The 287,456-nt window shown below is 46.0% G+C and overlaps 3 protein-coding genes and 2 long non-coding RNA genes across 14 annotated transcripts; 3 read left to right on the top strand and 2 right to left on the bottom strand.

Moving 5' to 3' along the window:
* The first annotated feature begins 23,951 nt into the window (after nucleotides 1-23,951).
* Nucleotides 23,952-47,278, top strand: PDIA6 (protein disulfide isomerase family A member 6). Its single transcript, XM_027556084.1, has 13 exons — nucleotides 23,952-24,071; nucleotides 29,031-29,172; nucleotides 32,744-32,801; nucleotides 33,249-33,375; nucleotides 35,669-35,775; nucleotides 37,929-38,059; nucleotides 38,463-38,577; nucleotides 39,314-39,454; nucleotides 40,215-40,299; nucleotides 40,444-40,516; nucleotides 44,646-44,804; nucleotides 45,533-45,629; nucleotides 46,263-47,278. The coding sequence occupies exons 1-13, from the start codon at nucleotides 24,053-24,055 to the stop codon at nucleotides 46,329-46,331; spliced, it is 1,323 nt and encodes a 440-aa protein (XP_027411885.1). The 5' UTR covers nucleotides 23,952-24,052; the 3' UTR covers nucleotides 46,332-47,278.
* Nucleotides 47,223-108,104, bottom strand: ATP6V1C2 (ATPase H+ transporting V1 subunit C2). Of its 7 annotated transcripts, none has more exons than XM_027556080.1 (15): nucleotides 107,740-108,104; nucleotides 105,724-105,878; nucleotides 103,141-103,208; nucleotides 75,495-75,580; nucleotides 74,363-74,392; nucleotides 67,528-67,622; nucleotides 61,717-61,808; nucleotides 59,385-59,483; nucleotides 58,741-58,809; nucleotides 56,447-56,539; nucleotides 56,237-56,330; nucleotides 53,628-53,765; nucleotides 52,708-52,805; nucleotides 47,748-47,880; nucleotides 47,223-47,495 (listed from the first exon to the last, which is right to left on the bottom strand). In XM_027556080.1, exons 2-15 carry the CDS (start codon nucleotides 105,850-105,852, stop codon nucleotides 47,406-47,408), a joined length of 1,314 nt encoding a protein of 437 aa, XP_027411881.1. In that variant the 5' UTR covers nucleotides 105,853-105,878; nucleotides 107,740-108,104; the 3' UTR covers nucleotides 47,223-47,405. The 7 variants fall into 7 exon arrangements, with proteins under 7 accessions (XP_027411881.1, XP_027411880.1, XP_027411879.1 ...); XM_027556079.1 differs by lacking the exon at nucleotides 107,740-108,104 and adding an exon at nucleotides 107,199-107,293; XM_027556078.1 differs by lacking the exon at nucleotides 107,740-108,104 and adding an exon at nucleotides 106,917-107,263 and having other exon boundaries at nucleotides 105,724-105,875.
* Nucleotides 107,385-112,265, top strand: LOC113901565. Its single transcript, XR_003513477.1, has 3 exons — nucleotides 107,385-107,713; nucleotides 108,103-108,258; nucleotides 111,259-112,265. It is a non-coding gene; the product is annotated as an uncharacterized LOC113901565 (long non-coding RNA).
* Nucleotides 112,266-113,000: 735 nt separating this feature from the next.
* On the bottom strand, nucleotides 113,001-135,800 carry LOC113901566. The gene is made up of 2 exons (XR_003513478.1): nucleotides 135,574-135,800; nucleotides 113,001-113,199 (listed from the first exon to the last, which is right to left on the bottom strand). It is a non-coding gene; the product is annotated as an uncharacterized LOC113901566 (long non-coding RNA).
* Nucleotides 135,801-135,871: 71 nt separating this feature from the next.
* Nucleotides 135,872-225,889, top strand: NOL10 (nucleolar protein 10). 4 transcript variants are annotated; one of them, XM_027556086.1, is made up of 21 exons: nucleotides 135,872-136,057; nucleotides 140,477-140,522; nucleotides 142,746-142,844; nucleotides 145,852-145,929; nucleotides 147,151-147,188; nucleotides 148,221-148,357; nucleotides 149,083-149,148; nucleotides 150,685-150,745; nucleotides 152,670-152,755; nucleotides 154,628-154,706; nucleotides 155,881-156,030; nucleotides 158,882-158,948; nucleotides 166,414-166,466; nucleotides 190,532-190,658; nucleotides 194,446-194,525; nucleotides 194,721-194,819; nucleotides 195,852-195,941; nucleotides 203,949-204,122; nucleotides 204,374-204,621; nucleotides 219,101-219,203; nucleotides 223,256-225,027. In XM_027556086.1, the coding sequence occupies exons 1-21, from the start codon at nucleotides 135,992-135,994 to the stop codon at nucleotides 223,478-223,480; spliced, it is 2,172 nt and encodes a 723-aa protein (XP_027411887.1). In that variant the 5' UTR covers nucleotides 135,872-135,991; the 3' UTR covers nucleotides 223,481-225,027. The 4 variants fall into 4 exon arrangements, with proteins under 4 accessions (XP_027411887.1, XP_027411888.1, XP_027411889.1 ...); XM_027556087.1 differs by lacking the exon at nucleotides 223,256-225,027 and adding an exon at nucleotides 225,046-225,889 and having other exon boundaries at nucleotides 135,874-136,057; XM_027556088.1 differs by lacking the exon at nucleotides 135,872-136,057 and adding an exon at nucleotides 144,840-144,988.
* Nucleotides 225,890-287,456: the final 61,567 nt, after the last annotated feature.

Consider the following 287,456-nt stretch of genomic DNA (forward strand, 5'->3'; position numbering starts at 1 on the left):
TGTTTACTGCCATCAGCCCCGGGGTGCGGGTGGTGGGGCAGCTGCTCTCTGTACCTGCTAATGCTGTGTGTGTCTTAGAGGGAGCTTGTGCCCTACTAGTGGTTCAGTTCAGTTCAGTTGCTCAGTCGTGTCTGACTCTTTGCAACCCCATGGACTGCAGCACGCCAGGCCTCGCTGTTCATCACCAACTCCCTGAGCTTACTCACACTCATGTCCATCACGTGGGTGATGCCATCCAACCATCTCATCCTCTGCCGTCCCCCTCTCCTCCCGCCTTCAATCTTTCCCATCATCAGGATCTTTTCAAATGAGTCGGTTCTGTGCATCAGGTGGCCAAACTATTGGAGCTTCAGCTTCAGCATCAGTCCTTCCAATGAATATTCAAGGCTGATTTCCTTTAGAATGGACTGGTTGGATCTCCTTGCAGTCCAAGGGACTCTTAAGAGTCTTCTCCAATACCACAGTTCAAAAGCATCAATTCTTCAGCGCTCAGCTTTCTTTATAGTACAATTCTCACATCCATACATGACTACTTGAAAAACCATAGCTTTGACTAGACAGACCTTTGCTGGTAAAGTCTCTGCTTTTTAATATGCAATCTAGGTTGGTCATAGCTTTTCTTCCAAGGAGTAAGCATCTTAATTTCAGGGCTGCAGTCACCATCTGCAGTGATTTTGGAGCCCGCCAAGTTAAAATCTGTCCCTGTTTCCTTTGTTTCCCCATCTATTTGCCATGAAGAGATAGGACCGGATGCCATGATCTTAGTTTTCTGAATGTTGAGTTTTAAGACAACTTTTTCACTCTCCTCTTTCCCTTTCATCAAGAGGCTCTTTAGTTCTTCTTCACTTTCTGCCATAAGGGTGGTGTCATCTGTGTATCTGAGGTTATTGATAGTTCTCCCAGCAATCGTGATTCCATCTTGTGCTTCATCCAGCCTAGCATTTCGCATGATGTACTCTGCATATAAATTAAATAAGCGGGGTGACAACATACAGCCTTGACGTACTCCTTTCCCGATTTGGAACCAATCTGTTGTTCCATGTCCAGTTTTAATTGTTGCTTCTTGACCTGAGTGCAGATTTCTCAGGAGGCAGGTAAGGTGGTCTGGTATTCCCATCTCTTGAAGAATTTTCCACAGTTTGTTGTGATCCACACAATGTTGACATCCACACTATGTCAAAGGTTTTGACATAGTCAATAAAGCAGAAGTAGATGTTTTTCTGGAACTCTCTTGCTTTTTTGATGATCCAACAGATGTTGGCAATTTGATCTCTGGTTCCTCTGCCTTTTCTAAATCCAGCTTGAATATCTGGAAGTTCACGCTTCACATGCTGTTGAAGCCTGGCTTGGAGAATTTTAGCATTACTTTGCTAGTGTATGAGATGAGTGCAGTTGTGCAATAGTTTGAACATTCTTTGGCATTGCCTTTCTTTGGGATTGGAATTTCCAGTCCTGCGGCCGCTGCTGAGTTTTCCAGATTTGCTGGCATATTGAGCGCAGCACTTTCACAGCATCATCTTTTACGATTTGAAATAGCTCAACTGGAATTCCATCACCTCCACTAGTTTTGTTCATAGTGAAGCTTCCTAAGGCCCACTTGACTTCGCATTCCAGGATGCCTGGCTTTAAGTGAGTGATCACACTATCATGGTTATCTGGGTCATGAAAATCTTTTTTTGTCTAGTTCTTCTGTGTATTCTTGCCACCTCTTCTTAATATCTTCTGCTTCTGTTAAGACCACACCATTTCTGTCCTTTATTGTGCCCATCTTTGCAGTCAGGCTTCCCTGTCCTTCACTATCTCCTGGAGTTCACTCACATTCATGCCCATTGAGTCAATGATGCTATCTAACCATCACATCCTCTGCCTCTTTCTTCTCCCTTTGCCTTCAATCTTCCCTAGCATCAGGCCCTTTTTTCAATGATACACAGTAGGTGCTCAATAAATATCTGATGACTATTGACATTTTAGAGTTTATTAGAATCAGAGTCTGAAGGATATTGCTATTACTCTCCCAGTATTTTTTTTAAAAATCAGATTTTAATAAATAACAACAACCTGAAAGAAGCCTTGTATCTGGTGAGTTTTCTTCTTAAAATTTAGCATCTTTGTTCTCCTTCCCTTTTGTGCTGGAAAAATGCCATACGGGTCAGTTTTGAAGCCGACTGAGATCATATTCTGCTTTAGTGAACTTCAGTGACCCTGTGTGACTTCCAGCATGGATAAGCCCCATCCTGCCAAGCTGGACCTCCAAACAGGCCTGTCCAGAAGCAGGACTGGAAACTGGAAGGTTCTCTGAGCGCTGAGACTGGTTTCTGAGCAGCTGCAGAAGTTGACACAGAAGACGGACAGTGGGTTGTGGCTAAGGCTTTGTTTCCCCACTCGTCACCTCTGTGTCCTTGGACCACACCCTTCCCCCTGGTCAGTCAGAGGTGTTCTCCTGGAAATAGTCCATATTCTCCATCTGGTTTGGGTCAGCAGACTCTGCTTAGAGGGGAATGCACCCTGTAAAGAGATCACCTACAATCTTGCAGGGTTCCAACTGGGATATGTTTACTGCCAATTAAGCTGTTTTCTAATACAAACCAACATAATCAGTAACAGAACAATCTTGATGGAATTAGCATTTGCTTAAACTCCTGGGAACCGATGACAAGGTAAAAATCTACAAATGATTAAAGCAAATTGCTCAGAGCCTGCTTCCTGGGGTGGGGTGGGTGGCTGGCAGCGGGGCGGAGGGCGGGGGTCCATCCAGATCAGACTTCTGTGTGAGGTTTCCCCAGGGAGCTTTCTTGCGGGAGCCTTGGCCTGTGTGTCGGATCCCAGCAGAGAGTATCCCAAGGGGAGTCCATTCCTGTCGTCTCCAAACTGGGAGCTCAAGAGAAGCACATCCAGGTGCGGGGAGAGTGGCCAGCTTCGGCCAAAGACCTTTCATGTGGACCTCAGTGCTCACCTTCCTGTGGTCTTTCTGGGCCTCTATTTTTCCTCTGTGAAATGGGTCTACTAATCCCTACCCTCCTCAAGCACAAGGATGAGTGGTCTGATATGCAAAGTGCCTGGCACGGAGTGGGCCTCCATCAGTGCTGCTCTCAGTTCATCATCTTTAGGGCCTGCGAAGGGGAGGGGTCTCGGCCACAGCCCACTGACCACCCAGCTGTCCGATCAGAAACTCCTCAGCCCTTTGCTTCTCCACAACCCCGTTCCAGAATGTAAGGTCATCAGGGCACTCTGTCTTGTTCTCAGCTGCCTCCCTGGCACCCAAAACTCAGATGCGCACCCGGGGACCTCCATAAACATTTGTGGAGTGAAAGAGGCGCAGCTCTCAACACTAACCACCGTCTTAGCTAACATGCCTTTCACCTTGAGAATTTTCTAGAGGGACTCAGACGACAGCCCTGGGCCCCTCCATTCCTGAAATCCACGCCAGCCTATCCACGTGGTCACCTTAACCTCTCCAGAGAAGCCCCTGTACAGCCTCTGCCCCTCCAGCGCCCTGGAGGTGATGACACCCATGCCGGCAGAGCAGGTCTGAGCTCCCTGCAGAGACCATCCCCGGACCTCTTGTCCTTCATTCAGTATCCTTCAGGGCCTCAGTGGAAACTCAGACAGAAGTCTAATTTTAACCATGCCATTGCACAGATAGAGAAATGTAAAATAAAACAACATACATGATTTCTGAGACATCTTCAAAGATGTCAAAGATTTTTCCAGTAGTCACGTACAGATTTGAGAGTTGGACTATAAAGAAAGCTGAGTGCCAAAGAATTGATGCTTTTGAACTGTGGTGTTGGAGAAGACTCTTGAGAGTCCCTTGGACTGCAAGGAGATCCAACCAGTCCATCCTAAAGGAGATCAGTCCTGAATATTCATTGGAAGGACTGATGCTGAAGTTGAAGCTCCAAAACTTTGGCCACCTGATTCGAAGAGCTGATTCATTGGAAAAGACCCTGATGCTGGGAAAGATTGAAGGCCGGAGGAGAAGGGGATGACAGAGGATGAGATGGTTGGATGGCATCACCAACTCAATGGACATGAGTTTGAGTAAGCTCCAGGAGTTGGTTATGGACAGGGAGGCCTGGCGTGCTACAGTCCATGGGGTCACAAAGAGTCAGACACGACTGAGCAACTGAACTGAACTGAACTGAACTGAACTGAACTGAAAGATACTCCTTGTTTATCCTGCTCTAGCTCCGGGAGGGGCTCTGCCCACACCTGTGTGTGCAGGGACTCAGGAAGCAGCATGGACTGCAGGAACTTGCCCACCTGGGCCTCCCAGGCTTCAAATCCCCTGTCCGCTCCACAGTAGCTGGGAGTCCTTGGGCAAGTTACATAACCTCCCTGGGCCTGGGCTTCCTCGCCTGTAAGATAAGATAATAATAGAAGCTCCTCACCAGGCTGCTGTGAGGATTAAATGAATCTATATTTGAAAGCGTTCCTTAAATCATGTGGGCTTTCTGTCCCAACCTCCCATGGCTTCATCTTATTTTTTCCTCCCCCCATTTTTATTTCTCTCTGATAACCCACTTTTTTTTTTAATCTTGTCATATTGAATTATCTTTACACACTGCCTCAAACACTTTGGGGAGGTAAGCAGGGCATAAATACAGAATATATGCTCTGTTCTCCTTTTCCTGTCTCTCTCCTTGGGTATTTAGTTAAGTCTTTATGAGACTGTCCCCCCTGCCCAGGGGAAGGGGGTTATACCCACCACGGGGGGAGGGGGCAGCATGTTGGTGTCAGAGTTCATGCAAATGGGAGAAGGGTAACAGAAGGGAGACAAAGGACAGAGCCAGGTCCTAAACCAGGCAGGCTGCCTCCAGAAGGTTCTCCTTCTCAGCCCCAAACTCAGGTAGAGTCCGGGATCTACTGTTTAAGAGAGGCAGGATTTCCTTGTTGTAAGAGGGACATATCATTATTAACCATTAATCATGTTTAAAGATGGGGAAATGGAGCCTCAGAGAGATCTTATCCTTTCTCTGTGCTCACAGCTTGCTAGTATGGGGGTGGAGGGGTGTGGCCTGGTGGGTGAGTGTTGGGTGGGTTTGCTGAGCCCTGCCTGCTACACTGAGGGCTTCCTTGTTATATGGAGTAAGCCATTTCCTTCTTTCTTTTCTAATCCCCATAGAACTATATGGGAATAAAAAAGGCACAATATTAAGAAAACATTCTGCAGTTAGAGAGTGGTGATGGTTATATAACCTTGTGAATATAAGAAAAACTACTGACTTGGACACTTTTAAAAGGTGGATGGTATGTTGTGTGAACTATATTTTAATTTTTTAAAAAGCCTAAAAAAAATTTTTTTTAAAGCCTTGGAACCCCAAAGCCCCAGTTCTAGTCTAGACAAGGATGCTGCAGGCCTGATGTGGAGACAGTGCCCACAGCTGCAGCTACAGGACAAAGAGCCTTAAAGCAGTGTGACCATCTGTGATTGAACTTCAGGAGGCTCCGCTTAGCTCTGCTCCCTGGGAGGTACCCTCAGAAAAAGAGGGCTGGCTCCCCGCTTCCATTCCATTAGTGATCAGAGTAATTTTAGTTTAGCAAAGAGTTGTATCAGTGAATGTAATGATTCGATGAGTTCTTGGTGCTGGGGAAGAGCTCAGTATTTGGGTACCAAAAAAGATGCAGTTCTACCTCCCTGAAGGCAGGAGATGGAAGTGTGTCTTCAGCTGAGCTCGCAAATGTGCCTTCTTTTCAGGCTCTAACTTGGGTCCCTGGGATTTAGGATGACCAAACACTCGTGAGAGAAGAGGCCCCACAGTGCCTGCCCCAGTCCCTCTGCAGGGATTTGGGTTTGTGGGACAGAAAGCTGACCCTTGGGCTAGAGTCTCCATTCCCCAGGGCAGAGCCACTGGTCCGTTCAGAGTGATCCCTGAATTCAGTGTGGTTGATTTTGCTGACACAAACACCCAGCAGGGAGGGGAACCGGGCTTGGCCCCAGCTGATGCTGAGGTGTAGGTGAGGGGTAAGGGGAAGAGGAGGGGGTGGATTCAGGGCTCACCCTGAACATCCTTTACTTCTAAGATGAGAGTTTGGGTTTTAGGGGGCTAAAGTTCCTTCTGGGTCTTCCTTGGTGGCTCAGCAGTAAAGAATCCACCTGCAATGCAGAAGACGCAGGTTTGATCCCTGGGTGGGGAAGATGCCCTGGAGGAGGGCATGGCAACCCACTTCGGTATTCCTGCCTAGAGAATCTCACTGACAGAACAGCCTGGCATGGTACAGTCCATAGGGTTGCAAAGAGTCAGACACGCCTGAAGCAACTAAGTACACACGCACACACAAGTTCCTTCTGCAGAAAAGAAGACAATTTCTCCATCCTCCCACACAAGAAGGATTGGGGTCAAGAATCTGGGGACTCCCTCCTAGTCTAGGCTAAGTTCCCATCCAGGTGCCTCAGTCAGATTGGAAGTTTCTTAAACAGACAGGTCTTTCTCCTCCAGCCCTGAGGGCAAAATGAGGCCAACAGAGATGGGCGTCTCCTCACGTCCATGGTGGACACATCCCAGCAGATGGCTCTCCCAGGGTGCTAGTTCCTGAGGTCCCTGCAACAAAGTTCCACAGACTGAGAGGCTTAAACAGCACAGGGTGATGGTCTCACACCTCTGGAGCTAGAAGTCCAAGGTCAAAGTGTTAGCAAGGTTGGTTCCTTCTGAGGGTCCCCCTTGACAAGCACACCAGTCACACTGAATTAGGGGTTCACCTCCTCTTGTACAACCTCATCTTAGATAATTACATCTACGATGACTCTGTTTCTTAACAAAGTCACATTCTAAGGCGCTGGGGATTAGGGCTTCAGTGTATGAATTGGGGGCGGGGGACACAATTCAATCTGTAATACCTGCTTGAGAGTTCCTGTTCTCAGGTCCCAAATGTGCGGGATGGCAGGGCTGGCCTCTGAACAAGTGTTGCTGATAAGCTGGAAAGTCGTCTGTCCAAAGGCCAGATTTCAGATGTGGCTTCCTGATGTCGTCCTGTCTCGTTGTGAGACCCAGGCCAGGCAATGCAGGAAGCCAGAGTTTGTTTCAGCTACTGTTGTCATGGTCCATACTGACAAACGACCACCGTCACCTCATGCAGAACTCCAATCAGTTCTGTCTCACAGAAAACAGGGGGGAGGGTGGGGGGAACAGGCCAAGGATCAAGTAACACACTTCCCTTGCCTGGGTTCACAGGATCATCTCCGGCTGGAACCATACTTTACAGTTTGCAGGCTTGGCTGAAGCCCTTACTGGACTTGAGGGCTGAGACTGCGGTCCCCAAGAAAGGTAACACTCGGGGGGAACCCAGGCCAGTGCTCTGCACCAATGTCCTCGTGAAGTGAAGCGTTAGTCGCTCAGTCGTGTCTGTTTGCGACCCCACGGACTGTATGTAGCCTCCCGAGCTTCTCTGTCCATGGGATTTCCCAGGCAAGAATACTGACTGGAGTGGATTGCCATTCCCTTCTCCAGGGGATCTTCCTGACCCAGGGATGGAACCCTGGTCTCCTGCGCTGCAGGAAGATTCTTTACCGTATGAGCTACAGGGAAGTCCATGTCCTCATGGGTCTGAGTCAAATTTTGTTTAGTCCAAAGCAAAATGTTTGCTTCACGAAAACATCAGCTCGATTTCGCGTCACACAGAAATGCACGAGGAGTCCTACCTCGGGCTCCCCGCCGCCCCGCCCCCCCCCACCCCCGCCTCCGAGGTGCAGACTCCGGTGCGTCCGCAGTGCCACCTGCTGGACGATACCAGCCTCGGGCTCCCCTCCCACCGCCGGCATCCGGCCTGAGCCTCGGGCATCCAGAGAGCGGAAGGCGCGGGGCTGCAAGAAACAGCCCCAGGGATGAAGCCCAGACAGCGACAGTGGGAACTTGGAATCGTGTGGATTTCCTGTGGTCCTGGACCGTCAGGAACCCAGGCCTTGGAGACTGACGGACTTGGGTGTGCTGCCCTCACTGTCCCACCCTGTGACCCTGAACCTCTGCTGCCACTTCACGTCTAAAGGCAAGATGACGTTTGGTTCACAGGCTGGTTGGGAGGCCTGCAGGACATAATCCAGGTACAATGTGAGGTGGCCACTGGCCCAGAACACGTGCTCAGTAAACACAAAAGTGACAGTGAAAGGGTGAGTCCCTAAGTCGTGTCTGAGTCTTTGGGACCTGATTGACCATAGCCCACCAGGCTCCTCTGTTCATGGCATTCTCTAGGCAAGAATACTCGAGAGGGTTGCCATTTCCTTCTCCAGGGGATCTTCCCAACCCAGGGATGAAACCTGGGTCTCCCACTTTGCAGGCAAATTCTTTACTGTCTGAGCCATCAGGGAAGCCCCAGTAAACACAGAAGTATAGCTAATTTCATAAAAATAAAATAAAGTTGCTTAGTTATGTCTGACTCTGTGACTCCATGGACTACCACGTCAGATCAGATCAGATCAGTCGCTCAGTCGGGTCCGACTCTTTGCGACCCCATGAATCGCAGCACGCCAGGCCTCCCTGTCCATCACCAACTCCCGGAGTTCACTCAGACTCATGTCCATCGAGTCAGTGATGCCATCCAGCCATCTCATCCTCTGTCGTCCTCTTCTCCTCTTGCCCGCAATCCCTCCCAGCATCAGAGTCTTTTCCAATGAGTCAACTCTTTGCATGAGGTGGCCAAAGTACTGGAGTCCCCAGGCCAGAATACTGGAGTGAGAAGCCTTTCCCTCCTCCAGGGGATCTTCTCAACCCAGGGATCAAACCCAGGTCTCCCTCACTGCAGGCGTATTTTTTACCAGCTGAGCCACCAGGGAACCCCAGTTTCATAAACACACACTCTAAAATTCATTCACTCAACAAACGTTTTCCGAGTGGCCATCGTGGCCCCGGGTGCTCAGTGTCCAAGGGAAAGGAAGTGCCCACCTCTCTGTGTTTATAACAGAAGGACCCAGCAGACTCCCCGAGGCCACAGAGCCCCAGTCCTTCATCCCATCAACACGTGGTCACTGAGCACCTGGGCAGTTCAGGCTCAATGAGACCCTACCCCTCAAAGCCCCATTCTGGAGGGGCCAGTGTGTGCCCAGGGCAGTACCCCAGGCTGTTACTTTCCAGGGGTGGGGAGCTGTGCCCAGGTCCCCGAGGAGGGAGCAGAGACTTTGAGCAGGAAGAACACAAATCTAGAAGGTTCCAGAATGTTCTGTTTCCACTGAGAGTCTTTTCCTCTCAAAGCACACTGCTGCAGGCAGCATCTGCGGCCCACATAGAAACAGCTTCCCCTTGATTCAGATCAAGATTTCTACATCTTTAATCTCTGCTCAGAAGTGGAGCCCAAATGGAAATGGAATTGCTGCCTCCTTTTGAGATCTCACAGCTGCCGCCGCCAGAAAGAAAAATAAAAATGCATTGCAGATTTTTCTTCAGACCTGCCTTTTGCTTACTGTACAAGCTCTTGGGCTTTCATAACAATATTGAGAAAATTCATAATACCGGGCTTAAATCTTCTTCAGAAGTTTGGGGGTTGGGAGAGGGAAGAGGAATTAATTTTAGAATTCCGTGTCTATACGGCATCATCAAAAGATAAGTGAAATACAGAGAAGCACTGGTGAGGGCTGGGAGAAAGGAGAATTCTCTACAAGTGCCCAAGGCTTCTGATAACCTTTCTCCGCCCTACTCCAGGATCCTGGTACCCAGAGTTCCACTCCCAGACACTTTGTAGCTTCTAGCCCTGAAGGTTCTCTGGTGGCTCAGTTGGTAAAGAATCTGTCTGCAATGCAGGAGACCCAAGTTTGGTCTCTGGGTTAGGAAGATCCCCTGGAGAAGGGAATGGCAACCCACTCCAGTATTCTTGCCTGGAGAGTCCCATGGACAGAGGAGCCTGGTGGGCTACAGTCCGTGGGGTCCAAAGAGTTGGACACAACTAAGCAAATTTCACTACCCTGAGGACATGGTTTAACCTTTCCAGGCTTGATTTCTTTATCTACTTCTAATCATGGAGAGCCGGCTATGCCTGAGCACTTTGCCCAGGGGATGCTCGTGGTCCTGAGTCCCTGCCCTACCCTGCAGCAGCTCCAAACTCATGTACTGGGAGAAAGACGGGTCTGTGCCAAGGACACGGGCATTCAGGAAACATCTGAGAAGGGGCTCAGGAAAGTCCCCAGCAGACTGCAGTCGCTGTTTACTTGACAGAAGTCAGGAGATGAATCTTCCAAGGGCTCGTTGAGTCCCGGGGCCACTGTCCTTGTATGTGACATTTGCTACCCAACTGTAGCACTAATTGCAAACCCCCAGTGTGGTGGGGCCTGTGCAAACTGGGAGAAATAACAGCAAAGAAGCCCTGAGAACCTACTTCCTGGACATCCCGCTCCCAGGAATCCCAAAGGACAAGGTGGTGGCAGCTGTGTGGGGCAGGGGAAAGGAGGGGGCAGACAGTGAGTGGCAGAAGGAAGGAGATCCCGAAACTCCTCAGGCAGGATCCAGCCTGGACCAGACTGGGTCTGACGTCCACCCCTCCAGCGAAGCTGGCCTGCCCACCAGGCCGGGTGAGGTTGGTTGCAGCCTTGGGTGTGGGTGTGATCTGAAGGCTGCTTACTGCACCTGGATCAGCACCGGTGATGCATCCTGTTTATGGGCTACGGGGCTATAGGGAGGGCTGGCAGGGATTCATCTCCACCCTGTGTACAGAACTGTCACATAAAGCATCGTATTTGCAGCTGGAAGGTGAGAGGCTGTAGCCACGCTGCCAGAAGAGGCTTTCAGCCAGAAAAGAAGTGTCACCTTCTCCCTGGGCAGCGTAGCTGGTTTCAGTGTATGCTCACCACACCGAGTCACTCTGCAGAGGCGGGAGAGTCCTGGCAGAAAAGCCAGGCCAGGGGTTTCCACAGGTCGAGAGGGTGCCCTTTACATTGATGCTGTTGCTCAGTTGCTCCGTTGTGTTCGCCTCTTTGCAACTCCAGGGACTGCGGCAATCCAGGCTTCCCTGTCCTTCACCATCTCTTGGAATTTGCTCAAACTCTTGTCCGTTGAGTCGGTGATGCCATCCAACCATCTCATCCTCTGTCACCCCATTCCCCTCCTCGCCTCAATCTTTCCCAACATCAGGGTCTTTTCCAACAGGTTGGCTCTTCACATCAGGTGGCCAAAGAATTGGAGCTTCAGCATCAGTCCTTTCAATGAATATTCAGGGTTGATTTCCTTTAGGATTGACTGGTTTGATCTTCTTGCTGTCCACCAAGGAACTCTCAAGAGTCTTCTCCAACACCACAGTCTGAAAACATCAATTTTTCAGTGCTTAGTCGCCTTTATGATCCAACTGTCACATCTGTGCATGACTACTGGAAAAACCATAGTTTTGGCTAGACAGACCTTTGTCAGTCAAGTAACGTCTCTGCTTTTTAATATGCTGTCTAGGTTGGTCATATCTCATCTTCCAAGGAGCAGACATCTTTTAATTTTGTGGCTGCAGTCGCTGTCTGCAGTGATTTTGGTGCCTGAGAAAAGAAAATCTGTCACTGCTTCCATTTTTTCCCCATCTATTGGCCATGAAGTGATGGGACTGGATGCCATGATCTTGGTGTTTTAAATGTTAAATTTTAAGCCAGCTTTTTCACTCTTTTCTTTCACCTCATCAAGAGGCTCTTCAGTTCCTCTTTGCCTTCTGCCATAAGGGTGGTGTCATCTGCATATCTGAGGTTGTTGATATTATTTCTCCGGGGAATCTTGATTCCAGCTTGTGTGCCCTTTACATAGACTACAATATAAACAGGGCCCCTAAGATTGGGCAGGGCTGTGGCCCCAGCCACATGGGTCAAGGGAAGCCTTGTGGGGGGTGAGGGAGAGTGGTCACAGGGCCAATCAACTCAAAGCCTCTCTGTCCAGCTCACCATACTCTTCCTATTGCAGTAGATTCATCTCTGGCTCCAAGTATTAAGCTGAAATTAACCCAAGTGAACTGGAAGTGAAAGGAATTCAGAAAGAAAGAGGTTGGTGGTGGGATTGTTTCAGCAGGGGCCTGAAGCAGAGCGGAGGTCCCCGCACTTCCCCAAGGGCCCTCAGAGTTAACATGGGAAGTGGGAAGACCATGGCTCAGGGAAGGGCAGAGGCTGGTTGGCGCCGATGTAGGACAGAGTCCTCAGTGACCAGAGGCTGAGAGGTTCACTGGGGGAGGAATGAATATTCTCCTAAAGAGCTGCTCTGAGTGGCTCGTGTCTGGAGGAGGCCGCACCAGCCAGTCCATTTGCCTCTTGAACGGTCAGCCGATGGGGGTCACCTTGGGGAGTGGACTCGAGCTCTCGTCTGTGCTGTGAAGTCTGTCACTTCAGCTCAGGCTACATCCTGCATATTAACTTGAACTCTTTTCCTCCATTTAACTAAATTTAGATATCTTTCACAACATTTCTTTGCCTCCATGGGCTGGATTTGGGATTTCAGAGTGAGCTCATGGATACTCCTTCCAGAAAACAATCTGGAATAACCTTCAGTCCCTTTGGAATACGCTCTCTGGGCCTGTTGTTGTTCAGTCACTCAGTCGTGTCCAACTCTTTGCGACCCCATGGACTGCAGCACTCCGGGCTTCCCTCTCCATCACCAACGCCCTGAGCTTGCTCAGACTCATGTGCGTTGAGTCAGTGATGCCATCCAACCATCTCGTCCATGTTTCCCCTTCTTCTCCTGCCTTCAATCTTCCCCAGCATCAGGGTCCTTTCTGGGCCTGCGAAGGAGGAAATGAACTGCACTCTCCAGCACGGGGGCCTAGCGCCACCTGGTGTTCTTTCTAATTATACCCAGGTGCACAGGTAACCCTGCAGCCATGAAGGCCTTTGAACTTGACAGTGTAGCCACCCCGCCAACGACATTTGATTTGTGCCAACCATTTTACCCGGCCTCTAATTAAACAAATCCACAGTTAGACTTTCGAGGTTGTCTGCAAATGACATTCAATATTTAGCCCCAAGGACTTACAGTCAGGGTAGAAAAAAATGAGAAGTTTGTGAAACTACTTTCGACTTGTATCCTATTATTAATACCAGGTCACACCACTTGGGATGTACTATATAGTATTAATTTTTTTAAAAATTCTACAACCATCTTGTGACTAACACAACCAGATAGCATTATGTTTTAAAAATTCAAAGCATTAATTCTGTTAAAAGTAAACATGTAAAATTTTATCATAATCTTATAACCCTGCTTTAACATATCTCTGGGTTTAGTGGCTCCAAAAAAGAAATAAAGAAGGGTCCTGGGCCTCTCTCAACCTCTGGAAGTCTCTGAAAAGCTCTAGAAAGTTCTGGGGAAGGATGGAATGGAAGAGAACCAGAAGAAGGGGAAGCAAGAAGGTATATGTAATAGTTCAGGCCTGAGAATGTGGGCTGAGCCTGGATCTGTGTGGTTGGAGAGGAGAAATGCTGCTTAGTTTCCAAATTTGGCAGGATTTCGTGACTGATTCTGTGCTTCCCTGGTGGCTCAGATGGTAGAGAATCTATCTGCCTGCAATTTAAGAGACCCAGGTTCGATCCCTGGGTGGGGAAGATCCCCCTGGAGGAGCAAATGGCAAACCACTCCAATATTCTTGCTTGGAGAATTCCATGGACAGAAGAACTTATCAGGCTACAGTCCATGGGGTCACAAAGAGTCGGACACATCTGAGCGATTAACGCTTTCTGTGAAAGAGGGAAAAAAAAAGTTTACCATCCTCTGTGCCGGCTAATGAGGGCAGATCTTGGCAATCATAGGACCTTTTGTTTGGAGAGCAGAAAGTCAACATCCCTGGCGTTACAGCTCTTGGCAGAGTTACGAGTAGTATCAGACAAGGGAGGTGTGGGGGTGAGAACTTGAAGAAGCAGGACACTGCCAAACTGCTCAACCAGGAAAGGGAGTGGGGATGTAAAATGTGGACATTTCAGCGGTCCTAGAGGCTGCCCAGGGCGGGTCTCTGCAGGACAGTCCCTAGGTACCAGGGGGCCCAGAAGGCACCTGTATAGTTAGCTACAGGGAATTCTGAGACCTGCTGAGGTCAGTGCAGTAATGGAAACCCAGGCCCAGGAGAGGAGAGGAAGGCATCCAGGGTGAACCCTCAGTTTCTGCCTCCGATGACCTAAATTCTTGCGGCAGAGCCAGGTTGTTGGGAGGTGATACAATCAAATATCCCCAGGCCACACCAACCTGTGAATCTAAGCACAGTTGTTCTGCTCACAAGCATGGAGGAGGGAGTCCCAGTTCACTGATCTTGGGACCCGGGCTCAGCAGAGTGCAGGGAATTTTCCCTGCGAATTTCCCCCAGGAGCCGCCTGTGCTGGGGGGACCACTGCCAGGCCCTGCAGGGCCAGGGCAGAAGGTCATTTTGCCTTTGTGCTCTTCCCAGAAAGAGGGGTTTCCTAGGAGTATGCTTGGGCCCCCTATTTCTCAGAGGTTCTCGTAGGAATCAGACTAGGGGGAAAAACAGAGCAAGTCTTGATCAGGCTCAATATCAACCTCCCTGGCAGCGATCAAGTATAACCGTGGCTTTCTGCCAGCCCCCTTTCCTCCCAAGTGCCGTCTAGGTGCGTGGGGAGCCTCCTATGTCCTGTGCACGTGAGAAGGCGACAGAGCCTCAGTGATATCAGCCAGGAGTGCGGAGAGGGGACAGTGCCTGCTAGTTTCGGCCCAGATTAGCACAAACTAACCTGAGACCCTGGAGTGTTCTTACATCAGCCCCAGACAAGCCCCAAGGGGACGCAAAGCATAAAAACAGTCCATGGCTGATACTCAAGTTCCAGAGGGAGACTGGTCAGGGAGGAGATTCAGAAAGAGAAGCCCTTGTCTCTGTCCTCAGGAAGCTCTCTTGAGTCTTGCTAGAACAGCAAAATCTATAACTAAGGCTCACCCCCTGAAGTGGCCTCCCTATTTTTTGGTTTCAGCTTTACCTAGAAGCCAGGCCAGATCATGAACCAAATGCACTGGGTCCATATCTGAGCCTCCTGTTTGATGTGTTATAGGTGTAGAGGGTGGAGCTATCTGCTGGTCTATGAAAAGCCTCCTTAACAAAGACACCCAGATAAAGGGGCCTGTGCCCAGTTGCCTCTGTTTGCTGAACCACACTGAAAACCTTTCATTATCACCCTTGGCTATGATCTTCAAAGCCACAGAAATACCCACAGTGGTGCAGAGGGAAAATGCTCGCTGACTCCCTGAGCCAGGCTTCCGCTTCCTGGATGTTTTCTTAAGGTCAGTTCAGATATGCTGAGCAGGAGGTGACACCCAAGTGCACACCCAGAGCCTTCCCCCCAGGGGCATTGGGACTGGGCCTTCACTGACCTCTCTCTTCTCGCTGCCCCTTTGGCTTCCCAGTTATCATTCATTTATTCAACACTCACTTATTGGGGGCTTGCCTTGCAGCGGGTACCCTGTCCAGCTCCATGACAAGTGATGGTTGATTGACTAAATCTTGCCCTCCACTTCTTACTTCTCATGGGGTAATGATAGAGACGGATGGAGGGAGCAAGATGAGGTGAGTTGGGGGTAGAAGAGGGGCGGGCATTGATACTTCTAACTGAGAGAAAACTGGGGGAAAGTTGGCAGATTTCAGCAAGGCTGTAAAGGATGGGCAACATTATGTTAAGTGAAATAAGCCAGACACAAAAGATCAAATGTTTTTACGATTCCACTTATCTGAGGTACCTAGACTAATCAGGGAGAAGGCAATGGCACCCTACTCCAGTACTCTTGCCTGGAAAATCCCATGGACGGAGGAGCCTGGTGGGCTGCAGTCCATGAGGTCCCTAAGAGTCGGGCATGACTGAACGACTTCACTTTCACTTTTCACTTTCATTCATTGAAGAAGGAAATGGCAACCCACTCCAGTGTTCTTGCCTGGAGAATCCCGGGGACAGGAGAGCCTGGTGGGCTGCCATCTATGGGGTCTCACAGAGTCAGACACGACTGTAGTGACTTAGCAGCAGCAGCAGCAGACTAATCAGATTCATAAGACAGAAAGTAGAAGGGTGTGTGCCAGAGGCTGGGGGAGAGCAGAATGGGGTTTATTATTTAATGGGTATAGAGTTTCAGTTTGGGAAGATGGAAGATGTTTCAGACATGATGGTGGTGATGGCACTACAATGTGAACGCCATTGAATTCTTAATGCCATTGAATCATATATCTAAAAATGGTTAAAATGGTAAATTTATATTGTGTATATTTTACTACAATTTTTGAAATATCTTCCCCTCACTTATCCTAACTGAGAACAAGACCCTGCCCTGCTGTGCTCTCAGCCTCAGAATGAATGAGAAACTCAGAGGAGCATCCCTAGGAAGACCTTCGTGCCCCCTGCAGCAGTCTGCCCCAGTCCCCTCCTTCATACATCAGCCAAAATCTCCACCATGACAATGTTAAGCCCTGTGTTAGTCAAAGCAAAGCTAAGCTGTTGTGGCAACTCAATTTCAAAAAGCAACAGCTTAGAGCTTTAGGATCTTTTTGGTCCCTGGTGGCTCAGAGGGTAAAGCATCTGCTTGCAATGTGGGAGACCTGGGTTTGATCCCTGGGTCAGGAAGATCCCCTGGAGAAGGAAATGGTAACCCACTCCAGTACTCTTGCCTGGAGAATCCCATGGAAGGAGAAACCAGTCCATGGGGTTGCAAAAGGGTCAGACATGTCTGAGCAACTTCACTTTGTCACTTTCACAGTAGCATCAGTACCACAGTGGCGGCACTGAGCCCCACGGTCATTCTGAACTCATATTCCTTCCAATCGCTGTCCCACACTCCCAAGGGTACTGAGGTGGTCCGCATGGTGGAAGTGGGGGTGCCCCACATCTAAGTAGCAGGTTAGAAGAGAGAAGGGAGTCCCAGGCTAAGTCACTGAGGCATCACCTGCTCTCTCACTCCATTGGCAAGGACTTGGTCAGGTACAAGGCAGCTGGGCAGGGCAGGGAGGCTGGGCAGCCACGTGTTAGTGTTAGTCGCTCAGTCATGTTGGACTCTTTGTGATCCCATGGACTGTAGCCCATCAGGTTCCTCTGTCCATGGAATTCTCCAGGCAAGAATACTGGAGTGGGTTGCCATTCTTCTCCAAGGGATCTTCTGGACTCAGGGATCAAACCCAGATCTCCTGCATTGCAGGCAGATTCTTTACCATCTGAGCCACCAGGGAAGCCCTGGGCAGCCATGTATCCAGCTACAATTCTATTAAGATGAAGGGAGAATGGTACAGGTTTTGGTGCTGTGCTCAATAGCAGTGTTTACCAAGAGTAACTCTAAAACAAGTCACCGCACTGGTACTTTTTTTTTTTAAGATTAATTTTAGCTGTGGTGGGTCTTTGCTGCTGTGCACAGGTTTTCTCTAGTTGCCGAGAGTGGGGTCTGTTCTCTGTTGCGGTGTGTGGGCTTCTCATTGGCGTGGCTTCTCTTGTTGCGGTCTTCCCTGTTGCTCAAATGGCAAAGAATCTGCCTGCAATGCAGGAGACTTGGGTTTGATCCCTGGGTCGGGAAGATTCTCTGGAGAAGGGAATGGCAATCCACTCCAGCATTCTTACCTGGAGAATCCCGTGGACAGAGGAGCCAGGCAGGCAACAGTCTGTAGGGTACAAAGAGTCAGGCACAACCGAGCTACTAACACTACTATTGTTGCTGAGCACGGGCTCTAAGGCTCTCAGGCTTCAGTAGTTCGGTGCATGGGCTTAGTTGCTCCACAGCATGTGGGATGTTCCTGGACCAGGGATCAAACCAGTGTCCCTTGTACTGCAAGGGGGATTCTTAACCCCTGGACCACCAGGGAAGCCCCACCCTGGTACTTGAGGAGAGTTCTTTGCTCTGATCCAGAAGGACAAATAGGATGTCAGAATTAGTATCTGGAGACGCTTGGGCCCAGAGGGACCCAGATGGAGGTTTACAGCCATGACTCTATCCACTATGTCATGACAGTGTTACCATCAATGCTGAGGGTGCGGAAAGCAACTTGTTGCTAATGATAAAGTACTCACGTCTGCAAACCGTTTACTATTTGCTGTACAGAGTAACAGGGTTAGCCTTCCAACAGCAGCACTATCACCCAAGAGAAACCCCATGGGCTTCCTGAATGGGAGGGAAAGGCGCAGTGAGGCTCAGCAGCCTGGAGTTGTCAGACGTGTGTTTGCACATGTGAGTTTTACCCTGAGGAACATCAGCAGGGAACTTTTGGCATGAAGGCCTGAAAAGGCAATGAAGTCTAAGAATAGGCAGCAAGTTACAAGGGGAAAAGGATGAAGCTGAGACTCAAGGAGCTCGGGTTCTCATGTTTGATCTGCCACTAACCAAATCGAATGAGCACATTTCCTGAAAGCCTGTGATGCCCAGAAGCACACACGCAGATGTGTCCTTGGACAGATCACGTGACAGCCCCGCCTTATTGGTCACATCCACTGCTGCTCCCATAAATGGAAGGTTGAAACTCAATACTGAATGCAAAAGATTGAAATTAAAACTCAATATCCTCCCCAAATCAATGATATCCAAATCTGTGATGTAAAACCTCACTCCCTGTGATCTTGGGGTGCGAAATGAATGGGACAAGAAGAAGAATTCACAGAGAAGAATCAGTCACTGATGCCGTCATCCTGCCAGGAATACAGCTTGAATCTAATCACAAGAAAACAACAGATAAGTCCAAATGGGGACAGTTTTATCAACATCAAGTGGGTCAGAGGGACTGTATTTTTTTTGAAATGCCAATGCTGTACAAGGCAAAGAAAAATCATGGGAATATTCCAGATTAAAAGAGGTTTAAGACACATGCTTGCTTAATCATGTCCAGTTCTTTGGGACTCTTTGGACTGTGGCCTACCAGTCTCCTCTGTCCATGGAATTTCCCAGGCAAGAATACTGGAGTGGGTTGCCATTCTCCTCCTCCAGGGGATCTTCCCAACCCAAGGATCGAACTAGCATCTCCTGTGACTTGTGTCTTCTGCATTGCAGGCGGATTCTTTACCGGCTGAACAACAGGGGAAGCCTGTTCAAGACACAGCACAACTTAATTAAACACCTGACTGTAGACTAGATTCCATAAGTGAGGGTGGGGGAATTTTTTTTTTTTAAAGAAACATTAATGGGCCAACAAAGGACATGCCCTTCTTTGCCCCCCGGGAGCACCTGCGGCCATCAGAGCTTCCACAGAGAGAGGATGATGGCGTTTGTCACCTTCTAGATGCAGGCTGGCACCAGCCTCTCCTGGCCCACTGTGTCTGGGCAGCAGTTGTGCTGAGTCCAGCCCTTTTAAGAAAGATGGCCCTCCATGACCCACGTGCTCTCTGTTCCTGAAGCATATACAACATCAGAACTGCATGAGAATTCTGCAGGCTATAAGTGGAGTAGACAACTGGGGCAACCAGGGATGAGGCTGGGGCCTCCACAGAGAAAGGCTTGGAGGGCCATGGGGGCCAGGCCTGAGCAATGAGATGCTCCTGAGAGCATCCAGAACCCCAGGACAGCGTGGAGTGGAGTGCGTGGCCTGGAGGCAGACCAGCTTGGCAGGATCTCTGCTCCTCTCATCACCTGTGGGCCCTCAGGTGCAGCACTCCACCTCCCAACTTCAGTCTGCTCCAAGGAACACAGGGACACAGCTGTGACTTCATCCCAGGATGGCTGCCAGTCCAGAATGAGACAGTCCAAGTAAAGCAATCACACAGCATCTGATGCAGGGTGTACGATCCCTGAATGATAGCCCTATTATCAAGGAATGTGAATTATCCTAATAGTAAAATTAAAATGGTGCATACATTTGAGGAAGGCACTGGGCATGACGTGCGGTCAGCCAGCAGCTGGGCCACGTGAGGATAAGAGAGGACTAGGCGAGCCCCCCTCCTCAGTGAGCTTGTGACCAGAGCAGAAGGCTCTGAGCCAGGGCTCCTTACTGGATGTTGGAACTGCAGAAGCTGGGTGAGAATCTATGTGGACTTTATATAAATTTTCTGCCACATGTTTCCTTACCCTCCCCAGGATGTTCTTCCCTATGGGAAAATGACCCATCACTGTTACCAACTGAATTGTGTCTCCTCAAATTCATAGGTGGAAGCCCTGTGCTCCAATGGGACTGTATTTGGAGATGGAGCCTTTAAGGAGGTAATGAAGATTAAATGAAGTCATAAGGGTGAGGTCCTAAGCCAGTAGGACTGGTTGCCTAATGAGAGGGAGAGACACACAGAGGAAAGGCCCCTGGAGGACACGGAGAGGAGGTGGCCGTCGACAAGCTACGGAAAGAATCCTCAGGAGAAACCAATCCTGCCGCACCTTGATCTTGACCTTCCAGCCTCCAGAATTGTGAGAAAATCAATTCCTGTTATTTAAACCACTCAGCCTATGGTACTTTGTTAGGATGGCCCTAGAAAACTAATTCAGTCCCCACTAGTTAAACTCATGGGTCCTGCTTTGGTTCTACAAGTGTGAGGACTTACAAACAGAAGATTTGAGAGCCTGTGTGTGGTTGAGCCAGAGATCAAATTGCCAGCATCTGCTGGATTATAGAAAAAGCAGAGAATTCCGGAAGAACATCTACTTCTGCTTCATTGACTGTGCTAAAGCCTTTGACTGTGTGGATCACAACAAACTGTGGAAAATTCTTAAAGCAATGGGAATACCAGACCATGTTACCTGCTTCTGAGAAATCTGTACGCAGGTCAACAAGCAACAGTTAGAACCAGATATGGAACAACACTTGCTCCTTTGAAGAAAAGCTATGACAAACCTAGACAGCATATTAAAAACCAGAGACTCTACTTTGCCGACAAAGGTCTGTCTAGTCAAAGCTATGGTTTTTCCAGTAGTCGTGTACATACGTGAGAGTTGGACCATAAAGATGGCTGAGCAACAAAGAATTGATGTTTTCGAACTGTAGTGTTGGAGCAGACTCTTGAGAGTCCCTTGGACTGCAAGGTGATCAAACCAGTCAGTCCTAAAGGAAATCAGTCCTGAATATTCATTGGAAGGGCTGACACTGAAGCTGAAGCTGCAGTCTTTTGCCCACCTGATGTGAAGAGCCAACACATTAGAAAAGATGTGTTGGGAACACACATCTTCCCTGTGTGTTCCCTGATGCTGGGAACGATTGAAGGCAGGAGGTGAAGGGAACGGAAGAGAATGAGACGACTGGATGGCATTACCGACTCAAGGGACATAAGTCTGAGCAAACTCTGGGAGATGGTGAAGGAGGGAAGCCTGGCATGCTGTAGTCCACAGGGCCACAAAGAGTCAGACACAACTGAGCAACTGAACAACAACATCAGAGGCCCCTGGAGAAGGGCATGACAACCCACTCTAGTATTCTTGCCTGGAGAATCCCATGGACAGAAGAGCCTGGTGGACTACAGTCCATTGGGTCTCAAAGAGTTGAACATGACTGAGGGACTAACACATACATGAGTGTCAAACAAGGAGAGGTGAGATGATATTCCAGTTTCTTCCTCGGGGTTTTCGTATCACTCACTTCTGAGCAAATGTAATCCATGTGAGAGGTACATATTCTCATCTAGCCCCACAGCCTTCCTCTCTTTTCTTTCCATGATAGAAAGATTGCTGCAGAAATTTGGGGTTGATGGAAAAGGGCAGACAAGCTGCAATCACGGTAGCTAAGCATCAGGGGCTGGAAATCATAGAAAATGAAATGAAAAATAAGTGTCCAGTTTGTTCATCAATATCACCACTCCCACTTTAAAAAGTTCTGAAGCAAGCACATACAAAGTTATCATCTATTATTTATTTTTATAGTTATTATTAACTATATGAAGCATGATGGGAATTTGAGTCACTAACTTTGCTCATTGTTCTATTAAAAAAAAAATGAGGATTTCTGGACAGTCTTCTCTTGCTACTTAAATCATCTGTTTTATTCTTTTCTGGTTGGAGATCAAGCCTTTGAGGACAGAACAAGAAGAGGAACCTGCTGTACTTCAGAAGATACGATGGCTGCCCTTTTTGTCTTTTCTGGGAACGATGGCCCAGAGCTGGTGTTTGATCAGCTTGGCTTCCAGCCAAGGTCAGCAAGAGTTTTTGAAACTGTCTCCAATCTCAGCCACCCAATGCTGGAAAGCTCCATCCTTAACTGCTGAGCACCTAAAGAGCCCTACAGAATGTCAGCCCAAAGTTCTAGAATTCAAGAAATTTAGTTCTGTAAAATGCTTTAATCTTTTGTTCTTAAAACTCATAGTTTTGATAAAAGTGTCACTGTTGAGACTGGTCCCAGTCGACCTGCTACGGAGGGCTGGTCAGGTTTCTCGATGCACCACGTATTTCCCCACTTCTGTGCTTTTGGTCATGAATCTGCCCTCGCCTGGAACATCTCCTTGCCATGCCAGGAACCCTCTTCCACATCAGACTCCTTCAAGCAGAGTAGATTGATGGCTCATTTTATGACCCCAGAGAACTCTCTGTATGTACCTTCACCGTAACTTTTTATTGACCTGCCTTCCACTTTGGACTGTGCTATAATCATAAGTCTCTGCTGCTGCTGCTGCTAAGTCGCTTCAGTTGTGTCCAACTCTGTGTGACCCCATAGACGGCAGCCACCAGGCTCCCCCATCCCTGGGATTCTCCAGGCAAGAACACTGGAGTGGGTTGCCATTTCCTTCTCCAATGCATGAAAGTGAAAAGTGAAAGTGAAGTTGCTCAGTTGTGTCCAACTCTTAGCGACCCCATGGACTACAGCCTACCAGGCTGGTCCATCCATGGGATTTTCTAGGCAAGAGTACTGGAGTGGGGTGCCATTGCCTTCTCCCAGCTTTTCCTGTGGTGATTCAGGAACTCTGGGTCCTCACACCCTACAAAGACACCATCCTCTAAAACATGTGCTTTCAACATGGGAAGTACCAGGGGGCAAAATTCAGAAATCTACGTGGCTCAGGCTACATATGATCTTAAAGTCTCACCATGTCAAACGGCCCCTAGCACCATCCCTTCATCTGGCTTTTTGCTGCCAGCTTCCTCTTCGGGGTGTCAGTTCACCCCTCTGTGCCCTCATCACTCCCTTTGCTCTCTGTGCCTTGACAGACTTTCTCCTTCTTCCAAGACTCAGCTCCAGTGCCACTTCCTCCAGGAAGCCCTACCAGCCTCCACTACTCCCATAAATGCTTTGGCCAAAATCAGAGCTGTTTCATGCACTAAGCATTACAGAGAAATAAACCATGGTGATAATACATTAGTAATACAAAACCAAAATGCTTGAGTCTGCTCTAAACGTTAAGAAAGGAAATCAGAGTGGAAAGATGCAGAGATCTTAGCCTGTAATGCTGAAAATATTTCACTTTTGCAAATGTTACAAAACACATGACCATGTAAACTCATTGCTAGGGTCCCTCCAGGGAGGAGGAAGTAAACCCTGCAAATGAGGAGGCGTGAGGCTTCACCCCGACAGGGTTTCCACAGAGAACTGAGGGCCTGTCTGTGAAAAACTTTGCAGTCTTGTGCCCTGGTCGTGGGAACTTTTAAAGTAATTCAACAAAATGAAAACTTGTTGAATTGTGTTCTATACAATGTGTGCTTACCAAGTGTTTTTTTTATAACTGAATACTTGTTCAGGCACAAGGAGTGAAAAAAATTAATATGTCATTTTTAGTAAGGTCGTAGATGCGCTGACGGCCCAAAGAAACTTTTCCTCCCTGGGGACAAAGAGGGTGACGGGTGGAGGATTAGGGAGGTGGAGGGAAGCAAGGGATGAAGGAAGGAAAGGGACTGGTTAGAAGCGAGTGGGGGAAAGACAGAACCGTAAGGATCCGAGAGAAAAACAATGTAACGACTTTACTCCCAAAAAGAACAAGTACGGAAAAGCAGGGCTGTGGGTACGTGAGGCACAAGGGTGGGGGGCGGGGCGGACAGCTGGTTTGCCCCGCCCTCCAGCGAGTCCCTCCTTCCGCCCATCACCCCCGCCCCCGCAAAAACCCAAACGGGTAACCTCTACCCGGCCGCCTCTCATTGGCTATGCAAATGAACGAAGTCTGCCCGGACCAATAAGCCGCGGCCACGGCTTGGCGAGCGTCTTCCGGCCCGCCTCTGCCGCCCCGCCCCGCGCTTACCTCGCGAGCCGAGGGCGGTACGAGGGGCGGTGGGGGCGCGGCGCGGCGGTGAGGCGGCGGCTGGAGTGTGTGGCGGCGCGGGCGCTCAGCATGGCTCGCCTGGTGCTTGGTAGGCTTGGGCCTCCTCGTCTGGGAGGCCGGGGGGTGAGGTGAGGGGAACAGCCTGAGAGGCCCGGGGAGCAAGCGGGCGCCTGGCCTTGCCCGGGCCCCGCGCTGGCGAGGAGGGTCGCGGGCCGGGTCCTCGCGGAGAATGCCGCAGAGGCAGCCCCGGCGGCGGTGGGGGAACTCCGCGAGCTGAGACTGTCCTTGACCCGAGCTTCCCCTCCCCTGCCCCCACCCTGCGCTGGCCCTCCAGCAGACGTGTGGGGCGCGCGGGAAGGTGAGGGAGCCCTTGGCGGGGGGCGACCGCATCCCACCTGGGCTGGGGTGGGGGGTGGAGCGTATGCGCGAGAGAGCCCCGAGGCTGAGCGCGAACCCGGGGCGCTGGGTTCAGCCCCGAGCCGGGGTCCGAGTGCCGGACGCCGGGCTCTTGTGAAGGGGCGGGCGGGGTATGAGCGAAGGCCGGGAGCTGCGATCGAGCCCCCCGAGACCGACTATGGCTCGTCCCTGACCGTGGCTGGGTATTGGGATGGGGGTGGGGCACCTGGAAGGGGGACCTTGTTCTGGGCCTCGAGTGTTCGGGGGGAGTCACAGGCTCCTCATACTGCAGCTTGCCCTCACCACCTGTTTTATGGAATTCCCACTTGTGAAAAACCTGAAATATCAAAACCCAGTCCTGAAATCGATCAGAAGTTTCCTTCAAAGGCCCCAGTACCTTCTTAAAGCGGGTTTCACGATGTAAGAGCGCTTTAGATGTGATTGAACTTTTCAGAACTAAATCGAACCCAGACTAAGGTAAATGTCTTAGCGACTTCAATAGTGAATGGAGGATCCCCTTCCTTCCCTGGGCCCTCTTAGTCCCAATCAAGGCGCTGTAACAGTGGGTACCTGAGCACGCTGGTCCAGAGAGCAAGGTATGGGTCCCAGCCTCGGTCCCCCGAATCTACTAGCTAGGTGACTGGGAGCTAGTTACTTAACCACTCTGGGCTTGTACTCCCTAGCGTTGTTCTCGGGATTAAAGAATTTGTGTATATATGTGTGTATATATACACATATATACACACCTAAAGAGAGAAAGCAAGATAGAAATACTTGCCGTATTACTGTAGAGATAATAGATGAGGAGCGAAAACTTAGTTTCTGTTTAGTTGCCTGCAAGTGAATTCAGACAGGGCTCTGAAAGCATCTATGATTCTTTCAGTTGACTCATTTTAAGGTAGTCAGCCTTTTGGGGCGCCCTCTAGGTTTCTAGATGACTTTTTTGGGACCATGTACTCTTGCTAGCAGGTGAGGTACAGAGAGGTTACTGATGTAGATTTATAGCATCCTTAACTACTGTTGGGGAATAGTGGGAGGCCACAGATGGCAAAACCATCTGCTCACAAAGCTTCTAGATACTTGGATGTTCCAATTTCCCATTGGTGCTCGTTCTCAGTGAGTGGAATGACCATGTGAATATTAGAAACAGATCATTATCGATCAACATTGACCTACTCTTATCATTTTAAGTGGCCTGAGTGTTTTTGTAGGAGGTAGTTACTGACTGCTGTTATTGCTGTTGGGTTTTGTACACCTTTTAATGCTTTTGGAGTAGCATGTTTGATTTCCTTCTGACCCTACTAGGTCTTACTGCCTCTTAAAGAATTTAGTTATTGAACCTTTATCAAGACATTACCACTGATACCCATTATAGTGGGAGGGTGCTCTTGTGAGATCCAGGCCGCTTTATAGAAAGTTACCAAAGTCCAGCACCATTACTAGAGGGAAAAAAGCTGAAGTTTATGTTATACTGAGTGTCATTAGGCATGCCTATCTTCCTACCACATTCCTGAGGTGAACAATTAAACAAAAATCACTGTTTAATGAGTGAAACAGTCATTAAAACATCCTGTAATGACTCCAACCTTCTTGGAACAGCATGAAGAGGAGAGTGCCTTCTTCATTGTTCCTCCCGATTGACAGGAGAAGAGAAAGAACCTGATTCCCCTGCACAGTCTGTAGAATGCCCCTTCTGGGGTTTACTCCTGCAGAGTCCAGTCCTTTGGTTAAAATTTGGGGATGGGTACCTAGTTACTCTTTAGTTATGTGGCCTTAGGCAAGTTATGTTTTCTGTGTTTCCATTTCCTGGGCTAAAAATGGGCATGATGACACATACCATGTAGAGTAAATGAGTTAACGGTATGTAGTGTCTTATAAGTGTTATTCGTAGTTGAGGTGTCAATTTTTGGAGGCTAGTTAAACAGATACATATACCACAATGGTAGCCATACCCCATCTCCCTTATAAGATTTTTTCTTAGGGAAATAATCAAATTTATTTGAGAATAAATAGAATTTTTAGCATTAGCCTCTTACTAGAAAAAAAATATTGAAACCATCGAATTATGTCAGTAGTGGATTAGGAACATGATACAGCCATTAAAAATGGTTACATGGGGGCTACTTAGTAGAAAATGTAACTTATTTTGAGTGAAAAAGGTTACAAAAAGGAATGTATAATAAGATGACATTTATATAAAAATTTAAATCTCTGTATGATGTAGAGAGATGTCAGCTACAATATCTACCAAAATATTAATAATTCATTCTAAGCAGGACTGTTGATATTTTTTTTTCTTGCTTTATTTTTGAAAATTTTGCAAGGAGCTCAATATATTGAGTAAATAACAATTCATACAGATTTTTTTCTTTAAAGAAGATAAATATATTTAAAATCCATATAAGATTTTCCAAGACCAGTTTTATTCTCAAGCTTACTGACAATTAGGATGGTCTCTACTTAGGTTCTTGATTTACTTGCTTTAGCGAATGTGTCCATCTCTGATCTTTTCTGCAGCAAAGAAAAGATTATTAAGTGGCACCACCCAATAGAAATATAATGCTAAATTTATGTGGTAACTTAAAATTTTCTGGTAGCCATATTTAAAAGACAAAAAGAAGTCGGTGAGATTAATTTTAATATATATTTATTTATTCATTATATCTAAAATATCTCGAGGAAATCAATATCAGAAATACTGAGATAATTTGCTCTTTTCCCCTATCAAGTCTCTGAGATTCAGTGTGCTTTTTATACCTCCAGCACGCCTCCCTTTGGGTTAGCCCCGTGTGGCTAGTGGCTGCTGTATTGACCTGCAGTTATAAAGGGAGCCTCTCTTTGGTTGGCTTGACCTCCGTCCACACTCACCCTTCCCCACCTCTTGAAATGGAAGAGGAGTTCATCCTGTGGCAAGATACCCCTCTCTCTGACTCTGGGTTTACTCCCCTCCTCGTAATTCAGGCATTTTGTTCCATTATTCCCTGTAGTAGTCTCTGCTGCTCCACATATTTCTTCCCTTCATGCTCAAATCACTCCCATCCTTGAAAAGAAAACTTCCTTTTATCCCACGTTGACTTGGTGTCTCCTGCTCTTTATAAGAAACCTATTTTAAAAGATACTGTATTGTTTTCACCAGCTTGTTCCCTCCTGCTTTCTCTAACCTTGTGCAGCCTGACTGCTGCTTACTTTTGCTTCTCTACCATGACCGCCCAGGGCCCCTGGGGACCTCTCTGTCATTATATATCCAGTAGGCAGTTTTCAGCCGTGGCTTCTTGACCTCCCGGTAGCCTTTGTTACTATAATTCATTTCATCTTGCCCTCGGTTTATGTGAAACCACTCTCCTGATAATTCTCCATCCCCTGTTCACATTGCAGCCAGAAGACTCTGTAGAAAGCAAATCTGAGCATACCCATTGCATGATAACCTTTAGAGGCATCACATCACTGTTAGTAGAGTTTGCAGTGAAGTTCCTACAATGTGGTAGAGTTCACGGTGAAGTTCCTACAGTGCTAGTCGTATTTGTAATTCTGATGCAGTGTTCTCAAGCAGTGTGATTGTTATTCATGGCCATGGCATGAGAACTGAAAAGACAACATGGTCTAATTGATAGAGCTGGAAATAGGAGTCAGAGCTGCTCCACCAGTTTTAGGTGTGACTGTGGATGGGCCATTTAATCTCTATCTGCAAGTGTTTCCAAAATCAGGATGATTCCCACGTTCTAGTTCGTAGTGCTGTGAAAAATCAAGTGGATCCAATGTATTTGAAAGCGATTTGAAAATTCAGAATGCCTTAGTGGAGGATTGAGCAACATAACAGTTGACATCAATATGCACTCATTCTTGAAGTTTATCATTGGGTTATTTAAAAAGTTCCACATGAAATCTAAATCCTGTCTACAAAGTAAGCATATGAAATTGTGACTAAGGTGGCATATGAGTAGCCAGAGAAATATATTTGGTCCACAGGGTGGCTAAATTGTTAATAATGCAGTAGACTGTCTGCCCTCCCTTTGTCAGTTGTTCACGTGAACCTTCAGAGCTTCAGAGCTCATCCAGCAGCGCTGTGAGTGCCTGATGATATGCCATGGATAACGTTAGTAGCAAGAAAGATACTTTAAAAAAAAATCATTGTCCCTAAGAGAGTCACAGTCTAGTCGAAGAGTCAAATAATTATTTTTCCCGTCAAAAAGCTTTAATAAAAATAGCATGCTAATAATGCATTTGAATAACACAAGAAATAGTGGGTGGATTACCCAGGGTTTCAGAGTTGGATGGAACGTCCCAGTTTTTCAGCACCCTTGCCCAGAAGATGGCAGTAATAGTCCTGCCTCATAGAGTGTGGTTGTACAGAATGAAGGTGTTAGCATAGGGAAGGCACCAAGAATAGTATTTAAATCTGTTCCCAACACAGCTCAAAGAGATGAGGGTGTGGGCCGTCTGTTCCCTTCTTGTTTAGCACTGCCCCAGAGAGAGTAAAATCCCAGGAGCTCCAACAGTAGCCAGGCTGAAAGTGGGGGAGTGGAGGAAGGAGGCGGCTAGGAGAGAGCTGACCCAAGCTGTCCTCTGTGTGAACGGCCTAGGTTAGGTGAAAAGAACTTTTCCAGTCAGAGCGTGAACCCTGCTATTGATGGTACGTTTCTTGTCATTCCAGGTCTGATGAGCTGTACCCTCTTTATAACAGTTAATGGTCTGTATTCGTCTAGTGATGATGTAATTGAATTAACTCCCTCAAACTTCAACCGAGAAGTTATTCAGAGTGACAGTTTGTGGCTTGTAGAATTCTATGCTCCATGGTAAGTAATTATGAAATAGTTGTCGGTTGAGCCATCTTGTTTACCTAATTTACTGATGGTTTAAAAGAGGTAGAGGACACATCCAGGTAATGCGAATGAAAAGAAATCTCATAATGGTAAAAAGTAAAAGACATAAGAGGGAAAAGGTTGATTGACTATTAAAGGGTGCAGAGTTTGAGTCAGTTCCAGAAAAATGCTGGAAGTAGCTAATAGTTGCAAGAAAGAAGGAATTTTAGGAAGACACACTTAGCTGGTCTTTAGGACAATGTAAGTGGGCTGAAGATAAATTCTTCTCTTGCTTTGCATCTACTTCTGAGGGGAAAAAAGAAACCTTCTGCAGTGAAGATACAACTGCGCAAGTCACTTAAATGTGGGCTTTTCTTTTTCCCCCAACAAATTTGTACTCCATTGTTACACAATTCGCTGTGGTTGAATCCGTGGATACAGGGGGCTGACTAGAAAGTTACATGTGGATTTTCGACTGCAGCAGGTCAGCAGCACCTGTAACTCTCCTTATTCAAGGGTCATCTACACGGTCAAAATACACAGTATTGCACTGCTTGTTTATGTAGTTGAAATACTTACTGAAAACAAAACCAAAGCCCCAACAAATAAACGTGTAGCAACAGATCAATGGAATCAGTGCAGAATAGGCATGAGACTGTCACTGCTACAAACTGCAGGTGACAAGCGCCTGGAGGAGGTGGAGCACCACCAGCTGTATCTGCAGGCGCGCTGGGTGCTGACTGGAGGTCCAGAGTGGTCCTCGGAGAGGCAGGGCGAGTAGTGAGTGGAATTCATGCAGACCGTCCTTGCGCAGGCACTTTTTAGGCAATGCCTGATGAAAGGTTTTCCTTTATTGCTTTTCAGTTTTTTCTTTGGAAAAAGAAAACAGTTTTAGAAACTTAGTACCAGTTCAGTGTAGCAGATCATGGTGAAATCCTTTACTTTAAAAGTTTAAGTTACTACATTATGAAAATACTGTTCATCTTAATACCTTTCTTTTTATTCCTTTTGTTTTTCTTTGTTATCCAAATAAGAATTCTGTATAGATTCGTTCATTTTAGTAAAGGTACAAATGGCAGTTCTACAGGCTTAATATTGTTGAATGCCTTTGTATGCAGCTTTTATAAGTTTGATATTTTTTGTCATTTATGGCATTAGTAATTTACCTTGTTTTGGGGGAGCTGCAGTATATGAAAATACACCTCATTTCAAAACAAAACCGGTCAGCATGCTTGAGAAGGTTCTGGATCAAGTAGTTAATTATTATTGTTAACTGGCAAAGTTTTGCTTCATAGTGTCCTGGATGAGAGAATGTCTCATTAGAGAGTGTGCTTTTAACCTCTCAGTGTGTTTGAACTTTGGCAGCTTGGTGAAGACTATGAGTTCCTCCTAAGAATAAAAGTTTTACATGCATAGAATAAAAGCTATGGGATCACAAAGGAAACCTGAAATATTGGAATAAGATTATTAAACTATCAAAGTAAATCTTGGTATGGTTTTGTAGTCCTCATTTACAGAGACTATAAATACCAAGGTCCAGCAGTAGATTTTAACAGCTGCTAAGTCGCTTCAGTCGTGTCCAACTCTGTGCGACCCCACAGACGGCAGCCCACCAGGCTCCCCCGTCCCTGGGATTCTCCAGGCAAGAACACTGGAGTAGGTTGCCATTTCCTTCTCCAGTGCATGAAAGTGAAAAGTGAAAGTGAAGTCACTCAGTCGTGTCCGACTCTTAGCGACCCCATGGATTGCAGCCCACCAGGCTTGTCCATCCATGGGATTTTCCAGGCAAGAGTACTGGAGTGCGGTGCCATTGCCTTCTCCGATTTTAACAGCTAGCTACCATAATCCTGAAATGGTGATGAACGTAAATGATGTTGAAAGAAACTTGCACCAACTATAGTGGTGGTGAGAAAATAGCTGTGATTTTTATTTTTGACAGAGTCACAAGTACTAACCCACTATGATATGTTATTACTGTTTATTGAAAGAAATCCTAAATTTTAATTATAAGTTAATGAAAATAGAGGATTTCCCCCCCATCAAAGCTTACAGAGCCCTTAAGTTTTTGTCCACTGGCCCTTTGGAGATCCGTGGACCCCAGTGAAAAACCCCTGAATTATAGGGTATGCTGCTGTATTTATATTTGTGGCATTTTGATCTGTCTTTATATTGCTTAACGTTGAAATTACAGGGTGTATGTACTCTGAAAATCTCTGATTTAAGTCCTACCTTCGTTAGAACAAATTGAAATTAAAGAGGCACAAAGTCCTGTAAAATTTTGACTCCTCGATTTCCAAGTAGCTTACCTGAATAGCAAAATGTACTGTGTAGGTAGTGGGTAGAATCAGCATTTCAGGGCACTTTGCTGAAAGATCTTGACTTCTAAACTATTGGATTATGCCTAGGCCCCCATGGAAGGTGATGTTACATACTGACTAAGAGCGTGGGATCTGCAGCCAGGAAGACCTGTCGGGCAGCTCCGTCACTGGGTGACATTGGAAGGGTTTCTTACCTTCTCAGGCTCTGTTTCATCATCTGTAGAATGAAAATGACCACAAAGCCTGCCTGCAGGGTGGCTGTGCTGATGAAATGAAATCCTGTGTGAAGAATGCGCTTCATGGTCCTGGCACGTGCATTGGCTCATTAGGTGCTTAGAGACCTAATTAGAAGAAAATTGACTGTTTAAAAAAGGAAGTAGTCACCTGTAGTTAAACTAGCTATGCTGTCTTCATACATGGATATTACACAGTGATGAAAATAATACAGCTGTCTGTAACCTGGATGACCGATAGGTTTTTGTATATATAATTTCTTTTTAAAGCACTTGTCTGTGTGTTATATTTCACAGTAATTTTTCCCAAGTACTAGTACCTAAAAGATGAAGAATATTTTTCCTTGTGTGTCACTGTCTCACTCTTCTTGTTCTTTTAACACCACCTTGTGGTGTCAAGGTTTTCACTCCTTAGCCTTACTGACTTGAGATTCCATGTGCCTTTTATCTCCACAAGCTGCCGTGGGAGCTACAGAACATTAAGACGCAGGCCCCACAGATCCAGGCTCTAAAACAGTCGTCTCATCTATAAAGATGAAAATTCTGGACTATATCGGGGCTATAAAACCTTAATAGATTGAAGAATCACTAGTGGGACTTATTAAAGACAGGTTCCTGAACCCCTTCTCTAGGAACTCTGATTCCTTGGGGTCTCAGAATCTGTATTTTGCTTAGCATAGACCTCAGACCACACTTGAGGCACACTCGGCAAGGTAAACACTGATGTTCCCCCTCAGAGATGGAGTTACAAATGATAGTATTTGTTTAAACCGTTTAAGTATAATTTAACTCAGCAGTAATTTGGAAGGTTTTTTATTATGATTTTTTAAAAAAAAGGATTGTAGTGAAATCACAACAGTGAGCTCCTTCTGGTCACCAATCATGTCTTTTTTTAGTGCTGTTCTCCCTGAAAGCCCCTACCCCCAGTCCATGGCACTCAGGAGACCATTGGGGAGTGTTTCTCGAATTGGAATCAAAGACTGACTGTTTCCTTGTATTTTCATCCCCCGCAAGGTGTGGCCACTGCCAGAGGTTAACACCAGAATGGAAGAAAGCAGCAACTGCCTTGAAAGTGAGTTTCTGGGATGTTCATGCTCACCTGTGTATGTTGAAATAAGTTTAAGCAAATGGGCTTAATGTACAGTAGGAGGTCAGTTTGCATGTTGAAGCCCAGTACTCTTGTTCTGCTTCCAAGATTATGTAGGGAACAAGGGGATACTGTACATTCTAATTTTTGTCTTGTCTATTTTCGTTAATTCTGTTTCCCAGTGAAGTGGCATAATTGTGCTTAGTCGGGCTATTTCTGGGAGCAGCTGAGTTTCCTCACAGGCTGACTTGCCTGTTGTCCAGTCCTCCATTTAGGATTGATTTCCCAGGCTACAGCTGTCATCAATTCTGTTGGCAAATAGGACCCTGCCCTTTATTATCTCATCTCTGAGTTTGCATCATCAGATGATGGGTTCTTGTGGAGTCTGCTCTGGTTGAAAGAAAAACAGATATTCCTTCTGTGTTTCCACAGGATGTTGTCAAAGTTGGTGCAGTTGACGCAGACAAACATCAGTCCCTAGGGGGTCAGTATGGTGTTCAGGGATTTCCTACCATTAAGATTTTTGGATCCAACAAAAACAAACCAGAAGATTATCAGGGTAAGAACTTTTCCTAATTACTTCATGCCCTTGGTTGGAATTCTAATGAGTGGGTAGGACCAGATAGAGAACCTGGGATTCTGTAACCTGTTGGTCCTGCTGCCTGCAAGTTTCTCACCTGCCTTGTGCCTGAATTTCCTGATCTGTGATTTCCTACATCATCTGAGTTGCTCAGAAATTAAACGTGTCAAACAGGTGAGAGGTTTTTTTTATTATTATTGTTTATGCTAGCTTAGACCACATGGTCTTAGCAATGGTAGAGTAGTGATGTTTTGTGCTTTCCTCTTTCTCGTTAGTTTTTAAAAAAAAATACTAGTTACTCAATATTTTATCTGGAGAAGGAAATGACAAACCACCCCAGTATTCTTGCCTGGGGAATCTCATGAACAGAGGAACCTCACGGACTACAGTCCATGGGGTCGCAAAGAGTTGAACGCAACTTAGCAACTAAACAACAAGAAGATATTTTACTCATTACTTACTGTTTAATAAGTTTCTATAATTATATAGTATTTTTAAAGATCTGCAAGTGTTTTCTTGCTCCAATTGCTCATCCCTTCACTGTTAGGAGTTCGAGCATAAGAGTGGGAAAAGAAAGTCCTGTAACTGGAAAGTCAGTTTGAACTGTTGATATTACCGTGGAGTGTTTTGCCCATGAATCTTCAAGTCTTGTAAACATATATAGTATTTGAATTATTGAAGCTATTATTTAGTCTTTTAAACTGTTGATAATGAAGGAGTCCTGCATGTTCTCCTTTTTATAGATGAGGTAGTTGTATCTGCTGTGAGTTACTGAAGCAGCTGGAGAGGACTCTGGCTCCAGACTGTCAAGACTTAAATGTTACTTTAGTCAGCTGTTCTTTTATAGAGTTGGCCTGTTATTTAAGAGGTCACAAATAGGTATCCTATTGAAGATAGCTCTAAAACTCCATAAAACAAAGTTTCAATTTTCTTAGTAAACACCTGCTTTTCTGCTTTGGAATATAATTTTTTAATTTTGCTAATTTGTGAAAATTGAATGTTTAGAGCAGGGGTTAGCATTTGGTCTGCTGCTTGTTTTTGTAAATAAGTTTTCAAAACACTGTCATGCTTTTTCACTGGTGTTGTCTATGGCTACTTCCACAGTAAGACAGCAGAGTCAAGTGGCTACAACAAGCAGTGTGGCCTGCAAAGCCAAAAATAATGACTGTTTGATCTTCTGCAGGAAGAATTTGCTCACCTTTGGTCTGGAATGCGAAAACCCTCTCTTTTCCCCTAGTGTATTTCTTGATTTGGTGTACTTCTAGGTAGAGATTGTTGGGAAGGGCACTAACTCAGAAAGTGGGGTGTCTGCAGTAGATAAGGAGCAGAAGGCTGTTTTTATGTTGAGGTCTGCCTGCCTGCCTGCCTATCTTAGTAATCGACATGCTTGGTCACTACATCTCAGCCAGGATGTAGTAGACGATGATCTGAACACACTCTTGAGTGCTGCTGTGCTGTATTTTCTTTCTAATGTCAGGTCTGAAGTGTTAGAAGTTTTTATCTCTTCCTGGGCAGTTTGATTGGAAAACTCTAATAAAGAAGAAAGAAAAAACTTTCTGAAGCGATTTTATTAGTTTTGCCTTTGAACTCTGATAATTTCAAGGCATATATTGTCCACTTTCTTCTGAGTAAATCAAGAGTCTCCTGACTTGTTCTTGAGCACATAGCTTTTGGTAAACTTCTCAAGGCTGTTGTCACTGTTGGAAATACAGGGATTGAAATTAAGAGCAAGTTCAGCTACAGAACCTCAAAGCCCAGAATAACTGTGTTTTAAACAAGGTAGAAGGAAGTAGGTTGCTTTCTAGTTTCTTAGCTTCAGATGCCTCGTATCCTCCTTTGTCCAGTCCTTTCTGTCCATTAATCTCATTTAAATAGTTTTTTCCATTCCCCTCATTGGTACTTTGTGTTTAGAAATTTATCCTGCTCTGTTAACTAGATAACCTTTTAAATCTGTGTACATGTTACACATTCAGTAGACATTGTAGTGAACTGTTCTCAATAGTAGATGGTGTTTGTGGGTGAACGGAATGTCCTTGTTCACACTAATAAACCTAAAACTGAAGAAGAGGAATTAGTTTTCCCAGGGTAAAGTTTAAGCAGGAAATAACATCCTAGAAGAAACTGGTCCTGTCTTAAAGACACTCGAGTTGTTAGGTCTATTTGAACACCAGATGAAGCTGACAGACATGTCTGTTCCAGTCTTTAGCTAGCATCAGATATAAACACTCAGCCTGCCCACTGCTGTTCACCTGATGCCCCTATCTCCCTGCAGGTGGCAGAACTGGTGAGGCCATCGTGGACGCTGCCCTCAGTGCTCTGCGCCAGCTTGTGAAAGACCGCCTTGGCGGCCGGGGCAGTGGCTACAGCTCTGGAAAACAAGTAAGTCTCTGTATAATGTCAGTTTTTAACGTGTGTCACGATCTTGAAGCCTGATTGTAAACTGGGCATGAAAATGGAAGTCGCTCAGTTGTGTCCAACTCTTTGCAAGCCCATGCACTAGTCCATGGAATTCCCCAGGCCAGAATACTGGAGTGGGTAGCTGTTCCCTTCTCCAGGGGATCTTCCCAACCCAGAGATCGAACCCAGGTCTCCCACATTGTGAGCAGATTCTTTACCAGCTGAGCCACCAAGGAAACTCTGCAAAGAAGATGATTGTTTTTAAAAGTGGTTTAAATTGGTGGACTTTGAGTTTAAAAAATAATAATAATAAGAGGAGATTGAGTCAAGTGACTGCAGAGGGAGTCAGAGCTGCTCGTGTGCCCACTGAGGTCTCTGTTCCTAGCCAGTCGGCCCTGGGGTGTCCACCACAGCTGAGCTGCAGGCCAAGAACCAGGCCCCGCAATGGCTTCCTTAGCCCTGGGCCTAAGTAGAAGAGTTGGAAGACAGCAAGAAAGAGCTTCAGGCCCCAGAAGCTGAACTTGGGCCTCCATGGTGTTTGTAGTTCCAAAGTGGTGAGAGGGAGATACGCTCTCGTCCAGGGCAAACACGGATGAAATTTGGATGGCCTCTTGGCCTGTGTCTGGGGCAGTCAGGCTGAAATCCCTGGACGTTTTATTCATACATAATTGGATAGAGAGCCAAGGTGGTGCTAGTGGTAAAGAATGCCTGCCAGTGCAGAAGACACAAGAGATGTTGGTTCAATCCCTAAGTCAGGAAGATATCCTGGAGTAGGAAATGGCAACCTACTCCAGTATTCTTCCCTGGAAAATCCCATGGACAGAGAAGCAAGCCTGCTGGGGCCAGGAAGAGTCAGACACAACTGAGCATGCGTGCACACACACACATACACAGTTGGATAGGGAAGAAGATTCCTGTTCTATAGATGGATATATTAGATCTCCTTGTATGAAATGTGGATTTTAACCATGATGTACTTATGTTTTTGTGAAAAGGCATTGAATTCTTCCTGACACATGCAGGCACATCTCATTGTATTGCACTTCTCAAATCATTGCATTTTTTACAAAGTGAAGATTTGTGGCAACCCTGCATCAAGCAAGTCTATCGGTGCCATTTTTTCAATAGCGTTTGCTCATCCTGTCACATTTTGGTAATTCTTGGAGTATTTCAAAAGTTTTTTGTTATAATTATGGTCATCTATGATCTTTGATGTTGCTATTACACAGAAGTTTATGACTCGCTAGAGACTCAAATGAGGGTTAGCATTTTTTAGCACTAACATATTTTTGAATTAAGATATTTATTGTCTTTTAGACATAATGCTATTGCACACTGAATAGACTACGATATGAAAATTATAGGCTACAATATAGTGTGAACATAACTTTTATGTGCACCAGGAAACCCAAGAAATTCATGAGTTGCTTTATTGCGATGCTTGCTTTACTGCAGTGGTCTGGAACCAAACCAACAGGATCTCCAAGGTCTGCCTGCACACATAATAAAAACAGCCCTTCACTCCTAGGAGACCAGTAAGAGTAGCTTCTTTATACAGACCTAGCTTACCAGAGATTTCATGCCTTTTTTCTCAAACTTAAGACATTTAATGAGCACAGGTTGTCTTTCCAACACTGATGGCTTTTCATCCAGGCAACAGAAAGCATTATATCAATTCTGACTGCTTTATAGGTTTAGTATTAAAGAAAATGCTTTGAAAAGATAAGAGGGTTAAGTGTTGTTTTTAGCTTTCTCAAGTAGTAGGGAGTTTATCTGAACTGTAGGTATCCAGGATGAACCAGTGTGGTTCTGAATGAGAACAGTGTTACTACGGTGGTTCTGTGAGCCACGCTGGGGTTTCTCTTAATGAAGGTAGCAAAAACAGAGTTCAGGTGCACGTTAGATGTGATACTCAGTGTACTGGTAATTCTTTGAAAGTAAATACTGTTTGCCAGGTAAAAAGAATAATAATACTAAGGAATGTTCCCTATCTGAGTAAAATAGTTTTCACTTGAAAGAAGAATTCAAAACTTTGTTAAGATGTAGAATTGATTATTGCTATATGTATATTTAGAATGGTGATAGTGTTCTTTTTGGCCAAGTTGTAACCTAAGGTTTAATGTCACAAATGACAGGGCAGAGGTGACAGTTCAAGTAAGAAGGACGTGATTGAGCTGACAGACGACAACTTTGACAAGAATGTCCTTGACAGTGAAGATGTTTGGATGGTTGAGTTTTATGCTCCCTGGTGTGGACACTGCAAAAAGTAAGTGCTTTGTACCAGATACTTTTTTAAGTCATAGTGCTTTTAGTCTCTTCACCTGGCTCACTTCTGAAGAGCTGAATCAGGTCATAGGTGATCCCCAAGATGTTCTCCCCCAAAGTTCCGGCTCTATGTGAATGTTAACCCTCAGCATTTGTGCCGAGTGTTTCCTCTGTCATGTTTTCAGAGATGAGCAGGGAGCTGGCATCCAGGGTTGGGAGGGGCATGATGGATGAAGGATGGGGAAGTGAATGTGGGAGGGTGGGGCGTCACAGCTTTCATAAAGCTGCACACGGAGTGTTTCCCAAGTGTGATTTCACTGGACTGGATGGAAATGTGCGCAGCAGTTAAAGTATGTGTGCCTAGAGTTGGCATACCCTTTTAAAGTGCAGGGTGTTTTCTGTAGCCTAGAGCCAGAATGGGCCGCGGCCGCTACAGAGGTGAAAGAGCAAACCAAAGGCAAAGTGAAACTCGCAGCTGTGGATGCCACTGTGAACCAGGTTCTCGCCAGCCGATACGGGGTGAGTGTGCTTGGGAGGCTGGTTTCTCTGTGAAACACGCTGCTTTCAACTTTCACTCCATCGTGTATTCCTGGCTTCCCTAGGAGGTGGGAGGGGAATTTAGCCATTTTGTAATGAAGAAATGAAATCATTCACTATCTTAACCAGTAAATCTGGGACTCAAGACTGTTGAGGTTTCTTGGTTTTGCTTTCAGCATTGCACTGCCTATGGGCTTAATGTGACCCCAGGCTTTCACAGGTTACTCATACAGCTTCTGAAGTTGGTCCCTTTGTTCTCGAGCACATATATTACTATATTGATGTATGTCCAGCGTTTGAATAAGATTTGGCTAAGCCTGGCAGTGAGACTGTTAATATCCCCTGACTGATAGACCATGCTGCCCCTTAGACACTGATGCAGGCCAGGGAGTGTTTTTGTTACATTAAATTACCTATAAAGTAGTTTTAGCCATAAAGATCATCTTATTTATTATTAAATATTAATTTGATTTCTACTCTGATATTTTATTTTGGGGGCTTCCCTAGTAGCTCAGTGGTAAAGAATTCACCTGCCAATGCAGGAGATGTGGGTTTGATCCCTGGGTTGGGAAGATCTCCTGGAGGAGGAAATGACAACCTACTCTAGTATTTTTGCCTGGGAAATACCACAGAGCCCAGCGGGCTACAGTCCATGGGGGTCGCAAAGAGTCAGACATGACTTTGTAACAAACAGCAACAAAATTTTAATTTTTAATAGATTAGGGGATTCCCTACAATCAAGATATTTCAGAAAGGTGAGTCTCCTGTGGATTACGACGGGGGACGCACGAGATCCGACATTGTTTCCCGGGCCCTTGATCTGTTTTCTGATAACGCTCCACCTCCTGAGCTGCTTGAGGTAAACCTTTTCATCTCCTGTACTAAGGAGAGTTTTTCCAGTCTGATGAAAGACCACACTAAAGCAGTAAAGACATTTTCTGTCTTTGCCAGTTAGCTCTTTCTCTTTTTTAATTGTTCTCTTCAGAGTGTTTTTGTACTTTCAGATGGGGAGAACTTGTCTTGTAAATTGGCAGCTTTTCATAACTTTCAGTACGAAAGTAATTGCACTGTAAGCAAAAGGTACCTTCGCTTCATTAAAATTAAATCCAGTCTTTCATTTATCATTCTCAAAATAATAGCTAACATTTATTGAGCACCTGGCCATGTGATGAGCACTGTTCCTTTATGTAGATTTTTCTCATTTAATTCTCCTGTGAACACTTACAGGTGGATACTGTTTTTATCTCCATTTTGCATATGAGGAAGAAGCAAAGAAAGCCTCAAATCCATGAGAATATATAATACATGTTAATGTCTTTCTTACCTGTCTAAACAACTAAACGTCAGAGCAAGGCTGTGCCCAGGCATCCTGATTTCAGAGACCATGTGTGCATACAAATGGCTCACCCCCACTGCAGATAGATGGCTAAGAGATAAAAACGGAATTCTGGTTCGTGTTTCTGTAGCACACACAGGAAGTATTATTTGGGAAGAGCCTTATCTAGCTCTTGAATTACTTTGCTCTTCAATAAGCATGACGGTGCCCAGTCTGTTCAAGCAGACCTGTGGGTTCTGTGTCACATGGTCTTCCAACACCCATTGTGTTCTGGGCCCCGCAGATCATCAACGAGGACGTCGCCAAGAAGACATGTGAGGAGCATCAGCTCTGCGTTGTGGCTGTGCTGCCGCACATTCTTGACACGGGTATGGCCAGTGGGGGCTCGCTCTCCATTAGTTCTGTGCTGCCTGCTCACTTAATAGATGACACTTAATAGAGAACACTTAATAGATGGAATTACTTTACCAACTCCTTTCTTTTTACCTGTAAAATCTTTGTCTTTAAATCAGGAGCTGCGGGCAGAAATTCTTACTTGGAAGTTCTTCTGAAGTTGGCGGACAAATACAAGAAGAAAATGTGGGGGTGAGTTATCAAACTGTCCCAGGATCGTTTGGGAAGGAGAGTGTAGTGCTGCCTGAACGTGGTTCCCTCAGTGTTTCCTGTAGTCCGTGTTCCTCTGCTCACGTTGGTGTGTTTTTTGTTGTTCATTGCTAAGTCGCATCCAACTCTGATCCCATGGACTGCAGTACGCCAGTCTTCCTTGTCCTTTGCCATCTCTCAGAGTTTGCTCAAACTCATGGCCATCGAGTCGGTGATGCCATCCAACCATCTCATCCTCTGTCATCCCCTTCTCCGCCTGCCTTCAGTCATTCCCAGCATCAGGGTCTTTTCAGTGAGTTAGCTCTTCACATTAGATGGCCAGGGTATTAGAAATTCACCTTCAGCATCAGTCCTTCCAATGAGTATTCAGGGTTGATTTCCTTTAGGATTGGCTGGTTTGATCTCCTTGCTGTCCAAGGAACTCTGAAGAATCTTCTCCAGCACCACAGTTCGAAAGCATCAGTTCTTTGGCCCTCAGCCTTCTTTTGGTCCAACTCTCACATCTACATGACTACTGGAAAAAAACATAGCTTTGACAATATGGACCTTTGTCAGCGAAGTGGTATCTCTCTTTTTTAATATACTGTCTAAGTTTGTCCTAGTTTTCCTTCCAAGGAGCAAGCGTCCTTTAATTTCATGGCTGAAGTCACATTTCACAGTGATTTTGGAGCCCAAGAAGATAAAATCTGTCACTGTTTACACTTTAAAGTGATGGGACCAGATGCCGTGATCTTAAGTTTTTTGAATATTGAGTTTCAAGGTAGCATTTTCACTCTTCGCTTTTACCCTCATCAAGAGGCTCTTTGGTTCCTCTTCACTTTCTGCCCTTAAGAGTGGTATCTTAGGTATCTCCCTATCTAATGTTGATACTTCTTGCAATCTTGATTCCATCTTGGGATTCCTCTAGCCGGCATTTCACATGATATACTTTGTATTTAAGTTAAAGAAGCAGGGTGACAATATACAGCCTTGACGTTCTCCTTTCCTAATTTTGAACCAGTCCTTTGTTCCATGTCTGGTCCTCACTATTGCTTCTTACCTGCATACAAGTTTCTCAGGAGGCAGGTAAGGTGATCTGGTATTCCCATCTCTTTAAGAATTTTCCACAGTTTGTTGTGATCCACACAGTCAAAGGCTTTAACGTAGTCAATGAAGCAGAGGAAGTCCCTTGCTTTTTCTGTGATCCAACAGATGTTGGCAGTTTGATCTCTGGTTCTTCTGCCTTTTCTAAATCCAGCTGGTACATCTGGAAGTTCTCGGTTCATGTACTGCCAAAGTCTGCCTTTGAAGGATTTTGAACATGACGTTGCTGGCATGTGAAATGAGCACAGTTGTATGATGATTTGAACATTCTTTGTCATTGCCTTTTTTGGGATTGAAATGAAGACTGACCTTTTCTAGTCGTGTGGCCACGGCTGAGTTTTCCAAATTTGCTGGCATATTAAGTGCATCAGTTTCACGGCATCATCTTTTAGGATTTGAAATAGCTCAGCTGGAATTCCATCATCTCCACTAGCTTTGTTCATAGTGATGCTTCCTAAGGCCCACTTGACCTCACACTCCAGGATGCCTGGCTCTAGATGAATGACCACACCCTTGTGGTTATCCAGGTCATTAAGGTTTTGTATAGTTCTTCTGTGTATTCGTGCCACATTGTCTTCATTCTGTTAGGTTCTTGCTGTTTTTGTCCTTTATTGTGCCCATCATTGTATGAAATATTCCCTTGTTATCTCCAGTTTTCTTCAAGAGATCTCTAGTCTTTCTCATTCTATTGTTTTCCTCTATTTCTTTGCAGTCTTCACTTAAGAAGGCTTTTTATCTCCCCCTTGCTATTCTCTGGAACTCTGCATTCAATTGGGTTGTCTTTCCTTTTCTTCTTTGTCTTTTGCTTTGCTTCTTTTCTCAGCTATTTGTAAAGTCTCCTGAGACAATCACTTTGCCTTCTTGCATTTCTTTTTCTTAGAGATGATCTTGGTCATCACCTTCTGTACAGTATTATATAGTACCTCCATCCATAATTCTTCAGGTACTCTGTCTACCAGATCTGATCTCTTGAATCTGTTCATCACCTCCACTGTATAATCATAAGTGATTTGGTTTAGATCATAGCCAAATGGCCTGGTGGTTTTCCCTGCTTTCTTCAGTTTAAGTCTGAATTTTGTAATAAGGAGCTCATAATCTGAGCCAGTCCCTTCCAGTCTTGTTTTTGCTGACTGTATAGAGCTTCTCCATCTTTGGCTGCAAAGAAGATGATCAGTCTAATTTTGGTATTGACTATCTGGTGATGTCCATGTGTAGAGTTGTCTCTTGTTGTTGGAATGGGGTGTTTGCCATGACCAGTGTATTCTGACAAAACTGTTAGTTAGCCTTTGCCCTGCTTCAGTTTGTACTTCAAGGCCAGACGTGCCTGTTACTCCAGGTATCTCTTGACTTCCTACTTTTGCATTCCAATCTCCTGTGATGAAAAGGACATCTTTTTTGGGTGTTAGTTCTAGAAGGTTTTGTAGGTCTTTGTAGAACTGGTCCACTTCAGCTTCTTTGGCATTAGTGGTTAGGGCATAGACTTGGATTACTGTGATGTTGAATGATTTGCCTTGGAAATGAACCAACATCCTTCTGTTGTTTTTGAGATTGCATCCAAGTACTGCATTTTGAACTCTCTTGTTGACTATGATGGCTACTCCATTTCTTCTAAGGGATCCTTGCCCATAGTACTAGATATAATGGTCATCTGAATTAAATTCGCCCATTCCAGTCCATTTTAGTTCACTGATTCCTAAGATGGTTGATGTTCACTCTTGCCATCTCCTGCTTGACCACATCCAGTTTACCTTGATTCATGGACCTAACACTCCAGGTGCCTATGTAATATTGTTCTTTATAGCATCAGACTTTACTTTTACCACCAGACACATCCACAACTGAGCGTTGTTTCCACTTTGGCCCAGCCTCTTCATTCCTTCTGGAGCTGTTTCTCCTCTCATCCCTGGTAGCATATTGGACACCTGCTGACCTGAGGGGCTCATCTTCCGGTGTTTTTTTAGTATATAAAAATAATTACCACCTAGGAAGAAACAAATCAACGCAAGTATCTTATTTGTACCATGGTACACTTTTTTCTTATAGGAATCATGTTCTAATGGTGGTTGGAGTCCTCGGCTAGCAAGCAAAAACAATTAGTAACAGCTGAATTCTAAATTCTAGCACAGCCTTGAAGGCTAGATAAAGACAGAAATAGAGGCATGTTTCTTTACCTTCTTCTGTGTGAGGGCCGGACGTTGGCAAATGTTTAGAACAAAGCTCGTCTCTTGTTTCCACTGTATCATCTTTCTGCTCTATGTACTCCATCTCCACTGCTGTCCCAGGTACCACGTGGGTACAGGTCTCACACAGAGGCCTTGCACAGCCTCTCTTAGTTTAGCGTGTGCTTGCAGGAGGCCGTGTGCCCAGGTTCCTTGTCTTTCACCCCTGTATGAGTAGAGGGAGCTGACGGTGGGCAGCCTTCGCAATGCAGTGGCTTTTCTTGTTGGGGAGCACGAGCCTAGGGACACAGGCTTCAATGGTTGCAGCATGTAGACTCAGTAGTGGTGACAATGGGCGTAGTTGCTCCGCGCCATGTGGTGTCTTCCTGTACCAGGGATTGAACCTGTGTTCATTGGCAGGCAGATTCTTAGCTACTGTGCTACCCACGAAGTCTGGTTGAGCATTTTTTACATGTGTGAATTATGACATATCCTTAACTTTTTTTTTTTTTAAAGTTGTTACGTGCCCAAAGAACATCAATAACCCCAAATGATACTGATAGGATTTCAGGTAACAGAGAAAATTCATCAGGTTTATTGGACTGGGAGGAGAAACGGTCCTGTAGGTAGACCAGTCCATTTAGGGTTAGGGTGTAGGAAACAGGAGAGGAACCAAGGTTACTTAGGAGCACATCTGGAACATGTTATTTAAAAAACTCATCTTTAGTTTTTGATTTTTTTTTTCTATACCCATCTCATTCTGTAAATGATTTGATGTGTAATCTTTTGTTCTTTAATTAATGTCTGCTAATAGGGTTCTAATTAATTCAAAAGGGATCTTTACCCTAAAAATCAATCCACTTTTCTAGGTGGCTGTGGACAGAAGCTGGAGCCCAATCTGAACTAGAGAACGCGCTGGGGATTGGAGGGTTTGGATACCCTGCTATGGCAGCTATTAACGCACGCAAGATGAAATTTGCTCTCCTAAAGGGATCGTTCAGTGAGCAAGGCATTAATGAGTTTCTCAGGTAACGTCTTCCTTCTTTGAGTTGTTTTTGTTTTGTCAAACTGTTTACTTGGTTCTTTTGTGGTAATGGTTCCAAACTAGATTATGCTAGAGTATGCAATAAGTGGAGTAATTTTCTCTTTCACATTTCAGAGCATAAATGTACATAAATTAGAGCTTTGGAATCATCTTCCTGTGCAATGGAAGTCTTTTACTTAGCAAGTGATCCTACCACTTTTCTCCTCTCGGGCCCCTTTGCCATCCTGTGCACTTGGCATTGAGCCATCCTGGGTACCAGCCTGCGTGAGTCTGGTACCCGCAGGGTCTGACTGACTGTGCGGAAGCCCTCTGTTCTGCCCATACAGCAGTTCAGGGAATGGTGGGAAAGTGACTCCCTGGCCCAGAACTTGGAAAGTGGCCGTACTGAGAAACCTTCTTGGGTTCTAAAGTTAGTGTGGAATTTTGTTAATCATTATTCTGGTCTAACCCATGTCTAGATCAATTTTGATCGTTTTTTACTTACTTGTATTTTGGCAAGATACGTTTGCGCTGTTTTTCAAATTACTGGTAGTAACGGGCTTTATCTGCTGCCAGAGCCTTCCTCAGGAATTGCATTATATTGTCATACAGTGACATTGTTGTGCCTGATGGAAAAGATAGTTCGTGAAGTACTTCTCAGGAGCAAAGAGTAGTTTCTTCACTGGCACCAACCGTCCATTGTTAACACACATCTTCTCATCTTCCCCTCAGGGAGCTGTCTTTCGGGCGTGGATCTACGGCGCCTGTAGGCGGTGGTGCTTTCCCCACCATCAGCACCAGGGAGCCCTGGGATGGCAAGGACGGCGAGGTGAGTCCTGAGGGCAGCTGAGCCATGAGCAGGACTCGGGGCTTCCGTCCTGCCTCTGACTTTCCCGACCCAGCTTTGCTGCTTGTGACCCAAGTCCCCTCCCTCAGACCTGAGCTTTGACATGAGCCTGGCCTTGAAGTGTCGGTTTCTTGGGCTTGTAGGCCCTTCGTCCCGTCCTCCCTGTCGTCGGGTGCAGCACTGGATGTTCATGCCTCAAACAGCCGGAGAAATTCACTGAGGTTGCTTTCCCACCAGCCCTCAAGTGAACATTTAACTTGGAATTCAGTAACTCTGAGAGAAGTGCAAAATTCAGGCTTTGAAATTAAATATATTCCAGTACATTTCTGCCCATCCTCCACAAAGGACAAGTTAAATCACTGTTAGTTTTCTCTCTGTACTGATAGGCAGGGTTAAAAGCAGGAGCTGGGTGAGCAAAAGCTGTTGTGCTCAGAGCACTGCTAGAAGTGTACTGCTCTGTGACGTGAGACGTCAGACTTCAGCGTCATCCTCCCTGTGGTTCTACATAGACCCTGCAGGCCTGACCGTGTGAAGGGAGACGTCAGACTTCAGGGTCGCCTGCCTGTGGCTCTGTGTAGACCCTGCAGGGCCTGACCTTGGTTTTCTGTCCCACAGCTTCCCGTGGAAGATGACATTGACCTGAGTGACGTGGAGCTGGACGACCTGGAGAAAGATGAATTGTGAGAGGCTCCACAAAGACTTCAGCTTTCTTTTCTTGGGAGCAGATTTTCCTGTGGTGAAGGAACGTCCTTTCCAGTCCAAGGAACCTACCAGTGGCCTTTTTAACCGAGAAGTTAACCCTTGACTGGTCATTTGAAAACACTGCAACAGTGAACTTTTGCGTCTCAAGAAAACAATGAAAAATTCTATGAATTGTCGTAGCCAGTGAAATGAGTTGTATCCTGTCAAGTAATATTTTGAAGAAAACGGATGGGCTGTTGAAGCGTTTTTCTCTCCCTCTGACTTGCTGCTTGGATGTTCTTGGAGGCTGTTTCTTACATACAGGTTTTTTAATGTGACCCTTTTCATTTGAATATTAATAGCTTTTTTCCATTAAAGAATAAAACAATATTTTGGACAATGCCAATAAATGTATGAAATCAGTGTCCACATGGTAAATTCAGAGTGTGGTGTTTAGCCTGTACATAAATATTGTGAAGGGACAACCTTAACGTCTGTCCTCCCTATAACCTGCGGCTCACGTGACACCGTCTGGATGCCTGCTGCCACACAGGTCTTACCTGTGACCCACAAGGCCAGGTTCCAGCTGTAAATGTGAAATGTAAAGCGAGTTTATATAGAAGGATGAAAAACAGTGTGGATCGTCAAGTGGGAACTGCCCTCCAGGCCGTCTTTTGTGTCTGGGCCTCACCAGCAACTACTAGGGGAAAGAGCTGGGTATACACTTAGCCCAGGGTTTTTGATATGTTGTTATTAAACCCTCACAGCATGTCCCGTTAAGACATGAAGTACAGTCGCAGGCTACCAATTGATAGGAAGTCCCCATTCATGTGAGATATTCAGAAAATGGAACTTTTGAAATACGTTAGAATATAAATGAAGAGACAATTCAAAGGACTGAGAACATTTCTTTACTGTAACTTACAAAAAATAAATACAACTGTCTCTAATCTTTGTGAGCAATTTCTCTAAAAATCTAAAATCTGTAGGATACTTAAATTGTTCTCGGGCTAGAGGAAAGAAGTGTCTGCAGTAGTTCACAGGGATACTGAAGTTTAGCGGTACCAGGTCATCTTTCTAGTCGAGAAGACTAAGGTCGATGTGGAAGTAGACGTAAGGAAAGTAGTCTTGGTTGCTGAGTTGGAGTCCAGGGATCTCCACGGATGCCTGCAAAAGATGTCACGTTAGTGCATAAGCTCATCTTGTTTTGTTTCCGTGTGAGGAAAGCTCTCTAGGCATTGGCCGCAATTTCTGCCTGCCACAGTCCACCCCAACTCAACGCAGTCTCTTGTTAACCTTTCACATTTGTGAAGTGTAGATTTTTCTAATAGTCTGGCAGGTACCGTTTTGGGGGAATAGCTCCATGTGGAGAGGCTGACCTTACTGTAAAAGGCAGCTTTCTCTGGATGATATACCTACATCCAATATACTTGCAGCTGCAACTTCATCCAGATGCCTGAAGACGGAGTTCAGAACCTGTCGTAAACGTTTGGTGCATGACTTCTTATGAGGCTGGAGGAGAACCGCTTGGAAGTTCACTGGCAGTCCATACCTGTTGAGGCAGAGCAAGTGTGTAACGAGTTACTGCCAGTATGGGTAAAATGAACCTGACAGTAAATCCTAGTAAGAGTGAAACATCAGCCCACACAGCTTAGGAGAAGAAAACTCAGTTGAGCAGAATGTCAAGGGTCAGGAGTGAGGCTAAATATTAGATCTTTCTGCATAGAAAAATCTCTACAACATGCTCAACAGCTTCTGATGGTGACAGTCTTTGACTAAGAGCCAAGGGGTCCCTTGGGTATGTGTGATTGTCAGGTGGTAAGGGCTCAAGTTGAGGCCGTCCAAAAAATACTTTGACTCCAAAGCCTTTGTCTAAAATGCAACTTAGTGGCTTTACTTTTCTCCACTGAAAGACCAGCACACACAGATGTGGTTTATCAAGATTGTTCATTCCTTTTGCCGAGTTTTGGGTGGACAGGATTTTAAATGGACTGTGGATGCTGGTGTACATGTAAAAACCACTTGCTGGCAGCTTTTCCTATTGTGTTATCTCAACAACGTATTTACACTGAGACTTCCCTGCTGGTCCAGTGGGTAAGAATCCGCCTGTCAATGCAGGATACACGGATTCCATCCCTGGTCCAGGAACATCCCACCTGCCACAGAGCAGCCAAGGGGCTGTGCGCCACAACTACTGAAGCCCGTGGGTCTAGAGCCCATGCTCGGCAACTAGAGAGTAGCCCCTGCTCTCTACCATTACAGCAAGCCCGCGCACAGCAATGGAGACCCAGTGCAAACAAAAATGTTTACACCGAGTACTATATTAAGTAAATGTGCATCAAGTTCCTCTGTCCATGGGATTTTCCAGGCAAGAGTGCTGGAGTGGATTGCTGTTTCCTTTTCCAGGGGATCTTCCCGACCCAGGAATCGAACCCGGGTCTCCCGCATTGCAGGCAGATGCTTTACCGTCTGAGCCACCAGGGAAGCCCATATATTAAGTAAATGTGCATTTTGTAATGGGTCAGTGTTTTAAATATATATATATATACTACCAGTGCGCAAATGCTTGGATATTCAATACTTACCCATGCTTCACGCCCGAGTCAGGCATGTGAAAGCTGGCCTCGAGATGCCCTTTTACTGCCTAACCTGTTAGTATTACTTCGTTTTTATTTCACAATCAAGGCTCATAAACTAGCCCCTGACTTTCCTGGTCCTCATTTCTGGCTGTTAATGGTGCAAAGTGTTCACTCAAGTCCTGAGGTCTCCTAGTGGGTCTATAGAAAAGTAAAATGAAAGGGCCATTTGTAATTGCCTCACTGTAACCAAGCAAGGCCTTAGGACACTGAGCGAGCGGGGCCCCACCAGAGCCAAGAGGAGGAGGGCCACAGGGGCCGCTGATGCTGGCAGGGAACAGCAGGAGCCCCTGGGCTCGATGGGGTGAGAGGATGGCCCAGCAGACACCCTCATTCCTTCTCTTGTCGTCCAAGCTCCGGCTACCCAGAGGACAACGAGTAGAAGGTTGTAGTGCTTCCTGGAGAGTCCCTGTCGCTTGAGTGAGTAGTGGCTCTCACCCTGCCTTCCCTCCCGAACGTCCCACCCCACTCCCATTCCCTGGGTAGAGACCCCACCGCACACCCACGACCTCACCAGCACAGCTGACCCTGCCCACCGCAGGGAAGTCCAAGCACCAGACTTCAGACTTCTCAAAAGGTGACAGTCACTGATGCAGAGCCCAGGGCACATGTGTGTCTGGAGACAGCATTCCAGCTCACAGACGCAGTAGCCAGATCATCACTCTGCCACCCTCCGACTGGGCACCCCACCACGTTCATCGCCAGATTGCTCTGGGAGGCTGTTTACCTTTCCCCTGAACCAAGAGGCCATCTGCTGAGCTCTGCTCCCCTGACCAGCTGTGAGCTCCTTGTTCACGGTGCTACCCCTGTGTCTGGTGAGTAACAGACACCCCCAGCTAGACACTGGCTACAGGAATGCTCTTTGCCCCTCGCCCAGCCTCCACGCTCTGTACCCCTTCCTCATCTCACCCTCCTTTTGGTTTCAGGGCTTCCACATTCTCCCTAGACCCTTCCAGTCCTCTCCATGCTAGCTGTCCCTCCTGGTCAGTTCGAACACCTACTCCATCCTGCTCAGAACAGGCCTTCCAGGTCAGCTCTCCCACTCCTTTCTCCTCCAGCCGCCACCAGGCTGCCCACTTCTGGACCACTCAGTACAGGAGCCTCCGTCCCCTCGAGGCCCCCTAATGGGGGCCCTCCACTTGTGCCCTCTGTAGTAAGAAAGTCGCAGTCACCACCCCTGCCTGCTCACATGCCACCATTGTGCCCTTTTCACCAATTTCCCCAGCTCTCATCCCACCTATGAGAGCATCCAGGGTCCTATGTCACCGGAGCATCCTTCAGTTACTAGTTGCTCACGCCCAGTGGTCCCATTCCAGAGACACGTCAAGCCTCAACCGTCTGCTTCCTGACTCACCCATCTCTCCCTCCTCCGGCCTCTGACATCCCCATGGGCTTCTCTGCCCCAACTCCTTAGAGGCTGGGCTCCCCTTTGGTGTACCCTCTGAATGACCCTCTGTAGGTGAGCTCATCCAAACACATCAACCGTCATTGGTCATTCCCTAACATCCATTCTCCACCAAGTCCTCTCCCAAGATCCAGACTAATTAATTACCCAGCTACCTTGCTGGCTTCTCCAGTCTCATCACCGTCCCACCACTCACCCAGGGCCCATTTCCATTTTCATCTTGGGTGATTTAAGCGCCTGACAATGAACCAGCACTTCCTCCACTGAGGGTTGGTCCACTTCTCTTTGATGTCATTCAGCCCACAAACGTACAACACCTCCTCTCTATCCGACTCCGGGCTGGGTGACAGGCAGAGAGGCAAGTCACCCCGGCCCTCCCCTCCAGCTCCCAGAGTAGGGAAAAAGGACAGAACCAACTCTGAGGAAAGACCAAGGACCAATTGAGGGCAATTGAGGGCAATTGAGGGCAAGGCCGAGGGGTCGGAGGAATAAGATAACAGGTGAACTGTAGCCATCTGCTCTAATCAAGTTGCTTTAACATCTGTTTTCTTAGCTTATGCGTGCTCCATACGATGGAATATGAAAAAGTCATGAAAAAAGATCAAGTATCTCTATGCATAGTGATGAGACTATAAGTAGATGAAAAAAAAAATTGTAGAACATCAAGTATAAATGACCCAACTTGGGAAAGAAGAGTCTTAAAACCATTAACTGGGTTAATCCATGGGTGGTGGAACTGACAGGAACTTACTTTCCACAGTACCTATTTCTGAACTTGAATTTTTTTTTAACAGTAGTGATGTATTACAACTATTCAGGAGAAATAAAAGTATAGGTTTTAAGAATGTCATACATTTATAGTTTTGAATAGAATTGTTTTTGCATATACTTCCCTTTTATTGAGCTTAAACACAATATTTGGGACCTCTGTGGACCATCTGGACCTCACTCTTGAGCAAAATGGGCCTCCAGTAAGGATGGCAGGCTTTGCTGTACTGAGCCTGAGGACCAATGATTTTCAAGGTGAGCAGGGACAGACTGGGGCCTGTTGATGTCTGGAACACTCTGGGTTATCCTGAGTCTGCCCTTCAGCCCATTGTCACAATGCTTGCCATGACAGAGGTCTGAGATGTCTGAGAGAGGACGAGGAGCCACGTCAGACCCAGCTTGTGCTTGGACAAAACCACGTTGGCACCCACATGAAGGATGAGCTGGAGGCAGAGGACCAAGGAAGAGCCTTTGGGAACAGCTGGGAAGGAGATGGTGAAAGAGAGAGACAGAGAGAGAGAGCAAGGGTCAAGGCAGGATGGAGGCTTGTCAGGGGTGCTGTGATGTGGAGGGAGGGGGAAGGCCGTAAGGATGAGGGGAGGGAGGCGTCCAAGGGGGCCCTGAAGTTTGGGGAGGAACCTGAGGCCATTGGCAGATACGAGGATCAGGAGGAAAGGACTGGGAGGGAAGATGAGCCAGGAGTCCAGGGGAAGCCTCTGGGAAAATGAATAGCAGGGGGCATCCAGGAAACCTGGGCAAGGAAAAGAGAGTGGGGCACTCCACCAGGCAGGTGTGGGATGGGGTCCTGAGGACGCCTTTGGTGTGCACACGGAAGGGGCCCAGCAAGACCACCCAGAGGGGCCAAGGGGCCACTGGACCTGCAGGCCTGAGCAAACCAAGCTTTGGGAATGGGGGTGCAGTCAGCTACATGCAGTGCTGCCAAGACCCCCCACACACACACCAATAGTTCAGGACACAGATGTTCAAATGGGCTTCAGGAAAAGTTTCCTGCTTGACTCCATTTTTGTAAACATTTTATAAAAATCATGCATATCTGCAAATTTAAAAAAACAAACTCAAAAAGCCTGAAGGATGCTAGGAACACCAGCGAGTTAGCAGTGTTTCTTCTTGGTGTTAAAGTTACAGGTGATTTTTCTTCATTCTTTGTGCTTACCTGTAGTTGCCAAGTTTTCCACAAAAGAGTGAACCTATTTTGCATTTGTTAAAAAAGAGGTAAAGTAAGTTTTGTTGTTGTTGGTTTGTTTGGGTTTTATATTTTGTGCTGCCTTGAGGGCTAGGCCTCAAAACTCAAGGACGGAGACAGTGCTGGTGTTTCCTGCAGGAGCAAGACGCCAGCCTGACAGGAGACTCAGAGCACAGGAGAGCAGGGGCCTCAGGACTGAGGGAAGGTTTGTTGGAGTCAGGAATCCCTAAGCTTGTTTCCAAGAGCCAAGAATTGCAGAAGAGGGTAGGAAGGCCAGGGCTGTCCCAGAGCCTGGCAGGGTGGGGTGTCCTGGTTGGAAGGAAGGTGGCAGAGCCCAGGTGGCCCCAGAGCATCACGTCTACGCACCTGAGCACAGACTCCACAAACACTCTCAGTGCCTTGATGTGGATCCAGGCAACAAAGGCTTCGCTGAAGTGGACCTTGAGCCATCGCAGCAGCGGGCCCTGCAGAGGATAGGAGAGCGGTGACCCCTCCCGGCCACTCCACCCGACGCCTGGCCAACAGAGGGACGTGGGTTTTGGCAGAACGAGCCCCAAGCCGAGAAGAAATGCCCAGTGGCCCACAGAAGCAGCAGGTCGGTCGGACAAGGCCCAGGGCCAGGCCTGGTTGTGTGTTCTCCAGGGGCCGCCGGTGCCAGGGTGGTTCGGTGGGCCAGCCCACCTGGCACACGCACGGGGCCACTGCCAACCAAGCTGCAGTAGCTGACCCAGGGCTTTCCGCAGGCAGCTGGCAGACTTCTCTGTCTGACACTGCGCTGCCAACGAGTCCCCCTTCTGCCAGGTCCTGGCATCATCCACCGGCCACCGCTTTCAGGGGTCTCCTCACGGCCCCACTTCACGGGGCCACAGCCCATCAGCCACAGCAGCTATCACTAATGCTGGCATGGCTGTCTTCCACGGATGCCCAAAGAGGTCAGGGGTGGGTCCAGCTGGGGCATCCAGGGAAGACAGCTGAGATGCCCAACCACCACCACCCCCCCGGCCCCAGCCAGGATGTGCCCCATCACCAGCTCCAGCCACCTCCAGCCAGAACCAAGGCACCCTGGCCAGCAAGCACCCATCACTGCTGGGGGAGCGGAGGGCAGCTCCCAAGAGGCCCTGCAGATTAGGAGGAAGCGTGATTCTGGGGGTCCTTGAATTTAAGACCTCGAAAGCCACAGTAGGTAACAGGAAAGGCGAGGATTTGTTTTCTCCCAAAGGTGCCTGCGCGGGCGGGCGAGGATGTGCGAGCCGGGGAACCCCAGGGCTCCCGGGGGGGTTGCTTACCTCACCCTCGCCCTCATTCTCTCTCTCTCTGTCGCTCTGCCCCGCAGCGGGCCTATCGGGGTTCCCTAGCGGGGTTACCTTAACCTTGTGGTCCGGGAAGGTGGATGATCCCTTTTTAAGAGCAACACAGGAAGTTTGCTAAGGGCACAGAAATTATTTATTAATCTTTCAGCAAACAGGCAGCACAAAACAGAAATCATTCTCACGGCTTGAAAAGCACGTGCTTAGCGACTCAGGAATGCCGGCCCACCCTCTGGGAACTTGCGTGCTGGTTGGACTGGAAGGCATGATGATGCCCTTGGCCTGCTGGGAGTGGGATGGGGGGGTGGGTGGCAGAGGGCATTAAAGACCTGGGATTCCACATTTCAGGGGCAGAGTCCACAGCCCCTCCCTCGGCCTAGCCAGGAGCTTTTCCATGTTGGCACCATCCAGCTCCACCTGCCAGGCTGTGTGGGCTCCGTCAGGGTGTCTCCCCCAAGGTCAGCCCACAATCGCCTCTTCGGCAATCGGAGTGCACTTAGGCATGTTGCAGGCAGGAAATAGGTCAAGCACCCTTTAACATCTTTCTGTGCAAACGGGCAAAGCCCAGGAAAATCCTGGCCTGTACTCTCAAAGGGGGCTGAAACCCGGGATCCAACCCGGTCTCTCCGGTTAACAAGTTAACGACAGAGACGCAGGACACTGGTCCCACCTCAAAGAAGGCTAAAGGCGGGAAGAGATTCTTAAGCTGGGGTAGGGCTGACCCCAGCTGACCCTGCTAGAGGGCGCACCGCAAGAGCCTCATAAGGAACTAAATGTTTCAGTGTGTCTCCTTTGGGGCTCCGGTTCCCCCTCCAGGGAGGCTGGGCAGGGCTCCCCGGGGCAGCCAGGGCTGCAGAAGTCTACACCACATGAAGAAGCGCCAGTGAGCAACCCGAGGCGGAGGTGCAGGCGTCAGGTTCAGGTGTATCACTATGATCCCCAGGGGGGTCTGTGCCAGCTTGGAGATGTGTGCCAAAGGCCCCGGACACCCGTGAAAGGTGCCACCATCAAGCAACGCCATGGGGGGCCGGGGCCAGGACTGAGGCAAGCGGGGAGAGGCCTCAGCTAAAGAGTGGGCTCGAACGCCCTTGGGTTATTTTGGTTTCGGGTGGGCTGGGGTAAAGGAGGACACCCTTTGGCCTCAGCTCCGGCTGGTGATCATCCTTTCTGCTGATGAGTGTGGTCTGAGACAAGGGGCTTAGGGCTCCAGCTCAGTTCTTAGCCTCAGGAAGGGGCGCCAAGCCCTGGCGCCTCGGCCGGAGCCCAACAGATTATAGATCTAAGAAGTGTGTGTTCCCTTGTGTGCTCGTGCCTTTCTCCTCGAGGGGCGTGTGTGCTAAGTCGCTCCAGTCGTGTCCGACTCTGTTCGACCCTGTGTACAGTAGCCCGCCAGGCTCCTCAGTCCACGAGATTCTCCAGGCAAGAATACTGGAGCAGGTAGCTATGCCCACCTCCAGGGGACAGGGGCTGAAATCCCCCACAGGTACTTCTATGTCATCAGTTTCCGTTTCCTCCTCAAAGAAGGATGGGCTGATCCGGTGGGGATTGGGAGGCCCCATTATGGGGGCTCTGAGCCTGGTTCTCACTCGGAGGCCATGTGTCTGCAGTCCCTCTGCAAAGGTCACTGACCTGAGAGGTCAGGTGGGACACGCAGAATGCCCAGCCCGAGGCCGGAGGAGGCCCTGGGCAAACACACGGCCCGTGGAAGGCACTCGCACGTCACCCAAACACACACATAGCCTCGTGTTTACACACTGGACCTCCCTCTCCTCCCTCCTCTCGATACTAGAGGCTGAACTGGAAGCTTCTCTGAGAACCCTCCCTGGTGGGGCCGGTGGGGGATGGGGACCTGAAAACATCCCACGGGGCTCAGGCTCACTCCAAGTCCCGAATGTGCCCATTTTACAGAGTCACAGCCGCACCGCTCACACGTCAACAATGAAAACCTGTTTTTCTCCCCCTTGAGCTCAGCTGCCCTCACACAGGAGAAGGTTCTGAGTGGCAGTGGTCGGAAGTTTCTGGGAGAAGCACCCACTCTTTGCTAAAAGCCTGGGGGAGGTAAGTACAGGTGCTGGTGACTGGTCACGTCCCTCCTGGAGGTCATGCAGGCCAGGCCTTCAGGTGACCGCTGGCTGCACTCTGCAAAGTGGTGGCCGCTCTTGGCACAAGTGCTGCTGCCTGAAGTGCCAACAGCCTCGCCCAACCTCCAGGGGCTGGCGAGGTCCCCTCCCTGGGCTCGTGCTCGCTCGCCTCTCAGAGCCTCACTTTCTCATCCTCAGGACGGAGCCCGGAGTCCCTTCCCGGAGGGCAGGGACTGGCTCGGTGAGATCTGCCGCTGCAGGGCTCACGTGCCACCTCCGGGTTACCGTGCTTGTCACTGTCCCCCAGACCTGCTCCAGCAGCCCCAGGAGGACACGTCCCTGGGGGTATGCACTGGAGGGAGGGGGATGAAGATCACTGGGGGGTGGGGATTGGGCAGGGCCCTTGTGCTCCAGGCCTGTGGTGCATAGGTGGGAGGTAGGTTGTGGTGGGGTGGGGGCCACCCAGAACCTTCCTGAGAACCCTCCCGGCCAGTATCATATACTCACATATTGTTGCTTCTTATCCGACAACAATCGGGTCATCTCTTCCCTTTCCCTTTTAATTTCTTTTTCATCATAGTAAAATTCTCGTACAGTGAACCTTAAAACAAGCAAACGAGCGGCTGTGGCTAAGAAGCTTCCAGGTGGGCCAGAAATCACCCCCTCCAAGGGCAGACGAACCAACCTCTGGGAAAACCCACCAAGGCTGGCCCTTACTTATTCTCTTTGGCTTTGGTTTTGAAATCATCGATCACTTTTCGAAACAGAGTCACGGTGAAGAGGCCGCCCTCCTTGTCCTCAGCAATCAACCTGTTGGAGAGAAAGTCTCGTTCACTGGGTGCACCACCAGGCCGCTGAGCCCAGCGGGAGAGAGTCCGTCGTCTCTCCGGGGGCGGTGGGCTGCTGCCAGTGGGGGCCTGGTGGTCCAGGCGCAGCGGCCCTGGAAGGAGCGAGGGCACCGGACGAAGGACACCCTTCCTGCGTCCTAACTCTAGGCAGTGTGTTGTGAGCAGCCTAACTCCGACTCCTTTCACTCACCCTCCAGGCTAGGGCTGCAGAGGCCTGTGGGTGATCTGAACACAGCCCCTGGAGGAAAATGCTGGAGACTCGCGCAGATCTGGGCTGGTGGTCTGGACATGAACCAGCCAAGACCCAGCTGATCACAGATCTTAATCACCTGGCATGCATAGCAAGTGCCCAGCTCTCGAATGCCACGGTGCAATGAAGCAGGGCAGAGTTCCCATTGGTAAAAACCATCCCACAATGGGCATTTCATGTCCAGTGTCACACTGTTCTAATTAGACACGGCCTCCCTGGTACACCCTGACGTAGGAGTGCTGTGGTCACTGGGACCCATGTTCTAAGGGCCTTGGCATCCTGCTGACCACATGACCTGACCATGGGCCCGGGCAGGGTCTCGGATCACCTTTCCTGCTTCTCCAAGCCACCCATCGGAGCTGACCCAGGATCCAGGAACCTGTCCACAGTCATCTCCAGAGGCTCGCAGGTACCCCCTGACAATGAAGGGCCTGGGGGTTCTAATCTGAGAAGCCAAGCTGCCTCTGGTAGAAGGCTGTCCCTGCATGTGGCCATGGACAGCCAGCCCTGGAGAAAAGTGAACGTTCCGGCCAAACAGGCCAGTTTTGAAGGCAGCTCCTCTGCCAGCCTGCACCCCCTCCTCCACCTCCTGCGGGTACGCTGCCCCCGGCTCACTCCTTCAGCCTCCTCTTGCGACCTCAGGCTGTGACTGTCCTGTTCCCTGCACCCTTCAGTTTAGCTCCTGATTGCTATTGCTTGAGAGCCTGTGACCCAGGGAGAGCCAGCCCTACAGCAGGTGCCAGGCCAGAGGCCTCTGGGCTGGGATGGGAGTGGACAGGGCTGCCCCCACGCTGAGCTCTATGTGCGTCCAAGTGTGTGTGTGCGTGTGTGTGTGTGTGTGTGTGCGCGCGCGCGCACGTGCGCGTGTGTTAATTGCTCAGTCTTATCTGACTCTTTTTGACCCCATGAACTGCAGCCCCCCAGGCTCCTCTGGCCATGGGATTCTCCAGGCAACAATACTGGAGTGGGTTGCCATTCCCTTCTCCAGGGGATCTTCCCAATGCAGGGATCGAACCTGGGTCTTCTTCACTGCAGTTGGATTCTTTACCCTCTGAGCCACAAGACTCACTGTCAAATCATTTCAAATGACAAGCTATTTCAGATACAGGGAAAGGTATAGAGAATGACAAATATCCATGTATCCCCCCTTCCCTCCATCAAGCTTAAAACATAGAACAATTTTCAAACAATTGAAGACCCACGTGCCCTCCCAACCACATCTTGCGGCCCACCCCCAGGTCACTGCTGTGCTGTTCAGCATTTCTCATCCTCAAATATCCCGTGATCCGTGCACCTGCATCTCTCAAGTCACATACCGTCTGGTCTGTCCATTTGGAGATCTTAAATAATAAATGCCTTCATGCTGTGTGTCCCCTTCTACAATCTTCTCTCCACTTCACATCGTACAGTGAGATCTATGCCTGTTCCTGCCTACAGCACTAAATCCTTGGTTTTCCCCACTGGGTGGCACTCATGGGTTGAATATATTCCTCCATCTCTTCTAAGTCACTTTTCCATCCCTCACTGGCCGCTCCTGCTCTGACCCCAGCAGGCCACACGCCGAGACTCTTCCTTCCCTACTCATGCTCTGTGGTTATCATGGCCAGGCCCTTGCTTGACCCGCAAGGGGGGAAGAATCTAGCCAAGATAAGCATGCAGAACAGAGTGCTGCTGCTCAGGGCTTGCAAGCGCTGAGGGCCAGAAGGTAGTCAGGATGGGCTTCCTGGAGGAGACGGCAAGGGAGCAGACTTCTGAAAGATGGAGGGAGTCTGGCCTGTGACTGAGTGTGTGGCCATGAACGAACATGTGTGGAGGGCTGAGGGCCCTTGCATCTCTGGGATATGTTTGGTGGCTGGGTGTCCCAGAGTGCCCATACATGGCCCCCCAAACCCAGGACCTGAGGCCTCACTTACTTGGTTGACCGTGGGACCACCATGTCTGAGAGGGATTCATAGGTTTTTTGCCATTGTACGTAACTCGGCCTGCAAGAGTACAGAATCGTTCAATGATTTTTGAACAAAAGGCTGTAAGGTGTCCTGAGTGTCTAGGAAATTGCATGCCTTTTCCCTGAGGGACTGGGGGGAGCAGGGCTGGGGGCCAGACAGCACCCCAAACATCCCCCGAGGCCCTGCCATGGACACTGGAATGCTCACCTCCCTAGGAGGCCCCAGGCAGCAGGGAGGGGCCCGTGGGAAGGACTCAGTGGAGACTCCAGCTGGGAGCTCTAATCCCAGGCCTGTGTGACCTTGGGCAGGCCAGCTGAGCTCTCGGGTTTTAGGACTAGGGAACAATAGCAGCCCCCAGGCCTGTGTGAGATGCCTCCTCTGTATGGCATCTGACAACGGTGGACGGATGTCTGAGAAACGGCCGCTCCTGTCACTATGACCACCACAGCTCTATCAGCTGCTCCTGAAACCAACTCCACAGCTGCCATTTAGGGCCCTGGCATCTGGCCGTGGTGGGCTCTCCCTTCCTCTCCACTGAGCAGGACGATTTCCTTTGTGATCGCCAACCCAGCCCCAAACCCCCAACCCCCCTCTCACTCTGGCCCGCTTACTTGGGGACAATGACCAGCAGTGTGATCAGGTACTCGGAATCCAGCACGAAGTCTTCTTTGCTCACAATGTCGCTCAGGGTCCGAGTGAAGAGGTTTCCCCTGGATTCACGGGGGACAAAGAGGTGGGGTCAGCAGAAAGGCACATGGAAGCACCCCTGGGCACACCCCTAGGGCCGCGGGGGACAGGAAGGCTTGGGATACTCCCCAGGGAGGGGCGGGGACCCTGGGCCAAGTGTCCCCTGGCTCTGTGTCTGGGCGGCCAGAATTGCAGTGGCTGGCAGGACCCCAGGTGCCATCACCAGTCACCTGAGCTGAATTCAACACTTTGGCTGCCGGCGCTGCCCTGGCACAAGCCACCGGCTGTTGGGGGGGGATCGCTGGTGGCAGGCAGCGTAAGTTACGCAAGTGGCAATGCAGTGGCTGGACCAAGAAGCCACCCGGGCTGTGCTGGGCAAACCAGCCCTGATGAGGGCTCCGTTGCACATTACACGCCTTGCTGGTCCAGCAGCCAGGAGACATTCACCTGAAATAGCTTTGCATGTGTGTCCAGTGGAGCCTAGTCTCATTGAGGTCATGGTATTTTCTAGAACAGGGACCAAGGCTATTGTACCAGCAATTGGGCCAAGATTACAGTTCCTGAGATGCTCTGTGGTATCAGTGCATAGTTGTCCAGTTGCTCAGTCGTGTCCAACTGTTTGTGACCCCATGAACTGAAGCACTCCAGGCTTCCCTATCCTTCACTATCTCTCGGAGTTTGCTCAAACTCATGTCCATCGAGTTGGCAATGCCATCCAACCATCTCATCCTCTGTCGTCCCCTTCTCCTCCTGCCTCCAATCTTTCCAACAAGGTCTTTTCCAGTCAGCCGGCGCTTCGAATCAGGAGGCCAAAGGATTGGAGCTTCAGCTTCAGCTTCAGTCCTTCCAATGAATATTCAGGACTGATCTCCTTTAGGATGGACTGGGTGGATCTCCTTGCAGTCCAAGGGACTCTCAAGAGTCTTCTCCAACACCACAGTTCAAAAGCATCAATTCTTCGGTGCTCACCTTTCTTCAGGTCCATCTCTCACATCCATACGTGACTACTTGAAAAACCATAGGTTTGACTACAGGGACCTTTGTTGGCAAAGTGAAGTCTCTGCTTTTTAACGTGATGTCTAGGTTGGTCATAGCTTTTCTTCCTAGGAGCAAGCGTCTTCTAATTCCATGGCTACAGTCATCATCCACAGTGATTTTGGAGCCCAAGAAAACGCAGTCTGTCACTGTTGCATCAGTGCACAGGCTGTGATGTTAACTCATACCTAAGCACAGATGCTTCCCAAGGAAAGCGTTCTCAAGCCCTCAGTCAAGGCTGAAGAGCCGTCCTGCAGAGGCTCTCTAGCCTACCCCGCCCCAGAGCTTACACCTCTCTCCTCCCCCTGCCAACCAGCCATCACTGAAAAGGCCTTTAGGGGCCCTCTCCAAAGGCCCCCTGCACGTGCCTTCCTGTCCCGGACTCCTTGTGCTATTAGACCTTATCTGTCTGATTTACACCCGTACCCCTTGTGCAAAGCACACTTTCCATGAATGTTTGTTGAATGAATAATTGTGAGTTCTCCAAGTGCAGAAATGATACTTAATTCTGCTTTGTACCTTCAGGGCCTAATATTAGGCCTGAGTGGGCTTTCCCAGTGATAAAGAATCCGTCTGCCAATGCAGGATATGCAAGAGTCATGGGTTCAATCCCTGGGTCAGGAAGACCTCCTGGAATACCAAATGGCAACCCACTCCAATATTCTTGCCCGGGAAATCTCATGGACAGAGGAGGCTGATGGGCTACAGTCCATGGGGTCACAAAGAGTCGGACATGACTGAGCCACTGATGGCACACACACATAAGGCCTGAGTGTAGTAGGTACATAATAATAATTGAGCAAGGAATTCCCTGGTGGTTCCAATGGTTAGGACTCTGCACTTTCGCTGTAGTGGCCTGGGTTTAGTCCCTGGTCAGGGAACTAAGACCCCACAAGATGCAAGCTGTGGCCGAAAAAAACCCCCAAAAAACCCATTGCTCGAAAGAATTAACAGAAGAGGGAGGTAGACACCGACCCACTTCACCCTCAGCTCCTTCACTCAGTGTATATGCTCAAAGGATCAACCACTGTGACTGCTGACCTCCCCACCCAGCACACAGCTCATGAACATGCAGGAGTGCCTCTGGCCTTCCCGCTCAGACACGGACAGATACAGACCTTGGCTCAGCCAATGATCTCAAACGCATGGGTATAAGCCCAGCCTGGACCCCAACTCAGCCAGGCCCTGAGGCCGCCAGGAGCCCAGGGCCCGAATACTCACATGGATTTCTTCTCCAGATTTTCTAGGTTTGTCTTCAGAGTGTTGTAGGCAGCTGTTCGGGACTTCAGGTCTATCTCGATCTGTGCCAGTTGCTAGTTGGAAAAGCAAAAGAGAGTTTAAAAAGTTGGTTTAACTTCTCAAAATTGCCGCAAATTGCTCCTGGTGCAGTTAAGGAAAAACTGCACCCTGCCCATTTGCTGGAATGGCTTACATTCTTCTTCCTTCTGCTCTCACAGACTGCCGGTAACCCAGCCCTACAGAGAGCCCCACGTTGCAGACATGAGGCTTGAGATATAAATGGCTTTTCTAGCATTACTCAGTGAGTGGAGTCTTGTTCTTATTCAAGCCCATCTCAGACTCTCACAACCCTCCAGCCCCCACTCCACAGGCCCTCAGTTCAGTTGCTCAATTGTGTCCGACTCTCTGTGATTCCATGGATTACAGCAAGCCAGGCTTCCCTGTCCATCATCAACTCCTAGAGCTTACTCAAACTCATGTCCATCAAGTTGGTGATGCCATCCAACCATCTCATCCTCTGTCGTCTCCTTTTCCTCCTGCCTTCAATCTTTCCCAGCATCAGGGTCTTTTCTAATGAGTCAGTTCTTTGCATCAGGTAGCCAAAGTATTGGAGTTTCAGCTTCAGCATCAGTCCTTCCAATGAATATTCAGGATTGATTTCCTTTAGGATGGACTGGTTGGATCTCCTTGCAGTCCAAGGGACTCTCAAGAGTCTTCTCCAACACCACAGTTCAAAAGCATCAATTCTTCAGCACTCAGCTTTCTTTAAGGTCCAACTCTCACATCCATACATGTCTACTAGAAAAACCACAGCCTTGATGAGACAGATCTTTGTCGGCAAAGTAACGTCTCTGCTTTTTATTATGCTGTCTAGGTTGGTCATAGCTTTTCTTCCAAGGAGCAAGCGTCTTTTAATTTCATGGCTGCAGTCAATATCTGCAGTGATTGTGGAGCCCAAGAAAATAAAGTCGGTCACTGTTTCCATTACTTCCCCATCTATTTCCCATGAAGTGACGGGACCAGATGGCATGATCTTAGTTTTCTGAATGCTGAGTTTTAAGCCAGCTTTTTCACTCTCCTCTTTTACTTTCATCAAGAGATTCTTTACTTCTTCTTTGCTTTCTGCCATAAGGGTGGTGTCATCTGCACATCTGAGGTGATTAATATTTCTCCCGACAATCTTGATTCCAGCTTGTCGCATGATGTACTCTGCATATAAGTTAAATAAGCAGGGTGACAATATACAGCCTTGATGTACTCCCAGTTTGGGAAAGGAGTTCATCATATACAAATATCCAGAAGTACATCCAGCATATATTTTTATTTCTTCCCTTTTCAAATACAATGGAGAAGGAAATGGCAACCCACTTCAGTATTCTTGACTGGAGAATCTCACGGACAGAGGAGCCTGGTGAGCCTCTGGGGTCCATGGGGTCACACGGAGTCGGACACAACTGAGTGACTAACACACACACACACACACACACACACATACACACTGCATATAAGTTAAATAAGCAGGGTGACAACATACAGCCTTGATGTACTCCTTTCCCAATATGTTGTTCCATGTCCAGTTCCAACCGTTGCTTCTTGACAGGTGTCTCAGGAGGCAGGTCAGGTGGTCTGGTACTCCCATCTCTTGAAGAAGTTTCCACAGTCTGTCGTGATCCACACAGTCAAAGGCTTTGATGTAGTCAATGAAGCACAGGTATATGTTTTTCTGGAACTCTCTTGCTTTTTCCATGATCCAACGGATGTTGGCAATTTAATCTCTGGTTCCTCTGCCTTTTCTAAAACCAGCTTGAACATCTGAAAGTTCTCGGTTCACGTACTGTTGAGGCCTAGCTTGAAGAATTTTGAGCATTACTTTGCCAGCGTGTGAGATGAGTGCAATTGTGCAGTAGTTTGAACATTCTTTGGCTTTGTCTTTCTTAGGGACTGGAATGAAAACGGACATTTTCCAGTCCTGTTGCCACTGCTGAGTTTTCCAAATTTGTTGGCATACTGAGTACAGCACTTTCACAGCATCATCTTTTAGGATTTGAAATAGCTCAGCTGGAATTCTAACACCTCCACTAGCTTTGTTCATAGTGATGCTTCCTAAGGCCCACCTGACTTCACATTCCAGGATGTCTGGCTCTGGGTGAGTGATCACAGCTTCGTGGTTATCTGGGTCATGAAGATCTTCTTTGTACAGTTCTTCTGAGTATTCTTGCCATCTCTTCTTAATATCTTCTGCTTCTTTTAGGTCCATACCATTTCTGTCCTTTATTGAGCCCATCTTTGCATGAAATGTTCCCTTGGTATCTCTAATTTTCTTGAAGCGATCTCTAGTCTTTCCCATTCTATTGTTTTCCTCTATCTCTTTGCACTGATCACTGAGGAAGGCTTTCTTATCTCTCCTTGCTATTCTTTGGACCTCTGAATTCAGATGGATATATCTTTCCCTTTCTCCTTTGCCTTTAGCTTCTCTTCTTTTCTAAGCTATTTGTAAGGCCTCCTCAGATAACCATTTTGCCTTTTTGCATTTCTTTTTCTTGGAGATGATTTTAATCACCACCTCCTGTACAGTGTCATGAACCTCCATCCATAGTTCTTCAGCCACTCTATCTATCAGATCTAATCCCTTGAATCTATTTGTCACTTCCACTATATAATTCTAAGATTTTTATTTAGGTCATACCTGAATGGTCTAGTGGTTTTCTCTACTTTCTTCAATTTCAGTATGGATTTCAATAAGGAGTTCATGATCTGAACCACAGTCAGCTCCCGGTCTTGTTTTTGCTGACTGTATAGCGCCTCTCCATCTTCAGCCACAAAGAATATAATCAGTCTGATTTCAGTGTTGACCATCTGGTGATGTCCATGCATAGTCATCTCGTGTTGTTGGAAGAGGGTGTTTGCTATGACCAGTGCATTCTCTTGGCAGAACTCTATTAGCCTTTGCCTGCTTCATTCTGTACTCCAAGGCCAAATTTGCCTGTTACTCCAGGTACCTCTTGACTTCCTACTTTTGTATTCCAGTCCCCTATGATGAAAAGGACATCTTTTTTTTCTGTGTTAGTTCTAGAAGGTCTTGTATGCCTTCATAGAACCATTCAACTTCAGCTTCTTCGGCATTGGTGGTTGGGGCATAGACTTGGATTACTGTGATATTGAATGGTTTGCCTTGGAAATGAATAGAGATCATTCTGTTGTTTTTGAGATTGCACCCAAGTACTGATTTTGGACTCTTGTGGACTATGAGGGCTACTCCGTTTCTTCTAAGGGATTCTTGCCCACAGTAGTAGATACAATGGCCATCTGAGTTATATTCACCCATTCCAGTCCATTTCAGTTCACTGATTCCTAAAATGCCAATGCTCACTCTTGCCATCACTTTTGCCACTCCCGTTTGACCACTTCCAAATACCTTGATCCATGGACCTAACATTCCAGATTCCTATGCAATATTGTTCTTTATAGAACTAGACCTTACTTATATCACCAGTCACAGAAGGCAAGAATTCTTGCCTTCTGGAGTTACTTCTCCACTGATCTCCAGTAGCATATTGGGCACCTACCAACCTTTGCCTTTTCATACTATTCATGGGGTTCTCCAGGCAAGAATACTGAAGTGGTTTGCCATTCCCTTCTCCAGTAGACCACGTTTTGTCAGAATTCTCCACCATGACCCATCCATCTTGGGTGGCTCTACATGGCATGGCTCATAGTTTCATTGAGTTAGACATGGCTATGATCTACGTGATCAGTTTGGTTAGTTTTCTGTGATTGCGGTTTTCATTCTTTCTGCCCTCTGATGGAGAAGGATAAGAGGCTTGTGTCCCTCAGGCTCTGTTGGAGGTCAATTCTGTCTGACCCTCGTCCTGGCCCCTCTAAGTACCCGCTGTGGCTGAGCCCTGACCAGTGCCCAGGTTTCCAGGCTCGGCTGTGTCCCAAGTAGCCCCTTCATGCTCTGCACAGAGAAGAAGGCTCTTTCCAGTTTGGAGAGAGGTCACCAGTCTGACCACAGGGAGATGTCCCTTGTTCTCGAAGTTTCAGGAGCACATCCGAGTTCCCCTCCTCAATGGGCAGGGAAATGAGACCACCGAGGCCAAGACCCGGTTCCCCGGGTACCTGGCCTCAGGTGCCTACCTGCTCTGGCTGTATGACCTGGTGTCAGCTGAACCTCTCTGAGCTCAATGCCACGGAGCAGATTACCCAGGAAGACGAGTCCTTTCTCCAGCAGACTGAGCCCCTTGAGGGTGGGTCTGCACCTGGGTCAACTCTGCAATTCTGGACAGAGTGGCTGGCACTTGGCGGTGCTTCAAGAATGTGTCCAGGACCAAATACTCCCAGCCTTGCTCCTTCTGGCCTCTGGCTGGCATGCACTCCCCACCACTGAAGGCATGTGTGCCAGGCAGAGCCTTGAGACACCATGTACCTCCCTGCATAGGGATGCTTCAGGTGGTGGAGGTACCAGGGGCCAGTGCCCTGAGTGAGTGGACAAGAAGCAGGCTCCCACTAACCACTGTGGACACGCATATGGCGAAGAAAGAAACTTTGCTATTTACTGTAGGCTGGTGAGATCTAGAGGCCCTTTAACAACTTCAGTGTGGCCCAGCCCACAGAGATGGCCGCAGTCATGGGCTGGGTCCCCATCCCTGCTCCTTTTCATTAATGGAGGCAGGTGGGCTCAGCTTTCAGCTGGCAGGAGGGTCGGGGGCCCAGCCCTGCCCGTGTCAGCATGGGGCACCTCCCAGTGGGGAGACCTGCTTGGACACCCAAAAGACACTGGTCATTTTAGAAGGGAGTTTCTCTGACCAGGATATCTCTAGTTAACTGATTTTCATTTCCCACTGGGGAACAGGCCCGAGCCAGTGCCAAGGGCATCACTCCAGTGATCCTGGGGCAGACACAGGGTGAGGAAGCTGATACCACTTTGATACTTTCATTCATGGAGCAGAAGTTGGAGACCACGGCTCACCAAGAAGGCTGAATTGTGGGGCCAGGGCTTCCCGGCTCCCCAGTGTCATCAGGGGTGGCACGCTGGGCAATGCCTTGCAGGAGTTAGGGCTCCTAAGCCCAACGCTGCACTGAAGCTGATAGTTTTTGTTACGTCAACAACCACCCTGGGGGTAGGGGTGTCAGGGAGGGGCTGACTTCTCCATCAGCATCTTTCAAAGGGGGGCGCAGTGAACGGACTCCAGGGTCTGGGCTCAGAACACCAAGGGGCTCAGAGTGCCCCTGGAGGGGAGTGTCCTGTAAGATGAAGCCATCCTGTCGAGTGGTAGGTTTGGAAGAGGTATTCTGGCCTGGAGAATTCCATGGACTGTATAGTCCATGGGGTCGCAAAGAGTCAGACAAACTGAGCGACTTTCACTTTTCACTTTGGAAGAGGTACATACGGTTTCCCTGTGTTGAGATGGGAAAGAATCTGTCTGCAATGCAGGAGACCCAGGTTCGATCCCTGGGTTGGGAAGATCCCCTGGAGAAGGGAATGGCAACCCACTCCAGTATTCTTGCCTAGAGAATCCCATGGACCGAGGAGCCTGGCGGGCAACAGTCCATGGGGTCACAAAGAGTCAAACATAACTGAGCAAGTAACTTTGGAAGAGGTATAGGGGGGCAGGTGGTCATCAACCTGTTTCCAGGGTGCCCTGAACCCCACCCCGCCTTCTGCCTCTGGCATCCTGGAAAGTGCCTCCTTGCTTCATCAGGGTCCAAAGGCCATGTAGATTCACCCCAGTGTCCCCAGATGGTCAGGGTCACAGATGTGCGACCCCCCTGGAGAGAAGACCCTCCTCGTACCTTTGCCAGAATGTCCACGACGCTCACCAGCGGCTGCTTGGCGGGATACTTGGCCACGTCCCATTCGAAGTGGGTCACAAAGGACGTTAGGTCAACTGCAAGAGACAGACGCATCTCAGCAGACAGTGGGCCTCCCTTCTCTCCTGAGACCCAGGCGCCATGCCCGGGCCAACGTCCCCACTTAAACCAATGAATTAGAGAAACTGAAGGACAGACTCGGGGCTCCCCCCTCTCTGGGACAGCAGAAGCCGGGCCAGACACCAGCCAGGCCCGCAGGCAGCTCCCAAGCCCCTCAGAAAAGCCCATCACCCGGGATGCTGTAAGGGTGAGCTCCTGTGCCCAGACTCAAACCCAGACAGCTGCCCCAGAGCTCTGCGTGAGAGGCCCTGCCTTTGCAGGAGGTGGACCCTGAGTTAGGAGAAACTCAGACACTGGGAGAATTCCCCGCCCTTTCCAGTAGGTTCGGACATGCCCTGCCATGAGTTATTGGCTAGAAGTACCCCAAAGTCATGCCAGAGAGCCCCAAGCCACCCTCTGCAAACCACACAGCCTGTCACAGGTGCCAGCTGCCCAGCAGACAAGCAATCTTCCTGCCTCCCACGCCCAGCATTAGACAGGCCAGCGCCATGCACGTCTGCTTTAATGAAGGCATTTTCAACATTAGCAAAATACTAGTGTTCGCGTATGTGGTTTTCGCCACTTGGCACAGATGTGCTTTTGTCAGGGTATCTCCTTTGTATAAAGTCTATAGTGAGAAGAACAAATCCGTGTCTTTTCAACGTTTCCTTTTTTCCCTCACTTCCTTCAAAAGCAAACTAAACCTCGCATCCCCAGGGTGTTTGCGATTGTCTCTAATGAGCTGAGGGCAGAGGAAGAGGCTTGGAGGTCAGTGCTGGGGGCGGTGGGGCACAGAAACATGTTAGTAACCATCCTGTTTGCACCTCAGTCTCCCTACCTGAGCAGTGGGAGCACCAGGGGAAGTCTCTCGAGGGCCCACTCTCCTTAGGGGAGGGCCCGCACTCCTCTAAGGTGCTACCTGGGGGCCAACTGCAGGTTACACCCCAGTCAGTCACCCCTTCCGTGTATGGCATGCTAAGAGGGCCCCCGAATTCCTCGAAGCCAGCAAGAAGGGCCTGGATTCTCACCCCAGGTTAAGTGGACGCAAGCCTTTCCCAGCCTACCCTCACACAGATGGAAAGGGACTGGCCACCATCCCTCGACATTCAGGCACCATGACCGAAGGCAGCTCGCTACCATGCCAGGGTTGGCAGGTCATAGCCTGCTCACCCTCAGTCTCCTGGGGACTCTGGTCTAACCTGATACCCCAGTGAGATGCATGATGCGAGGAGGGCAGGACTGCAGGAGGAGGGGAGCCAGCACCTGCCTCCTGCCCTGGGGGCTAGGGGGCTCGGAAGGCTTTGAGGAGACCCTGTATTCACATGGGTCCTGAGGGGGCCAAGAGTTTGCCATGTGGCCAGTGAAGGAGGGGGCTGGGTGTTGACCAGGTGGACTGGCCAACATCACTTTCTGGGCACGGGGAATCCCTGGGTCAAGCTGATGGGCCAGGGGTATGGACAGGCTGGGGCTGTGGACGGAGTGGGGTCAAGTCTCGTCTACACCTTCTCCTGTGGCAATCAAGACTCCGGGCCCGTTTACTGAGCCCCTCATGTATGCCGGGAGTTGGACACGCATCCCTCCGACTCCAACAGCAGAGCTGAAAGCTCAGCAAAGCAGGTCCAGACACAAGCCTCCAGGGGCTACATAGCCAGGCGAGCACACCTGTGTCCTGAGCAGTCATCTCAGGTTTGCAATAGAGAAGGAAAAGCTTGGGGGCCCAAGCCCTGCGGGTGGAGGCAGGAGGTCAGCTTAACAGGATGCAGGGATAGTGACCCCAGGGCAAAATGGAGCCTGGGGGGACACTTGGGTTTCCAGGTTGCATGGGGGCATGAAAGAAGGGGACATTCACTCAGGCAGGCAGCCAGGAGGTGGCAGCCTGGGCCAGAGCAGAGGCGAGAGGAGACGGGCTCAGCTCAAGATGAGTCTGAGTCGGACAGCTGGGGTTGACGAGTCGCCACGGAGCAGATGGAAATGAAGTGGGGCTTGGGGGAGGGAAGAGGTCTGAGAGCAGAGCTGTTAGATGGGCTTTAACATAAGGATGGCTTCCCTGGTGGCTAAGATGGTAAAAACGTCTGCCTACAATGTGGGAGACCCGGATTCAATCCCTGGGTCAGGAAGATCCCCTGGAGAAGGAAATGGCAACCCATTCCAGTACTCTTGCTTTGAAAATCCCATGGACAGAGGAGCCTGTTAGGCTACCAGTCCTTGGGAGTCACAAAGAGTCAGTCGGACACGACTGAGCGACTTCACTAACTCACTCAACATAAGGATGACGATGCTGGTGACGACCTTCACAGCCAGCTGACCCTGGTTGGTGCTTCACCCTGGCCTGGATGCATGAAATATTGGATTGGCCAGAAAGCTCATTTGAGTTTTTCCATAAGAGGATACCAAAATGCTTGAACGAACTTTTTGGCCAACCCGATATTTCAGTTAATTTACTTTTCAACCCTGTTGGGTCTTATCATCATCTCCAGCTTAGAGACAAGGAAACTTTGGCACAGAGTAAGTCATGTAACCCCCACCAGAAAAGGAGACGAGGAACGTGGACCTGGGCGTGGGGGGTGCTCCTTCTCTGCCCCACCCTTGGGCAGGTGAGGCAGTGGCGGAGGCAGTGGGGGGTGGGGGGACACAGGGAAGCTGTCATGGGTTGGTGCCTTCCTGAGAACCACACACTGATACATCTGGTCTCGGGACTTAGAGAGGTCCTTCAGATTCCAAGGGCTCCCCTTGTGGCTCAGCTGGTAAAGAATCCGCCTGCAATGCAGGAGACCTGAGTTCGATTCCTGGGTTGGGAAGATCCTCTGGAGAAGGGAAAGGCTACCCACTGCAGTACTGTGGCCTGGAGAATTCCAGGGACTGTATAGTCCATGGGGTCGCAGGACACAACTGAGCGACTTTCACTTTCAGATTCTAATGGTGTTGCGATTGCCGAGGGTACCCCGCAGGCACCAAAGGCAAGGTCCTGACCCAGCGAACTAAGTGCCCTTAGAAGGAGGCACCAGAGAGCCGCCCCCACCCCCGCCCCGTCCTGTGTGTGTGTGCTCCCACCAAGGAAGGGACGTGTGAGCACACAGCGGAGGAGGCAGGTTCTCACCAGGAGCCAACCCTGCCATCCCCCTGACCCTGAATTTCCAGCCTCCAGAGATAAATGTCCGCGGTGTAAGCTCCAGTCTGGGTATTTTGATATGGTAGCCTGAGTTGACTCATACAGGATTTTGGTACTAATTTGATATTAATATGGATTGGGGGACTGCCACACTAGGGCAGGGAGGTGACTTTGCAGGGAGGATCCAGGCCTGTGAGGAGCTGAATTAAGGTCTGGAGGATGGCAGGGGCATGGTCAGTGGCAGAACCGAAGGTCACAAAGGACTTGTCCTGTGTCAGTGGTCACCCTTGATGCTGCTACTGAACCCTACTGTGGGCCAGGCACTGGACAGGCATGACCGTCACACAGCTCCCATGCTGGTCGCTCGCTGCCTGGTGGGAGCCAGCAACACCTCCCCGCCACAACAGACCAGGGAACATCCCCCTAGGCTGATGCCAGGCAGATGTGTGCTCTGGCGATCCCCACCACTGCCCCCTCCAGACCCCGTGGGCACACCACACCACCCAAGCCAAGCCACCCCCAGCCCCTCACTCTCCCTCTCATGGCTGCCCTTGTCCTAAACATCAGGATGGAGACCAAGTCCTGAAAGCCTGCCCAACGCTCCCTTCCCTTGCCAGCCAGAGCCTGTGGACGCTGGCCAACTCCTTCTCACTAATGACGCTACACAACCATGGTTGATTCCCCTGCTCTTTCAGGCTCCTTGAGGGCAGTTGACTATCTCTGTGTCCCCAGAGCTCTGTGACAGTGTCCAGCAAGCGGCAAGTGCTTCATACGAGAACTTCCTAATAACCCTGATTACTGTCCTAACACTAGCCAGGTTGCTTAGAAGAGGTACCTTTTAGACAAGCTCTTGTCTCCATGCATTTTTTACTAACTCCGGGCTTTCCAGCATTCAGCCCAAAGAGAATGAATGCATCCTCCTGTCCACTAGAACGCCTATAATTCCTCTACAACTTAGCCCCTCTCCTTGTGAAGGCTCCCAAGCCCTTGGTTTCCATGACAGCACATGAGGCGCTGCGGGTCTGATCCCCGGACTGCGAGCTCCTGGAGGGCGATCATCTCTGGATGCCTAGAACCCAGCACAGCGCCTGGTGCTCAATGGCCAAGTGTGAGTATCTGATGGAGGAGGGAAGATAAGGAGACGGTGACGAGCTCCCTGCAGAAGGCTCCAGAGACCTCTGGGTTGTGACTGTGACTTCCTCCTCCGACGTCGCCTCTCCCCAGTTGGGAGCACCAGTTCCAGACACTGCGCCTTGCCCAGATCACGTAGACGAGGACCTTACCCCTCGCACATTGCCTTTGGTGAGAGTGTGGTCCGAGGACGGTTCTCAGCCTTAGAAAGTGGCAGCCCTGGATCCTCTGGGTGCTCCCAAACCACAGCCTCCTCTCTGCCTGCTTGTAACGACAGGCTCCCCTCCCCTCCTGTCCCCTGGCTGAAATCCCAGAAGCCTGGGCTCCAGGAAGCAGTGCGTGCTTGGATCGAAGGCCTGTGAGGTCAGACCATGACCCAGGCGGGCTCACTTTGAATCAAAACACTCAAAACACACAGATGGCTGCCCTTGAGCAAGTGATGTCATCCAAGAACCTAAACAAAGCCTTCCCGGCAGCAGAGGAACAAAGGACCGGTGACCACACTGACAGAGGCCAGACAGCCAGACGGACTGTCAGGTGGTTCCAACCCTGAGCCTTCCAGGGCCCCGGCCAGACCAGGGCATGTTTGCTCAGCTCTGCTGCAATCACACACGCCTGTGTCCTTCCCGCTTCAAGCGCAGCAAGAAGCAAAGAACAGATGGAAACAAAAGGTGCCCAGGCCGAGAACCGTAAAGGGATTAAGTCCATAGAGGCAAGAAAACTAAGACCCAGGAAGGTGACTTGCCAAGGTCGCAAAGGGCCAAGGCTGACCGCTCCAAGGCCGGGGCTCCTGGCCCTCCAGGAAACATAGCCCAGAAGACCTGGGGGGTAACCTCAGAGAGATCAGATTAAAATCTCACCTGCTGGAGAAACCCTGAGCTCCTGCAGTTAATTCTATCACTAGCTCTCTGGGTGCTCTCTAGAAGAAAAATAGTTCCTCGTCCATCCGAATAATATCAAGAAAGTTGAAAGTGTTAGTCACTCAGTCGTGTCTGATTCTTTGCCACCCCATGGACTGTAGCCCACCAGGCTCCTCTATCCGTGGGATTCTCCAGGCAAGTGGGTTCACATTCCCTTTTCCAGGCGATCTTTCTGACCCAGGGCTCCACCCTGGGTCTCCTGCATTGCAGGCAGACTATCAGGAGAGCCTGAGCCAAACTGTCTCAAAGGTGTCTTGACTGCAGTACTTTTCAGAGACTTTCCTATGCTGCTGTGCGTGATCAATGTTCAAGAGCGGGCCATGAACGCTACCCGAGGGTCCTTGACTTTTGTTTGCACAGGGCTGGGTACCAGACCAGCTTTGGAAAATCATGGGGACCTGACTCCCAGGAGGCCTAGAGATAACGAAATAGATGGAAACAAATAAGGCTGGATTCTCTCCTCCTGAGAGGAGACTGAGGATGGATACGATGTAATAATGACACCTAATTTTAATTGACGTGAATTTTGAATAGAATGCAAGCATTTTGATCATTATTGTCAAGTGAGCTCACATTCTCGAATCCTCAGTTCAGTTCAGTCGTTTAGTCATGTCCTACTCTTTGTGACCCCATGGACTGCAGCACACAAGGCCTCCCTGTTCATCACCAACTCCCAGAGTTTACTCAAACTCATGTCCGTTGAGTCGGTGATGCCATCCAAGCATCTCATCCTCTGTCGTCCCCTTCTCCTCCCGCCTTCAATCTTTCCCAGCATCAGGGTCTTTTCAAATGAGTCAGTTCTCGAATCCTAAAGACCAGGTTTCTCAGATAGAAAAGTAGTCCTAAGTCAGCATTTCCGTCTAGGGCCCTATGAGTTACCTGCTGGGAAATAAATCAGTTCATCAACTCAACAAAACAATTTTTTGGATTAGCACACAGGCGAGGAATCTCAGTGTAATTAACAGATTGCATTTGGGAAGGCATTTTGGCGACTTCTGGTCTGCCAAGATTTGTATATGTCCTACCTAATGGGATTTGCTGGTTTTAATTCCACCAGTCTGAGCAGGTTGGAGAAAAACCAATGCAAACAACACCTTCTAACGGGAAAACCAGAAATGGCCTGTTAGAGCACAGAGGCTCTCCCAGGAGAGGCTCGAAGAGTGTATGAGAGACCCCCATTGAGGCCACACAAAGCTAAGCCTGGCGTTTAAGGATGTCAGGGTCCACCCAACAGCCAGCCCTCACAGGCAGGAGGATGCTGGGGATGGCCATCAAGGCAAGAAGCAAACCACAAACAAAAAGATGCCAAAGTCAATACTGAACTCCAGGAAGCATGCAGTGCTGCTGGGGGAGGCAGGGGAGACGCGAGGAAGAGGGGGAAGGGAAGAAACAGTTGCTGTCTGTGTTATATGGACACTGTGACCAAGCCATGAGGTTGTTACTTGAGAAATCCGTCGTCACCTGGTCACTGTATCCCTACAACCAGACTGAGATTCCACCTTCCCAGGGGCACGCAGGCATCACACTGAACACACACAGCAAACGACACACAACCTACTCTTTAAACACTTCATTTTTTCTTTCAAACCTGCAACGTTAGAGGATGGAGTCATTAGACTGCAGTAATATACAAAACTAAGTTCTGATTTAGGAATACGAACATTTCTCTTTATCAATTTAATCAAGCAAATATAACTAATGGTTTCCAAGGTTCCCAGATGGGAGCTCCCTAATGGTGCAGTGGATCGGACTCTGCCTTTCCACCGCAGGGGGCACGGGTTCAATTCCTGGTTGGGGAACTAAGATCCTGCATGGCATGTGGCAATCAAAAAAAAAAAGGTTCCGGGGGGAAAAAACATGAATATATACGTAATAAATTTATAATATTGATATATTTTAAATATTATATGTGTGTAATTATGCATAATATTATGTTATTGTAATGTATAATATTATATATGTATATTCATGTATAATATTAATAATATGTACTAAATGACATATTAAATATAGAATATATGCTTTCATTTTCAGTATACTGATGCATAGAGCCATGAGTTTAATTATCTCTACAGATATTGAAACATCTAATTCTAAGGTTCCCAAAGCCTCAGAGTGTTTGTCTTGCACATTTTAAAGGCACTCAAATTGTGCCCTAATACATAGACCAAAACATGCTTGGAATCTACAGGCTTGTCCTATCAACGTAGGAGACAGAAATTCCAAATGCAAACCCGCTACACAAAGTGTTTTTGGTCTAACCCTCATCTAATTACTGGGCACAGCTAAAGAATCCAGTTGGAGGTATTCCAGCCTCCTTTGGGGATAGGATTAAATCAATTAGGGTGTGGGGATAGAAGGGAGGCTGACAGAGAAGGTGCATGGGCCAACTAACCCCTAAACCCCATTGAATCCATTTTTATCTCAAATTTCACTGAGGAGCTCAGCCACAGGTAAGAAAAGCCAGGTGCTTTAGAAATGAGACAGAAGGAATATAAGGGAGACTGGAGTCTTCCAAACAGCGGTGCCACTGTGCTCTAAGCGGCGTGGACAGCCTCTGCCTGGCATGTCAGTTTGGAGCCTCCGCGGTGCCGTGTCATTTCAGCCCTCCTGTGTGGCCACAGCTGGGACCACGAATGGACTAGAATAAGCTGGGAAAGGACCATCATAAGCGTGCTTCAGGGACCTACCTCCGTTGGCCAGAAGGTTCTCCTGGACCTTTCCCTTGGAGTCTTCCATCACTTCCACCACGCTCTGGGCCATTCTCCTTATGAGACTTTTGGGAAGGAATACAAAGCCAGTTAAGAGCAGAAAACTACCCTCAAAATGCTCTCCACTCTGCCGGGGCCACCCTTTGGGGAACAATTTGGCAATATGTACAAAGAAACATAAAACGCAAACTGGTAATTGAACCAGTATTTCCACTTCTGAGAAACCATCTTAAGGAAACAGGACAAACAGAAAAAGCTTTCTGAATAAAAAGATGCTCTTTGCAGCCATGTTGCTGACAGCAAGGAACTGGAAACCACCGGATGGTCTGACAATAGACGATTGTTTAAGTAAATGCTAGTGTACCCAGCTGAGGGATTATTAGCAGCCACTTTAGAACTGTGGTGTTGGAGAAGACTCTTGAGAGTCCCTTGGACTGCAAGGCGATCAACCAGTCCATTCTGAAGGAGATCAGCCCTGGGATTTCTTTGGAAGGAATGATGCTAAAGCTGAAACTCCAGCACTTTGGGCACCTCATGCGAAGAGTTGACTCATTGGAAAAGACTCTGATGCTGGGAGGGATTGGGGGCAGGAGGAGAAGGGGGCGACAGAGAATGAGATGGCTGGATGGCATCACTGACTCGATGGACGTGAGTCTGGGTGAACTCCGGGAGTTGGTGATGGACAGGGAGGCCTGGCGTGCTGTGATCCATGGGGTTGCAAACAGTCAGACACGACTGAGCGACTGAACTGAACTGAACTGAAAATAAGGTTTACAAAGAATTTCTAGGACTGTGGAACGAGGCATGTACTATAATGTTACATGAAAAAAAGCCGCAAACTTATACAGACCGTACGGCTGCAGCTATGTGAAAATGTCCCTCGTACTTTACATATTTTCTATTATAATCCAGTATTGCTTTTATAGGGCTTCCCTGGTGGCTCAGTAGTAAAGAACCTGCCGGCCAATGCAGGAGAGGTAGGTTCTATCCTTGGGTCAGGAAGATTCCCTTGAGAAGAAAATGGCAACCCACTCCAGTACTCTTGCGTGCAAAAATCCGTGGACAGAGGAGCATGGTGGGCTGTAATCCATAGGGTCAGAAAAGAGTCAAACACGACTCAGCGACTAAACAACAACAACAAATTGCTTTTATAATTAGAAAATTAAAGCTCTTTAAGTCTTCAGAAAACATACTGGAGGCTCCAGAAAGGTTAAGAAAGGATAAGACAGGAGATGCAGAGGCATTCCCATTTGCTGTGGCTCTGCCACATGTATGATTTGTGGCCAAATTTATTTAATCTCTGTGATCCATAGTTCCCTTCTTTGTAAAATGGGATGATATCCATTTTGAGGAATTGTTATAAATGTTAATAGACTAAATAGCAAAGAGTGTCCGCTTCTGGAAGCCCATCAGTTAGAATTGCAGGAGGAAGTAGGCCAGTCGCATTGAGGATCCACATCTTTGCCTCGGGCCCTCTCCTGGTTCTCCTGGCTCCCAGGAGGGAGCGGCTGCAGGCAGGGAGGAGGAAGAGGTCCCTGAATTCCAAGTGGAGGACGACTCCCCAGCTGTGGCAGGCACTGGCCATGTGGCCACTCAGAGGATGGCCCAGGGGCCTAGGGTCCAACACACAAAACTGAGGCAGAGGACCCCGAAAGGCCCCAGGTTAAAGGAAGAGACAGAGGAGGGAGGGAAAAAAAGAACAGAGTAGTGGGGAAAGCAACTTGCTTTGGTATCTAACCATTATCTGTTTGGGGCCAAAAAACTGATGAATACAAGTATAAAGTAATTAACCAGAAATGAACAACCATACTCTCCCACCCAAAACCATGTTTCATACTCTTTGCACGTCAACATTTTCCTTTTGTTGACCACGTGCCAATTTCTATATCACTGTTATTGAATCATCTCAATAATTCTCGAAGATAGGTATCATTCCCTTTTCCAGATGGGGAGACTGAGGCCCAGAGTAGTATTAATAATTTGCCTCCCAACTATCCAGTCTGTCTGTGGGCCCCACAGCTCTGGGCCACCTGGGTTTAAAATCTCCACAGATGTTGGCATTTCTTAGGATAGTTGTTCTGCCTCTTCCTAATCATAGCTGGGGCAAGGGACCGAGCTAATCTCATCCTGTTTCCTCGGCAACATGGCCGTGACACCCCTCCTCTCACAGAGTTTGGAACAGTGCGTGTAAAGAACCAGGCCCCTGGGAGTGTGTGATAAATACCTTCAGGTGTGCAGCCTGATGGAGACATTCAGGCTCCCTGCCCTCTGGCTCCCCAGGCGATTCAATAGGAGCTGAGGAGGCTGTGAATCCGGTTCCCTCCCAGTTCCGGTGACCCAATTCCTCTCGCCTCCTACAGCCTACAGGTGTGACAACATCCGTCTACCTGGGTTTCTGTACCATCCCCTGTGCTTCTCCAACAGTCCTCACGCACTCACATGCCCTTTCATGAAGAGTCTTTCCTCAAATTATCCTAATTGGAGTGTGTTTTCTGTTATTTATTTACAATGTATTTATTTTTGGTTGCAGTGGGTCTTGGTGGCTGTGTGCAGGCTTTCTCCAGTTGTGGCGAGAGGGGCCTACTCCTCGTGGCAGGGTGCAGGGTTCTCATTGTGGTCGCTTCTCTTATTGTGGAGCCCGGGCTCTAGGCACACAGGTTCAGACGCCCTGGTGCACAGGCTTAGTTGCTCTGCGGCACCTGGACTCTTCCCAGACCAGGGATCGAACCTGTGTTCCTTGTATAAGCAGGTGGATTCTTATCCACTGTACCACCAGGGAAGTCCCTCTTCTGTTATTTGTTAGAACCCTGATTCTATCAATTCATTTGTTCATTCACTCATTCATTTAGCAAATTCCAGATATTAACCAGCTATGTGCCAAGCACGGACTAGAGTGCTGTGAATGCAGATGCTGTGAACAATACAGCCCCTGCTCTCAGAGAACTTCTTTCTGATGCTGTCAAGGGTTCCTCTTTATCATCATTATAGTGACAATGCAGGTTGCTGTCTTTTATTATCATATCCTCAGTCATATTTTGAGTATTGTCCTTACATGAGGGTTCTAACTCCAGCCCCAAGGGCAATATTTTGGTGCATAGCAGCTGTTCAGGAAATGTTTGTTGAATGAATAATGAATGTCTGCTAAGCTGCTAAGTCGCTTCAGTCGTGTCCGACTCTGTGCAGCCCCATAGACGGCAGCCCACCAGGCTCCCCCATCCCTGGGATTCTCCAGGCAAGAACACTGGAGTGGGTTGCCATTTCCTTCTCCAATGCGTGAAAGTGAAGTCGCTCAGTCGTGTCGGACTTGTAGCAACCCATGGGCTGCAGCCTCCCAGGCTCCTTCGTCCATGGGATTTTCCAGGAGTGGGGTGCCATTGCCTTCGAGCACCTAAATAACACACGGGCCTCCTTCTCAGTAGACCTAAAAGGAGAACCCACTTGCCACTCTGTTAATGACTATTTGCTGTTTCCAATTCTAGCCTCTATGAAGTTTTTAACCATAACAAGTATGGTGGCACACCTGCCCCCAGGCGTGTACACCACCACGGAACATCTCAAAATAGCATGGTCCGACGAAGCTTAACTGCTGGAAGAATTGCTTGTTGCACCTAACAAAAATGTCCCTGACTTAGCTGTGATCATTAACCACAGGCATCAGTGAACTGAGTATTGCTAAATCAGAACACTTTTCTCATGGAAAGGAATATGAGAGTCTAGATGCTGTTTTAAATTTTTTTTTTCATTATACAGTTTATTGTAAAAATTTAACATGTCATGTTAGAGCTTCCTCATTCCTTTCATTAACTGCATAGTATTTCATTGCAAACGTGAGTCATAACTAATTTGCTCTATTGAGGGTTGCTTATGCTTTGATGGATTTTGCAACAAAACACACACTTTGCCCATTTGTACAGGCACATAAGCAGAGACATCTCTCTGCTCACAAAGGTCTATATAGACAAAGCTATGGTTTTTCTAGTAGTCTTGTATGGATGTGAGAGTGGACCATAAGGAAGGCTGAGCACCAGCATATTGATACTTTTGCACTGTGGTGCTGGAGAAGACTCTTGAGAGTCCCTTGGACAGCAAAGAGATCAAACCAGTCAATCCTAAAGGAAGTCAGTCCTGAAGATTCACTGGAAGGACTGATGTGGAAGCTAAAGCTCCAATCCTTTGGCCACCTGATATGGAGTCGACTCACTGGAAAAGACCCTGATGCTGGGAAAGATGGAGGGCAGGAGGAGAAGGGGACGACAGAGAATGAGATGGTTGGGTGGCCTCATCTACACAATGGACATGAGTTTGGGCAAATTCCAGGAGGTAGTGATGAACAGGGAAGCCTGACATGCTGCAGTCCATGGGGTTGCAAAGAGTCAGATATGACTTAGCAACTCAACATATGTAGAATGTACTGTCAAGTGCCTACCTCTTAAACCCTTGCCAACATGACAGATTATGTACCTTTTTAATCCCTGCCAATCTGACAGCTGAAAAATTCTGTCACTGTTGCTCTGACTTGCATCTGTTTGATCATCGGTGTGGCTGGACAGCTTTTGATAGGTTTATTGACTCTACAAATGACTGTTTTCTTCTGTTAATAGAGTGTTCATATCTTGTGTTGGTTTTTCTACTGGTTTCTTCATTAAAAAAACTTATTTATAAGGGCTCTTAGGTGTTTCAGGGACTCAATTCTTGAGACACTGTTTTGAGCTAGGTAACATCCCCATTTTAAAGATGAAAAAATTAATACTTAGAGAGCTAAAAGTCACCTTATATGAACTATAAGTGTCAGAGCAGAAATTGATCCTAAATCTACATGACTCTAAAGCCGTGCTCTTTAGTGGCAGTCTGGCTAAACTAAACTAAAGCTAAACTCTGGCTCCTTCCTCTAAAATACTGGGCAAAAACTTATTCTAACCCATAAGGGAAGATATATGCTGCTGCTGCTGCTAAGTCACTTCAGTTGTGTCCAACTCTGTGTGACCCCATAGACGGCAGCCACCAGGCTCCCCCATCCCTGGGATTCTCCAGGCAAGAACACTGGAGTGGGTTGCCATTTCCTTCTCCAATGAGTGAAAGTGAAAAGTGAAAGTGAAGTCACTCAGTTGTGTCCGACTCTTCGGGACCCCATGGACTGCAGCCCACCAGGCTCCTCCGTCCATGGGATTTTCCAAGCAAGAGTACTGGAGTGGGTTGCCATTGCCTTCTCCAAAGATGTATGAATCATATCTTAATTAAAAAAACAAACTGCAAACAGTATATAACTTGACTGGGGTGTTGGTTAAACTGACGTACCCAACAAAATTCATCAACCAGTTAATTCAAGATGTGCACATTTCACTCTATGTACATTTTACCTGATTAAAAAATTGTTTTGATCGCCAACAGGCACATGAAACGCATGTGAGCATGAAAAGATGCCCAATATCACTAATTATTAGAAAAATGCAAATCAAAACTACAATGAGGTATCATCTCACACCAGTCAGCATGGCCATCGTTATAAAGTCTACAATAGACTTCCCTGGTGGTCCAGTGACGAGGACTCCCTGCTTCCAATGTGGTGGGCCCTGGTTCGATCCCTGGTCAGGGAACTAAATTCTTTAAGAGTTTTCATGCCAGAACTAAAGACCCTACATGCTGCAGCTAAGACCTGTTGCAGCCAAGTACATAAATAAAGACTGTGAACCAAAACTCCTGAAGTCCGTACGCTCTAGAGCCCATATTCTACAACAGGAGAAGCCACCACAGTGAGAAGCTTGTGCACTGCAACTAGAGTAGCCCCACTTGCTGTGATTAGAGAAAGCTGCACACAGCAGTGAAGACCCCAGTACAGGCAAAAAATAAAATAAAATAAAAAAATTATAGTTACCATATGATCCTGCAATCCCACACCTGGGCATATATCTGGAGACAGTTCTAACTCAACATAGACACTCACCCCAGTGTTTGCACTATTCAATAGCCAAGACATGGAAGCAACCTAAATGTCCACCAAAAGATGAATACATAAAGGTGTGGTCCATATATATCTGCTGGAATATTACTCAGCCACGAAAAAGAATGGAATAACGCCGTTTGCAGCAACACGGATGGACCTAGAGATTATCGTATTAAGTGAAGACAGAGAAAGACAAATATGATATAATATCACTTATATGTGGAAACTGTTTTAAAAAGTGATACAAATGAACTTCTTCACAAAACAGAAACCAACTCACAGACATAGAAAACAAACCTATGCTTACCACAAGGGAGGAGGGAGTTGGGGAGGGATAAATTAGGAGTTTGGGACTAAGATATACACCCCTCTATATATAAAATTATAAATGACAAGGACCTAATATATAGCACAGGGAACTACATTAAATACCTTGTAATAACATATAATGGAAAGTAATCCAAACCACTTTTCTGTACACCTGAAATGAACATAGTATTTTAAATTAAACTTCAACCTTAAAAAAAAGAAAAGAAAGAAAATTTACAACAGATACTATCTGTTCAAGTCACCAGTAATGGGAAGATGAATAGCATGTGTCTCTTGATATGATGTACTGAGAAGAACACAACTTCACTTCTGGGGTATTCCTGAAAAAAGTGCATAATCTGTATCTCATCATGAGGAAACATCAGACGAGTTTAAATTAAGAAGCATTTTACAAAATAACCAACTTGTACTTGTCAAAGCAACTCAACGTAAAAGTCAGAGCCTGAATAACCATTCTAGTTTAAACAAGGCGAATAAGACATGACAATTAATTGTGAAAAACAGGGAGACAACTTAATGTTTACCACTATCTAAGAAAAATATGAGATTTTCTTTTGTTATTAAGGACACTATTGGCTAATTGGTGATATCCAACTAAATCAGTAAATTACAATAATACTGTATTCCTGATTTTGATCATTGTATTAAGGGACAATGTTAGTGGCAGTCCTTGTTTTTAGAAAATATAAAGTATTTAGAAGTAAAGGGACATTATATCTGCCAGGAGACTTCAGAAAAAACAAGTGAGAGAAGATAAAGTAAATGTGGTAAAGAGAAATTCTTTGAATAGTCTTGCAATTTTTCTGGAAATTGGAAATTAGCTCAGAATAAAACATTAAACAATATTTAAGCATGTACAGTACCTAATTCCACTTTTAAAAATTATATGTCAGTATATACCTAAATGAGAATCCTGACACGATTCTGGTAATATGAAACTGTTAATACTGGTTCCCTTCAAGACGGTAAAGTGTCCTGCCTACAATGTGGAAGACCCAGGTTCGATCCCTAGGTGGGGAAGATCCTCTGGAGAAGGAAATGGCAACCCACTCCAGTACTCTTGCCTGGAAAATCCCATGGACGGAGGAGACTGGCAGGCTACAGTCCATGGGGTCGCAAACAGTCAGACATGACTGAGCAACTAAACTTTCTTTATTTCTTTTCTTTTTCAGGTGTACAATAACAGGGACTTTCCCTTTAAATGTATTTCTGTAATGTCATGCTTGAAGTGATTAAGATGTATATTACTTTGGTAAGTAGAAAACAAAAGAAAAATAAATGAAAATAAATAAACATAGCAGCATTATTTACAATTGCCAAAAAAAACCAATCCAAGTGCTCATCAATGGATGCATAGATAAATAAAATGTAGTATTACTCATATAATGGAATATCGCTGTCGTGGTTTAGTCACTAAGTCATGTCTGACTCTTTGAAACCCCATGGACTGTAGCCCACCAGGCTCCTCTGTCCATGGGATTTCCCAGGCAAGGATACTGGAGTGGGTAATCGTTTCCTAATCCAGGGGATCTTCCCCACCCAGGGATAGACCCTGCATCTCCTGCATAGCAGGTGAATTCTTTACTGCTGAGCCACCAGGGAAGCCCAATAGTGGAATATTATTCAGGCTTTAAAAGAAAGGAAAGTGTGCCACATGGTACAGTAAGGCTGAACCTTGAAGTCATTATGCTAGGTGAAATAAAAAGATAAACACGGTATGATTCCGTTTATATGAGGTAGCCAGCATCAAATTCATAGAAGCAGTAAGTAAAATGATGGTTTCCAGGAGCTTGGAGGAGGAGGGAATAAGGAGTTATATATAATGGATTAACAGAGTTTCGGTTTTGCAAGACTTCTGAAGTGGTGATGACAGTTGTACAACGATGTGAATGTACTTAATGCCACTGAACTATTTAAAAAATGATTAATATGGTTGTAAATAGGAGAGAATTCTAGGCATACAGAGGTGTCGCAAGCACCAGGAAACTGTCTCCCCACCTAGACAACAAGGACACTCGCCGAGTCTGTCTGATGTAGCCATTTCGGAACTCTGGAATCTACTGAAGGCCAGCAACTTCCAGGGGGACCATAAAACTGCAGTTAATCTTGGTCACTTTCAGCTCTTAGCACAGTGGCAGCAAGCCCTCAGAACCCGCAGCCACAGGCAGGCATCTGTGTGTTCCTGGAGCAATTTGCACACAGTTTGTGGGAGCCAGGGTGGGCAAAGGACACTGTCCTCCAAATAGCGAAGAATTTGTGCTCTGATAGCTGCTTCTGATCCCAGAGGTGCAGACAAAGAGGGTGGGCACCCCTGTTGCAACCTCCCTGCGTTGTGTTGTTGCAAGCCCCTCTCCCTCCAGGTGTGAGGCAGGGCAGGGAGGGAACAGAGAAGGGAGGGGGTCTTCAGGAGCTGAGCAGGCAGAATCCGGACACCTGGAACAGCAGGGATAAGAGTCGGGAGAGACGGAGTTGCCTGTGTCCAGGTGTATGACGGACACGTCCTGTCCTCCCTTTCTGCAAACACTCTGGGGCACCCCTAGCATTGCTGATTTCTGGGCTCCAAGGGCACCCAGAGTTCCCGCTGCCCCTTCAGGTGGATGGTGGCTCAAGAGCTGGGAGCACTGCCAGGCAGGTGTTCTGAGGTTTCTGTGTCCACCAACTAACCCTCCTGCAACCTGGAACTCATCTGACTGACCAGCATGCAGGGTCCCAGGGCTCTTCCAGGCATGGGGCTGTGGTTGGGAGAAGGCTGGCCTCACTAGACAGAAGTGGAGGAGGCCGCTGATCCCCATGCACCTGAGCCCACTCCCCCTCCCCGGGGCTCAAGCCCAGATGAGATGCTTCCTAAATGGCGTCTCCAGTACAGACCGTGCATAGCAGAGCATCCCCGTGGGCCACGCTTCCATCCAGGCACTCAGCTGGGCCATCTGTACCTACCTGCCTCGCCCCTGTTCTGAAGGAGGGACTGGGTCTCCTATACCCAGTTCCCTTGTAGGGACAGCGTGGCTATCAGGTTTCGAGGTAAGGAGCACAGGTCTACAGGGACACGAAAGAGGGTATCCACCCGACTCCAGGGTTTTCTGGATAATTCGGGCAGTGCAGGCTAGGGTTGGTCTAGTTTTCAGAAATGACCCCAAGCCTGGGAGGAGAGGGCCAACGGGTAACAGGGAGGGCAGAGGCCATTTCCATAGCCTCTGACACAGAGGAAAACAGTGGCTCCATCTAGCGAGCTGTCCTGAGTCCTCATGTAACAGGAGGGAGGGGGACAGGGCACAACTTTCTGAAAGAATGACCTAGCCCAAGGGGACAACATAAACCGATTAGAACCAAATGGGTCCAAGATGGCAGACAAGCTGACTGTAATTAGACCTTGATCCTCAATCAAGGTTTTTCCAGTAATCATGTATGGATGTGAGAGTTGGACTATAAAGAAAGCTAGCACCAAAGAATTGATGCTTTTGAACTGTGGTGTTGGAGAAGACACTTGAGAGTCCCTTGGACTGCAAAGAGATCCAACCAGTCCATTCTAAAGGAGATCAGTCCTGAATATTCATTGGAAGGACTGATGCTGAAGCTAAACTCCAATACTTTGGCCACCTGATGTGAAGAACTGACTCATTTGAAAAGACCCTGATGCTGGGAAAGATTGAAGGTTGAGGAGAAGTGGATGACAGAGGATGAGATGGTTGGATGGCATCACCAACTCGATCGACATGAGTTTAAGCAAGTTCTGGGAGTTGGTGATGGACAGGGAAGCCTGACAGGCTTCAGTCCGTGGGGTCACAAAGAGATGGATGTGACTGAGTGACTGAACTGACTCGCCCTCTGCGATAGCCCACACTCTGTCTGTGGAGTGTGCTTCTCTCCAAATCTGAATTAAATCCACTTCGTACCTATCACTTTATCTCTCACTGAATTTTTTCTGCAATGAGACATCAAGGATCAGAGCTTGATTAGGTCCTGAAAACCCAGGTACCGTGGGTTTTGGCTGGGTTTGCGTCCCAGCCACATGGGTTGAAGTCCCAAACTAAAGCCCACTCAGAGGACACATGTAAGATTCACCTGGCTCCACAGGACAAAGGAGGGGAAGCCCCAGGAGCTGAGCAAACAGGCTCAGGGAGGCTAAAAACTGCCCCGCCCCCTGCCTGCTTCCAGCCTCCCCACCCTGGTCCCTTCACTGGTGGCCGTACCAACCCTGCACCCTGCCTCTAAAGCAAGCCTCCCTCCTCCACACCAGCTGCTGTCAGCACACCAGGGGCTGTCGGGACCCTCTGTGGAAGACCCATACCCCAAACCTCCCCATACACAGAGCTACTGCCTGCAGCCAGACTGAGGCCCTGGAGAGAGAGGCCTAGAAGCTCCCACTCAAGCGGGCCCCCCCGCTGCTGACTCAGGGCCCCCCTCCCAGGGCACCTCACCCCCTCCTTTGTCTCTCCACTTCCTCCTCAGTCAGGGGACATGCCCCGCAGCAAAGTCATCAGGAAAATGTGAGCAGAGCAATTCAGTGACTTTGTTTTTAGAAACAAAAGATCCCCCGTGAGGCCTCTGGGAGGTCCCTGCTCTGGGGACTCTGGCCCCATTTACGGCTTACTGTGGATCCTATCCTTGCTTGACAGAAACTCTGAGTTTCAATAATGGATGGATATTCCCATCTTTAGAGCAATTCCATTCAGCAGAGTCACCCATCCCCTCCCCCATCACTCAAACCAGAACCTGCTCTAGCTTTGGGCACCTTGATTCTCCCACATCACAGCATAGACATTCTTTGTGTGTGTGTGTGAGTGTGTGTGTTAGTCACCCAGTTGTGTTGGACTCTGCGACCCCATGGACTGTAGCCCACCAGGCTCCTCTGTTCATGGAATTCTCCAGGCAGTAATACTGGAATGGGTAGCCATTCCCTTCTCCAGAAGCTTTTCCTGACCCAGGGATCGAACCCAGGTCTCCTGCATTACAGGCAGATTCTTTACCAGCTGAGCCATCAAGAAATTATTGGTCCTCTTCAAAAAGCCAACCTACCCTCAGAGAAAATTTGCCTTCTAGTGGAACATGGAGGGGGAAGGCTCCTTGTTCTGAATTGGTGCTAAAATGCTCTGAGGTCTTATAGGAGTAACTGGGCAGTTCTGCTAATACTTAGCTGATGATGTCTAAGTTCTGGAGAGTGCTACAAGTCAACCCACCAAGGGCTTCCCTAGTGGCTCAGTGCTAAAGAATCTGCCGGCCAACGCAAGAGACTGTTAGGTAGTTAGAATAGGAAACAGGAGTCCAGAATGGCCGTGGCTAAAAGACAAGGAAGTAAAAAGCCTGGAAAATAGATCAAAAGAAGGTCTGAAGACAGGAGTGAGGACCTCAGGTAGAACAAACAGCACTCCTGGCTAGCCCAATTTACATAGGGCAGGCCCAGGGTGGGAGGAAAAAACATATAAAAAGAGGAGCCAAAGGGCCAGGGACCCCCTCTCTTCTCTTCGAGCGTCTTTGGGTCGGCATGCCCTCGTGCCTCAAGGATGGATTTTCCTGCTATTTTCTAAATAAAATTGAGCTGTAACACAGACCTGTAACACTGATCTGTCTAAGAGCTATAACACAGTCTGTTTGAGACCTGAGAGCTATAACAGGGTCTGTCCGAGAGCTATGACACGCTGTGGGCTCTAACGTTCATGGCTTCAAGTTTTTGTTGAGACAAGACAGAACCGAGGAGAAGGAGAATACACTCGCCTGACATCCATAGGCAGAGGGGCCTGACGATGTCTAAGTTCTGGAGAGTTTGCTACAAGTCAACCCCACTAAGGGCTTCCCTAGTGGCTCAGTGCTAAACAATCTGCCAGCCCACGCAAGAGACGAAGGAGACTCAAGTTCGATCTCTGGTCTGGGAAGATCCCACATGTTGTGGAGCATCTAAGCCGGAGCGCCACAACTACTGAACCTGTGTCCTAGAGCCCGGAGTCACAACAGCTGAGCCCAAGCACTCCAGAGCTTGTGCTCCACAAGAGAAGCCACTGCAATAAGAAGCCCACGCTGCAACAAACAGCCCCCACTCTCAGCAACTCGACAGAAGCCCAGGCAGCAGTGAAGACCAGTGCAGGCAAAAACAAATAAATTCAAACCATTTTAGAAAGTCACCCATCAAGCAGCCCAGTCATCGTGCCCAACCGCAGGGATCCCAGGACTCACAAGTGAAGAGTGTCACCAGAATGGTGCAACCCACAGCCCTCCCAGAAGACACCAGGGTGACAGCAGAAGGGCAGATCACAAATGGGAGGATAGAAGACTCAGAACTGCCTGTAAGTGTGCTTACTCAAGCTGGTGATGGAATAAATCCATACTCAAACAATCGCACATCATTTTCATTTTGCCAGGGAAATGAACAATGGTTTCTAAAGGCACTCAATTGACAAGGGTCTGATGAAATGACCTGTTCTTGCAACCTCTCTGGAAAACAATTTAGCAATATATACAAACAACTTTAAATATGTCTCCATCCCCTGAATCAGTAATTCCACTTTTGGAAGTGCAACTTTAGGAGGTAACCAAAAATGAAGACAGAGATTTATGCCAAGATGCTAATTAAGGTGGTAATTATAGTAGAATCATCTGTGCTTGATTACCATAAAAAATAAAATGAAACAAGCCCTCCTCCCCCATTAAAAATCCTTAACATTAGAGTCATGGGAGTATGACCATAACATAATCTGCCCACCCAGAATCACTGCATGGAGTCACAGCTGGAAGGGCCTTTAGGGACCAAGGTGAGGTAGGGACTTGCCTAAGATTGCACAGCTCCATGGGAACTGACCAGGACAGAAACAAGGCCTCTAGGACAGCTTGATCCTCCCTGGGAGGGGACTGCAATGGGTACTGGGTTTTCTTTGAGACAACATTCTGGAATGTGATGGTGGCAATGGCTGGACTGGGCTTCTCAGGTGACTCAGTGGGTAAAGAATGCACCTGTAATGCAGGAGACACATGGTTCAATCCCTGGGTCAGGAAGGGCCCCTGGAGGAGGGCATGGCAACCCACTCCGGTATGCTTGTCTGGAGAATTCCCATGGACAGAGGAGCCTGGTGGGCTACAGTCCATGGGGTTGCAGAGTGGGACATGACTGAAGAGACTGAGCATGCATGCAATGGCTGGACTACCTTGTAAACACACTAGAGATGAATGAATTTCATACCTTAAGGGAGTGAATGTAACAGTGTGTGAATTATACCTCAATTTAAAAAAAAAAAAGTCTCAGCCTTGTTCTTGGCTTCCAGGGTAGAGACCCAGCCTGGAGAATGTCAAGGACTGGTTTGGCCCCTTATGCTGGATATTGTCACCTTCCCCAGAGTTCCTTGGCTCCACCCTCTTCTTTCCCATCACCACTATATTTTAGCTACCAGAAATCAGCCCAGGCCCGGCTCTGGGTCACTGTCCTAGGCAGGTCATGCTGTCTTTGTCCAGATTTCCTCCAGCACCCAACTCTGGGCTTTCTTTGCCTCTCCCAACCCAGCCTCCAGGTGTCCATCCCTCCTACGGCAGCCAGGGGGATCTCTAAAAATACACATCTTTGCATGCCATTGTATTGCTTAAACTCTACCAGTGATTTCCCAAGAAGTTCAAATATTGACGTTCATACTCCTTAGCAGAGTTTACAAGAACACCCCGCCCTGTCTGGCCTCCTTTTTCTCCACCCTCCTCCTCTCCCTTGCCCTTCCCAGGCCAGCCTTCTGGAGCCACTTGGATGCTACTAACTCTTTCTAACAGCCCAAGTGCCCCTTCCTCAAGGCAAGGCACCCCTAACAAGTACAGTCAGCATTGGCAAACACCCCCACCCAAAACTGGTTGCTTTCTGCACTCAGCAAAAAAACATACTGCGCCCGCTAAGCACCAGGCACTGTTACGGGAAACAGTAGTGAACAAACAGACCACAGCTGCTGTCCTCATGGGGTTGACACCAGGAACCTCCCTCCTCCATATACATGATCACCATGCAAAAGTGCTCTGGTCGCCACTAAGCAAAGAGATCTCTGAAAGTTTATTACTCCCGCTATCGTCAGCTGCTGCAAAATACAGGGGCTCCGAGAAAACACACAGATGACCAGCAGATCCTGGCTGCCCAGCTGGACAAGTGCCTGAGGATATGAAGTAGGACATCAGTCCAGCGCTCCTCAGAGCCACAGGGCTCCCTGTCTTTCCTGCTTCACTCATGTCCCACCTAGGATCCAGATGGCCTCTTTACTCCTTCACCTCATCTCCCGGAATGTGACCTTTGCAAAGAATGAGCATTTCTTTAAAAAAAAAAAAAATCAGTATTCTTGAGAATTCCCTGGTCCAGTGATGAGGACTGCCTCCATACTTCCACATAAGGGGGAAAGGGTTCGATCCCTGGTTGGGGAACTAAGATTCTGCAAGCTGTGGCATGGTAAAAAAAAATTAAAATGAAAATCAGTATTCCTTATTTATACAAAATAGTATTCAATGCAGCTGTTATTTCAAGCTTAGTCCAAGCAAAGGGGCCACGGCCTGGGACTCCAGGATCTGATCTGGCCCTCCTCCAAACCATACCCATCCCCCAGGGTCAGGAAACGATGCAAAGGTTTAAGGGTCACAGTCTGGGTAGCAAGATCCTAGCTGCCTCAAGGGGTAAGTATTTACCCAAAAGAAATGAAAATTTGTCAATACAAAAATAGCACATAATACATGGGTATTCACAACTTAAACAGTCCAAAACTGGAAATCTTCCAATGGGTAAATAAATAAACTATGGTTTACCTATGAAATGGAATACTACTCAGGAGTAAAAAAAAAAAAAAAAGGAAACATTAATATACATACTGCAGCACAGAAAAATCTCAAATAATGAAGCAGAGTGGAAAAACCAAACCAAAAAAAGAATACTCACCATATTATTCCACAAGGTCTAAAATATGTGTGCACTCTTACGGTGGTAGAAAGCAGATTAGTGTTGAAGGAGGAGATGCAAAGAGCTTCTTAGGGTAACAGATATGTTCATTACCTTGACTGTGGTGATGGCTTCACTGGTGTATATACGTCAAAACTCTTCATTCAAACTGTACAGCTTAAAAACCTGCCATTTATTGCACATCATTTATGTCTAAATAAAGCCACTTAAAAAAAAAAAAAAGCCCACACTACATTGAGGCAGCATTTCTTACCTACCAGGTTCGTAACGATCCCAAAATTTGACAGCACACTTCATTAGAAAGATTGTAGGAAAATGGGGGACTCTTAATTCCACTGCTAATGGAAATTCAAAATGGTCAGAGAAATCTGATAACGTCCATTAAAATTACGGAGCCATCTGACCCAGGACCCAGCAATTTACTTCCAAGAATTCATCCTGGAGATACACATGCATAATTGTATGTGCAAAGGAATGATGCAGGAGCAAGATTATACCCTGCGGCACTGTTGGTAACAGGCCCCCTTCTCCATAAAAGTGAATAAGCCAAGTGTCCACCTCTAGGGCTGACTAATAAACCTCCCCCACGTGGAATGCATGGTAGTTTAAAACCAAGAAGGTTCTCTATACACTGATGGAGAAATCTCTCCCAGGATATACTGTTAAGTGAAAAAGAACCAAGATGCTAAACATGTGGATTATGACTTTGTATTTGAAAGTGTGTTAGTCACTCAGTCATGTCTGACTCTGTGCGACCCCATGGATCCCACAGGCCCATCAGGCTCCTCTGTCCATGGGATTCTCCAGGCAAGAATACTGGAGTGGGTTGCCATTTCCTTCTCCATTGTATTTGAAAAGGGAAAAAATAAAAATATATGCTGGAATTTGCCTCTACTTGCATAAAGAAGCATCAGAAATGTATCCAAGCAATTCATACAAGCGGCTTCCTAAGCAGGGGCTGGGGAGGGCTTGGATGGGCAGGGTTTAAGGGAGACTTCTCATGTAAAACCTTTTATATTGTTTTGCCTTTGATACATGTGAATGTATTACCTGTTCAGAAAACAAAAACAACCTTGTTATAAAGGTTGTTTTAAATATAAATATCTATATTTATATTAAAAGATATTTTATCTTTTAAATATAAATTTAGAATCCCTGGCCTTAATACTTCCTAGAAGTATGTCAGGATCCAATGGGCTAATAGCCATATAAATGCTATTGATAACACAGGTCCTCAAAGTCAGAAGCCCACCTGACTCAGGATTACAATGAGTACTTCCTTAAAATGCAGATTCCTAGGTCCTACCCTAAATGAACCTAATCAGCATCCCTGGAGGTGGTGCCCCAGGACCCATAAATTTTTCAGGTTCCCCAGCGGATAGAACAGGTGCTAGAAGAGATGGCCCACTACCGTGAGATGGACGTGTACCCAGTAAATATTGACTCAGCACCGGCTCTGTGCCAGGCTCCGCTCTAGGAGATACACACAGAAATACCACCCCTGTTTCCTTAGGGCAGATATTCCATTAGACACACAAACAAGGAGAGTATTAAATAGTGGTGCTTTCCAGGTGGCGCTTATGGCAAAGAACCTGTTTACCAATGCAGGAAGTTCGATCCCCAGATCAGGAAGTTCGACCCCCAGATCGGGAAGATCCCCTGGAGAAGGAAACAGCAACCCACTCCAGTATTCTTGCCTGCAGAATCCCACAGACAGAGGAGCCTAGTGGGCTACAGTCCATGGGGTCGCACAGAGTCAGGCACGACGGAAGTGACAGCATGCATGCACACGTGGAAGGCAGAGAATTAAAATAAAGGACCTAGAGGGACTCGGCCTCTGGAGGAGGTGACATTCTAACTGAGATGGGATGAGGTCAGGGTCCCCCCCCCCGCACCGTCTTCAGTGTGGAGTGGCAGGTGGGGGCCTTGTAGGCTGGGGGAACGGGTTGTGCAAGACCAGATGGAGCCAGCATCATGGGAGGTGATTGGGCCAGTGAACCTTGAAGGGGACACCCAGGATCCGATAGTTAGGGGTCTGGGAGCCAGTCAAGTGTATGTGTTTTCTACTGTGGGCACTGGAAAACCACGAGGGGTCTTCCAGCAAAAAAAAAAAAAAAGTCACATATTGTTTTTTAAAAAAGATAACTGGGGCTGCTGTGTGGGCAGTGATGAAAAGCGGGCAGGAGACACATCAAGGGGTTGTTGCAAAAACACAGAAGGCGTTGAAGGTGAACTGGAGGAAGGCAGAGCAGTGGATGGATACAGGACAGGTTTGGGAGGCGTAGGCCATAGGGCTCAGTCCTCACTGGGGTCTCAAGGGGATGGTCAGAAACGAGATGCCCAGACTGTTTGCTTGAATACAGGTGCCTGGACCCCAGGAGCCTTTGACTGAGGTGAGAGAGACCACAAAAGAGGAGAAAGGACATATATAAGCTGTCCATCAAGAATGACATGAAGCCAGTGCCCAAAAAAGAACCATTTAAAGCTGCCCCTGAAGCCCCTGAAAACAAGTCTCGTGAAGAGTGTGATGTGGACAGGGCCGGGCTGAGGTCTGGAGAACCGTTGCGTCATGGCTCCCAGGAGCTGGCCCGGGTCTAAAATGAAAGGGCCTGATGCTATATTTCCCCTCCAGAGAGTCACCCTGTGAGTTTCACAGCGTTGCTTGAGGCTGGCGCTCGCCTCCTACACAGAAATCAACAACCCTCCTTCCCTTCAGGTGACTTCTGGCTTGGTGAGAGCTGCTGGGAGCTGGCTGGGGGGCTGTCAAAGCAGCGACTGTCCCAGCAGGGCCTGAAGGAGGAGGGAGAGCCAGGGCAGGAAGGCAAGAAGTTAACCGCCATCTGCCCAGAAGAGAGAGAAGCAGACTGACCAGGTGAAGGCCTGATGCTCATCAGCTAAGTGGCTGAACTCTGAGAACATCAGGGTTCTCATCTAGAACATGGTGAGGATCCATGAGGGAACACAGAAATGGTGGTGGTGGTTTAGTTGCTAAGTCGAGTCCGACTCTCACGACCCCATGGACTGTTGCCCACCAGGCTCCTCTGTCCAAGGGATTCTCCTAGCAGGAACACTGGAGTGGGTTGTCATTTTCTTCTTTTTTTTTTTTTTTTCATTTTCTTCTTCAAGGCATCTCCTCAACCCAGCGAGGGAACCTGCATCTCCTTCATTGGCAGGCAGATCCTTTACCACTGAGCCACCAGGGAAATGGAAGGCACCTAACACAGTGCCTGGCATATGGCATACAACAGGCAACCAGAGCATTCAGTTCAGCTCAGTCGCTCAGTCGTGGCTGACTCTCTGCGACCCCTGTGACCCATGGCCTCCCTGTCCATCACCAACTCCCAGAGTCTACCCAAACCCATGTCTAACAAGTCGGGGATGCCATCCAACCATCTCATCCTCTGTCATCTGCTTCTTCTCCTGACGTCAATCTTTCCCAGCATCAGGGTCTTTTCAAATGAGTCAGCTCTTCACATGAGGTGGCCAAAGGATTGGAGTTTCAGCTTCAACATCAGTCCTTCCAATGAACACCCAGGACTGATCTCCTTTAGGATGGACTGGTTGGATCTCCTTGCAGTCCAAGGGACTCTCAAGAGTCTTCTTCAAAACCACAGTTCAAAAGCATCAATTCTTCGGCGCTCAGGTTTCTTTATAGTCCAACTCTCTCATCCATACATGACCACTGGAAACACCACAGCCTTGACTAGACGGACCTTTGTTGGCAAAGTAATGTCTCTGCTTTTTAATATGCTGTCTAGGTTGGTCATAACTTTCCTGCCAAGGAGTAAGCATCTCTTAATTTCACGGCTGCAATCACCATCTGCAGTGCTTTTGGAGCCCAAAAAAATAAAGTCTGACACTGTTTCCACTGTTTCCCCATCTATTTGCCATGAAGTGATGGGACCAGATGCCATGATCTTAGTTTTCTGAATGTTGAGCTTTAAGACAACTTTTTCACTCTCTTCTTACACTTTCATCAAGAGGCTCTTTAGTTCCTCTTCACTTTCTGCCATAAGGGTGGTGTCATCTGCATATCTGAGGTTATTAAGATTTCTCCCGGCAATCTTGATTCCAGCTTGTGCTTCTTCCAGCCCAGCGTTTCTCATGATGTACTCTGCATATAAGTTAAATAAGCAGGGTGACAATATACAGCCTTGACGTACTCCTTTACTGATTTGGAACCAGTCTGTTGTTCCATGTCCAGTTCTAACTGTTGTTTCCTGACCTGCATATAGGTTTCTCAAGAGGCAGGTTGGGTGGCCTGCTATCCCCATCTCTTTCAGAATTTTCCACAGTTTATTGTGATCCACACAGTCAAAGGCTTTGGCATAGTCAATAAAGCAGAAATAGATGTTTTTCTCGAACTCTCCTGCTTTTTCGATGATCCAGCGGATGTTGGCAATTTGATCTCTGGTTCCTCTGCCTTTTCTAAAACCAGCTTGAACATCTGGAAGTTCACGGTTCATGTATTGCTGAAGCCTGGCTTGGAGAATTCTGAGCATTACTTTACTAGCATGTGAGATGAGTGCAATTATGAGGTAGTTTGAGCATTCTTTGGCATTGCCTTTCTTTGGGATTGGAATGAAAACTGACCTTTTCCAGTCCTGTGGCCACTGCTGAGTTTTCCAAATTTGCTGGCATATTGAGGGCAGCACTTTCACAGCGTCATCTTTCAGGATTTGAAATAGCCCAACTGGAATTCCATCACCTCCACCAGCTTTGTTCATAGTGATGCTTCCTAAGGCCCACTTGACTTCACATTCCAGGATGTCTGGCTCTGGGTTGTGAAGATCTTTTTTGTACAGTTCTTCTGTGTATTCTTGTCACCTCGTCTTAATATCTTCTGCTTCTGTTAGGTCCATACCATTTCTGTCCTTTATTGAGCCCATCTTTGCATGAAATGTTCTCTTGGTATCTCTAATTTTCTTGAAGAGATCTCTAGTCTTTCCCATTCTGTTGTTTTCCTCTATCTCTTTGCATTGATCGCTGAGGAAAGCTTTCTTATCTCTCCTTGCTATTCTTTGGAACTCTACACTCAAATGGGTATATCTTTCCTTTTCTCCTTTGCTTTTTGCTTCCCTTCTTTTCACAGCTATATGTAAGGCCTCCCCAGACAGCCATTTTGCTTTTTTGCATTTCTTTTTCTTGGGGATGGTCTTGATTCCTGTCTCCTGTACAATGTCACACACCTCTGTCCATAGTTCATCAGGCACTCTGTCTATCAGATCTAGTCCCTTAAATCTATTTCTCACTTCCACTGTATAGTCATAAGGGATTTGATTTAGGTCATACCTGAATGGTCTAGTGGTTTTCTCCACTTTCTTCAATTTCAGTCTGAATTTGGCAATAAGCAGTTCATTATCCGAGCTACAGTCAGCTCCCGGTCTTGTTTTTGCTGACTGTATAGCGCTTCTTCATCTTTGGCTACAAAGAATATAATCAGTCTGATTTCGGTGTCAACCATCTGGTGACGTCCATGTGTAGAGTCTTCTCTTGTGTTGTTGGAAGAGGGTGTTTGCTACGACCAGTGCGTTCTCTTGGCAGAACTCTATTAGCCTTTGCCCTGCTTCATTCTGTACTCCAAGGCCAAATTTGCCTGTTACTCCAGGCAACAGACTTTGACTTCCTACTTTTGCATTCCAGTCCCCTATAATGAAAAGGACATCTTTTGGGGGTGTTAGTTATAGAAGGTCTTGTAGGTCTTCATAGAACTGTTCAATTTCAGCTTCTTCAGCATTACTGGTTGGGGCATAGACTTGGATTACCATAATATTGAATGGTTTGCCTTGGAAACGAACAGAGATCATTCTGTCGTTTTTGAGATTGCATTCAAGTATTGCATTTCGGACTCTTTTGTTGACTATGATGGATACTCCATTTCTTCTAAGGGATTCCTGCCCACAGTAGTATATATAATGGTCATCTGAGTTAAATTCACCCATTCCAGTCCATCTTAGTTCACTAATTCCTAGAATGTCGATGTTCACTCTTGCCATCTCCTGTTTGACCACTTCTAATTTGCCTTGATTCGTGGACCTAACATTCCAGGTTCCTATGCAATATTACTCAAAGCATGGAGCCTAGCAAAACAGGGAAGTGACAACCAGAAGCATCCCCAGACACTTCTCTGGGGACTCAAGACCAGAACAATATAACAGAAGCACCAGAGAACATCACAGGGAGTCATAACCATCACAGACCTTTGTGATTCAGCAATAAGAGTAGCAAAGTGCACCAAGATTAGAAACATAAACAGCGGTTATGGAAATCATTGATACTGTTGCACCAACAGATATATATCAACTCTATACAAGGAAAACTAGAGACAACATCCGTATAAGGCATCCATATAGGCACCCATATAACACGTAGAAAAAGCAGCAAAGAAAACTTCAAATTTCCAAAGATAGAAGTAGCACTTATCTCATTTTTTTATTCTCTAACAACAAAGCAACAAAAGTACAAAACAAAAACAGAAACAGCAACAAAAAAACTCAACAGTCTAGAAATTTTATAATATTGCATAACACATAGAAAAAAATTGATAATGAAAATTCCACATGCCAACAATTATGTAATATGCCGAGAAAAATCCATTACCTTAAACATCACAGAATGAAACAAAAAGAACATAAATGAACGCAGCACATAAACCAGTTATGTTTGCAGAAAAGAGCAAGAAAACAAACCCAAACAAAACAAGAGGAAGGAAGATAAATGCAGAAATGTGAAAATTAGAAATCGTAAGAGTGTAAGATTGATTTTTAAAAATTGAGGAAAAAAAGCTGCTTCTCATAAAGAGTGAGATAGGTAAACTGTTGGATGATGGCCTTATCAAAGAAAACACCAAAAAAAAAAAAAAAGAGAGAGAGAGAGAAATTAGCAGAGACTATCACAAAACACAAAAGTAGCTGATTCTATGCAAATAACTTGGAAAAGTCAACAATGTGGATTATTTTTGAGGAAGATGAAAATTTACCAAAATTGATACACTTCTCCCAAAGAGGAAACTTGAAAATCATGGAAATTTGGAGGAACAGAACTACTCCTAAAAGTGCAGTAAGCCCCAATACCTCAGAGTGACGTATTTTAAACTTTCCAGAAACGGATCATCCCGTCACCATTTAAAGCAACAGTTCTCAGTCTCAGCACCGAGACCAGCAGCATCAGAATCACCTGAGAACTTGCAGAAATGCAGATTCTGAGGTCCCGCATCACAGCTACTGAATCAGAAATTCTGGAAGGAAAGCCCAGAATCTTCCATATGATTCTGACCCACACGGCACTCTGAGAGCCCCTGTTCAAATGTGCTGCACCCAGGGTAGTCTCCAGCAGCACCAGTATCACTGGGGAGCTGGGAAAAAATGCAGAATCCTAGGCTCAGCCCATGCTGAGTTGGACTCTGCATTTTGCCAAGATCCCCAGGGGACTCAGGTGTCTGAGCTTCCCAGGTGGTGCTAGTGGTAAAGAACCTGCCTATCAGTGCAGGAGACCGAAGAGATGGGGGTTCCATCCCTGGATTGGGAAGATTTCCTGAAGGAGGGCATGGCAACCCACTCCAGTATTCTTGCCTGGAGAATCTCACGGACTGAGGAGCCTAGTAGGCCACAGTCCATCCGGTTGCAAACAGCTGGACACGACTGAAGCGACTTAGCACATCTACAACTCTAGGCCAGGGCTGTGCAATAGAAACAGAACTGAACCAGATGTACCATATAAAATTTCTAGTAGCCACATTTTAAAAAATAAAAGAAACTAAATTGATTTTTAAAATATATTTTATGGACTTCCCTGGTGGCTCAGTGGTAAAGCATCTGCCTGCCAATGTAGAAGACACAGGTTTGATCCTGAATTGGGAAGATCCCCTGGAGAAGGAAATGGCAACCCACTCCAGTATTCTTGCCTGAAAAATTCCATGGACAGAGCAGCCTGGCAGGCTACAGTCCATGGGGTCGCAAAGAGTTGGACATGACTTAGTGACTAAACAACAAAACACAGATCAACAGACTGACCATTAATGGGCGAGTTGTTGAATTTGGATCAAAGGTCTATTCCCCTCTACTCCCCCAGCCCACCCAGTTCTTTCCAGAACCTTCTGTCTGGGCATGTTTCCTCATCTGGAACATGAAAGAGTTAGATTAGATCTCTAAAGACCTTGTCAGCTCTAATATTCCAGGATTCTTTCTTCTGTTCATTCATTCAGCTGGTTTTCAGGAGCTTACAGTCTAGCTGGGAAGACAGTCTTCCAATGATGCCACAAGAAAATATACAAGGGCGCCATGGAGGGTGTTATGAAGGAGGGGACAGGTGTGCTCATTGGTACTGGGTTGGCCAAGAAGCTCATTCGGGTTTTTCTGTACCATCTTACAGAAAAACCCAAATGAAATTTTTGGCCAGCCCAATACTAGTAGAGTCTGAAGGTGGCGGCCGAGGTTGGGAGATGAGTCTGGGGGAGCTGAAAGGGGGGAAACAGGCAATAACAGGGAGAGTAGAATGTGGGGAAGGCTAGCCATTCCAGGGAGCAGGAAGTCAGCTCACATGCAGTAGGACGACCGAGCCCTGAGGAAAGCATAAACAGGCATTCAGCTGTTATTTGTCCAGCCAATCTAAGCTGCGTCAATGCAGATAATCTTGACCTGATATTCTTGCAGGGGCAGAGAAGAGAAGTTTGGGTAATATATTTTGTTTGTCTCTGCTGCTGCTGCTGCTAAGTCGCTTCAGTCATGTCCGACTCTGCGACCCCAGAGACGGCAGCCCACCAGGTTCTGCCGTCCCTGGGATTCTCCAGGCAAGAACACTGGAGTGGGTTGCCATTTCCTTCTCCAATGCATGAAAGTGAAAAGTGAAAGTGAAGTCACTGAGTCGTGTCCAACTCTCAGCGACCCCATGGACTGCAGCCTACCAGGCTCCTCCGTCCATGGGATTTTCCAGGCAAGAGTACTGGAGTGGGGTGCCATTGTCTTCTCCATGTTTGTCTCTAGAATGCCCTTTGAAGAGCTGACTCTCTAAGACCTGCATCACTAAACAGACATCCACACTTGGATATGGAATCTTTCATCAGCCAGCCCGCACAGTCAGCTTCACAGAACCATGTGGTTAAAGAAAATCCACCAGTGACTCTGCAGACCAGGTAATGCTCTCAGGGGCAGGTGACAGTTACCAAAGCACCAAAGAAACTCATGAGGTGCCTCTGACAGCCCAAGTGCCAGTGAAATGTAATACCTTAACCAGCACCACAAAACAGGCTAAGATACTGAGAAGACCTCAAACAGAAAAGGAAAAAAAAAGGGGAGGGGAGGAAGGAGGGCTCTTTCAAAGGGAAAATCATTTGGTTTCTCAAATGTTCGTGAATCAAAATGTAAACACAGGGTAAATTACCAAAGACGGTACGGGGCAATCAATCAAAAATAAAAGGAAGGCTCCAGTAAGCAAGCAAAAGCTGCCTTCCAGCTACACGGAAAAACACTCTAGTGCCCCAGGTAAATAAATAATAAAAGGATGTGGAAACAGTACACCTTGAAAACTCCTGATCCTACTCTGCTCTCCTAACCAGAAGCAGTGCTGACGGGTTCATGCTGCCTGGGTTACATTCCCGGCTAGCCTTTATTTATCTAATAATACTTGCGTCCTTCTGACTGAAGCTGATCTTTGTATTTTATCAGTGTTTCCCATTATTTTACCCCAAGCTCCAGCATTAATCCCCAAACAAAAGTTATCTGACCTCTAGACTGGATGAATGCTAGAAATAAGAATTTCAGGGTATTCAGTCCACACCACTTTTCTTCTCCTGATAGGAAGGCTCTTGGGAATATGTACCCACAAGGAAAAAAATACAACAAGGCACAGTGATTTTCATTCTGCCATACCTCACTCTGTTTATATATTAAATGAAAAAACTCTTTCATTCATTCAGATGCTGTTTCACAATTACAGCCTTAATCTGCCTTGCTCATTATTTTCTTAAACACAAGTCATTTGTGTAACCAATAGGCACAGGATAAAACTCTAATGCTTACTGAAAAAAACCAAACCAAAAAACAAACAAAAAAGGAAAGTGGAAGTGATAATAATCTAAGGTCACAGAATTTTATGAGAGGTAGAAGGGGCTCTGGTGAATAAGGAAGAACTTAAGGACATGCACCTTTTTAAGGAAGAAAACTGGTAGCAAAGGTCTAGAAAAATTAAAATGTTGACTAGCTGTCATTTCTGTAGCAGGCCTAGGAACATTTCACACTTTTCCTTTCTTTTTCTCTTTTTTAACAATTTACTCTCCTTAGGCCAATGCTGCTGTACCTTCACTGCACAGCATCCTGCTGTTTGTCAGGGCTGCCAATAAAAGGCATCGCCAGCCCAGGAGAGGGGGCCAGGCGCCTCAGTATTTGTTAGACCCACCTCCCCATGGGGTGGAGCAGCCGTCGAAAGGAGCCGATATTAAGGGACCAACCCACTTGTTTCTTGGATGTCAGTGATTCTTAGAACACGTCCCGGGATTTGATCACTCTTGATTCAACATGATTTGACTCCCCTTCACTCTTCCCTGAAAGCACAGAGATGATCACTACTATCCCATTTTACAGATGAGGAAGGTGAAGGTTTTCTTTCTCGAGAACTGTGAGCTACAAACTGCCTGATGATTAGGATTGCCTTTTTGTGGTTAGTCCAACATCCCACGCAGAGCAAGATGTTACTAACAAAGGGCTTCTTTTTATTCTTAGGTGATGGGTGGCTGAACAGGAAGTAGAACACAGAAAATGTAATTTCTAGCCCATGGCACCAAGCTACAGATCAGAAACCTCTAGTATGATCACTAGAAATCCTAGTTCTCAATTTCCATTAAAATGAATCAGAAAAGGCCATAGCATCCAAATCACCATTCCCCTGAGAAGGTAATAAAAGCACATGTCCACAGTCCCTGAACATAGGCAACTGTGGGTGGCTAAATGGTAAAGAATCCACCTGCCAATGTTGGAGGCATGGGTTTGATCCCTGGGTCGGCAAGATCCCACATGCCTGGGAGCAACTAAGCCCCCGTGCCATGAGTACCGAGCCTACCCGCTGCAAGTACTGAAGAACCTGTGCTCCGAAACAAGAGAAGCCACGGCAATGAAAAGGTCTTGCACTGCAACTAGAAAATAGACCCGACAAGCTGCAAGTAGAGAAAAGCCCACGCAGCAGTGAAGACCCAGCACAAGCCAAAATAAATAAAATTAAAAAAAAAAAAAAGGAAACCCTCTACAGAGGATCAAGCAGCCAAAACCTGGTCTCCCTTGGACATGCAGAGTGGTAGGTGTACGCCCTGGCCCCTGAAGACTCTTCTGTCACCCATTTCATCCGTATTGTTCTTAGAACCAAGTGCAAACGGTTGTTAAACCACAGAGTTTCATCTACACGAAGACAAGGTAGTATTATTATTTAAAACCTACCTGAAAGATAAATTATGGCAACTCCATCTGGTGTAACATTATAGCGGACTAGTTAATGGTGAGATCCAAAGTACAACATACAAAGGGAAAAGCATGTAAAATGTGTGAATCCCATGGACAGAGAAGCCTGGTGGGCTACCGTCCATGGGGTCAAAAAGAGTTGGATGTCACTTAGTGAATTAACAACAATAATGATCTAAAATATTTCCCAATGATTATGTACCAGATTTGTAATAATTTTTTAAAATAAATGATTTTAAGGTTCTAAAATAATTATCCCACTCCTACATGCACACAAAGAAGTACAAAAAAGGAGGGTCATTACAGCGTTGTTTACAATAGCAAAACACTAGAAAACTTAAATGTCCATCAATAGGAAAATTCAAATAAATTAGGTTACATTTAGTCAAGGTAATACAGCCATTTTTTTTTTTTTTAATAATTATGGGCTGACATGAAATTATCTCTAAGAAATGGGATTCAGGGCGGGGAAACAAGGTGCAGGATATATGCTATCATTTGTATAAAATTATTTTTAAGAATATGCTCATATTTATGGGTACAGGTACAGACTGTCTCTGGAAGCCTTTCCTAAAAATTATAATAATATTGCCTTAAAAAAGGGAAAACAAGAGGACAGGAAACTGGAAAACAGGTGAGAAGAAAGCAGATTTTACTGGACAGCTTTTCTTTGTAATTTGAATTTTTAATGATGTGCATGTGCATATGTTCCTACAAAAACCAACCCAAACCAAAAAAAAAAAAAACAAAACCCAAAAAGCTTTTGGCGGGGGTAAGCTGCATCATATTTTTCTAAGTGTTTCAGCACCTTATTCCATAGTCCTTTGAATGGCAGCCCCCTAAAAAAACATGCTGCCTGAGCAAGCAAATCTCCTCAAGGTCTCCAGCACCCTCATGAAGACCCACCCAGCTCTTCCTGTGACGTCCAGGGCCAGCCAAAGCAAAAGCACTGTGTCTTCTGACAACATTGGCACATTCTCACTTGTATGTAGTAAATAAGAAATATTTTACCTTTCAGCAAAGACATCAAGCTTCGCCAACTCATCAGAGAGGCCGACAAGGGAATCCAAGGTCCCCACCTAGAAAGATGGGAGAGCAGTCAGGGGCTCAGACTTTGTAGCAGAGGGGTGGGGGAGTGCCCTTTCAACTCCAGGGCAGGGAATTCTCTAACTTCCATCCTGGCTTAGTTTTCCTTGGTCAATGGTCAGACTGGAAACCGAGAAGGGCTCTCAAGAGAAACCAGTGGATTTGGGAATATTATTGTTATTACTATTATTTTATTTTTCGGCCAAGAGGATAAACTGTCATTTCAGCCACAGGAAGGAGTGACTATGTGTCCTGGTCTCAGCTAACTGTCCCCTAAGAATGGAAGTCTGGGGGACTCCCCTAGCAGTCCAGTGCTAAGACTCCACACTTCCAATGTTGGGGGCGCAGGTCTGAACCCTGGTTGAGGAACTAAGATCCCACATAACTGAGTGGGATAAAATTTTTTTTAAAAAGACAGAAAAAGAGAAAGACAGTCTGCTCTTCAGGGGATTAATCCTCAGAGCTGAGGAAAAGATGTGACAAAAAGCCAATCAAGGAAGTTACCATTTCTGAAAGCCTTTCTCCTCCAAGTTAGTACGGCCAAGCCTTCTGTCTGGCCCTCTCTGCTGTTATTAACAATGACCTTTCTGGGGCAAGCCCAGCTTTTCCTCCCGCTCTCATTTAGGAAAGTCCTTTTCTTTTCAGGATAGATTACTTATGATGACCTGTTTCTTCATGTGGAAATTGCTACCGTGTCCAAAATTGTGTTTAAAGGTCTACTCACAGAATCAGAAGGAAACAGTTCGTTCTCACATCCTCAACCACTCATCAGACATTGAGAAGTAATTAGGAAACCATGAAGCCTGGATATTCCTAGAAGTGTTATTCCTTTTCAAAGGACTTGATTTTAAGTAACTTTAGGCAGAAGTCATGTCTTTTTTAAATCTTTGTACCCTTGGACTAATACAATGCCTCACATGTAGTAAGTAAGCAATGAGTGGATGCTTCATTTACTAAGCTTCACATATGTGACCATGGACAAACAATGGCAGGCTGGAAAAATCAGCAAGAAATGGGCTTAGAAGCCAATGTTGCTGCTTAACAGTTCCACAGCCCCAGTCTCCTTCCTCAGCCCGTCCTGATCTATAATGTGGGAGTGGTGACGATGCACTTAAAGATGTTGTGTCCAGGCCTCCAGTGTACTGCTCCATAAACTCTAGCAAATGCAGTAGCCTCATCAACAAGGATGCAGCTCTTTCACCAGACAGGCAAACTGAGGTTTAAAAGAGGATTATATAGCAATTCACTAAAAGAACTGCCTCTGGGAGCTTAGCAACATCCCTCCAGAACCTGGGGCTTCCCAGGTGTCGCTAGTGGTAAAGAACCTGCCTGCCAATGCAGGAGACATAAGAGATGCAGGTGCGATCCCTGGGTTGGGAAGATCCCCTGGAGGAGGACATGGCAACCCACCCCAGCATTCTTGCCTGGCAGGCTACAGTTCATGGGGTTGCAAAGAGTCGGACAGGACTGACTGTTAGCACACACGCACTCCAGACCCCAAGAGATATTTGTAGGGCAGAAAGACTGCCTTACACTTCTTCTCTTGGAGGAAGCATGGCAAACAGTCTACTCTTTTTGAAGTTAAGAAGACTACACAGGGACTTCCCTGGTAGTCCAGTGACTAAGACTCCATGCTCCCAATGCAGGGGGCCTGGATTCAGTCCTTGGTCACGGAACTAAGATACCATTTGCCACATCTAAGAGTTTGCTCATTTGAAAAAGACCCTGATGCTGGGAAAGACTGAAGGTGGGAGGAGAAGGGGACAACAGAGGATGAAATGGTTGGATGGCATCAATGACTCAATGGACATGAGTTTGAGTAAACTCCGGGAGTTGGTGATGGACAGGGAGGTCTGGCGTGCTGCAGTCCATGGGGTCGCAAAGAGTCGGACATGCCTAAGCGACTGAACTGAAGAGTTTGCTAAAGATCCCACAGCGTAGCCAAATAAATAAATTTTTAAAGGATTACCAAATTTATTTTTTTTTACGATTTCACATCTTGATCCTGTCATGTCTGTTTCATTTTAAAATCTCTTTCCACCATCTACGCAGTTATCGCTGAACCTCCTTCCTTCTCTCTCCACCAGAACCAGAGGGATGCTGGATTGCCCATCTTGCTCCCAGCCCAAGAATGCAATCAAGGATGAACATCTCCAAGCCTGCACATTTAAACCATGTTGGTTTTCTTAGATGTTGAAGACAGAAAGGATCTGAGAACAACTCCTGAGGACCCAAGTGTGTAAGACACCCTTTCTATCTTTTGAAGACAAGCCACACCCTTGTCTCCTGCTCATTCTGTCCGTGGCTCTGTGTCCACAGTTACCACAGTTAATTTGGGACTGTTCGTGAAGCCCCCACCCAGGCCAGTCCCATCCGGACCCCCCTGTCCAGCCTCACACCCAGGCTGAACCTTAGCGTTGTTGGCTTTGATATATTTTTTCTTCTTGGCTTTCCAGAAGACACCCACCCCAGCCCATGACCTCCTTCCTCCTCCCCAGGAAATTGTACCTTGAAGTCAGGAATCGTGAATTTGGTGTTATAAGACAGGTTAGACTTGGAGGTTACTGTGTTCATTCTCTCCAGGGCTTGTAAATTTTCCTTATCTCTGGGGGCAGAAATTAACCAAAACTCCGACATGTTTCCAGTCTTCTTTGATCCAGCTACTAACCAGGACCACAGCAACACACATAAACAGAAAGAGGAGGAAACAAGAGTCAAATATCTCTACCAGTTCACCACTCCCTTCCCTCAAAATTAATCCTCTCCGCTTTTCCCACTTCCCATTTGTTCCTTCTCTGACCTTCCAGTTTAGATTCTATAGCTCCAAGGACAGCCATGTGCCCCAGGCTTATCTCCACCTGGAAAGCCCTCGGGTCTTCACAAAGACTCCCAAAAATCCTCCTTCCCTCGGGTGATTCTGACTGGTTTTGAGGGGAGGAGGAGGAGGACTGCGGTTTCTGTCTCTCCTATTTCAGAGAAAGACCCACACCAGATATCACAAAGCCGGGGACAGTAGCCTGGGTTTGGGCACCTCCTGGACTATTTTTCTCCCTTTCCTGGGATGCAGGATGGGAGGGGGGGCCGTGGGGGTTGCGTGTGTGTGTGCAAGGATGCAGGAACCAGACAGGAGGCACTTCCACAAAGGGCAGCCTGGGCAAACCCAGATCTTAACGGATCAACCTTGACATTGAAGCTAGTTTTAAAAGACTTCAAGGGACTTCTCTGGTGGTCCCGTGTCTAAGATTCACGCTCCCAGTGAAGGGGGGTGGGCCAGGGGCCTGGTGAACTATGCTGTATCTAAGACCCAGTATAGCCAAGTAAATACGAAAAAAAAAAAAAAAGACTCCAGAAAAACCTCTCTTTTTGTAAACTAAGGTTGGGGGGGAGGGAAAGAGAGGGGACTATTAAAGTCATTTTTCCGCAAGACTAGGTGTCTATTCTGCAGAGGTGGGTAACATGCTGAGAGTCTGGTTGGAAGTTTCTGTCCAGCGTCTAAAGTCGATTCGTTCTGTTCATTCAAATGTGTGCACACCCACACCTTTCTCCCCTCGGCTTGTTCTTCCCTTCCATCTCCTCCCAAAGCAGCTCCCGGGATGGCCACGAAAAACCCCTGGATAATAATAGCCAGAGTCCCATCATGCAGGCTCTTCTGGTCGACCCCCGTCTCCCTCCACTCCAAGACAATCTTCACCCCTCCTAACCTCGAGCACACCGAACGCAGTTCCTTTCGCTTTCGATCGCTGATGGCCTGGGGACAAACTGGCCCCGAGGAGATGCCACCTGCCCTGGCCCCTGGGAGGGCACAGCAGAGGCGCCAGCTCCCGGGTTCCCACGGAGAAAACTCGTGGAGGGCGCGCGTGGGCCGAGGAGGAGCAGGGACCAAGGACCAAGGGGACGCGGGCAGCGCGCTCTGGTCCCCCGGGTCGCGACGCGCGCCCTCTCCCCTCGCCGCCTCGGCTCCCCGAGCCGCCGCGCGTCCTTACCGGGAGCCCGCGGGCCGCGCGAGCACACAGCGGGCGAGCACGGGGCCGAAGCGCACGGCCGGCTCCCGGGAGGCAGCGGCTTCTGCGCGGCGCCCCGCCCTGAGCTTTTATCCAAGCGGCAGGCGGCTCCCGCCCCGCCGGGTATTTGCATACCCGGCAGCCCGCCTCCAGCCGCCGCCGAGGCCGGGGGCGCGGGGCAGCTGGGGCCACCGTGTCGCGCGAGGGAGAGGCGGATGTTCCCTTCGCGTCTTGGCCAGATCCCCGATCCCCGATCGCCTTGGGCTGGGGACCGGCGGGATTCTGGAGAGCATCAGACGGGGGTCCCAACCCCGCAACGGAGCAGAGCGGAAGACCGAGAGAAACACGGGAGGCGCTGGGGACCCGGACACCTGCCCTCCCCGCGTCTCTCCACCCTCTACTCCATCCCTGGACAGCAACCGGGGACCGGGTCTCAAGGGGGATCACCAAGAGACAGAACTGACCTGTCTGTTGGTGTCTGGAAAGCGCCACGACAGGTTCGTATATGTTTTGGAACACTCACCTGGGCAGAGGAACAGTCTTGCTCTGGACGTGGGCGTGAGCTTGCCCTCGGTTGCCAAGGAAACTGTCCACCGCAGGGCGCGCCCACCGGACTTGACCGCCTTTGTAATTGCAGTGACTATAGTAGGAATTTATCAATAAAACTACAGCGTAGTACCGCGGCTTGAGCTCATAATCCGTGCTGTTTGAAAACAAGAGAGGGAACCCCCCAAAACTTAACGTGTGAATGTTTAAAGAAAAACAAAAACACCTCTAAGAATTCATTTTCTCTGGAGGCTAGGAGGAAACTATAGTGCATCCTTCTTCGTGCATGGTATTTTCAGTGGTTTCTGGGAAAGATTAAAATCTCCAAATTATTTTTTAGGGGGGAGAGGATGTTGAAGAAATTTCAGTGTGTCCCTGAGTGTGGGCTCCCCCTTGCCACCTGAAGTTAGCCAGACTGGCCACCTGCTACAGGGAATGCTTTCAGACCACTGGAAAGAAGCCTAAGGCATAGGAGCCCCAGATGCAGGATGGAAAGGTGAGTTTTAAGGTCACAGCAGGTGGCCCTGCAATCCTATTGTGGAGCTGGGAATGGCAGGTCGGAACTCCCAGCAGCTGTCCACTGCATCATCGTGATTGGGACATGTGGGCACATTAGTCAGTCCTTGCGACATTTCCTCCCAAGGGAGGACACCTGAAACCAAGGATGAGGAAACCCAGTGTGTACAGGAAGGTTAAGTGGCAATTCCAGGGAAGGAGTGGCCTGGTTGGACATTGACGTGGGATCTAGTATTTTGGACTTTATCTGGAATGCCGTTCTTTCCAGCCAGGGAAGACAGATCCCTTCGAGTCAGGCTCCCCTGGTGGCTCAGACAGTATAGAATCTGCCTACAACGCAAAAGACTTGGGTTCGGTCGCTGGGTCAGAAAAATCCCCTGAAGAAGGGAATGGCAACCCACTCCAGTATTCTTGCCTGGAGAATCCCATGGACAAAGGAGCCTGGTGGGCTTCAGTCCATGAGGTTGCAAAGAGTTGGACGTGACTGAGCAACTAACACACAGAGTTGGGAGCAGACCTCTTTTATGAACAGCAGCATCAATGCCCACAGATGTTGCCGGAATTGCTGGTGTCACGTGACTGACAAGTGGCAATGCTGTGAGTGGAACTCAGGCCTCTGATCCAAACCCCATGTCCTTCCGACTGCTCCCAGAAAGCCTGCAGCCTGGTCCTCACTGTGAGAACCTGTGCTTTCCATCTCAGTCCAGGTTTTCCCATCCTTCCTTGTTCAGAGACCTGGCTTCTCAGAGATTGGGCAGCGTGTTTAGAAGTGTCCCCAACTTTGCTTATGAATCCTTTTCTTTTTATAAATCTGATTTCCTCCTTTTTGGTGAAATAAAAGTCTGACATGAATTAACTCCAGGATATCTGATTAAGAAAAGAATAAGGACTGTAGTCTTGCTCATCTTACTCAGAATCTGCAATCTTTCTGGTCTTTTGCATCTATTTAAAAAAAAAAAAACACTTAATTATTTAGTTATTGTTGGCTGTGCTGGGTCTTCGTTGCTGCGAAGGTTTTCTCTAGTTACAGAGAGCAGGGGCTATCCTTGGTTGTGGTGCTTGGGTTTTCATTGCCATGGCTTCTCTTGTTGAGAGTACAGGCTCTAGAGCTCGAAGGCTATATTTCCACAATTTAAAAATAACCACTGTTAACATTCAAATTGCCTCTGTTATTTTTTTAAATGTATATTCATATATACAAATATGGGCTTTAGGACATGACTGAGGTTATATGTTATACATAAAGTTTGGCATCCTGCTATGGATTGCTTTTTGGAGATAAAAATAAATTTATCAGTCTATGTTATCACTAATTTACCACACCAGAACTTGAGTCAGATACATTTGATTTCAAAGACAAATAAAGAGATCTTGCTGAACAACTTACATCTTAAAGAAAAAAAAGAGAGAGAGACAGAGACAGAAACAACTCTTGTCTTGCCCCAGGGCTTTTTGATTTGCAGTTTTCAAGACAGTATATGTACTTATCCATTTTGAATCAAGGTGTTATTCTCCTGTTTCTCTATAAAGTGAGATCACTCTTTAACAGAGAGAGGCATCAACCAAAAGTTGTAGAGCCTGATCCTTTAGGATATTGTGAAGTGAAAGTCGCTCAGTCGTGTCCAATGCTTCGCGACCCCATGGACTATACAGTCCATGGAATTCTCCAGGCCAGAATACTGGAGTGGGTAGCCTTTCCCTTCTCCAGAGGATCTTCCTAACCCAGGGATCAAACCCAGGTCTCCCACATTGCAGGCAGATTCTTTCCCAGCTGAGCCACAAGGGAAGCCCCCATTAGATTATTAGGAGAATACAAAACAGCATTCCCATCCCATACATCAATAGAACAAAAGTGGTTTCCTTCCATATATTAGCCTGAAGCAGCATTTAACACCCATGTTCAAATTCTCCACCCCCACTCCCAAAGTCTCTGAAAGCTGCACTAAGTTGAAGTGCCTTGACCAACATTTATAAAATACCCCCAGGTTACGAAAATAAAAATAGGTTTATAGACACAGTTCTGGAAGAACCCAGGTTGCAACCCAGGTTAAAGAATGCTATCTCTTCCTGGGAAAAAAAAGGCTGGGGAGGAAATGCCATCAGCCTTGAATCATCTCTAGCGTATTATGAATTTGGCTTTGGCTAAATATTCCAGAAGTATTTCTGCAGCTGTCACTGGCTGTGCACTGAGCCAGCTAAATCATGCAGAAGGGAACAGTCCCATCAGGTTCGGGAACTAGAAGGACAAGGCTGGTCTTTTTGGTCTGTTGTCCACTGGCCTCTCCCACTCGGTGCCCTCTTCCTTACTGGATGGAGACAACCCTTCTCAAAGATGCATGATTCCACCTGCAATCGGCTTGGGTGATTTTTTTAGACTTTGCTGAGAAGGATCCAGGGAAGTTTTTCTGAAGGGACAGGTCTCTAGAGGAGAAAAATGTAAGCCCAATTGTCCCTGGAGTGTCAGCATGGTGTTGTAGGAAGAGATTAGGCTTTGGAATCAGATAATCTGATAAACTGCTTAACCTCGCTGAGCTACAGGGTTCCTATGTTTAAAAAGGAGGGCAATTATGCTTGCCTTTCAGGCCTGCTCTGAGGATGAGAGAAAATAGTGTTCGAAGCACCACAGTCGGAGCCTGAGAACCAGCTGTGCTCAGTAAACATTCCCTTCATCTCTCACTCCCTCTGCTTTCTTAGAAGGTCTCTAGGGGTTTATGTTTGGCATATTATTTGCCATTATGTTTGTATAGTATAAGAATCCCTTGTTATTGCCCAACATTTTTCTCTAGGGACTCAGAGTACTTTGATCTTCATTTTGTCATATAGCCAATACCCTTGTGATTTTAAGGACAGCATCGTGATGGTGTTCATTGTTTTTCTTGAAGAAAATAAGGCCGAGGAATTCTCATGATTCCTTTACTCAAGTACACAGAGATAAGTGTTCATTTCATTTAACAAGTTTTTTTTTAATTTTTTTCTCCAGTATCTTCCAGCCTCCGTGGAGTTTGCAAAAATAAATCAGTTTTCAGACCCGTGGTAGAGCAAAACAAGCATGGTAAACAGAATTTCGAGCTGTCCCAACTCATGAAGCTATGAATACAAAACACGGAGCAGGATGTGGCACATGCATAAAAATGAGATATAAACATTCAAGAAGTGCCATGATCCTCATTTTACAGATGAGGAAACAAGCCCAGGGAGATTAAGTGAGTCAACTGAGAGCACAGTCAACGGCAGGCCTGGGACCTGAACTCCATTCTTCTGAGTGTTACACAATATCTAAACGACTCCTCCAGCCCAGAGAAGCAGCTTCTAACACACTATGTGGAGTTCAATTCCTGGCTCTTCCACTCATCAGCCAAGTGAACTTGCACAGTTAGGGCTCAGGGGGCTGTAAAGTGGGGATAATAATCGTTCCTGTTTTATAACTTTTTTCTGAAGATTAAACAATAGGGCTCAGCGACTGGTCCGTACCAGTCATCGCTCAAGGTGTGCTCTGAGTATCAGCCACCTTAAAAAGCACCTCTCTCTTCTTGGCCTCTTTTTCTCCTTTTGTTTCTCATTTTCAAGTTCCTTTCCCCCACTCCTGGGTTCTTTTGGAAGATCCTGATTCTGCCCAGTTGTAAACACGTGACCCATCTGTCACTCCTGCGTTCAGTCACTTCTAACATGTCTTTGATGCAGTTAATCCCGGAGGAAGGAAGGAGTGGCCAGTGCTTGAGGAGGAGTCTCCCAGCTCCAGCAAAGAGAACCCACCATTGTTTCAAGCTCTGCCTTGGACTTGAGAGGATCTGACCTCAAGTCTCCAGTTCTGTCATGGATCAGCTGTGCCCTTTCCAAGTACAAGCTCCTGTAGTCAGGTTTCCTCGCCTATAAAATGGGGACATCAAGGTCCTGTGGTTTTCCTTGTGTATGTGCTTCATTGCTCAGTCGTGCCCTAGTCTTTGCAACCCCCTGCTCTGTAGCCCGGAGAAGGCAATGGCACCCCACTCCAGTACTCTTGCCTGGAAAATCCCATGGATGGAGGAGCCTGGAAGGCTGCAGTCCATGGGGTCACTAAGAGTTGGGCACGACTGAGCGACTTCACTTTCACTTTTCACTTTCATGCATTGGAGAAGGCAATGGCAACCCACTCCAGTGTTCTTGCCTGAAGAATCCCAGGGATGGGGGAGCCTAGTGGGCTGCCGTCTATGGGGTCACACGGAGTCGGACAAGACTGAAGTGACTTAGCAGTAGCAGCAGCTCTGTAGCCCACCAGACTCCTCTGTTCATGGAATTTTCCAAGCAAGACTACTGGAGTGGGTTGCCATTCTCCTTTCCAGGGGATCTTCCCAATCCAGGGATGGAGCCCACGTCTCTTTCATCTCCTGCACTGACAGGTGGATTCTTTACCATTGAGCTACCAGAAGTTCAATAAAAATGGAAATAAAAATGGCCTGTGTGTGTGTGTGTGTGCGTTAGTCACTCAGTCATGTCTGACTCTTTGTGGCTTCATGGACTGTAGCCCACCAGGCTCCTCTGTCCATGGGATTCTCCAGGCAAGAATACTGGAGTGGGTTGCCATTCCCTTCTCCAGGGGATCTTCCCAACCCAGGGATCGAACCTGGGTCGCAGGCATTGCAGGCATGTTCTTTACCGTTTGAGCCATGAGGGAAGCCCAAAAATGGCCTGGCCAAATATTCAAATGTTTAGATGTGGAAATAAATAAACATCTGTTGCAACCCAAAAGGACTTTCCTAGCTTTATTACAACCTTTGAAAAACATGAAGTGAATGTTTTCTTGTGTTCCATTCTGTTCTTCATTCCTTCATTTCAGTAGCTTCCTAATAGCCAATCCAAAGCATATCTTACATGTTCTACTCTGTAGCACAGGGAACTCTATTCAGTCCTCAGTCCTCTGTAATGGCCTATATGGGAAAAGAATCTAAAAGAAAAGAGTGGGTATATGTATTAATATAACTGATTCAATTTGCTGTACACCTGAAATGAATGCAACGTTGTAAATCAACTATACTCAAATAAAAATTTTAAAAATAAATAAATTAAAATATATCTTATATCTGCCTACTTGTCTTCTTTCTTTTGATTCTTCTACGTCATTATCATCTTTACTCTCATCTCCTGTAGCAGATGGAATAGTGTTCTCCCCACTAGAAATACACATCCACCCTGAATCTCAGGTGCAGAAGTTTCGTGCTCGCTCAGTCATGTCCAACTCTTTGTGACCCCATGGACTGTAGCTGTCAACTCTTCTGTCTATGGGATGGACACTATTTAGGAAAAGGGTCTTTGCAGATATAATTAGTTAAGGATGTTGGGATGACATCATACTGGATTTATCATAAGAGACAACACAGAGACACATGGGCAAGAAGACATGCAGATAGAGGCAGAGACTGGAATATTTCACCCCCAAACAGGCCACTTTGGCATATTGATTACTTTGAATGAAAGGCACTTGAGACACATCAGGGGCAAGAAGGACACTGATCTTGCTCTTTTTCCTGAAAGCAGGAGATAAAGCTCCCGTATGAAAGTGTCCTCCTTGATCCAGGGGGAAGAAAGACTTTCTTATCACTAGAGATGGGTGGGGTTGGGGGTGGGGCTGGGGGGAGCTGGGAGCTAAGATCTGTACCAACATCCTTGTTAAACTAACCCTTATCTTCCAAGGTTACTTCTTCACCATTTACTACCCCTCAACATAAGCCCCTTTGTGTTCTCCATTTGTCACAGATTCCTTGTGTGCTTGTCTGAAAGATGTAAAAGCTTCCTGCTCTTGTTTTTAAAAATTGTGTGCTTTTCTCCTGTTAATTTGTTCTGTGTCAGTTTAATTCTTAGGCCCAGCCGGAGACCCAAATACGACTGAAGAGAGTTTTCCCCTCTTACAATTCTACTTTAAGTTTATGACCATGAACCCAAGTTGAGCCCCTATGTGATGCCACTTCACACTCAGCAAGAGACCTATAATTTAAAAAGGAAAACAAGTGCTGATGAGGATATGAGAGGAGTTGGGGCCGTCATACACTGTTGGTGGCAATAAAAAATGGCTCAGCCACCTTGGAAAACGGTTTGGTAGTTTCTTAAATGTTAAACACATTTACCGGATGACCCAGCAACTTCACTCCCAGGTATACAGTGAAGAAATTCAAACTACATACGCACAAAAACTTGGACAAAAATGTGAACAGCATCAGTCATAATACCCCAAAACAATTCAAATGTCTATCGACTGATGAACAGGTAAATAAAATGTGGCATATCCACACAATGGAATATTATTTGGCAATGAAAATGAGCAAGGGTGGGGAGTTCCCTGGTGGACTAGGGGTTGGGATTCTGGGCTTTCATTGTTGTGGCCAGGGTTCAGTCCCAGGTCAGGGAACTGATAACCAGGCAAAAAACAAACAGAAAGGAGTGGGGCGCTGATACTCGCTTCAATATGGATGAACCTTGACAACACTGAAGCCAGTCACTGAAGACCATAAATTGTCATGATTCACTTTAGGTGAAATATCCAAAATAGGCCAATTCATTGAGGCAGAAAGCAGATGAGTAGTTGTGTAGGGTTTGGGGGAAAGCAAGGGGGTGGGGAAGAGTTAGAGGAAAATGGAAAGCGGCTGCTAAGAGTTTCTCTGAGGGATGACGCAAAGGTGAGATTGAGTGTGGCGATGATTGCACAACTGTGTAAAAACAGAATTGTAATTTAATGCGTGAATTGTATGCTATGTGAAATATTTCTCAATAAAGCTGTTAAAATATAGAAACCAACCATGGTTTCTAAATGGTAAACATACCATTTACCAAAAAAGTAACCGAAAACAAACAAGGCCGCTCAAGCGTGACCTGCCAGTGAAACCTTTCTAAATCCTTGTTTGGATTCCCACTCGTTCCTCTCTCAGGGTTTTCAGAACCGTGGCCCGAGAGCCTGCTATCTGTTTGTCTGTCCTCATCGCAGCCTTCACTCTTGTCCGCATCTCCACCTTCACAAGGACGGCTGCCAGTAAAGGTCTGTGTAATGAGTGAATTCTCATAATCACCTTGATACATTCTGTAACAGAACAAACAGATAGCTAATAGTTTGATCAATAAATATTCATAGCCGTGAACCTTGGCTTCATCAGCATCTGATAAACATTGCAGAACCTGAGGTTCTGAGAAGCACGCTGTGCTTAATAATCTCAGAGGTCGAGTATGTCAGATTCCCAGAGTGCTTGAACTGTTTTGATCTCAGCACTGTGCAGCCAACATTTTGCTGGGTTGCTGGAGCAAGTTGCTGGGTTCATGGCTGGAGTGGGAATGCCCCAGCCCAGGTGCTTCCATCCCCTCTCCGGCCTTCAGTCTGCAGCCAGCTCTGGAGATGATTTAGTGCATCCAGACCCTATATCTGAGTCACCAAGACTGGCACTGTGAGCTCTTCTTCCCGAACTGATCCTGGAGACCTGCGCCTGGCCAGCAGGTGACAGTGATGGAGGAAGTGGCTGGTCCTGTCCTCCTCATCCTGGCATTCCACTGAGAGCCTGCGGCCGGCCCCTTGGCTGGGCCTGTGGGGAGGACGGCGTAGGCGTTCCTCTGGTTCTACAGAGGAGGCTCCTGCCTGGCAGTTTTTAAAGGGAGGTTGTCAAGGTCCCTTTGACCATCTTCTCTCTCCATAGGTTTATCTGGTGACAGTGACACCGGGATGGTATCCATTTGGAAAATGAGCACTGGGCTCCTAAGGAGTTTTGAATAAGAATGTCACAGAGGAATGAGGGTCCCCAACACGCAACAGCCGTGAGGAGCAGCATGAATTTTCCGCAAGTCTCTGTGTTTTGGAAACCTGCTGAAGAGTCAACCAGATTGATGAAGCAACACACAAAGCAGGACTTGCCAGATGTTAGTGAGACTGGCTGCTGAAATCCCTTGGGAGACTGCCATGGGTCTGGGTTGGGAGATGACCCTGAGCCACATGCCTGAGTTTGGGAGGCCCTTGGGGACCTTCATGTCTTCGGCCAGCCCATCTCATCCCACCTTGGGCACTTGCTGCTTCTCTGTGCCTTGCTCTCCTCACTCCCCACCTGCCCGGGGTACTCCAGGTCCTCCCCCTGATCCCAGAGCCTGGAGGCAACTTGGCGACATCTTCCAGGACAAACACACTGGCTGCGTGTCAACCTGCCTCCTTCGTGCTGATACCCCACCTCGAGGACACCTGGGGAGGGGAAACCAGTGCGGCCAGACCAGAGGCCTCTGTGTGTGTGGAGAAGCCCCTGTGGCGAAAGCTCCAGCAGGGCAACGCCCTTTCCTCCTCCCAGGAAGGGATGGGGAAAGCAGAGACGCGTGGTCCTTGGAGATGGTGGAGTAGGTCAGGGAAAGACCCCTGTCTGCCTGGTTGCCTGTGAAGGCAAAGCAAATTGACAGTGAGTATTTCCTGAATGAATGAATGAAGATGAATGAGTGAAATATCATCATCTAGCCCCTCCCCCCCTCCTCCGTGAGGACCCAAGCATCTGACTTTGGTATGGTGGTTCTCTTCAGCTCGAGTGGGGTGGCTTGAGTGTCCCATGGACAATGTCCATCCCCGGCCTCCAAAGCTCCTCCACTCCAAGGACCTTCCATCTGTCTTTTCAGCTGCCCACTCCTGTAGCCGCACCCTGCGCCTTGTCATCACCTGAAACTACCCCACCCCGGAAAGCTTAAATACCAGTATCCCACTCTCATACCCAGCTCCCACTGCACTGCCCTCAGAGCGCCCACACACACACACACGTACACACCTCTGCCTTCCCCTGCTTGGTCACCTCCTCCAAATGTGGCTTCTTTTCATACCAGGTAAACGGTCTGAACTGCCTTCTCATCAGCACCTCTGATGCTCTTACGTCCTGCCCTTCCCGTGAATCCACCTCACCTCATTTCAGCAAAACCCTTGGTGCTCAGTGTCCCCCCACCCCCCGGGCAGCCCAGCAGTGCCCGAGAGGCGCCCCCATGCTGCCCGGCTCCACACGTGGGCTCCTTGTCCGGTTGTCCCTTCCCTCCGTCACTCACCCATCCGTTCTTTCAACAGATATGCACTCAGCGCTGACTGCAGGCCAGGACTGTTCAAGGTGCCAGGGACTGAGTGGTGAAAGCTAGTTCTGGTCCTGCTCTCATAGACCTCCCTGCTCGTGGGGGACACGGTAAATTGACCCAAGACCATTGTGGTGACTCAGCCAGGTCTGCCTTGCTGCTCGGCTGCAGTCTCTCCTGGAGGCTTTGCAGCCTTCATTCTGAAGATGACCTCATCCCCCACTCCCCAGGAAAGTGATACCCTCAGATGTTAATGTTGCTTCTAATTCTGCCAGTCTATGGATTTACCATCTTATGTAGTCCTTCACCCCATTGCTGCCTTGTTTTTCTTGTTTAGAGGATGTGACAGGTCCCCCTCTTTGAGGCTGGCACCCCTTCCCCGGCTCATCACCAAAGTCTCCCCCATCTCCTCTGTCAGTTATCTCCTAGCTGTCTTTCAGCATCCAGCACACCGTCATTCTACGATTCTTCCCCTCAGCGTGCAAACTCAGCCTTCTTTCTTTCTGGATTGTTGTTTTAATTGTTGGCCGTGCCTTGCAGCTTGTAGGATCTTAGTTACCTGACTGGGGATTGAACCCGGGTCACCATGGTGAGTGTTGAATCTGAACCTCTGAACCACCAGGGAATTCCCTTAATCATCATCTCTCTTTAAACCTCCTTCCTTGGTCCTTGAGCCCTACTCCACTGCCCCCTCGCCCACCCCGGGTCTCTCTCCTTCATTCTAAATGTCCAGTGCTGTGTTCACATCCCGACCGCCAGGCACACCTGTGTTCCCCTGCCTGCGGAGGACCTACTGTGTGTACAAGCCTGTGCTCATGGCTAGGGGAACCACAGGGGACACAGGCCCTGGCCTCAGGCAGCTTCCATTCTAGTGTGGAAAGCAGGTCAGATGCAATTAAACAGATAAATAAGAATAAGAAATTCACATTTTTTTTTTAAGTTCTTACAAAGAAGATCAAAAGGGGGAATGAGACTGAGAGTAGCTGGGAAAACCCACTTCAAATAGGGTTCTCCCTGGAGAAGTGACAGGGCCTTGAAAGTTTAGAGTGGCCCAGATTCATGAGGGATGGAGACAGGAAGAGCCGCACCTGGTAGGAGAAATCTCCCAGCTGAGTGTGTGTAGGTGGGCTCTGTTCCCTCTGCAGGCCGCCCCCATCTGGCTCTGTCCTCACCACTTCCTCAAACACAATCCTCCTCTCATTTTTCAGCCCAGGGAACGGGTGTGGTCATGTTTATTAGTGCTCCCCTACCTAGGTTGTTGTTCTGTCACCAAGTCATATCCGACCTTTTGTGACCCGATGGAGTACAGCACGCCAGGCTCCCCTATCCTTCACCATCCCCCAAAGTTTGCTCAAATTCATGTCCATTGACTCAGTGGTGCCATCCAACCATCTCACCCTCTGTCACCCTCTTCTCCTCCTGCTTTCAATCTTTCCCAACATCAGGATCTTTTCCGGTGAGTCAGCTCTTTGCATCAGGTGGCCAAAGTATTGGACAGCTTTAGCCTCAGTCCTCCCAACGAATAGTCAGGGTTGATTCCCTTTGGGATTGACTGGTTTGATCTCCTTGCTGTCCATGGGGCGCTCAAGAGTCTTCTCTAGCACCACAAATCGTTTAACACTCTCCTCTGGAATCACCCCTTCTTGGGACTTGCATGAGTCCATTGTCTTATGTGGTCACTCAGGCTCCTTCCTGTGTGTCTTTTCTCTGACCTCCCTTTATTTTTGTTGTCTCCATTCATTACCCACTGCTCTCTTGAGCTACACTGGAGGTTCATGGCTTTTGAGGGCTCACAGAACCCTTTGATCCTCTGTTGATCTCTCCTCCCAGGAAAAATATGTGTATATTACCTGTACATAGGTTTCTTTTCATATGATATCATCCAGGGGTTTGCGGGTCCACCTAGACTCTTGGATTCCAGATTAAGAAGCCTTATCTATACACTTTCCCAGAGTTATTTCATCCACTTCCACAGGAACTACTTGTTCTTCATAACTTTTAAAAATTCAAGTGTAGTGGAGAGGAAGGGATGAGTAGATAGAATACAGAGGATTTTTAAGATAGTGAAACTACTTTGTATTATATAATATTTTTGTAACATCTAATGGGAAAACTGAAATTTAAATTTGAGCCAACCCAATGCTATTACTCCAGTACTCTTGCCTGGAAAATCCCATGGATGGAGGAGCCTTGGTAGGCTACAGTCCATGGAGTCGCTGAGGGTTGGACACGACTGAGCGACTTCACTTTCACTTTTCACTTTCATGCATTGGAGAAGGAAATGGCAACCCACTCCAGTGTTCTTGCCTGGAGAATCCCAGGGCCCGGGGAGCCTGGTGGGAGGCTATCTATGGGGTTGCACAGAGTCGGACACGACTGAAGTGACTTAGCAGCAAGGCTATTACAATGATGAATACATGTCATTATACATTTTTGTCCAAACCCATAGAATACCAAGAATGAAACCTAATAGAAACTACAAACTTTGGGTGGTAATGAAAATCAGATGACAATATAAATTGGGATCTGTTTCTGGACCCTGTCTTCTTTTCCATGATATATTTGTTGATTCTTCCTTCAGAAGCACACCATCTTGATTACGGTGACTTTATAGTAGGCCTTTAAATAGTCTCTAACTTTGTGGTTTTTTAAAAGTGTTTTGAAAATAATTTTTGTACGACTACACATTTTAGAATCAGCTTGTTAATTTCTACCAAAAAAAAAAAAAAAAAAAAGCCTGCTGATGTTTTGCATTGAATCTACAGATTAGGGTGGTGAGAATGAACATCTTCTCATTTATTTATCTCCCCAACCTTCCACCCCTCCCCCACCACCAGGACCTGCTCTTGTGTTATCTACCATCATCCCTGACCCTGAAACTGGGAGGCACCTTTAACCTTGCCCTCTCCCTTAGCCCTAACGACAATCATGAAGGTCTGCTGATTTTTCTCTTTGTCTCTAGTGGTACCATGTGCAGGCCTTCCTCATTACTCACTCAGATAATTGCAATCACTGCTTAATAGCTGGACCCAGCAAATATAACTCACATATCAGCCTGAGAGGCTGCTTTTGCAAATCTGACCCCACCCATCTAGCTTGACACCCATTAGCTCAGGGTGAATTTCCAGTTGGCTTAACTTGACATATACCAGTTCACTATCTGGCTCTTTTGTACCTTCTTGGCAGCATTTCCCAATATCCACTGCCCCTTCCTTTTCCTGAAAGCCTCCCTACCCCCTGAATGAGTTGGGGCCCCTTGTTGATGCACCCATCATGCCCGGTACATGGGACTGGGCACATAAGGCAGGGTCTCTTGCTCAAAAATTGTTAAGAATTTCAAGATACAACAGCAGAGTTTTAAACCAGGTGTGAGTGAGGCTCTTGTGAGCACAGGGCTCTTCATGACTGTACTGGGCCTTTGCATATCCCATGCTTGTCAGTGTCTCTGTTTCTATGGAGCAGGAAGCCCTAGAGCTCTGAAGAGCCCGGGCAGGTCATCTGTGAAGTGAGTTGCTTTTTTCCAAAACCAGTGGCTTTTGTTCCTTTGTGATCACTTTGATTGCTCTTAGATCAGAGAACATTGGCTACTATTATAGTCTAGCTGCTTAATTCTGACAACTGAGTCAACAAATAATTACGTTTGATGAGGCCAGCTGTGATCAGGGTATTTCGAGATGAAATGAGTTTGCCTGTGGTTTCGTCATCAGCCAGTGACCCCACTGCAAAGGTGGGGATGGTGATAAACCTTCAGGCACAGAAGTCACCAGTTTTGGGGTAGTATAACCAGCCTGTGCTCATTCTCAGTAAACATCTGTTCTTATGCAAAGGATTCTACACATGAAACTCAGGTTTTCCAGGTGCCTCGGTGGTAATGAATCCGCCTGCCAATGTAGGAGGTGGGTTCGATCCCTGGGTTGGGAAAATCCCCTGGAGAAGGAAATGGCAACAGACTCCAACATTCTTGCCTGAAAAATCCCATGGATAGAGGAGCCTGGCTGGCTACAGTCCATGGGATCACAAAAGAAACAGACATGACTTAGTGACTAAACAACAAATACATTAAACTTTCCAAAAAAGCTCCTTTAAATAGACTGGAAATGCATGCCTATGTGTATCTAATGTTATTTACACAAAGTGTAAGTGTGTGATTGAAGGGGGAAATGTGCAGCGAGGTAGCATCCCACAGTCTGGGGCAAAGTATGGGGTGCTTGCTGTGATCTGCTTTGTTCTCAGGTCCTAGTGAGAGTCTTCACGGTCAAGTATAAGAAGCCTTCTAGTCTGACTTACTGCTACTTCCCCTGGCTTAGTTTCTCCTGCTCTGGACGCCTTTTCAGCATGGATTGTGCTCTATGCAGTCTTTTATCTCTAATACGCATGAGGTCTGGAAATAGGTCCAGTAAATGGCTAATGAATGGAACATAAAGGGAGGAAAAAAAGAGGGAAAGAATCAGAGGGGAGATTTCAGGGTTGGATTATATTATCTTGTGGAAATAAGATAACTTATATTACCCCCTACCACCACCACCTAGAGCAGACAATAAAGCAAAACACAGCCTTACTTAATCTAAAGTTCAGCTTAAGTTTGTCCATAATGTAGGTAATAACTCATTTCGGTTTAAGATAGCTAAATGCCCATATATGTAATACAAATGAAAACAAAAAAATTTAAAAACTAGCAGAAACAATAATAGATTTATATCGATAACATTTATGAAAGTTGTTTTCTTAATAACATGTATGTAACTTTGACTTTTTAAATTTAGTTGTTCATTTATTTATTCAACAGACATGGACTGTTTATTATGTGTCTACCTAGGGAACAGATTTCCATGATCAAACATTCTATAATTCACCATCATCCATTTGTGGATTTAACATACTTAAAAAGGAAATCTTTTTAACAGTAAAAATATTAAGTCTATTCCTCTCTCTCTCTTTCTTGACCAAGCTATATAAAATGGACAAAAAGCATAACACAAGGCCATGTGAAAAAGCAGGGCAGCACCAATGTGCAAACTGCATGTGCATTCCAGAAAACTTGAACATTATCTCGTAATATTGACTCTGGAATCTGTGTGCCAATTCAGCCCACAGAGAAAGACTTACATGGTAGTATCTTATTTTCATATAATAATGTCATCTGCAAAGCATTTTCATAGGTGTAATGTCACTTCAAATATGCCTTCTAGAACCCAACAACCTGAAGCAGACATATTGACAAATACCTGAACACATAGTAGTAACTCAAAAGCTACATTTTTTTTTTGGCTGCACGGGGTCTTCACTGCTGCACATGGGTTTTCTCTAGTTGTGGTGAGTGGGGGCTACTCTCCTGTTGAGGAGCTCGGGCTCTAGAGCATGCAGGTTTCAGTAGCTGTGGCACGTGGGCTTTAGTTGCCCCGCACCATGTGGAATCTTCCCAGACCAGGCATCAAACTCTTGTCCCTTGCACTGGCAGGTGGATTCTTAACCACTGGACCACCAGGAACATCCCTCAATAGATATTTGCTGAATGAGTATATGAGTGAATATGGTTACAGGACACATAATCAAGAGCAAAGTATTAAAAGAATACAAACATTTTATAGGTAAGTCCTAAAGGCATTTCAATCTGAATACACGTGTACTTAATTTAGTTTCTCAAATCCTCGCTGTATCTCAGGAGGGATTCTCTTCTTCTCTGGGTGGGAAAGACAACCTGTCCATGCCGATTGTGATGACAGTGATGGTGATGGTGACGACCATACAAGCTGCACACGGTTAGGCAGAATTCCCGGATGACCCAATGTCCTTCACCTTTGCATAATTCCCTCCTCTGTAAATATTATGTTACATCACATGACAAAAAGGTTTTGCAGATGTAATTAAGGTTACTAATCAATTGATCTTAAGATAGGGCTCACCCACTCACATGAGTCCTTCTCTGTTGGATGCAGAGGGGAAGTCTGAGACCTGCTTTGGCTGGCTTGAAAGACTACAAGTGTCTATTCCACGAGTTGCCCGTGGCGGGAGGGGCAGCTGAGGTCACAGGGGAAGAACCTGTGATCAGCTTCTGGGAGCTAGGAGTGGCCCCTGGCTGACAGCCAGCAAGGAAATAATAAGGGATCTCAGTTCTACAACTGCAGAACACTGAATTCTGCCAAAAGCAAGAATGATCTGGGAAGCCGCTTTCTCCCCAGAGCCTCCAGACCAGCCAGACTGGATGACACCATGGTTTCTGCCAGAGAACCAGCCATGCCATACTAGTCTTCTGGCAGACAGAGCTGTGGGTCAATATTGATACTGTTTTAAGCCACTACAGCCCCTGGAGAAGGGAATAGCTACCCACTCCAGCCTTCTGGCCTGGAGAATTCCATGGACAAAGGAGCCTGGCAGGCTACAGCCTATGGAGTCACAAAAAGTCGGACATGACTGAGCAAATTTCACTTCACTTTAAGCCACTACGTTTGTGGTAATTTCCTATTAGCAACAGAAAACCAATCCAGTTGTTGATGATATTTTTAAGGTGTGGGAAATTCCTGTGCAGTTTACGGGGAAGCCCGAGCGATGATTTAGAGAAACAGGGAAATAGGTGGGCTTGGCACCCTGGGCTGGGCAAGGTGTGGCCAGCCACCAGGAACTTCAGTATTCTGAAACGGGGTCTGACAGGCGGGAAGAAGACCATGCCATCAGCAAGAGCCTGAAAGACAGAGCATTATCTTTGGGAATCACTTAGAATAACATCGTCCTCTTTCATTCAACAAATTTATATTTGTTCTATTCTCAGTGTTGCATGTAATTACATATATGTATACCAGTCAGATGGATAAGGTCCCTGTTCTCAAGGGGCTTCCATGCTAGTGAGCATGGAGGAACCAGAGGATAAAAAAACTTTTATCAGTGTCTGAGAGCAAAGTCATTCCAGGTAATAAATGCAAGAAAGACAATGAAGCACATGAATGTGAAGGAGGCAGCCAGGTAGGGGTGGGACTGCTGGGGTCGAAGAAGGCATCCGGGGGTGGGGAGGGACATTTCAAATGAGATCCAGATGGTGCAAAGTGGCAAGATGGTAAGGTCAGAGCATTCTGGACAGAGAGAACAGCAAGTGCAAAAACCCTGAGGTCAGAAAAGCAAGTAAATAATGTGGCCAAGTCACTGGAGAGAAGGAGGTAGGCTGAAGACAGGCGGTGGAGGATCGCATCGGCATCAGGGAGGAGCTGGGATTTAAATGTGTGTGCACTGGGTTCTAAGAAGGAGAAGGGAATCATCTGATGTGGTGTTTCTAAAAGGTTGTTCTCAGGGCTAAGAGTCCAGGTAGGAGTGAGAGCAGGGAGGCCAGGGGTGAGAGGCATCAAGAGTTCTCGTTCTTGGGCCTCCCTGGTAGCCCAGTGGTAAAGAATCCACCTACCAATATGGGAGACACGGGTTCAATCCCTGATCGGGGAAGACCCCGCACACCTCAGAGCAACTAAGCTCGTGCAGCAACTACTAAAGCCCTTGCACCCTAGAGCCTGTGCTCCACAAGAGGAGTCATTGAAAAAAAAAAAGCATGCATACCACAACTAGAGAGTTGCCCCTGCTCAACGCAACTAGAGAAAAGCTCACGCAGCAGCAAAGACCCAGCCCAGCCACAAATCAATAAAAATAAATTTTTTTAAAGTATTCTGGTCCTAGCAGGATGACTCTCAATATCGGCCAATTCTTAAAAGACAAGCAGGCAAGCAAATAAAACACTTTTATTCTGAAGTAATTTGAGGTGAATTTAACTCAGATGACCATTTTATCTACTACTGTGGGCAGGAATCCCTTAGAAGAAATGGAGTAGCCATCATAGTCAACAAAAGAGTCTGAAATGCAGTACTTGGATGCAATCTCAAAAACCAAGAATGATCTCTGTTCGTTTCCAAGGCAAACCATTCAATATCATGGTAATCCAAGTCTATGCCCCGACCAGTAACGCTGAAGAAGCTGAACAGTTCTATGCAGACCTACAAGACCTTTTAGAACACCCAAAAAAGATGTCGTTTTCATTATAGGGGACTGGAGTGCAAAAGTAGGAAGTCAAGAAACATCTGGAGTAACAGACAAATTTTGCCTTGGAGTACAGAATGAAGCAGGGCAAAGGCTAATAGAGTTCTGCCAAGAGAACGCACTGGTCGTAGCAAACACCCTCTTCCAACAACACAAGAGAAGACTTTACACATGGACATCACCAGATGGCCAACACCAAAATCAGACTGATTATATTCTTTGTAGCCAAAGATGGAGAAGCGCTCTACAGTCAGCAAAAACAAGACTGGGAGCTGACTGTGGCTTGGATCATGAACTGCTTATTGCCAAATTCAGACTGAAATTGAAGAAAGTGGAGAAAACCACTAGACCATTCAGGTATGACCTAAATCAAATCCCTTATGACTATACAGTGGAAGTGAGAAATAGATTTAAGGGACTAGATCTGATAGACAGAGTGCCTGATGAACTATGGACGGAGGTGTGTGACATTGTACAGGAGACAGGGATCAAGACCATCCCTATAGAAAAGAAATGCAAAAAAGCAAAATGGCTGTCTGGGGAGGCCTTACAAATAGCTGTGAAAAGAAGGGAAGCAAAAAGCAAAGGAGAAAAGGAAAGATATACCCATTTGAGTGCAGAGTTCCAAAGAATAGCAAGGAGAGATAAGAAAGCCTTCTTCAGTGATCAATGCAAAGAGATAGAGGAAAACAACAGAATGGGAAAGACTAGAGATCTCTTCAAGAAAATTAGAGATACCAAGAGAACATTTCATGCAAAGATGGGCTCAATAAAGGGCAGAAATGGTATGGACCTAACAGAAGCAGAAGATATTAAGAAGAGGTGGCAAGAATACACAGAAAAAGTGTACAAAAAAGATCTTCACGACCCAGATAATCACGATGGTGTGATCACTGACCTAGAGCCAGACATCCTGGAATGTGAAGTCAAGTGGGCCTTAGAAAGCATCACTATGAACAAAGCTAGTGGAGGTGATGAAATTCCAGTTGGGCTATTTCAAATCCTGAAAGATGACGCTGTGAAAGTGCTGCCCTCAATATGCCAGCAAATTTGGAAAACTCAGCAGTGGCCACAGGACTGGAAGAGGTCAGTTTTCATTCCAATCCCAAAGAAAGGCAATGCCAAAAAATGCTCAAACTACCTCACAATTGCATTCATCTGACATACTGGTAGAGTAATGCTCAAAATTCTCCAAGCCAGGCTTCAGCAATAAGTGAACCGTGAACTTCCAGATGTTCAAGCTGGTTTTAGAAAAGGCAGAGTAACCAGAGATCAAATTGCCAACATCCCCTGGATCATCAAAAAAGCAAGAGAGTTCCAGAAAAACATCTATTTCTGCTTTATTGACTCTGCCAAAGCCTTTCACTGTGTGGATTACAATAAACTGGAAACTTCTGAAAGAGATGGGAATACCAGACCACCTGACCTGCCTCTTGAGAAACCTATATGCAGGTCAGGAAGCAATAGTTAGAACTGGACATGGAACAACAGACTGGTTCCAAATCGGGAAAGGAGCACATCAAGGCTGTATACTGTCACCCTGCTTTTTTAACTTCTATGCAGAGTACATCATGAAAAACGCTAGACTGGATGAAGCACAAGCTGGAATCAAGATTGCCGGGAGAAATATCAATGACCTCAGATATGCAGATGACACCACTCTTATGGCAGAAGAAGAACTAAAGAGCCTCTTGCTGAAAGTCAAAGAGAAGAGTGAAAATGTTGGCTTAAAGCTCAACATTCAGAAAACGAAGATCATGGCATCTGGTCCCATCACTTCATGGGAAATAGATGGGGAAACAGTGGCTGACTATTTTTTGGGGCTCCAAAATCACTGCAGATGGTGATTGCCACCATGAAATTAAAAGACGCATACTCCTTGGAAGGAAAGTTATGACCAACCTAGATAGCATATTCAAAAGCAGAGACATTATTTTGCCAACAAACTTCCATCTAGTCAAGGCTATGGTTTTTCCAGTGGTCATGTATGGATGTGAGAGTTGGACTATAAAGAAAACTGAGGGCTGAAGAATTGATGCTTTTGAACTGTGGTGTTAGAGAAGACTCTTGAGAGTTCCTTGGATGGCAAGGAGGTTCAACCAGTCCATCCTAAAGGAGATCAGTCCTGAGTGTTCATTGGAAGGACTGATGTTGAAGCTGAAACTCCAATACTTCGGCCACCTGATGTGAAGAGCTGACTCATTTGAAAAGACCCTGATGCTGGGAAAGATTGAGGGCAGCAGTAGGGGACAGAGGATGAGATGGTTGGATGGCATCCCCGATTCGATGGACATGAGTTTCAGTAAACTCTGGGAATTGGTGATGGACAGGGATGCCTGGCGTGCTGTGGTCCATGGGGGTCTCAAAGAGTCGGACACGACTGTGCGACTGAACTGAAGACATTAACGTTGGTGCAGTTTTTATTAAGTAAACTACATACTGCATTCACATTTTACCAGTTTTTTCACTAAAGTCATCTGTCTGTTCCAAGATCGAATCCAGGACACTGTCATGTTGCATTTAGGACTTAATTCTTTCTAGTGTTTTATTTAAGGATGCACAAATGTAAACCCAGCTGTAAGTTTATTAGGCTTTTAGCTCTTGTATTACTGTACACCAAAACAAACTCATAAGTTATTTTCATGCAAAACTGAAAAAAAAATTAAAACCAATATAACTCAAATTAATTTACTATGATGATTATTTTTTTAAACGAAAATCAATTGTTGCTTTGCTAAATGAGTATGCAGCACTGCTACGGCCTGAGGGCTTTCACATTCTCTGTCCCTACCCTATTTACTTCTTCCCACCACTGTTATCTATTTGGTCAACTGCAAAACCTTATTTCACACAGCAAGCCATGACATATTGGGTTTTCAGTAGGCTCAGACTCGCCCCTACTCTATTTTTTCACACTATCGCCTCTCCTTCCAACCACTGAACTGAGATAATAAAAGCAGTAGCAGGTGGACCCAGTGAACTGTAAACTTAAACACAAACCTGGTGATGGTACGAGCAGTAGTACTTTTCAGAAGATGCCAATCAGAGAATTAGATATGCTTACATCAACTGTTTAAAAGGTTATTGTTGAAATAGAAAAAAAAAAAAAAAAACACCACCCGAGATGCTATTTTACAAATACATCTGTAAGCCCTAGTTTAAGAAAACACTGCAGTGATGTTACACATAATGTATGATGAGAATCTAGATTATTTAAAGCCTCCTGGAGATGAAGGAGATTGAGTGGGAGTTACTGAGGTACATGGGGAGGGGGTGGAAGTAGTCAGAAGAGCAGGTGCAAAGACTTGAAGGAGGCGTGAGAGAAGGTCTCGCATTTTTCTACTTTTTATTGGAGTTTAGCTGCTTTGCAGTGTTAATTTCTACTGTATGACAAAGCAAATCGGCTACCAGTTCAGTTCAGTTCAGTCGCTCAGTTGTGTCCGACTCTTTGCAACCCCATGGACTGCAGCACGCCGGGCCTCCCTGTCCATCACCAACTCCCGGAGTTTACTCAAACTCATCTCCATTGAGTCAGTGATGCCATTGAATCGGCTATACATATACATATATTCCGCCCTTTTTGGATTTCCCTCCCTTTTAGGTCACCAGAGAGCCATGAGTAAAGTTCCCTGTGCTATACAGTAGGCTCTAGTTAGCTGTCTATTTTATCCATCATATCAATAGTGTACGTGTGTCAGTCCCATTCGGGGGTCTCATATTTTTCAAGCTGTATGTATTTCAGCCCGGAGAGTCTAGGGAGTGAGGGTGCAGATAAGAGAGGTGCTGGGGAGGGGCCAGCACCAGGTGCGGTGGCTGGGCAAGTCAGAAGGGGGCAGCCAGGTTGTTCATATGTGTTCTTCTAGGTTTGCGGAGAACTAAAAAGTTTTGAGGTGGAGTGTTAACGTGATTGGGTTTGCCTATTAGAGACATGACTTTGTCTCCTGTGAGAGTCAGATTTGAGGCACGAAGATCAGAACAAAAAGATTTTGTTGGGCCAGGTGGGAGAGGATGAGATTTGATCTCGTCTCACAGTGAGAACACAGAAGAATGAAATCGACATCTGAAAGGTAGAATCAAAAGGATTTGGGTATGAATGGGCTGTGGAAGTAAGGAATTGGGAGAGGGATCTTGAAGGCTGCTTGAAGGTTTCTGGAATGGCAACTAATAACACAGCATTTAAGGTTATTTAGAGTCTACAACTTGATTTTTTTTTCTTAAACTGTTTTTAATGTTTTGGTTCCCCAGCATTAATAATAACAACTAGAGCATAGGGCTTACTACGTCAGGAAGTGTTCTAAGCGCCCCATATATATTTTATTGACTCTAAAAGCTCATTAACTATAAGATGCACCATTATCCCATGTACTATTAGAAGAAAAATTACTGTCAATTAAATATGCTTGACACACAAGACACATCCTGATTTCAAAGTAATAGATATCCTGGACTCAATGATTTATGGCATGCACTCATTTTATCTTTATGTCAAGCCCTCTGAGGTAGATTCTATAATTATCCTCATTGTTCAAATGAGGAAAACAGAGGCAGAGAGATTACAAAACTTGTTCTCTCCAGTCTCTATCCAGGTAGTCAGTGGTAGGGCCAGAATTTGGATCCAGGCAGTCTGGCTTTAAAGTCTGTGCTCTTAGCTCCAAGGATAGGTATTGAATAAAGCACTACATTCAAGTTCATCCCACTCTAATGACTGATATTTGTGTTAGAGATGAAACTAGAAACACCTGAGAAGCAGCACCTGCTTTGTAGTTCCACCCTATAAAACACTGGATTGAACCCTCAGGCCAGTGACTGCGGGGAGGGCACCATCCTGGCACGGAGGACCGAGAACACCTTGTTCTATCTGGCAGAAAGCACTGCATTCCTTCAAGTGTGTTTCCTGACTCTAAGCTATGACATTTCTTGTTGGAGAGACAAGGTGTATAACTGGGCATGTTTGAAACAACCATCATCTGTCAGAGAGCTGTGCTGTTTTCAATATTCCAAAGGCCAAAAGGTAGGTAACAAATAACTAGGACTTTGGGTCAGGTTGAGGAATGATCAATTGATACATTTTTAAATCAAGAAATCTTTACGAGAGTGTGCTATGTGCCAGGCACTGGGGTAGGCCCAGGAAATCCAGAGATAAATTAAGCCCCAGACTTGTCATCACATCTAGATGGAAGGGGTGGTCAGACAAGTACATTACAACCCACAGAGGTAATTGTCATGGACTGACTTCAAATCTTTCAAAGTAATCCAAGGATGAGGAAATGGTGAGGGTGTAGCTGAAACATGATGGTTCATGTGTGAATTGTTGACACTGGGTTTTACATATATGAGTTCAATACACTATTATACTTCTAAATACATAAAACAAAATCTCTATGATAAATGAGGTAGAAAGAAAACAGGGTGAAGAACACGTTCAAAAGGACTCTACACCACATGGAAAAAACCTAAGGGTTCATCAACAGATAAATTGTGTGTGTGTGTATGTCCATCAACACATACAGTAGAATACCATGCAGTCATAAAAAGAATGAAACCTTGCCATTGGCAGCAACTTGGAAGAACTTGGGGGGCATTAATGCTAAGTGAAATAAATCAGTCAGAGAAAGATAAATACGTATGATGTTGCCTATATATGTATTATGTTTATTCTAAAAACTACAGCAAACTAGCTGTAACAAAAGAAGCAGAGAGAGAGAACAAACTACTGGGTATCAGTTATGGGGGACAATAAAGGGGTGGGGGAGTGGGAGGCGCAAACCACTGGGTGTAAGACAGGCACAAGGATGCATTTAAAACATGGGGAATATAACCAATATTTTGTAATAACTGCAAACTACAAACAATTATAAAAGTCAGTATTTCATAGTAACCTTTAAAAATTTAGAAATTAGTTTTTTAATTTTTAAAAAGGAGCCCATCCCAAGTTTAAAGAAAGGAAGTTTTATGGGCTTTATTTTTTAAAAAATGACATTTTAATTAGCCTTGAGAGATTGTGACTTAAAAGGAAAACAGTGCCTGAAGGAAACTGCCAAGAATAGGCATCTAGCATAGCATGCCATCCACATTGATTATTTATTATTTGTAGGATTTTGTGTATTTTGGTAATAAAAATCTACTAAAAAAAGGCATTTATTCAGTACAGTGAAAGCATAGGAGAATGAGAAAAATATTCTACTCCAAGAATTCCTAAGTCCTCAGATCTAGGCAACAGTAAAGGCAGGTCTCTAAGTAACTGGATGATCAGCAGAGAAGGTTGTGAACCTTCTGAAAATGATACGTAAGTGAGGGGGTGTGACTGTCAATACTGCCACACACCCATCTCATAAGATATCACGTTCAAATCCACTTCATTCCTGATCACTTTTCCTCTTTTTTTCTTAGGACTTTTTTTTTTTTAATATCCTTATTTAGTGGAATTGCCAGGAAGGAAAAAAATCTTTCTCTACCCTTCTAGGTTCCTTTGGCTGGTTTAAGAATTAAATTGACATAAGACAGACTAATATGAGAAAAATCAAATAAAAGTGTACTAACATGAAACCACTACACCATTCAGGTATGACCTAAATCAAATCCCTTATGATTACACAGTGGAAGTGAGAAATAGATTTAAGGGCCTAGATCTGATAGACTGAATGCCTGATGAACTATGGACGGAGGTTCATGTCCAGTTCTAACTGTTGCTTCCTGACCTGCATATAGGTTTCTCAAGAGGCAGGTCAGGTGGTCTGGTATTCCCATCTCTTGAAGAATTTTCCACAGTTTATTGTGATCCACACAGTCAAAGGCTTTGGCATAGTCAATAAAGCAGAAATAGATGTTTTTCTGGAACTCTCTTGCTTTTTCCATGATCCAGCGGATGTTGGCAATTTGACATTTTACAGGAGACAGGGATCAAGACCATCCCCATGGAAAAGAAATGCAAAAAAGCAAAATGGCTGTCTGAGGAGGCCTTACAAATAGCTGTGAAAAGAGACGTGAAAAGGAGATATAAGCATCTGAATGCAGAGTTCCAAAGAATAGCAAGGAGAGATAAGAAAGCCTTCCTCAGCGATCAATGCAAAGAGATAGAGGAAAACAACAGAATGGGAAAGACTAGAGATCTCTTCAAGAAAATTAGAGATACCACGGGAACATTTCATGCAAAGATGGGCTCAATAAAGGACAGAAATGGCATGGAACTAACAGAAGCACAAGATATTAAGAAGAGATGGCAAGAATACACAGAAGAACTGTACAAAATAGATCTTCACGACCCAGATAATCACGATGGTGTGATCACTCACCTAGGGCCAGACATCCTGGAATGTGAAGTCAAGTGGGCCTTAGAAAGCATCACTGCGAACAAAGCTAGTGGAGGTGATGGAATTCCAGTTGAGCTATTTAAAATCCTGAAAGATGATGCTGTGAAAGTGCTGCACTCAATATGCCAGCAAATTTGGAAAACTCAGCAGTGGCCACAGGACTGGAAAAGGTCAGTTTTCATTCCAATCCCAAAGAAAGGCAATGCCAAACAATGCTCAAATTATCGCACAATTGCACTCATCTCACACGCTAGTAAAGTAATGCTCAAAATTCTCCAAGCCAGGCTTCGGCAGTATGTGAACCATGAACTTCCAGATGTTCAAGCTGGTTTTAGAAAAGGCAGAGGAACCAGAGATCAAATTGCCAACATCCGCTGGATAATGGAAAAAGCAAGAGAGTTCCAGAAAAACATCTATTTCTGCTTTATTGACTATGCCAAAGCCTTTGACTATGTGGATCACAATAAACTGTGGAAAATTCTGAAAGAGATGGGAATACCAGATCACCTGACCTGCCTCTTGAGAAACCTATATGCAGGTCAGGAAGCAACAGTTAGAACTGGACATGGAACAACAGACTGGTTCCAAATAGGAAAAGGAGCACGTCAAGGCTGTATATTGTCACCCTGCTTACTTAACTTATATGTAGAGTACATCATGAGAAACGCTGGGCTGGAAGAAACACAAGCTGGAATCAAGATTGCCGGGAGAAATCTCAATAACCTCAGATATGTAGATGACACCACTCTTATGGCAGAAAGTGAAGAGGAACTAAAGAGCCTCTTGATGAAAGTGAAAGAGGAGAGTGAAAAAGTTGGTTTAAAGCTCAACATTCAGAAAACTAGGATCATGGCATCTGGTCCCATCACGTCATGGCAAATAGATGGGGAAATAGTGGAAACAGCATCAGATTATATTTTGGGGGGCTCTAAAATCACTGCAGATGATGACTGCAGCCATGAAATTAAAAGACGCTTACTCCTTGGAAGGAAAGTTATGACCAACCTAGATAGCATATTCAAAGGCAGAGACGTTACTTGCCAACAAAGGTCCGTCTAGTCAAGGCTATGGTTTTTCCAGTAGTCATGTATGGATGTGAGAGTTGGACTGTGAAGAAAGCTGAGCGCCAAAGAATTGATGCTTTTGAACTGTGGTGTTGGAGAAGACTTCTGAGAGTCCCTTGGACGACAAGGAGATCCAACCAGTCCATTCTAAAGGAGATCAGTCCTGGTTGTTCTTTGGAGGGAATGATGCTAAAGCTGAAACTACAGTACGTTGGCCATCTCATGTAAAGAGTTGACTCATTGAAAAAGACTCTGATGCTGGGAGGGATTAGGGGCAGGAGGAGAAGGGGATGACAGAGGATGAGATGGCTGGATGGCATCACCGACTTGATGGAGGTGAGTATGGGTGAACTCCGGGAGTTGATGATGGACAGGGAGGCCTGGCATGCTGCAATTCATGGGGTTGCAAGGAGTCGGACACGACTGAGCAACTGAACTGAACTGAACATGAATACAACGCAGGAAAACAGTCGAAACCCTCACCTTAAATACCATCATTGCTGTTGCTGCTTAGTTGCTAAGTCCTGTCCAATTCTTTGGGACTCAATGGACTGTAACACACCAGGCTCCTCTGTCCATGGAATTTTCCAGGCAAGAATACTGCTTGTTGTTGTTCAGTCACTAAGTCGTGTCTGACTCTCTGTGACCCCATGGACTGCAACACACCAGATCTCCCTGTCCTTCACTATCTCCCAGAGTTTGCTCAAATTCATGTCCACTGAGTCGGTGATGCCATTCAACCATTCCATCCCTGTCACCTCCTTCTTCTCCTGCAAGAATAGTATGAAAAGGCCAAAAGAACACTGGAGTGGGTTGCCATTTCCTACTCCAGAGGATCTTCTGACCTAGGGACTGAACCCAAGTCTCCTGCATTGGCAGGTGGATTCTTTACCACTGAGCCATGTGGGGAGTCCAAATACCATCTTTAGCTAAAGACAAAAATTGTTTTGCACGCTGGTTTGAGACTTCAAAGGCCAGGAAGGCAACTGACATGGAGATAAAAAGCAAATGTTTGGTAAACAAATAAATGCTTGCTGGGTTCCTCAGAGACAATAGGACACGGAGAAGAATTTTAACAGACTTTGGTAGGTTCCCTCTTGTCCACCACACCTAGTTCATACTATAGTTATCTCTGGTGACAGCTCCCTTCCTAGAACAGGTCCTCTGGCTACATTCTGCTAGACAGAGAAGGGGAAGGTCAAGTCTCTTTCAATGTCTTTTGGACTGTGACTGTTTTCAGATGGAAATAATGCACATGCAAAAGAGACATGTTGGGGTGGTGAATTTTACTCTTCTATGGATGAATGCCAAATCCAGATGAAGGGACTTTCCTGGTCCCTACGGTGGATAGGAATCCGCTTGCCAATGCAGGATTCCATCCGGGTCTGGGAAGATCCCACATGCTGCTAAGCAGCTAAGTCCACCTGTTGGCCGCATCCACTGAGCCTGCAAGCCCAGACTTCACAAGAGAAGACACCGCAGGGACATCAAGCATCGCAGTGAAGCCCAAGCATCACTAAAGAGCGCCACCCCGACCCAACGCCCATAAGTAGAGAAATCACATGCAGCAAAGAAGACCGATTGCAACCAATTGATAAATACTTAAAAAAAAATCCAGATAAAAAAAATCACTTAATTATTAAATTTTCATCTTTGGCCACTCCATGCAACACCCGGGACCTTCGTTTCCCGAGCAGGGACTGAACCCCTACCACCTCTAGAGGAAGCCCAGGATCGTCGGGGCAGTCCCCCCCCAATTTTTCTTTTTTAAATACATCTCCAAAAGCATTTATTTCTATGGGAAGATTGCAGAAACACCGGTGAGAACGGAATTTTACTTTCACTCCGCATTTGCTCACAGGTCTCCTTCTCTACCTGGCTTCACTGACTGGGAGCCACTCGCCCCATTCCCGAAGGCTTCCAGTCAGCCCGGCCAGCCACGCCCTCCGGGGTACCTCGACGCCTCGGCCCGGGCAGCGACCCTAAGAGCTTCCTGCGTCTCCCTGCCGTGAGGAGGGAGAGCGATTTCGGCCCTCCCCATCTTCACATGGCTCCCAGGACGCTGCCATCTCTCCGAAATCCTCACCGGATCCTCTCCCCTAATTCCGTCACTTCCGGAATCGGCCATTTCCCACCCCCCGCCCCAACTTCCCCGGCACCCGGAAGTGCGTAATCACCCAGCGCCGGCGCTGGCCGGTGCTCCGGGAGGCTGTCTTAAGTTTCTCATGCTCGCTTGCTCCGCGTGGAGAGGGTCCCGGACAGGAACGGGGATTGTTCCCTCCTCGGCGCCGCCATGCAGGTCTCCAGCCTCAACGAGGTGAAGCTTTACAGTCTAAGCTGTGGCAAGTCCCTTCCCGAGGTGAGTCAGGTCGGGTCCTCCTCCTCGCGGATGCCCCTCTCTCCTCCGCTCCGTCCCTGGCAGTTTCTGCTGGCCCCGGGCCGGCCCCGGGCCGGGGGAGGCTCAGAGGCGAGGGATGGTACCTGGGGAAGCTGATCGGTGCTGGGAGACGACGACCGCGCTGTTAGCGCGCCAGAAATTGGGCCTCGGGGTAATCAGGATGGATGAGTTTTTCTTGAACTATTTTGGGGGAAAGTTCTCTAGACAGAGGAAGTGTCCCTTTGGACTTGTATGGATGTTCAGAATCGCTGCTACAACCAAGGAGGAAAACGTGGACAGTTTGGTTGACAGATATTTCTCCCCCGTTTAAATGCCCCTCATCAGCTTCCCTGGTGGCTCAGACGGTGAAGGATATGCCTACAATGCGGGAGATCCAGGTTTGATCCCTGGGTCCGGAAGATCCCTTAGAGAAGGGAAGGGTAACCCACTCCAGTGTTGTTGTCTGAGGAATCCCACGAACTGAGGAACCTGGTGGGCTACAGTCCCTGGGGTCGCAAAAGAGCCGGATAGGACTGAGCGACTAACACTTTGACTTTTTTCAGCTGTTCTTGAAATTCTGTTATATGCCAAGTTCTAGAAATACAGCAGTGAAGGGAAATGCAGGCTTTGCAGCTGCAGAATTTATGACATGGACATATTTTTGAACCTTGCTGAAGTTAACTTAATATCATTGAGTCTTTAGACGTCAAAACTGGAAGGGGCTTGGAAAGTCAGTGGTTCTCTTCCAATCTTTTCATGTTAGAAATATGCAAAGTTCCAGGGAGGGGAAAAGTGACTTGTCCAGGGGTCACACACCTAGGCTCTGACACATCGATGTTATTTCTTAAGAGTGATGGTCAAGCCACTGTGGAAGCACTACCAGTGAGAAGAAAATTTGGCAGAAGGTCTTTTCCACTTGAGACTACTTGTTAGACATGGCCCTTCCTACATCCTGCTGTTGGTCTGAGTTCTGCCCTTGGGAATCAAAATCAATTTAGCTTTTTCTTGTGTCCGACCCTAAAAGGTTTGAAGCCAAGGATCAGTTTCGTCTCAGAATTCAGGTTAAATAATTCCTCCAGCTGTCACACAGCACGATCCCTCTCAGTTTGTTCTTTTCCTCCGTGCATTTCCTGGGACGTGAGTACGTGCAGGCAGCCCTGAGCTAAGTGTTGGGATACGTGACGAACCGGTCGGATATGGTTTCCTGTTGGAGAAAAAGGTAATAAGTAAGCAAATAGAACAACTTCAGATACCGATAAGTGCTTTGAATGCTGAGTGTCTATAAGAGAGCTGTTGTGGATGAAGTGTTCAGAGAAAGTGGTTTGGACTAAAGCCTTGAGGGCAGTCTTCTCTATAAGAGGCAACCTTTGAGCAGAAACTTGGATAATGAAAAGGATGGAGTCTTGTGAAGATAAGGGGAAAGGAAGAGTTTTTTTGTGCTGAGAGAACAGGTGTCAGTGACCCGCAATGGAATGCACTTGGCACATTGGAGACACAGAAGCATCACGGTGGTGGCTGTGGAATGCTCAGTGGGGTGGGAGAGTCGGGGCAGATGAGACTGAAGAGATGGGCCTTGTAGGCTCAGGTAGAAAGTTAGGGTTTTATTCTTAATGCCTATGGAAGCTATTGTTGGGTTTCAAACTGGCTACTCCGTGTCAGATTACAGCAGCTGGGGAGAGTAAGTGGGGATGAGTTAGATGGTCCAGCTGAGAGACTGGTGGCTTGGGCTAGGATGGTAGCAAAGGAGATACTAAGACTTGGTGGGGTAAAGGAGGTGTTTTGGAGATAGGCTAGTGGCGCTTGCTAGTGGGTTGAATAGCAGTAGGGAGTTGAGGTGACGGGAAGGAAAGAATCCAGAGAGGACTCTTAGTGTTTGGATCTGAATGACTGGGGGCACGGTGTTGCTGATAGTTGAAATGGAGAATTGAGCACGTTGTGGGTCAGGGGGAAAGTAGTGGGCAAAAGAGATCAAGATTTTATTTCTTGATATTGAAGTTTTGACGTTCTAATAAACATCAGATGGAAATGTTGAGTAAACAGGTATGTGTATCCTGCCAATGGAATCTCTGAATCTTCTTTTAAAGTAAATCTGACTTATCAACAAATTGACTATTTTGCTCTACCTACTTCAAATGTAAGATCCACTAGGGTTTGTTTTTTTTTCTCCCCCCAGTGATGGCAGGGTGCCTGTCTAGTGGGAGATTTAGATCATCAGCATCTCCGGAGCTCTTTTGCTGGGTTTCAGGTTAAATTATTTGGCATTGGTAAAGTGCCATTGTCTATTAGCAGTGATTTTATAGAACACAAAGAGGATGCCCGGAATCAGTGACAACTGTCAGGTCTTTGGTGAACTTTTAAAACTTAGACTGATTCATTCTTGTACCGGACAGACTCTGTCTAGTGTGCTGTCCTGGAGTGCTGTCAGTTTGTACAGAAACTCCAGCATAAATTGTCTTTCCTTCTTGTCATCCCTGTGGTACAGAATTTCTGGTCCTTTAAGGTCCCAGGCTCCCATTTAGAAGGCAGTCTCCATCCCCTTCTCTTTGCCCCATGGTCATGATGTATGAGCATCCCTCATAGCATGGGAATCATAGCATTGGGCTTCCCTCATAGCTCAGTTGGTAAAGAATCTGCCTGCAATGCAGGAGACCCCTGTTGGATTCCTGGGATGGGAAGATCCGCTAGAGAAGGGATAGGCTACCCACTTCAGTATTCTTGGGCTTCCCTGGTGACTCAGCTGGTAAAGAATCTTCAATGTGGGAGACCTGGGTTCAATCCCTGGGTCGGGAAGGGATTCCCTTCTCCTTTCCCTGGAGAAGGGAAAGGCTACCCACTCCAATATTATGGACTGTATAGTCCATGGGGTCACAAAGAGTCAGACACGAATGAGAGACCTCACCTTCACTTTTCATGATGTATGAGACCAGCTGTTGAGTGAACTGGCCTCTTCTTGAGCATAACTTCTGAGAAGAGGAACCTGAATACCCTGTTAAAGGAGAAGCCCTGGTAATACACCTCTGTTTTGCTTGTCTTTTGTTGTTGTTTAGTTGCTCAGTTGTTTCCAACTCTTTGTAACCCTGTGGACAGCAGCCCACCAGTCTCCTCTGTCCATGGGATTTTCCAGAGCAAGAATGTGGGAATGGGTTGCCATTTCCTTCTCCAGGGGATCTTCCCGACCCAGGGATCGAACCCAAGTCTCCTGCATTGGCAGGTGGATTCTTTACCACTGAGCCACCAGGGAAGCCCTTTGCTTGCGTTAGTTTGATGTAAAAGAACGTATCGAGTGCCCAGAAATACAGTTTAACATCACCTTTAGTTGAAACATTATTGCCTCAAATGAAATCAGAACAATATAATCACAAAGACTAGTATAAACCCACAAATCAGTGCTCTGAAGACAAAGACAGGAGGAGAACTCTGGCTCGGACTCAGGCCCTTCAAAGAGTGACACGTGTTGCAGTGTCCACCCTTCCTCAGGTATCACACATCACAGCGAATGTCTTTAGGAGTGGGTCTGCGTGACCACAGAGCCCTAAAGATTATAATGTCCGGTGTCTAACATGGGCTCTACATTGGGTTTGTGCTTTTAGAAGTGGTATCTGTTAATCTTTCTCTTGGTTTTCTTTGATTTCTTGAGCATATGTTTTTTTAACCTTGTGATTATTGACATTTTGGGAGGGACAGTGCTTAGCGTACAGGCTGTCCTGTGCATTGTAGGAGGTTTGGCAGCATCCCTGACCTCTACCCACAAGATGCCAGGAGTGCCCACCCTGTCCCATTGTGCCAACCAAATACGCTTTAAGAATTGCCCCTAGTTGAAAATGGAGACTTGACTTTAAGGTAATTGTACTTTATGGTGCTTCATCATTGGACCTGTTCATGCAGTGGGATTATATTGCTAGCTAAAATAAGGTATAGTAATTACAGAACAAAATGTGGTGTCTGTGAATATGAGTTTTAAAAGTATCATTTATTTATCATCAAGTCTCAGCTATTTATCTAGGTTTTTGTTTTGTAAAAAATATATTTATTTGAGACAGTTTCTCCATTTAATGTTTTGCTTTTTAAAATTTCACTTCAGGTGGTTCCATATATTAGTTATAACCCATACTATTTGAGGCTTACTCCTTTCCCTTAGGTTGATTAGATGAGCTAGTTTTCTCTTGTGTAAAAATATGGTGGTTCTTAAAATATATTGTCTAGTATAGGAAAATGCATACCAGGAAAAATCTGTATTCCAGGATGTAACAGTAGGGTTAGGATTACAGAGTATTTTCCTTTTCTATGTTACATATTTCTTTAAGTTTCAGTTTTTAAATATGAGCACGTATTATTTTTTGTAAGCAGAGAGACCGTTCAAGTAAATGTGTTTTAAAATGAAGTCTCTTCACTTTCTTTAAGTGGCTTTCTGACAGGAAGAAGAGGGCACTTCAGAAGAAAGATGTCGGTGAGTATAATTTATTTTTTTTTCCCATTTCAGCCACATTTGTGATCCCTATTATAATGCTTTTACTCACGTATTATATTTAAGTGAAGGTTCAGAAAAACAGTGGAATTCGTGTGGTGGGAAATAAACATTCTTGCCCTTTCCCTCTGAAGAAAACTTTTGTTGTGGTAAATACAGTCACCTGTGGGCCTGGGGTTTGATTTTCACCAACTCACACGGCAGTCAGTTAAGCCTCTTACTGTTTCATGGATGATGGCAGAAGTCATAAGACTCCTGGGTCAGAGACAAGGACCCCTTGAGTCGTGTGGCACAGCAGATAGCCTGCACACCAGCATTCTTCCATCACGTCCCTGCCCAGAGTCCCATGGGGGCACTCCGGGTGGCCTGTATGGGTGCTCCACATGCAGTAGGTTTGTGCTGCGGCTGAGGACACTGAATATAGGGGTCCACTGCCTTTAAAGTAAGCGGTAAGCCAGCTGGCTCTTTGTCTAGAGGAGACTCCCTCGTAAAGCTCCCCAGCTGCATAAATAATGCTGAGAAATGACTCAGGTTAACAGACTAGCCAGGGCCTTACAGTCTTGCCATACCCACTGAAGCAGTCCTAGAAGGTCTAGCTGTCCTAACTGTTCTGTAATCGCTTTATTTTCCAGCATATTAAAATCTTTTTCCGTTTGCTAAATCCATCTGTCAGTTTTTGAGATATAGAGACGTTGGACCTTTTTTTTTGAACAAAGTAGTTTTATATACAGGACATATAAACATGAACCCTGAAAGATCATTGTAGAAGATTTTGATTCTTTAAGTTATGACAGCAGGGAAGATAGGCTTGTAAGATCAGTTTTTAACTTAAATCATTTCAGACAGACTTTTATTAAATTTTCTCTGTTACAACTTGTCATGTATGAAAAATGATTAACTTCCCATATATTTTGTTCAAGGTATTTTCTACAAATCAAAGACCTAAGATAATGAAGGGGGTTCTGGATGTGAGATAAATACCTCAAAGCAAGCATCTTGGAAAAGTAGGCTTTATATAGTATCTATAAAATTAGAAAATTAAGGACCTCCCTGGTGGTCTAGTGGTTAAGAATCCGCCTTGTAATGCAGAGAACGTGGGTTCGATCCCTGGTTCGGGAAGATCCCACATGCAGTGGAGCAACTAAGCCCCTTCGCCACAACTCTTGAGCACGTGCACCTAGAACCCGTTCTCCACAAGAGAAGTCACAGCAACGAGAAGCCTACACACTGCCCCTAGTGCGTAGCCCTCTCTCGCCACAACTATAGAAAGCTGTGCTCAGCAAAAAACCCAGCGCAAACAAAAATGATAAATCATTTAATTTTTTTTATAATTAGAAAATTAAAACTTTAAATCAAAGGAAAAGAGCAATTGCTGCTCTCACAATGCTTACTGATTCTGATTTCTTCTGTTTCTCTCTTTGCCACTCCAGTGTTCAAGTGTGTAAGCAAACAGACTCAGATTATTTAGAGGAAAAATGTAGTTCACTGACTACTTTCTAACCCATCTCAAAACTATCCCGGTCTTCCAAGCTGTGTGGCCCACTCTTCCTTAGCTGGTTCGAATCTTAGGTTCAGGTTTAGTGACCGAGGCAATGAGGGGCCGGACAGTCATACGCGGTCCTTGCAGAGGGCACATACAGCAGCCAGCCAGAATCCACACCCCCTTGTGTTTGGGAACCTGTTTTTGAGAGTCCATCTTAGCGTTTTAACCCAGAGAGATTGCTGTAAGTCTTCTCTAGCCTGAATCCTATTGGCTGCAGATCAGTGCTGCCAAGGAGAGGCAAAAGGCAGCTTGGTACCAGTTTCTTATATAAATTTTTAAAGATTTTAAAGGTTTAAGCTTATTAAGCCATGATCCATGATAGAATAATAGTAGTGGTTTAATGTTTATTCTGTCCCCTTTAATCCGGGGCTTGAAACTGGATGCTTAATGGCGCTATTACGGACATTTCCCACCCCCCACCCCCAACCCCATTAACGGTGATACTCTTTGCTTTTTGAAAAGTACAAATAAAATGGTGTAGAAAAATAAGGCAGGAGCTGGGAGAACATCTTGCTGGTAGTGCGGCTGTGTTGGTGCCTTCCCAAGGCTGAGAGGCCCTGGGTTTTTGTTGTTTATAGGGACTGCTCCACACACTCTGTCTTCCTGCGACACAGAATAAGCATGTGGCCATTAAACCAGTTATGTATTTTCTTTCTTTGCAGATGTCCGTAGGAGAATTGAACTTATTCAGGATTTTGAAATGCCTACTGTTTGTACCACTATTAAGGTATCAAAAGATGGGCAGTATATTTTAGCAACTGGTAAGCATCGTTTTTGTTATAATTTAACATATGTTTCATACCAGGAAATGCTTTAGAGGAAAAGGCAAAATTATTCTAATATTTTATTATTAAAAAATTTCATACATACAGAAATACTGGAAAAATTGTACAGTGAACAGCCATTTACCTCTCACCTTGATGCTTCAATAGTTCGCTGTGTTTGCTTTATCACCTGTCTGTCTATCCATCTTTCTGCCATCCATCCGTCCACCCTGTGTTTTGATGCTTTTCAGAGTAAGTTGCAGATGTTAGTATCTTTCACCCCTAAATACCTCAGTGTGTATGTCATTAACTAGAGTTCAATATTTGTTTATGGCTTTTTTTTTAATTTGCGTAAGTAAATAATTTTGATGAGTTTGAACAAATGTATATACCTGTGTAGCCCAAACCCCCAGCAAGATCCAGAACTTTCCTTCCACCTAGAACATTCTCTTATGCTCCTCACAGTCAGTCCCTGCCCCCACTCATGTGTAGCCAGGCACCTCTCTGTGATTTACTTTTTCCCCACAGACAAATTTAGCCTGTTTTAAATAGACTCTTTTATATAAATGCAATCATGTACTATGTATTCTTTTTGTGTAAGACTTATTTCACCTAGGACTTCGTATTTCAGATTCATTCATGTCATTATATGTGTGAATAGTTCTTTTTTTGTTGCTGTTACCAAGTGATATTTCCTTCGAGGAATAGGCCACACTTTGTTTATTCTTCAGTTGATGGACATCTGAGCTATTTTCATTCTTTGGCTATTATTGATAAAGCGTTATAAACCATCTCATACAAGTCTGTTTTGAGGACTTTGCTGGGTCATAGGGTAGGTGTGTATTTAGTTTGATGAGAACCTGCTAGGTATTTTTCCAGAGTAGTCAGATCATTTTATACTCCCGCCAACAAGGAGTGAGAGTCCCAGGAAAGATCATTTTTATCATAATGATTTTCTCTATCATGTACTAGTATTTCTTAGGCTACTAAGACCTGTGTTAGCAATAATTCATCAGTATGAAAAAGCCATAAAATATAGGGAACTTTTAATGCATTGTCCTTTACAGCAACATTACTCAACCACTTTTGGTTGTGATTTTGCTCCATATATTCTAGGTATTGTCCACTTACTTTTTATTGTTGTTTTTGTCTTAACATTCATCTATATCTCTTTTCCAACCACTTTCTTCTTTGACAGCTTTTATACATCTCCATGCTATTCTCTTTTGTTCTGTGCTGGTGGTTGTCTCATTACTAACACTATCCATGTGTTTCAGCCTCCAGTTCTATGTTCCGGATACAGACTACAGTTGTAGATCATATATAACATATATGTTACGTAGAGAGTATGTATGTGTAGATATATTGTACTATAATGTGTGTGCTCAGTCACTCAGTCATGTCTGACTCTCTGACATTGTGGACTGGAGCCCCCCAGGCTCCTTGGTCCATGGGATTTCCCAGGCAAGAATACTGCAGTGGGTTGCCATTTCCTACTCCAGGGGATCTTCCTGACCCAGGGATCGAACCCTTATCTCTCACATCTCCTACATTGGAAGGTGGGTTCTTTACCACTAGTGCCACCTGAGAAGCCCATGCTATGCTATGTACTATTTTTAAGTGAGATCTTGGGCTTTGATCCATGTCAGAAAATACAGAACTACTTCATCGCTTTCTTTTAGAAGTATCCTCATTGGTTTATGAACTTCCCTGATGGTCCAGTGGTTAAGTCTCTGTGCTTCCACTGCATGGGGCATGAGTTTGATCCCAGCTTGGGAACTAATATCCCACATGTAGTAGGGCATGGCTAAGAAATTTTTAAATATAGAAATATCCTTACTGGTTTTAAAAATCAGTCTTTTCCTGATTGCAAATGTGATAATCTTATAAAAAATGTAACAAATACACAGGAGAAAATGTGAAAGACCCTAAAATTGTATTAGAATATACCAGGTGTCTCTGTGCTTATTCCTCCATCGTTTTTTTGTGCAGAGGACTAGCACTGTCACAGTCGGGTTTTACGGAAGCCGGATCGTATTAATATTACGAGCATCACCCTGCAGGGCTCACCTCTCTTGCTGCACTCACTCTGCGTTTCACTTCATGCTGTGTTTTGACAGCTTCCATGTCAGTGGTTACAGGTCTGTGTTATCCTCTTTATAAGTCGTATAATGATTTACCATCATTTACGTAATTGTTTCCCTCTAGGTGGACATTTAATTTGCTTTCGTCTTTTGGCCATTTGTAAATAATGCTTCAGTGAACATTCTTCATGTCTTTGGTACACTTATGGGTGTGTTTCTGTAGAATAAATTTGTATAAATTGAAATAAAGACTTAAGATGTAAGAATATCACATATTTTACAAATACTGCCAGATTGTCCTTCAAAGAATTTGTAACAATTTAAACTTGTCACTGTACTTTCCTGGTGGCTCAAACAGTAAAGAATATGCCTGCAGTGCAGAAGACCCAGGTTCGATCCCTGAGTTGGCAAGATCCCCTGGAAAAGGGAATGGCAATCCACTCTAGTATTCTTGCCTAGAGAATTCCATGGACAGAGGAGCCTGGTGGGCTACAGTCCATGGGATTGCAAAGAGTTGGACATGACTGAGCAACTAACACTTTCAAACTTTCACTTTCATGCTTGTTACCAAAGTATGAGAGTAGATTTTTTTTTTAATATCCACCTAAATGCAAATATTAACCAATTTCTCATCTTGGCCATTTGATAGATAAAAACTAGTTTTTAAAAAACCTACTTTGTTAAAGTATTTGTGAAGTTTATTAGTTATTTGTATTTCATTTTCTGTGTCTTGCTTGTTTATATCCTTTGCTCATTTTTCCCTTCACATGTTAGAAAGGGCTGCTTTAAATTCTTTTTGTTTGGTAAGCTTATAATTATCCTGCTTAACCTCTAAACGAAAAGTATAATCAAATATTTGCAGGATATTGGTAATAAAAAGTATGTCCTTTAGGTTTTACATCCCATCGAATTTTTTATAGGAACATATAAACCTCGAGTTCGATGTTATGACACCTACCAATTATCCTTGAAGTTTGAAAGGTGTTTGGATTCAGAAGGTAAGAGATTATATTTGAATTCACGAAAATAGTTTTTATATTTGGGTACTTTTCTCCTTTTTAAGCTGGGCATTGCTTGTGTATTAGTTACAGTAAATGTGGCAGCTTTGAAAAGTTCATTTCATTACTCATAGCTCTGTTGGTGAAGTCCACGCAGGCTCGCCTGTGTTCTGTGCTCAGGACTGACCTCACGGTGTCAGCGGGATGGGACTCTTCCACAGGCCTTAGGCAGGATCTATCTTCAAACTTCCAGGTGGTTGGCAGAACGCAGTTTGCTGTGGTTGTTGGGCTGAGGTCCCGCGTGCTGCTGGCTGTGAGCCGGGGGGCCACACTCGGCTTCTGGAGGCCCCTGTGTGCCTCCTCACCTGGTCTCTGCCTCCTTCAAGCCAGCAGCAGTTCCTTGTGCCCTGAATCTGCCTCTTCTGCCTCCAGCTGGAGAAAACACTCACTGTTTTTAAAGGGCTTGGGAGAATTATAAATCTCAGCTTTGCCATAAAATGTGATGTACTCACAAGAGTGGTGTCTCCTCATGTTGACAGGGTCCACCCACACTCTCCAGAGCAGGGGACTGTACCCGGGGGAAGGTCAGTGGGGTTGTTCTTAGAATTCTGCCTGGTACGAGGGGCAGGTTGAGATGGGAAAGTTCATCTCCAACATGGAGATGGCCCCATGTTTGAGGTGAGGGAAAAGACCTTAATGGAATTTGTATTCTCCTAACTTGTTTCACTCTTTTATTTAAAAAAAGGCAATACAAACTCCATGTGCTGCTAATAGTAACTGTTTTCACTCTTCAGTTTTGTTAACAGGTATGCTATGAATGAGTAAAAAGTTACTCTTACCTTTTTTCAAGCAAACATTTTTGAGCTTTTAATGTTTGTTATTTGAACATCTCAGAAAAACTGTGGCAAAATTTACGAATCATTATATTTTGTGAATTTATTATCTAATTTGCTTCAGTTCTGTAGAAAATGTAGCTGATCTGTACTAAGAAACTATAAAATGTTTAACTTTCCACTTGGTGGTTTTTTTTTTCCCCCCACTTGGTGTTTTGAGGGCAATATAGTATGACATCTTTGTTCTTGTTTTATGTAGATGGCAAAAAAGGAAGCAAAACCCAGCATTTGTGTATAATATTTGTATTGAATTAGAATCTGCATCAATTGTATATTTTTATTAAAAATATTGATAATTATATTTTTCTTACTACTTCTTATTTTTCAGTTGTCACCTTTGAAACTTTGTCTGATGACTATTCAAAGGTATGTTTTATAGCATTGGTTTGTACTGCCTGTGCTCAAGAAATGAATGAGTGGAGTTTATTTCTATGATAAGTGTTTTTATGGTATTTCCATTGTTAAATTTAAAGTAGCTATGGAGTAAAATAAGACCTATTCTTTACTATTAATATCTGTTTAGTTTGTCTTGTGAATGTGACAACAGGGATGGAGATAGTCTTTGGCAAGTCTAGTATCAAAATAAGTTTTCCATAGCATGTATGAATAGGATGTGACCTATATTTTTAAGAATTGGTAGCTGTCATCTTTTTAGACCGTCTTATATCCTAGATGTGTGATTTTCATTATTGCATTTAAAGTAGTATTGTTTGCCGGGTTGCTTTCAGTTTCTTATTCATATGTGAAAAGCACAATAGCAGGTTGTTTGTTTACTATTCTTAACTGTGCAAGTAAGTGGTTGTGGTATACACTGAAGCAGTTCAAGACACAGCTTATATGTTTACATTTGCTTTTTTTAATTTTTGGTGCCATTAATGCATCTTTCAGCTCTGTGGTCATTTTCAGCAGTTACAGGATTGTCAGTAGAAGTGCCTTATTAAATTCAAAATGAAAAATTTTTAGTGATGTCAGGTGTTACTGTGAAGGAAAATCGAAATTTCAGAGCTGGTGTGTTTCATATATAGTCTTCAGTTCTGGCAACTATGGAATACAGTTTCCATAGCCTGTGGTAGCTATTTATCATATGTTTCGGAATATTCAATTTTATGATAAATTTTCTCTAGATACTGATAAGTTTGCTTGTAAGTCTTTCAGTTACAAGGTAAAGTTTGCCAAAAAACCTGTCTAGAATGCAGGAAGGCATTAAGTAACTAATGGAGAGGTTGATTCGTAACCTATTTCTTAGCCTTGATGGTAAGTTGTGTTTATACACGTGTGTTTACAGAGAGCAAGAAAAGACAAAATGAGAGTTTTTCTTGCTTTGCCAGTTTCAGAGATGATGAAATAAGCACTTTATGTAGAAATCTAAGCAAACTAATTTTCTTGTTTCATTTTCAGATTGTCTTCCTGCATAATGATAGATACGTCGAATTTCATTCACAGTCAGGTTTCTACTACAAAACCAGAATACCGAAGTTCGGGCGAGACTTCTCTTACCACTACCCGTCCTGCGACTTGTACTTCGTTGGCGCAAGGTACGGGGTCTCATCACCCTTTGTTTTCTCCTTTCCAGATTCCCAAACGGTTTCTGTTCTTAATATGGAGGAGAGGGATTAAAAGAAGGATAAGACATTATCCCTGCCTTCTGGCTGCTCAAAGGGTGTAGTTCCAAAGTGACTGGCTCATTTAAGGGTCACATCCTTGACTTTCATTGGCATGGGGCTCTAAATCTAGAGACATGGTAACCCAGTGGGGCGACGGTGGTGGGAAATCAGTATCTTAGCCCCACTGCATGCGTTGTAAAGCATTTTATTCTTAGATGCTACCTTCTTTATGATTATCCATTTTAGAAAATTGAGAAAACATGAAAAAGAATAAAGAAGAGAAAAGTCACCTATTCTATAATTATGCCATGCAGAGGAAGCCCTTACTAGTATATTACTGTTATTTCATTGTAGTCTTGTTCTTATATACACTTACAGATGCATTTTGGATCTCGTATTCTCCTGTTATTTGTAAATAATATTCTACTTAACAACTTCATAATTTTTCCTTGGCACATAGATGGTTGAAATCACTCTTATGCATGAACAAATTTACAAATAAGGTGATTATCTTTTAGGTTTAGAGTACATTTTTGTATCAGTGTTACAAAGGGAAGCAATGCCTTATGACAGATATATGTTTCTAAAAACTTATCCTTACTTGAAGAAAAGTTCCTTTAGTTTACTGGATTTTTAACTCTTTTATTATTTGGCAGCTCTGAAGTTTATAGATTAAACTTGGAACAAGGACGGTACCTGAATCCTCTACAGACTGATGCTGCGTGAGTGTTGTTATAAGAATCCTGCTGTATTTATTTCTGCCAGGAGGTGGAGCCAGACTCCCAATTTGTTGTCCCATAGCCTGTGTTGCATTTAATCAGAGCTCTCTGGGCAGCTTAGGTAAAAGAGTAACATTAAATTTTCTCCTACACACAAAAAAAATCGCTGAAAGACCTAGTGATGTCTTAAAATTTAAAAAAAAAATTTTTTTTTTTATCTACCCGAAAAGGTTTTAACTCAGCCCAGAAATTCAGGTATTGTTTTTTGCTGTGTTCTTTAAATTTTCATTCATGATTTAATTTTCTGATATTTTCTCTTGTAGGGAAATTTTTTTTTTTTTTGGTAGGGAAATTTTGAATTAACTCAAGAGTACCATTTTTTTAAATTTTATTTTTTATGTTTTTGCTAGTGGACATTTATTTTTTCATGTTTTCTTTTTATCATGTGTTATAGTCTTTACTTTTGTTTTATTCATAGAGAAATATTTTAGGAATGAATCTGTCATAATATTAATGCTGAGTAGTAGCAACAGCAACACAGTAGTGAATGCGCTTACTATGTGCCAGGCTATATTCAGGATTTTATATATATTCACTCATTTGAAGCTTACAGCAAAGTTTTACAGTATAGGTACTATTATCACCACCATTTTACAGATAGTACAGCTGAGACTCAGAGAGGGTAAGTAGCTTGTTTAAGGTCACACAGCTAGTATGGAGTGGAAGCTGGATTACTTCTCATCTAGGTATATAAAGAGCTTGCTAGAATTTCCTTATTGCTTTGAAAGGGATTTTTAAAGGTTGGATGAACAGGTAATGATAAAAACCAGTAAACTCTCGTTATCTTTTTTTTTTTTTTCACATTGGTTTGAAGTACCGATTTTATTTTCTTAAATTGTAACACCATGGTGCATCCTTGAATAATAAAAGAGTTATCTGCTCTTTACTTCCAGAATTTCCTGTTTATAATAGCAACATATTTATTGAGTGTCTTATAAACGCTAGACACTGTGCTGAGCATTTTATAGTTTTTTCATTTAATCCTCATGATGACCATATGAAGTTGGTGAACACCGTTTTGCAGAGAAAAGAAAATTCAAGCCTAGCACGGTGGACTCAACAGGCTGGTCAAGCCTCCAGATTGGTGTTTGATAGCCTGTGTTATTTTGCTTTGGGGGAAGATTATTGAGAAATTTGTTCCTGTGGCAGTAGGATAGTGGTTTTGAAGCGCGCCCTTCCGTGTCTCACCCCTTGGCAGGTAGAGTGTCACCCCGCGGTCTGACAATCCAGGGCGAGCCCTTCGGTGTCTCACCCCCTGGCAGGTAGAGTGTCACCCCGCAGTCTGAAACTTCAGGGCTCTTGTGCCCAGCACTGGGCCTTGTGCTGCCTCGGTGCTTTTCATATGCAGATGATCGAGAACCTGCTGGCTGCCGCCTTCTCCATGGCAGTGGGTTCCTGTTTGTTTAGGAAGTTTAGGGGCGTGTCCCTCCCCCTAAAGCAGATGCTAAAACTCTCTCCCTTATCACTTTACTGTTTTAGGGAGAATAATGTTTGTGACATAAATTCAGTGCATGGCTTATTTGCCACAGGAACGATAGAGGTAAGCATACATTGACTTCATTTTGAAAAACATTTGCCCTGCATTTGCTAACAGAGTTTCATGTAAAGACAGGGTTACTTGGTTCCTAAGAGCAGGGTGCTGATGGTGAGACAAGCCCCTGGTTTGCTTTTCATGTGAATGGTGGGTCATGTTCCTGGGAGACACAGCTGTGCTCTTGCTGCAGACTGTGCCGCTTGGGGCTGCATTTGGCCTTGGGGGTGGGGGGCCGTCATCACTGAGGGTGAAGTTGATAGTCCCCAGCTCGTGTGGCAACCACTCTTGCTCTTCAGCAGCTCTCTGCTCCTTGTTAGTTTTATGACTGTATTCCTTTCCCTGAGGCTTATTTTTCTCATCAGTGAAATGGAGATGGTAAAACTTACCTTGCCAGCTGTGTGGAGGCGCTGTGCTGGTGAAGGTCACATGGAAGAACCTACATGAGAGCATTATAAACTAAGGGGACGTGGAGTGTGATCTGGATGTCCTGTAGAGTAGCACTCAATTATGCACATTTTCATTTTATTTTTTTTTTTTTACGTTTTCATTTTAAACTATGTTAACACCTTTGATTCAGTGTCTTTCATATTTAGGAGTTTTTCTAGATTTGCTTTTTTAAATTACAATATTGTTAAATACAGTAAAAAAAAAAAGGTAAATATGTCAAAAATGTACTGTTAACAAATTCCCTTCTGTACCTTCCAGTCATCAAGTCCTACACCACAGGTGACTCTTTAATGGCTTGCAATATTCTTTTTTCGTTTTTGTTTTTCTTTGTATATGCAGGTATTCGTATGTGTTAATATGTTTTTGAATGTTTTTCAAAAAATTGAGATTATGATGTGGTTCTTCATTTGCCTATTTTTTTTTAATGTAATGCTATATAATGAACATGTTTATACACTGGTGCTTGTAATTACTTGTAAAACTAAGGTAAATGTTTAAAACTGGTGGATAAGATTCCATTGTGTAGATGTATTGTAGTTTATTAAACCAATTCATATGGATGAAATGTAGATTTCTTTACTCAAATTATTTTTAGGTTAAAAGATGAAGATTTGAAATGGATCGCCTAAGGTTGATTTAATGGAAATATATAAAACTGTGTTGACTGTGTTATAAAAACTAGTATGCCAAAGTTAGGCCAGTGAAGCATTATCTCGCTAATTACTTTCCTTGAGATTACAAAGGGGAAATTTTAAAATCATTTCCTTGAAAAATTTGTTTATTTGAATAGAGTCCTTACAGAGCAAGCTAGGCTAGACATCAGGAAACATGCTGTGTAAGAGAAGTTGTGAATTAGAGCAGGCTTCTCTTTCACCAGCTGTTTTAAGACCAGTCATGAGACTTGTTGAAGGGGGCGCAGACCAGCCAGGCCAAAGGCTGGGTTCCTGAAATTCCTTGGGTTCCTTGATTACTGTGTGTGTGTGTATGCAGTCATATTCAACCCTTTGTGACCCTGTGGGGATTTGATATTTGATATGCATAGTCAGACCACTTTAAAATTCATTTTTACATTAATTTTTATATTATATGTTGGATTTTGATTTCTTCTGTGACAGTTATTGTGGTACATATATTAAATATTTATCATTGATACAATAATATTTATATTTAAATTTTGCCCGTTATACCAAAATATCTTTCATAACTCCTCTCCCTGCTACCACACCAACCAAATCAAGGTCCAGTCAGGTATCATGCATTGCATTTTGGACCTTTTTTCCCTTAACCATCATTTTTTATTTTTCCTTTTTTAAATTATAAAAGAAATGCAGTTGATGCAAAGGTACAAGTAAAAAGTTAAAAATGTTAAGTTCTTAATCTGCACATGATAACCAGTAAGGCTTTTCATTTTCTTTTTGGGGAGTATTTTCTAAAAATTTCCTAGTAGCAACAGTAATTTACAATGATTGTTCTGTTTGTTTAGGGCCGAGTAGAGTGCTGGGACCCGAGGACCCGGGGCCGAGTTGGTGTGTTAGACTGTGCGTTGAGTAGCGTCACGGCTGATTCAGAGTAAGTGGAAGTGAGTTTAAATACTCAACCAACTTCTGATTTAAACAGATGTATCAATGCTGAGATGTTGGGAAAGATTGAAGGCCAAAGGAGAAGGGGGTCACAGAGCACAGGATGGTCAGATAGCAGCACTGACTCAATGGATACGAGTTTGAGCAAACTCTGGGAGATGGTGGAGGACAGAGGAGCCTGGCATGCTGCAGTCCATGGGGTTGCAAAGAGTGGATCATGACTTAGCGACAGAAGAACAGCAACAACAGTGTCAATACTAAATTAAAAGCAGTTGCTGAAGGATGACACTCTTAAAACACATTTCTCCAAGGTTGTGGTTTTGTAATTGTTTTATGGAAAAATCCTTTCCTGCGGAAGCTCGCTAAGTGAGGAAGCTAGTGGAATTCCTTTTTCATTTAGTTACTGTGAAACTGAGTTAAAACGTATACGCTGCAAGAATTTATATTTCCCATTCTGTAGGATCTGGTGGTGGAATCCAGGGAAACCACACAGTTACCTATTGAGTGTTATTACATTTTCATAAGAAAAACAGTGAACTTATATGTATACTGGGAAGAAATCTGGATATGTTGTAGTGTTGAAAGTAGCTTTACCTGTCGATTTAGTTTTGGGTGATTTTATTTATTACTTTTTTATGCTTAGCTTTATTTTTTTCCGACACAAGTGTTATAAGCTGTCACCTCTGTTATTGGACATAGGTGACCTTCTGGAAGGAGAAGCCAATACAGTCAAAGAAATATGAGTTAAATATTGGCTAGGGGAGGACAGGCTTTGTTGTTTACAGGTGATGTATGTGATTGTGTGCCTGAGAAACCCAGTAGAATGAACTGAAAAACTATAAAAGCTAGTATGAGATTTAAGTAAATTGGTTACAAAATAAATGTACAAAATCAATGGCTTTGATGTTTATCAGCAAAGTCCATGTAGAAAGATACAGTGAAAACCAGTTCTCATTTATAACAAAAATTGTAAAATATTAAGGGTTAATCTTGATAAGTAACTATCTGAAGAAAAGGACAACATTTTATTAAGAAACAAACAGGTTTGAATAAATGAGGAAAAACAGTATCACCTCACCAAGAAATGATTCTGGAGTTCAGTTTGAAAAGTCAGTGACGGAAGTCGATGCTAACGAGAGGACCTGATGCTTCAGCGTAGTTGCAGGCTGAGGCTCTAGGTGGCGTAAGCGGCCTGAGGATGCCAGCAGTCAGCCGCCTGGACTCTAGGTTCTGGTCCAAGGTCATGGAGACAACAACTGTTGAAATCAGGACTATGGCCTGCTTCTGACTCGTCATCTAGGACCCTTCCCACCTCAGAGTTACTCTTGGTTACTGAGTGAGAAGTATATTCTAGATTAATAGCTGTAAACATCCATTGTTCTGTTACTTTTAGAGATTCTAGGCTCTCATCTGGGGACTAGTCTTTTTTTTTTTTTAGCTTGACATTGTTGACTTTAAAAGTGAAAATGGGTATACCCATGTTTGAATATAAAACTGTTTCCTCGTAAGCCAAAAAAGGGACATTTCTGTAAATACCTCATTCTGGCTTAATCAAAATGAAAGATACTGTCATACTGGTCCTTTTCAGTTGGTTTTATATTTTCAGTAACTTTTATTGCTTGTTGTTACTTTAAGAATGTTTCTTACAGTTTTAAAAGAAGATAACCTGCAAATTTTTTCAGATAGGTTACATTTATAAATAAAGGTTAGTTTTCATTTTGACTTGGAAAGTTTGGATACAGTTCTTTTAAATAGGAAACTAGAAATGTGATCCTCTCCATTAGAAGTGAAGAGTAATAATTTGTTCCTTGGAAGGAGATTTGACCATATATGCATGGAACACAAATATTTTGCCTTTCAGAATAAACAGTTTGCCAACGATCTCTGCTTTGAAATTTAATGGTGCCTTGACCATGGCCGTTGGAACATCCACAGGGCAGGTAAATATGTTTCAGTTGGAAACTTCGCTTTTAAGTTACTGTTTCAGAGGTGTATGTATCACGGGAAACACCCACTCGTCTGTTCGCTGTGTGACCAGACACTGAGGCATTACTGTTTTGGCCAGCGCGGAGAGGGTACTCAGATTGCCGTGTTCCGTCAGGACCTTGAGAAGCTCTGCTTCTGGCCCCAGTGGTGGGTCTGAGAGATTCTCAAGCTAGAAGCTGCAGTGGGGCTATGCCTCAGGTGTCCTCTTGACTTTGGTTTAGAACAGTGTTTTCTCGAGTGTGTGAAACAGAGTTCTATGGAAAAACAAAAATTTGGGATTCTCCAGATTCCTATCTTTGAGGTTTATAGTGCATTGAAATATATAGTGGAGGCTCTGAGAATCCCTGTAGACAAGAAATGTGCTGAGTTGGTGTTTCCAAAAGGTATTTGTCCAAGGAGCTTTTTTTTTTCCCACCCAGCACTGTCTCCCACATCCTGTGCAGGGAGTGGTCAGTGGGACATGCCTCAGCGAATGCTGACTAGTCTGAGGAGTATGAATGAAATAGCTTCAGAGATTTAAATTCATCTTTCCCCCTTTCCTTCCAGGCAGAGCCCACACACTTAAGTCTGTCCAGACCTCAGCACAAGCGGGAGCCCTGCTTCCAGCAGAGTGTCTGTGTCATCTGTCACCTGGATCTGAGATCCAGCTTCCCCATGCCCCTCACCTATCAGGATAGAGCTCAGAAGAGAACACTACCCTCCACCCACCCCCCAAAGTCATAGCCTTGCCACCAGCGTCTGACTCTAATCTACCACCCCTGCCTTCATGATGATTCTTGTTCTTGTTTCTTTCAGCCACTGGGACAGTGCCTGGTACATACTGGGCCCTCAGTGTTTATATTTATTAAATTCATAAATGACACAAATTCTTGTGCACTTCTTCCTTTTGGTTCCTTCCTTAACATATCCAGGTGGTTCTCAATCTTAGTGTGCCTAAAAATTACTCTTAGGGTTGAATCCATAGAGCCATGCCCTGGAAGGGTAATTGAAGAGATTTTTCTGGAGTATTTTTGCTGGCTGATACTTACTTTAGAGTCTTTGTACTGTGAGTGAGGATGTTCATTTTTAAAAGTTTCTTTTTAAGATGAAATATTTTATTTAAACAAATACCTTTTTTTTTTCTTTTAGGTTTTATTGTATGATCTTCGATCTGATAAGCCATTGCTAGTTAAAGATCACCAATATGGGTTGCCCATTAAATCAGTTCACTTCCAGGATTCCTTAGATTTGATTTTGTCCGCTGACTCTCGAATTATCAAAATGTGGAATAGGAACTCAGTAAGTATTTTTTGTTGTTAAAATGACTTACTTGCCTATTTTCCTTATGTTCCTTTTCTTTCCAGTTGCCTTGTTTGAGTTATGTGGGTTCTTGAGAAAAAAATACTAAGTATCCATTCAGGCCCTTCCCTGGAAGTTAGTTATTTCCAGGTCCTCAAGGTCCTTTTTTCCTGTTAAGAACTTTTCCTCATTTGCTAGAACTGGCATGCATTTTTACATGTTCAGTTAGGTAGATATAAATCATTATTTTAAAAAAACTTGATCCATGAGAAAACCCCTAGATTTTGGGGCTCTTTTACAACCTTAGGAAACTTTTTATGAGCTACTACTAATATTTCCAGGCTTCCCTGGTGGCTCAGTGATAAAGAATCTGCCTGCTAACACAGGAGATGCAGGCTCAATTCCTGGGTTGGGAAGATCCCCTGGAGATAGAAATGGTAACCCACTCCAGTATTCTTGCTTGGAAAATACCATGGACAGAGGAACCTGGTGGGCTATAGTCCATGGGGTCACAAGAGTGGGACACAGCTGAGCACACACGCACTAATCTTCCCATATCAGTGTTATTATACATCTCAATTTCATACCCTTTCCTTGTGTCAACAAATAGATTTTAGATATGATACCTTTACAGTAATTTCTTACATGAAAAGTGAAAGTCGCTCAGTTGTGTCCGACTCTTTGCAACCCCATGGACTTTAGCCCACCAGGTTCCTCTGTCCCTGGAATTCTCCAGGCAAGAATATGGGAGTGGGTAGCTGTTACCCTCTCCAGGGGATCTTCCCAACCCAGGGGTCAAACCCAGGTCTTCTGCTTTGCAGGCGGATTCTTCACCATCTGAGCCACCAGGGAAGCCCAATTTCTTATATAGTGTTTTTCTTAAAAGCAATTTTTTCTTAAGAATATTTGATATTCTGTGCCCTTTTAAATGTCGTTTAAAAAGTATCAAAACCCTATGTTGTTGATTCTCCTGTTTGGAGAGAGTAGTAAAAGGTTAGTTCATCTACTGAGACAAAATTTATTCCGAGTAGCAATTGCTTTTAAGAGTCTTTGCATTTATTGATTTCAGACTTAGCATCTTTAAAGTGTTACTGTAAATAGAAAGATTCATTTTTGAGGTAAAGAGTGTGAGGGGCCTAGAGCCTCAGCATTAGTTGCTGGAGGGCAAGCGTGAGTCCTTCCTGTGGGGCTCCCCTACACAGGGCAGAGGGGCCACCAGCAGCCTCATCACAGGTCAGCTGGTGATGGGAATCCCTGGCTGCTGGGACAGCTTGTCAGCTCTCAAAGTACTGACCTTACTCTGCTCCCTCTGTGTTTTCCTCTGGATCTTTGTGGAGACTGAGTTATCCCTGGGGCGTGTCCTGTCTCTCAAGCCCCATCACCTTCTCGGGCCCTCCTGAGACTTCCTTACAGAGAAAAGGAAGGGCCTCTGGCTCTCATCAGTCCTTGGAAGAATTCCCCTGACACTTCATTGCCCAGGAGCCGACTATCTCGCTTTGAGTTGGGAGGGTTTTGAGGGCTTTCTTGAAGATTCATGGTGTCTTAGGCCTGGATTTTTCTCTACTCTTTTCTGACAATCCAAACTAGTGTACTTTAAAACAACATTTCTTTTTACCTCTACAAATGCAGACTTTCCATGTTTGAAAGTTCCTAACACACTGGTAGAGTAAGTTTTCCATGGCCTGGCTCCCATTCTGCCTAAAGGTGATGACTAACCAGTCGGAATGCCCCCTTCCCAGCCCTCCAATGGGCATAGTTTTCCCCAATGTGGATTTCACGATTTCTCTTTTTTGTTCTGTGCTATTGTTATTCCGATTTCCCCTTCCTTTTTCCTCCTCTCTTTCCGTTTTCGTTTCATTGGAAACTTGAGACAAAAGGGAGGTAACTGTGTGAGCTTCACTGTCTTGAATTAGAACCTTGCTGCTGTTTTTCATGGAGCACGAAATTAGTTTTTTAATACCCCCCCCCACCACCATGGAGCCTCTAATAATGGGTTAATAAATGCAAAAGCTGGCAGACATTTTCAACACCAGTTCTTGAAGTCATGTTGTAGTTGCTACAGTAAGTTTTACCTTGGCGTTGTTGTAATGACTGAATACGCCCTCTTGACCAACACCCAGATTACTTGCTTTTGCTTGACTCACTCTCCTTGTTTATCTTTCTCATCATCCTTTCCCACTCCCATCTATTATCTTCTTTTTTCTTTCACTTAATTTCTGTTAATTTTTTAAAATATGGCATATTTTTCCCTACATTTAAAATACAATATTTTACCCTTCACTGTATAATAACTAGCACCTTATGTATTTATAGCATTTTGTTAAATTATCTTGTATTCATTATCTTATTTGATCCTCCTCAAATCCTAGCAACGCAGGATGGCAGATACCAGCCTCATTTTACCATATTGACCACCTCTTCTTTGTTTCTTTGAGGGCAGGTTTAACTAGGATGTGTCTTCAGATTGTGGACATGTTTAAGTTGACGTACAGTTTTATTTTAAACTTTACCCTTGCCTATTGTGTAGACATTATCTTTAAAAGTTCATATTTCTTTTCCCAATAAAGTCAGCTCTCCCTACTGAGCCCCGGTTTCTTCCTCTCTAAAATGAGAGGATTTGAAAAAAAATAAAAAATAAAAAATAAAATGAGAGGATTTGATAAATTGATAAAAGAAATTCTCTAAGATTTTTTTTTTTAACCTTAATTCTGTGATTTCTGTTAGGTGATTTTATTTTCTCACATAAGCAGGATATATGGAGTTATGTCTCCAGCTTACTTCCTGTATATACATTGCCAAAAGTTGTCTTCCTTTAACTGTTTTAACAGTTCACTTTTGCTTTCTTTTTTAGGGAAAAATATTTACTTCCTTGGAGCCAGAACATGACCTTAATGATGTCTGCCTCTACCCCAGCTCAGGTATGCACTACGGAGCGGCAGGCCATTTTGTGAGATGAATCTAGGCTTTGCTTTACAGGGTTTTAAACTCATTTCTTAAGACAGGGTTTGGCTCAGTTAAGACAGTTTTTAGGTATTGTATTTACTTGAAAAATTAAGAACAGGAAGTGATGTGGATGCTTCAGAAAGTGACATGCTCAGTGACTCAGTCCTCAGCCAGCCTAGCTGTTAGGAGAAGCTGGTGGCAGTCTGTGGGTCAGTGGCAGGCGAGGTGCTATTTTAGTGTGCACTTTAGCTCTTTTATGGGATTAGTAATTTTGTGTAGATTGAGGTTAGGGATGTGGAGGAGCCTGGAGTTGCCTGATGATACACAAGGCTGGCGAAGCCACATGTCGAGTATATTCTGCGTTGCAGACTCTTCTGTAAAGTACCTGGTAGATTTCGAGATTTAATAACACCTTCAAGCAAATCTGAAGAATTCTGGGGAAGGAGAGAAAATGAGAACACTTGTCACTCTCCCGCAGGGTTGTGTCCTGAGGACAGACACACACAGATATTTCTGATGGTGTGATACCAGGCAAAACAGGAGAAGTTCTGCTCCGGAGGTGCACACTGGCCCTGTGACGGCAGAGGGCGAGGGGCTCCAGGCAGAGCAGCGAGAGGAGGGCGGAGGGGAGGTTCTCGTTGGCTCCGAGTGTGGGTGCTGGGTGAGAGACATGGTGGGCAGGAGGAGCCCCGTGTGCCAGAGTGTGGGGTCTGTGGGAGGAGTGGGGTGGGAAGCAGGTGGTGCGTGGGGTGGGGGCCCTGGAGTGACCACGCTGAGTGCCTGGGTGCTGTCTGTGGTCAGGACCGATGCAGACCATGCTCACAGAAGGTGGTTCTGTCCACTGGGCAGAAGGTAGATCAGTTTTGAGCTAAAATGAATAGGAAGAGATACGTAGAGCTGAGATCGGCTGCACAGGAGAGAGGGCAGACTCGGAGAGAAAGATGGTGTTGTCTTCTTTGAGCATCTGAGTCTGAGGTGGCAGTGAGGCAGTGATGGTGTCTGGCAGAGGGTCTCCAACCTGCCTGCCCACCAATATCACCTGGGGGCTTTTTAAGAAGTACAAATTCCTCAGCCCCATACCAGGTGTGCAGACTCAGAGCATCTGGGGGAGAGCCCTGAAATGGGCTATTTTTCACCTGCTTCCCAAGTGGTTGTGGAGCCCCGCCCTGACCTATAGCCTCATCCTGGGAGCCACATCCAGGGCACAGTAGGTAGCGTGGCCCAAGGAAAGCAGGTCTGCAGACATAAAATTTTAAGACATGTAAATAGAGGTCATTGCAGAAGAAGTGGCAGTGGAGGCAATTACGATGGGGAAAGTGGAGAGACCGCAAGACAGCAGGACCTGAGTATGGAAAGGGAGATGAGAGGGAAGAGCCAGCGGAGAGGCCGACAGAGTGACAGTGAAGGAACCGGCAGCTATTGAAGTAGAGAGAAGTGATTGCCCGGGCATTGCTCAGTGAGCAGAGCATCACAGAAGTGGAGGCAGGAAGGGGCAGGAAGGCCCTGTGCTGTGGGTCTGGATGTCGTCGTGCTTGTCACTTAATCCTCTCATAACGCGGGAGAGTTAGTGACTCCCTTACCATTCCTTTCCCCCTTCCCTTCCCTTCCCCTCTCCTTTCCTTCTCTTTTACATCTTTGGAGGTGAGGAAACTGAGATACATGCCCAGGGTTGGTCACCCGGCCGCTGTGTGGCAGAGGCTCCGTTGGAGCAAGCCTCCCCTGATCTTGGAGCCTGTGCTCTTTCTTAAGTTACCGGGTACTCTCCTGAGAAAGATGAGACACCCTGAACCTTTGTAATTAGCTTTTCATCTGTGATCGTTGGGAGAATTTTCTTATAATAGGGGTGAGTCAAATTGTGATGAATTCAGAAATTAATGAAGGTGCTGGGTCATAGGTTGAGATGCTGAGTGGTCTAAAATGGGGTTGGGGCTAGATACAAAGGTGAGTAAAATCGGGTGAAGCTGAAGTTAGAACAAGAGGTTAGTTGGATTGAAGGAGTGGGGGTTTGAAGGGTGCAGATGGTGACGAAAGTTGTTGACCTGTGCTGACTGATTTGTGCTCACCTGTGGCCACGGAGAACTTGCGGAGTAACTAATCTGAAATATGTGCTCTAAACATAAAATACACACCAGACTTCACATGTACCAAAAAACAGGAAAGAATGTGAAGTAGATCTTTAATTTTTATATTGATAACATATTAAAGTGAAAATATTTTAGACTTACTGGTTGATAAAAATATACTCAAATTTACCTGTTAAAAAAAATTTTTTTTTAATGTGTCTACCAGAAGATTTTTAGTCACTTATGTGGCTTGCATGGTATTTCTGTTGGGCAGGGCTAGTCCAGACATGGAGGGCTTTGATAGTATAGAATACTGATAAGGTGCAAGGTGTTCAGAGTCAACTGCAGGCATGGAATGTGACTGCAATCTCACCAGAGTAGAAACCTTCTTCTGGTACCAAAAATACCGTTACCCCACGTAAGAAAGCAGTCCTTTCCTAATAATACCTTTAATTTTTCACATTCCCCTGCTTGTCCACCAAATGCCTTTTTAAGCCCATTTATCTGAAACTAGTCTATCACCAAGGTTGTGGATTACATTTAGTAGTTGTGTTTTCCGCTTCTTTCAATCAGGAATTCTCTCCCATCCTTTCTTCCCCTTCCTCCATGGCACTTGAGTTTTCTGCCATCAGGGCTGTAGTCTCGTAAGATGTTCTGCATCCTGGATTCCTGTGAGTATTTTTCTTCGTGTCCTTTACTTGTTCTTCCGGCCCCTGTATTTTTTGTTGTTGTTCTAAAATAGAAGTGAAATCTAACAGCCCAGTGCACTGTGGGTTAAATATTTGGGACAAGGGTGGTGCTCAGGGCTGACGGGTTCTCCATGTCATTTCCCATCCTGTTGGTCATCCCAGAACGAGCAAGGAGAAGCGTAACGGCTCTGCCTTGATGGCCAGCAGTTCTTTCTGTTATACATGATGCTTTCCTGGCAGGTAGAACCTTTAAGATGGTGTTTTGGTCAGAAGAGTGCCTTTATTGTCAGGTAGCTTATAAGAGCTTAATCAAACACAAACACTAGCCAGATAATTTATTTCACAAGCTGGTGAGCCCAGAAAGGCAAGTCTCTCCATGGCTGTCTTGGGGTTCGGACCGAGCGTGATTGGTTCACAGGTTTTGCTGTCTTTCCCTCGCTTTACTCTCCTGTCCCATTCACATTGCTGGTTAGGTTTTTTTGCTTCATCACTATGAGCGTAAGCATTCTTTATCTTCTCACTTACTCGTTTTGGAGTAATTAAAGCCGAATCATGATTGCTTGCTGTTCTGTCGTGTGTTTCTGATACTCAGACTGCTCAGAACGTTGAGAAACGGTTCTGTCTTAGTGGCCTCAGCTTCTAGTTGCTCGTGCTGAGTCTCCATGTCAGGTGCTGCCCTGCAGGTTGGGAAACTGAGGTCGCGGCCCCACGACCCCGGTCCGCAGTGCTTGCTGAGCCCCAGCCCGACCTGTGGAATCCAGAACCACTGGGAGAAGGAGAAGGAGATGTCCACTCAGAAAGGCTACTCAGGCTTCAGAATTGTACCAGTGATCCAGGCTGTTTTTCACTGCTTTTAGGCCTGCTGGAGGCGGTCTGTATCATCAGACCTGAAGTCGCCTTTTATTCTCTCAGCAACCTCCCAGTAGCCTGCCTAGAAATAAGATGTGGCCCATCACTAACCTTGGCGCCATGTGTAGTAAAACAGCAGGTTCCCCACTTTCTGTAGGAGTTGACCGCACGAAAAGGCGTGTCCTGTCCTTTCCAGCACAGGGCAGTTCCGCACAGCTTGTCTGCTCTGAGCCGCTCCAGCTATGACCCGATGCCGTCCGTTTCCAGGCAGTGATTCTCAGATGTATCTGATGAAGTACAAGCCTTTTATGTTTTTTGTTTTGTTTTTAAATTTCCAATCCATTGCAGGTGGATACTTTTGTCAAGTAAGGTGAATTAGTAGAAAAAGGGTTACACGTTTGGAACTCGCCGCAAGGTCGAGTTGCTATACATGTTTCTAAATTCTTCAGTTTCTACACTCACCGGCAAGCTTGACGGCAGTTTTCAAAGTGGCCCAGGAAGCACGCTTTGAGTTCGTCCTGGCTTGAGCAATGTTTCTGATTTAGAGCTGTGACCTTCCCTGAGTCCTTCGCCCCCAAAGCCTGGACAGATGAGATTTGTTCTCTGCGTGTCTCTGAGGAGCACGTCGTGTCCTACACTCTGTCCACGCTGGAGCTGTGGGCTCTTCTTCAGTGCTGATGATCTCTGCCTTCTCTTCCAAGGTTCCCATTTTTATTGTTGGTGCTGTTGTTCAGCTGCCCAGTCGTATCCGACTCTTGGCGGCCCTGTGGACTGCAGCACACTAGGCTTCCCCATCCTTCACTATCTCTGAGAGTTTACTCAAACTCATGTCCACTGAGTCGGTGATGCCATCCAACCATCTCACCCTCTGTCGCCCCCTTGTAAGGAAATTTAAAGGAAAAGCCATAATCTCACAATCTCTTCACAAGTGTCATTACTCCTTCCATTAGAGAAATTCTTTTTGGGGGGCCACACTGAGCGGCCTGTGGCATCTTAGTTTCCCAGCCAGGGATTGAACCTGCACTCCCTGCCTTGGAAGAGTGTAGTCTTAAACACTGGACCACTGGGGAATTCCCAGAAATTCTTGTCTTATAAATCACTTGTTCGTGTGTTTTAAATTGTCACCATGTGTAATTGTCTTTTGCTTTTCAGTTTGACATTGTTATTAAATACGTTTGTCATGTTACTATATGGTGTTTATATCTGTGTGTTTTAATGATTTATTTGATCGTGCAAGAAGTCTTTTCACTTTATCTTAGTTGTCGTTGGAGTTTTAGAGTCCCATGTTCCACGGGCTTTGGAATCAGTCCAGTATCAGCTGGCTCGGTGGTGACCTTGAGCAAACGGTCTTGCTTTCCTGAGCTACCTTCTCACCTGTGGAGGTAGAGTGCCTGGCTCAGTACTTCACCCTCTTCTCGCCTTTCACCTGTGATTGTCTTAATTTCTGCTGAACTAACTCCATACCTGGGTTGACTTTCCTGCTTCCCTCTTGTTAGAAACTCCTCGTGTTCCTGGGCTGTGTGAGGTTGCTTTCTCCTTTATAATTTGTTTTGGTCCTAACTGTCCCGACTTTGGTTTCTCGGTAGGTCAGCTTGTGTTGTTGGCCGTGTTTGGTCAGGTGAGGTCCTGCTCATTGTAGGAGACAGTCTGCCGCATCCGGCCTGGATTCTCCTGTGTGATCAGCGCCGAGCCTTTCCTGTGGTCTGTTTGGTGGGTGTACTGTGTTTCCCTGTAAAGCGTTTGCTGTTGAGTGTTCAGGGTTGAGCCAGGGAGGCTGGGCTTAGGGGATGTCTTTGTTGGGAGCCTTCTTTCTGATTGTAAGATGTCTCTTCAATTTCCAGACCTTCTTCTTTAACCCTGTCTAAAGGTCCTGGAGAAGTTCTGATGGGGCTGTTAGACTTGGGAAGCGCAGGTCACTAGAGGTGGTTTCTTCCTGTGTGAACTTCAGTGAGCAGTTGTCTCCAAGGCCAGAAAAAGTTCCCACATGAAAGAGTTTGTGGAGGCTACAAGCTATGAGAAAGTGTCTGATTTTTACTTGACTTTCATTTAGACGTACATTTCTTGCTTCCTCGAGTGAGTGAGTGAGTGTGTGTGTGTGTGTGGCTTCCTCGGCTGTGTGTTTGTGTTGTGGTGAAGGTTGTGTGTGTGTGTATGTGTGTGTTGCTTCCTCGGCTGTGTGTATATGTTGTAGTGAAGGTTGTATGCGCGTGTGTGTCTCTTGCTTCCTCGGCTATGTGTGTGTGTTGTGGTGAAGGGTGTGTGTTGTGGTGAAGTTTGTGTGTTGTGAAGGTTGTGTGTGTGTGTGTGTGTGTGTGTGTGTTCTGGTGAAGGGTGTGTGTGTGTGTGTTCTAGGGAAGGTTGGTTGCAGCTCAGGACTCACTCCCCCTTTGGACTTGATGTGTGTAACATGGCTTTGCCGGCAGAACGTTGAGCTCCTGCTCTCTATCAGTGAGCCTCCTCTACCTCAGCATCATATTTCTGTTAACAGCATTAAAGAGCATCGCTTTGGCAAGCTTTTGTGCTAACCGAAGAGCAGCACAAAAGTACTTTTTAAATCACAGAATTACATCACCATCCTTAGCGTTTGGTGTACTTAATTAGGATTGTGAGCTTCCGTGGCATCTCAGACAGTAAAGAAGCTGCCTGCCTTGCAGGAGACCTGGGTTTGATCCCTGGGTCGAGGGTCTGGTAATCCAAATGTGTGCTTTCTGTGGATTTTTCTGTTGTATTTTACAAATAGATTTTTTAAATGAAGGTAATGTAAGTTGATATGTAAAGGTATTTAAAAAAATGAGCTCTTGTCTGAAATTTTGCTCTTAAGTTCTGTAGCTTGTAATGTTCTGAATGTTCTGCTCAGCACTTGTAACTCAGTACATATGAGCTTTATTTTTTGATCTGTAAATAAGTACGATAGTCCTTATGTCAGAGAGTTGTCACGTCTTCACCAAGATAAAGTACACAGAAGTGTTTTGTAAATTACAAAGGACTGACTTTAGTTTTGCTTCGGTTCATCGTTCTGGAACAGGGCAGAGAGGGTCAGAGCTGCCATGAGAGCCCCTGCAGGGTGGGGTGGGGCAGCGGATTGGCTGTGTGGCAGAGACCTGAGCCCAGGGCTGAGCTGGCTGAGCGCCCCAGTTCTGTGCTGAAGTGCAGTGGATTCATTACTGTTGTTCCTGGGGTTTGAGGGGAGCCATCACTGGATGCCACAGGCTGTCCCTCACTCCATTCTCACTTTCTGAGAGCACTGATCCCTGGACTAAATTATCAGCCACTCTCTGGGTGAATCATTTTGGTAAAGGCTGTCAGATTCTATCTGGGTCTTTTCTAGTGTAGCTACATGTAGCATTCCTCTTAAGCCATTTTGTTTTCTATTAAGGTGTAAAGTTTAATTCAAACATGAGGAACTACTTTGCTCTGACATTTTGTGGGAAATGCTTTACTTTGGTTCTTTGATTCCTGATTAACAGAAAGATACCTTTCTTAACTTTCATAATACATAATAGTGCATCGAATCTACCTTTTATTGGTGTATCTGAAGCTTAAAACTTAACTCTTAAAAATGGTGGCCCTTCTCTGTGGGAACCACTCAATCACTTAGCTGATACAGCCTGAGTGTTTTGCAGATGGGGAAGCTGGTCTTTCTGATACTTCAGATGCCCCATCCAGGAGGGTCAGGGACCATAGCCCACAGCCTGACTCCGAGGGTGCCTGGCTGCTGGTCTTACTCTTCTGCTGTTCATCGTGTTCTGAGCATTTCACTCATTTCAAAATATAAAGCAAGTAGGAAGAGTATTTTTATTTTCCCTTATGTTTACCTTTTTCATTGTGTTTATTTTTAGGAATGCTTCTTACCGCCAATGAAGCCCCCAAGATGGGCATCTATTACATTCCGGTAAGTGATACAAAAAGGAGTTACGGTAAAAATAGAACAAGGAAAGACACTGTAGTTTTAAGCTGGCTGTGTCGAGGGACTTTGGGCCTGCATGTGGCTGTGTAAATTAGACACAGTGGCTCACTTGTCAAATCACTGTACTTCCTGGAGCCAATAAAGTAATGAATGTTTAACCATTCTTTTATGGGAAACTACTTAACATCCCATTAAAAGTCGTCAGTAGAAATTCATCTTTATTCTTCAGATTTACATTTGTTTTTTGTTTCAGAATGTTTCAGAAACTTCCGGCTATTAGTGATCAAGAGACCTAATCCTCTAAAATAAAAGTCTAGGACTCTTTCGGTCATCGCATTGTCTTTTAAAAATGGGTTCTGTGTATAAGAAACCATCTTAGATTGCCATGATCCGTGATGGCATGCAGTTTATTATCTTGTCCCTTTTTTTTTTCTCCTTCCTTAAAGCATTCTTCCATTACATATGCCAGACACTTCCCTACCTATACCTAAACAGAAAAGCCTGTACTGCAAAGTTGGCCTTAGATTCTGGTCACCACACATCTCCTTTTCTGAGATTTGCGGAGAAGAGCATGGGGAGTGTGGAAGATCAGATATTTGGGGAAGTAAACGCTCTGTGATCAACGTTAGCCTCCAGTTATGAAGATTCTTCATATTTATGATGGTTCTTTTGAAATAGTTCAACCATGGGTATGTTTCGCCCCTCTCCGCGCCCCAAAAAAAGATACTCTGTTAATGTTGCCTTTCTATGGCTTCAGGAACCTGCTATGTTGTTGAAAGCACTTTGGGGTGTTTCTTTTGGTTGATGGTGAAGAAGGTCATTCAAACAGCAGCTTTTCCATTTTCCTAAATTGTCATTTGTTCCTTTTCTCCCCAGCCTCTCAGAGATACTGCTTCTGTCTTCCTGTTAGTTTGTGTGTCTTTGTCTTCATTCAATCGGTAACTGGTTATTGACTGTATCAGCTGTGTCAGGCCCAGTGCTGTGGGTTGACAGTGTAACAGTGGATAGGGTACCACCCCTTTCCTTGCAGAGGTCATTATTAGGAAGTAAAACAAGAAAGTAGACAGTTTCTGGTCAGCGTGATGAACACTCTTAACTGAAATAAGGAGCCTGGAACTGGAAACTAGTGGGAAGTATGGCAGATACTTGGCAGAAACCTTCCAGAGGAATTGATTTCCGAGGAACGACTGGAAGGCTGGTTCTGTGTTCTAGATGAAGGGGGTGGGGTGCAGAATGGGAGAAGGGTCTTGGAAGTAAAGGGAACATTGTCTGCCAAGATCCAGAAGAAGGTAACACACATGGCTGGGCATTTGCCCTTGAGGGACGGGGTAGCTCAGGCTGAAGGGGTGCTCTGCAGCCAGGGTACGATGATCCTGTGGGCTGGGTGTGGTGGTGCAGCTGCAAGAGTGATAGGATGAGACCTGCATTTCTGAAGGATTATTAACTTCTGGCTGCCACCAGGAGAGGGGATTAGATCAGATCTAACCCAGAAGCAGCAAGAACAGGCTGTGGTGATCTGCAGGAGAGACATGGTCCCTGTGTTACCTTTGCCAGACCTCCCCTTTAGAAACTGGGGCTTGGGAGGTTCTAGGGTAGTCTCAGAGAAGTCTGATCTGGCAGGCAGTGATTCCAGGGGGTTATCCTCCTTGAATAGCCAGGCAGCGTGTCCAGAGGCATCCACCGATAAAGACTTGTGTCTGTCACAAGAAGAGCCTTCCCTCAGTCCAGCACTGAGTTTTCTCACAGCATCAGCCCATCTGGGCATGTCAGGAGAGGCCGACTAAATCAGCTTGCCCCCCTCTGAACTTCTCCTGGGAGAGGTCTCACTCTGTCTTCCTCTCAGGAGGGTGTTCTGCGGTTTGATCTTCAGCATCTGCCTACAAGTTCTTGATGTCTCGTGTCGAAGAGCCCTTCTTCGTGTAAGAAGTGTGTAGAATCCACCAGTGGGAGGGCAAACGAGCACTGAGCAGGGCGTGGAGGCCGGATCGGGAGTCTGCTCAGCTGATGAGGAGCCTCCGGCTGGGCATCCCTCTGTGTGGAGCGGGGTGGGGCGGTTCTGTTTTTGCAGGAAGGCCATTTCACCAGCTTGTGCAAAGATGGTGGCAGTGGAGAGAACTGGGACAATTGACAACAGTTGTAAGATAGGCTTGGCCGTTGCCTGGACGTGGGGGGAAGGGAGAGGAAAGGACCACACGCGACAGCCGCTTTCTCCCTGGTGAATGTGTGGGCACGGAGGTGACTGCTTGAACCAGGAGGAGAAAGGGGATGATAGAACTGGAGGAGACCCCCGCTCACTTCTGTTTGTCTGGATCCATTTCTCAGGCTGGGTTTTTTTTTGTTCCAAGCACTGGGAGCTTCACACAAGAGGGGACCCGTTGCTGGCCAGGTGGTGAGAAGCAGCTTTTTTGATCAGCGTTAGCTTATCTTAGAAGATCTTCTTAGTTTCAACTCTGTAGCTCAGATGTAACCAAGCAAAGTCAAAAAGCCACCCAGAGACTGCTCCCAAGTGGCTGAGCTTATGGGGACGGTCAGTGCAGAGTTGTTCTTGCTCAGCTGAGCATTGTGTGGCAGCTTGTACCTAAGTGTTCCTCCCTAACCTATCTTTCTGCCCTGCTGCCTCGTACACCGTGAGGATTTATGGTGCCACTTGTCTTTACTTGGAACCTGTTCTCCGTGACACTCCTTCAGAGCAAAAGAGCCCAGGGGTCTGAAAGCCTGCCGTCTTTGCTAAGATTTTTATCAAACTCACCAGGCTGACATTTTTCACAGAGATTTATTTGAGGCCTATAGAACCAGAGAAGTGTGTGTTGAATATGCAATTCATGCCAAATATAGGCAGTTTGGACAACGATTTGTATTAACGTCTTATAAACCAGTTACGAAAACCCTTTTTCCCCCACCCCCGCTTTGAGGCTGTGCTGAAAATGAAGACAGCTTAATGTTCTTTCAGCTTGTTAATTTTTGCCTGTGTACTCTATACCATCTTTCTTGAGTACTTGAAATCTTTTTAGAGTAAATGCACTTCCTGATTTATATGGTCTCTGCCACTTACTTATCCCAATAGCTAGCTAGTCTTTTATGACCAAATGGGTTTTCTCCAGCTCTTTCCCCATTTTCTCAGTGTTCTCTTTTTCTGTCTCTGAGAGACCAGGATCTGTTCTTTTGTTTGTTTGCTTTTTAAATTCCAGGGCCTAATTCAGCTGAAGCTTTCAGGACTAATGCCAGAAACAGTTTTTCAAGTTTGGGTTCCTCTGATATATAATTTAATCGTAGGTTCTTCCTAATTAACACCTTTGGCAACTGCATGGGCTCCAGAGGGAATCCAAGTCCTGTGGCACCCAGCCCAAACCTGCCAGGGTGCCGAGTACTGTTCCTGTTGGAAATGCTTCTGGGCTCCAAGGCCCCATGGGTCAGTGAGCTCCGAGACCACACATGACGGACACGTGATGCCTGGCATGCTTGATAATGTGTATGGATGCGTAAGGGCTTCCCAGGTGGCGCTAGTGATAAAGGACTCACCTGCCAGTCAATGTAGGAGATGTAAGAGACACAGGTTTTATCCCTGGGTCTGGGAGATCCCTTGGAGGAAGGCATGGCAACCCACTCCAGTATTCTTGCCTGGAGAATCCCGTGGACAGAAATGCCTGGAGGGCTACAGTCCACGGGGTCAAAAAGAGTTGGACCTGACTGAAGCAACTTAGTGCGTGTACACACACACACGAATGCATAAACTTGAGAAAAAGAATAATTACTTGTTTATTAGGAAGCTATTTGAATTAGAAGACTAAAAGTCAATTGATTGAGGATGTATGATTTTTTTTTTAAACACATAAGTTTTTTAAATTTGGAAAGTACTCCTGGAACCAGAGTACCTGCATGTAGGGCAGAGTTGAACACAGAGTTATACTTACTCACACCAGCGCTCCTGGTTTTTTTTAAGAAATAACACTGGAACTTACTCAGCATAATGCATGAAATGTACAGAACTCTTTGAAAAGAGAGATGATTGTGTATTAAGAAGCATAAAATCTCAAGGACACTTGTTTCACTTAGTTGTAACACACAAGCACACGTCATTGCTGCTTGGGATGGGAGTGCTCGGTCACTCAGTTGTGTCCAACTCTGTGTGACCCCATGGACTGTATAGCCCGCCAGACTCCTCTGTCATGGGGATTCTCCAGGCCGGAAAACTGGAGTGGATCACCATTTCTTTCTCCAGGGGATGGATCTTCCTGACCCAGGGATTGAACCCGCATCTCCTGTGTCTCCTGCGTTGCAGGAGGATTCTTCACCCACTGAGCCACCAGGGAAGGCATTACTGCTTGGGATGTTTTGGCATGATTTTCCAGAAGGCTGAAGGACATAGTTACATAGTGCTTCCTTGCAGTTACTCCTTACCTTCACCTCTTAAGATGGTAACATTTTTATGAGCTGTCCGTTTGGCAAATACATTATTTTAGTTTAGCATTAGATTTGACAGTACCTTACAGAGTATTTAGTGTCTCCTTTTTATATAGATACTCTCTTCCTCGTTTTAAAGTTTGGGGCTAGGGACTTGGTCTTTTATTTTGTCTTATGATTGCAGCACACTTCTGGGGGCAAGATGGTGAAAGACTGGTCTCTCTCCCACAGTCTCTGGAAACGAGGCAGGCGGCAGAGAGAACTTTGGCCGACAGAAGGTTCTGCTTTTCGTGCAGAGTCCATTGTGCAGGCAGACGTGCTTTCTCCCATAAAGTAGATCTCATCTGCAGATCACTTAGGCGGCGTTTAGCCCTCTCGGCCAGGCCATGCTGGCTTCTGGAGGCCACATTCTCCTGGTTGTCGTCCTGTCGCCCAGGTAGCCCTTCCAGTCAGTCTGCTTTCGTGGCTTTTCCTGCCCTCGGGCCCAGTGATTGAGCCTCGGCGCTCTCCCTTTGGTGCTGGGGCTTAGTTCTTGTCTCTTTGTTTTCCCCTCAGGGAGCTCACCTGTCCCCCAGGCTCCATAGGGACACCTGTGTGCTACGGACTTCCAAACTTCTGTCTCCAGCCTTTCCTTCCCCTCGGAGCTGCAGAGTCACATACCCACCAGTCTGCTGGGCCATGGAGGTGGAGACCTTTCCACTAGACGTCTCATTGGTGCCCTCTAGTTATGTGTCCACAGCAGAATTCCTGGTCCCAGCTCCCCACCCTCCCCTCTTCTCACTTCGTTGCTTACTCAGTTCCTCGGCCCAGAGCACAGGCACAGCTGTGTTTCCTCGCCTGTCCTCTTCGTGTGTCCTTGTCCAGTCCATCTAAACCTCACATCAACTCTTTTTCCAGTATTGGTTCAAATCCAGCCATTTTTCAGTACTTCTGCTTCTGCCACACATCTGGGTTACCTTAATGGCCTCTTACCGGGTCCTTCCTCTTTCCCTTTGTCTCTCTTGCATTCTGTTTTTCATACAACAGCCAGGTTAATTTAAAATATAAAAATAGGACTTCCCTGGTGGTTTAGTGGTGAAGACTCCATGCTTCCACTGCAGGGGGTTCCTCACCTGGTCAGTGAATTCCGTATGCAGCCTAACGTGGCCAAGAATAGTGATGATAAAATATAAAAGCAGCCAGTCAGAGTCTACCAGTCTTCTCCTTGACAGCCCCCAAGGGCTTTTCATTTTGCTCAATAACATCTTAGCTCCTATCATTAACTTAGAATGCCCTACAAAATGGAAAAGTTTAAAACACAGGAAACTCCGTTTTCTCTAACCATCAGAGAACAGGTCTCTGAAAACGTTTATCCGTTTACAGAGATCGACAAGTGGTTAGAGCAAAAGACCAAATCCCTCGTCATCGCTGCCAGCATCAGGGAATAACTTACAGGTCGTAAACTAATCCCAAACACAGAATTAGTAGAGAAGAAAATTAAAGTTAGAAACAGAGAGTCCATGCAGCTCTCCTTTGGATTCATCTGGTGCCAAGGGAACAAGCTGTGCTTGGGCTGTTCTTCTTGGTGCTAAAGTCTTTCTGACACTTTCAGGTGAGTCCATTGTGTGTCTTATGTTGAGATGGCAAAAACTGTTGAAGAATAATTTTCAGAAAAAAGGAAAGTCATGACTTTCACATAGATCTCAAAAAAACGTGTTAAAAATTTCATTTAACTTATTAAAGGAACCAGGCATGTGTCATCAAAGGTGAAGTCTAAAATAGCACAGATTTACGTGGAATAAGGTGATGCTGAGTTGGGAATGTACAGATGAATAGATTGGCTTTTCCGAAGGTATGGAGGGTTATCTGTCCATGACAGAATTCTTTCGCATGACTGTTAGCAATTCATCTTGCATTGCTGTCAGTTACTTACAGTTCACACAGTTGTAAAATGTATCCCATGGAATCAGAATCAGGTAATCTTGAAAGGCATGCTCTTAGACCAGGAGTTTGGCAAACTAAACACCTAACTAAATGCCTACTGCCTTGGAACAGTGCAGCCATTCATTTATTATGTGTTGTCTACAGCAGTTTTCTGACCAAAGAGGTAAAGTTGAGTAATTATGATAGAAAGACCCCGTGGTCTGCAAGCCCCGAAATCTTTAAGAAAAAGTTTGTGGACCCCCTACTCTTGATTATACATAACTTTCCATTGAAGCACAAAATCTTCCTTATATTTACTTACTTATTTATATATTTATATAAATAAAAAACATGAATAAATATGTAATGAATGTGTATTTTTCTTTATTATGATATAAAAAACATGGACACAGGGATATTGTTTCTTTTTTTCCCAGTTATATTCCTACCACCAAAAGCAGTGCCTTTTATGCTGTAGGCATTCGATTAATATGTGCTGAAAAATTAATAAAACATATATGAGATAATCAGATAACTGTAATTTGAAGAATCTTAGATAATGGTCATATGTTTTACAGTGGCTGCTTTGCAGTGATTTTTAGCTCTTCTTATACCACATTTGAATTTAGCATCTGCCTTTTTCTGCTACCATTAGTGAAGTTAAAAAGTTAAGAACATGACTCATAAGTGCTAGACTGTAATTTTTATACAACAGGATAAGGATCAGTTCCTTTGCTCTGACAGTATGTTCTAATCAGAACGATCACAGAATCTTGGGATCATGCAGTCCTTATGCATTTCTGAACTTCCCTGGTGGCTCAGATGATAAAGCGTCTGCCTACAGTGCAGGAGATCTGGATTCAATCCCTGGGCCGCAAAGATCTCCTGGAGAAGGAAATGGCAACCCACTCTTGCCTGGAAAATCCAATGGATTGAGGAATCTGGTAGGCTACAGTCCATGGGGTTGCAAAGAGTCGGACATGACTGAGCGACTTCACTTTCACTTTCAATCATTATGTTTGTGAAGGCTGACAGATTTCTAAAAGAAATGCCTCATCCAAAAGATGTATGACTGGTGCTGTTGTGAGATAAACTCTTTCCTAAAAAAATATAGAAGGAGAATATGAAAGTAAGGACATTGAGCTTCTTTTGTACCTCTTTTGAAATGTATGGGGGAACTTTGGCTTTGCATCTAGGATCAGATCAGATCAGTCGCTCAGTCGTGTCCGACTCTTTGCAACCCCATGAATCGCAGCACACCAGGCCTCCCTGTCCATCACCAACTCCCGGAGTTCACTGAGACTCACGTCCATCGAGTCAGTGATGCCATCCAGCCATCTCATCCTCTGTTGTCCCCTTCTCCTCCTGCCCCCAATCCCTCCCAGCATCAGAGTCTTTTCCAGTGAGTCAACTCTTCGCATGAGGTGGCCAAAGTACTGGAGTTTTGGCTTCAGCATCATTCCCTCCAAAGAAATCCCAGGGCTGATCTCCTTCAGAATGGACTGGTTGGATCTCCTTGCAGTCCAAGGGACTCTCAAGAGTCTTCTCCAACACCACAGTTCAAAAGCATCAATTCTTCGGCGCTCAGCCTTCTTCACAGTCCAACTCTCACATCCATACATGACCACAGGAAAAACCATAGCCTTGACTAGACGAACCTTTGTTGGCAAAGTAATGTCTCTGCTTTTGAATATGCTATCTAGGTTGGTCATCACTTTCCTTCCAAGGAGTAAGCGTCTTTTAATTTCATGGCTGCAGTCACCATCTGCAGTGATTTTGGAGCCCAGAAAAAGAAAGTCTGACACTGTTTCCATTGTTTCCCCATCTATTTCCCATGAAGTGATGGGACCGGATGCCATGATCTTCATTTTCTGAATGTGGAGCTTTAAGCCAACTTTTTCACTTTCCCCTCTCACTTTCATCAAGAGGCTTTTGAGTTCCTCTTCACTTGCTGCCATAAGGGTGGTGTCATCTGCATATCTGAGGTTATTGAGATTTCTCCCGGCAATCTTGATTCCAGCTCGTGTTTCTTCCAGTCCAGCGTTTCTCATGATGTACTCTGCATATAAGTTAAATAAACAGGGTTACAATATACAGCCTTGACAAACTCCTTTTCCTAATTGGAACCAGTCTGTTGTTCCATGTCCAGTTCTAACTGTTGCTTCCTGACCTGCATACACATTTCTCAAGAGGCAGATCAGGTGGTCTGGTATTCCCATCTCTTGAAGAATTTTCCACAGTTTATTGTGATCCATCTAGGATAGGATGGGCTTATGCATTATAATGATTGGAAATGCATCATTTTTCTTCCTGTGCTTTTAGCTGGAGCTGCTGGAAGTGCCGTGCCTGCTGCTTTCTAAGATTTGGCTTCTAGTATGGACCATTGATCCAGTACGATTCAAAGCCAAGACTGACGGCTCTTATGTTTACTAATCTGATGTCAGAGATTCCCCAGATGTGAGATCTCTTTGACCCACTAGTATACGCTGAAATGGCCCTGAATATGTTAATGTTCACATGGAATCCTAGAAGTGACGGATGACGTTTTCCTCTCAGATGCTCATTTAAGCAGAGAGATATTAGAGATAGTGACAGAAGTAGTTTTGTTAGAAATTCCTATTCTTTTTTTTTTTTAATTGAGAAATTCCTATTTTCTAGTGCCAATTGCAGCATATTTTCTTGGTTTAAGGAGGCAGTACCAGATGTATCTGGGGAACTTTCTAGCATCAGAGGACATACAAGACAGAGCATGAACTGGACAGATAAATGCTGAAATGTTTTCCACAATAAATGGTTTCTCCACATGCTGCAAAGGAACAGGGGAAGCTTTTGAAGCACAGAACACTAGAGCAGGTCAGGAGCTTTGGGGTCATCTAGTCCAGCCCCTTAATTGATAGCTGAGAAACCGAGTCATTTGTTCAAGGTCAAATGACAAGCTAGTTCCAGAGCTGGATTGTGAAGACATTTCGTCATTCCCTGTTGGTTATGGAAGGAATTTTAAAATTCATCTGACCTGAGTTTGAATTTCTGGATTGCCACTTACACGAATTTGGTGACCTCGAACAAGTTACTTATCCTGACTGAGCCTCTGTTTCTTGAGCTACAAAGGAAGAATGATTTTGTGAGACAGCTGTGTGCAGTAGACAGTCATTTATCATGGTGCTTGCTGCCTGACAGACGTTCAGCTGATTATTGCTGTTGTACGTTTTTGCATTGAGTAAAATTTGATGGGTCCAGTGGCAAAGAGTATATTTTATATTTAGCATTATATGAATGTGGGCTTTTATGTGGGCTTTTAGGAAGAATGTGATATTGAACAAAATAAATATATACTGAAAAGGTTGTGACAAAATCACAGGTGTGAGTGAAGAAAATGATGTGAAAAATATGATTTGATACTGTTCAGTCTGTTACAAGTCATGTAAACTAGAGGTGGAGAGAGCACTACTGAATGCCTTTGGTTTTGCTGTTATTGAAACAGAAAGCAGTGATGAAATTTGGTTGCTTAAATTAAAAATCTGAGTTTTAAAACTGAAGTCCGTTTCCCACATTCTATTATCAAAAGCACACTATAGAAAATGGCCAATAAAGACAAGTAGAAAACTCACAATTCCATTAACCAAAGTGAAAGTGAAAGTCGCTCAGTTGTGTCCAGCTCTTTGCGACCCCATGACTATACAGTCCCTGGAATTCTCCAGGCCAGAATACTGGAGTGGGTAGCCTTTCCCTTCTCCAGGGGGTCTTCCCAACCCAGGGATTGAACCCAGGTCTCCCACATTGCAGGCGGATTCTTTACCAGCTGAGCCGCAAGGGAAGCCCAAGAATACTGGCGTGGGTAGCCTATCCCTTCTCCAATGGATCTTCCCGATCCAGGAATCAAACTGGGGTCTCCTGCATTGCAGGTGGATTCTTTGCCAACTGAGCTGTCAGGGAAGGGCAAACACATTTTAACATTTTGCTCTATTTTTTCCATTGTTTTAAATTGATAATAATCTAATATCTTGCTTTTTTCTCACTTCCTGTTTTTCTATGTTATTATAAACTCGTAGAGATCACTTATTATATGGTTGAGATGAGGCATGCGATTTGAAAGGGACTGCTTGAGTGTTTTCTTCAAAAGATATTTGTTCCCAATATCTCTTATAGCATTGCCATACTGAGGATGGTTCTGGTAATTTAAGATAAGAGTTTTCGGTGACAAGGCCCCTGGCTGCAGGTTGCCCACTGTATCTGATGCTGGTCAACACCCGAGGCACATGTGCTTTTTTAGACTTACTGAAGGGCAACCCGAAGGATTTTCAGGTTTGACTTTAATTGCTGCTGTTCTGTGTTCTGCTCATTTGTGTCCAACTCTTTGCGATCCTGTGGACTGTAGCCCGCCAGTCAAGAAGTCTAGAGTAGGTTGCCGTTTCCTCCTCCAGGGAATCTTCTGACCCAGGGATCAAAGCTGAGTCTCTTGGGTCTTCTCCATTGGCAGGCAGATTCTTTCGCACCATCTTGTTAATCTTAGCTGCTTGACTTTAGAACCTGGTCTCTATGTAAGAAGTTAAACCAGTGAAATTACAGCTCAGAAGTATTAAATACAGTGGTCAGAGTAGAAGAAAGGAAAGAAATTTTAAATATAGTTAGCAAGTTCAGAATGAGTGAGATAGGGCTTTGCAATGGTATCTGTGAAAAAGGGGTTGGGGGTTTTGTTTAGCTCTAACTCAAAGGAATAAATTAAGCAGGATGTTGGCAGTGATTCCACATGTGAGTGGGGCTGGGGAAGGACAAGAGATACAGTGAAGGGGTGTTCTTGAGGTTGTTAATATGCTTGTTCATTGAGAAATATTTCACAGATAGAGGATTAGAGAAAGCTCAGAAAAAGAGTTCAGGAATTATGTTATCAGGCACCATCTAGAGAAGGCATGTTTATAGGATTTAGGAAAAGAATAAGTTCATAAAAGAAAGGCACCCCATGGGAGGTAAAGAAAATGATGGCACATTAGATTAAGGAAGAAACTTCATTACTGAGTGTGTGGGAAGAGCTATCCGAATACATGAGGCAGTGGAAAAGGAAAGAGAAGACAAATGTGAATGAAAAACCTGATGCATTTTAAATTGAGTTTAACTCTGAGTTCAGAGATGGGTATTTTTTAGATGTCTTGATTCATGATAATGTAGATGGAACATACATTTAATTTTGTTCTCTAAGAAAAGCATTTAAAAGATAAAGCCAAGCCCATAGGAAAGATCTGCGGGGATAAGACATCTTATGGAAGGTGATAGACCTAACTTTATGGAGAAAAATAAGTGAGGCACTTATAAGAACAGCAGGTTAGTGGCAGTTAATTCCAAGCTCCGTGTATTTTCATTACTTTTTCTAATTAACAGAAAAAGAGAGGGATGAAAAGCAGAGTGAGCTTCTTTTCTAACTTACCCAACCTCACAGCAGATCTCTTGTAATTGAATTTTCTCTTATGCATGAAATTGCTTTATAAGGTGTTGTGTTCTATTTGTAATCTTTCAGTTATATGTTCAAAATTGTGAAATGGGAAGTAAGGCATGAGTGTCAGGTGGCTAATAAAGCATTCTGTTCTAATACAAACAAGTTGTTTGCGTCTTTACAAGGGGGAAATGTGGACTTCCTATTTTAATCTAAACACTTTCAGGCAGTAACAGTATCTTTGGCATTTTTCTCAACAAAGGAAATCCTCTCCATTTCCCATCACATTTTATTGGGTCACCAGAATAGCAGACACACAGAGAGCATTAATGTGTAACACTCAGGAAGTAATTTTCTGAACATCCTGTCACATTTTCAAAAGTTAATTTCAGTTCCGGCGAGGCAAAAATGAACATAATTTCCATATGGAAATATTTGACGCATGTATGACATTAACTTTATTCTGTTAATATGTTTTTAGATGATACTTGTTTTTGCTAAAACGGTTGCACATCTGGCATGCCTGTTTGCTTGAAAGCTTCCTATTCAGATGCTGGTTTAGTTTTGAATCAAATACTGACCAAAGATCATGCCTTTCCAGCTCTGGTGATTCCTTCCGTCTTGGTGCTCACCAGGTTCATCTCTTTACCATTCTTGTTTCGGGCAAAAGAGAGATGGGAATCACTCTGGTACTCCAGGGGCCTGTTGGTATGGTCACCTAGACGGTGGTGGTAGAAGGTAGTGCTTACAGCCAGGGGTCGGTTTTGAGTTTCTGAGTTTGCCTGATAGTCTGAATCCTCTGGCACTTTCTTTGACAGATACGCCTATTACCTACTGTGGAGTTGTTGTGTTTTGTTTTTTCTTTTTTAACCTTAAAAATAGAAGACAAGTTATACAAACAGGTAAGAAATTTGGGCTACATTCTTTTAAAAGGCCAGGCTAATACAGAAAACAAGAAGAAAGTTCTAAGACTTGGACTTCCTTTTACTTGGGTTTGGTGTCCTCTCACAGTCCAGGCAAGTCTGTCTTCCAGTGCACATGTGCCCAGATGTCAGCACGCTCAGGGCATGACTTCTGTGTGTTTTACTTTCTGCTGTATCCCTGGTGACTAGAACCGTGTCTGGTACTTTGTGGGCTCTAACTGAACATGTGCTGATTTGAAGGAATGAGTATTGACACTTCATTTAAAAAATTTTGTTATGTATATGTTTCAAATATGCATAAGAGTAAAGATGGATATAATGAGCCTCCATCTATCCATCTCCTTGCTTCAGTGTCATCTGCTTTTCCCCCATGCCCTTTTGGGTGGTGATTGTGGGATTGACTTGTGTTATTAGCAGTTTAAATTGCTCTAGAAGGTAGTTTTGAAAATTGTTGTTGTTGCTGTTCAGTCACTCAGTCGTGTCTTTGCGACCCCATGGGCTGCAACATGCCAGGCTTCCCTGTCTTTCACTATCTTCTGGAGTTTGCTCAAACTCATGTGCATGAATCAGTGATGCCATCCAATCATCTCATCCTCTGCCATCCTCTTCTGCTTCAGTCTTTCCCAGCATCAGGGTCTTTTCCAGTGAGTAGGCCCTTCGCATCATGTGGCCACAATTACTAAATGGAGGGAATTCCTTGGTGGTCCAGTGGTTAGGACTCCATGCTTTCACTGCCAAGGGCCCAGGTTCATTCCTTGGTTGGGGAGCCAAGATCCCATGACTTCCCTGCATTGCACAGCAGATTCTTAACCACTGGACCACCAGGGAGGTCCCTGTACTGAATCTTGAAGGATGTGTAGGAATTAACCAGTGAATGGGGTAGAAAGAAAGAGAGAGCTTTCTGCACACAGGGATTGAAATTTGAGCCTCAGATCTGTTCAGTGCACTGGGAAGGAGCTTAGGTTTTCCAGGGGTAGGGAGGGGCAAGAGATAAGTAAAACTGGAGAGATAAAAAGGCCTATATCTAAACCTTTGTACAGTGTTTTTGGTTTTAGTTTAAAGTGGTGTGGCATGCTTTTGATGGGTTTTATTCAGGGGTGTGAGATCAGATATGGGGATAAGATTATTCTGCCTGTAGGAAGGGGGGACTTTGAAGCAGGGGTTATGCCTGTTAGTTGCTCAGTCCTGTCCAACTCTTTTCGACCCCACGGACTGCAGCCCTCCAGGGGATCTTCCTGACCCGGGGATCGAACCCGGGTCTCCTGCATTGCAAGCAGATTCTTGACCGTCTGAGCCACCAGGGAAGCAGGAGTTAGGATTGTAACTGATCAGGAAAAGTTCTGTGAGCTCCCTCTGAGATACTGGCAATGCATGGTGAAGGAAGACACAGAAGAGACAATAAGGAGGTAATACATCCTTAGGGCTTGGTGATCATTAGGTCGTTGTTCAGTGGCTAAGTCATGTCAGACTTTTTGCGACCTTATGAACTGCAGCACGCTAGGCTTCCCTCTCTTTCACTGTCACCTGCAGGTTGCTCAGACTCATGTCCATTGTGTCAGTGATGCCATCCAGCCATCTCATCCTCTGTCGCCCCCTTCTTCTCCTGCCCTCAATCTTTCCCAGCATCAGGGTCTTTTCCAATGAGTTAGTTCTTTGCATCAGGTGGCCAAAGTATTGGAGCTTCAGCATCAGCATCAGTCTTTCCAATGAGTATTCAGGGTTGATTTCCTTTAGGACTGACTGGTTTGATGTCCTTGCAGTCCAAGGGACTCTCAAGAGTCTTCCCCAGCACCGCAGTTCAAAAGCATTAATTCTTAGACACTGAGCCTTCTTTATGGTCTAACTCTCACATCTGTTCATGGCTACTAGAAAAACCATAGCTTTAGGATTGACTGGTTGGATCTTCTTGCAGTTCAAGGGACTGTCAAGAGTCTTCTCCAGCACCACAATTCGAAAACATCAATTCTATGGCACTCAGCCTTCTTAATGGTCCGACAACATCCGTACATGACTACTAGAAAAACCATAGCTTTGATTGTACAGATCTTTGTCAGCAAAGTGATACCTCTGCTTTTTAATACACTGGCTAGGCTTATCATAGCTTTCCTTCCAAGGAGCAAGTGTCTTTTAATTTCATGGCTGCTGTCACTGTCCACGGTAATTTGAGTCCAAGAAAATAAAAATTGTCACTGTTTCCATTGTTTCCCCATCTGTTAGCCATGAAGTGATGGGACCAGATGCCATGATCTTAGTTTTTTGAATATTGAATTTTAACCCAGCTTTTTCACTCTCTCCTTTCACCTACATCAAGAAGGCTCTTTTTAGTACCACTTTGTTTTCTGCCATTAGAGTGGTATCCATCTGCATTTCTGGGGTCGTTTCTCACAATGAAAGTTGTGAGTGAGTTAAGTTCTTGAATTTCCTGGAGAGAAAAAAGAGCTTTTGTCTCTCATAAAGGTCTCTTCTCAGTCAATATCACAAATACACTAAGTTCACTAAGGGCCTCAACCCTGAATTATAGGCTGGACCCCTGCTTCTTCGTAAAGATCATCTGAAACAATTGATGTTTCAGTTTGATGTTGTGTGGCTTGTTGATCAGTTGGTAACTCCATCTGTATGTGTGCCTCTCTCCTTTTGGGAACGTTATTTTACTTTAGGAAAAATGCTCTATTAAGAAAAAAGTCAAACGTATAAACCGAAGTAGTCCTTTGTAACTGCCATTCCCACCACTGTTGTTAACAAGACGGAGCACATTGTCTTTCCCTCCAGGCCTGCCCTGCAAGCCCTGCCCGCACACCAGCTGTGATTTTGCAGAATCGGGATCTCATGGTGCATACTGTTCTGAGAGAGATTTTTGTCATGTAATGGTATATCAATATTATTCTGATCAGATCAGATAAATATAAAGTAAACCCATTCTTTCTAATGATTCCACAATATTTCGTTATATAAGCATGTCATAATTTATTTGCCTAGTTTCCTATTAATGGGTATTCACCACTCATTTCTTTGAGTTCTCTAAACCAGTGCTGTTCAGAAAAACTTTCTCTGATGGAGATGTTCCAAGATCTGCTCTGTCCAACATGGCAGCAAATAGCCATGTGTGATTATTGAGCATTTAAAATGTGCTCAGTGTGCCTAAGGAACTGAATTTTACATTTTATTCCATCTTAGTTAAGTCTAAGCAGCCACATGTAGCTAGTGACTCCTGTGTTGGACAACACAGAGTCAAGTCAGGTCATCAAGCTGTTTGCTTGGATCATGTTACTTGGACCTTCATAAATTATAGTTTAATGCTTCTTTGATGTTTAACAGTCATAGGAAGTTTCTTTTGTAAACCTGTTTTAAAGAAATACTGTCCAGTTAGAGTTCCTTAGAGAGAGATCTATGAAATGCTTCTCAAGTTTAGTTCTAAAAGAGAGCTTCTCTTTCCAGACATCTCAGTATGCTTCTTTTATCAAGTAAATAATGTCCCTCTACCTTATTATACATCACTTTTTGCCTTGGTTGCCATGGAGTCCGATTTTTGGAGTCCAGTTTTTGGTTCTGCTACAGGGGGTGATCTTTTCCCTTTCATCACTCCCCCCACCAAACGACATAGCTTTCCTTTCATTCTGAGTTTGAAGATGTCATTATGTGTATGCTTTTCCTTATAAAGCACTTCTCTTTTTGAAAATGATTAGATTTATGTCAAGTTTTTGAAATCTATCCTAAGACTTCACTAAAAAAAAGATTAATACAATATACATACTACATCCTTCCCACAACCTTGTACATACACACACATACCATATATCCTAGTAGGGCCGTTATATTGTCATCTGTAGGAATCCGGTCTGTCATCATAGTGGGGAACACGCATATGTAAAATCTGAAATAGACTTTCCACCTGGGTTGTAGAAAGTTACTTAAGTGCATTATGGTTTGTTACATTTTATTCAATTATGAATTGAACTTGGGTTCTTCTACCCTCTTTTGCTCTGTCAATATAATGCTCTACTTTGGCTTTCTTTGGGAATATATGGAAAATCTTCTTTTGCTTGAATTTAAAGTACATTCTTCAGGATTTCCTAGTTCCACATTGCACCTTGTAGATACATATTAACTGCTAAATGTTGGGGCAAAATATTTTTTGGACTCCCCCCCTCCAAAAAAAAAAAAAAATATCAGTGTTGAGGAGTGTAACCTTAATTTTAAAACATTTTACTCTTCCTATGTCTCTGCCAAGTTTCTTCAGGATACCTTTAGATTTTACATGGACTTTAGAATTAGAAGGCATCAGAATATGCTGAAAAATTTTTAATAAATTCCTTTGCCTGTAAGGAAGTAGGATAGAACCAGGAAACTGCTGATGTGGTAACCAGGATAGCACACTAAAACCATCTGTGTAACTCCTGGCAGGAATAAAATGACAAAACAAGATCTTGGAGAGTGGGTGTTACCAGGTGTGTGATCAAAAAGATAAATACATTCTCAAATGATTAAATTGGCCAAGTGCCTTTAGCACCCATGGGGCTGTTGCGTGTATTCTTATGTGCAGACATAGCCGTCAAGGTTATGCATTTTTAGCATAGTTAGGAAATTGGGACCGGAAAAGACTGGAATCAGAGGATTTTAACATTGCTTGGAGTCTTTGGAGCTGTAGACTCTGGATGTGAACTTGAGGAAACTGCGTGGAATTTCAAGTGTAACTTGATAAACATCCAGTGATATTTGCTGCAGAGCCACAGTCTGGCTGTCTAGGGTAGAATGAAGAGGGCAGCACATACAGAATGGAGAGGAGACCCTACGAGAGCACGTTTGTCCCATTTAACAATGGACTTTGAAAAAGAGGGACCATGTTAAGATTCTTCCTTTTATCTTGAGCATTGAAGGGAGATGGAAGCTGAGGACTTTTTCATACTATTTAATGACTGTTTGCAATTTTTGGAAAAAGCAAAAATGAACAGTTTTTCATTCTAACTCAAATTAGAAATACTTAGGTTAAATATAGTACAGCTTTGAATACTTAAAAGAGAACTTGAAGATATTTGGTTTATAAAGGAATGTCATGGTTTTGAATAAGATTTTTGCTCTCTTGAATTGGCTGTGGTTCACTTGAGAGTAATTCTTTTAAGCCCTTTTCCTCAATTTAGCTGGACTATTTGGTGTTCACTAAGCTTGCATGTTCTGAATATCACCAAGCTCAAAGTCAGTAGATCTCCAGTGGATATATGCATTTAGTTTTCAGTGCATATAAAAGATATGTTTACATTATACTATATTGTGTGCAAGAGCATTACGTCTAAAAAATGTACTTATCTTAATTTTAAAATATTTTATTGCTGAAAAAGAGGGGGGCTTTCCTGGTGGCTCAGTGGTAAAGAATCCACCTGCCAATGCCAGAGATAGGGTTTGATCCCAGGGTCAGGAAGAATGGCAACCCACTCCAATTTTATTGCCCAGGAAATCCTGTGGATAGAGGGGCCTGGCGAGGCTACAGTCCATGAGATGCCAAGAAAGCAACTGAGCACGCACATTTGTACTTAGTTGCTAAGTTGTGTCTGACTCTTTGTGACCCCCACGGACTGTAGCCTTGCCAGGCTTCTTGTTCATGTGATTTCCCAGGCAAGAAAAATGGAGTGGGTTGCCCTTTCCTTCTCCAGGGGATCTTCTTGATCCCAGGGATCAACAGCTTGTCATCTGACAACGCAGGGTTGTCATATACCTTCAATTTCTAAAGAATATAGTATCATAAAAGTGCAATAAAATGAGGTCTGTGCCTGTATTGGAGAATTCCCAGATAGGGACATCGGGAAGGCTCTCTTTGGGGATCTTTAGTTTTCTATAGAGAATCCACCAGTTTCTCACCAGGAGTGTTGGGGGTCTCGACTGGCAGGGATGGAAGCCCAGCAGCACGAGTGTGGCTCCTAGCCTTCCAGGAGTTTGTGTAGGCTGCCAGTTAGTTTGCCAACTCCAGCCCTACAGCTCAAGTCACCACTGCCGGGTATCCACTCACATGGAGCAGCTTTCCTTCACTCTCTCCAGGGAATGATCCTCTGGTTTCTTAAGGGGCCTCATCAACTCTGTCATCTCCCCTCTGTTTGGGCCCATCTTCCCAGATACATGGAGCCTGGGAGTGCTGGGTCTCAAGGACTCTAAGGAAAGAATCTAGTCTCCTCTTTGTTATTACCTCTGTAATTTATACTGTGTTAAATCTGTTAACCACTGTATTTTCTTCTTTTGTTCTTTTTGTCCTTGTGGGTTATTATCTTTTATATTGATTTACTGTCATTTTAACTAGGCTTGGGAGGGAGAGGAGGTAATATATAGTTAGTGTGCCACTAAAGTGTTTGTCGGCTGATGGTGGTAGGGTGGCGTAAGTGATCTTACTTTTTCCTTTTCACCTGGCCTTATTTTATGATCGAGCTTCCCTGGTGGCCCAGGGGTAAAGAATCTACCTGCCAATGCAGGAGACGTGGGTTCAATCCTTGGGTGGGGAAGATGCCCTGGAGAAGGAAATGGCAACCTACTCCAGTGTTCTTGCCTGGGAAATCCCATGGACAGAGGAGCCTGGCAGGTTGTAGTCGGACACGACTTAGCAACTAAACAACAATTATTTTATTTTATTATCATTTTATCTCAGTGGCTAAACCTACTTTTCAAAAACGGAATGAGAATTGAAACCATGGCAGATAATAATTTTTCTCTTTTTTAAAATTAATATTTTTAAATATTAAAATTAAATCGCTCTTTTGCTAATCTGATTTTTAGGAATGAGAGAACAAAGCACTACAAGTAAGGTACCTTTAAATGACTCATAATTACTCACACAAATGCATGTAAACTTGGATATGCAATTAGGCAGCTCATTATGTTGCAAATGCAATTACATGCTCAAATTCATGGTCACTCCCTTGGCTCACCCAGCTGTCTCTCTTGTCTTAGGCTTATTTATGATCGGTTATTAGTAATCCCCAGCTGTCAGAATTTGAAAATACATGCTGGTGCTAGTGGTGTCATTCAGCTAATAATGGAGGGAAAGTTTGAAAAGGAAGCTTGCCTTTGAGTTTATGTATGCAGGGTTGGTCGTCTTAGTTGGCAAAATCCATTCCCCTTCTGAAGGTACAGGCTTTCCATTTAGAAAAATTATCATTAATAGTGGTTAATGATATTTACAGTACAGTATACTCCATCATCTCTGATCTGCCATTCTGAAGTCCAAAAAGCTCTTAGTTGTTTTTTTGTTTTGTTTTGTTTTATTATAACTCATTGGCGGCAAAATCAGAAATGCTTCATTAGGACTCAAATCTGACATGTAATGGCAAGAGTCTTTCTAGTCTGTTTATCCAGATCACTAGCATGAAGATGTATGGATTTTGCCTCAGAAAACTTTTAATGTGTTTAGTTATGGACCACTGACCCAGACACCACTGAAGACTTTATATAAATGCAGTATACATACTCTGTTACCTTTTGAAAAGCCTAAGGTTCTGAGTGAGTTTCAGATGCTTTTTGGCCCCAGCTGTTTCTAATAAAGAATATTTGCCTTACAGTGAGAGTAACAGAGTCCACATTAGATATGGGTTAAAATTCTAGTAGGGGAAAACTTTAACTGATACATGTATTAGACCACTTGGGTATTTTACATACAGTTAGTTTCCCATTTTGATTCAGAGTTACTGTGAAAAAAGAAACAAGTTATTTATTGTATGCTGATATAGTTCTACTAAATGGAGTAAACTAAAGTTTTTTAAACTGTTTTGTAGATAATTAGTTTAAAACTCAAGATAACAATTTCATATTTAATTGCTGTTCTATATTGTTAGTGACTTTTAGATTAATAGTAGGAAATATTCTCAGTGTTGTTATAAGTAAATGGAAAAAACTGTCATCTATATTGAGTTAGTACAGTTGGTTCTTTGTCTCTAATATTGTCAATAATTGTTAATCACCCTCGATCTATTAAAACCATCCATCCAGTAATCCTCAATGCTTAGTTCTGCCTTAGCCCAGCTTTAGGTGCTTCACAGTGGTTTTTCAAAAGAAGAAGAAGGGAAGGGATACCGTTTTCTGTCAACTCTCTGAGAATTTTACTATTCATTGCCTTTCCTCCCCACTCTTCATCATTTTTGTCCATTTCCAGAATATATGAGAATTTTGCGGTTTTAAACTAGGAGTATATGGTTAACCTCTTACAGGTAGCTTGTAATCATGCAGACAGATAATCTTGGGCACGTGGCATGTATTTTCATGTACCTTCAAATTGGTTCTTCTGCCCAATTGGATTAGAGCAAGCAGATACTTGGCTGCATTTGAGTCAAGGGCGTCCCATAGCAGGCCGATAAAGATTCTCTCCTCTTTTGGAGGACTGGTATTTCTGTTTAAATTGGTTGTCATTAAAATTGCCGAGAAACACCTCAGTATCCTTTATAGCAGTTTGTTGAGTCAGTTTCCAATTCTGTACTTTTACTGACCTGTGACTTTAGAAAATTCTTTATGAATAAACAGTGGAAGATCATTGACAGATCACTGAAGTTTAAAATAGAAGAATCTTCACCAAGTTTCTGAAACAAACTCTTACAGTGCATAAAAATGTAGATCATCAAAGAATAATCAGTTTTGACCGCAGTAGAGAATATAACAATATGATACTACAGAAAACCTAGAAACTTTTGAGATAGTAGTAATAGTACGTCTGTTGTTAAAAAAAAAAAAAGATGTTTTCTTCAAGTTGTGAAGCATGAATTTTAAGAATAAGTTGATTTATTTTAAAATCTTAGTTGAAGGATTAACATTTTATGAGTAAGGACGGTGAGGAGTTTTTACACATGAATGAATACTGTGGTCATTACAGATACATCAGAGCTGTGCATGATGTGGTTAAACCCTCTTTGTTGGTTAAGCTGACCACTGTTTTTGCAATTAATTGGGGGTAGACCTTTGCGGAAAGCTCTTATGTGGATAAAACCTCTAGTTAATGCCAGCTAAATCAGTAATTTCAACTTTGTTATCATCATTTTGATGTTTTTTTCTCTGAGTAGGAAGTAGGGAAACGTGATTAATAAAATCAGCCCATTAGACTTTCTTGTTTTTGATGGAACTATTTCCTCCTGTAAAATTTGATGGTCGTGAATTTGATGGCAGAGATTATTTACCTAGCCAGACTTGTCCCTAGAGAGGCAATCTGAAACAATTCCATTAGAATCCAGATAACGATCAAGAAACATAATAAAAAAGAACCACGTGAAAGTAAGTTCAGATCTGGTCTGATATTTTGATACTCCTACACCTCCTCCCCCAAGAATAGTCAGTAAACAGAGTACTATCTTTTCATTGTCTTTGAACCCCATGTTTATGACTGATTTAAGGTTTAAATGTGAAACTATTGTGTATTTAAAAAAATACTTTTGCCAGACAAGACCCTTTAAGTCTTGTTTGGAAATCTTAAATGCATTCATATGTGTTTTATGTATGAATTGATTTATTTATGAAACACTTAAGACCTGCTACTTGGCAGGCAATGTTCTAGGTACTGGAAATTAAGCACTTAAAACAGGTGAAGTTTGGACCCTCCCGTGAGAACCTACCTTGGATCTTACGTCCTGGAAAAGTGCTAATAGTGAATACACCTTGTTCCTCTCTGAAAGAGGAGACTGCTGACCTGGGTCATACAGCAGCACGTGGTAGAGCGGCACTTTGCAGATTTGTGACTGATGGAAAGCAGATTCCTCTGTAGCTCCGGTGCCTAAACTCGCACTCTCAGAAGATGCCCCGTAGTTTTCCCAGCTTGCTCACATGTTCATTCCATCCGGAAGTCCTTTCAGATATACTTATCCCAGCCCAGCCTGTTTCATCTGGCCCTCACTTGTCTTCCACATGGACTGAGTACAATCTCAGTCCGTTGCTTTAAGCAGCTGAGTGTGTGTGCATGTGCATGCGTGTGCACACTCATACACACTGTCTGCTCCAGTTAGGTTTTTTAACTCCTTGGGGGATAAGACCATGGTCGGGGACTTTGGTTTAGCACAGTGTTTTATATCTAGTAGTAATTAATATCAGTATTTGTTGACTTCAAGCAACTGTCCTAAAATTGCTTAATTTTAGAACAGTTTCTTTAAAGTGGTCTACATTGATTTTTTTTTTTTAATGCCTTGCATTTCTTGAAGATTTGTCTTTTATGGTTAGTCAAACCACTTAGTATATCAAGACCTTTCCTTCTGTTTTTAAGAATTATATAGATTATGCTAGTAAGAAAATTCTCAGTGGTACTTTTTAATGGTCATTAAGAGTTGTTTTTCTTGTTCATGAGCCCCATAGCCTTTGGCAGGAGTGGTGGGATCACTCTCTTTCTAATCAGGCAAAATAATAAAACTAAATTAGTATGGCTATATCTAACATCTGCTTTTTTCTTTTTTTTAATGGTTGAAGAGAATATTAGGGGACATTTTTCTTTGATGTTAACTCTCTTCCTCCTGCCTTCCTTTCTCTAAAAAGTTTAAGCTAGATTTAATAATTTCCACTATGAGTTTTGGTTTTTTTCCCCCCTGTTTAATTGATTACAGAATACACAGGCAGGTAGATCCATTTTGTAAGAGCCCAGAGTTCTCTCTTCTGAAAGCCTCTACCATGAGCTTGGCTTTCCTGCTGAGTGTTATTTCCTTTGGGATAAATGTTGACCTCAGTGGGTGAGGCATCTGGTGGGAAAGATTTGTATCAAGGGCAAAAAAGTGAAAAACAATCATTATTTTATGGAAGTAATTGGGTTACAAATTGAAGTATCCATATTTTATTACTTGGTTATAAATCCTCTTTAATCCTTTGTTTCTCAGCCTTTCGTTGGGACTAATTGTGGATCTTGGCCACCCGTTTTAGGTTAAATCTGAAGAATTCTATACACAGGATTTTAATTTTTTCATCAATTAAATGAAATGTACCATACAAGATAGAATGTAATTATCAAGTCATTAGTTGAAAACTCTTTAAGAAAGGATGATTCTCCTTTTGTTTAGACTTTTGTTTGTCATGCATGACAAACTTAAAAAATCTGCTATGCCAAGTGTATGCCTTTGTAAATTCTATTTATGTTTTGAATGAGAGAGGTGGTGGAACTATATAGATGGATGTTATTCTTAGTACCTGAATTATTATTTATTTTTCATAGTTCTCATGTAAGAATATTTATTTATATCATTGTATCCCAGACTGAGATTTTTTTTCCCTTGTAAGCCTAAGCTTCTTCCTGCTTTGTTTATTCTCTTCCATTACAGACTTGATGATGCATTTTGCACTTATTTCTCAGTACTTCTGATGGAATCAAGGATTTTAAAAGTATATTTACGGAAACTGGTTGTAAAATAACTGGCTCTTAGTTGATATGATGAGGGTGTACACCTGCTAACTTTTCGTCAACCCGGCAGGTTTTGGGTCCTGCTCCCAGGTGGTGCTCCTTCTTGGACAACTTGACAGAGGAATTAGAAGAGAACCCAGAAAGCACAGTTTATGATGATTACAAATTTGTCACCAAGAAAGACCTTGAAAATTTAGGTAAAAGAAAATTACGATGAAATGTTTATAAAATTATTTCTACTTGTTTTGAATTTTGAACATCAAAAGTGATGGAGTCACATTTATCTGATGTTGCAGATCTTCTCTTTCTGACAAATCAGGTATTAAACATGGAACATATAGTGTCTACTTAGAAGATTCAGATAAGTTCAATCTACTGAAGTGTTTTTGTATGTTAAGTGAGGAACAATTTTTTTAGCCTACCACCTGTGTATAGGAAAATACCAGTCCAGGAAGCAGTGACTTTCTTTCAAGTACTATTTGAATATAATAAGATTGTGAGAAATCTCAGAGACTGCACGTAAATGATTTTTGTCTCTCTTGTAGGTTTGCTTATTAATAGACCTAATTCACAACTTAGAAACCATGAGATGAATCCTCAAATATGTAGAACCTTAACTGTTATTTGGGTTTAAAGAATACAAACCAAAAATGCTTCTTAATAATGGCCAACATTAAAATAGGGCTTACATGTGCCCAGGCAGTATTCTGAATGTTATATATACATTTTATTTAATCCTCATACCTGTGGAGTGGATATTATTATGATTTCATTTTATAGGCAAAGAAACTGAGGCATGGAAAGATTAAAGTAACTTCCCAAAGGCTTTAGTGGTGGTAAATGTGAGGGTTAGAATTTAAACCTAGAGTCTGTGCTCTTAACTAGCCTCAGCCATACTCTGATACCCTGAAGACCATACTTGTCTTAGTTGACTAGCACTAGTTTGCAGGATGAGAGTAGGTTTTGTTAATCTTGTTCTCTTGGGAAAAGGCTGCATAGAAAATTATTGAGAATAGGAAAACAGGATCCATTCTCTGCAAGCCTAGGCAGCTTAGTTGTCTTTAGAACAGAGAGATATACAATAGCAGTTGAAAGTTAAAAGAAAATAGAATCATGTAACAGATTAGACCAGAGTCTTAAACTTTATATTTAAACCATATAATTTAGCACAATTAATTCAGGAAAAATTATTTTCTGCCAGCTACCACCAAAATAATTCCTTAAATTTTAATGTGTTTAAAAAGAAAAGAGTTGTGTTTAGCCTTTAGAAAAGTGACTTATGGATGAAATAAGGTAAAATAGATCTTTCTGTGGAAATGCCTTCTTAAATATCTCCAGCATAATTTTTACAGTATGGTTGTGTGACACTCACCTACATTCTTATACTGGAAAATAAAAAGACATTTTTATTTTGTGAATTTTTAAAAACTACTGTGTTTAGTATATTTTGGGTGCTTTTTCAATCTCTTGACTATGTTTGTTTTGGGTGAGGAAGGCAGTTACAAAGATTTAAATACGTTTTGTTAAAATACATTCATGCTGCCAGTTTTTTTCTTCAGATGCTAATTTTTTTATGCATTTATTTGACTACACAGAGTCTCAGTTGCAGCACACAGGATCTTTAGTTGTGGCATGTGAACTCTTAGTTGCAGCATGTGGGATCTTGTTCCCCAGCCAGGGTTCACATCTGGGTCCCCTGCATTGGGAGCATGTAGTCTTAGCCACTGGACCATCAGGGAAGTCCCCACACTGCCTGTTTTTAAGACTATGGAAATAGATATAATAATCAACAAAATAAATTATACTAGAAATCATCTTCATGTAGATTATTATCTTTTAATATAAATTAGCCATTGGTTATATTGGTTTAACATAAGTAGCTTGTGTTAAAGTAAAAATAAGGCCATGTAACTGACTTCTCTTATTTCTTAAGATTATAGCATTTGAAAACTTGTAAGTTCTGTCATTTCCTAGCTATGGCCTTTAGCATGTCCCTTACCATGCCATTTCCTAAAATGTGTTTCGTGGATCCCTGCTTCTGTAAGAAGTGCTAGGTGGGCAGCTTAGTGGCTAATACAGGCTTTAGAGAGGTTGACATGGGCTCACACCCCACCTCTACCGCGTAATAGCTCTGTGACTTGACCAGTTTACTTAACTACATTGTGCCTTGGTTTCCTCATCTACAAAATAATAATAATAATGACACCTACCCATCAAGTTGCTTAGAGAATGAATCAGATCATGCCTGAAAATTACTCAGTACAGTATTTAAACAATCCATAATGTTACCTATCATTTTAAGAGATTTGGGGCAAATAAGTTTGAGGAATGTTCAGTTTAACCAAGTTAATTCAGTTTCTCTACTGTGGACTTTGAGCCTTTAATGTCATTATACACTGTAAATCACCAGGAGGGAGGAAACTTACTTAGTCACAGAACCTTGTCTTCCTCCAAGATCTGTTGGGACTAGTGTTCTCTGGAGCTAAGGATGAGAAAACCTGATGCCAGATCTCTCCTTAGAACTGTTTTAATATGAAAAACTTCCTGCTGGATTTTATTCATGACCTAACTTGGAATGGGAGTAATCCTGGGCCACAAATATAAGTTCTGTATACTTAATAGAGGAAATAAAAAACTATAAAAACACATGTGCAGGAACCTCAATGCCGATTGTTGTGCGTTTGGACATTTCATTAAGGCTCAGCCAGCCCCACTGCCCCTTTAAGTTTCCACTGTGCTAATTCAAACAATGGAGTTTTATTGACCTAACATTCTAGGAAAGTACTTTTCTGACCAAGGCTTATAATTACCTTATGAAATTATCCTAAATTTAGGTTTGCCTTTTCATGTTGTTCTATTTAGGTTTTGTACACCTATGTGATTTTTACCTAGACATTATTTGTAGCCCTGGAGGGTTGTTTATTTCTAAAATTTGGATCTCAGGGTAACGCTTTCCTTGGAACTTTAGTCACTTAGTATTATACCAACTAAAGCTGCTGTTCATGTGAATTATTTCATAGGTGATCTTATTCTGAAGATGAATATTCTCATAACCTTTCTCTGTGTAAATATTTGCAGTTAATAATTTCTATGACATAGGCAGGGCATCCTTAGGTGACCCCCAGCACCACTAATTGTAAATGAAATCTACTAAATCTTGGGAACCCTGTGAAAGATACTCTTTAAAGCAGGGCTGCTAGACACTCACTGGCATTGGACTTTTCATTCATCCATAATGCAGTATGTGTGTATATAGTACATTTGCCAGTTATTCTGTTTCGGGGGAACACATACCCTTCCTACATTATTGTTGTGACACAGTTTTTCTTTTGTTTTTGGAAATTACGGGCCATCTCCTTCCCCCACCTCACTCCCGCCCCTACCCCGGCCCTGTTCTTGCTTGGCAATATGAAAGTTGACAACCTAGTGTTGAATCTCAGTATTATTTTTAGATTTAAAACTGGCTTATGGAATAAAAGGCTTCCCTGGTGGCTCAGAGGGTAAAGCGTCTGCCTGCAATGCAGGAGACCTGGTTTGATCCCTGGGTCGGGAAGATTCCCTGGAGAAGGAAATGGCAACCCACTCCAGTATTCTTGCCGGGAGAATCCCATGGACGGAGGAGCCTGGTGGGCTACAGTCCACGGGGTCGCAAAGAGTGACACGACTGAGTGACTTCACTTTCATGAAATGAAAAAAACCTGAGAACCAGTAGTATGGGAAGCCCTTCTTTACTAGTCTGTTATAGCTCATGAATACCTTTCCATCATTTTTATGCTTAGTACAATGTTACATTAAAAATAAGTAAGATAATGTTGCTGAAGTAGATTAAACTTTTCTTTGCAGTTATTAAAGAAGATTAGTGGTTCTAATCCTTACATTTTTACTTAGAAGTGAAATTATAATCAAATTGTAGTCCATGAAAAACTGCTGAATTTTAATCAGGATTTCATAAAGGTCTGCCCTCTTCTGGTTAACTTCCCCCAGGGCTCACACATCTCATTGGATCACCTTTTCTTCGGGCATATATGCATGGATTTTTCATGGATATAAGGCTCTACCACAAGGTAAGTATAAAGCTATGGTTATTTAAGGTGACTGACAGTCACTTTGTGGCCATTTCTTCTCTACTTACGTATATTTTTATAAAACATACTTAAGATTTGTAAAATATCTATCCTTTGGCATAATATTCATGCTGTATATGAGACATGCTACTGAATCTAGTTCTCTTGTGTTTCATTTTCTTCTACTTCAAAAAGGTGAAATTGATGGTAAATCCATTTGCTTATGAAGAATATAGGAAAGATAAGATCCGGCAGAAGATAGAAGAAACACGAGCACAAAGAGTGCAACTAAAGGTAAATACTAGAGTCAGCATTGAAGCTACTAGAGAAAGGCTCTGCATTTTTATTTTATTATTCGGAGAAGCTTGCCATCCCTTTCTTACTTTTCCCATTCTTAGTTTACATCATTCACTAATATTTTTGACATGTTTTATGTGTCGTGAGGGTGGACGTTCTAGTTTCATCCTTATGGTAAAGGTAACGGTGTTGTGGCAAGTAATGCCAGGTGAGCTGATACTGTCGGTCCTACCAAGAAAATATGATGCTGCTTTCAAACAGATGTTTTTAGTTTGGAGTGCTGGGGCTTTGCTAATCCCCATTTCTTGGTGACACGTGGGAGTGTCTTAGGCTAGCTGCTTGGATCATGGGAAACGGTCATCAGACTATGCCAGGGCCCAGACAAGAATCAGGCCACACTAGTTCTATTATCAGAGAGAATTTAATGTAAAAGAACTGTTACCCGGGTATTAGAGAGGTGAAGAGGCAAAACCACTGCGGTACTCATAAAGGAGGCGGCGGCTGCAGGGAGCAGCTAACTCGCCAGGACCGGGCAGTAGGAGACAGGCGGGCCTAGACTCGGACCTCGGAGGAGGGTTGACAGCTGGTGGTGGGGCCCTCAAGGTAGGACGAGGCTGTTCCCGGGAGTGTGGGGGAGCCACAGACTGGACTCCCTGCTCTGCTGGAGCCACGTCATTGCTGCCAGGAGACAGAACCACTGACGCACGACACCAGCCCTGCAGCCAGCAGAGGGGAAGCGGAAGCCCCGTCTCCTCCTGCCTTCCCGGCCTGATCGAGATCGACCACCAAGGGATATGATCATTTCCAACTGAACATTTTGTAAAACACACACACACACTTTCAGTGCAGAGACTAGTAGCAAGCTTTTCCTTTTTCCAGATTATTAGGTGCAAGGAGTGAATATGTGTGTGTGTATTGGCCAGGGCAGGTTAGGACATAGAGTCCCTTTGTCGCTGCTCTTTGCTTTAACCTTCAAAGCTCAATTGTAGGTATTGCAGTACAACTTTTTATTTTTTTCTTCTCCACTAGAAATTGCCAAAAGTTAACAAAGAGTTGGCACTTAAATTAATTGAGGAAGAGGAGGAGAAACAAAAATCTACCTGGAAAAAGAAAGTTAAGGTAAGATTTTACAAGGCAAAGAAAATACTGATAAGTTATTTCTCTGTTTTCTTGATAGTAGATTATATCCTTTTACTTTGAAAATGTGTTTGGTTTTCCTTGTTCCCTCTGCTTATTAGATAGTATATGCTCAGTATGGAAAGTTTGTAAAACAGATAAAGAGTATAAAGAAGAAAGTCACTCATGTACTTCTTTTTTTTTTTTTTCACTCATGTACTTCTATCCAGAGAAAGGCATCATTAATAGTTTAGTGAATTTCCTTCCTGTCTTATTTATCTTAAAATTATAAACTGTAATAAGATACTACCATATATATATATATATATAAAATATTTATCTTGGGTCTGTAAAATAACACGTGGCTTCCCATTTTACTAAACAGTCTTTATAAATATTTTGAGAGCTGCATATTTTATCTTGTGGATATATTTTAAATAACCCTTTTATTGTTAAATAGTTTGTTTATTGTTTTTCTTTGTAGTCACTAGGTTTGTTTATAACTGAAAAACTAACCAGCTTTTGTTTAGACTTGGCATTACTGGGCGCATGCACTCTAAGGAATAACTGCTTTCTACCTTCTATCCCTAATGTAAAATGGACAAAGGTCAGTCATAAATTAAGTAAGGGTCAGCTGGTGGTGTCAAGACAGGAGGCGGATTTTTTCTCATTTTCCCACAGAAGTGAGAGCTTCCTCATTCCTCTCTGTGCTGTTTCCCCATCGGCTTAGATCAGGCAGGCAGATAAGTGGGCCAGACTCTTCTCTGGAATGAGTTGTAAAGATCCCATCTCTCCTAAGAGCCTGCAGGACTTGCCTGAGTAGATGGCAAATTGTGTATCTGGGCCAGCTGTGTCGAGCTGTCCAGAGTTTTGTTAGTGTTTATTCTTTCTCAGTTCTCTCTCTAGTTTTTTAACCAGGTAAGTGAATGGAGACAAGTGAGCTCTTCGTGTATTTATTTTTGTACAACTCTTCTTCAGGAGTGTCAGGGGGCTGCCACTGAAGAGTCTCGCGTCTGGTCCCCCTTGCTCACCAATTGTGTCATTGTGGGTGACCCTGAGCTTCACTGGGTCTAGCGTGTTCTTCTCTAAGATGAAAAGTAGGACTGCGGTGGGGACGGGGGGGCCTTCTTGGTGCTGTGATTGTGTTTGTGGCTGTGTACCTTCCTAATTTCATCAGTGTATCACATGTATGTGTAGATCTTTAAGTGTTCAAAACTAGGTGCTTCCGGCTCCCTTGACGTTCTCTTTGGCATGCTTCCAGTGATTTTCTTGTTAACGCAGCCCGAGGATGGTTAGGGAGGTAACTTGTCAGCTTTATAGGTCATTCCCCAAGCTTCACGGATACGATCTTTGGATTTACACTCATTTGCAGTGCGAAGGGAGAGGAGCTGGTTTACACCGCAGAGGTCTTCTTTCCTATCTACAGTTTATGCATCTGAGTCTGTATGACATTCAGTGTTACAGAGAATACGACACAAATTACTGTTTAATTTTGATACTTTGTGCAGCATGGTTTACACAGTGTGCAGGAGCCTTTCTTAAAGGTCTTATGATTATGAAGATGTGGGAGAAGTCCCCTTTCTCTCTGCCCGCCCCCCCCTTCTTCACAGTCTTGCTGAGGTTAGAGACGGCCGAAGGAGATGGAGAACACAGTTGGCATTTGCTGTGCCCAGGGGTGCAGGATGGTAGCAACAACCCCAAGAGCTGAAAACATGCAGAGTGACCTGCGGAGTCCATGGGAAAGTCATGGTTGTCTGTGCCTTTAAAACAATTTATAGGGTTATCCTATAAAGAAACATCCAGCTACGTGCTGTTCATACTGCAAGTGCAAAGAGGAAGAACCTGAGAAATCCCTCTCTTCTTCCATCAGTTTCCCTTTAGCTGTTGGAAGCTGGAAGCATGGTGTTTATAGTGGTGTGAACTCTAGAATACTGCTAGAAAGGGGTGTTTGTCATTGACTTTTCAGTGGCTTGCTGACCCAAGTCAGGTCTCATTATTGGAGTTCAGTTTCTTTCCAGAAATATTTAATTTAGGAAGATCCCCTGGAGAAGGAAATGGCAACCCACTCTAGTATTCTTGCCTGGGAAATCCCATGGACAGAATAGCTTGGCGGACCACAGTCCATGGGATTGCAAAGAGTCCACAGTCCATGGGATCGCAAAGAGTCAGACACCGCTTAGCTACTAAATACTAAACAACAGCAACAACAAAAAGTCTGTTGTTAGAGAGCGTGTCTAATTTGCCGTGTAACAGTTGTATCTGATTCAGATGGCCTTGGAACTTCCCTAGTGGTCCGGTGGTTAGGACTTGGTGCTTTCACTGCTGGCACCTGGATTGCATCCCAGGGAATTCAGATCCAGCAAGGTGAGGCCAAAAATCAAAAAACAAAGACCTTAAAAACTGTTCCTGAATTAAGAAAAAAGTCCTTCATTACAACTGTAAAGAATACTTGAAAGAATTGTTAAATCCATCAGCACTTCATTAGTCTTGTCTTTGAACTCAGCTTTTCAAACTCTTAAGAGCCTTAATAGCTCTGGTAACTTCTGATTTAAAAGTCAGTACGGTGCAGTTATGGCCTGCTTTGACTCCAGCTGAAATTTCATGGAGGCAGACAATGAAATGTGTTCCCAGATATTGCTCTCACTGATAACATAATTAAGTTCTAAAAAGATGTTTCCCATTCACTTCATGTTAGATCTCCAGTGGCAGGTGACCCACCACATAATGTCGGGGAGCAATTATCTGGACCTTATCCAAACTTAGAAATGTGATGGTGTTAATTCTAATTAAGAATCAATTCATTTATTCTTTCAGCTATTATATATTGCGCTCCCAGTAGGTACAGCACTTTGGGAGAGGCAAGCAAATGGTGATCCATTTGATCTATAAGGGTATGTGTTGTAGCTAAGCCACCTTCTTACAAGGGCCATTTCTTGCCCGTTGGCCTTTTCTGCCAAATTTTCACCATTGCCTTAAAGTCTTGTATGAAGGTACTTCTCTCGAATTCTGCAGCAGCCCAGCCAGGCACTGTCATGCATGACATCCGTAGGCAGGGTATGTTCTGTGGTTCAGAGACTGTGGGAGAAGTGTCCTACTTAAGGATTCTTCCATACCAGCATCAGCTTAGATGTTAAGTAATTATTTATCTCCCCAGGGAAAAGACATAATTATGCATAGACCCTGGGTTGGATCAGATCAATCCCTGGGTCAGGAAGGTCCCCTGGAGAAGGAAATGGCACCCCATTCCAGTATTCTTGCCTGGGAAATTCTATGGACAGAAGAGTCTGGCAGGCAACGGTCCAGAGGGTTGCAAAGAGTCAAACACAAGAGAGCACTCAGGGAGAGGAGGAGGAGATGTAAAGAGTATCTGCATATTTGTAACAAAGTAAATGCTGAATAAGAGAGCAATCACGAGTCAGTGATGCCATCCAGCCATCTCATCCTCTGTCGTCCCCTTCTCCTCCTGCCCCCAATCCCTCCCAGCATCAGAGTCTTTTCCAGTGAGTCAACTCTTCGCGTAAGGTGGCCAAAGTACTGGAGTTTCAGCTTCAGCATCATTCCTTCCAAAGAAATCCCAGGGCTGATCTCCTTCAGAATGGACTGGTTGGATCTCCTTGCAGTCCAAGGGACTCTCAAGAGTCTTCTCCAACACCACAGTTCAAAAGCATCAATTCTTCGGCGCTCAGCCTTCTTCACAGTCCAACTCTCACATCCATACATGACCACAGGAAAAACCACAGCCTTGACTAGACGAACCTTTGTTGGCAAAGTAATGTCTCTGCTTTTTAATATGCTATCTAGGTTGGTCATAACCTTCCTTCCAAGGAGTAAGCGTCTTTTAATTTCATGGCTGCAGTCACCATCTGCAGTGATTTTGGAGCCCAGAAAAAGAAAGTCTGACACTGTTTCCACTGTTTCCCCATCTATTTCCCATGAAGTGGTGGGACCGGATGCCATGATCTTCGTTTTCTGAATGTTGAGCTTTAAGCCAACTTTTTCACTCTCCACTTTGACTTTCATCAAGAGGCTTTTGAGTTCCTCTTCACTTTCTGCCATAAGGGTGGTGTCATCTGCACATCTGAGGTTATTGATATTTCTCCCGGCAATCTTGATTCCAGCTTGTGTTTCTTCCAGTCCATATTGGCTTCCCTGGTGGTTCAGACAGTAAAGCATCTGTCTGCCTGCAATGCAGGAGACCTGGGTTTGATATCTGGATTGGGAAGATCTCCAGGAGAAGGAAATGGCAACCCACTCTAGTACTGTTGCCTGGAAAATTCCATTGACGGAGGTGCCTGGTAGGCTACAGTCAGTAGGATCACAAAGAGTCGTACGTGACTGAGCAACTTCACATACATATATGTTATACATTTTATATCTAAATATACATTTTATATACATATACATTACATTTTATATCTATTTATATAAAACCTGACAATATGTAACTATAAAACCTGAAAATATATACTTAGCAAATAGCTGTTCTTCTAGTCTTGGGCAGTATCACCTGCTCTGTGTTTACAGGTAACTCCAAAATGTATCCAGTGTAGCCCTCTCTTCTCTCCTGAGCCCTGGTGCATGGTTTCAGACACTTGATGGCATCCATCAGAATCCAGGCATACACTGACTTAACCAGTCTTAAATGGAACCTATTTTTGTTTTTTTTTCTCTGTTTAACTTCTCTCATTCACTGGGTTTTTCTAAAGACACTTTTTAATAACAGTTTTACATTCACAGCAAAAGCGAGAGGAAGGTACAGAGATTTCCCACATACCCCCTGCCCCCCACACGTGTGTTACATCCAGCCCCAACCCACCTCGCTGTTAATATCCTCCACCAAGGGAGGATGTTTGTTACAGCTGATGAACCTACCTTAATACGTGATAATCCCCTGAAGCCCACAGTTTACATTAGGGTTCACCCTTGGTGTTGTTCATGCTGTGGTTTGAGACACGTGTCCACTATTAGAAGGTAAGGGTATTTTCGCTTCCCCACACCCTCTGAGCTCCACCTTTTCATCCCTTCCCTGGACCCCTAGCACCCACTGAGCTTTTGCCTGAGTCCATTGTTTTACCTTTTCTTCAGTGTCATTTAGTTGAGATCGTAGCTTTTCAGATTGGCTTCTTTTGCTTAGAAAGGGTCTCTCTCTGTCTTTTTGTAGCTTGATACCCTATTTCTTTTTAGCGCTAAAATAATACTCTGTTGTCTGAATGTATCATGGTATACTTATAGCCACTGGGGGACGTCTTGGTTTCTTGGGTACATAATTTCTTGCCCTTTATTCCACCCTATGTCTTTTTTGTCTGATCATCTCCAATGATAGATCCTAACTTAACGGTATTCCCCAGCTTTCTAGTCACTTTAACTAGACATTTGGTATAAATTTTTAACGGTATTTTTCAGTATTCCTCCTCCCATCTCCTCCATAGAGATATCTGTCAATTCTGGCTTACTCGTGTATCTTGACCTTGGGTTCCAGTTGCCCTGATTCAGGCCCTGTCCTTGTTCCCATTTCCTCAAGTGGCCTCTCGTGTCTTGCTCGCGTCTGAGTTCTGTCTCATTAGCCCAGCGTGTACCATCGGCTGCAGAATCACAAAGCAGCTTCTCTGTTGTGAGATTCTTGACTCACTGTTCTGTTTGTCACCTTTCTCCTCCTTACCCTCTTTTCCCCTAGTCATTTCCCTTTACTGCAGAGTGAGGTCGCGGCATCTTAAATCTTTTACAATCTGGCCTGATCAAAAATTGTTTTTTTCAAATTTTGCCACTATCCTAGCATTATCAAACTGCTCACCACTCCTCAGGAGGCTGGAAATGCTCTTCCCAAATTCCTATCTGTTGCAAAGTACCCTTCTTTCAAGCCTCCTCCCCGATGTGCTCCCCTCTCCCCTCCCCCTTCCCACTGAGATGTCTATTGTTGGAATTACTTTTTACCCCTCTACTCCTAGAGTACTGTCATGTCTGCTTAGCATCCTTCATAAGGTACCTTGTAGCATAGAGTCTGATTTGTTTTTTAGTCAAGTTGTGAATGAGTGAGTGCCTTGGACATATCTCTTTGTTTCTAAATCTGTCTTGGAAATGATAATAGAGGAGCCTTCAGTGTGTCTCAAATATTAATTCAGCATATCACAGAATTTTAGTAAAGGTTAGTCAGATTTTAGGTACATACAGGTAATAAATAGCCCAAGTTCCTTAGTGTCTCATGGTTTGCCAATTTTTTTGTGTAGTTCAGTTCACTTGCTCAGTTGTGTCCAACTCTTTGTGACCCCATGGACTGCAGCACACCAGGCTTCCCTGTCCATCACCAGCTCCTGGAGCTTGCTTAAAATCATGTCCGTCTAGTCAGTGATGCCATCCAACCATCTCATCCTCTGTTACCCCTTCTCCTCCTGCTTTGAATCTTTCCCAGCACCAGGGTCTTTTCCAGTGAGTCAGTTCTTCACATCAGGTGGCCAAAGTATTGGAGCTTCAGCTTCAACATCAGTCCTTCCAATGAATATTCAGGACTGATTTCCTTTAGAATTGACTAGTTTGATCTCTTTGCAGTCCAAGAGACTCTCAAGAGTCTTCTCCAACACCACTGTTTAAAAGCATCAATTCTTTGGTGCTCAGCTTTCTTTATAGTCCAACTCTCATGTCCATACATGACTACTGGAAGAACCATAGCTTTGACTAGACGGACCCTTGGGCAATTTTTTGTGTAGTTGTTATACAAAAACAGCATTCTGACTCAACAACTTAGAGCCATATTTACTCTCAGTAGTGGAGAAGCAGGAAGTAAGATAAAGTCTGTTAGGTAGATCCAGGGGTCACCACAGACAGGTTCATTTTTTCCAGCCTGTTCCTTAGGCTGTCTACAAACCCTGTCAGGTAGGTTAGTTTATCTTGTTTCCAAGCCTACTGCAGATAAGGACAGTAGGAAGCCCTGAGTGTATACAAGTATCATCTGTTTAAGTTTATAGTTGGGCTACAGTGATAGCTCAGTTGGTAAAGAACCCACCTGCAATGCAGGAGACCCTGGTTCGATTCCTGGGTCGGAAAGATCCTCTGGAGAAGGGATAGGCTACCCACTCCATATTCTTGGGCTTCCCTTGTGGCTCAGCTGGTAAAGAATCCTCCTGCAATGTGAGAAACCTGGGTTCGATCCCTGAGTTGGGAAGATCCCTTGTAGAAGGGAAAGGCTACCCCTTCCAGTATTCTGGCCTGGAGAATTCCATGGACTGTATAGGAATTCCATGGACTGCAAGGAGTCGGACATGACTGAGCGACTTTTCACTTCACTAAGTTTATAGTACATTTCTAGAACATGTTCTGTTCAGAAGTGATACAAATAAAAAGGAATTCAGTGTCAGTCCTAAGCTATCCAAATGGGTCTCAATCGTAAAGCTTTATTATGTTGAAATCTCAGTCGTACACTGTATCTTTGAGAACAATGCAATGGCCTAGGGTAAAATTGATGAGGCTATCCTGTAAGGTAAGGACATATCCATTATGTTTCCAATAACTCAGACTCAGTAAACTGACACCATCAGCTTCCCACCCCATGTCAATTCTTAACTTATTATTGGCTCATGCTTCCTCTCCCAGTTTTGGAATCTGAAGTTGACAGACTCACTGATTCTCATTCAGTGTAGTAGCCATGCTTAGAAAGCCATGTTTCAAAACCATGTATTTCCTTGAGAAATGTTTTTACATCAAAAAAATGTTAACTAAGGAAAATTCTTTCCAACATATTAAGCGTAAATTTAGCCCAAAAGACTCATTCTTAGCTCATTGTGTGCAGCAGCCAAGTAATACATATCTGCTGTGAAATAGGTTAATAGGATTTGATTGTGGGTAAGAAATAAGCAAGAAGGAAGGCCTGGAAACTGGTTTTTTAACAATTTCATAATAATTTAATAGTGCCTTATGTAGCTTTTTAATAAATTGTTGAGTAAGATGTTTTTAAGCTATCTTCCTGGGCAGATTTTATTCTAATATTAACTTTAAATTTTGATATTCTTTTTCTTACAGAGCCTTCCTAATATTCTCACCGATGATCGATTTAAAATTATGTTTGAGAACCCTGACTTCCAAGTAGACGAAGAGAGTGAAGAATTTAGGCTTTTGAATCCACTTGTTTCCAAAATTAGTGAAAAAAGGAAGAAGAAACTGAGACTCTTAGAACAACAGGAACTTCATGGAAAAGTAATGTACTGTTTATCATTTAGAATTTGTGTAATATTTAGTTTTCTGTATAGGTTAGAAGAGTCATTGAATAAAGCTGTAATTTGTTTGACCTTCAGCTTAGGAATATACCTTCTTTTATTAAAGACATTTTTTTCCAATGCATGCAGTGTCTGATAGACTCTGATAGGCTAATGCTATTTAAAAGGAAATAACGGGTCGATGTTTTTGGCAGAGGGAAAGGAGCTGCTTCTTACTATTTTTATTTTCAGGAAGAGGAGGAAGAACCGGAAGGAAAACCAAGTGATGCAGAAAGTTCTGAGAGTTCAGATGATGAAAAAGACTGGGTCGCAGAGGTCAGGAAACAGCGCCGGCTTCTCCAACAGGAGGAAAAAGTGAAGAGGCAGGAACAGCTCCGGGAGGATCAGCAGACGGTCCTCAAGCCGCAGTTCTATGAGATCAAAGCTGGTGAGGAATTCAGAAGCTTCAAAGATTCGGCCACAAAACAGAAGCTGATGAAGTGAGTAATGCTGCCCCTGATGTTGGCTTGCTGGATGTCCAGCCTTGCTCTTCCTGGCTGGCCCTGTGCCCTCAAGGGGTCATCTTGATCTTTGGAGTTCATGTGACAGCTCAAGGCCAGAGGGGACACGCACTGGTCCTTACTGTGGTGATTCTGAACAACTTTTTGAGGCCTAGTTTACATAGAGTAAGATGCAGGGTGTGACCCCAGGAGCATTGGTAAATACGTACATTAGAGCACTTTGATTCTGCAAAACCCACACTCTTAAAAATGATGATAGCAATTAAAGAGGTAACAGCTTCTTTGACAAAAAGTTATTTTAAAAATATTTCAGTTATGTTTACTCTCATTGTAGGTTATCTGAGTATTTAAAAGGTCATTTGGAAAATTTGCCAGGAATTTTTTTAGCTTTATGTAGGAAAACAAAGAGATCAGAAAGAGTGGTATTTTGGAATAGGTGAGTACACAGGGACAGAAAGTGGAATGGTGGTTGCCAGGGTTGGGGGCTGGGGAGACACTACTTAATGAGCTATGGGGTTTGCATTTGGAATGATGAGAAAGTTCTAGAAATGGATAGTGGTAATGGTTGCACAACAGTGTGAATGTTCACTGAAGAATAGTTAAAATGGTAAGTTTTATGGTTAAATATTTTACCACAGTAAAAATAAAAAAATAAAAGTCATCATTAAAAAGAAATGGTATTATTTGAACAGTCTCAGTTGTCAGGTGTCTAAGTAAGGAGTTAGGTATTTAAGCCCCCAGTGTTTATAAGCTCTAAGTCACATGAGAGTCACATGAAATTCTCTGCTTTGAGAATTTCTTGGCCAAGTGTTGATATACAGGATCTGGATGTGATAGAGTAGACAGTCTTGTAAGAAGAGCCTAAAGGTCTGGGGGGCCACGGGGAAAGGGCAGGGGGAGCCAGGCAAGGCAGATGAGGCGTCAGATGGAGGCTGTACCAGTTCTGTACATGTGCTTTTCTAACCCCCAGCTTCCTGGTTTAAAAATTGTGCTTTTTCAGACAGAAGAAGAGGGGAAAGGTGGGGAGGACATTGATAGACTGAATTGTTTCTGGAATAGAGAGATGCCCGTTCATCTTTATTTTGCCAGTTTCTAGCAAATGTCTGAGACACGAAATGTTGAGGGAATCCTTCAACTTAGATCCAGGAGCATCTAGAAATTCTGGCTCTGCCTAACAGAAGATACATCAGTAGACGAACAACCTAGTAATAGGTTTAATATCTCATGAAGAGATTTTCTTTACCTACCAACCTAACTTTTTTTTTGGTAACAAGTTTCTTTAAATATAATTTACATAACAGTCACGTACATAAAGTATATAGCCCACTGGTTTTTGGTATAGTCACAGAGTTGGACAGCCACCACCAGAGTCAGTTTTAGAGCATTTCATCACAGCCCCACAAGCAGAGTTCCTTACCCCGTCCGTCAGTCCCATTTACTCCACCTCATCTTACCCCAGGCAACCACTGACCTGTTCTCTAGCTCTATAGGTTTGTCTTTTGTGATATTTCATGTGAGTGTTATCATATATGTGGCATCTTGTCCCACTGCCTTTACTTGGAATGATGTCTTTAATGTTCATCCATGTGGTAACATGTGTGAGTATTCCATTCAGTTTTATTCCAGGGTATGGGTAACACTGTATTTTATTTATCCATATATCAGTTGATGGGTATGCGTGGTGTTTCAACTTTTCAGTGCTGCTGTGAACATTTGTATATGTGTTAGCATGGACATATGCTTTCATTTCTCCTGGCTGCATACCTAGGAGTGGGACTGCTGGTCACATGGTAACGTTATGTCTGACCTTCTGAGAAACTGCCAAACTTTTTTCCAAAAAGACTGCTTCACTTTATGTCTCCATCAGCAGTGTGTGCAACCCCACTTTTTATGTAGCTGTCATTCTTAGATTTTTACCTGGAGTCCTAGTTAGAAGCAGAGGGAAGACTGCTTGTTTTCAGTATTCTGTTTCTATGGAGTGAATTTCATTGTTAGATTATCTCGTGTCTTTGTCTTGCGTTATTTACTTTACCTCTAGCTCCTGAATCTGTATCTGGACCCGAGTAGGCACTTGATAAATCCTTGTGAGGGTGTGGATCTTCTATGCACTGACTCCTTGTCAGGCAGCCCTGGAAGTTACTCTTCCAAGATCTGCTGAAAAAGAACTCATTTACCCGAAAACCACTGACCAGGACCATCCGGGAGCAGTCGTTTTCAGTGTATGGTAACAGAAAGCTGCAATTTGAGGGTGGGAGACATGACCAAACTGTCTCACATTCTTGTTTTGCCTGTGAGCTTTGGTAGGATATTTATGTAGAAAACAAAAGGGATGTACATTTAGTATTTAACAATAAATGATAGCCAAGCTAATACACTGCAGTTACACATTCTTAATAAGGTAAGTGTCAAAAAGTTAGGCACTTGTTTTGAGAAGAAGAGCTGTGTGAGTGATAATCCTTACACAGGCTTAAAAGTCCCATTGCTTAAAGTAACCACCCTGTGGTAGGAATAGCCCGCAGTTTGCTGGTGTTTGGGCGCACACTCCTTGTTGAATTCTAGTCTTGACTGGATTATTTTGGCAAATCCCGAACTTGTAATGTTCTAATATTATTTAATGAAGCATTGCACCATTATCCTTCAGAGAGCTAAAGTGACTCTTTATGTTTATTCTTGGAGTTACCACAAGGCAATCAGCAAAACGCAGCTTTGGAGTCAGGTGGGTTATGTTTGAAAGTTCACTTGGACTTGTTCAGCTTTAAAACCACTTCAGTTTTTAAAACCAGAGCAAGTTCTCTCCATTGCTTAGCCTGGTAACAAGAGCTTCACGTAAACACATATGTCTGTCAGCACATTCTTATGTGCCTTCCAGTGCGCTGTGCTTTCCTCCTGAGTTTATTCATCCACCTGTCAGCCTCTCCACCCACCCATCCATCAGTCAGACAGTTGTCTGGTGCCCCGGGTGAGCAGAGTGCCGTCCTGGACCTCGGGGGTGGGAAGGAAGGGCCCGGCTCACATGCCGGAAGCACCGCTGTTCTCTCCGGGGCTCTGTGAGCCGTCTGGAGGCCCTGGGAACGTGTGTGAGGAAGAAAGGGGGTGGATTTTTAGAGGTTCACTGAAGTCTTAATTAGAAGTCATATTGAAACTGGTCTTTTGAAAGAAAAAGGATGAACATGGAGAGCAGGGTGGGAAAGCTGGTTTTCTTGGCCGAAGGGGCCGTATGAACAGGACTGCTGTTTGGAGGCGAGGGAAGAGCTGTGGTTGTGCTGCGAGAGCACAAAGTGAGCATCAGGGAGCGCAGCCTGGGAGCCAGGGAGGCAGGCGCATGAGGCCCTGGCCCTGGCTGAGGTATGGGCGAGCCAGGGGTGGTTGGGGCTAAGATTATCGTGATCAGATCTGTTCAGTCCCTCCTCCCAATTATGTAAATATTTAACACAGTAAAAGCGGTACATGTTTGTTGTAGAAAATAAAAGGATAGGCTTAACAAAACCCTATTTCCCAGAAACTGTTAGTGAAATACTGAAGTTTTAGAGAGAAAATGCAGGGAGAAACTGGGCCCATGAGATCAGCTAGCCAACTGTAATAAAGCAGTCCGAGGGGCAAGTGATGAATGCCCGACATGGGGTGGAGAGGAGCAGACAGACGTTGAACCGGATTACTCCTGAGCGTGTCTAAGAATAAGACGCACACTACAACACCATTTGATTACTAATTTAATATCAAAAGAGTTGGGGCGATGTTGAAATGTCTAGCAGTATTGCCACTGAGATAAAGGATACAGAATGAAAAACAAATTTAAGGCTCAACGTATTGAGCTGGGTATTCAGCACATTGAGTCCCCAAGACCCAAGTGTCCTCCTGGTCATGTTCAGCTGACAAATGGGAATGTAGGAGGTAGGCCAGAAACCCTGGTTTAAGAGATACCAGCCTCCCTGTGGGGTTGAGACCCTGGCATAAAAAGACTTTGCAGAAGCACGTACAGGGAAACAAGGGCTCAGAATAAAGCCCTTGGGAACAACAAATGTTTTTTTTTTAAGTCTATGGTGAAAACCATAGACTTCTCTAAAAGCATACAAGTGCATGCAAAGTAATAGATACGGTTTTAGAGGTGTCAGGAATATATTGCTAGCCTGGGGCTAAGAGGTCTGATTTAGAGGGCTGAAGGAGAAGGTGGGCAGTAAACAGTACTAAGGAGTTGCCCAAAAGGTGGGGGGGGAATCTGGAAAGAGCCGAGCATGGAGAGGATGTCACAGAGAAGGGCATGGTACCGATGTCGGGTAGAGGGGGGTCCCCAACATGGAAGCTTGGCCGTAGGAAGAGTGTCAAGATCAAGGAAGGAATGGGAGAAAAAAGAACATTGTGAACAGTTAGTGTAGATGGTTCCTTCAGGGTACTGGCAGTGAAAGGAAGGAACCAAGGCCAATAGCTTGACAGGAAAGGGTTTTTAGGCTTGAGAGGTGTCTTATTAATATGCAGAGAGGAATTAATCATGGAAAGGGCAGGGTGGAGAAATGACTGGACTGAATTGGCAGCGCTGTACTGGGTGAGCAGTCAGGAGTCAATGGGGCCAGGAGCCACCAGTTAGAGAGATGGTCCATCTTCAGAAACCAGGGAGACAAGTCAGGATGGGTGGGAGTGACTCTGTTTCTAGGTAGAAAGAGAGGATGTTCACACTGGCCTCTGTTGGGAATTGGGGCATGTGACCCCCTTCAGTTACCGGGGTAGCCTTGGTCTGGGGCACCTGATGTACATGCTGGAGGTGTCTGTAGGGAAACCCAGGAGAAAGAGTCCTTAGGATAGCTTTCCAGATTTTGGTAACAGAGAATAGCTCCTCTTCTTAGGTGATACATACTACATGCCGGGAGGCCCGTTCAGCTCAATTCATGAAAACATTCTTTGAAGCACCTACTCTGTGGTCGTTGTAGTTGTTGTTCAGTCACTAAATTGTGTCCAACTCTTTGCGAAGAGATTTTCTGCCTTCAAGGAACTCATCTTCATCAGGTACTTTGGTATCTCGTGGTGAGTTGCTTATCATGTTTGCTATCCTCTTTGAATCAAACAACTGTGGCCAGCTTTTCCTCGTCAGCTAATTTCCTTCTTACTGATAGTGGATAAGAACTACAAGTCTAATTCTGAAAGAAGTTTCATTTCAAACTTCCTCTTTTTTTAAAAAAGAGAATCTTTTATTACTCCAGTAATCGGTACTCCACTGATACACAAGCATGTTATCATCGCTGTATGTGTGACTTTATTATCACAAGCATGCTATCGCTGAAATACAAAGGTAGGATGGAAGGTAACAGTCCTCTCTCCCCCGACACTCCCTCCCTGAGGTCCTAGTGACCTCCTGGTCACTCCCAGGTATGCACACACTCATGTGTACACTTGTGGATTGCACTAATCTCATTGCCAAGTCACATGCTCTTTTCATTGAGAAACAAGTTTTTGAAATGTTTTCTTTGTAAGTGCATGCAGGTTTGCCTTATGGCTGCATAAGTATTTCATAAGGTGGATGGGCCATAATACCTAATTTTGAGTGTTTAGATTGTTTCTTGATTTTTTTCTCCCATTTTCACAGTTATAAATATGTATCCACGTGCAAGAATCTTTAGACCATATTACCTGACGATGGCATTTGCTGGGTCATAATAGGTGTGTGTGATCAGTGTGGCCAGGTTGTCCTCCAGAAAGGCCTCATGTGCCTGTCTCCCCTACACTGGCAACAACAGTGGACCCTTCTCAGACTTTAACTGAGCGAAGGTTGGGCTGACACCTGGTGGCTGCCTGAGCTTACACCTGCTGCATTGGAGACTGGGAAGCGATGTGTGCACACTGGGAGGACTCAGAGTTTTCAGTGACCTTTATGTGATACAAAGTTACATGTTTAAAACAAAGTCCTTAAAATTCACCTTTTATCTGCCGATTTATCCCTCTATTCTCTTTGTATCCCCTTTAATGCAGACTATGAAGGAGTGATCCCTTTATTTTCCATCAGTTTACCTCTTCTCTTCTGTGTATTCTTGCCACCTCTTCTTAATATCTTCTGCTTCTGTTAGGTCCATACCATTTCTGTCCTTTATCGAGCCCATCTTTGCATGAAATGTTCCCTTGGTATCTCTAATTTTCTTGAAGAGATCTCTCGTCTTTCCCATTTTGTTGTTTTCCTCTATTTCTTTTCATTGATCGCTGAGGAAGGCTTTCTTATCTGTCCTTGCTATTCGTTGGAACTCTGCATTCAGATGCTTATATCTTTCCTTTTCTCCTTTGCTTTTTGTTCTTTTCACAGCTATTTGTAAGGCCTCCCCAGACAGCCATTTTGCTTTTTTGCATTTCTTTTCCATGGGGATGGTCTTCATCCTTGTCTCCTGTACATTGTCACGAACCTCCATCCATAGTTCATCAGGCACTCTATCTGTCAGATCTAGTCCCTTAAATCTATTTCTCACTTCCACTGTATAATCATAAGGGATTTGATTTAGGTCATACCTGAATGGTCTTGTTTTTGCTGACTGTATAGAGCTTCTCCATCTTTGGCTGCAAAGAATATAATCAATCTGATTTCAGTGTTGACCATCTGGTGATGTCCACGTGTAAAGTCTTCTCTTGTGTTGTTGGAAGAGGGTGTTTGTTATGACCAGTGCCTTCTCTTGGCAAAACTCTATTAGCCTTGCCCTGCTTCATTCCGTATTCCAAGGCCAAATTTGCCTGTTACCCCAGGTGTTTCTTGACTTCCTACTTTTGCATCAAAATTCTCCAAGCCAGGCTTCAGCAATATGTGAACCGTGAACTTCCAGATGTTCAAGCTGGTTTTAGAAAAGGCAGAGGAACCAGAGATCAAATTGCCAACATCCGCTGAATCAGGGGAAAAGCAAGAGAGTTCCAGAAAAACATCTATTTCTGCTTTATTGACTATGCCAAAGCCCTTGACTGTGTGGATCACAATAAACTGTGGAAAATTCTGAAAGAGATGGGAATACCAGACCACCTGACCTGCCTCTTGAGAAACTTATATGCAGGTCAGGAATCAACAGTTAGAAATGGACTTGGAACAAGAGACTGGTTCCAAATAGGAAAAGGAGTACGTCAAGGCTGTATATTGTCACCCTGCTTATTTAACTTCTATGCAGAGTACATCATGAGAAACACTGGGCTGTAAGAAGCACAAGCTGGAATCAAGATTGCTGGGAGAAATCTCAATAACCTCAGATATGCAGATGACACCACCCTTATGGCAGAAAGTAAAGAGGAACTAAAAAGCCTCTTGATGAAAGTGAAAGTGGAGAGTGAAAAAGTTGGCTTAAAGCTCAACAATCAGAAAACGAAGATCATGGCATCTGGTCCCATCACTTCATGGGAAATAGATGGGGAAACAGTGGAAACAGTGTCAGACTTTATTTTGGGGGCTCCAAAATCATTGTAGATGGTGATTGCAGCTATGAAATTAAAAGACACTTCTTGGAAGGAAAGTTATGATCAACCTAGATAGCATATTAAAAAGCAGAGACATTACTTTGCCAACAAAGGTCCGTCTAGTCAAGGCTGTGGTTTTTCCAGTGGTCATGTATGGATGTGAGAGTTGGACTGTGAAGAAAGCTGAGCACCAAAGAATTGATGCTTTTGAACTGTGGTGTTGGAGCAGACTCTTGAGAGTCCCTTGGACTGCAAGGAGATCCAACCAGTCCATTCTAAAGGAGATCAGTCCTGGGTGTTCTTTGGAAGGAATGATGCTAAAGCTGAAACTCCAGTACTTTGGCTACCTGATGCGAAGAGTTGACTCATTGGAAAAGACTCAACTCGGATGCTGGGAGGGATTGGGGGCAGGAGGAGAAGGGAACTACAGAGGATGAGATGGCTGGATGGCATCACCGACTCGATGGACATGAGTTTGGTTGAACTCCGGGAGTTGGTGATGGACAGGGAGGCCTGGCATGCTGCAATTTATGGGGTCGCAAATAGTTGGACACGACTGAGCAACTGAACTGAACTTACCTCTTCTCTGTGCCTTTATGGATTTCTTCCACTCTCTCCCTCCCTTTCCTCACAAAATGATTTTAAGAACTCCAAGAAGGAGCATTATTTGTAATTAAATATCAGTGCATGTGTGTTTTAGAGCCTCAAAGAAGTAAATCATTCAGCTATCCTGGAGCATCTAATAAATACCTTAGTATTTCCCCCTGGAGTTTATACCCACTCTTCTTTCTTCTTATACAGCCGTACTGATCATGTAGGTTCTTGACCCCATGTCCACTCCATCCTGTGCTGAGTACTTCTCTCACTTTCCACCTGCTATAGCCCATGTCGTATCTGTCTTCTTGGCAGTCCCCGCAGTCATCTCATGAAAAAAGCTTTTTTTTTTCCTCCTGAAATTCTTAACTTGACCATCAATTACAAAGTAGCCAGAAGCCAGCTGACCTGAAGCCTAGACAGGGAGGGGCGTGGGACTGGGAGGGCCAGCCGTCCTGGGCGAGTGTGAGGAGGACAAGCACCGAGGCTCCTGCATTTTCCTCTTTGTTCACAGTAGACAGTTTGCAGGTGTCTGGCCCGGTCTTCCATCGTCTCTGACCGAATTCACACTTGGGTAGCAGGCTCGGGGACTGCTGGTTCGCAGCCACGTTCGCAGGCTGACTTTGAAGGGAGGAAAGTGGGACCTGCTTTACTGCAGAAGCCTCTGCCCTTGGCCCCCGCGTCTGATCCTCTGCCACGGCTCCTTCCAAAGCTCAGGTCTCTCCAGGGAGCCGAGACCAGACAAGTCTCTACAAGCGCACGGTCAGGTACCCAGAGAGGAGACCAGAGCCGCTCTGCCCTGTCATGGAGGAGCTAGGTCATCCTGAGAAGAGTAGTAATTTCCCACAATTTACTTGAAAAGTCTTTTTCTTCCCAAATTAGTGTTCTCTGTGTACCACCTTGTCTCAGTGGCTCCATAGTTATTCAGAATTCCTGTTACCTGTAAAATCTCAGCGTTTATAGCCCTGAAAAGAAAGAACAAAAATGAAATGAACAACCAAAGGCATTTGCTGAGGCTGACATGAGTCACACATATGCTGGAGTCGGTTTACACTTTACTTTTGAATTCTGGTTTTAAAAAAAAAAGAAAAGGCGAAACCAAACCTTCATTTCACTCAGTTTGTCATGTGGAAGCTTGTCATTTAGAATATTTAATGGACACATTTCCTGAACAAAACTTTATAAATCAAGCATGGTCTGACACATGCCTGGAAACCAAAAATTCTTAAATTGGAATCCTGGTTTTAGACTCAATCCTTCTGTGGCCTGGGGCAAGTCATAGAATATCTTACCTCCCTTTTGCCATCTATATTCTGTCTCAGGGATGTTGAAAGGATTAATTAGTTAGTCTGTTAGGAACTTTGAAGATGAAAAGTACTTTAAAAGTGCTTCTTAATAGCATTATTGCTTAGAAAAGAGTTGCCACTTTTATGCTAACCACTTTGTGTCTCAAATTATATAAGGAAGGTATATTTAGTACTAACTAGTAGTCGTAAACTAGAGTAGAGCTTTCAAAGCTGTGAACATCAAACACTGGCTTTCAGAATTTCAAAGGCGCATCACTTTGTCTCGTGGAGCTGTGTTCTCAGTAATTAGTCCCAAAGATCATATTTCAGGAAAAAGACGACCCTTTCATACAATGTACCACCACCACCACCAGTCTCTTTAAAATTCAGCCAAGCTTTTAAATTACAAAAGGGTGCATTCATTTTAAGTTGGTGCAAGGAGTATTGGAAAGGAAAGTGTTTTTACTTTTTTTTTTTTTTTTGAGGAAGGAACTGAAAAGAAGATATAACCTTATTCTTTTTGGTTCCCTCTCCTCTCCTCTCCCAGATTCATCCCAGGGATGTGAGGGTATTGCTTTAACCTTTTCTAGAGGGCTTCCCAAATCCGCCTGCCAAAGGAGATGGGGGTTCGATCCCTGGGTCAGGAAAATTCCCTGGAGGAGGAAATGGCAACCTACTCCAATATTTTTTTTTTTTAATTGAAGAATAATTGCTTTACAGTATTGTGTTGGTTTCTGCCATACATCAGCGTGAATCATCAGATCAGATCAGTCGCTCAGTCGTGTCCGACTCTTTGTGACCCCATGAATCGCAGCACGCCAGGCCTCCCTGTCCATCACCAACTCCCGGAGTTCACTCAGACTCACGTCCATCGAGTCAGTGATGCCATCCAGCCATCTCATCCTCTGTCGTCCCCTTCTCCTCCTGCCCCCAATCCCTCCCAGCATCAGAGTCTTTTCCAGTGAGTCAACTCTTCACATGAGGTGGCCAAAGTACTGGAGTTTCAGCTTTAGCATCATTCCTTCCAAAGAAATCCCAGGGCTGATCTCCTTCAGAATGGACTGGTTGGATCTCCTTGCAGTCCAATGGACTCTCAAGAGTCTTCTCCAACACCAGAGTTCAAAAGCATCAATTCTTCGGTGCTCAGCCTTCTTCACAGTCCAACTCTCACATCCGTACATGACCACAGGAAAAACCATAGCCTTGACTAGACGAACCTTTGTTGGCAAAGTAATGTCTCTGCTTTTTAATATGCAATCTAGGTTGGTCATAACCTTCCTTCCAAGGAGTAAGCGTCTTTTAATTTCATGGCTGCAGTCACCATCTGCAGTGATTTTGGAGCCCAGAAAAAGAAAGTCTGACACTGTTTCCACTGTTTCCCCATCTATTTCCCATGAAGTGGTGGGACCGAATGCCATGATCTTCGTTTTCTGAATGTTGAGCTTTAAGCCAACTTTTTCACTCTCCACTTTGACTTTCATCAAGAGGCTTTTGAGTTCCTCTTCACTTTCTGCCATAAGGGTGGTGTCATCTGCATATCTGAGGTTATTGAGATTTCTTCTGGCAATCTTGATTCCAGTTTGTGTTTCTTCCAGTCCAGCGTTTCTCATGATGTACTCTGCATATAAGTTAAATAAACAGGGTGACAATATACAGCCTTGACGTACTCCTTTTCCTATTTGGAACCAGTCTCTTGTTCCATGTCCAGTTCTAACTGTTGCTTCCTGACTTGCATACAAATTTCTCATGAGGCAGGTCAGGTGGTCTGGTATTCCCATCTCTTTCAGAATTTTCCACAGTTTATTGTGATGCACACAGTCAAAGGCTTTGGCATAGTCAATAAAGCAGAAATAGATGTTTTTCTGGAACTCTCTTGCCCTTTCCATGATCCAGCGGATGTTGGCAATTTGATCTCTGGTTCCTCTGCCTTTTCTAAAACCAGCCTGAACATCGGGAAGTTCACAGTTCACATATTGCTGAAGCCTGGCTTGGAGAATTTTGAGCATTACTTTACTAGCGTGTGAGATGAGTGCAATTGTGCGGTAGTTTGAGCATTCTTTGGCATTGCCTTTCTTAGGGATTGGAATGAAAACTGACCTTTTCCAGTCCTGTGGCCACTGCTGAGTTTTCCAAATTTGCTAGCATATTGAGTGCAGCACTTTCACAGCATCATCTTTCAGGATTTGGAATAGCTCAACTGGAATTCCATCACCTCCACTAGCTTTGTTCATAGTGATGCTTTCAAAGGCCCACTTGACTTCACATTCCAGGATGTCTGGCTCTAGGTCAATGATCACACCATTGTGATTATCTGGGTCGTGAAGATCTTTTTTGTACAGTTCTTCTGTGTATTCTTGCCATCTCTTCTTAATATCTTCTGCTTCTTTAGGTCCATATCATTTCTGTCCTTTATCGAGCTCATCTTTGCATGAAACGTTCCTTTGGTATCTCTGATTTTCTTGAAGAGATCCCTAGTCTTTCTCGTTCTGTTGTTTTCCTCTATTTCTTTGCATTGATTGCTGAAGAAGGCTTTCTTATCTCTTCTTGCTATTCTTTGGAACTCTGCATTCAGATGTTTATATTTTTTCCTTTTCTCCTTTGCTTTTCACTTCTCTTCTTTTCACAGCTATTTGTAAGGCCTCCCCAGACAGCCATTTTGCTTTTTTGCATTTCTTTTCTATGGGAATAGTCTTGATCCCTGTCTCCTGTACAATGTCACGAACCTCATTCCATAGTTCATCAGGCACTCTATCAGATCTAGGCCCTTAAATCTATTTCTCACTTCCACTGTATAATCATAAGGGATTTGATTTAGGTCATACCTGAATGGTCCAGTGGTTTTCTCCACTTTCTTCAATTTCAGTCTGAATTTGGCAATAAGGAGTTCATGGTCTGAGCCACAGTCAGCTCCTGGTCTTGTTTTGGTTGACTGTATAGAGCTTCTCCATCTTTGGCTGCAAAGAATATAATCAATCTGATTTCGGTATTGACCATCTGGTGATGTCCATGTATAGAGTCTTCTCTTGTGTTGTTGGAAGAGGGTGTTTGCTATGACCAGTGCATTTTCTTGGCAAAACTCTATTAGTCTTTACCCTGCTTCATTCCATATTCCAAGGCCAAATTTGCCTGTTACTCCAGGTGTTTCTTGAGTTCCTACTTTTGCATTCCAGTCCCCTATAATGAAAAGGACATCTTTTTTGGGTGTTAGTTTTAAAAGATCTTGTAGGTCTTCATAGAGCCGTTCAACTTCAGCTTCTTCAGCGTTACTGGTTGGGGCATAGACTTGGATTACTGTGATATTGAATGGTTTGCCTTGGAGACGAACAGAGATCATTCTGTCGTTTTTGAGATGGCATCCAAGTACTGCATTTCATACTCTTTTGTTGACCATGATGGCCACTCCATTTCTTCTGAGGGATTCCTGCCCGCAGTAGTAGATATAATGGTCATCTGAGTTAAATTCACCCATTCCAGTCCATTTCAGTTCACTGATTCCTAGAATGTCGACGTTCACTCTTGCCATCTCTTGTTTGACCACTTCCAATTTGCCTTGATTCATAGACCTGACATTCCAGGTTCCTATGCAATATTGCTCTTTACAACATTGGACCTTGCTTCTATCACCAGTCACATCCACAGCTGGGTATTGTTTTTGCTTTGGCTCCATCCCTTCATTCTTTCTGGAGTTATTTCTCCACTGAGCTCCAGTAGCATATTGGGCACCTACTGACCTGGGGAGTTTCTCTTTCAGTATCCTATCATTTTGCCTTTTCATACTGTTCATGGGGCTCTCAAGGCAAGAATACTGAAGTGGTTTGCCATTCCCTTCTCCAGTGGACCACATTCTGTCAAATCTCTCCTCCATGACCCGCCCGTCTTGGGTTGCCCCACGGGCATGGCTTAGTTTCATTGAGTTAGACAAGGCTGTGTTCCTAGTGTGATTAGATTGACTAGTTTTCTGTGAGTATGGTTTCAGTGTGTTTGCCCTCTGATGCCCTCCTGCAACACCTACCGTCCTACTTGGGTTTCTCTCACCTTGGACGTGGGCATCTCCTCACTTGAATCATATCACTCCAGTATTCTTAACCTGGAGAATCCCATGCACAGAGGAGCCTGGTAGGCTTCAGTGCATGGGGTCACAAAGAGTTGGAAATGAATGAGCACGCACACATGCAGAAGGGCTAGAGCTAACATTAAAACTTACTAGAAATATCTATCTTTAGGCTTAGTTCTGTTTTTTCTCTCTAAAGCAAGTTAACGCTGATCTGCTTTTATAAAGAACACGTGAAAGTGAAGTCGCTCAGTCGTGTCCGAATGAAGTATTATATAACTGGTACTAAATTTAAATTCAGAATCAACATCTTGACTGTCGTAGATGCACTGAGTTGCCAGGCACAGCAGACCATAACAAGGACAAAGATTATAGAGAGAGACTTTAGAAACATGATCAAGAAATGAAATTTGAATTGGGGGTAAATTGTGTCAGAAAGCAAGTCACGTACGAAGTTGAAAGGAGAGGTAGCCCTGAATCAGGCTGAGTCAAATCCCCAGTGTGATTGCTTTTGTTTTCTCCATGTCATCAGATGATCTCACGTGTCAAGTTGCTTGTACTCTGGGTAATGAGTGTGGTCCACAAGCTAAGACCGAGTGAAGGAAAAGTCAGAGTTCTCCTAGCACTTCTCTGTGGCTTGACCCAAAAGGCTTTGCTTGTGTTCACTGCTGTGTAGAAGGTGAATGAGTTGCTGAGATGCTCACATACCTAACTGGTGCCTGGATTTAATATAAAATGCTTTAGCAGCTTAAGTGCCTCTGACCGTTACAGTAAATTACATGCTTCAGAAATATGGCTCCTTTGCATTTTGGCTTCAGAAATGTGATTTAGTAACATAAATAGCAAGCACTGAAATATTTGGAACCACCACTTAAAATACTTAATTAATGGGTGTTTGGGACAGCCATTGTTTCTACTGTATATTTGCTGAGTCTGAGTAATGACGGTTTGAGTGTCTGCAATTCTGTCCATTGATTGTGTTAAACAAATGCCATTTTCTGTCTTTACCACATGTGTAAAAGGTCATTCTTTGTGTGATCGATTCTAATTAAAGCTTGTTTCTAATGGGAAATCAAAACATAACCCTAATTAATGTGTCATTCTCTTAAATTTCCTGCAGTAAAACCCTTGAAGACCGGTTGAAACTTGAAGCGAAAAACGGAACATTGAGTGTATCCGACACCACGGTTGGCAGCAAACAACTGACATTTACATTAAAGAAGGTAAGTTGCTTTCTCGTGTTCTTTTTTAATTCACAGAAGGAAGACGAGGCTTCCATCAGTGTTGTGTGTGTCTGACCTGAGAGCTGCCTTCCAAGCTTCCCCCTGTTGAGGGAGTGTGTGCTGTTTGGGCATGTTTTGCCTGCAGCCGGAGCCCCTCCTGGGTTGCAAGCACACTGCAGGGCAGAGCATTGGCAGAGCCAGGCGTCCGTCTGGTGTCCCGAGGGAGGCAGGCCCCCCGTGACCCCAGGCTCGGTACTGTTGGTGAAGAGCCGCAGCATGGTTTCGGGCTTGCTGGGCCACCTGAGGTGGGACCTTGTAAAACAGAAGTCCTGACCATCCACCACTGTGAAAGAATAGTTGAGGCTCACATGGACTTGAAGATGATAAGAACTGGTGATTTCTAATGTGTTCATCACAGTGCAGTCAGCTTGCCCAGGGTGGGTAGTTTCAGGAGGTAAATTACTTTATCCGCAGTAGGTCCCATTCTAAACTGACTTAACCACAGTCATTTCTAATCCACCTTTGATGACACCTGACATACAATGAAGGAGGAATAAGCTGCTTTAAATATTTGCTATGAACAGATGAGTGAAGAAGCTCCATGGTTTTAGTTTTCAAAAAAATTTTTTTCTCATTTAGTCACTCTCGCTTAATATGTGTTGTCACAAAGAGGAAAAGAATGACAAAGACTTCGCTTCTGATCCTTTTCTTAAATTGAGATATAATACAAGTATCTAAAATCCACCCTTTTAAAAATATACAGTTCAGGGTTTTTCAGTTCAGTTCAGTTCAGTAGCTCAGTCGTGTCCGACTCTTTGCGACCCCATGAATCGCAGCACACCAGGCCTCCCTGTCCATCATCAACTCCCAGAGTTTTTAGTAGTCACCAAATGCTGTGCTCGATTATCACCATCTAAATCTGGACCATCCTCATCACTCCAGAAGGAAACCCCACCCTCTCATGTCCCAGCCTATGGATTTGCCTGTTCTGGACATTGTGTGTATATATAGAATCACACAACATGTTTTCTTTTGTGACTAGCCTCTTTTACCTTAGCATGTTTTTAAAGGCTAATCCACGTTGCAGCATGTACAAGAGCTTTATTCATTTTTGTGACTGAGTAATATTTAATTCTGTGAATATACCACAGTTTTTTGTTGTTTAGTCGCTAAGTTGAGTCCAACTCTTTTGTGATATTATAGACTGTAGTCCACCAGGTTCCTCTGTCCATGAGATTCTCTGGGCAAGAATACTGGAGTGGGTTGCCATTTCCTTCTCCAGGGGATCTTCCAGACCCAGGGATCAAATCCATGTCTCCTTCAGTGGCAACAGATTCTTCACCACTGAACTACCTGGGAAGCCCTTTCCACAGTTTGCTTATCCCTGAATCTGATGGTGGACATTAGGGTTGTTTGTTGTTTTAACTTTTTAAGGAACAACCAGACTGTTTTCCAGAGCGATGGCACCATTGCCCATTCCCACCAGCAGTCTGTGAGGGTTCTGTTTTTTCCTCATCCTTGCCAATACTTGTTACTGTCGGTCTTTATTGTAGTCATCCTTGTGGGTGTGAAGTGGTATCTCACTATGGTTTTGATTGACATTTTCCTGATGACTAACAATGGTAGAGCATTTTTTTTATGTGCTTATTGGCCATTCATACATTTCCTTCGGAGAAATGTGTTCACAACGTCCGCTCATTCATCTCTGGTTGTTGACAGTTCTTTCTGATGTCGTCAGAAGGCCTGCCAAATGATAAGGATATTTTTTACTTAGTTATCATTCATTATCTTATATAGATAAAAAAAAAAAAAGCAGAAAAAGAAAAAATATTGTTTTTTCTTTGTGATGAGAACTCTAAGGATTTACCCTCTAAACAGCTTTCCTGTGTGTAATATAGCAGTTTTGACTGTAGTCTTCACACTGTACATCACACCCCTAATACTCCTTTATCTCGTGACTGAAGTTTGTACTTTTGATTACCTTTTCCCAAATCCTCCTCTTCCCACTCCTCCCATTAGAACTTTTTTATTCTGTGTGTAAGAAGCTTTTCAGTTAACTGTCTCCATTTACAGCAAACTTGCATCTTACATTTCTCATTTAAATAAGCCAAAACTGGCTGTGTGTTCAGACTAACTCGTTGTGCCTAGTTTCTTAGAGATTCTCTGTGTACCCTCGAACGTTTCCTAATTCCCTCTGAAGTTCACGACGCTGAGGGGGCGGCAGGCGCAGGTCTCCTGTGGGAAGACCTCGCAAGCTCCCAGCTGCCCGGCCCCGAGCTCCCTCTGCCACACGGGGTGAGCTGGGAGGACGCAAGCGCACCACGTTTCCCCAGTTGAAAGGTACTGAGGTCAGTATCAGTTTATGATTTGTGGTAAACTGGAAATAAGATGGCTCTGATTCCCCCATCCCCACCCCCCAAAAAACAATAGAGGGCTACCCTGATGGCTCAGCCGTAAAGAATCTGCCTGCAGTGCAGGAGACATGGGTTCAATCCCTTGGCCTGGGAGACCCCCTGGAGGAGGAATTGGCAACCCACTCCAGTATTCTTGCCTGGGAAACTCCTTGGACAGACAAGCCTGGTGGGCTACAGTCCATGGGGTTGCAAAGAGTTGGATACAACTTAGTGACTAAACTGCAACACAAAAACGAAACATTTAAGTGAAAATACTTAAAACAGCCTTGCGGTTGAGTCTAGCAGAGGCTTTGAAACTAGTTTGGGGAATGCATCAGTTGGCATTTGGCTTATGCCTGTTTCATCCTTTGACTAATAGAATTTCAACTATTAAATCTTAGTTTTATTTAAGAATTTTTATGGAATTATTGTTGTGGGGTTTTTTTTAAATACAAATTCTTTTATACTAGGTATGTGATATATTCAGGTAAAATCTCGAGTTTTCCAAGTATTTTCATATATACTTTCTAAAATGTGAATCAAATTGAAGGAGAAAAACCTATGCTTTAATATTATTTAAAATTGCATAGTGGCAAAACTAGGATTAGGTCCCAGATTCTACTTTTAAATACCCTGTAGTTCATTCCCTCAGGGGCCCTGGGCCAGCCGGGTACTGGTGCAGGTGTGGGCTTTGCATTTAGCCTCCCCCGTGTCCCGAGATAGGACTGCCATGGATGTGGGGAAGGAGTCAGGACAGGAACAGGGAGGAGAAGGAGCTGGTTGGCTCTTAACTTGTAACGAATCGGTCACGCAGTGGCAGCATCTTGCAGATACAGCTCTTCTCTAGATTGGGGATAAGGACAGTTTTTTTCTGGACAGGGGCTTCCCAGGTGGCGCAGTGGTAAAATAGTAAAGCCTGCCAGTGCAAGAGATGCAAGAGACCTGGGTTTGATTCCTGGGTCAGGAAGATCCCCTGGAGTAGGGAATGGCAACCCACTCTAGTTTTCTTGCCTGGAGAATCCCATGGACAGAGGAGCCTGGCGGACTGCCCATGGGGTCACGAAAGAGTCAGACACAAGTGAACACACACATGTTTCTGGACAGGTTTTTCTGCAGGGATCGCTGCTACCTCTGAGCTCACACGTAGACACCTGCCTTTGTGGGGACTCCACGGGCCAGGCCTTGTGGAGTGTGCTCCAGGAGATGTAGGTGGGGCTCCTGGAAGCTGGCTTTGCCACCATACCCCCAAGGGAAATCCACGACAGATGTCCGTATCAAAGACGCAGAGCAGCTCATGACTTTAAAAGCCCCAGCACTCCCTGTTTATCTTTATTTAGTACCTCATTTCCCAAAGTTACTTGGACCAGAGGCATTTTTAAAGGGATGCTTCTTAATATGAGAGCTTCCCTGGTGGCTTAGGAGGTTAAGTGTCTGCCTGCAATGCAGGAGATCCCTGGGTCGGAAGAGTCCCTGGAGAAGGAAATGGCAACCCACTCCAGTATTCTTGCCTGGAGAATCCGATGGATGGAAGAGCCTGGTAGGCTACAGTCCACAGGGTCGCACAGAGTCGGACACTTCACTTTTCTTAATATGAAGAAACAGAATATTAAATAAGCAGTGTTCAGGGGCTTGCTGACACACCATTATCTGGTCTGCTAGGGAGCCTGCAGTTTCCCTCGGGTTTCTGAGTTCTTCATTCACAAAGGAGCCTCAGCCTGCTCTCTGCCACGTGCTAGGGACACACAGAACAGACAGACGTGGCCGTGGGTGTTGCAGTCCCGTGGATGGAGGGAGATCACATACAGTCACCTCATCGTAATGTGGGACATGCTCCTGGGGGCCCAGGGCTGGGAGTGTCAGGGGCCCGGCCCAGTGGAGGAGTGAGGGACAGCTGGGTGAGGGGCAGGCAGAGCCCTGAGGGGCGGGCAGGGTTCCAGCCTCCAGCCTCACTGTGGGGTGGGAGTGAGCCTACGTGTGAGAAGCACAGCCATCACGGGGCTGCCAACTGTGGCCTCACACGTAGCTGGAGAGGCACGTAGAGCTGTCCAACAGGGCCGTGTCCAAGGTTAAATTTTAACCGTGGTCTTAAGAACCGTGGAAAGCGGTTGAAAAGGTCTAGTTAGCAGGAGACCGGCATACCGTTTCTATTTTTAGAGTCACTGTGGTCCGTTGCAGGAAGAGGCAGACTGAAGGGGGCTGACAGAGGTTCCTCATCCTGTAGTGAGAGATCAGGGCTGGCCTCAGGCAGGAAGGACCGCGCCCCGGGGTGACCTACAGAGGAGCACACTGGGCGGGTCACTTTGAAAAGGCTTTGAAAAATGGCACATAGGAGAAGTGCTCGACGCTTCAGAATCTCAGTCCAAGGGTTTCCTCGAATAGGAAAGAGTCATCAGTTTTTGGTCTTATAAATCATGTTCTTTTCTCATGATTCCGTCACCTCCCAGCTCTTTCACTTTACAGAAGTGGAATGATCCGGCAATAAGTGAACACAGAGACTTGTTCTTCAAGGCAGACATATGAATGAGTACCCCCCAGGTGCCTGGAGCTGGCGGGTCACAGGCCGGCAGGCCGTGCAGGTGTCTCTAAGGCGCCATTTTGCAACTTTGAAAGTGGTTGCCCCGCCACTGCTGTCAAAGTTGGACCTTCTTTCAGTTCCACCAGCTAAGGTTTTTATTTTGAGCTTCACAGTTAGGGGTTAGTTTTCTCCAAACCAGACTCGGTGGAATGGAGCTGTATTCTTAGAACTCCAAAGCGTCGCTTCCCTTCAGTGCAGGTTCTGCACTAATGTGGCTCTCTTCTGTGAGACGAGTGACACCGTCTGGAGACGAGTGACACCATCTGGAGGAGGTCTGGTTTTCTCACCTGAGTGCTGAGAACAGTGCCTTCAAAGCAGCCGTCCCAGAACTCATGTGCCCCTTCCGGCCGTGAACTTGCGATTGACTGATGTGTCTGCCGAGCCTTTATCAGTGTTTAGTGGTAGCTCTCTCCCTTTCAAGGGAGTTTGATTCTCTTTGGAACCAGCTCCGGGGGACTGCATTGTTAATCATGGGTGGGTTATTACACAGTTTGGGGGCACAGAAGGACTTTTTTTGTCGTTAAGACAATGTGAGTAAACTGATGAATGGCTCTGGCTTGTCAACGAAGAACAGTTCCACAAGAGAAGTCGTGGGCGTTTGGAAAGCCATCACGTCTTCCTCAGGCGGGCTCCCCCGTGAGGGGCTGTGTGGCGTGTGGGCTGAGGAGCCAGCCTCGAGCTGCGTGGTTCAGGCCGTGCCCCGGCCCCGGGGTTTTAAGGCTCTGGGCCTCACAGTGACCGTGGTGCTGGCACTGTCCCTGCCGGAACCAGGCTGAGGGTGCTGGTCGTGCCGTTGGCATTCCGATGGCCCCTTGGAAAGGGGTGTTGGCACGTCCTTTCTCTTTCTTTCCCCTCATGTACTCTTCTTTCTCAGTCGGAGCAGCAGAAGAAGCAGCAGGAGGCTGAGAAACTGCACCGGCAGGAGAGGAAGGCTGTGCGCCGTTCAGCAGGCCATCTCAGGTCCCGGCCCAGGCGGGGGCGGCCATTCCACTGATTCTGGAGCAGGCCCTGCGTGTGACCCCGAGGAGCTCAGTGCATCTCCCCTGCCGGATCGTCGTTCATTTGTGCATGTTAGCCACAGCCGGGTTTGGGCAGCCCTCAAGTCCCTGGGAACCCTCGCATTTGCAGAGAGAAGTCCAGACCGGGCCGTGGTCCCCAGGCCTCTGGTCAGACTCTGGGGCTGGGCCCGCTGGCCATGTGGCGCTCCGGGGCACCTCTGTGCCGTATGGCTCCCTGAGAACATTATTCCTTCCCCCTGGTTTTAATCCAGTGTGAGAGGTGGTTGTCTTCTAATACTGTGAGATGTGCCCCGTGAACTGAGAGGGTCTCCTGGGCTGCAGACCAGGGCCCGGGGTTTTCTGGAACTGTCTGCCCTGCCCGCTGCCACCCACAACTCCGCTGGGCTCCCACCCCCACCCCAAGAGGCCACTCCCGTCTCTCCCGACTATGGGCTTCGGTCAGGTTTGTGTTTTTAAGAATGTGCCGGTAAGTGTGTTTATGTGTTGGTCTGGGATTTTTTTAAACATATTTTTATACCAAGGGAATGTAAATTAAATGGTAATAGCCATTTAAAACAGAAAGTGGAAGCTACTGGATATTCTTTTAACTTGGCAGAGGGTTAAATACAGGTTTTTTTCCCCCAGTGTCTCAAGTGCAATTAGAGATACACTGGCTGGAGACAACATGTATAAAAATAAATGCTTTCATTTGAACAGTTTCTTGAAGAGAAACCCATTCCTTGAGTTAATTTGAAAAATGACTTTGGTTTCTTTGTATGCGAATGTGTGAAGAGTCCCTGAGATAGTGACTCTTGGGTTGTAAATGGTAGAATCTAAGTTGAGATGCCAGGAGCAAAAAGGCAAAGGCGCTAATGAACACAGCCAGGCTGGAGAGTAACCGCCTCAGGCCACCGGGGTCCAGGCCTCTGCACCCAGGCCGGCCTCCTCCTTTCTCGTCTCCCTCCTGTTGGGACCTTGCTTCCGACTCCTCGGTCTCCGCTCCCGTCTTCCTACAGCCCCGCCCCCACCACGTGTCTCTGCTGCCCTGCAGACTGGGAACAGCACGGGTCAGGCTGTGACCTCTGTGGTCTGAGAGGGAGAGATGTTTCCAGGAAAAAAAAGAGAGAGAAAGACAGAGTGTGTGTGTGTGTGTGTACAGACACGTCACCAAAAAGAGACTCTTGTTACCTGGAGGGCCCTCTGTGGTGTGAGAGAGGATGTTTCCAGGGGAAAAAAAGGAAAGAGAGACGGAGTGTGTGTGTCTGTGTGTGTGATGGGGTGGGGTGGGGGGTGTGTGTGTACACAGACATGTCACCAGAAAGAGATCTTGTTACCCAGAGGGTCCTCTGTGGTCTGAGAGGGAGAGGATGTTTCCAGGAAAAAAAAGAAGAGAGAGTATATGTGTCTGTGTGGTGGGGTAGGGTGGAGTGTGTGTGTACACAGACCCATCACCAGAAAGACTTGTTACCTGGAGGGTCTGTGTGCGCGTGCACACAGACACGTCACCAGAAAGAGCCTCCAGTTACCTGGGCAGCCAACATGACTTGTGTTGTGGTACCAGAGGGCCCCCACCATTCCTTTCTCAGCCCGTCCCCTGGTCTTTTCTCGGGGCTCCAGCTTCCTGTGACTCTTGTGTCTCCCACATTGTTTGAGAAGAAGGTAAAGATGAGAAGAAGGTAAAGAAGGACGCTGCCGGCTGGCGTGTTTCCCTGGGGTTGAGGGACCTATTTCCAGACCTGTGTCCTGGGGTCAGGCTCTTCTGCACCTATACCTGGCCTTCCCGGGCCCCCGCCCCCACCTTTTCCTTCTTTCTTTGGGGTCCTCCCTGTGGTTTGGGGAGCCAGTACACCTTTTGGGGAGTTTGCAGAAGCAATGCTGCTTCTGGCCAAGGGGCTTCGCTCGCCTGTGAAGTGAGGGCTTGTCTAAGTCTGGAGCCTCAGCAGGTTCAGGGCGATGGTGCGGGCCCATCCAGGATGCCTGAGCCGGGGGCATCGGGGCCAGCCTGTGACCCGGTGGGCAGTCCCAGCCCTGTTGCTACCACCTGGGCGTCCACTGGCTGTTTAACTTCTCTGGGTCTTGTTTCCTCCTGAAAGTGGGCCCGATCCTTCCTTTCGGTGAGGAGCACATTGGGCCCGCGCGTCCGTGAGCACCTGGCACAGTGAGGCTCTGCAATGCTCTGTGAAGTGCTGTCAGCACCGTCCTGCCCCCACGCTGCACACACCCTTTGAACTCAGCGTGTTCCTTAGTACCAAGGTGTTCCCAGGGTGAGGTGTCCCTCAGCGTTCGCTCTGGGGGATTCCTGAAAGGGCAGATGGAAGCCTGAGCTGAACCTGTGAGGGACGTTTAAGACAACTTGCCGAGTAGATAGAAAGCTGCAGAACGCATCCTCCGGGCCCTACTGTTCCCCTAGGGACCCCTTGAAACAGCCCCTCCTCTTCAGAGTGGCTGTTCCTGGAGCACCTGCTATAAACCCCATGTTATCTTCGAAGTACCTTGTGTTTTTAAAATGTCACATGAGTTTTGTGCTCCATGATTTCTGATCGCTTCCTCACAAGCCTGAGAACATGACCGCGCTTCTCCTGGGCTTCCACCTAGAAGGTGCTGGCAGGGTGTCCACGAGCCAGAGGCCCAGCCTGAAGCTGGGGGCCTGGGTTTTACCATCAGGACCATCCTGGGGTTGTTGTTCAGTCACTCAGTCATGTGTGACTCTGCAACCCCATGGACTGCAGCATGCCAGGCTTCCCTGTCCTTCACTGTCTCCTGGAGCTTGCTCAAACTCATGTCCACTGAGTCAGTGATGCCATCCAACCATCTCATTCTCTGTTGCCCCCTTCTCCTTATGGAAAATTTCAAACCCAAACCAAAGCCAAAGAGAGCTTAAAGAGCTTCCGTGCACCTATCATTGTCCAGCTTCAATAATTAACAACATAGACTCCCCCTGGTGGTACAGTGGATAGGAATCCACCTGCCAATGTAGGGGACATGGAGACACAGGTTTGAGCCCTGGCTCAGGAAGATTGCACATGCCACAGAGAAATTAAGCCCACACACCACAGTTACGGAGCCCCCGTACTGCAGCTAAAGCCTGGGCCCTGCAATAAGACAAGTCACCGCAATGAGAAACCCGTCCACCGCAACAAGGAGTAGCCCCTGCTTGCCACAACTAGAGAATGCTGGCTCACAGCAACAGAGACCCAATGCAACCAAAAACAAATTAATAAAAACAATTTTTTTAAAGTTTAGAAAGTGATTAATGACAATGACACAAGCTCGTCTATTTTCCTCTCTGCTCCTATCCATTGGCCTTTTATTTTGAACTATTTTATCCCAGACATCATGTCATTTTACCAGAAATATGCATAATGCTTTACTAACTTATTGTGTGTCCCATTGCCCGCCCCCCCCAACACATACCAGAATGTAAACTCCATAAGGAAAGATAGGAGTGGGTTTTTTTTTTCCCCCTTTTCTGGTCTGTTTTGTTTACTGCTATATGCCAACAAAGGTTCGTCTAGTCAAGGCTATGGTTTTTCCTGTGGTCATGTATGGATGTTGAGAGTTGGACTGTGAAGAAGGCTGAGCGCCAAAGAATTGATGCTTTTGAACTGTGGTGTTGGAGAAGACTCTTGAGAGTCCCTTGGACTGCAAGGAGATCCAACCAGTCCATTCTGAAGGAGATCAGCCCTGGGATTTCTTTGGAAGGAATGATGCTGAAGCTGAAACTCCAGTACTTTGGCCACCTCATGTGAAGAGTTGACTCATTGGAAAAGACTCTGATGCTGGGAGGGATTGGGGGCAGGAGGAGAAGGGGACGACAGAGGATGAGATGGCTGGATGGCATCACTGACTCGATGGACATGAGTCTGAGTGAACTCCGGGAGTTGGTGATGGACAGGGAGGCCTGGCATGCTGCGATTCATGGGGTCACAAAGAGTCGGACACGACTGAGCGACTGATCTGATCTGTCAGTCATCTAGTACAATGCCTGTTACACAGTAGCTACTTAATAGATATTTATCAAATGAATAGTTGTATCAAGTTAGATGAGGACTGTAGGTTGGATTTTGGATTAAATAAAAGGAGTGATTCTTACTTGACAAGAGCTTTTTCAGGCTGAAATGCCTATTTGAATAGCTCTGGAAAAAAGAGGGGAAAGGGAATCAGAAATAGTGACTATAGAACCGTTAGCAGGAATTTCAGTGTACAGAAGAATAAAAAACGTGAGATCAAGAGTTTCTGAAAAAGAGATTCCAGCATGACTATACACCTCTGGGGATAATCCAGAAAAGGAGACAGTGGTGTCGGACAGGGGATGGTCATTGGCCTGAGATCCATCAGTAGGCGGTTCCTACTGCTGTGTAACAGATTATCTCAAAGCATAGTAGCTTAAAGTAACAGCTGTCCAACAGCATCAAGGGATCAGGAACTCAGGAGCAGCTTCGTGGGGTGGTTCTGACTCCTGGTCTCCACAATCAGCTAAAGGCTTGACTGGGGCCAGGGGAGCCCCTTTCCAAGTTCACACACGTGGCAACGGGCAGGAGGCCTCAGCTCTGTGCCACACAGGCCTCTCCATAGGGCCACATGGGTGTCCTCCCCTCACCCAGAGCCAGGGATCCAAGACAGCAAAAGAGACCGAGACCAAGGCCACAGTCCTTTTTAGATCTGGTTTAGGGCTGGCATGGAGAAGGCAATGGCAGCCCACTCCAGTACTCTTGCCTGGAAGATCCCATGGACGGAGGAGCCTGGTAGGCTGCAGTCCAAGAGGTCGCTAAGAGTCGGACATGACTGAGTGACTTCACTTTCACTTTTCACTTTCATGCATTGGAGAAGGAAATGGCAAACCACTCCAGTGTTTTTGCCTGGAGAATTCCAGGGATGGGGGAGCCTGGTGGGCTGCCGTCTATGGGGTCACACAGAGTCGGACACGACTGAAGCAACTTAGCAGCAGCAGCAGCAGCAGCAGCAGGGCTGGCACTTCATCACTTACCTTTTCTCTGATCCGTCGCTGGTGAGTCACTAAGTACGGTGCACACAAAGTGGAAGAGAAATTAGGTACCATCTTTTGAGAGGGTGGAGTATCAAGTAGGGTTGCTGGATAAAATATAGTTACATTTAAATTTCAGGCAAACATAACTTGGTATAGATATGTCCCAAATTTGCATGTGGCATATTTACCTTAAAAAATCATTTATCTGAAAATCACATGTAATGGGTGGCCTGTATTCTTATCTGCTAGATTTGGCTACCCTGGGAAGCATCTGTAGACATATTTTAGCAAGACCTCACTAGCCAAAGAGGGATAGGTTGGAGTGCACAGAGGCACGGACCTCACCTAGACGACACGGGGCAGAGGATGCAGGCAGTTCAGATCGGCAGGCGGCAGGGAAGCAGGTGGGTGTTCTAATTGCTTGTTTTCTCACTGGGCTGAGGTGAGTTTCTTTCCCCGCTGACCGTGCCCTGAACTTCTGTGCTTATGACCAAGCTCACCCTTGATTTCAGAGCCTTTGTTCTCCGTGAATCTCTTAATCCCCAGGAACTGTCCATCGGTTTCCTCTGTCTCCTTCCTACCCCTCCACCCCCATGAGCACCTTTGGAGAACACTCATCGCTTGTTCGGAGTAATGAAACACAGGACATCGAGTTGAGTTGAGAATCCTGGGCTTTTGCTTTTCCTCTGATTTTATTACCCCTCTGAATTTCCATAATTCTACCTCAGTGTTTTTCAAATGTTTTTTTCACTGTGTCCCATAGTAAGAAATACATTTGGCCCTGGAGAAGGAAATGGACAGTATTCTTGCCTGGAGAATCCCATGGACAGAGGAGACTGGCAGGCAACAGTCCATGGGGTTGCAAAAGAGTCTGAGACGATTTAGTGACTAAACAATAGCAAATATGTATAAATACTGTAAGTTGACCCTTGATTGTTTCTTCAACATCCCTGTCCAAATGAGCAGAATTTTTTTTTTTTTTCTTTTCCTTGGCAAAATATGGTGCTGCCTTATATTTGGAGTTGCCTTTTAATTAGGCTGATACAGTGGCTTGATTTAGAATCTACTCAGTCCCACAGTCGTGTCCTACTGTTTGTGACCCCATGGACTGTAGCCCCAGGCTCCTCTGTCCATGGGATTCTCCAGGCAAGAACACTGCAGTGGGTTGCCATGCCCTCCTCCAGGGGATCTTCCCAACCCAGAGATCAAACCCACATCTCTTGTGTCTCCTGCAGTGGCAGGCAGGTTCTTTACCACACCTCAGAAGCCCAAATACTGCACACCTTTTTGTACATGTAAGGAAAATTCCAGTCTTAACAGTTTTGATTTTTTTTTTTTGGCTGCACTGGATCTTTGTTGCAGCATGCAGTTTTCTCTAGCATGTGAGATCCTAGTTCCCCAACCAGGGATCAAACCTGCGTCTCCTGCATTGGAAGGCAAATTCCTGATCACTGGACCACCAGGGATGTCCCCATTCCTAATAGTTTTTATTCTTGAAATTCATTTTTTTTTATCCACATGTAAATTTTCTGAAATTAGTGCAATAAAAGTCTAACAGATTTGAAAGAATTCTTTTGGGAATTAGGGTCCTGCCTCCTACTTAAGACTTAACCTTCATCGTGAGCACATCCTGGGTGAATGGAAATTCATTAGAAAACATTCAGCCCTTGCCCTTGGGGGTACAATGTCCTGGAGCCAGGTTTTGGGAGGGACACATCTCAGGGTGTTTGAGGCGTGTCCTGCTGCTCAGACTCCTGCAGAGGGTGGAAATCACCCATGGGCTCCAGGCCTTCCTGCCTACCAACCCCCACTGCCCCCCAACCCCTCCCCTCCACCCCTCCATACACACGTCTTAATTGGGCAGGAAGTTGTTATTTTCTGACGGTGCTGGAATCCAGACCCGAGCCTATTATGGAAACCCAGATGGTACTTCAAAGTTGGAGGGCCATACACTTTCCTGTTGGGTGGGAGGAAGGCCAACTGTATTTTCCTAGTAGCCTTGGGTTTCTTTCAGACTCAGGACAGCATCACGAATCCTAGGCTCTCGGGATTTGACGGGACCGACCTTCGTGTTCAGCAGGCCCTCACACCTGCCTGATTGGATTTCCCCTGTCCTGTCCCTTTGAACTCAAGGTCCAGCTTCTGCTGACACAACCGGCTGACGAAGGGCCTTCCTCCTGTTTCAGATGCTCCAATTGTGAGTTAAAATTTGAGTGGAAACCTCCCTCCCCCTCCTCCCCTTTTCCTCCTACCCAGCCTGGGTTTCTGAAAGGCGAGTTGAAGGTCCCCCTCCCTGCCTCCCTTCCCCTGAGGCCCTGCCCCACTCCTCTACTGAAGCCCTGTAGACCAGAGGGGCTCCTCTCTCAATTTTTCCGCATCTTAGACCCTCTCCTCCTGCTGCTTGACTCCTTTGCGTGTTGGGCGCCGTCTGGCCCTTGGCTCGTCTTCACCCACCTGTGCAGGTGCAGGCGCACCCAGGTTTCCTCCTCCTTTCTCAGGACCACGTCCCCTACCAACAGCTTCTCACCCTTCATCTGTGTGCCTGCTGGAGTCTCAAGTCAACACGCCCAGAACATGGCAGGGACCCCCTGGCCCTTGTTCCTCCTCCTTGTTGCTCATCCAATAGCCTGAGTCAGAAATCATGGTTCCTATCAGTATCTATTGATGACACTGTGCAAGGGTTATCTTCTTGCAGAACTTGCATTTTCATGGAGGGAACAGACAATACCTCACAAGCTTTGTGAAGGTGATGAGAGCCATGAGGGCCGGCTCAGGGAGAGGCAGGGAGTGAGAAGGGGCCGTCACTGGGCTGACGAGGCTTGGTCAGGATAGCCCCTGTTGAGAAGGTGAGATCTGAAAAAGGCTTGAAGGAGGGGAAGAACATTCCAGGCAGAGAGGCTGGAGAAGCCCTCAGAGAGCTTGAGAATCAGATTGTCTTTTGGCGGCTCTGAGATGAGCAGAGCCCCTTGGTTTCTGACATCATAGCTGCTCCTCTGATCTGGGCCCCCTCCAAGAGCTGCTGAGCAGAGGCCCCAGAACAGGGTTTCTCTGGGATGTTGACGGTACAGCCTGTTGGCCAGCGTGGCTGGCAATGCCAGACTCTTGTGACTGAAGCGGGAGCCGCTTGGTGTCAGGCGTGCCCTGAGGCCCCAGCGCCCCTGGCCAAGTGTGTGAGCCCCCCCATGCCTGTGGATGTTGGCTCCACGGGCTGAGAGTCTGGGTAGCAGCACCTCCCGCAGACCCCCAACAGCCCTGCCTCTCCTCCCCCCACCCCCCATCCCTGCCATCCTTGAGCCTCCTGGGCTGGGCAGATTTTTCTGCACAGGGATGGTGGCAGAATCTGGGGTCCCCCAATCACGCTCTGGGAAACTGAGCCTTTCATGATGAAGGGCTTACAAAACCCCCGTTGGAGACGGATGAGTAGAGAAAACAGAAGGAAACAAGAGGAGACGTGGGTCTGGCCCAGGCTTGCTCCTGTTTAAGCTGCCCGTCAGTGGCCAAGTCACTTAACCCATCCGTGCCTTGGTGTCTATGTCTGTTAAATGGTTTAATAATATCTGTCCCCTAAAGACTTCAGAGGATGGAGCTTAATGAATGAGGTCCATTAAACTCCTCAGAAGAAAGGTGTAACTAAATATAAAGCACTATTGTAATTAGCTCTCAGGCTCTTTAAACCTTGTTGCATCTTGTTTTAAGAGAGTTACCATGACAACAAGTTTGTTTGAAAAACACACGTAGAAGAGGCGTGGCTATAACTCACAATAATAATTGAACTCTATTTCGCTGGTTTCTGTTGTAACCAAGAAGCTCCCGACTCCTTACTTGCCTTAGTGGTCTTCTGTGGACAGCCAGCCACCGCTGTGACTGTTAACTTCTGCATCTGTGGCGAGACCTGTGTGGTTATTCTCCCATGCACACAGCAGGCACTTAATTAATGATTCTGAGTTAATGAGCTCCACAGGCTCTGGGTGTTTGTTGGGCTGCATAAATTGGAGACATGGTCACGCTATTAACCACGCTGACTCTATTAGTCAGGGTTCCCCAGAGAACAGAACCAATAGGAGATTTTACATCTACATAAAGAGATTTACTATTAGCAGTTAATTGGCCCATGTGATGATGGAGGCTGACAAGTCCCAAGCCATGCAGCCAGCAAGCTGGCTTGGGTCTTTCCCAAGAAGAGCCAGTTTTTCAGTCTGAGTCCAAAGGTCAGAAAAAGACCAGTGTCCGAGCTCGCAGTCGGGCGTGAGGAGTTCCCTCTAGTTCTGCCCTCTTGTTAGGTTCAGGCTCCAGATGACCGGATGAGGCCCACTCGCCCTGGGGAGGCCCAGCTGCTTCACCCGGTCTACCCCATTCGAACGCGCGCGCACATACACACCTGACCGAAGGTTGGTACCTGCGGCCCAGCCAAGCTGACACTCAGCTCTCCTCCCTAATGAGAGCTCCCGGTTGGCAGACATGGTGGCCCTCGGTAATGGTAGATGGTTCCAGATCCGTGGGCCTCTCTCTTCAGCCACCAGGATGGCGGGGGTGGGGGGGGCATTCCTGCTACCAGTGGGAAATGGGGCATGGATCTTTGAAGAGTCATTTAAGAAACGTCTGCTGGAAAATAATTATTTCCCCTGAGGGTTTGGCCTGGAAGTAGGGTCTTTGCCTTTCATGTAGTCAAATGTAGCCCCACATGAAGGGAAGCCAGCATGTTCTCCTTTCTTCAAGGAGAGCTGAGTAACAGACCCTCCATGAAACTATATGAAAAACCTCAGGTCGGGGGCTCAGACCCACCCGCTCACCCTAAGGGTAAGTCCCCAGGGGCCACACCATCTGAGGCTTCTGTTCGTGTCTCCTCACTTTCTGTTCTTCCTCAGCTTTTATTATTACTTTTCTTCTTCTTTTTGGTTGTGTTTTAAATTTAGCAATATCCTTTTTTAAATTTTCATTTACTGTTTTTGGCCCTGCAGCATGGTATGTGGTATCTTAGTTCCCTGACCAGGGATCAAACCCAAACACTTGGCATTGGAAGCACAGAGTCCTAACCACTGGTCACCAAGGAATTCATGTTATTATTTTCTAAACCTTGGCGTGTCCATTCACAGGGCCATCTATCGTCTCCACCCTAAACCCTCCAATTAACTCACCCAGCTCTGGCAGCCCAGGAGATGGGCTGTGTCCACCCCGAGCAGCCCTGTCTTAACTGATGCTGACAAAGGGAAAGGGAGCTGGACAGAACACACTGCACGTCTCCCCCTGTTCTGGCTCCTGTTGGACCCTCTAGAGACAGTGGTGACCTCAGGTAAGGCCAGGGGTTGGGGGGGGGCACCTGTGCAAAAAGGCCATCAGATTAGCCTGGAGATTAGCAAGCTTTATCAAACACGTGGGTTGAGCTCCTTCCTGCTACTGTTAACCATAGCAACACCTTCCTGGGCATGGACTTTGCCCACAGCGGTGCCTCCCACTTTCGGGTCCCCAGGTACTACCAGCTAAGGAAACAGCTGGGTTTGCAGGTTACCACATCTAGAAATGTGCTGGATTTCTTTCTCTGTCAAATGGACATACATGTTTCTACCTCCCAAGGCCATTTAATGAGATAAAGTGCATAAAGAACCAGACTTCTGTTGTGACCCCATGGACTATACAATCCATGGAATTCTCCAGACCAAAATACTGGAGTGGGTAGCCTTTCCCTTCTCCAGGGGATCTTCCCAACCCAGGGATTGAACCCAGGTCTCCTGCATTGCAGGCAGATTCTTTACCAGCTGAGCCACAAGGGAAGCCCAAAGAAGCAGACACTGCCTAGAAAATGATAGGATCTGGTGGATGTTAAACACCCACGGGGTTTCCTTGGTGGCTCAGTGATAAAGAATCCGCCTGCCAATGCAAGAGATGCAGGTTCAATCCCTGGGTTGGGAAGATCCCCTGGAGAAGGAAATGTCAACCTACTCCAGTATTCTTGCCTAGAGAATTCCGTGGACAGAGGAGCCTGGCAGGGTACAGTCCATGGGGTTGTAAAGAGTCGGACACACCTTAGTGAGTAAACAACAACAAACACTCTCCCTGCTTCCCTGCCCTCCCCTCTCCCCTCGCCAGTCTGGCCAGCACAGTTGGCCCAGTGTGGACCAGGTAGGTGACGTGAAGGAGCAACACTGTAGGAGCGACCTTCCGGTGGGTTCTGCCCACAGGACAGCCACCTGACTGTGTGACAAGGTGGCACCACGGTGGAGACTCGGCCTCAAATGTTAGTGAAGTGGGATCCACGCCTGGGTCACAGGCTCCATCACCATGGAAACAGTTGATGGAGTCCTAGGCTTCACTCCCCACTGCCTGACCCCATTTGTGCCACCACTGTTTCATCGGCAAGAGCCAAGTCCTCACCAGATGCTCACTCCCTCTTCCTCATGAGTCCCCTGTGCGCTCAGTCATGTCCTACTCTTTGCAGCCTCATGGACTGTAGCCCGCCAGGCTCCTCTGCCCATGGGATTTCCCAGGCAAGAACACTGGAGTGGGTTGCCATTTTCTCCTCCAGGGTATCTTCCCAACCCGAAGGTTGAATCCACCTCTCTGGCGTCTTCAGCACTGATAGGTGGGTTCTTTGCCACTAGTGCCCCCGCCTCCGTTTTTGAAGGGCCATCTCAGAGAAGGCTCTGGATAAAGACCCAAGAACTCACTTCCTGAATCTCTTTCTTCCCTCTGCCTGGTAGTCACTGGGGTCTCCCTTCCCTTGCTTGGGATGTTGCCAAGACCCCGAATAGGAAAATGCCTTCTGTTCCTTTCTGTGTGGTTTTCTTGATGAGAATAAAGCCTAAGTTTTGGGTGAATTTGAAAATCTTTCCTGCACACATTCATCTCTGTCCTTTCTCATTTGGATTTCAGAATCCCAATTTCTTTCTAAAAGCATATTTGCAGTTTAAAGAATGACACACAATACTTATCAATAAATCTGACTTGCAGCTCAGCAGTTTTCAAAAATATTTCCATCATATCTACGCTGCAGAATGTCTGGTGGAAAAACCTCATTGTTCGCCCACTTCTCCCCGAGGGCCCTGGCTGGGCAGATGGTCACCAGGTCAGGGCTAATGCGGACGGCAGCCAGGTGGGCGTGGCTGTGTTGGGTTGGAGGAGAAGCCCCCGAAGCTGAGGGCAATCTGGCCCTAGAGACCTGGCTTATTTTGCCGGCTTCCCTTATTAGGACATGGTCTCTAAACAGGGCTTGAGGCTTCAGAGTTTCTGTCAATTATACTTGAAAATACTTGTTCCATCAGTTTACTTTTTGAACTCTACAGGCAAGATGTGTTCGAGCCCTCAAGTGTGTGCCTGGCATTGCCCCAGACAGTGGATGGGAGACGGGGGACATGTAAGAGACAGATAAGGCCAGGTCCTTCCCTCCGTGGGGACACAAGTGAACCAAGAAAAGCAGGATGGGGCTAGGCAATGCAGGGCAGGGTTGGGGTGAGGAGTGCCAGGGCGCCCTGGAGAGTGGGGAATAGAGTCTGAAGTCTCCAGGCACAGACATGAATGACAGGCAGCAGCTGTGCTGGGAGGTGGAAGGCCTCTTTGGGGGCACGGTGGGGTGGGGGTGGGGGGGTACCTCGATTCTGGAGCAAGGGCGGCCTGGCAGCATCTTGAGCCCAAGTGTGACTTGGCCACCTCAAGCGTTCCTTCCTCCATCACCGCATCGCCTCGCTCATCCCAACGAGGGTTTCTTTTCAGAAATGGAATATGGGGACCCGGAATGCTTCAGGAGGAAACGGTCATGGGCATGTGTCAGATTTCATTCATATCCAACAGCTTTGAAGTCTTTGTCTTTCCAGGTGCCTTGCTTGGGTGAGGACTGGAAGGAGCCAGCCCACTGTGCTCTGGGCTCCTCTTGGACCCGCTGGTCACCCCAGGCAGCTGCCCCATATCTGGGGCACCAGACTCTTCGTCTGTCAAGGGGGTGACATCTGGGCACCTCCAGTGCTGAGAGAACCTGCCCAGGCTGTGTTCTTAAACTGTCAGGCCCCAACTTGCAACCTGACTTTACCTTATTCTTTCTAATTAGGAGAGAAATACATGCTGATTATTTAAAGTGCTTTAAACATTATAAAGAAGGCCGAGTGCTGAAGAATTGATGCTTTTCAACTGCAGTGCTGGAGAAGACTCTTGAGAGTCCCTTGGACTGCAAGAAGATCAAACCAGTCAATCCTAAAGGAAATCAACTCTGACAGTTCATTGGAAGGACTAATGTTGAAGCTGAACCTCCAATATTTTGGTCACAAAGAGCTGACTCATTGGAAAAAACCCTGATGCTGGGAAAGATAGAAGGCAGGAGGAGAAGGGGACGACAGAGGATGAGATGGCTGGATGGCATCACCAACTGGATGGACATGAGTTTTTGAGCGAGCTCCAGGAGATGGTGAAGGACAGGGAAGCCTGGTGTGCTGCAGTCCATGGGGTCACAAAGTGTCGGACACAACTTAGTGACTGAACAACAACAACAAAACGTTATAGAAATGTAACAAGGAAAGTGAAATTCCCCCAGAACCCCGGTTCTCCGGAAATGACTGCTGTTGTTACTCACTTGATCTTATTGTCTGGATGTTTGCTGGGAGGAAACAGCCACAACCCACAGCCAAGGTTCCAGGCACAGCCCTTCCATGTCTCTGGGCCTCTCGATGGGCAAAGCATATTTGGGGGTACTGTGAGGGGTTGGGAGGCACTTTTTGCCATTAAGGAGCTTCCAGTCTAAGGAGGGAGACAAAAATCCAGGTGAAACTTAGGCCAAGAGGAACCTAAGGAGACATGATGCTAAAGGTCGTGTGGTGACCTGGCTGGGGTCCTGGCACAGAGAAAGGACTTCAATTTAAAACCAAGGAAATCCGGGGCATCCCTGGTGTTCCAGTGGTTAAGACTCCTCACCTTCACTGCATGGGGAGCGAGTTCAGTCTCTGGTTGGGAAACTAAGATCCCACATGCCTCGGGGACAATAAATAAATAAAACCAAGGAAATCTGAGTAAACTTTGGACTTAAAGATAACGTACCCACATTGGGGCATGAACTATAACAAATGTGCCATGTGGATCTAAGATGCTTCCAAGAGCAGAAACCGGTGCAGGAACACCCTGTATCATATTCTCAATTTTTTGGTAAACCTGAAACTATTAGAAAACACTAAGTGTATTTAAAAAAAAAAATACAACAAAGCCATAGAACAGGCGAAGTGGTGAATGGCTTTTGAGGTGGAAGCTCAAGAATTTCGGCTCTGCAGGCTGGAAGCAACACGGGCTCTCGCTCGGGGACCACCTCCCAGCCACGTTGGGGAGGGTGGGGCTGGGGGGAAGCGAGCTGGATGGCCCATGAGAGAAATCAGAGGCCCCATCCAGACACCAGTCCTCAGCCTCCCCCTGAGAACCTGGAAATGCCACATGAGAAAGGGGACAATTAACTGTCATCAGCGGGGGAAGGCTGGCCTTCCTTCCTCCTCTGCCAGCCTCTCAGGGAGGCCCTACAGGTGCTGGTAAATAGATGCTCAGTAAGTCTTCTGATTCCTGTTCCTGTTTACAGTCGTTTCATGGCCAGAGATCAAGTCCAGAAAGCAGCGCAGAGAGTCTCTCGGCTTCCTGACCCCCTCGGTTGGCCTCCACCACCATGTTCCTGTTAAAACACTCAAGGCATGTTGGGGCCAAGGGAATTGACCGGCAGGCCTGGAGAAAGCCTGCTTTCTTCTGGTTCCTTCCCCTGGACGTGTGTTTATGAAGGTCTCTGCAAACGCAACTGCTTGGAAACATCTTGAAATAGGAAGCAGAGTCCCAGCTGAGTGTCTAGGTGAGATGAGAGTCAAAAAAAAAAAACAAAAAAAACTGAAAATCATTTCCTCGGCGGCTGCCAAGTTTGGAGGCCCTCCGCGGATCTGTGTACATCCTGCTGATGACTCAACTCTAGGCTCCCCTCTGTCCTTCCCACTCTCGGCATGCACTAGCGCAGCCGGGACCTGAGGGAGCCCGCAGCCCAGCGGGGGCCCCGAGCCAGCCTCCTACTCTGTCACAGCACCCACTCTTCCCCAGCCCAGGCTCAGGCCCTGGTGCGCGGCAAGGCTTGCTCTGCCAAAGGCTCACTGAAGATGCCATTCTCAGTACAGGCGACAACGTCCCGTGCTGTTCACGGGGAAAATTACTCTGCTCTGTTTTATTCTTTGTTGCTGTGCAGGCTTCCCACCGTGGTCCTTTGCCCATTTTTAAATTGGGTAGTTTGGGTTTTTTTGTTGTTGTTGTTAAGTTGTAGTTTTATATACTCGATGCATGTCTGAATACTAATTTGCTTCAGTTGTTTCTGACTCTTTGTGACTCCACGCTCCTCTGTCTATGGGATTCTCCGGGCAAGAACACTGGAGTGGGTTGCCATGCCTTCCTCCAGGGGATCTTCCCAACCCAAGGATCAAACCCGCATCTCTTACATCTCCTGCACTGCAGGTGGATTCTTTACCACTAGCACCACCTGGGAAGTCCCCAATATACTGGATCAGGTCAGTTCAGTCGCTCAGTCGTGTCTGACTCTTTGCGACCCCATGAACCGCAGCACGCCAGGCCTCCCTGTCCATCACCTACTCCCGGAGTCTACCCAAACCCATGTCCATCGAGTTGGTGATGCCATCCAACCATCTCATCCTCTGTTGTCCCCTTCTTCTCCCACCCTCAATCTTTCCCAGCATCAGAGTCTTTTCAAATGAGTCAGCTCTTCACGTCAGGTGGCCAAAGTATTGGAGTTTCAGCTTCAACATCAGTCCTTCCAGTGAACACCCAGAACTGATCTCCTTTAGGATGGACTGATTGGATCTCCTTGCAGTCCAAGGGACTCTCAAGAGTCTTCTCCAACACCACAGTTCAAAAGCATCAATTCTTTGGCGCTCAGCTTTCTTTATACTGGATATCTACCCCTTATTCTATTTGATTTGTATCTGTCTGTACACACATACCTGGGAGCAGAAATCAAGGTGTGCACATACCTCTGCTGACTGCTGCTGCTGCTGCTGCTAAGTCACTTCAGTCGTGTCCGACTCTGTGCGACCCCATAGACGGCAGCCCACCAGGCTCCCCGGTCCCTGGGATTCTCCAGGCAAGAACACTGGAGTGGGTTGCCATTTCCTTCTCCAGTGCATGAAAGTGAAAAGTGAAAATGAAGTCACTCAGTCATGTCCGACTCTTAGCGACCCCATGGACTGCAGCTTACCAGGCTTCTCCATCCAAGGGATTTTCGAGGCAAGAGTACTGGAGTAGGTTGCCATTATTCTTAGGCATTTCATGCTCCAGGAAAGGGGATCTGGGTTACCCAGGTGTCTCACGGTGCCGGACTGGGAACAGGAGGAAAGGAGAGAAAACTGGAGACCAGAGCTGGGGCTCTCCATCCAGGGTGGCTTACAGCTCCAGCCTCCAGTCGCTGATCTCTGCATAGCAGTATCTGGAGGGCTCTTCACACACAGGTGAATTTGTGATTCTTCACTTGGAGTGGAGCCCGTGCAATACCATGACCACTGCCCCTCCACCCCAGTCCTATTGAAGGTAACTGCACGTCCAGTAAAACCAATAAATACATCTTTGGGCAGTCTGGTCTCGACACCCTTCACACCAGCCAAGGAAACTCTACTCACAGGACTTTTCTTGTTAGTCTGCCAGGCTTCTCTGTCCATGGGATTTCCCAGGCAAGCATGCATACTGGAGTGGGTTGCCACACCTTCCTCCAAGGGATCTTCCCAACCCACAGATTGAACCTGGGTTTTCTGCATTTCAGGCAGATTCTCTACTGTCTGAGCCACCAGAGAAGCCCCTTTCTTGTTACCCCAGTTAAATCAAAAGACTTGATTGTAAAAAACAGAGGCATCCCAGTAAGTAGGAAGCCCACCTCGCCCACTGTGGCCTCAGGCTGGCTCCAGGCAGAACCCTGCCCTCTGCTCCATGCCCCTGTGCACCAGCTGAGGTCACGGTGGCTTTTCATACCACAGGACCAAAGCTTCTAAGTGAAGGGGACCACAATTCTCAGAGAGAGTCCCCTCAGATGGGAGCCTGTTTCCTTCTCCTAAAAGAGGAGAACATGGGGTGAACAGTGATTAGAGAGTCCATGCACTGCAGTGTGTAAAGGAACTTGTAATCACATGACCACAGATCTGTCTGCTTGCTTCCACATTCAACTTTCTAGCTCTGCTGTGGGCTCGAAAATGATCCTCGGATTCTGAGCACCATTGTCTTTATGCAATAATTTGCATGCAGCATATCTTATCAACTTAGATGGCCTATTAAAAAGCAGAGACATTACTTTGCCAACAAAGGTCTATCTAGTCAAGGCTATGGTTTTTCCAGTAGTCATGTATGTATGTGAGAGTTGGACTATAAAGAAAGCTGAGCGCTGAAGAACTGATGCATTTGAACTGTGGTGTTGGAGAAGACTCTTGAGAGTCCTTGGACTGCAAGGAGATCCAACCAGTCCATCCTAAAGGAGATCAGTCCTTAATGTTCATTGGAAGGACTGATGCTGAAGCTGAAACTCCAATACTTTGGCCACCCGATGTGAAGAGCTGACTCATTGGAAAAGACTCTGATGCTGGGAAGGATTGAAGGCAGGAGGAGAAGGGGATGACAGAGGAAGAGATGGTTGGATGGCATCACCGACTCAATGGATATGAGTTTGAATAAACTCTGGAAGTTGGTGATAGACAGGGAGGCCTGGCGTGCTGCAGTGCATGGAGTTGCAAAGAGTCAAACACGACTGTGCGACTCAACTGAACTGAACTATCTTAATTCAGTGCCACTGACCAGATCATTTGGGAGGTTGTGAGCATAAATAGCAAACTTGATAATGAGGCCTGTTGCTGGCAGGGCACCTAGAATATTCCAGACACGGTGCCAGTGCTTTTCCACTTGTGGAAACCCCAGGGTCAGATCCCACCGTTTTGCAGAAGTGAAAGTGCGGAGGCTCTCCTAGTTGTTCTGGACCGTTTTCTACTGAGAACTGAGGGCAGAAGACCAATTCCTGTTATCTGGAAGCTCTGATAACTCGGGGCCAATGTCCTCAGTCTTGAGAACTTGAAGTTGACCTCACTTTGTTGGCTTGACTGAAGGATGTGAGCTGTTGTGAGATTGCCGAGGTGGAGTGAGCTGGGGGCCACCATGGCCCCTCTGGCCCAGAACACTGTGCTCCTGCTTTGCTTTGCCCACCATGCACATGCGTCTCATGAACCCCCTCAGCCCCACCGTGCCCCCGCAGACCCACGTTGCCTCCTTCTCTTCCTGCACTGCATGTGCCTCCCTGCACCCACCTGCACCCATCTCCCCTCTCTGGGAGGAATTTTGTCTGCAGTGCTTGATGGATCTCTGTGGATCCAGTTTCATCATTCAGGGAAACAATGAGTATGGATGTTAAATACCAGTTATGGAAAAAGAGCAAAACCCAAACCAGTGTTATTGCACAAGGTGTGGTGTATTCAAGGGACATGGTAGACCTTCCCATCGGAGCCACAGCCCGTCTATTTGTCAGATTCCTCCAACCGTGCAGACATCCCAATTCTTCATCTCGTGGGTGTTTGTCACCCACAGTTAGGCTCCATAGATTAGGCTCCTTGTCACCACTTGGGGTTTTCAACGAGTGAACACACCTGTAGACTCTGCAGAAACTCTGAAGCAGCGGTGAGCAGCACGTCCGAGGGAAGATGCAAGCCAGACATGATGGATCCAGGTCCTGGACTGGAACCGGATGCTTCATGCCACTTAAGGGGCTGCTGGGGTCTCTGTGGCTGCCAGGAGTGAGTGCCAGCTCGATCCCTCTGCTCAGCCTGGCCATGCCACCAGGATGGGGCTGAGAAAGCCCTGAGCCACTGGGCAGAGATGCAAGGACCCCCGTCTCCCAAAGCTTCTGCTTGGCCCTAATAACTGCCCCTTATATAATCACATCGTGATTCACCGTCTCCTCAGCTACGGTGGAGCTCAGCCCCTCGGTACAGAAGAACTTGAAGGAGTTCGAACCACAACTGTTGTCATCTGTTTGAACAACTTTCCTATTATCATCCCTGGGGAGCTGCTCACCACAGTGGAAAATCTGTATTTCTAGAACACTGGATAGAGCGGTGTGCTCCAGCTTTCACTGAGTGGAGAAAGTTCCGAACGCTGGTGGCCCATGGCCAGGCCGCCTGCATCTTCGAGACGGGGCAGCTGGCTGTGTGGCCAGGGCTGGGGGAACCTGCGGGTGCCCCTCGAGTGAAGGGAGCCTCCAGCCCGCCAGCCTCCCACACCAGCCTCCCATGCCAGCCTCTCACCTTGAGGATGGAGGGGTTCACTTCCCCGAAGGGACCCAGGCCCAGGTTCGATGTGGGGACTTCAGCACTTCCCCTGCCCTTACTCACCAGACTCTCTGTGTCCCTCGGGCTCCCTGTTGTTACCTGGCCATGGAGTTCACATTTGTCTCCCTCTTGTTCTTCCTGGATAACTGCCTGTAGCCCAGGACTGAAACTGCAGCCTGCACCCTGGTGGGCCTGATAGTCTAAGTGGCTAGGGGGCCTATCTGCTATGTGTGCTGAATCCCTCAGTCGTGTCCAACTCTTTGCGACCCCATGGACTGTAGCCCACCAGGCTCCTCCGTCCGTGGGATTCTCCAGGCAAGAATACTGGAGTGGGTTGCCATGCCCTCCTCCAGGGGATCTCCTCGACCCAGAGATCGAACTGGCATTTCTTACATCTCCTGCATGGCAGGCAGATTCTTTCCTCCCTGAGCCACCAGAAAAGCCCAGTTTATCTGCTATTGTGGGTTAAATTGTCCCCCCTCTCCCCCCCAAATCCACATGTTTAAGTTATAACCTGCAAGACCCATGAGTGTGACCCATGAATGTGACCTTATTTGGAGATGGGGTCATTCAGAGGATCAAGTTAAAATGAGGTCCTTAGGGTGGATCCTAATCCAAGATGACTGTGTTCTTACAAAGGGTGAACTTTGGACACATGCAGACCCAAGGAGAGGAAGTGAGAAGATGGAGGCCGAATCCCAGTGTTGCTTCTCCCAGGCAAGGAATGCCAGAAATGGCCAGCAAGCCACCAGCAGCAGGGGGTGGGAGGCCTGAAAGAATTCTCCCTCACAGCCTCCAGAGGAACCTGCTGACACACTGATCTTGGTCCTCCAGCCCCAGACTCATGAGCTGATGAATTTCTGTCATTTAAGGCATTCGGTTTGTGGTGCTTTGTTACGGTAGTCCCTAGGCAACCAAACAGCCGACACAGAGTCACTTGGTTTGAAAAAATGTACCTAGGAGGGCCCGGGGCAGGGGGCTGGACCCATCTCCACCCTCCCGGGCCCAGGCCTCGACAGGATGCACTGCAGGGTCAGGTGGTATCCGTGATCTTTCCTGTGGTCCTCAGGGAGAGCGGACAGAAAGACCATGTGTGGCTGATGGAGCTTGCCTTGTAATTCCGGTCAGAAGGTAGGGGTCCCTGGGTGAGAGAGGGCTGCAGCAAGGCTGCGTGTGTGCAGGAGGGGAGACGCATGTGGCCGGCCTGCAGACCTCCATTGCATCTTGTTTGCTGGAGGAGCAGGGCAGTAGTCCCCTGGGGACCGCTGCGAAGCCCATGTTTGGGGACAGATGCGCTGTGAAGTCCTTTTCACGGACTGGAGGACTCAGCCACTGAGAAATCAGTGATGCCACAGTATTGCTTCCTGCGGGCTGGGCTTCCTTCCTGTGAGCCGCAGCTCCCTCCCTGGAAAAAGGCTGCAGACACGTGTATCCCGGACAGCTGGCGTTGAGAGTATTTCCTCTCGGTTGTGCGGAGGAACTCTCAGGGGTCAACGTGGAAAAAGCTGGCTTGTGCAGGCAGCCGCCTGACCCCTGAGGCCTGGCTGGTCCCCCAGGAAGTGGCCATAGGGCTGGGCTGTCTCCCTGCTCTGGGCCTTTTGTCAGATGATCTGTAGGGCTGCTGGGTCTGATGGGACAAGGGGAGCATCATTTCAGGGGTGCTCGGGGGCTCCCCACTGCCTGCAGCAGCGTGGGGATCTGGGAAGCTGGGCAGGGGACACCCCGCCCATCCGGCTCACCTCAGTGGAGCCACCACATGGGGCTTGCACTCAGGTGTATCCCATTACTAAAGATGCTCACAGACCAGCGACCCTGGGGTAAAGCCCACCCCAAGCCTGTCTCTCCCCCCTCATCTGGGCAGCCCCCTCCTTGCCTCCTCTCACTTCTAAGTGGGAGGGGAGACCCTTCCTGACACCCACAGGACACACACTAAGCCCCGAGTGCCCGGAGGTCTCTGTGCACACTGAGGAGTCCCCTCTCATGGTCTCTTCATCCCCCACCTGGCATGACACCCATACCCCCATTTGGGTCTTAATTTAACCTAATTATTCCTGGGTAGAAATTGGAAAACCCCCTGATGCTGGGAAAGATTGAAGGCAGGAGAAGGGGACAGCAGAGGATGAGATGATTGGATAGCATCACTGACTCAATGGACATGAGTCTGAATAAACTCCGGGAGTTGGTGATGGACAGGGAGGCCTGGCGTGCTGCAGTCCATGGGGTCGCAAAGCTTCAGACACAACTGAGTGACTGAACTGAACTGAGAAAATGTGGGCCTGCTTAAGTTCAAGCTACAGAAGGACCACTGAAGTCAAAGAAGTGAGAACTGCCTTGGGAGGAGATGACAACATGTCACAGGTCTGCTCAAACAGAAGAGGGGCAGCCACATGAGGGGCCACCGATGTCACTAGGAGGTCTGAAGTGGGAACAAGTGTCCTCCAGGCGTTTCGGCCCAAGGGTCTCAGAATCTGTATAACTAAGCAGAGCTTAGTGGTCTGTGTGTGCTAGGCATGGTGTCAAGGGGCCTGACGGCCCAGCTTCTCCCAGGTCAGTCTCCCAGACCTTCGCACTTCCTTCTGCTATCACAACATAGTAACCACAGCTCCAAGACCGCCTCTTCCCATTGGCCAATAGAAATCCCAAACGCTAGCCAGCACATGCCCTTCTGGAATAAAGACTACCCTTCCCAGACTTCCTGGAGCTAGGTATAACCATGTCACTAAGTTCTAGACAAGGGAATATGGCAACAAGAAGTGCCTGGAGTGGGTTGCCATGACTTCCTCCAGGGGATCTTCCTGATCCAGAGATTGAACCTGTATCTCTTATGTAACTCCTGCACTGGCAGTTGGGTTCTTTACCAGCTGTGCCACTTGGGCAATCCAGCTAGCACATAATAAGTGTTTGTTTTTTTCCCACAATATAACTCTCCATTTATTTAGATTATCTTTCATTTCTTTCACAATGTTTTGTAGATATTAGGGTTTTTTTTTTATAGCTTTTGTCAGAAATATCCCAAGTGTCTCATATTTTTAAAAAAGATTATTGAATATATTTGACATATAACTGCAAATTTAAGGTGTACAACATGCTACTTTGGCACATTTATATATTATAGTATGGTTGCTGTTGTAGCAATATTTATCACATTATATATTTTTGATACTATTGTAAATGGTATCCGTTATTAGTATGTAGCAGTTAGTGTTTTGATTTTATTTCATCCAACCTTTTAAAATCCTGTTCCTTAGGGAGTAACAAAATCTATACCGTGACTTCCTGCTGTGTCCAATAACCCTTCTCTTTTTTTCTTTCTGAAAGCTCCCTATTTTAAGTTCCAGACAGGCCCTTTGAGGGATGTCAAGCTCACTTTTGACCCAGTTTCTGCCGATGGCAGATCCGGATGACCTCACTTCTTAGCACTAGTCTTTCCAGATGGCAAGTTTCCTCCAGAGGCTGCTGAGTGAAGCCTTTGGCCCCAGCCATGTGCGGGTCAGCATCCCGGTGAGGAAGGGCCTCCAGGAAGGAAGGTCTGGGGTCAGCTGTCCGGGCCTGGGCAGGGCTCCTGGTGCGGTGGCTGTGGTGCCCTGGGGACAGGGGAAAGGGGCCACCAGGTGAAGGGAGCACACGCTGCCAACACAGGGGAGGAGCTGGAGCTGGAGGGCCAGGCCGGCCCACAGCCAGCCTGGGGGAAGAAACGTCTCGTGTAGGGCAGGGCGTCAGGGCTGCGAGGCCAGCTGCCTTTGCAGGGAAAGGCAGCCGCTCTTTTTAACACAGGCAGTCCTTCTGGCTTGGGGTAGGCGGAGGGGAGGAATTTTATATTTTCCTCTGTACACATTCCTATTGTTTCTAGTTCTTCAAAGCCAGTTTGCCTACTTCTGCCATTGAGAAAGAAACATTTTAGATAGATTCTTTAAAAAGAAACTGTTGTTTTCAATATCCTGTGATAAACCCTGATAGAAAAGAATATTTTTTTAAAAAAGCGTATATATGTGTATAGCTGAGTCACTTTGCTGTACAGCAGAAATTAACACAACCTTATAAATCAACTATGTTTCAATAAAAATAAATAAATAAACCTATTATATATAGAATGCATAAACAACAAGGTCCTACAGTACTAGCACAGGGAATTATATTCTATAACCTGGGATAAACCGTAAGGGAAAGAACATAAAAAAGAATATATATATGCATAACTGAGTCAATTTGTTGTTCAGTAGAAATTAACATAACATTGTTAATCAACTAAACTTCAATAAAAATAAATAGATAAATAAGAAACCTTTAACAATTAGAGAGAAAACCCCGGGACGATCTCTCGAAGGCTTCTCTGACAATGAGGCTTGTTTCCAACCATGGGGTCAACTAAAAGGGCCACTGATGAGAAGAGCTTTGGGAATTCCAGTTGCTACAAGAACTTGGCTTTGGGGAGAAAGGTCAGAGTGGAAGCCGCAGTCTCAGACCACAGGGATGTTGACGTCCCTGCCTCTGGGCACCAGGGGGCTTCGGATCCCAGCACCTCCCTGTAGTCCCTTGACCCGGAGCCCAGCCTCACACTTTAGTTTTTTTCCAGTTCTTTTCTTCCTGGGAAAAAAAGAGCCAGTCAGCAGTGGTGGGCATGTGGCTTGGGTTGGGGTGAGGCCAGGGTCTTATGACCGTCACATGGCGTCCACAGTGAAAGGACCCCACAGACTCTCTTTCTTGTTTTCCACACTCAGTTTGTTCCTGCAGCCCCTGAGTGGGGCTCCCGTCACAGAAAGCCAGGGACAGCGGAGCTCTGGGGTGGGCATCGTGGCCAGAGCCCTGGGTTGGGTGGGCAGCGGAGGCGCACCGTCACCGCGGATTGTGTCCAAGTCCCCCGCCCACTGTAGACTTCGCGCCTTTAAGCGCTGCAGACCGTGGGGCATGCTTCACATGTGGTGTCCAACTGCTGTGCCCAATGACCCCAGAAAGCCTACAGCAGCTGCCCATTTTGTAGATGAAAAAATCGAGGCTGACCCACCAAGGTCACACAGCCATGGAGGGGCCCAGCTGGAGTGTGACTCGGGGCTTCCTAGTCTTCAAGGCTGAGGTGTGTCTGCTCCAGGCCTGGGAGCCCCTGACTGCTGACTGGGCTGACAGACACAGAAAGTGTCTCCTTAATTGACTTACAAAGGCAGCGGTACTTAGGAAATGTACCATGATTCATGCATATTTTTTTTTTTCTGCTCCGGATCTTAACTGTGGCATGTGGGATCTTAGTTCCCTGACCAGGGATCGAATCCAGGCCTCCTGAATTGGGAGCGTGAAGTCTTAGCCACTGGACCACCAGGGAAGCCCCTGTTTATGCATTTCTGGATTTCCTTTTCAGGCCCCTGCTGTGCAGGTGGTCTAGGGTAGAGCTCACAGGGGTTTCAGGGACACACAAGGCCAAGTCTTCCTTCAAGAGCAGGCCCTGGAGACTGAGAAGCAGGGTGCACACACAGGGGACAGCCCAGCATGCTGCATGCAGATTACAAGTGCTGAGGGACCCCAGGAAAGAGAAAGCCCCCTCTGGGGTATGATCCAAGAATGCTTCCTGAAGGGAAGGTTCAAGCTGAGCTCCAAGGATGAGCAGGGCTTGAGTTGGTGGGAACAAGGGAAGAACATTCCAGAAGGGAGAAATAGGATGAGCAGTGGGTCAGAGGCACATATGTGAAAGGCATTTTGGGCAACAATAGGTTAGCCTGGCTGCAACAGTCAAGGGCGTGGTGGTGTCTAGAGGGAGATAAGTTTGAAAGTTTCAGTTCTGACACCTGGTACAATGAGGAGACATTATGCGAAGTGAAATAAATAAATAACAGTAGAGTACAAACAAACAAATAAGGGCTTCACTTTCTAAATTCATGCTTCTCTTCTAAATCCACCAGTTACAAGGACTTCCTTGGTCCAGGGGTCAGGACTCTGCGATTTCACTGCTGAGGACATGGGTTAAATTCCTGGTCATGGAACTAAGATCTCACAGGCTTTGCAGGGAGGCCAAATAAATGAGTAAATAAATCCACCAATTACATAAAGACCCTTTTTTTGTCATTAAAAACTAGTGAACAACTTTCCATCTTCCCTGGTGTATATCTGTTGTTGTGGCAAACTAACCAGAGGCTTTTGGTTACACTTTTAATAAATATACTCAAAACCCACTAGGGCTCTTTATAGGGATGGTTTTAAAACAGAGAATTGTGTTCCCAAGTGTCTTTGCTGTTGTTCCCAACTCCACTTTTTGGAGTGTGCAGATATGGAAGTTTTTTTTTATTGATGACTTGATCATCAGTTATCCCTCTCAAAAATCACAAAGCAATGGGAACATTTTCCATTTTCAAATGCTCAAATGCACAAACTAAAGCAAGTCCTTTCTTAGAATCATCAGGACAGCACGTTTTTTCCTGAAGGGACGCATTGTGTGCACACATGTGTCTAGGCCTGAAGTATCTGCTCAGTGATGGTCATGTGAGCAGAGAAAGCCTCCACATTTTGGACACTCGCTTTTTGTCTGTTCTCAGTTCAGTGGGTCTTTTAAGCGTTCTGTCACCTGATCACTTTTGGATATCTGTGGAATGGAAGATTTTGTTCACTCTTATCTCATTGCAAATTATTGAAAATCTCCTGCTACGTTTAAAAGTTTTTTGTTTTTTTTTTAACAAAATTAACCACTTTTGGCTGCCTTGCTCTTTGGTGTCACTCTCTGCCTTCCTTAACGATAAGGGCAGTGAGTTCCCTGCTTTCCTATCTTTGTAACCTGATTCTGAATTCTGTTTTTTTTTTTAAATTCCAAATAAAATGCAACTCCAATTGCTCACAGAGTTTTTCAATAGCACATTGTTTTGAAGAGGTCATTTAGGGTTGAGAAAATACCTTCCCGGGTAGTCTTTCTTTGAAGGCTCAGGAGAAAATAGTAGCTGTTTGTGCACCTCGTTCTTGAAACATGACCTTTTCCAGAGACATAAGCAATATCCATAGTTTTATCCAATTGTATACAGCAAGCTTACCACTGAGTAATTTGTTCTAATGATTGTCTGTTCGAATTTCCACTCATGTTTTCTAGGCATTTTCCGATGGTATTTGTTGACAAAGGGATGTATTTTTGTTTGTTACCATCTTGTATTCCATTATTTTAGCCATTTAAGCATTTGCACACTGGTAATAGATGGGGAAACAGAGGAAACAGCGTCAGACTTTATTTTTCTGGGCTCCAAAATCACTGCAGATGGTGACTGCAGCCATGAAATTAAAAGACGCTTACTCCTTGGAAGGAAAGTTATGACCAACCTAGATAGCATATTCAAAAGCAGAGACATTACTTTGCCAACAAAGATCTGTCTAGTCAAGGCTATGGTTTTTCCTGTGGTCATGTATGGATGTGAGAGTTGGACTGTGAAGAAGGCTGAGCGCCGAAGAATTGATGCTTTTGAACTGTGGTGTTGGAGAAGACTCTTGAGAGTCCCTCGGACTGCAAGGAGATCCAACCAGTCCATTCTGAAGGAGATCAGCCCTGGGATTTCTTTGGAAGGAATGATGCTGAAGCTGAAACTCCAGTACTTTGGGCACCTCATGTGAAGAGCTGACTCATTGGAAAAGACTCTGATGCTGGGAGGGATTGGGGGCAGGAGGAGAAGGGGACGACAGAGGATGAAATGGCTGGATGGCATCACTGACATGATGGACGTGAGTCTGAGTGAACTCCGGGAGTTGGTGATGGACAAGGAGGCCTGGCATGCTGCAATACATGGGGTCGCAAAGAGTCAGACACGACTGAGCGTCTGAACTGAACTGAACTGAATTCCTCCTAGGGGCTTCCCTGGTGGCTCAGTGGTAAACAATCTGCCTGCCAATGCAGGAGATGAAGGTTCCATGCGTGGGACAGGAAGATCCCCTGGAGGAGGAAATGGCCACCCACTCCAGTATTCTTACCTGGGAAATCCCATGGACAGAGGAGCCTGGTGAGCTGCAGTCCATGGAGTTGCAGAGTAGGACACGACTGAGCAACTAAACAATGTCTCTTAGGCTTTTTCTACTAAAATAAAACTCAAAAGGAGCTTCTAGATATTTTTCATTACATTTGCAAGAGTTTGCAAAGAACTAGGTTGAGTAAAGAAAAGTTTATAGAGAAAAGTTTGAGGTGTGTCGGGCTCTGGGGGCTTAGTTTTCAAATGGGTGGCTACTTAAAGAAGTGTCCCATAATAACCGTGAACTTGGAAGGAGGCTTCTTGTCAGCAAGAGCGATCGATATGAATCCACATTTCAAAGGGTCTCGATGGTTTTTAAAAAATGGCTGACTTCCTCTCTCAGATCACTAGGTCTGCACTGTTTTGGCTGGGTGTCTGTCAGCTCTGCACCTATTATGCAGTGTTTTTTTGCCATCATTTGTGGAAAATGATGGCAAAAAGCTGTTTTTTTCCATACCAATAACTAACTCTCCAATTCTCTGGTGCTAGTGGAGAGACAGGGTGCAGGGCACTACCAATTCAGTCCAATTTTGACGTGATGTACCTTTTTTTTTTGGCCAAGCTGAACGGCTTCCAGGATCTTAGTTTCCCAACAAAGGACTGAACCTACAGCCTCAGCAGTGAACGTGGAGTCCTAACCACTGGACCACCAGGGAATCCCTAGATGGGCCCCATTTCAGATGCCAGTCACATACGGGGACCCCAGGTAGCCCACGAATTGGCCCCAGTGCCTATAAAAATTCAGGTGTTTCCCACAACCCCCTCCCCACTCCACAGTGCCTGGGATTGATAATTAAATTCAGAACTCAGGAAATGCTTTACTTACTCTCACAGGTCATGGTAATGGGCACAAATGAACAGCATAGACCAGGTCTGGCATAGCCTGAACACAGGGGCCTCCTCCCTGTGGAATGGGGGTCCATCGGCTGCTGGTACAGGGATGTGTTTGCCAAACCCCATTGGTTAAGGGTTTGTAATGGGGGTCCCACTACATAGGCACAATTGATTAAACCATTGGCCATTGGAGGCCGACTGGTGAACTCAATCTCCAGTCCTCTCCCCTGCTTGTAGATCAGGGGTTGCAGCTGAAAGTTCCAACTCCCTAATCATGGCTTAGTCTTTCTGGTGATCCATCCTGAAATGATCTAGCGGGCCCTGTAAGAGTTATTGCATTTGCATACAAAATATGCATCATACTGGACACTTGGAACACTTTACGAGTTCCAAGCCAGGAGCTTGGGACAGAGACCAAATCTTTATTTTTTTCATACCGTATCTATTCACTTGGAGCTGTATATCAGGATTATTTCCACTTTGAGGTTTTTCAGGGGGTTTTGGTTTTGGTGGTTTTTTTTTTTTTTGGTTGTTTTCTGGGATATTTAAAACCACTTCTGCATTTTAACACAGTTACTTCAGTTAATATCAGATTCTGTAATCCAGATATCCATATGAATTCCCTGGATACCAGGGATTTGCAAATGTCACATGATGCTAAAAAGGGACAAAATGTGAGATAGAATGTGGATGAGAGCTCCCTGTATACTATGCACAGGACAACCTTCTGACATGCAGGCTGTGTGGGACCAGCGTCAGCTAGAACAATAAATATTTGTACATCTTACTTTCTTTGGATGATCGAGCCAGTGGAGATTCTCGAGGTTGAGTGACTCATTCACCCATTCATCCCACAGGCATGTGCTAGGAGCCTCCTGAGTTCCAGATGCTGGGAACAGGCTGAAGCCACGAGGCGTGGTCCTCGCCTTTGAGAAGGGCAAGTGCATGGTGCAGCCATCAGTCCAAATGACAGACAGTCCCAGTGTTGGTGTAAGTACCACTGGCTGATGACGAGGGCTGGAACCTGTACAAGCGGGCACCTACATCAGTCATGAGTCATGGGAAAAGAGTCGAAGATAAACTTCCAGGAGGAGGTGAGGTTCTGGCTGAAGTTATGATATCTGTCATGGCAATTAAGATTCAGGAAACTGCAAGGAATGCAGTGAAACCAGAGGGAAGTTTCCTGGGACTGAGTTGGGCGGAAAAGAAGTCAGCAAGAGCCGAGGCTAAGGAGTTTCGGCCTTACCCAGAAGGTAACAGGGGCCGATAAGGGGCAGAAGAAGGGAGGGGCCTGGTAAGCATTGCGGTTTGGGGTTTGTGTTTTTTTAATGTATTTTTAATTTGAAGCCTCCTCTCCTTTTAAAAGCATTTTATCAATTTACTTGGCTGCACCAGGTCCTAGTTTCGGCATGCAGGATCTTTCGTTGCGGCATGTGAACTCTTAGTTGCGGCATGTGGGACCTAGTTCTCTGACCAGGGATTGAACCTGGGCCCTCTGCATTGGGAACACTGAGTCTTAGCCACTGGACCACGAGGGAAGTCCCAACATTTGGGTTTCTGGAAGTAGGTTGAAAGATGACACAGAGCAAAGATGAAACAGAAGTCAGGGAGCCAGTGAGAGGGGTGCTCTAACTGGTGGGGTGCTGTGGAAAAGAGAAAGCCTCAGGAAGGGGTGCTCCCTGGGCTCAGCCACACTCAAGATTAAGTGCCCCGACTCCACGAGACAGACCTCATTTTAGACCAACCGCAAGCTCAGACCAGCTGGCTATAAACTCGGGGGTTCCCATAGACTCTTTCAGGTCTGATAATCCCCAGAGTAGCTGAGTGAACTCAGGAAAGTGCTAGACTCTATGGTTACAGTTTTATGACAGCAAGATATGAATTAGAGCTGCCCAGAGGAAGAGGCGTGTGGGGGTGAGTTCAGAAGGGCTCTGAGCCCAGAGCTTCCTTTATCTTCGGGTCATGACATTCCTCCAGCAGCCGAGTATGACAATTGTCCAAAAGTACTCTGACTCTCACCCGAGCTTCGGAGTCCAGCATTCTGGGGGGATTCCACTCCCTAGGCATGATTGACCCATGGGTGTGTGGTCAACTCAGCCTCTGCAACCCCCTCCCACCACCATGCCCCAGCTTGAATTTGGTATCTTGTGGCTCAAGTCACACAGCGGTTGTCTTCCTGTGACCAGCCCCTGTCCTGAGCCATTGGTTTGCATAAACCATCAGAATGGTCCGAGGGGCCCACCGTGAATAGCAAGACACCCTGGCACATGGGAAATCCCGAGAGTTTCACTGTTCTCTCCCCCGGGGCAGACACAATACCCAGTGGGAAGAGTAGGATACAGGAAGTGCTGGAGGAGGGTTTCTGAGTGATGGTGGTGGGAAGGACTGCTGGGCAGGCATCAGTGGGAAGAGATGGGGGAGAGGGGGCGGTGGGGGGTGGCGGCTGGGAAAGCAGAATCTGTTTTTGTTCACCCATCACTGGCTCCGGGGCCAGTGTCTCCAAGCCAGCTTTGCCTGGCATGGCCTTGCAGTGCTGGGGGACGGATGGGGTGGGAGGGAGAGGGGCAAGGATGCTGAGCCTGTCCTCAAGGTACCCTCTTCCCTGCCACTTCCTCTGAGGGCTCCCAGACCCTCTCTCCAGGCCAGAGGCCTGGGGTGACTGTGGACAGTCATGCTAGGACAGTCCTGGGCAAACCTGGACGTCTTGCCCCTATGTCAGCATCACTTCACCCCCTAGAAATGAAGGAAAGAGTCTGCTTCTGTTTTGGAAATCACCAACCCCCAACTCCAGTTTGTCTGCAGAGCCTCCCTTCTCTAAGCATGCTGGAATCATCTTCACCAGTTCAAGAAAGAAAGATTTTCCAGAAACAAGATCAAAGACGAGACGTCAAAAGAATATTAGGTTCCAAGGAAAGGAGTTTCTAAACCACCAGGCCTGATGGTTTTCGCATCTTGAAGGTCCTGATAGGAAAAGCCCTTTCTTTTCTTCCTGGCCCATGGGTGGTAACAGCTAAGCAAATAGCAGACAGCGGCGGTGGCCAGCACACGAGGACTGGTTGGTGTGCCACAGCTGGGGCTTGACTGGGGAGGTGAGGGGAAAGCTGGGTTCGTCTTTAATAGCAGAGGAGCCGTCAGACAGGAGGCGCCTGTCTATCTAAGTGCCAGGAAGGAGCGATGCCAAATCTGAAGCAGCGGCCTGGCCGCCGATGACGAGACTGGAGGGTGTGTGGGAGGCCTGGCCGCTGCAGCCCAGCTCGGCTCAGCCCACGCCGGGTCTGGGAGCTCGCCAGCTTCCTATGTGAGGAAGGGTGCCTGGGAAAGATCAGGCCTCCTGCCTGTGAAGCAGGCCAGGGCGGTGGCTCTCGCTGTACGTGCGAGGATTCCTCATCACTGCCACCCCTGCCTCTGGGTTCTGGTGGCGGTCTCTCCATCCCCCGGGTGGCCTTTGACTGGGGTTCAAGGTCCAGGAAGGCCATTCCAGGTGTCCGTTCCAGGACCCAGTTCCGTGCACAACATCCCGATATCAGTCCGCCAGGTGTCCCATCCCTGGGGTGAAGCCCTTGCAGCTTGGAGCTCTGCAGCCCCCTCCCTTGGTTCCAACTGCCAGCCTCCACACCTCAGGGTTGCTCTGCAGAAGCTGGTCCCTTCCTTCCTCTGACAGCTGTGCTCCGAGGTGACAGGCCTGGCTCTGGGTTGGGGTCGGGGATGGAGGTGGGGTTTGCTTTGGACCATGCCCCTCCTCGCCACGTGCTCAGGCCCTGCTACAGAATCTGCAGGTAGATTTCAGTATTTAGGACAGACTCATACTCCCCACCTGGGCTCCAGTTGTGAGTTCAGGGCGTCACTTGTGCCTCTGATGGACACCCTCCTCTGATTAATTTACTTGCGTGGCTGGAAGAACCCAGGGAAACAGTTCACCTGCTGTTTGCTGGTTTATGATGAAGGGATGGGATCAAAGACACAGAGGAGCATCCAGATCCCGGAGCTGTTTAGGGTGAGGAGTGTCGGTGGGGGGGTGGATGAGAAGCCACCCCTCCCCACTGCACCCCCACCTGTCCTTCAACCCGGAAGTCCTCTGAACTCTGTACTTTTGAGATGTTTATGGAAGTTTTTATTGTGCAGGCATGATTGATCATTAACATCTCCAATGCCTCTTTCCTCTCTTGAGAAGGAGCTGGGGAGGTGGGGCTGAAAATTCCAAGCTTCTAATCATGGCTTGTTCATTCATTCTGGATGGGGGGTGACCAGCCCTCACCAAGGAATCATCCAAGAGTCACCTCCTTCGACCAAAACACGCCTGTTATCACCCAGGAAGTTTTAAGCTATTTAAGAAGTCGTGTCAGGAAAGCGGGATCAAAGGGCAAATATTGGAACAAAAAACTCTCGAAAAGCTCTCTTATCACCATCTCAAAGGTCTTAGGAGCTCTGTGCCAGGGCAGAGATCAGTATATATATTTCCTACTCTCTCACATCAGTCCAAAAAATAAAAGAGGTAAAGCCCTTATTAAAACATTGTTATGAATTTCAGGATGGCAGGAAAGTGAAAGTGAAGGTGTTGGCTGCTCAGTCACGTCAGACGCTTTGCAACCCCATGGCCTGTCCATGTAGTTCTCCAGGCAAGAATACTGGAGTGGGTCGCCATTCTCTTCTCCAGGAGGGAATCTTCCCAACCCAGGGATCGAACCTGGGTCTCTTGCATTTCAGGCAGATTCTTTACCACCTGAGCTACCAGATGGCAGGAACAGAGCATTAAACCAGAGCAGGGTCACAGGGCGCCCATCCTGGGCAATCCTCAAGGATGCCCTCTAGCTTGTCAATGTCCTGCTTGGAGGACAGAGGTCAGGCTCCTTTGGCTGGACAGGGTGGGCAACCTGTCCGCTGTAGCAACCTGTAGGCAGAGAAGTGACCTCTGTCCTCTGAACAGGGCGGGTCCACTAAGCCTCCCATTCTCCTCCGGAGGCTGCTGCTCAGCCCATCACCCATCCTTGGCACAAACAAGCTTTTTTCTGACCTTTGTAAGAGCAGAACCTAAGCTTTCATCACTTGCCAGGGAGAGAAGCAGAGATGGCCTGAAGAAAGGCCACCCAGTTGCCCCAGACGGGAGGACACTCTGGGACTTGGGTCTGTTCAGGGCTCTCGCCATGTTCCTGGGAAACCGGACATACCAGCAGAGCCACCAGGGCCCAGGACAGTTGAGAAGGAGGTGTGGATGTCAGAACACACTCAGGTGGAACAGACACGGAGACGCTTGTTTGCAGCCCTGAAGCCTTGCTGGGCCCGCAGAGGACTTGGACTGTGGCCTTCCTTCAAGGCCCTTCTCTTCCCCCATCTCCTATCCTGATTTTCCTTCTTAGTCCCCAAACATGTTTCCCATCAGTTCTACACAGCTCAGAGCGTGAAATCTGCCTCTCAGGGACCCCTGAAGCTCTCAGGACCTCCTGGATCCAGAGCCTGAGAGACAGCCCCAAGGCAGCGCTGCCTGAAAGAGCTGGGAGGCCAGGGACAGGGTCAGAAAGAGGCTCTGGCCCCCACCCCTGCTTTGCTTCCTGCCAGGGATGAGTGCAGTGAAAGAGGTTTCCATCACTACGTGACAGAGGGCAGGCCCCCTGAGTTGGCCCAGCCGCATCACTGCACAGGTGAGGAGATGGGGTCCCAGAGGGCAAGGAGCCTGACCAGGTCCCTGACCCCACATCAGGGTTCTCTGCTCTCCCTTGCTCTCTGACTCCTTCCAGTCCAGAATCCTGGAAATGACCTCCTCCTGAGACTGTATTGCTGGGCTCCCTCCCTTACCCAGAGTCCCAGTGGGTGGACGCCCAGGACCCCACACACACGCCTTGGTTTGCTCTTTCCTCTAAGCAAGGACCCCTGGAAATAATTCTAAAGCTTCTGCACCTCTGTACAAGCAGCAGCTGAGGACACCACTTGGAGATAGCCTCTTTTGAATCCTTTAGTAAAAACCCTTCTAAAATAAGGCAGCAGTCCCAGAGTTTTCTTATCTGCTTATCTGGATTCTTATGCCACTAACTTACAGAGCATTCTATGGGCAATTGTAGAAATAAACCCTGGAGGGAATTTTGTTCATTGCAGATGGAAGTGCTTTCAATATTAAAAGAAACATCATTTTAAACAATAAGGGGCAAGGAAGCCACATTTTTTGGTTGTTAGGTGTGATGCTGCTATGAACATCCATGTACAGGTTTTTGTGCTGACGTATGTTTTCATTTCTCTGAGACCCAGACTCAGTGGTGGCGCCTGGTGTCTTTCCAGGATCTGGTCCTACTCTCCTTGGGAGCAGGTTGGTGTCTTGCCAACTATTAGGGCCTTTAAGTATAGAGAAAACTGTTAAGAGTCAGTTGACTCGTGGGGTCTCCATGAAGTTCCCTGAGCCCTTCCCTCACTCATTCACTGGCATGAACCCTGGGAAGGGAGCCTGGGAGCAGGAGAAGGGAACGAGTCCCGCCTGGAGAGGCCCTCACCCTGCCGCGTGGGCAGCGCTCTGTCTCCCGCACAGACACATTACGCTGCCCCTGGACACACACTCTGACGGAGCACGGCCCGGAATCATTTTCTCACTGTTCACCTTCCAGGGGCAGTTTACAGCCCCTCGAGAGAATCATTCTCACCCCTTCAGGTCCCCAGATCTGGACACTCCCCGATGCAAACCCCTGTGTCCTCACCAGACTCGGTGTGGATATTCCTACTTTGAAAGTTGTTGTTCAGTCACTCAGTCATGTCCAAATCTTTGCGACCCCTTGGACTGCAGCATACCAGGCTTCCCTGTCTTTCACTATCTCCTGGATCTTACTCAAACTCATGTCCATTGAGTCGGTGATGCCATCCAACCATCTCATCCTCTGCTGCTGTCCCCTTCTCCTCCTGCCCTCAATCTTTCCTGGCATCAGGGTCTTTTCCAATAAGTCAGCTCTTGGCATCAGGTGGCCAAAGAATTGGAGCTTCAGCTTCAGCACAGTCCTTCCAGTGAATATTCAGGACTGATTTCCATTAGGATTGACTGGTTTGATGATAGTTACCTTCTGCAAAGAGCAAAAGTTCCTGGAGAGGCAGCTCCTCAGAACTGATGGATGGTACTATAGGCAGCACTGATACAGCCTTAAGCCGATCAGAGGCAGTGGCCCCCGAGTTGAATTTTCCAAGGTTCTGTAGACCCACTGTCTGGTCTGCTTTTTGTAATAACCTCTGAACTAGAGATTCTTGTCCCACTTCTACTGACAAGAGGTGGAAGCTCAGAGGGAATGGAGGACTTTCTGAAGCCACATGATGACTGAGCTAAAAGCCAAGAGCTGAACTGAGGTTGGTCTTGGACCAAAGTCTGGAGTCAGAGATGACAGAGGTGTCTGGTGTTTGCTCCCAGCGCTGGGCTGGCCCGAGTTCTGGCCTTCAGTCTGCATTGTTGGGAAAGGGTTCGGTAGCCTCCTCATCACCCCATTGCCATTCCTTCTTGTGGAAGACAGTTTCACGCCCACCGTCTCATTGTGCCCCTGACATCTAGGGGGTGTCAGTTCCGTTTTTCAGGACCAGAAAGTGAGACATCACATAGGATGCCAAAAAGAGGTCAGGCGAGTCTAAGGAACAGTAGATGACAATGCCTGGGTCCCTGGGAGAGGTGTCAATGCTGCCACCCTCTGAATGGTTGCAAACTGAACCTTTAGGGACAGAAGTTCAAGAAGGGAACAGCCCAGGGGCCAAGTCTCCAGTGGCCATAGGAAGTGCCCTCCCTACCCCCGGCTCCTCCAGGCCACGTCCCTCCAGGCTGTGCTCCCGAGTGGCTCCCCAGAGGGGTCCTTAGGGCTGAGGGGTCCAGACCTAGGACCTAAACACTGACTGGGTGACTGGGGTCAGGTCAAGGTGAAGCAGGAGATAGATGGGACCCTGGCTGAGAAGCTGGAATCTGTCCCCTGTAGATGGATATACCCTTAGCAAGAGCAAGGAGGAACTGAATCCTGCTTAGATGAAAGATAAAGAGACCATATATTTCTCATTCTTCAGGTCAAGGAGACACTCCCCCCATCCCCAACTACACATGCACAAAAAATTCCTTAGAGGTCAGAGAAAGCTTCAGCTAGAAAAAACCCTTCCTCTCTCACCCCACTGCTCGTCCCTTTAGACCAATAACCCAGCAAGATACAGGAAGATGAGCATGGTCTTCAGGAAATAGAGCATCATCCTCTTCTACCAAAAACCTCTGCCAGTTTGTTTTGTTAAAAACTTGGGGAATATATATAAGAATGGACTTGAGAAAATTAGACTAGGAAGAAAGAAATAGAATTTTAGATTGCTGATTTTTATTAATGTGGTTGCACTGAGCAAAATTTTGGAGTCCCTGGGCTAGCCTGGGCACTGGGAACAATGCTGTTGGCTGGGTCGTTGACTGGGAACTAGACCCAGTGTTGGCCTGAGACAAGCATTTGGAGATTCCTTGCACTAATGTGAGAATACCCGGTGGGTAATCTGCCTTCTGAGGCCCCCCACCCCACCCCTCACTGTCCCCTCTGAGGACGTAGGGGAGCCTCCCTTTACCTGCTGTCTGGGCAGTGCCAGCGTCCTGAAGAGAGATGTCATGAATGCCTTCCCCCAGCTGCTTGGGCAGCTGTAGGATTTGCTGTTGCTGAGATGAGCTCTGATTTCAAAGGAAATTATGGGATATCAAGTAGCAACACCTGACTTCCGGCCATCCTGGGACGCCTGGGACACAAATAGATGAGCAGCCCCTGAAGCCCTCCTTGGTCTGTGTGACTGAGGACATGTCGAGCCTGACAGGTGGAGACTGGGGTTGAGTCATCGATATGCAAACTCACAGTACTTCACCAGCCCCCCCCACACCACAGAGCCCCTGAATTTAGAGAGAGGAAACTCCTTGAGGTAAACCTGCCTAAACATCACCCAGGAGGCCATAGCCATTAACAGGGGAATTGTGGAGGGAGCTCAAGGAGATCTAACCAGTCCATTCTGAAGGAGATCAGCCCTGGGATTTCTTTGGAAGGAATGATGCTAAAGCTGAAACTCCAGTACTTTGGCCACCTCATGCGAAGAGCTGACTCATTGGAAAAGACTCTGATGCTGGGAGGGATTGGGGGCAGGAGGAGAAGGGGACAACAGAGGATGAGATGGCTGGATGGCATCACTGACTCGATGGACGTGAGTCTGAGTGAACTCTGGGAGTTGGTGATGGACAGGGAGGCCTGGCGTGCTGCGATTCATGGGGTCGCAAAGAGTCGGACACGACTGAGCGACTGATCTGATCTGATCTGTGGAGGGAGCGATTGGAACCAAGATTCTAGGGGTTTGTCCGACACTAGTTCTGAGCTTTCAGGACTAAGGACCAGTTAGTAGGATCTGGTGACTACAGCCCTCCAGTCAGAGTACTGGCTTCTGGGGGTCAAGTGACAAAACAGGTTTTTGACTGATTCCATCATAAGGGCCTTGTGGATCTGGGACCCCATGGATAGACAGTTGGAATCCCCACTGGCTTCCCATCTCCCAGGATGAGGATGGTCACACCAGCAACCAGCTAAGTGCCTGTAGCTGAAGCTCCCTCTTCTTACAAAAAGTATCAAAGCAAGATTGCATCCCTGGTCAAGTCAGAGAGGTAATTTTCACCATCCAAGACTCAAATGATGCAGATTAATTATAGAGACCTCATCAAATTGCCAAATTCCATTGGATCATAGAAAAAGCAAGAGAGTTCCAGATGAACATCTACTGCTTTATTAATTATGCCAAAGCCTTTGACTGTGTCAATCACAACAAACTGTGGAAAATTCTTCAAGAAATAGGAATATCAGGCCACTTTACCTGTCTCCTGAGAAATCTGTATGCAGGTCAAGAAGCAACAGTTAGAAATGGACATGGAACAACAGCCTGGTTCCAAATCGGGAAAGGAGTACATTAAGGCTGTATATTGTCGCCCTGTTTATTTAACTTATATGCAGAGTACATCATGTGAAATGCCAGGCTGGATGAAGCACAAGCTAGAATCAAGATTGCCAGAAAAAATATTAATAACCTCACATAGGCAGATGACACCGCCCTTATGGCAGAAAGTGAAGAGGAACTGAAGAACCTCTTGATGAAAGTGAAAGAGGAGATTGAAAAAGCTGGCTTAAAACTCAACATTCAATACCCTAAGATCATGGCATCTGATCCCATCACTCCATGGCAAATAGATGGATAAACAGTGGGAACAGTGACAGACTTTATTTTCTTGGGCTCCAAAATCACTGCAGCCATGAAATCAAAAGATGCTTGCTCCTTGGAAGAAAAGCTATGACCAAGCTAGACAGCATATTAAAAAGCAGAGACATTACTTTGTCCTCAAAGATCCATCTAGTCAAAGCTATGGTTTTTCCAGTAGTCATGTATGGATGTAAGAGTTGGACTATAAAGAAAGCTGAGTGCTAAAAATTGATGCATTTGAACTGTGGTGTTGGAGAAGACTCTTGAGAATCCCTTGGACTGCAAGGAGATCCAACCAGTCCATCCTAAAGGAAATCAGTCCTGGGTGTTCATTGGAAGGACTGATGCTGAAGCTGAAATTCCAATCCTTTGGCCACCTGATGCAAAGAGCTGATTCATTGGAAAAGACCCTGATGCTGGGAAAGATTGAAGGTGGGAAGAGAAGGGGACAACAGAGAATGAGATGGTTGGATGGCATCCCCGACTCAATGGACATGAGTTTGAGTGAGCTCTGAGAGTTGGTGATGGACAGGAAAGCCCGGCGTGCTGCAGTCCATGGGGTGACAAAGAGTTGGACACAACTGAGTGACTGAACTGAACTGAACTGAACTGACGAGATCTCAGGATCCTGAAGGATGACAGTGGATTTTTGAAGTTTAATCAGATTACTTAAACTACAGCTTCTGTTCTCACTGTGCTCCTTCTGATGAAGTAAACTTCTCCAGCTATGGCATCGGTGGGCAATTATTGACCTGGGAAAGGCCCTTTCTCTGTTTACATATGCAGAGGGCCCAGAGATGGTCTGTTACCTGCAAGGTCTACAGTGTTCTTTTGTCATGAGACTGCTGTCTGAGTCCTTGCATGATTTGGTCACAGGGACTGTTACCAAACCAAACTTGGGTCTGCTCATCCAACACATAGTAAAACCAACGTGCTGACATGGGTTGTTGTGAAGGAAAGTACAGTGTTGAAAGCAAGGAGCTCAGGGTGGGGCCAAATGAGGAGAATGGGCAACTCATGCACAAAAAACCTGAGTTACCCGATGACTTCTGGGGAAGGGTTTGCAGAGGTCAGGTGAGAGAGAGGGTCTTGGGGTGCCTCATCAGCTCGTGGACATTCTTTGATTGGTTGGTGATGATGTTTCAGTTCAGTTCAGTTCAGTTGCTCAGAAGTGTCCAACTCTTTGCAACCCCATGAACTGCAGCATCCCAGGCCTCCCTGTCCATCACCAACTCCCAGAATCCACCCAAACCCATGTCCATTGAGTTGGTGATGCCATCCAACCATCTCATCCTCTGTTGTCCCCTTCTCCTCCCATCCTCAATCTTTCCCAGCATCAGGGTGTTTTCAAATGAGTCAGCTCTTTGCATCAGGTGACCAAAGTACTGGAGTTTCAGCTTCAACATCAGTCCTTCCGATGAACACCCAGGACTGATCTCCTTTAGGATGGACTGGTTGGATCTCCTTGCAGTCCAAGGGACTCTTAAGAGTCTTCTCCAACACCACAGTTCAAAAGCATCAATTCTTTGGTGCTCAGCTTTCTTCACAGTCCAACTCTCACATCCATACATGACCACTGGAAAAACCATAGCCTTTACTAGATGATCTTTGTTGACAAAGTAAAGTCTCTGCTTTTTGATATGCTGTCTAGGTTGGTCATAACTTTTCTTCCAAGGAGTAAGTGTCTTTTAATTTCATAGCTGCATTCACCATCTGCAGTGATTTTGGAGCCCAAAAAAATAAAGTCAGCCACTGTTTCCCCATCTATTTGCCAAGAAGTGATGGGACCAGATGCCATGATCTTAGTTTTCTGAATGTTGAGGTTTAAGCCAACTTTTTCACTCTTCTCTTTCACTTTCATCAAGAGGATCTTTAGTTCTTCTTCACTTTCTGCCATAAGGGTGGTGTCGTCTTGGGACTCTCAATCTTTAACCTTCTGGTTCCAACTGGTCTGGGGCTACATGTTGGTGGTCATCATGTAGCTAATTTCTCCACTTGATGCGAGGGTTGCTGGTTTAGTCACTAAGTTGTGTTTGACTTTTTTTCAACTCTGTGGACTATAGCCTGCCAGGCTCCTTTGTCCACGGGATTCCCCAGGCAAGAATACTGGAGTGGGTTGGCCATTTCCTTCTCCATGGGATCTCCCCAATCCAAGGATCGAATCCCCATCTCCTGAAATGGCAGGTGGATTCTTTAATACTAAGACACCAGGGGAGTTAGTATCTGTAAAACAACTCAAGACTATGGCTCAGGATATTATCTACAGCCTTTGAGGAGGAACTAAAAATCCTTGCCTTTTTCTTAATGGCTAAACTATTGTTCTTTTGTCCTGCTTGACTGTTTTCCTTTGTTTCTGCATTTTCTCATGTCTCTGATTAACTTTGCTGTCTGGAATTTGGGGAAGACCTAGAAGGCGAAAGCTTTTTTACCAACAAGAGGCCAGAAATGAGGGGGGAGTGAGGAGGAGGAGTCTGTCCCTGGGAAGGCTTCACAGAGTCCTGCTCAGTTTTAGGTTTTGAATTGTTCCAGAAATTATCAGGCTGGACCATTACATTGATGGGACCTGGTGGGCAGGAAGGATCAGGTGTCATCTAGATCCTTTAGGAAAACACGTGTGTACCAGAGGATTTGACAAAGCCCTCCTATCTGAGCAAAGTTTCTGAAACTGGTAGGCACATCCACTCCACACTGAGAAAGAGGCACAGAGCATGGGGAATCCCCATGGATTTTGGAGACAACATATATTCCATTTCCACGGGCTACTCCATCCCACTTACTGAATAGCCTTAACCACAGGCTCTCAGTGTAAAACAAGGCTTCCTGGATGACTCAGGCCTCCAGGCAGGGAATTCTGCCGTTTGGCCCTGATGGTCCAGCAGAGTCAGGGATGCCCAAGTGTCCGTGTGACACCAGAAGGCTTTGAAGGGTCCTAGACCAGCCCTGATGGAGGAACCACAGCACAGATGCCGCATTTCAGAGCCAAGCAATGCTCTCATCTGTCATCAGCAAGTAACTGTTCGTTTGAGAAACAGGTCCTAGGCTGAATGTCAGCCACTGGAGATGCCAAGTAACCATGAGCCAGCACGAGTATATTGAATTGAGTGTGGTCTGAGCCATGGAGCTATAGGTTGGGCGTGCCCAGCAGTAATTAATCATCAGGGAGGTGGTTGTACACGACTGGGCTTGAGAAGATCCCGGAGGCGCAGGTAAGTTGAATGGACAGGTGGCTACCCTCCCAGTGCACCAGCTCCTGCAGCGCTACAGCCTCACCCCAGGCCCATCCCATGTCCCGCTGGGGGGGTCCCTGTGGCCAGTCATGTTCCTCTCCCAGGGTGGCTGTAACAAAGAAACCACAAACTAGGAGACTCAAAACAACATAAATTTATTGTCCCACAGATCTGGAGGCCAGAAGTCTGAATCAAAGTGCTCCTTCTGAAACTGCAGAGGAGAATCCTCCTAGTCTCCTGCAGCTTCTGGTGGTGCTCGGCAATCCTCATCTTTCCTCGGCTTGGAGATGGCAACCTCTGCCTCCAACATCTGCCTTTGTGGTCTCCTCGTATGCCTGTGTCTCTCCTCCTCTTATCAGGATCCCGGTCATTATTGGAGGAAGGGCCACCTTCTTCCAATACAATCTCACCTGAACTGAATACGGGCTTCCCTGGTGGCTCAGTGGTAAAGAATCTGCCTGCCAAGCAAGAGACGCAGGTTCAATCCCTGGGGAAGGAAATGGCTACCCACTCCAGTATTCTTGCCTGGGAAATCCCATGGACAGAGGAGCCTGGTGGGTACAGTCCACAGGTTTGCAAAAGAATCGGACACGACTTAGTGATAACCACAAAACTAAATATGTGGGTTAATTAACTTATTTCTAGACAAGTCATATTCTGACGTTCTGGAGGTTAGGACTTTACAGTATCCTTTTGAGGGTGGACACTGTTCAGCCCAGGACACCGGTGGACTGAGAGGGGATGTCTGAGCCTGGTTTAAGGATGGCTCGGCCTGACCAGCTGATGCCAGCACTTGCCAGAGTAGAGTCCTTGGCACTGTAGACTTCCGTGGGCAAAGCCCTGAAGGCAGGGGACCCCATCTGCAGGGAGGCTGAGCAGCACACCAGGCGGTCCCCGTCAACTGTGAGGCTAGACCCATCCAAGCCAGGTTCCCTGGTTGTCCAGAAACCCACTAAACTAGCCAATGCCCTGTGATGAATATCTTTGTGTTTGAACTAGCAAGAAGAATCAGTGTTACGACGACAAAGAACCCCATGATACAAGTACTCCTTTGGAGGAAAAACAAATAAATAAAGATACATCTAAGAGCTTCCTAAGGGGAGCTGAGGCCAGAAGGAGGATCATAGGGGAGGTAAAGGAGAACGCTAAGGGGACAACAGTCTGTGGGCCGATTTGTACATTGGCTGCCCTGTTTTCACCCAAGCCGTCTATTTGCAGAGAGAGGAAGAGAGAGAAAATGCAGGATTTAGAACTGGCCTGGTTCTCTGAACCTCTCCGAGCCTCGGTGCCTTAGCCGATGAGAGGCCATGAATTCCAGTTGAAATATTGCTCACTGGACCCATCTCCTCCAGGCCATGCTCCTTGGTAGCTGCACACACACAGGAGATGGGCAAGATCCAGGTTTCTTGGGGCTTGAATCATACTCAATCTGGGAAGCCCTACTCGAGAAGAAGTTAAACACAGAACACTGAGCCCAACATTGTGGGCTTTGTTCTGGAAAGTGGAGAAAGCCCTGGGGGAAATGCAGCTGGAGAGAGAACTGTGAGAAGTCAGGTCCAACCAGCAGCCCTCAGAACACTGAGGGCGCAACCCTTGGGGCAGGGGAGCGCATCTGGGACCACAAGACCCAGAGAAGGCCTGCAGAGGGGCTGGTGTGTGTGTGTGTGTGTGTGTGTGTGTGCGCGCGCGCACACGTACCACTCGGAGGTGCTGGACCCTCTTGGGTACTCACCTTTCCCTCAGGGAGGGGAGGAGACAGCCAGAAAGGGCCGGATCTGGGGGCCTCGGGTCTGAGGGAGCCAGCCCGCCGTAGTGATTACAGGAGAAAATGATTCTGGCAGGAACACGGTGAGTAAATTAAAGGGAAAGCGACGCAGTGAGGAAGGAAGTCAGAGAGGCTGGCTCCCGGCTGCCCTGGGCGTGATGAGGAGATGACACCGGCCCAGGCCGTAGAATGCAGCTATTATACCCGATGGGTGGGTGGGGGGAGGTGGGGGGAGGATGGGGGGGAGGGTAGGCAGAGCCTGGTGGCAGCCCCAGCCATCTGGGCCAAGGGGAGAGAAGGGAATTCCATGTGTGGGATCAAGGAATCTGCAGGGGAAGGGGAGGGGGCACCAGACAGAGTGGGGAGGAGACGGCAGATCTGTCCTCACCAGGCCCTCCCATCCATTAGCCACGATCCCTCAGGATGCGACATCAGCTCACAGGACCAGGCACTGGCAGGTCAAAGATGCTTTGGAACCAACTCTAGAACATAGAGCTGTCATGCGGCTTCTATCCCCGCAGCTGCTGTTTTCGGAGCTCCACAGCGGGGCTCACGCCCTTCTGCTTGTTTGTCTAAAGTGCCTTTTGCCCGTTTCAGCCCCTTTAAAAAAAAAAAAATCTCTGCATCAGAGGCCACAGCAGTAGTGCTGGGAGTGGTTCCTGGGGCTGGATAATAGAAGGAGGACTGCGAGTGGTCCCCCAGCGCTGCTCCCAGAGAAGGACACCTTTCTTCACTGGGGGCAAAGGTGTCCTCCATGGCTGAGCTGGTGAGAGGTGGCCCCATCCCAGGAGTTCTTTCTCATTTCCAGACTGGGTGGCCACCTCGGCCACACTTGAGGTCCTCTGACCTGTATGCACCCCAACTCCACTCCCCCCAGACCACCCCCCACACTCTCTCCACCTTCCCTGTGCCCCGAGTCCTAGGGGAGAGCATGGCCCACCCACACACCGGGAACGTGGTGGGAGGAGACCCAGAAGGGGAAGGAGCGAGGCGAGAATGTAGGAAACGGCTCTGATTAGGCCAGGGGTCACCCCAGAGTGAACCCTCCAATAGATCTGATTCTGAGGCCAGGCATTCTGAATCCAGGGACGGGCCAGCCTGAGTCTGCACTGTTCCAGCAGGAAGAACCTGGGAAGCATAGCCCTGTGCTCCCACTGCACAGGTGGGCACACTGAGGCCAGAGCTGGGACCTGAACCTGGCGCGTATTCTTGGCCTTGCTCACCTTTCTGAACACTTTTACCTCCCACCCCTGGGGTTTCAGGCTGCCCATGGAGCTTGCATCCTTCACTGCAGCCCCAGTGCTAGTCGCTCAGTCTAGACTAGCCGCAGTTTATGGCTAGTTGGACATTTGCACAATGTCCGACTCTTTGCCACCTTGTAGACTGTAGCCAGGATCCACTGTCTATGGAATTCTCCAGGCAAGATACTGGAGTGGGTTGCCATATCCTTCTCCAGGGAATCTTCCCGAGCTCCAGATCAAACCTGGGTCTCCTGCATTGCAGGGAGAATTGCAGGCAGATTCTTTACCATCTGAGCCACCAACAAGCCCTCTGTGCAAAAAATAAATCAGAAGCCCTGCACCCAAGAGAGAGAGCAGAGCGCAGCCTTTGGTGAGAGCTCTCGAAAAATGGAGGAATTGCAGTAACGCAGAACTCACTAAACATCTGATTTGAGGTTCAGTTAGCTTATGGACAGCACAGCCCAAAGTGCTGGACTCTCGTGAGAAACTGACAGCGAGATGTCCTTCCGGCCATGGCCTCCCATGACCTGTAGCTGCAGTGTCCATCTTCCAACTGGCAGGAGGTGTAGCTGGGTCCCCAGGGGTTTGTCCCAAACCCAAAAGTCAGCCCGGGGCAAAGAAGCACAGGTCTCCCCCCTCCTCTTCCTGCCTCCACCTGCCCTGTTGGGCCGTCTCCTGGGTACCATTCCCTGAGCACCACTCTAAGTTTATAATTCAGGTGCTTTTATGATTATGAGAGTTATCCATGCTCATGAGAAACTTGGAAAATAGAGAAAGTGAATGAAGGAGACAAAGATCACTCATAATTGCACATGTGAGCAATCACAGTAGAGGTGTAGGGTCTACCTCCAGTTTCTTTGTTTTTCAGTGTATAAAGGTCACTTTTTAAAAAATCATCTCTTGGTAAATGTCACATTGCATTTGAAAATATTTGGGTTATTTTCAAATAACTTCTGATATTGATTTCTGACATAATTCCACAGTGATAAGAGAATAGACTCTCTATGATTTCAATACCTTTAGACCATGGAATTTTTGCACCTTGTTTTATGTCCTTGGATACGTGTCTCCTAGTTTAGAGTCTATGGGAACTTGAATAGAATTTGTATCCTGCTGTTGTGTAAAATTTGTATAAATCTTAATCATGCCGAATTGGTTCATGGTGCTTTTTAGGTCTGCCATATCCTTCTGCTTTTCTGTATATTCATTCTATTAATTTTTGAGAGTTTGTTTCTGAAACTCCAACTAAAAATTTTAATTTATCTACTTAAAAATAATTGTAATATATAGTAAAATTCTATGAAACCTTGTGCTGTATTTTCCAAGTCTCTTGTAAATGTGTTATCATACTTTTACAACTTAAAAATAAAAAGGAAAGAGGAAAAAATAGTCATACTGAAATCACATTGCCTCCTGTTTTTTATGCTGGGTTTTTTTTGTTGTTTTGTTTTTGGTAACTGAATATATTATTCTGTGGATTTTCCCACATCAATAAACATTATCTAAAAGCAGCATTCACTTAAAAAAAAATCCTAAATTTTTGGAGAGGTTATGATACCTGTGGTGCCTGGCACATGGTAAATTCCCATTGCCAGATAAATGCCTACATAAAAATGCCACTTGGTCCCTGCATTCCACAACTTCCACCTCTGAAAGCTAGCTGGTCTCAGGCTCTGACTAGGGCCAAGGAAGTCAGATGTGAGAGATTTGGAGGCTCTTGTGTAATGAGGGGGGCTGAAGACACTGATTTAGGGATGCATGTGCATTATCCCATCAGCCCACACAGCCAGCCTGTCATATGGGGCAACAGATCAGAGATGGCCTATTTCCCCAGTATTTGTCCCCCTTCTTCCTTAGCATTGTTGTTGTTTGGTTGCTCTTTCTGACCCCATGGGCTGCAGCACATCAGGCTTCCCTGTCCTTCACTATTTTTAAGAATAAGGATCCTAATTTTATCTGGACACACAGTTGCTGCAATCAAGATTATGTTCCTCAGAATCCCTTGTTGCCAAGTGAGGCATGTGACAAATTCTGTCCAAAGGTTTGTAAGCTAAAGTGTTGTGTGTGGCTTCCTGGAAGTGTCCTTCAATGAGAGTCAGAGAGCCCCTCTGTGCTCCTTACTCCTCGCTAACTAGAGACAGGGCATGATGGCTGGAGCTTGGCAGCCATGTTGGGCCTTGAGGTGAAAACATCTTGCTGAGGGTGGCAGAACAGCAAGAGAGAAGGGATCTGGGTCCCTGAAGGCTGTGAAATCACCCTGCCAGACTGGGACTACTTACCTGTAGAATTTTACATGAGAGAGACATTTCTATCTTGCTTTTTTAAAAAAGTAGTGGCAAGACTTTTGGAGCCCTGAGCCCTCTTCATAGACAGTTCCCTGGTATTAGGGAATGTTGTTAACATTTATTGATGTCGCCAGGCATATTATATACCTTCTTCAATTAAGTTGAATGTAATTTAGCTTAATTTAATTTTCCCAACAAACCTCCAGAGTTAGTATTATATAAGTATTCTAGAGATGAAGAAACTAAGATTCAGAGAAGCTGAGGAACTTGTCTAAATCACACAGACAATGACAGAGCCTGACTTCCAATTTCTCTTCTCACTCTCCCTTACTGCTAAGTTCTCCTGGATTCATTTAATTTTGCTTCTGATAAGAACTCTACCTAAAAAAGTCAAGTTCACTAGTGGTGACTTGATCTTCTTATTTTCTGCCAGCCTCACATTTGAGATGAGGTTGCAGAAACTGAACCAAATTTCAGGGGTTTGAAGGAAAACTTGAATCATGTTTTAATATTGGTAAATTATTTTCTTTCTCTACTTGAGAGAAAAAAAGAAAAAAAAGCCCGTCGTCAGCTATAATAAATCCAACTCAATTACCCTTATTATAGTGATTACTGTTCATGCCACTCTAATTGGCTTCTCTTGGCATTTTCATTAAGAACCTGTATCTTCAAAGGTTTATAACGCAGACACATTTTTACTTGGAGCTGAAATTTGACTTTGACGGCCAGGTTGGGAACCCAGGCGCCGGAGGTGCTGCCGCTGAAGAAGCAAGCCTGACATCCAAGCCAGCCCCTGCGCCTTGAATGGTGCTAGCAGTTCTGCCCAAGGGCTGGTCTCTCTGCATGCTTGTCTCCACACAGGTATGAGTCTTGGTGGGACAACCCCCTGGGCTTGTCGGAGAGCAGTGTGGCCATGGCCTGGCTAAGGTCAGGCTCCAGCAGGGAGCTAGCAGCTCATCTTGCTGTGAAACAACCCCTCTGTGGGACCCACCCCGTGTACTGGAAGGAGGAATAAGAAAGCCTGGGTGCAGTGCTCTCTCTGCTGTGATCTCGGGTACCTAGTGCTTGGCCTTTGGATGCCTCAGTGTCCCCATCTTCCGAGTGGACAATAGTTGTCATGAGGCTCAAGTGAGATGATTTCTATTTTATTTATTTATTTATTTGGCTGCACCAGATCTCAGTTGCGGAATGTGGGATTTCTCATTGTGGCATGTGAGATTTATTAATAGTTCCCTGATAGGGATTGAACCCTGTGCCCCCTCCTACACTGGGAGCATTGAGTCCCCACCACTAGACCCCCAGGGAAGTCCCCTTGAATGAGATTCAACATGGAAAGCACTTAAGGAAAGAGCTGCATAAATATGAGTCTCTATTATGGACTCCAAGGCTTTTCTCTCTCTCTAAAGAGGGAAACTAGGACAGGCCGGTTTTCTGGGCCCACAGAGACATAAACGAGAGTCAGTTCTGCCACAGGGGCATTAGGCCATCAGGAGAGGCAGCCTGCTCTCAGGTGTAAGGTTCCCAGACAGCCAAGGGACTCCTGCAGAGCTCTGGCAAGGCTGGGTGCTCCGCCCTGAGTTCGAATCCCGCCACTCCATTTATTCTGGGCAAATCATTCAGTTTCTCGTAGACCCACTTTCCACTTGCAGAAAAAACTGCAGATAATAATATTCACTTGTATAAAATGCAGGCTGGCACAGGCTGGCCCGCCCCACAAAAGACCTATTGTGAGTAGCGTTGGGCAACATTGCTGGATTCAGAGAGACTGGTGAGCAGGGCAGGAACCGGCCCTGCTGACACTTTGATCTCAGCCCCAAGCTCGTCTGGGACCTCCGGCCTCCAGACCTGTGAGAATAACCTGGGTAGTTCAGTTGGTAAAGAATCTGCCTGCAATGCAGGAGATCCCAGTTCAATCCCTGGGTCAGGAAGATCCGCTGGAGAAGGGAAAGGCTACCCACTCCAGAATTCTGGCCTGGAGAATTCCATGAATTATAAGTCCATGGGGTTGCAAAGAGTCAGACATGACTGAGCGACTTTCACTTTTACTTCGAATCCAGAGTCAGTTTTTACTGCAGCGAGAGCAAACTGATCCAGAGGTGATGTGGACTCCCTGGGACCACAGGTCAGTCTGCTGGGGTGGGGACTTGACCCTGTGTCAGTGTGCACCCCCCCATCACCCCTGCGGGGGTCACGCCCTCTGCCACCACTCCCCAGACCCAGGAGTTGCTACGCGCAGCCCACGAGTTGCAGCACACTCCCAGCAGGCTGGACTTGCCACGAGAAGCCACCAGCACCTGGCAAGACGGGCCCCTGCAAGAGGGGCCTTACGACATCCGTGAGGGGGGTCTGTCCCTTCCAGCACGGTGCCTTTGACCTTAGCAATGACCCCAGCATCAGCAGCCACTCACCCTGGGGCCTCAGTTCTCCACCCAGGCCGCGGTCCTGCCTGAGCCTCCTGGCCTCCGCTCTGGTCATTCTGGACCCCCCAACTCCGCTCCCCCCACCTCTCCCTGTGTGTTTGCCTCCCCTCCTCCCTGCTAACTCCCTCCATCCTCCCCTGCCCACGCTGGGGCCTGGAAGCCCCTTCCTGGCTTACCCGGCCTCCCTGGATGTAGCGCTTCATTCCAGGGAGATGCCCGTCTTCCGCATGCCCACCCCCCTTCTCTCCTGCACCATCAGTCCCTCCAGGGCACGGACTCTTGACTGCTCGAGTAGGGGGCCCCACACCCTCACTCCTTCATTCGTTCACTGGTTCTTCACTCAATAATGTTACCTGAACACTCACCCCCCTGAGCCACAGTGTCTCCATGCTGCAGATACATCTGTGCGCATGACGAGAAAGACCCCTCCCCTGGGGGAGTCCCGCTCTAGCTGGGGCAGACCTGTAGCAAAGTCCCAAGGAACAGCCGGCCGTGGAAGATAGAGGGGCCAGAGCAGGTGGGAGGTGACAGGGCCCACATGGGGTCTCAGTGATAAGATGGCTCGTTACGTCGACCTTGCATATGAAGGATAAAATCACAGTGATCCGTGAGACTGATCAAAGTGCCCAAATGGCATCCTGTTATCTCACTGGTGCCTATCTTCTCAAAGCTGTACGACATCCAGGTTCCAGACCTCTGGCTAGGTGACCATCCCTGCAGAGAATTCTTCATTGTGGGGTATAAGGAGGACTCCACCAGAAAGGGAGGACATTGATTCTCCTTAAGAGCCAGTCACCCTCTCTTTTCCCTCTAATAGATTTCCCTTTTCTTGCCTGACTGCCTGGCTCATTCTCTCTTTCTCTGCCCTTGCCTTCTTTGGAGAGCTGCTGGGGAGAGGGGGGCAGCATTGAGAAACAGGGGTCCCGGCAGAGCAGAGGTGGGAGGTGGGGAAGTGAGCCAAGGCAGTGTCTGGGGACTGTCATGGAGGAAGGAGCATGATTCAAAGGCCTGAAGGCTGCCCGTGTGTGTGAAGGACAGAAGGAGGCAGGTGAGAGGCATGTGGGCAGTCAGGGGGCCTACAAGTTATAGGCTAGGCTGTGCAGCCCCTGCTGCTCCTGAATTGACGCTGACCCATGTGGAAAACAAACAGGAGGTCCCTTCTGCGCTTCTCCTGTGTTCCAGCCTCCCAGGGCCAGAGGGAGTACGGGGAGTGGGGGGTGTAGGCACAGCGGCTGGCAGGGTTCCCACTCCAGCATCATCAGAGCCTAGTGTGGAAGGGTGGTCAGGGAGCTGAGAGGGGACAGGTAAGGCCCTGACTCATCTGCAGGCCTCTTTCCAAGCCAGCAACAATAATGGCTAACCCTGGAGGAGGGTTGCTCAGAGAGGGCCTGCACCAGGCCAGCACCCTCACAGCAACACTTCCCGAGGTCTTATGCTTTTTGAGAATGGGAAACAGGAACAGAGAGGTTGACCAAACTGCCGGCATCACAGAGCAGTTAAGCAGAACTGGAACCCAAACCCAAGGGCACAGGATGGCAGTCTTTTTTTTTTCCCCCAAGATCTCTGCATCACATGTGACTGTGTGGACCATGCTCTCTTTGTCTTCTTCTTTTTAAAAAATAATTGTTTATTTATGTATTTGGCTGTGTCATGCAGGATCTTTTGTTGCGGCACATGGGCTCTCTGCTTGTGGGGCACGGGGTTTCGGAGTGGGGGACTCGGGTAGTTGCAGCACTTGGGCTTAATTCAGTTCAGTTTAGTCGCTCAGTTGTGTATGACTCTTTGAAACCCTGTGGACTGCAGCGTACCAGGCTCCCCTGTCCAGAACCAGCTCGCAAAGCATGCTCAAACTCATGTCTATCGAGCTGGTGATGCCATCCAACCATCTCATCCTCTGTCGTCCCCTTCTCCTCCTGCCTTCAATCTTTGCCTGCATCAAGGTCTTTTCCAATGAGTCAGTTCTTTGCATCAGATATTGGAGCTTCAGCTTCAGCATCAGTCCTTCCAATGAAGATTCAGGACTGATTTCCTTTAGGATTGACTGGTTGGATCTCCTTGCAGTCCAAGGGACTCCCAAGAGTCTTCTCCGATACCACAGTTCAAAGCATCGATTCTTCTGTGCTCAGCTTTCATTCTAGAGCTTAGTTACCCCTAGGCATGTGGGAGCTTAGTTCACCAGCCAGGGATCTGAACCTGTTTTCCCTGCATTGCAAGGCACATTCTTAACCACTGGACTACTAGGGAAGTCCCAGACCACACACTCTCCTGAGAGGAGGACTTGCCCGTCCCCTTCCTATTCCTTGGGTCATTCCAGCTTTATCTTCTTACGCCTCATCCTCTTCAATATTCCAGCTCTGGGGCTCTGTCTTGAGCCCACGAGTCCTCCTGATTTCTGCTCAGGCTCTGGGGCTCCTGCCTGCCTGCTGGTGATTCCTGAACTTCCACGTTCAGATGCTACTTGGTCCCCCACAGTGGTGTCCGTCCCCTGGGCAGCTGGACATCTCCACGTGGACGTCCCACCCACACCACAAAAACGTCTCTTCCAGGACTGCCTCCTGACATCTCCTCCTGCCCCAGGCCCTCCCACTAACACCCTCTGAGCCAGGGCCCTGGGGGTCTCCTTGCCCGCAGACTCTCACATGCAACACCCAGGCCATCACCCGCCCCTCCCAATTTTGCCTCCTAAATTTGAGGGATCTCTTCCTATTTCCTTCTTCCCTTTGGCTCCTCTGTGCTCCCTGCCTTAGGGCTCCCTCCATGCCACTGCACACGGGTCCGTCCCCATTGCCCGTGCATCAGTCAGGACCCTGCTGGAATGCCCCCCTTCAGGCCAGTACCCAGCACCACCCAGACATGCTCCCTGCTCCCTCCAGGGTGAGTGCGGCTGCCTGACAGGGGCCGGTCCACGTCCCCAGCCTCAGCTGGCCTCCCCACAACAAGAACGCCTGGTCCTGGCTGCCTGCCCCGTCACATTGTTCACGCACCTGCGCCTTTGTTCAGGCAGCCCCCGGCGACACGCCCTTCATCTCCTCCCTCCTCGTGGCTGATAGCTACTCTGCCTTGGACCAGGAGTACCTCTCTCACCGACCCTCCTGCCTTCCCGGGTAACGCCAGCTGTGTTCTTCAACAGGAAGCAGAGTGCCGGGGAGCTCGGACTGGGCAGGCTCTGTACAACGCGGGCCGGCCCGTCTTAGTCTCCCCAGGTCCACTGGGTGCCATTCAGGGCCAAGCGTTGTGTGATGTCTGGTTCTAAACTCACAAGCGGATGGATTTGCCAAAACCACCCCAAAGGCTGTGATAACCCAGGGATCCTTGGACCACCTGTGGGTCTCCTTCTTCCCAGTCCTTCCTCACCTGGGCGGGGTCTTTCCAAAGTCCTTCAGATGGCATAAATTTTCTGCTCAAAAGAATGGTCCACAACTCTGCAGGCACCAAGCCCAGGGCTTGGCTTTCGGGCCCTTATCATCCGGTTCTGGCCCTTCAGGCGGGCCTTACCTCCGCTCTCCCTGCCACAGCTGCGCAGGCTGTTTTCTCTTGCCAGGAGTGCCCTGTCTGGCTCCTCCGTCCACTGGGGCATCCCTACTGGGCACCTGGCCCTGGGGTAGGCAGTGGGGGTGAAAAGTTGAAATTTTACATAACCTCCTTCTCCTTCTGTCTCTGTAACTCAGCTGGCCCCTTGCAAAGTCTAGATCATGTAGGTCACGTAGCCTCAGAAAGTGGGGACTTGCAATACTAGGAACGGGAGTTTATCTCCCTCACCCTTGTCCTGCTCTTTGCAATCTCCCAGCCCCTGCAAACCTGCTTAATCATGCTTGTTCAGGCCAGGCATCCCCTTCCCCATCTTGACTGCTGCTCCCGCACACACAAAACCCCTTAGTTTAAACTAGCCTATTAACAACTAGTATTGCCCACTACCATCTGTCTATAAAAACTCTGTAATTCCTTTGTTCGGGCTCAGAACTTGGAGTGTTAACTCCTCTGGGACCGCCGGCGTAATAAACCTGAGTTCTCCAACTCTCCGAGTGTGATGCTTGGTTTCTCGAGTACTGGTTTCTGAAGCAGGGGTAAATTGTGACCTAGGCATGGCCCTGCCCTGGAGACTGAAGAATCCAGGACCACTGTGCTCTGCACTGTACTGTTTGTGTTTATTCACTGAATCAACGAGTGAATCAATTCAAAGAAAGTGCCCTGCGAGAGCAGGAAGGAAGACATTAAGGAGTGTATAAGCAATGTGCTTTGGGGCATCCCATGGCATGGGGAGTGGGGTGGGGGCAACAGTATAATTTGTGATAGAAGGAAGGCTTGAATGCAGTTTGTTACAGAGGAATTGATGCTTTTGAACTGTGGTGTTGGAGAAGACGCTTGAGAGTCCCTTGGACTGCAAGGAGATCCAACCAGTCCATCCTAAAGGAAATCAGTCCTGGGTGTTTATTGGAAGGACTGATGTTGAAGCTGAAGCTCCAAGATTTTGGCCACCTGATGCGAACTGCTGACTCATTTGAAAAGACTCTGATGCTGGGAGGGATTGGGGGCGGGAGGAGAAGGGGACGACAGAGGATGAGATGGCTGGATGGCATCACTGACTCAATGGACACAGGTTTGGGTGAACTCCGGGAGTTGGTGATGGACGGGGAGGCCTGGCGTGACGCGGTTAATGGGGTCGCAAAGAGTCGGACACGACTGAGTGAATGAACTGAACTAAACTGAACAGACTCAAGGTCCTGTCACCTCTCCACCCAAATTCTTATGTTGAAGCTCTAAGCGCTTCTCCACAAAGGGACAGTATTGGAGCTGGGGCCTTTGGGAGTAATTATGTTTAGATGAGATGGTGAATGTAAAGCCCCCACGATAGGATTGGGGTCCTTATTAAAAGACAGACAATCATGCTGTCTCCATCAGTGAAGCCAGCAAGAAGGTGGCCGTCTACAAGCCAGGAAGTGGGCCCTCACCAGGAACTGAATCTGCTAGCACCTGGATCTTAGACTTCCAGCCTCCAGAACTGTGGGAAATCAGTGTCAGTTGCTCAAGACACCCTGTCTCCTGTATTTTGTCGTAACAGCCCATGCAGACTGATACACGGGTGAAATGCCACCGTCACACAAGCTACCAGACAATGGCCTTATATGAAGCACACCTGCATTGAGTGGACAACAGGCACGTACATCCCCAGATACCCTGGGAATGTGCCGACAATGGATGCTCTGGGCTCTGGGGCTGACCATGCCCTGGGACCTCAGAGGGACCTTCCAAGCCTTCATGCCCTTTGCTGAAGCTGTCACACGGACTCCCAACTTCCTCCTCCATCCATCCTCACTGACATGATGCAGCTCTGACCTTGATCAAACATGCCCCAAGCTTAACTCAAGTCCCCTCATATCCAGTCCATTGAGGGGCATCTTCTTCTTCTTTTTTTTTTTAACTTTTGAGAGCAAAACGTACATTACAGAGAATTTGAAAATTATAGAAAAATATTAAAATTACTTGTAGTCACACAGTTTGGAATTAGTTATGGTTAAATTTTGTTGTATTTCTCTCCATTTTGGTCCCAGTATTTTCGTATGGGCATTTCTCCACAAATTGTATCATGCTACAGGTGTGATGTCATGCTGCTTCATTCTTTGGTGTGATTGTTTAGCTTAACTTGTACCGTGAGTGTCTCCAGCGTGTCAGTAGCTGTTCTTCCTTTTGTGGATTTTGATGTTTCACTCCTTCATTCATTCAGCAAAGGCAGATTCTGGACCAGCTGAGCTTGTGCTGGACACTGATAACCATCAAACAGATGCGGTTTCTGCCCTTGAGCAGGTTCCTGTCCAGTGGGAGAGCTGAGCAGTACATGGTCGTTTGAAGGGTGACAAGCATTATGATGGTGGATGCTCTGGGTGCCGAGAAGAGGCACACCCACCTGTCAGGAGCTTCTGTCAGGAACCAGTGTTGAAACTGAGACCATCCGGAGGCTGTGCTGTATTAGTCACTCAGTCATGTCTGACTCTGCGACTGTAGCCCTCCAGGACTCTGACTGTAGCCCGCCATGGACTGTAGCCCGCCAGGCTCCTCTGTCCATGGGATTCTCCAGGCAAGAATACTGCAGCGGGTTGCCATGCCTTTCTCTAGAGGATCTTCCCAACCCAGGGATTGAACCTGGATCTCCTGCATTGCAGGCAGATTTTTTTTTTACCACTGAGCCACCAGGGAAGGCTGTGGGGAAGTATCTAAACCAGTGTGTGCCTGGTAGGTAGCCCAAGGTCTGGGATGTGCGTGGTGCACAGCAGGGGCCAGTTGGCCCCCTCCTCCCTAGAACACCACGACAAGGATGGTCTGCTCGTCCATACACTCTGCCACCCCCCACCCCAACTCACCAACTTCAGAAAGCCCTGACTGCCACTCATCAGGCCCCCAGGACTGAAGACCAGAGATGCTTTGCCTGTGTTGAAATATGAAAAGAGGATTTCTGTACGATCACCAGTGGGTTCCCAGATTGAGGTCTCCAAGGATGGGCCTGTATATAAACCCTACAAAGGCAGGTACAGTAGCTACCCAATGGGTTTATTGACTATGCCACTGATACCTATCAGACTTCATCTTCAAAGTGCGGCAGGTGTGTCCTTTTGGAGCCTGGCCCTATCTGATGCTTCAGCTAAAAGAGAAAATACTTGGGCGTGACTTGCCAAAGGGATCATGAATAGGAAGGAAGCTCCTCTAGTTCCAGTATCACCATCTACACCTCTTTCTGGCATGGAAATAACAAACCCTAATGAGTTTCATCACCCAGAGGCCTGGCCTGGAAACTGCACGCTGTCTCTACCATGACAACATCTGGACTTCCCCGCCGTCATCTGCATCCAAGCAGAAACTTTCTTAAGGGCAGTCATCTCTCCAAGGCATTTTGTGGATTAAAAAAAAAAACAAACCTATAATTAAGAAAACCATCCTCCAGCTTAGAAGCCCACTGTTGGAGGCTCCGCCAGTAAGGAAGGTGCTTAGGTTCAGTCAGTTGAGTTCATGCTGCTTTGCTGGGAGGTAGGCAGTGGGACAATGAGATCCCAGCATGACAAGCACCGGCTGCCTCCCCCCAGCCTGTCTCCTCTTTTTCCTCTCCAACGTGATCCTGACTGTAGTCAGAGTAAAATGTGCTCAGTCCTAGGAGTGAACCAAGACTGGTCTAAGAAATCATGAGGGAGCCTGGGGAGGGGCGGGTGGTTGGTGCTTGGCCCTCCCTGATTTAACAGACCGATGTGACTGGTCCTACCTTGTTCCTTTTTTCCTGTGTTGAACACAGACATGATCTTAAGAGTTATGGTGGCCATTTTATAACAACAACAAAAAAGAGATGATCAGCACAATGAAAAGTCAACACAAAAGAAGGGAAATACAGAAAAAGCCAGGACCATCCCCCAACCTCGATGGCATTCTTGAGCAGATGACTGGATACCACCAACTTTTACCTCTAAACTTCTTATTTTCTAAGAAAAAAGAAGAAAGCCACTGTCTGTCATGTTTCTACCACTTGTACTTGAACGCTTTCCTGATTTATCTTCTAGGTCTAAAATCTCTAAAATTCCCTAAAGCTGGTTTTGTAACTTCTAAAGTTCCAGGGTGTTTAATCTGAGTAAGTACAATTGCTGATGTAGCAGAAAGAATGTCCTGTTTCAAGGAAATTTGAAATTTTTTTAAATTTGAAATTTCATTTCATAACTTTCTGAAACTTAGCACATAGATAATAGACTTATTACTGTGCTTGGAAGAGGAAAATTAACCTACCAGAATGCAAAATCTCAGAGCCCATGTAAGGTAGGGAATCTAGTAGATCTGCAGCCCATTATGCTAAAACACTAAAGGGCTATACACCCAGGATGAGTGTGATCAGAAGCAAATATTCCGTTCTTCGCCCACTTTGGAGGCTATAAAGACTGGTTTCTGGATGCCGAGGAGGTCAGGGGAAAAGTTCATCTCTGTGAAGTTGTAACCACACGCTAACCCTCGTGCAGACTGGTAGCCTGCACCACCTGAAGGGACCAAAAAAAACTTCACGAAGCAAGTTTAGGATAAAGTGATGCTGAAGGGGACATGATCCAAAGTACATGGCAGAAGCAAGTGCAAATCCTTTCTGGAAGAATTCATATTCATCCCAGGCCTCAAAAAAAAAAAAAAAAAAATTTCCCACTAAGTAATTTTTCAGTAATAGCAAGCCACACTCAATGAAATATAAGGAAGGAAATGAGGCAACAAGAACAAGAAAAAGCAGGGAAAAAGAAACAATACAGCTAAGCTGACCCTCAACTACATTATATGGTAGGATGATAGGGAAAAAAACACAATTGTTTATTATGTTAAATAAAATGTAAGCTTAAAAATACCTGCAGGAAACAAACTATAAAAAACTGATCTGATAGATTTTTTTAAAGAACGAACTTTTAAAAATATAGATGAAAAATACAATAACTGAAGTTTAAAATCCAATAGATGGGTTTACTAAGAAATTAGATACAGACAAAGAGAGAATCAATGAACTGGAGGGTGGGTCTGAAGAAATTATCCAAATAATAGCACAGAGGGACAGAAAGATGAAAATCATGAAAAAGAGGTTCAGGGACTAGAAGGATAGAGTGAGAATGTCCAGATACACTTAACTGAAATTCGGAAAGGAAAAGAGAGAAGGGGCAAGGGTAATGTTTGAAGAGACCTTGTCTGAAGATTTTTCAGACCTGTCGAAAGATGCCAATCCACAAATTTAAGAAGCCCAACAAATGCTAAGGTTGAGGAGGGAAAAAGGAAAAAGGAAATTTAGATTTTGAGTGCCCACGACTGCCCTGTCTCTTGCTGGTGGTTAGCCCCATGATGTGTCCATGGGGCTGGTATTACTTGGCCAGTCCTAAGACATGGAACTCCTGCCAGAGGATGAGCAAAACAAGTACAATGAAGGTATCTGCAAAGCTCTTCCCTTCTTTCCTGGCCTAGGTCTGCTGAGAACCATGATCAGAATGGCAGCTGAGGCGCCAGTATATCCAGATCCTCCACTGCTTATTATTTATGACCTAAGAGAGATGGATAAATACTGGGAACCCCATTCCTCTAAGGCTCAATTAGTTTATTATTAAGATATCTATTATGAATCCACTGTTTCCCCCACCCTGCCTTTTAACTCAGTTTCCACTGCTACCTTTGTAGTGCCATGCTCTGAGGATTTGATAGCAAACACTCTGGGAACTCTTGTCTAGCAAAAAAAAAAAAGACACATTGAGAAAAGTTTAATCTTGTAAATTCCTTGAATGTCATAGCTTAGGTTTGATGTGGTCCAATATCTCATTTTAAGGTGGAGAAACTGAGGCCAGAGAAGATAAGGAACCCAGGGGAATCTGGTCCAGGGTCTCCTGATTCCCAGGCCAGGGTACCGTTCACCTTCCAGTTGCTCCCATCTCAGAGAATAAGGAGGCAGGAGATTTCATTCTCGAGGATGGCATTTCAACAATGGTTTGTTATAGCATGTACTAGGGTGTGTGAAAAAGACTATTGCCCAGAACTTCCCAGGGGTGACATTGAAATACAGAGATAGACACCTCAGATCAAAACAGCTCCAATTACATAAGTACGACAGCAAATGGTGAATCATTGCCATGTAATGAAAAAATCAGATTGGTCACTAGGAAAAGTAAAAGGATCACTGCGGTGAGTCACTGGGCCCACCCTCCTGCAGAGTCTTCAAAATGCTACACCTACTGGTTGATTCAGAGTCTGGGCTTTGTCTTCCTTTCTTCCACATCGATGTTTCGATGTTTCACAATGGAGATTCACAAGTGATGTAAATTTCCAAAGAAGGTTGGGCCAAAGTGCCATAATCTGTCTCTGGACTGTCCTGATGGGTGGGCTCTGCACCTACATCTAAGGGAGATGATAGCTTAAAAGATGATAATAATAGCCAATGTTATTGGGTGCCTACTGTGTTTCAAAAAGACTCTTGGGCTCTTGAGATTTGTAATCCTGACTAGTCCTCACAACAGCTCTATGAGTAGGTAGGCATTGTTGTCATTTCACAGATGAGAGAACAGAGGCTAAGAATTAAGAAACTACCCAAAACCTTACAGTTAGTATGAAATGTCAGAAGTGGGATTCATCCCAAGGAAATCTATCCTAAGATCTACCCTCTTTCTACCAGAAGTGAAGGCTGCCCTTGTGATGTAGAGAAAGGCAGACGCCCCCCACCTCCGGTTGTCACAGGCAAGGACAGTGAGTGGAGGGGGCCCTGCTCCACCTCCAGGGCTCCCAAAGGCTATGTAGGAAGAATTGGCTTCCCCTTTTGGTAGACTAGAAGAGTTGAGGTGGGGGAGAAGAAAATCAACCACAGCTCTTGGAAAAGGCCTGTTTTGTTCAGTGGAGAACAAGGCTTCGATTGATCTGTTGCTTCTTCGTGGATCATGTTTTAACTTAGCCATCTGAGACCAAGTGGAAAGTTCTGGAAGGCAAACTTCCAGTCAACATTGATGAGGAGCACTTGGACGGAGGTCTCAGGCAGCCCCCTGCTCTGGCCTGTGCCACATTGTGGAAACTCCCGTGAATAATATTTATCAGAGCAGCTGTCCACTTGGCAGGCTGGGTGTGGAGCATCCCCTTTTCCTCAGGAAATGCCAGCTGAGCCACATCAAAAACCGACTGTTTTGATGGTTTAAAGGGTGATTCACTTATTTATAGAAGTTACTGGCATGACCCACTTCCTCAGGCGCATCTCTTTAGCATTCAAATTAGTCAACTGAGCGTGCCTCTAACCAATTTCCTGAGAGTCACAGAGACTCAGTCCAAAAGGGCCAGACCCTCTACCTCCACTTGTGAAGTGTGAACCTGAGGCAGTTTCTCTCTAACAGTGGGTCCATCATGGCCTTGAAGGGTCATCGTCAAGCATAGACCTCCCACAGTCCAGTGGTTTCCCTTCAGGTGGCCTGGAGGTGGTTCTGCAGGAAGGATGGAGGGCTCTTTGCCTGCGTCCATTCAGGCATGACCGCCCCGACCTTCCTGCCAACAGGAGCACCTAGGCCTCCCTCAGCAGCAAGCCAAACCAAGGCCACCTTTGCCAATGCTCACCTGAGTCTCAGCTCCGCCCACCTCTTCATAGCCTCAGTCTCTTTGGGCAGCAGCCAATGTGTTCTAGCTGGAGACCCATGCAGAGCTGAATGTTCAAAAACAGTAAAGGGGGTCTTTGGTATAAGAAAGGTGGTTCCCCTTGGAAGAGCTGGTGACTGGGAAGGGCTATGAGGTGACTTCTGGAACATTCTGCATCTTGCTCTGGGTGGTAGCTTCACCTCTGGAAAGTTCATGAAGTTGTTTCGCTCAGAATTTGTGCACTTCCTGATGCAGTTTCAGAGTCAAAATTTTTCTTAAAAAATAAAAAAGGGAAGGCATCAAGATTTCCAGTTCCTTTCTTCCAGGAGATTTCTAACTGGTTATAAGTTTGCCCACCTTCTCACCCTGCTATGACCTTGAGCCCTGTGTTTCAAGGAGAGTTTCCGGGAACAGCCTTTGTCTAGACGATGAACACCTGTGGTTCTTCCTTGTGCCTAAGTATGGAGGTCAGTCCAGGGCCTTTGCCCAGAATAGAGGGGATGTGCTTTGCCTTTCCTGCTCGAGAAGCATCTGGCAGCTGCAAAACAACAGCTTCTCGCACCAAAGCAAGCAACAAACAAGGTTTGCTTCATATCCTGCACACACACACACACCATTTTTGGAATATCCAAGAACTGCAGACCCATAGAGAACATTTAGAAAATTTAGAAAAGAATACAGAAGGAAAAAAAAAAATCATCCATAATCCTATTACCCAGAGACAAAGGAAGTTACTATTTTGACAAGTTTTCTTCCAGTCTTTTTTAAACGTATATTTTAGGAATACATTTTTAATTGCTGTATTGTGGTTTACTTTATTAAAAGTTGCCTGTTTTAAGTGTACAATTCAATAAAATGAATTTTTAAAGTGTTAAGTTCAATTGACTCTCAGTAAATTTACATTTGTATAAATTTGTGTAAATGATATGCAACCATCAATCACCACAGTTGACTCTGAAAGCATCCAGCACTCTCCTAAAGTCCCTGGAGAAAGTGGCATTCCCACTCCAGCCCCAGGCAACCACTGATCTGCTCATTGGCTCTATAAATTTGTCCTTTCTGGACACTTAACATAAATGGAACAATACAGCATGACGTCTTCTGTATCTAGCTTATCTTCCCATACTCTTTTTTATGTTTGTTTATTTATAACATATTGGCTATGCTAAGTCTTCACTGCTGTGCAGGCTTTTCTCTAGTGGTGACACGCAGGGGCCACTCTCTAGTCTTGGTGCGTGGGCTTCTCACTGCGGCGGCTCCTCTTGCTGTGGAGCACGGGCTCTAGGGCGCTCGGGCTTCAGTAGTGGCGACTTCTGGGATCCAGAGCGCAGACTCCGTAGTTGTGGTGCCCAGGCTTAGTTGCCCCAAGGCACGTGGGGTCTTCCCGGATCAGGGTTTGGATCCGTGTCCCCTGCATTGGCAGGTGTATTCTTTACCACTGAGCCACCAGGAAAGCCCTTATCATAATATTTGAGGTTCATCTATGTTTTAGTAGTTTGTTCCTTTTTTGTTGAATATTATTCCAAGTACAAATAGACCACATTTTGTTTACCCATCTATCAGCTGATAATCATTTGAATTTCCTCCATTTTTGGCTATTATGAATAAAGATTCTGTGAAAATTTATGTACAATTTTTTGTATGGTCATATTTTTTTCATCCTGGTTGGGTAGATTCCCAAAGGGGAATTACTAGGTTATATGGTAAAATTATGTTAACTTTTTAGGAAACTGAAAAACTGTATTTTTTTTTTTTTTTTTTGAAGTTTGAATATACGGGATGGACAAAAATGTTTGCTCTTTTTTTTTTTTTTCTGTAAGATGGCTCTAGTAGCACACAGCTGTCTAGCTTCATTTGAAGCCATTTTGTTAGACTGTGCTGTGACAGCTGTTATATCAGAATGCATTTTTTAAACATAAGCAAAATTGGTGAATTTTTGTGTAGCCATTTTAATACTGAAGATGAAAGGATAAAAGCAAAATTTGGGG

Source organism: Bos indicus x Bos taurus, chromosome 11 (genome assembly GCF_003369695.1).
Source record: "Bos indicus x Bos taurus breed Angus x Brahman F1 hybrid chromosome 11, Bos_hybrid_MaternalHap_v2.0, whole genome shotgun sequence".
Lineage (NCBI taxonomy): Eukaryota > Metazoa > Chordata > Mammalia > Artiodactyla > Bovidae > Bos > Bos indicus x Bos taurus.

What these genes read in the sequence shown, in the direction of transcription:
- PDIA6 (XM_027556084.1), top strand. An exon ending in GTAGAATTCTATGCTCCATG is followed by an intron (nt 29,173 to 32,743) that starts GTAAGTAATTAT and finishes ATCCCCCGCAAG; the next exon opens with GTGTGGCCACTGCCAGAGGT. An exon ending in AAGCAGCAACTGCCTTGAAA is followed by an intron (nt 32,802 to 33,248) that starts GTGAGTTTCTGG and finishes GTGTTTCCACAG; the next exon opens with GATGTTGTCAAAGTTGGTGC.
- ATP6V1C2 (XM_027556080.1), bottom strand. Translation starts at nt 105,852, where the DNA reads ATGTCGGAGTTTTGGTTAATTTCTGCCCCCAGAGATAAGGAAAATTTA. An exon ending in AGAATGAGGGCGAGGGTGAG is followed by an intron (nt 52,806 to 53,627) that starts GTAAGCAACCCC and finishes TATCCTCTGCAG; the next exon opens with GGCCCGCTGCTGCGATGGCT. An exon ending in TTTGTGGAGTCTGTGCTCAG is followed by an intron (nt 47,881 to 52,707) that starts GTGCGTAGACGT and finishes CTGCCTCAACAG; the next exon opens with GTATGGACTGCCAGTGAACT.
- NOL10 (XM_027556086.1), top strand. Translation starts at nt 135,992, where the DNA reads ATGCAGGTCTCCAGCCTCAACGAGGTGAAGCTTTACAGTCTAAGCTGT. An exon ending in GTGGCAAGTCCCTTCCCGAG is followed by an intron (nt 136,058 to 140,476) that starts GTGAGTCAGGTC and finishes ACTTTCTTTAAG; the next exon opens with TGGCTTTCTGACAGGAAGAA. An exon ending in CCTCTACAGACTGATGCTGC is followed by an intron (nt 149,149 to 150,684) that starts GTGAGTGTTGTT and finishes TTACTGTTTTAG; the next exon opens with GGAGAATAATGTTTGTGACA.